Source organism: Eumetopias jubatus, unplaced genomic scaffold (assembly GCF_037043125.1).
Source record: "Eumetopias jubatus isolate StellerSeaLion01/CBP00866 unplaced genomic scaffold, mEumJub1_p1.0 scaffold_6, whole genome shotgun sequence".
Taxonomy (NCBI): domain Eukaryota; kingdom Metazoa; phylum Chordata; class Mammalia; order Carnivora; family Otariidae; genus Eumetopias; species Eumetopias jubatus.
In genome coordinates this window covers 44,000,683-44,244,475 of record NW_028274812.1, presented here as the reverse complement: position 1 = coordinate 44,244,475, position 243,793 = coordinate 44,000,683, and the positions used below count along the sequence as shown (strand labels likewise).

Here is a 243,793-nt window from a genome sequence, read left to right as displayed (position 1 = left end):
GTAAAGTGCCCTTGGCTTTGGGTTGTGGTTCTGCTAGGTGAGCCAGATGAAGAGTGGCTCTCCCAGGGGCTCAAACTCTTGCTCTAAATCATCTGAATTCCTGAGTTAAGGTGATTAGTGCCCCTAGCCCTCCAGAAGCTAATTTAAATCTTGTCTGAAGAAATATAACATCATCAAGAGCCTCAAATTATGTCTGTATTTTTTATATAAAATATTCAGCTCTTAATAAAAATAATCAGGCATATGAAGAAATAAGACTATAAAAATAAAGAGAAATACTAGATGGTAGAAATAAACCAACTGAAGATACAAATAATGGGCTTTAAAATAGTTATACTTAATATGCTCTTGAGAGTGTTAGCAGAAAACTGAAAATTCTAAGGAAGGACCAAATGGAAATCCTAGAACTGAGAAATATAATACCAGATATTGAGAACTTAATGGATGGATTTCACAGGTAAAATAGTTAAAAGCAGAAATATTGAACTGAAAGATATACCAGAACTTTCAGAAAGAAGAGAAACAAAAGATTAGTAAAGAACATAAGAAACACAGGGGATAAAAGATATACATAATTGAGTTCGTAAATGGAGAGAAGAGAGAAAATGAGGCAGAAATAATATGTAAAGGAATAATAAGCTGAGAATTTTCCAAAATGAAATATATCAACTCACAGATTCAAAGAACCTATCAAACCGAAACAGGGACAGGACGCCTGGGTGGCTTAGTTGGTTAAGCATCTGCCTCCAGCTCACGTCATGATCTCACGGGAGTCCTGGGATGGAGCCCTGCATCAGGCTCTCTGCTTAGTAGTGAGTCTGCTTCTCCCTCTGTGATCTCTTTCACTCTTGCTCTCTCTCTCAAAAAATAAAATTAAAAAACCAAAACAAAACAACACAAGAACAAACCTAAACAGGGACAATATAAGCAAAACCACTCCTAGGAACATTATACTACAAAACTACTACTACTGGGGGGAGGGGGGAAGGATTATACCCCATGACCAAGTAGGATTTGTTCTTGAAAGGCAAGGATGGTTCAATATACAAAAAATAATATAATGCACCATCCTGAAAAATTTACCATCTAGGTAAATAAATATGACCTCTTTAAATATTTCATATTCTTGGGGCACCTGGGTGGCTCAGTCAGTTGAGTCTGACTCTTGATTTTGGCTCAGGCCACGATCTCAAGCCCCACATTGGGCTCTGTGCTCAGCACAGAGTCTTGCTTGAGACTCTCTCTCGCTCTGCATCCTCCCCACCCCCACCACCCCCTGCTCATGCTCTCTCTAAAATAAATAAAATCTTAAAAAAACATTTCATATTCTCCATTTTCTCAATCTTCTCCTTTTGAAGTTCCAATTAAATTTTTTATTAAACCATGTCATTATATCCTTCATATTTTCAACCTACTTTTCTGGATGATTTCTTCTTGACTATATTCCAGTTTACAAATTCTCTTTTTGTCTGTATCTAATATGCTATTTAATTGTTCCATTTAATCTTTAATTATCATATTTTTCCCTTCCAAAAATTCTTGATTTTTCTCAAAGTTCCTTGCTCCTTTTTTAGTGTAAACTTTTTAATTATACACACACATAGAAAAGCACAGGAATTATAAGGGTACACTTAATGAATTTTCACAAAGTGAGCACATCTGTGTAAATATCACCCAGATCAAAAAATAGAGCAGCCCCAGAAGCCCAGTGCCTCTTCTAGTCACTATCTCATAGATGAGTTTTGCACGATCTAACACTTTATATAAATTTAATCATATAGTATCTTCTATTAATAACAGAAGTACATCATTACATATAGTTGAGCCTAACATGGGGCTCAATCCTATAACCCTGAGATCATGACCTGAGCTGAAATCAAAAGTCAGACACTTAACTGAGCAACCCAGGCACCCTGTTAACTCTCTACTTTATATGCACTAAAGCCTTGCCACCTGTCCTCCATTTGACTCTTAAAACTGAAGATGATTATTTAGCACAACCACATGATCTAATTTAGCATCACCAATAATGGTACATCATGAACTTCCAACTGTGATGAAAAATACACATCACCCAAGTAGCATTTTTGCCAAAAATATCTGACCTCAATCTAATCATAAGAATCAGAAAAAGCCAGACTGTGGCACATTTATAAGATATTGACAAATATTAATGCTCTAAAAATTCAGAAATTCTCCAAAAAGACAATACTTGTTTTGCTTTTTTTCAGAAGTTAAACCAAGGGTCTTACATGTGTTTTCTTGGATTAAACAAATACCTGAATCATTAATGATATAGCTTAAAAGGAGACTTTGGAGGTTCCAATTTTTAAAGCTCAAGTATCTGACATCTGTTTTATAGTAGTTTGAGACTAAACAGAACAAGGTTAACAGAAATGAAGTACCCAAAACAAATGTGAAAGAATGGAAAAATAGAACCTTAAGGATTTGACAATTGATTTGTTTAGGAGACGGTGTGGAAGGTATAATAGTAGAAGCCCTCATAAAGATGTCTAAATCATATTCCCTGGCACCTATGAAATTACATGTCCAATTACATGTCAAAGAGGAATTAAAGGTGCAAGCAGAATTAAGATCGCTAATCAACTATGACCCTAAAATAGGGAGATTATCCTGGATTATCTGGGAAGGCCAAATCAAATCTCAGGGTTTCTTAAATGGGGAAGAGGGCAGCAGGGGAGAACCAAATAGATGGCAGTGTGAAAGGGGCTTCGCCTGACATTGCTGGCTTCGAAGAGAGAAGAATGGGGCCATAAACAAAGGAATGTAATAAGCCTTAGAAGCCCCCCCTACAAAAAAAGCAAAGAAAATAGATTCTCCCACAGAGTCTACAGAAAGGAACACAGCGCTGTCAACACCTGGATTTCAGCCCAGTGAGAACCCTTTTGGAGTTCTGATCTCCAGAACTGTAAGTTAATAAATTGTGTTTCAATAAACTAGTAAGTTTGTGGAAATTTGTTACAGAAGGAATAGGAAACTAATATGGATGGGTATATAGGGAAGAAATCACCACAAATGATTCTTGGAATAAAGGTGTAACTTATGGAAATGTAGCAGCTCAACAAGGAAGCAGCTTTTGGAAGGAGTTGTTTAATTTTGAGTACTAATATGCAACAGAAATCTAGCCAGTGGTTTAGAGTCAGGTTATGGAGTTAAAGAGGCCTGGTTCTTATTGTGGCTCTGTTACAAGCTGTTCTAACTTGTTCAATATATTAAACCTTTCTATGGCTCAATCTTTTGGCCTTTAGTGGGGATAATAAAAGCACCTACTTCATAGGATATTATAAAGAGAAATAAATGAGATGATTTATGCAAGGTCCTTACACTTGGCTAGCATGTGTTCAAATGTTAATAAGAATGATGATGATGATGTAGATGATGATACTGAAGGCAATGGCTGTGCATTATTTTTTAATCAGGCGATTAAACAAGTTTAACCACTTGTTTTATGACTAAATGATCAGTGTAGGAATACAAGATATAAATTAAATTACCTTGCTTTCTTGTTTAGAAGGGATGCCAGCTGTATAAACTATTTCTGTTTAAATTATTCTCCAGACTTGTGCATAATATATGCACTCAAAGTTAGATGCAACAGCATTCATTTTCTAAGTTAAGATTTTGTTCCTTTTTAAAGGATGTTTGCTCTGCTAGATCCACACCCCACCATTTTGTGCCATTACTACCATGTATCTCACACCTCTTTTACACAGAGTCCTCTGCGTTTCCACACAGAATGGTTCTGTTTGATTAGGGGAAGTTGGCATAGAGAAGCTCAAACCATTGGCAAAATCACTGGGATGTACAATATCAAAAGCTCTTTGTTGACTCCCCCCCATCAAAATACTTTAACCAGATCAAAAATAATATCTTTCTTTCTGAAGGAGAGACCTCTTTACTAATCACCTTAAAAATGTTCTAGGATTTTGTCCACTCTGTTTTTATTTGTAAGACATTCGCTTGCAACCAATGGTTTGTGATGCATGATTTCCAAAGTGGTCCTCCTGTTAACTGAATTAGATGCCTCAGAAAAGACCGACAGAGCAATGCCAAGTTAGTTGGACTGCAAAAAGATACTGCTAATCCAAATATTAACCAACTTCCCAGAGACATTGAGGCTACCGCCCATATGTGTGAGAACAAGGACCAAGGGTGCCATCCACAGGGCATCTCTGGGCCCAGGCTAGCAAACCATAAAAGCTTAGATGTCAAGGCCCCTGCGGAGTAACTTTTTTAACAAGGTTGTATTTGTGTATGTTTCAGTAAGGTTTCAACCTCTAATTAAAAGGGGGAAAATAATTAAGATTTAACTTGCCAGTCCAACCTTCCAGCAATATGAAAAACTGAAACCAATGCTGTCTGTTGGAAAAGTAGAAAGAAAGTTCTTGATTTAAATAGGGATTTTTAAAAATTGAAAAGGGGGACACAGCACTATTAGCTAAAATAAATACAGGCATGCCTTTGTATTTATGGCACCTGTCATCAGAAAATCTCAGTGCCCTTCATGGGAAGACCCTGAGAAAAAGCTTTTCAGTAACTAAAAAGAAATTGTAAGACAGACTAAAAGCAGAAGTTTCTATGTTCTAGTCAAAGATTCTCTTGTGTGTTCATAGAAAGCTTTTACCTAAAAGTCAAGTCATTGAGAATTCAGTGGAGTCTGAAATTTCGAATACATTCTTATATTAACATTAGGCACTCCCAAAGACATATATATCTTTTTATAAAAAATTTATTTCTCTGTAAATACAAATTCCAACATCACAAACAATGGTCCAGTGGAAAAATACTTAGCCATTAACATTGAAAACTTTTTTTAATTTAATAAATAGAACTTTGGCATTCAAAATTCTAGCTGTAAACCCTATTAAAAAACAAAAACAAAAAAATAACCCCTTTACAAAAAAAGAGGCAAGAATGATAGATAAGAAGGCATAAGCCAACCAGTGGCTTCACATTCTTTTTACAATAACTGTATTTCAATTAAGTCATGACCACTCTGTATTTACACATGAGGTATTCTGGGTGGTTCAAAAACTGAACCAAGTTTACAAAAACCACCAGTCATAGTGACTGATTATACACTCTGCTGTGCTTTTAATGTGACCACCTCGCTAGCACCTTACTACCTCTTGTCATCACACCAATGTGATGCCAAATTTTATGTTTCTGTATTTAAATATTTATACATATATATACACACATATGCACACAAATAACTACATTCTGAAGGAGTTTCCTGCTCACTATACTGGGAAAAGGCTGGGCTCCAAAGACATATCCTCTCATGTTTCCTAAGGTATCTAACCTAGTAATGAAAACCTGTTCCTTGCTTAAGAAAAAAATCCTTAATCAAGTCTACTTACAGAAGAACAAGGTGCGATAATCATCAACATTCTTATAACTCACATAAAACAGAAATGAATGCTTACTGTAGGCAAAAAGGCACAAAAGGTTCTCTCTGTATGCAGCTGCAATAGTGTTGTTAATGACTTACTGATTTGAAACTACATTACTATACTCAGTACTTCTTTTAAGTAAGAAAAAAATGCAAAAGCTTTCCCCCTTCATGATTAAATGTATAATATTATCATACAGTAATATACCACCATGGCATCTTGGGGTAAAGTTGGAAATTATACTCTTTACACCAAATAGGAAATCATTTTTGTTTTGTGAACACTAAAAATTGTCAAAAACGGAAACAAAATGAATTAACTTTGGCTTTGAGAGCTATAGCTACTGGCAGTTTCAAATGATATAGTCTGAGTGAGCATGGTTATGAGAATTGCTTATTACTGTAATTACATATCTATAATGATAGAAATCTACATAAGAGAATGCCAATAATCCAAACTAAAGGTGTGCCTGAGCTGAACTATGCTATGTAAAAATATAGTCCCAAATTCTCGGCTACTAAGTTATTCAATGAACTATTATTACTGATATTGAAAGAACATTTTCCCAATAAAGTAGTTCCTTTAAAAATATCCTCGAAGAGATTTCTAGTAATGTCTTGACCTATGACAAGATTAATTTATAAGCTCATTACTGAGTCAGAAATGTACAATATCCATTTTAGCAACACTTTGCAGCCCTTGAGATTGTCTTTAACAAGCTACTGAAAGAAGTCTAATTCAGTGAGTAAACTGTCATGACCAAAATAAATTTCATTAAAAATAATGTTAATATTAAATACTGAATCCCATTTCAAATATAAAAAGGTACCACACTTATTTAAAAAGAAATCCAGGCATGACTTAACCTAGTCACTACTTAAGCTTTTAAAATTAGAGGCCACTGAAAATTTACTAACAGTTTAAAGTCATCCTTCAGACATCAAATGAAAAAAACAACTAACTATTGTGCCTTTGATTCAGTTCTTTTTATCTGCAGAGGTAACTGGGTCTTTTATTGAGATACTGTTACTTTATCCCTGCTTTAGTGTGACTGAGGCCGAATAAGCTCAACTTCAAAATCCAGAAGACCAATAATAAATGTTAATACTGCATGAGACACTTCCTAAGAAGACAAGCATTGAACTCACAAAAGCATAATTAAAAAGTTTTCACATCTAAGAAAATTATCAAATAGGTTTAACTTCAAAATTTAGGTTAATTTTCATCTCAGACATATATCAGTATAATAACTTCTGAGAACATCCTAGTTCAAACTAGGATAAGACACTATAGTGTTTCTATTTGCCCATCTTACTTGACCTAACAGTAAAATCTTTGTTTTCAATCGAGATATCGATATTATTATATTCTAACAGAAGAGGTTATCTTGGGAAAGGGGAATTTTCTGAAAAATAAAATAAAAATTAAATACTGACAAATTAGAATACTACTATTTCATTTCCCCAAAAATATTCCAAGACTGTCTACTTATTACCTAGGTCCCTTCACAAACTCCAGACTCCAAGAGATTACTTTTGTACTTTTGTAACTCAGGGTTATATTTAAACATACTTACACTATCACATCCTATTTTCCTTTTTTATTTATGGGGAGGTAGACATTTTGGAACTGAAATACACCAGTCGTAGTTTATCAATTTTCTAAATTAACACATTTTTTACCTCAAGACATTTGAATTAAGTCAAATTCTGTAAGTTTTAGAAAACTTATTTAAAAAATTAAATATTTTATCCTAAGCCAGAAAAAAAATGTTATCTACAGTAAGTTAAAGCAAATGTTTAAGTTTGTTTAAAATAATAATAACCATAAAACTCCAAAACATATACTAAAAACCTAAAAGACATTAAGGACCTAGTGACCCAAATCAGTGATTATTTATGCACATTAGTGCTATCATCTTAGGGTGCCTTTATTTCCAAAATTGTGGAGGTATGACTAGGTACTCTGGTAAGGGGCTGGAGTTTCTATCCAGAGAGAACATAAAAATGTTGTGTGCTGCACTGTGGCTTATCTTGTTCAGATGCTATTATCTACTTAATATAAAGGCCCATTTTCACAGATATTTTTACAAGGCAGAATTCTTTTGCATCAGATTTTTGGTATAAATTTACTACTCCCTGATTGTCTTCAAACCACCAACATTAAAAAACAAATGAACAAATTAGAATGCCACATTCTTACGAGTGACTTTTCCTTATTAGGATAGGTACTTGGAATGCAGAATCACATAATGCACTGATTTCTTAGTGCCCAGATCCTAAGAAGTAAGAGTAGGGAGGACTCAGGCACTGAACAAAAGGAAAGTTTGATGTCCTTACAATGTATTATAACCAATTATTGTAACATAACCACAAAATAACTTACTGAGCGCTGCATATTAGCCAAATTCTGAACTGAATGTCTTCCTGGGTAGTTTCCTTGAAGTTTTTATCCCATGTATGTTTTCACTGCTGAAAATATTTAAGAAAAATCTTTTCTAGGAGCAGCCTTTATACCAGTATATAAGCCTGGCAAAAAAAACAGACATGTGATCTCTTCTTGCCCAAAATAGTATTATCCTGTTGAATTCACACCCCTTATTCCTTCTACCTCTTACTTAGTCTTGACCTACATGAGACCTGGCTGCATCAAGAAAACAAACCAATTTGTAAAGAACAATGATTGCCATAACTAAGTATATTCAAAAGAATGTAATAAATGCCCTGAAGGCACTAAAATATGTAGTCCTTCCAAAACTCCAACTAAAACAGGAAAATACTCATTTGGAAGTTTAAATAATTTTATGTCTACTTAAAAATCAGTTGCATCTCATGATGATATCCTGTACTCCAGAAGAAGAAATAACCTTGTCTTTTATGAAAGACCCTGTTTTTAATGTACTTTACCCATACCTAATACATGTAATTGAAATATCACCTGGTTTTGATTTTGTTTAATGTCTGTGATAATTCAGATATAAAGAATACAGGCTGACTTTTTCTTAAGTAGTTTTAACTTTAAGACATACAAAACTGTTAAAATGTAAACATTTGAGAATTGGATAAATAAACTATTGCTATTGTTCCAGAGTGACTTTTTTAATCCTTCTTTTACAATGGCCTTAGAAGGTTAGCATTAATTCTTTATGGCTTTGTTTACATTGATACAAGTGAAAAATTGTAAATAGTAAGTGACATGTTAAAATTAGTCCAAGTTATGTTAAGTTGCCTTGTGATATATAAATTGCAATGCTAATGAAAAAGATTATCACATAACATTTCATACCTCGAAGGCAACCCACAATCACTCTGGAAAAATAGCTGACCTATCTACAGTGCTAAAATCAACCCAACCCCACAACCTCATCATCTCAGCACAGTGGTTGTCTGAAAGACAGGTGGTTCACAAGACAGCTGTACTACTGTTAAAACACTCGCCTGCTGTTGGAGCTCTTGTGCAGCCAGCCCTTGAAAACCCCAAAGTACAACACAAGCTTCTACATGAAAGAAAAGAAATACAAGAATAAACAGTGTGTGCCTTTCTTAGAAGCTTTGCTTTGACCCTAGAAATCCTTATAATTTTATGAATACACACACACACACACACACACACACACAACTGCAGATAAAAAGAAATCCTACCCCTTTATCTGAAGGGCACTCTTCACAGCTTGGTCCTACAATCAGTAGTTTGAGAAGACAGATTTTTTTTTTTTTCCCTTATACACTTCATCACATTTTTCTAATACTAATTTGGTTTTTTGGCCTGATTAGATAAGCCCCTTTGAAACCTCATCAAATCCCTTTCTCCCCCAATAAAACAAATCCACAAAAAAAAAAAAAATCCTATGTGTAAGTGATACGTCACTTGCGACTTTCCATTATGGCTCCTAAAAAGAAATGTGAAGAACTGTAACACAGCAGCATTTAACAAAGGGTCATTATTGCTGTGGGACCAATAGTTGATCACTGGGTAATGCAGTTGTCTCCCATGTCCTGGGCATAGCGATCTGATATTGTAGTCCTTAATTCATCGATGTCCCTCCGTAACTGGCATACATCTGACAATTTTTTAGTGAGTGTTTCTGGGCTACAGTCATTCTCAGTCTCTTCAGCTGAACAGTTCATTGCTGTGGAAATAAAATACGGAGAACGTCTCACACTTTTTTGAACAAAAGCATTTTAGGATTTTTAACTTCAGTATCATTAGAAATATAATGCTGTATGCTGAATACCAGTCAGGTTCAGGTTTACATGATGTATCATTGAGTATTAAATAAATCTTATTTACTTGCTCCTTTTAAATTTTTGCTAATTGCATTAAATCCATACAGTAATACACACGTTTAACATCTGTAAAGGATGACAACATTCCAAAAGTAGGAAGAAGCATGCTCTAATAGCTCTCTTCAAGCTCAACTACAGCACTCATCCTGACTTGACAAAAATCTGAAAATCACTTCTGTATTAAGGAGTGATAGCTTAAATTTTTATAGACTGCAAAATGGGTTTATTGACATGAAAGCATAAATTTCCAAAACATATGGGGTGTGTGTGTGTGTGTGTGTGTGTGTGTGTGTGTGTGTGTGTGTGCGTGGACCGCTACAACCCTACGCAATTGAACTGGGCTGATGGCTAGCTGCCCAATGGCTGAATGACTGAGGGTGAGGCTCCGAGGCAGCTGGCTTGTAATTATTTACGTCAGTTCCTCTCTCTGTCAGCACATCTCAACATAAAAGCAGATGGAGCCAGTGATTGTAAAATAAATCTTTCCTTATACCTTCATTGGCTTTGGTAGCTTACTGGAAGTGTAAGAGTCAGATTAACTTATTTGTTATTTTAACAAACACTAACTGAACACCTGCTATGATCCAGGCACTACTCTAGATCCTAAGGCCATCAAAATAATGGATGTAGTAGTTTATTCTTAATGATTTACATATACTTCATAAACAAGCACAATCAAGTATTGTAGGTGTCCTACCACCATACACAGGCTACAAGAGCACAAGGAAGAGAACAACCAGCCTATCTGGAGAGGGCACAGGTTCCCTGGATGGGCCAAGGATGCAGAATGAATAAAGGTACAAAAGCAGAAAACCAAAGAATCTGAGAAACTTCAAGAAAATGAGTAACAAGCTCTAAAATGGCAGAGCACAAATTATGAAAGGCAAGGGTCAAGAAATAAGGCTAAAGAGGCAGGTGGGAACTACCTATCCCCTATTTTAGGGGACTGTAAGTATTAGGAAATCAGAATCACCATTAGGTTAGATCACTCTGGCAGCAATGTGAAAACATTTGTATTAGTGGGGGAAAGTGGGCAAGACAGTTGACAAAGAGACCAGTCCAGGTGAAGACTTTGAAAGCTTGATTTAAGGCAACAGGGCAATGGAGATGTAATGGGAGGAATGAATGCCAGGAAGGGACTGGTAGAAATGACAGAGCTCAACCATCATAAGTTGTATGGGGGTTAGGGACTAGGCAAACGACACACCCAGATGAAGGAAAGAGTAGGGTGGAGAAAAATCTGGCTTAGTGTGATAGGTGGATAGAGGTGCTACTCACTCAGAGGAGGAGCAGGTTTAGGGAGGGAAGAAAGGTAGGTTCTCTTTTGGGTATAGTTGAGTCTATGATGCCTATTGAGTAACTGGTTCTAATATAAGGTAAGTATAATCAAGAGCCCTGAAGGGACATTCTAGGCAGAGTAAGAGATAAATGTCTGTATGCACTAACAGAAAACAAAAGGACTTGGGTAAGATGACTGAGAGAAAATATATAAAAAGAGAGGCAAATGCATCTAAATTTTTGAGGAATAAATAAGACTTTCACTATTTGCAGATGACACGATTTGCAGAAAACCCTGAAGACTACCAAAGAACTGATAAATGAATTCAGTAAAGTCACAGGACACAAATTATACAAGTATAAAGAAACCTGCTGCATTTCTATACACTAACAGTCAAGTAGCAGAAAGAGAAATTAAAAAAACAATCCCATTTACAGTTGCACCAAAAAGAATACAATACCTAGGAATATACTTAACCAAGGAGGTGAAAGACCTGTATGCCCTTAACTATAAAACATGGATGAAAGAAACTGAAGACAACACCAACAAATGGAAAGATATACCAAGCTCATGGATTGGAAGAACTAATATTGTTAAAATATCCATACTACCCAAAGTAATCTACAGATTTAATGTAATTCCTGTCAAAATACCAACACTTTTCACAAATGTTGTGAAATAATCCTAAAATTTGTATGGAACCACAAAAGACCTCAAATAGCCAAAGCAATCTTCAAAAACAACAAAGCTGGAGGTATTGTAATTCCAGATTATAGGACATACTACAAAGCTGTAGTAATCAAAACAGTGTGGTACTGGTATAAAAACAGACACATAGATCAACAGAACAGAATAGAGAGCCCAGAAATAAATTTATGCTTATATGGTTAAATTAATCTTTGAGAATGGAAGTAAAAATATACAATGGGGAGAAGACAAATGGTCTTTGGTTCACTCAACAAATGGTGTTGGGAAAATTGGACAGCTGCATGCAGAAGAATAAAACTGGACTGTTTTTTTAGACCATACACAAAAATAAACTCAAAATGGGTTAAAGACCTAAATATGAGGCCTGAAACCATAAAACTCCTGGAAGAAAACATAGGCGGTAATTTCTTTGACATCAGCCATAGAAACATTTTTCTAGACAGGTCTTCTTAGGCAAAGGAAACAAAAGCAAAACCAAACTAATGGGATTATACCAAAATGAAAAGCTTTTGCACAGCAAAATGAAATCCATCAGCAAAACAAAAAGAAAATCTACAGGATGAGAGAAGATATTTGCAAATGATACACTGGATAAAGGATGAATATTCAAAATATATAAAGAACTTATACAACACAATACCAAAAAACCCACAAATAATCCAATTTAAAAAAAGAAACAACAAAAAAAATCAGCAACAAAAGATTTCTGGGAGACACTAATAATTTAAACGGCAGAGAATTCCAGAGAAGACTAAGACTCAGCAGTCATAGAGGCAGAAGTAGAACCTAGAGAACGAAGCCATGGTAGCAGAGCATTTGAAAAAACAAGGGTGGGGTGAACAGTGTCAATGAGCACTGGATGGAGTAAGGAGACAGGTATTCAAAATAATCCACTGGTTTTTGGCAAATTAGCTAGCTGGTCAAATTTTCACAGTACCAGGATATAAGGTAAGGATTATGGGGTTAAACTTGAAAGACTGGAAGGGGTATACACTGGGAGGTGAATGTGACAAAGTTCTTGAATCTCTCTTTTTATTCACATTTGGATAGCTCTCTTAATCTAATTACTGGAAAAGTTTGACAAATACTATATGTAGAAGAATACAAAATACAGAAGGTTACAAAATAACTGAAGGGGTGACCACCTGTAAAATGTTGAAGAGAATGAGTCTTTTGTGTGTGAGCTTTTACTGCTAACTAAACCACCCTGTGTTGACCTGGCAAACCTCTCCTTCTCTAAGATTCAAGCCAAACACCAGAGCCTTCACAGCCCTTCCCATTTAGTTTTCCCCTTGGGCCCCCATTGTCCTCCGCCCACATCTCAATTATAGTACTTACCACAATGCTCTAGTAATTTAGTTTGTGTGTGGGCCAATGGCTGTGTTCAACTGCATTATCTGTACCTTAGTATCTGGACTATATAAAGCATTTAATAATTACTAAGTCAATATACTTAACACTTTAAAGTATTTCTTACATGCCCACACATATGTATACACACATCTATGAAGTGGAAGGGAAAATGCTGCTGACATCTCTGAGCACAGTTACATGTTTCATTTAATAAGGGCTATACTTTGATGGAAAGTATTCTTGGGTTTGCCAAAATAACTATCATGATGCCAGATGGTAGAATCTTTTTGATGAAACTGTAAATAAAACTGGTGTCCACTCTAGTCACATATTAACCATATTATTAGGCAATTACTCAGTACAACATAGTAGGTGCATAAACCTTTTGGTCTTACTCCAATCATATCTCCTTACTTATACCCATTTCTTCTGTATTAAAAAGAGGCCAACATATCAATATTATAGTAATTTAGAACCACATGCAGAGATGCATGTTTCTACAAAAGCAGCCCAGAAGGGAAACTAGGATATTCTTGTGGCAGCTCTCACAACTATGTGTGGAAGAACATGGAACTGAGGAACAATGGGTGGGTGTCATATTGAAAGAGACAAGGCCAGAGTGTATGTGCATGACAAGGGCAACAGATCTACAGGCCATGAAAATTAGCTCTTGTGACAGCACGGGTAGTTATATATATGTTAAAGATTTTATTTATTCATTTGAGAGAGAGCACACAAGCAGGAGGAGAGGCAGAGGGAGAGGGAGAAGCAGACTCCCCGCTGAGCTGGGAGCCTGACGTGGGGCTCGATCCCAGGAAGGGATCATGACCTGAGCTGAAGACAGATACTTAACCAACTGAGCCACTCAGGCGCCCCAGCACTGGTACTTATATTAAGCAACTGCCACAGACATACACTGTATAGGGAAAGCAAAGGAGTTATCTTCTCTCAAATATTTTACCAGCAGACAGATGTTGGATCATTAACTTATACAATTAACACACAAAAGCCAACAGAATCACTACTTTTAGAAGAGTAATCAGGAATATCACACCTAACTACCACTCCAGTCACATATTAACAGATTCAGCATAGCTCATCCACACAGGTAGATCTGTAGGCATTCTGCCAGGTGGCAGTCCCTATTAACTATGACCCTGCTCACTTCTCTAAGTATGAGGTAAATTCTAGCAATGAAGTAATAACAGGTATTCACAGACCTACAGATTTACTCAGAGATTTATAAATCTAAGTAGGAAAGGAGATAAAAACAAATAAGGAAAAGGCAGTAAGAGGTTCCTGATTCATGAAGACAGGTTTCTAATTGCTAAGCAATATAGTAAGGACAAAGGCATCAGCGACTTACATCTGATTCCCAGTAATAATGAAAGATTAGGCTCCTTGCCCTGAGCACGCTGATTGAGAATACTACACAATGCCTTCAAGTCAAACAAACAATAGGACATTTCCTTGAACAGCTGATCAATCACACTCAAATCGGATAGTGGCCATTTGGTAAGTACTGTCTGCTGCCTGGATTGGTCTGCTTCCTGGCCCTGATCCAATAAAGAGCACGTCTCTTCTGTTTGCCTTTGGTTCTGCAAAGGATAAAGAAAACATAAATCGGGTTGTTAGAACAGAGAAAGGTTACTCAAAGCCATGCAGTTGTCTGAACATTATCCCCCATTTATAAACAAAACAGTGGAGTCATATTACATACACATTAACCAAATTTAACTGCATACACACAGTAGGAAAAAAAAAGGAATTTAAAATAGTGGAAATGAAATGATTCAATGATTCCTCTGTGTCATCTCATGCCCTAGGGTAAATCTGAAAGGGGCAACAAATCCAGACTCACTTTCTAGGAGTATCTCATGCCACATAATGTCACATAATAAGCATCTTGGTTGTATATGTATTCTTCTATAGTGAAATTTATCCCAAGAACAAAAAGAACTATGAAGAAATTTTAAATCTCATCCTATAGTTTTACTCTTAGTAGCAATAATGATTTAGTTACTTTGAAACTATCTGTTGCATATTGAGAAAAAAGTGTATACATTATGTTAATGTTGATAGGAACCAAAATTTTCAGCATAAGAGAAAAAGAAATGAAGTATAAAATCAAAGAAAGGAAAAAAACCCTAACAATTTTGAATTGTGAAATTTGAATTGGAAGTATCAATATGAACTCATAATTTATTACACTCAGAAAAATCTACCTTCACTTCATCCCCCAAACTGTCACCATCTACTTCTCATTCTGAAAACTGCTAGAGGCAATTTAATTAGCTTTCCAGTTGGAACTGTATTTCAAAATAACCAAACAGCTGCATTGATGAGGAAAAGATTTTTTTAATAGATGAATGCCAGCTAATAAATGTAAAAATAATTAGAAACAAATATGATTCTTTTAATCATGTAATGATTTAGACAATGATCATCAGTGAAAACTAAAACCATCAAGGGAAAGGGTACTGATAAACTGCATATTCACAGTTACCTAAGTATCATTCCACAGATTACCTGCTATTTGCAGAGGCCATAATGAGATAGTGGAAAAATTAGTCTGTTACCATTCTAACCCAGTGAGATCAGTATTTCTGTCACTTACAGTGGGATAACCAAACATAAATAATTTGATGACATGAACAACACCTACAAAGTCTTCATGCCAAAAAATGTTTGATTTGACTTAATGATATCTTTAGCTCTTACTTCTAGGTTATAAGAGATAGAGGGGTAGATAACAAGATAAATGACACCATACGAAAGCAATCAGGCACATCTAGAAGGCCTGATTATCTATAAGTCTTTAAGACAACAGGCCCAGATTTGTCAACAAGCCACTAACATGGAAAAAGTGAGAAACTTTATACGACAAAATGAAACCCAACTTAATGGTCTTTGATTGAATGTTGGTTTCAACGGTCATAAAAAGCATCTGGGAAAGAAGTGGGGAAATTTTGGTACAGACTAGGTATCATCAAATATTGAGGAATATTATTCTTACTGGGTTTGACAACGGTGGTACAGTTATATGAGAAATGTCCCTAATTTTTGGAGATGCATTTGGGTATTTAGAGGCAAAATGTCATGATGAGAGTTAAAAAACTATCATAAGTAATTTTTTTTTTTTTTGTAAAACATATCCTTAAATGCAAGTCAAGTGTGTCATCTTGTAATTAAATGAAGAAAGTGTGACCTGTTCCAATGATGGAAGTGTCAACATTGCAACTTCCTTAAGGATTTCCAAAGGTAATTTTATTTATATTCAATTTATGCTTTACTGAATTACTCTGGGACCTAATCTCTATATAATATTTGACTGTGTTGCAGTTAAGTCTGTGAAATTATATTCTGAGACATAAGGAAAATAAAAGTTTGCCTTTTAATTATAATTTTGTAAGAAACCTAATGGATTTAATTGGCATACCAAAATTAAGTCTTCAGCTAAAAAATGTTCTATGAATATGTACAAAATAAGTATCTGCTTTAACTTAAATAAGTACTGTATCGTTCTTTGAAAACAATTTGAATTTCTTCTACTCACATCAAGCAGTGTTTTTGTTAATCTCTGTAGGTTTCTTTCTTTCTTTTCCAGCTCTTCCATCATCTTTTGAGTAGTTGATTTTTCTTTAGAAAGTTTCCCTTGCATAGACTAGAACAGGGAGAATTGGGAAGCAAAGCATGTTGTTAATGCTAAAAGCTAAATGCAGAGAGGTTACCAGGAATATGGGCTCTGAATACTTTGGATCTGTCCTCCCTAGCCCTTGGAAGATGAAGCCTTCACTTTCAAATCAACCCATATTGCTCTAGAGTGGATGTCAGCAGAGGGAAAAACAAATATCCACCTTTACCAAGAAAGTTTTTAATCTGGGAAAAACATGTTAAGCTGCTCTTTAATGCTATGTTACAAACAGTTTTTATTTTATTAATTTTTTTGTTTATGCCTTCAGAGTGTATTAGCAAATCTATACTTCCCTTTTTTTCTTATGGTTAATAAGACAAAACACAGTAAGATTGTAAGACCATCCCCACATTTTCTATCATTTGAAACACACTTCTCTCAGTGTATGGTATTCCAAGCAGTAGTTATGATGCTGAATTTGGGCCAAAGGTTTATTATGAAACTTTAATAAATGAATCTCTCAACTCTATTATAAAATTACAAATTATCCAGAACAAGATACTATTGTAAGAAAATCCTGAGTGCACCAAAGCAGTATACAGGATATCTTGAGTACTTGGGTTATTTCAGCTCTTAAGTCTGGTTTTCAGCTACACACCAAAGAAAAACTTGTCATAAACTCTGTAGTTATCAGTGATTTCTAGGTGTTTCAATCAACATTTTTTCCTTTTGTGAAATCACAAGATCAATAAACATATAACAAGAGATTTCTTTTATTTCCCCCTCAGGACTGTATTTATTTATTTTAAATTTTATTTTATTATGTTATGTTATGTCACCATACAGTACATCATTAGTTTTTGATGTAGTGTTTATTTAGTCTTAATTCTGAAACTACTTCAGAATGCTGACTACCGAAATAGCACACACTCCACTAGGAAGGTTTCCCGCCCCCGTCACATTATCTCTCCCTGGAATAAGAGAAGATAGCTGTCACCATGGGCTGAGATAAGACTGTAAATACAAAGCAGTTTTCTCAGAAACAGATATTCAACCAAGTAGCTCTTGCATTTGTTTGCTAAACTCTATAAAAAACTTTACATTTAATAACTTGCAAGTTGGATACAAATGAATTAAGCTCTATAACAAGTATATATTTCCTTCCAGGGTAAACTTCATACTCCACAAAATTTAATCGCACAGCACGAAGTCACGTGGGCTTTCTGAGTATGTATATTTCTGGATTCTGAAATTCCTTTGTAACTGCATGTGATAAATCAAAAAACCCTATTTGACTAAAGGATATATAGGGATTTATTCATCTAGTTGAAGATCTATGCATACTGGCACAACATGATTGACTGGAATCTAGAATTCATCCTAAATTTTCTTAACATTTGTGACTGTTTATTTTATCAGAACTGTGGAAAAAAGGCACCACAGATTAACTACACTAAATCTAACATTTTAACAATGAAAACTGACCCTGAGAGGTATTTTCACAATGCTATAATAGAATTCTTTAGAAAATTCTAGTGTTTTATATTTTTACCAATTCAGAGTCATAATGAATGTGACTAATAATTAGCTAGCAAATGTTTGTATATAGGACTAAATTTAAATCAGTGAAGAAACAGGAAATTTTCTCCATCAGAATAAATCAGAAATGTCTGGCAGTAGTGCTGTTTGTCACAGGAAAAATTTTGGATTTAGATTTGGGAAATACATCAAGCTTAAGATGTTATGTTGGTTGGGTACAAGAGTACTTACGAATTAGTTCTTTACTAGGGGAAGCAGTTCACAGATAAGCTTATCCTAAAAGTTCCATATGCTGTACAATTTCTAGAATAGTACGAGGGTATGAGTGCCATAGTTGTCTGACACAACATTCCACCTAAAAGATTATTTCTTTATTCTAAATTGTATGAAAAAGCCTATGTTTAAAGTTTAAGAAAAAAAGAAAGGAAAATTTCTATGAAGCTTAGAATGGGATTACTAAAATTAAAAATTTTAATTTTCAGATGTCTATATTATCTCTTTAAATTTCCAGTTAATAATCATGTTTTTAAAAAATCCTAAGTTACTAACCCACAGATATTTATCACAATCATTCTTGAAGTTGAAAAATGGTTTTAAAAACATTTGTTGCTTTGATCTAAATATCTAGAAATTGCTGTCTTTTGTCCCATATACAAAATAGCTCAAATGAAGGAAAGATAGATGTGCCTTAGTCAACAATTTTATACTTCCCAAACCCAATTTAAGAGAAAATATTTTGATTGAAAACTTATATTATTTTACTATATAAACACACAGAACCCCCCATACATGCACATGCATGTGTGCATGCATACACACACGAGTTTCATAAAAAATTCATGCAATTATTCATTCAGCAAAAATTATAGCCAAGCACAGTCTGTGCACTGGACAATGCATCAGTGAAAAAAAGTCAAAACTGCTGGTCCTTTCGTAACTTTTACTAGGAGGTAAAGATCAAGGAAAATACAATAGATATGTAAGTTACATAGTATTATATATTAGAATGTGACTAGCTCTTTGGAGAACAAATAGAGCATGGCAAGGGAGAGGAGGATGGATCTCAAATGGGGTAAAGTACAGGCTCATGGAAAAAGGTGACATTTGAGCAATGTCTTGAAGGAGGTGAAAGATTACATCTTGTAAGATATCTACAGAGTGTTTCAGTCAGTGCAAAAGTTCTGAGGCAGATGGTGTCTTCTGTGTTTGAGAAAAGGCAAGAGAGCTGGGGTGGCAGAAAATAGAAAAAGATGAAGTCAGAGAAGGCGGGCGGTATAGAGAACAGATTGTGTAAGGCCTCATGAGCCAGTGTAAAAACTTTGATTTTTACTTTGGAAGAAATGAGGAACCACTGAAAGGTTCTGAGAAGACATAATGATCTGGTTTTTGTTTGATAGGTCCCTCAGGCTAATGAGAATAGACTGTAGGCAAGCAAGGATGGAAGCAGGCAGAAATCATCAATATAAAGAAAAAAGATGGGGTGGACCAGGGTAGAAACACAACAGAGGTTGGGAGAACGAGTCAGATGCTAGATATATTTTGAAGGTAGTAAGATTTGTTCACAAATGTGAGGCAGAAGAGAATCAAGGATAAGTCTAACGTTTCTGGACTGAGCAAATGGAAGGAGAGATGGCCACTAATAAAGAAGGAAGACATGGAGGGTAGAGTAGGTTTTACTATTTTCTGTTTGGGGAGAGTGAGAAATTCAATTTGGACATATTATGTCTGTCTGATATGTCAAGTGGTGCTGTGGAGTAGGCAGCTGGATATACAAGTCGTAAGGTCAGGAAAGAATTATGAGCTGGAAGAAGTTAGGGAGGAGCGAGCACACACATTATACGTAAAGCCGTGAGACTGGGTAAGATCCCTAAGACAAGTACTGGTAGAGAATTCTAGCAAAGAAACAAACCCCCTTTGTGGAAATATGATACAATTTTTCAAAAACATTTTACATGTCTTCAAAATAAACTTTAACTTAAATATCACAAATGAAATTAAACTTATCACTAAATTATAAGATAGAAGAATTTCTAAATAAGGTATTTTCTCCAATTTTTATATACTAGACTACTAACCTGCCTTTATTATAAAATGATTTGTGCTACAGGTGTTAAATTTATTGTGTCTAGTTAAATAAATCAAACAAGAGAACAACAAAAAACTTTTTAAAAAAAGTTCTTCTGAAATTTTTTTGGCTAAAATTTTATTGTACATATTTCAATGATCTAGAAAGTAGGTAAATCAATCACTTTTAAGTTTATTTAAATTTAAAGATGAACAGATGAAAAGTTCCATACTGTTATGATTCTATTAGTACAAATACACTATTCTTGAAATAATGTAACTATAACAAAGGTTAAGATAAAAGTGCTACTAGCATTAGAAATAGCAATAAAGAACACGCACACTTAAGAGGTAAGGTAATAATGGCATCTAGAAAGCATTAACAAGGGGAACACATTCTTTTTTTTTCAGGGAGGGGGGATGGATTCTTTGAATGAAATTTAGGGATACTGTCTCTCAACACCTTTTAAAAAAAGTAGTTAAGAAAGTTCATCTCCTACATGAGGCCACTCCATCAAGACTGGGAGAGGGGGCTGTTTAATGCATAGAAACAAACACAGAAGAGTAAAAAAAAAAAAAAAAATTTAAAAAACAGAGGAGTACGTTCTAAATGAAAGAAAAAGATAAAATCTCAAAAAAAGACCTTAATGAAACAGAGATAAGTGAGTTCAAAATAGCAGTAATAATGATGCTCACCAAGGTCAGCAAAACAATGCATGAACAAAGTCAGAGTTTCAACAAATAGAAACTATAAGAAAGTACCAAGCAGAAGTCACAGAGCTGAAGAGTATAATAACTGAACTGAAAAACATAATAGACGGGTCTATAGCAGACTGGATGAAGCAAAAGAATGGATCCCTGGGGCGCCTGGGTGGCTCAGTCATTAAGCGTCTGCCTTCCAGTCAGGTCATGATCCTGGGGTCCTGGGATCAAGCCCTGCATCGGGCTCCCTGCTCAGCGGGAAGCCTGCTTCTCCCTCCTCCACTCCCCCTGCTTGTGTTCCCTCTCTTGCTGTCTCTCTCTCTCTGTATCAAATAAATAAATAATAATAATAATAAATCTTAAAAAAAAAAAAAGAATGGATCCCTGAACTCAAAGACAAGGCTGATTCAATCAGAGCAGCAAAAAGTGGAAGAATGAAGATGGCTTAAGGGACTGAAAGGACAATACCAAGCAAATCAATATTCGCATTATAAGGGCCCCAAAAGGAGGAGAGTGAGAAAGGAGCAGAAAACTCATCTGAAGAAACAATGGCTGAAAATTTCCCTAACCTCGGGAAGGAAGCAGACATCAAGATCCAGGAAACCAAGAAAGTTCCAAATACAATGAACCCAATGGAATATTACTCAGCAATATAAAAGAAGGAAATCTTGCAACTTGCAACAATGTGGATGGTCCCTGGGGGCATTATGCTAAGTGAGACAGAGAAAGGCAAATGCCATGTGATCTCACCTGTGAAATCAAAACAGACAGACAAACAAAAACCCTCAGAGATAACAGAATGGATTAGTGGTTGCCAGAGGTGGGTGGGTGGGGGGAAAGGATGGATGAAGGGGGTCAAAAGGTATAAACTTTCAGTTATAAAATAAGCCCTGGGGATGTACTATCAGGCATGGTATCTACAGTTAATACTGTATTGTATATTTGAAAATTGCTGAAAAAGTAGATCTTAAAAGTTACACACACACACACACACACACACACACACACACACACACACACAAACTGTAACTATATGGTGATGGGTATAAACTAGACTTATTGTGATCATTTTACAATATATAAAATATCAAATCATTAAGATTGTACACTGGAAACTAATATAATGTTACAGTCAATTGTATATCAATAAAAAATAAGTTCACAGGTAAAAAAAAGTGTATACAGTTAATAGTAACAGCATAAGATTTTTTTTTTTTTTTTAAGATTTTATTTGGCAGAGAGAGACAGCGACAGAGGGAACACAAGCAGGGGGAGTGGGAGAGGGAGAAGCAGGCTTCCCGTGGAGCAGGGAGCCCGATGCAGGGCTCGATCTCAGGATCCTGGGACCATGACCTGAGCTGAAGGCAGACACTTAACGACTGAGCCACCCAGGTGCCCCCAGGATAAGATTTTGTAGTCAGACAAAACTAGGTTCTGGGTCCACAGCTTACATGCTGTGCAACCATGGGTATATTATTTTACCTTTCAGGGTTCCAAATTCATCCGAAAGAATTTCCAATCTTGTAAGGTATTGTGAAAATTATGCAGTGTGTATGCAGACATTTGTGGTGTCTGCCTATTCAAAAATCCCATAAGTCATAAGCATCATATTTGTAAGGATTTTGCATCTCTTGGGGCACAGCTCACTGGATTGGGCTGAGTGAACATTTGACCAAACTTGAGGAACTGGTACCCAGAGTCTATGAGTCTCTCTCTGTGTGACTGGAAATGAACTATAGAACTTAGGGGCTGCAGGGCAGCTATATTTTCTCATGTAAGCTAAAGAATAAAGGAAGCGAGTCTGCAGAGAAAAGAATGAAACATACTGCAATAGAGCCACCCTATGACCCAGCAATTGCACTCCCCAAAGGCACAGATGTAGTGAAAAGAAGGGCCATATGCACCCCAATGTTCACAGCAGCAATGTCTGCAATAGCCAAACTGTGGAAGAAGCCGAGATGCCCTTCAACGGATGAATGGATAAAGAAGATGTGGTCCATATATACAATGGAATATTACTCAGCCATCAGAAAGGATGAATACCCAACTTTTACATTGACATGGATGGGACTGGAGGAGATGATGCTAAGTGAAATAAGTCAAGCAGAGAAAGTCAATTACCATATGGTTTCACTTATTTGTGGAACATAAGGGATAGCATTAGGAGAAGGAAGGGAAAAATGAAGGGGGGGATGTCAGAGGGAGAGATGAACCATGAGAGACTATGGACTCTGAGAAACAAACAGGGTTTTAGAGGGAGGGGGGAGGGGGGATTGGTTAGCCCCCTGATGGGTATTACTGCATGGAGCACTGGGTGTTATACGAAAACAATGGATCGTGGATCACATCAAAAACTAATGATGCATTGTATAGTAACTAACATAATAAAATAAAATTAAACTAAAAAAATAAAATAAAATAAAGGACCTGAATTCATCTGCAACAGACTGTGAAGTTCAAGCCTTAGGGCACTAGCAAAAGCTGAAGAGGTCTATCAAAATACCATCAACATTTTTCACAGAGCTGGAACAAATAATACTAAAATTTGTATGGAACAAGAAAAGACCCCAAATAGCCAGAGGAATGTTGAAAAAGAAAACCAAAGCTGGTAGCATCACAATTCTGGACTTGAAGCTCTATTACAAAGCTGTAATCACAAAGACAGTATGGTATTGGGACAAAAACAGACATACAGATCAATGGAACAGAATAGAGTACCCAGAAAGACCCTCAACTCTAAGGTCAACTAATCTTCAACAAAGCAGGAAAGAATATTTAATGGAAAAAAAAGATAGTCTCTTCAACAAATGTTGGGAAAATTGGACAGCCGCCTGCAGAAGAATGAGCCTGGACCACTTTCTTACATCATATACAAAAATAAACTGAAAATGGATGAATGACCTAAATGTGAGACAGGAATCCATCAAAATTCTAGAGAACACAGGTAGCAACCTTTTTGACTTCAGCTGAAACAACTTGCTAGACATGTCTCCAAAGGCAAAGAAAAAAAGAAAAAATGAACTATTGGGACTTCATCAAGATAAAAAGCTTTCACACAGCAAAGGAAACAGTCAACAAAACTAAAAGGAAACCCACGGAATGGAAGAAGATATTTGCGAATGTCTTGTCAGATAAAGGGCTACTATCCAAAACCTATAAAGAACTTATCAAATTCAACACCCAAAAACCAAAAAATTCAGTCAAGAAATGGGCAGAAGACATGAACAGACATTTCTCCAAAGAATACACACAAATGGTCAACAGACACATGAAAAAAATGCTCAACATCACTTGGCATCAGGGAAATACAAATCAAAACCACAATGAGATACCATCTCACACTGGTCAGAATGGCTAAAATTAACAACTCAGGAAACAATGGATCATGGTGAGGATGTGGAGAAAGGGGAACCCTCTTAACACTGTTGGTAGGAATGCAAACCAGTGCAGCCACTCTGAAAACAGTACAGAGATTCCTCAAAAAGTTAAAAATAGAGCTACCTTATGACCCAGCAATTGCACTCCTAGGCATTTACCCAAAGGATACAAACATAGTGATTTGAAGGGGCACCTGCACCCCAATGTTTACAGCAGCAGTGTCCACAATAGCCAAACTATGGAAAGAGCCCAGATTTCCATCGACAGATGGATAAAGAAGATACACACATACATACAATAATGGAATACTACTAAGCCATCAAAAAGAATGAAATCTTGCCATTTTGCAATGACGTGAATGGAACTAGAGAGTATTATGCTAAGCAAGATAAGTCAGAGAAAGACAAATACCAATGCTTTTATTCATCGGTGGAATTTCAGAAAAAAAAACTGATGAACACAGGGGAAGGCAAGGAAAAATAAAGATGAAAACAGAGAGGGAAGCAAACCATAGGAGACTCTTAACTCTAGAAACAAACAGGGTTGCTGGAGGGGAGGTGGGTGGGAGGATGGGGTAAGGGCATTAAGGTGATGGGCATTAAGGAGGGCACTTAAAGTAATGAGCACTGGGTGTTGTACGCAACTGATGAATCACTAAATTGTACCTCTGAAACTAATAATACAGTATATGTTAATTAAATTTAAATAAAAAATTAATTTATACTTTATAAAAAAACAAAAACAAAAACAGTAGAGGTTGTGGCAAAAAGCAGTTGGGAAGAAAGTGTTAAGATTCACTGAAGGTACAGGCTAACCTACTGGCTGGCTAGATTCCTAGAGAGAAAAAGTGAAAGGGACACCTGGGAAAAGCACTCTCGGGAACAGAAAAAAATCTCAAACATTAACCTAAGGAGTTTTTCCTTCAGAGGAACCAGAACACATCAGTCTGTGAAGCAATTTATACCACAGGGCATCACTGAAAGCAACAGAATAATCAGTTGGCAATTGATGGAGCTTAACTGATGGTGTGGTCAGAGAAAGAGTCACAGAAGATCACATATTATACGAGATGTCTAGAATAGGCATATCTGTAGAGACAGGAAGTAGATTAGTGACTGCTTATGGATGGAGAGAGAATAGGGTTCAAGGGAATTCTAAAGCTAAAGGGTAAGGGGTTTATGAGGTGATAAAAAGGTTCCAGAATTGACTGTGGTCTTAGTTCCATATATCTGAGTATACTAAAAATTACTGAATTGTATACTTTAAATGTGTGAATTGCAGGGTATGTGAGTTGTATCTCAACAGAGCTGTTATTTAAAAATCAGCACAATGTAAAACAGTTTAAATGTTGTCAGGAACACACCCAGGTTTCTCAGAACTACTTCCTCCCCCTTTTTTTTCTCTTAAATCTCAGTCTTCCCAGTCAATTCCCACTTTTGGTGAATGAGCCCCCTGAGGACCCTGATGGCACTTCCCAATGGCTCCAGAATGAGGATACTGCCAGACTAAGGAAGAACTGCCTGGAGAACTTGTTAATAATGTATATTTCAAGTGTCATGCCAGAGATACTGAGTCATCAGGTTCACAACTGGGCCCAGAAACTTGTATTTTAAAAAGCATCCCAAATACTTTAAATGTTCATACAGGTTTGGTGACAATTCATGGCAGATAACATACTCCAGAACATTCTTTCTTAATTCAACTGGGCTGACTCCCTTTCCTGCCTCTGAATTCCCCACCTCAGACACAAAGAACTAACTTTTCAGAAGTTAAATCCACCTTTTATATATATTTTCTAACATTTTAATTAAGCAACAACTATACTGTGAATATAACAGGCCTACATGTACATTAAAGACTTCTCCTTATAAATACAAACACTGGAGAGAAAGCTCATTTTTAAAAAAGTTACTTTTCCTTTGATAGAAGACCTTTTTTTGGCTGCTAGGTTCTTTCAAAAATTAATTTCTGATAAGAATATTTTTAGGTTTTCATGCATTATAAAACAATTTCACAAAGGTAAAACTTTTAAAAATTAAAAAAAACTAAGAACGAACATGTCAGGACACATCACAAAACTAAGATAACAAAAACAGGAAATAAACATCACACAATAATAATGTGAAAACATTAAATCAACTTATTTAGGTTAAAGCAAAGTTAAATTTTACTTACAAGACATTTTAATGGCTTATGATTCATTTTCTCACAATTTCTACTGAGAAAACCTGCTGGATGAAGGCTTTAAGAGAGACTTGCTAAAAATTGGAATAAAATCTTTGGAGGCTATGAAAACATATCTTCAAGTGTTATAAATAGAACAGACTGTTACAGTTTTGAGATTGGAGGTTTCTAATCACGCTTTGAAAGTGAACAGTCTTAATGACCTTTAAAGCATCATTGTGTATTTTATGACATTATGATCATTCATTGATAGCTGTCAACTTAGGCCATTTAAATGCAAAAGTTCTTTCAAGAAGGAAACAATTTTAGTATGTTAGGGAAAACAGAATGCACCTCAAACTTTTTTACTCTGTATCTCCTCTGCCAAAAGCTTATAATGGCTACATACAAAGATAACAGCTCACTGGAAACAGGATTATGTAACTAAAATATGCTTTTAAGGAACAAATAGGAAGGAAGGCAATGTCCAATGAAGAACTCATTCACATTCTGACAGAAGCCACATTTATGGAAATGATGGGGAACGTTCTATCGCAAAATGTCTTTTTATATTGTATACTGACAGAAGAAAAACCTGTAGGAGAAATCAGTTTAGCTATACTGGTTTCGTAAATGTAAACACAGGCATTATTTCTAAAGGATCAATGAACAAACAAGGTATTCATGCCAGTTAGCAATGTCCTCTTCTCAGGTGAACAAAACAGTAGATAAATCTGTGTTTTTATAGCACTGAACTCAATTTCAAAATCAGTGTATACTTTTACATGAAGTACTACTTTTCTATATTCAACAACAAAGACAACATAACTAGAAGACTCCCCAACTTCCAGAGTTGTAAACCAATAAATCTGCCCTTGACCTAAATCAGGTATATATTTATTTGACTTCTGGTACAAGGGTGGTAAGCCACAGTTGTATTTTAAATATAGCACTTTCCTTCTGAATAATGCCTTATTTTTATCTCCTATAAACTGGACATAAAATGAACACGACAAGGGATTTTATTTTTTTTTCTTAAGTCACAAAACGTAAACTGTAAGAATAACTTGCTTATACCCAAGGCAATGCAATACTCCAAAAGTCAACCAAATGAACTTTGAACAAATTTGGTCTTCTCAATAGTTTGCAGGGACATAAGCAGTGAAAATTCTAATAATACGGGGCATCTGGGTGGCTCAGTCATTAAGCGTCTGCCTTCGGCTCAGGTCATGATCCCAGGGTCCTGGGATCGAGTCCCACATCAGGCTCCCTGCTCAGCGGGAAGCTGGCTTCTCCTTCTCCCACGCCCCCTGCTTGTGTTCCCTCTCTCACTGTCTCTGTCAAATAAATAAAATCTTAAAAAAAATATTCTAATAATACTACAATTGTTTTGTCTATTAAACCTTCTAAAATGGAACAACTTCCTGGCAGTGTGGAGGAACAAAGAATATGCAAACTGTAATAGCAGTGAAATTTTACAGTAAGTTTAATACTGTACTGACAGCTAAAATGCGTACCTCATGTTAAAAAATGTTGGAAAGCTCTCTGCTATCACTCATTATAAGGTATCTTGTGTTGTTTTGGCTATGCAAAGGAATTTGAAGAAATTAAAAACAGAGCTATAGCATATAGGAAGGACATCATAATCTACAGAGGAGTAAGACTGGCCATTCCTTTTTTAAGCAGATGGGGGGAAAAACTAGGCAGCTTTAAATAATTAGTAATTGAAGGGAACTGCTCTATTATATGTATGGACTTGATAATAAGCCCATTAACTGTGGTACAAAACAACAAGAACACTTTTTCAAACCAAAGTGTTCCCTTTAGGATTCTCTCTGTGGTTTCCAATGATAGATAAAAAAATTGGTAACCATGTTTTTAGAATAGGCAATATTTTCAGATGTTTACAGAGTACACATCTTTTATATTCATCACAACCAACCACGTAAAAAAACCTGGCTTTTTTAACTGTGAAGGGCCAAGAAATAAAAAGTTTTAACAAGGAACATTAAGCAAAAAATTTTCTTACCATTTTAGGCATTTTTGTCTCCATCTATAATTTTCTATTCAAATAATATCTTGATAAATATAGCTAATATGGCCAGTTATTAACATTTGCTACCTGCTCTGTTAGCAAACCATATACTAGATGTATAGCCTACATAGACGGCCAGAATGACTTAGATACCCATTGCTTCAAGACATGACAACAGAATTAATGAGTTTAATTTGAAATTTTTTAATTTGAAATGTTTATGCAAACATTTAAAATCAAAGAATAGAATGGCATATAAATTACATATTCTACATATTTATATATGGTCATGACATATTCAAGTGTGACTAAAAGACATGGTTGGTGTGCAAGAGTAAATTTTATTAAGATGCCACCATAAATACGAAAAAGGCACATTTCAATTGATACAAATATATCCTGATAATCTATAATGTGAGAGATAGTATGTGATAAATTAATAAAATCTTGCAAGTCTTATCCACCAAAATTTCAGTGCCAAAGGACAATGCTGACTGTCCTTAATTTGGATTGAGATAACTTTTATTTGAATGACTTCTCGAAAAATGTTACCAAGTGAAATATAAATTCCTTTTTTTATGGTCTATAATGAGTCAGATAATAATTGCTGAGGGAACTTAACCATTTTGTGATTCAAATGGCTTGTAGAACAACTGAAGTTATGTCTATAGGAATACAGATTAAAGAGTATAACCTCCATGAACCAATACAGCAGGCCCACACACTTGTTGAACTGGCCTAGTATTTGATTAAAATGATAAATCACTGAATATGGCCAAAAGACAATCAAAGCAGACTGTCTATAATTCTGACACTTAAACCACTTATCTTATTTTTTACTTCCTAAAAATGGAAGGTATTTTAGGAGGTATAAAAATAAGAAAATTATTCAGCAAAATATGTCCAGTGGCTTTCCATTATACACAGAATAAAATACAAAGACATCTACCCCTATGTGATCTAGCCCCAGGCTACTTTCCACCTCACCTTTCACCACTCTACCTCACCATCATGTACTTCAGACTAGCAGCCTTCTTGCTGGTCTTGGAGTACACCAGGCACCCCAGGGCAATGGTGACTCTCTTTGCCTGGAATGCCCTTCCCTTGGTTATCTTCATCCAGATCTCTGTTCAGATATTACTTCCCCAGTAAAAACTTCATGACCACTGTATTTAATGAAGCACTGTCTGTCATTGCTCTCTACCCTACTTTTTTAATACTACATATCATTCCTTGACATTGTATCTTCATTTTGTCCATCTCACCCCACTAGAATGGCTAAAGACTTGCTGTGTTCACTGATGAATCTCCAGTGCCAAAAACAGTGCCTGGCACACATGTAGGTGCTCAGTAAGTATCTGGCAAATTAATAAAAAAAATGAAAACACATTTAATCCACAAATTCTAGTTGCACATTATGAATTAGGCACTCTAAGCTCTAGATACCCATATGATCTACCATAATCTCTCCTCTTAAGAAACTAAGCAGGAGGTAAAAACACAAATATGAAAACAACATGTTATACTTGGATAACATACAAAGAATTAATACATAGAATTATTAGGAACAAGAGAAGTGTTGGCCAATCACAATGGACTAAAAACAGTCCATTGTCTTTAATAAGTAGATCACTGATGACCTTAACCAAATGTGCCCTCAGCAGGAGACTACACCCAGTTAAAAACAGATGAGGTAAGGAAAAGGGAACAATTTCAAGATTTTTTGAATAACTGATTTAACAAGTAGCATTTTCATTCTAAAAATATAAAAGATTAATATTAAAGAATTTGTAACTTCAAGTGCTATTAATCTTTTCATATAAATATATATATGCATTAGTATTTTTTAGGTTATACAGCCATTAAGAGTAAATTAGCATACAGTTAAATTAAAATACACACAAAACATTCCTTACCTGAATTTCTAAAATCATTCTTTCAATCTCATCTTGTTGGCTATCTATTATCTAAAACACAGGAAATATATCAGTGTGAATCAAAATTTTTTCCATTGCTTTTTAAAAGTACCAATATTTCAAGAAAACAAAAGCACAGGAAATAATGAATTTCTCTTTTAAAAATCAGGGTTTGATTTTTTTTTTTTTTCAAAAGTATTCATACCAAGTATCCTTTAAATAGACATATGATTTAGATCACACATACATAAAACTGCAAAAGTCTTCCTCTGGTTCTTGATAAAACTCTGCAATTTATAAAAATAACTTTGAAACAGACATTCAATAATTTAGGAAGGAAAAGATATCCTTTTGTTTTGCTAAGAATATAATTTCCTTAGTTTGGCTTTTACGAAAATTTAAATTATTTAAATTTACTTAAATTGTCACTTTCTTTCCAAATAAAAAGTTCAAACTAAGCTATTACCAAAAATATAAAATAAAATAGCTATAACTTATATATCTATATGCAATCATCCAACATAATACAGATTTCACATTTATTACCAAAGACATGAACTGACCTTACTAGCATTCTCATTTTGTTCTCTCAGGTTATCATTTTCATTCTGAAGCTGTTTTGCATCCAACATGGGAAGGCGAATTCCATCTTCAAGGCATCTTTCTACTTTTTGCTGCAAGCTGTATGTTTTAGAAAGACAATTAAAGACAATCCACTCTGTGTGCTGATTTTGGTAGATGACTTCAACATAAATGAAGTCCCTTCTTAGGGTCAACAGTATTTTTTAATCAGACAATAATTGAGACCTACTGCCTACATGAATACACTCAAGTACCTACACGTCACGCAAGTAAGAAACATAACGGAAGCTGACCACCTTTTCAGAAATGGCAGATCTGAGATGAGAATCAAGAGTTGCTTAGTATGTGACCTCCTTAGGCCCTAACAAAGCTCCTCATGACCCTAGTGTGAGCTCTGCAACCTAAATCCTGTTCTCTCCTCCTCCCCCAGAAGCAAGGGTTCCTTGGTTACGATGAACGCGTTAGGGAACCCAAGAATAAGGACATGTGTCTTTTACCTTCATTCTGAGCTTAGCAAAAGTTTGTCCATGTGGACAGTTGTGGCCAAAACCAGTAGAATTACATTTCTCCTTCATTGGTAAGAGCAGCGATCTATTTACTACTTTACCTAATAGTTTCTCATGCTATTCATGGCACAGAGTTGCAATGCAGAAGAGGAAACAACAAAAGGAAGCCCTTCTGGTACGTTATATATAAAATATAAAAGATCAAAAGGTGTTAGTCTTGAGAAAGAAAGAACAGTCACGTTTTGGTTAAAAGGAACTACGCCATTAACAATAATGACCAAAATCAAAACAGACAGACACCTAGGAATAGTTCTACTCTAGATTATAATATTCAAGAGCTGCAGACTTCCTATAGTTGGGGTTTTCTTTCTTTTTTTTTTTTTTTAAAGCTTTTATTTATTTATTTGACAGAGAGAGACACAGTGAGAGCGGGAACACAAGCAGGGGGAGTGGGAGAGGGAGAAGCAGGCTTCCCGCTGAGCAAGGAGCCCGATGCGGGGCTCAATCCCAGGACCCTGACATCATGACCTGAGCCGAAGGCAGACGCTTAACGACTGAGCCACCCAGGCACCCTGGGGTTTTGTTATTTTCATTATCTTTCTTCTTTCAAATACTATGGCTTTCTTGTGCTTTCTCTTTCAAAAAAAAAAAAAAGTTAAAGAAATGCCATATCTAGATTCTGGATAAAGAATTGAGTCTTTAAAAAAAAAAGAATTGACAGTCTTAACATGGTACAATAAGGGCTTCCAATATGTTAATAAATAATGGCACCAGAGAAGTTTTTTATGTATTATGAATGCAGTGTACTGCTTTGTAATGTTTTTACTTATCATAAAAGTATTTGCTTTTTCAGTCTAAAAGTGAAAAATACATCATTTCTATTTCAGAATAAGTTTTTTCCCCTCAATTCAGGGGCAAAACACTACTTGTATGTATTTATAACATTCCAAGAGAAATAAATTATATTAAAACTACTGAGGTCTTTAAAAAAATGAACCAGCTATGAGAAGGGAACAGTGTACTCTGTAATGAAAAAATACCAAACAAGTCTTCTTTCACATACACATTCTCATTTATGTTATGAAGCATGCTCACTTAGAAAAGTAATCTCTTGAATAGCGAAGGTACCGACTATTGCATTATTAGGGACCCCATCCACATATTTTGCTTCCATTTTTATTTCTAATGGAAAACTTTAATCTGATTTTTAAATACCAAAAGTTCTTATATATATTCATAAAGCAATTAACTTAGAAATATTATATAGGCACAGATAAATGTAATATAATTCACAGTCACATGTACATCTGAAGTTCTTCTGGAACCAAGGAATACTTTATCATATAGCTGAGGAAGCTGAAATAACACCCCAACCTCCACAGTTAAGTGACACCAGAACCATGTAGGTACTGAAGAATTACAGAAGACCTTCTTTGGTCCTTCACATCTATATGAATTCAAGAGAAATTTTCTGGGATGCTATCATATCAGAGAGTACTGAGGTAAAGAAATGAAACATGGATTCTGAAATGCACGGTACTAAGTCTTTCTAATCAACAGTACTAGGCTCCATGTTCTCTAAAAACCTAACGAAAGAGAAAATCTAAATAAAAAAAAGAGAAGGTATAATATATTAAATATGTAAAAGCACACAATGGAGCAAAACAAACAAATTATTTTCAGGTGTTTCCAATTCTGTTCATAAAATGGCACAGCTTGAGATGTGATCAAAATGCCCCATAAAACAGAACAGATACATTACCTCTTCTCATTTCATCTAAGATGAAAGAAAAAGAATATATGGTTGAGTAAGTGGAGGTAAGGAAGCTGTTTTGAGACTAGACAATAGAATATAAGACATGGAGTTATGGAAAGGAAATTTAAAGAACAAGAAAGCAGAAAATAAAGGTGAAAATAAAAGTAAAGTTAAAAGTATATGAATTTTTTGCAGCTAAGATTAGAAACGCTGAAAGACTAAATTGTCCCAGAATCAGAGGTTTTCTATACTGTAATCTAAGGAAACAGTAGATGAGGCATATATAAAACTTTCAAAGTAGTAAAGCAATATTAACGTGGAATTATCAGATGGATTTTGATTAGAATTACACACAATTGGTAAAAGCATGAAGAGTGTATTTCTTAAATTTAGTTTTGTTGCTTTATTGTCTTATTCTTCTGGATAGTTTATCTATTAATAGTTGATCATCTATTAAGGTTTAATTCTTATAAAACAGAGAGTACATGTAGATGCATATATAACACAGTTCTCTAGGTTTTTCAGGAATCCAGTATTAATTTTCCAGCTTAAACACATTAGCTAAATGTACTAACACGTGATATTCCCTGTCATTCTAACTGTATTAATTTAAAAGAGAAGAGTACCATGAGGCAAGATACATGAGTAAACTTGGAAGGTACTTGGCAAAATGGCCATACCTGCTGCTCTGCAGTAAGTTAAAATGGGGGCCGATTACTTCACTTTAATCTATCACATTAAGGAGTGCGGTTTGAGTATCTGACTGCCCTTTTTATTATCTAGAATTTGTACCTATTTTTTGGCAAAGCCATCAGGCTGTGTTAATACTTTCAGTTTTCAATTGGTGGGGTTTTTTTTGATGGGGGTAAATTTTAACCATTCTCATCTAAAACCTTTGGCAAGATGTCAGGATATTGCATTAAAATGTGAAATCACAGCTGAGACAACCTGTTTCAATGACGTAATACTTACGGTTTTTAAGAGTACATCTTTAAGATAACAACATAGTAATAACTACAAATTAATGCATTTTAAGTGAAATGCTTTATGAGAAATATGAATAACAAAAGCAAGCATAAAAAATTACTAAAGGTTTTCTTACCTCTGAACTGTAGTTACCAACTCCTTTTCTTTCTTTTTCTGGCATATTAGCTGTGCCTCTTTTTCTTGATACTGTTTTTTGATCTCTTCAAGTTTTTTTTCCATATCTAGGACAGTCTCTTGCAAATTCTTATTTTTTTCTTCTAGAACCTGAAGCTAAGAAAATTCATAACACACAGAATATTAAATGTGTTTCTACTAGAAACTGTTACAGTGTCCTCAATTAGCAGTCTTGTGGTTAAAATCACACTATACTTTATCTAGAGTATTTAAAAATACTTTATTTCCTCTTTTGTGTGTAATGGGAGCTAGGAGAATGAGATTATGGAGAAAAATGGGGTCAGAAATTTCTAGAAGACAGGGGTGGCTGGGTGGTGCAGTCAGTTAAGCAACCGACTCTTGGTTTCAGTTTAGGTCATGATCTCAGGATCCTGGGATTGAGCGCAGCCTCAGGCTCTGCACTCGTGTGGCGTCTGCTTAAGATTCTCTTCTCCCTCTGCCTCTCCCCTCCATGCTCACTCTCACTCTCTCTAAAATAAATAAAATCTTAAAAAAAAAAAACAAAAAAAGAAATTTCTAGAAGACAGAGAGAGAAAGGTAAATGATCTCAATTTGGGGGTATTTTTTAAATTTTATTTTTAATTATGGTAAAATATGCATAACAAAATTTACCATCTCAACCATGTTTAAATGTACAGTTCCATAGTGTTTAAGTACTTTCACACTGTTGTTCAACGAATCACCAGAACTCTTTTCATCTTGCAAAATAAACTCTATGCTCATTAACCCCTTTCCAGCTCTGCCCTCAGCCTCCGGCAAACACACTTTGACCTTCTGTCTCTATGAATTTGACTACTCTAGGTACTTCATATCTTTTTGTGTTTGGCTTATTTCACTTAGCACAATGTATTTAGGTTTATCCATGTTTCAGAATTTCATTCTTTTTTATATCTGAATTATATGTATATGTGACATTTATCCATTCACCCATCAGTGGAAACTTAGGTTGCCTCTACCTTTTGGCTACTGTGAATAATGTTATTATGAGCATAGGTCATGTACAAACATCTGTTTGAGACTTTGCTTTCAATTCTTTTACCCAGAAGGCAAATTGATGGTAATTTTTTGAGGAAACATGGTTTTCCATAGTGGCTATACCACTTTACATTCCCACCAATAGTACACAAGGATTCTAATTTCTCCACATTGTCACCAGTGCTTTCTGGTTTTGTTTTGTTTTTTTTTTAAGTCAATCTAATGGGTGTAAAGTGATATGAACACGTTTTTAAATCTATATTCCTCTCTGTTCCTGCTCATAAAAACTCCTGTGGTACTTCTTTAGTCCCTTTCTGACATTATCCTCTCTTAGTCTTGTAATTTATAAATTAATATAGACAGAGGATCCATTCTAGGTCTAGAGTCTGTACAACAATGACACTCCACAGATTAAACCAATGATTCTCAACTGAGAGTGATTTCTTCCCCCAGGAGGTACTTGGAAATGTTTATAGACATTTTTGGTTTGGGGGAGGGAGGAGGGCAGGAGCAGTGCTATTGGCATCTAGTAGGCAGAGGCCAGAAATGCTGTTAAGGATCCTTTAATGCACAGGACAGAATCCCAGAACAAAAAATTATCCACCCTTGAATGTCAATAGTGCTGAGGTTGAGAATTTCATAATGAGAAAAACTGAGAAAAGACTGAAGAATAGGTTTAACAGATTTATAAATAAGATTTCAAGAAGACAAGCTTCACCAGAGTTGGTAGAAAGACTCTGGTGAGGTATTGTTAAGAAAGCAAAATGGTAAGAAGAGGTCAGAGGAGTGAATGGAGACCACAGACTAAGGTACAAGAATTTATGGAAAGGTTAAGAAGAATGAAAACAAATCAAATATCTGGAAAGATGGTTAAAAAAAAAAGTCTTGTGGAGCTTTGGTGGATCACAGAGAATACTGGGTAAAGTCAGAACTGTTGTGCACCCATGTGTGTATGGAATGGGGCTGTTAGACTGGTTTAGAAATTACCTTTTAGAGTAGATGTTAAGTAAAAAGTTAACACAGGTTTCTTAGGAAGGTAATCATATATTAGTAAGAAAGACAAACTCACCCGTAAACAAAGTTCTGATTAAAGTTAATCCTCAAAACAGCAATTAAACACATAGATCTAACATAATTAGCCAAATACGTAACTAAAATTTTAAATTATAAAAATTACGAAATTTCCAAAGGGTCAACTTAAGAACGTAGTAGGCTTTCATGTTATTTAAAGATGAGCATTTTAGTTCATGTTACCTGTAGACTCTGACTCTGTACATCATCTAGAGTTGGAAGATCAGCCAGATACTTTTCCAAGGTCTCGATTCTTCTCTGCTTTTCTTTGTTTTGTTCGGATTCCTTCTGGCATTTCTTTTTCAGGCTACTGATATATCTATCTCTGGTTTTAAGCTAAAGAAAAAGATGATGAATCTTCAGGAGCTTTGCGGCATTAAAAAAATAATAATAACAAAACCAACAGTTCTAGGATATAGTTAAGGCTACCACCAACTCAGGTAAGATTCACATTAATTCATAAATTCTAAGATTCACATTTTTACAAATTTTCATATCACTGAAGTCAAGAGTTTTGAAATTTGTGTTTGTCTGCTTTTACAATTGATGGCATCCTTCACACTGCAGTGGACCAGCTATCAGTAATGATAGGTTCTATCACCAGCACATGTCCACACTTGGTCAAAGCTATTCCTATCTCTGTCATTTCAACAGTGTGTACATGTTGCAACTATGTGCTGAGTTTAAATGATGTTTAAATTACCTTAAAAACATTACATTATAATTTGGTGTTGAAAACAGTTACTGAGTATCCAGAAAGACAAAGAAACAGAGTCACAGGGTATAATTATAAAATCAGTGAAGCAAATACTCATTTCCGGAGAGAGGACTCCAATTCCTTATTTTTTACAAAGCTACATCCAAATGTTTTATGTGACTTAAGAAAGGAAGATACCTACAAGTAATTAAAGCTGTTTTGTTACTAACTTGCTAAGAAATTGCTTATCATGCACTCAAGAAACACAATCAAAGCCAGGAGAACTTACCAAAATTACCAGATACTTGGGAAGAAATAAGGGCACTAGTAAGATCAATGCATACCTCCAGCGAAGACTACTGTTAAGGTATTATGTCATAATTGAACATGCAACATATTTTCTTTCCCAAAATTACATATAAAAAAGGTGTGCTGTACCACTGATGTCATTTTAGGATTGATGGAATTTGTTAATTGAACACCTACTATAGAACACATACAGTACGATTCTAGTAAATCCCAATTTGTGTAGGCTAAAACCTCAGATCTATGCACAAATTTTTTTCACCTTTCTACTTGAAAAATATCATTTTTAAATTTCATATCATATATTCAGTTCTTTAATGTTTCAGCTCAATTATAAATAATGTGTGTACTACAAATAGTGACCTAAAAAGTAAACTCCAGATTCTTATTCACCTTAACTTAATAGTCTTCCAAAATTTAGAAACTTACAGGGTTCTAAAAAATTTTTACAGCCTTTTCGCACATACACCAGGGTAAACAAGGGCCAGTAATTGGTAGTATAATGGTTTACTCTCCCAAATTTTATTAAAGCTAACACTTTGCACAATATAGTGTCTTTCATACCTTATTGAATTTCTTTCAAGTCCAATGTATAACAAATTGTTATTAAAACAACTTCAATTAGAAAAACAAACCACATCTCATTTTTTAACGGAAAAACAAAAATTGATTTATTTTACTTTTAAATTCCACACCACAACATTTTACTGAAAATGAAGTGATTTTTAATCTATAAATAAAAGACTCTCTAAATGATACTCAGGATGTTTTACAAGTTTGGTTTTAAGATAGATTTGAATTCACAACAGGTCTTACACACACGGTTTCAATCAATTGGGCACTCCGGAACACAGTGTAGAGGCATAACAAGTGTGTGACGACTTCTTAATAGTCCCAGGGGATAAAGACCTTTTTCAAATATGGAAAGAAATTAGTCTTTCTACAGTATTAACCCCTAAAAGCTATTCTCCTTTATAGACAACTATTGTCAGTTTCATACACTTTTACTTTATAAAGAACTCCCAGAGGAAGAAATTTCTGGAGGTTTTCCCAGATATATACAGCTACATTTTCCGTTGTGCTTACAACATCTGCAAAGTATGGCACATCCAGATCCAAATTCTTATGATCAAGGGGCTTCATAACTGCCTCCTCCATATACTCTTTGAGGTCAGTCAAATTCATAACCATTCCTGTAACAGGATCAATCTCTCCATGCACTGTCATCACAACTTTATAATTGTGCCCATGGCCATTTAGATTGTTGCATTTCCCAAACAGTTTCAAGTTTTCTTCATTACTCAGAGATTTGCTGTGGAGGCTGTGGGTCGCGCTGAAGGAGACCAGGCGGGACACCCGCGCCCGGCGGCGACAGCCCTCTCCGGCTCCCGCCGCGCTCATCGCCGAGCCTCCTCATTCGGCTGGCGCCGGGGCTGGAAGACAGCGCGGCCGGTGTCTGCGCAGTCAAACCACATCTCATTTTATCTATTCATTCCATCAATAACATTAGGATCCATTTATTATCTTGGGTAAGAAGCAACGCTGGTAAAACTGACAAATCCTATTATTTATTGGAGATTTCTCGGGATTAAAGGCCAGTGTGCTGGTGTGACAATTTGTGATCTAACAGAACTCACAGACTGTTGACCCTGATAATGACCTGCAAAACCACATAATACAATTCCCTTTCCCCCCTTCTTCTCTCTTTTTTCACTGAAGTATAATTAATATACAGTGCTATTTTAGTTTCAGGTGTACAATATAATAATTCAACCATTCCATACGTTCCTCAGTGCTCCCCAGGATAAGCGTGCCCCTGATCCCCTTTCTCTATTTTACCACCCCCCCCAACCCCCACAGCCTCTCTGGTAACCACCAGTTTATTCTCTGGATGAGTCTGTTTTTTTGGTTTCTCTCTTTTTTATTTGTTCATTTGTTTTGTTTCTTAAATTCCATGTATGAGTGAAATCATATGGTATTTGTCTTTCTCTGACTTATTTCATTTAGCATTATACTCCCCAGGTCCATCCGTGTTATTGTAAACAGCAAGATCTCATTCTTTTTTACAGCTGAGGAATATCTGGTGGTGTTTACATACACCACATCTTCTTTATCCATTCATTTATTGATAAACACTTGGGCTGCTTCCATATCTTGGCTATTGTTAAATAATGCTGCAATAAACATGGGAGTGCATATATCTTTTTGAATTAGTGTTTTCATTTTCTTTGGGTAAATACCCAGTAGGGGAATTATTGGATCGTATGGTAATTCTATTTTTATTTTTTAAGGAGCCTTCATACTGTTTTCCACAGTGGCTGCACCAATTTGCATTCCTACAGACAGTGCACAAGAGCTTTTTCTCTCCTCACCAACACTTGTTGTTTCTTACATTTTTGATTTTATCTGTTCCGACAGGTGTAAGGTGATATTGTGGTTTTGATTTGAATTTCCCTGGTGATTAGCGATATTTAGCATCTTTTCACATGTCTGTTGCAAATGATATACCTAATAAGGAGTTAATATTCAAAATATACAAAAACTTATACAACTCAACACCAAAAAACAAGTATGATTACAAACTAAGCAAAGGATATGAACAGACATTTTTCCGAAAAAGACATGTAATTCCTTTTTTGCATATGAGGCCCAGAGATCTTAAGTAACTTAGCCACAAGTCACTGAGACAGAGGTGAGATATAGATATAGATCATTTGACTGAAAGGCCAGTGTTCTTTCAATTCTTCCACACTACACACAACCAGATTTCCATAAATTCTCTAGCAACCAGCTGTGCCTGGATTCCCCATTGACAGAGCCTGCTCCTGCCTTAGCAGATGACCCTGTAAGTTACAGAAATAACTAACCAGCCTATTTTTACTAAAGGTTCCCTAATTTATTTTTAATTTTTTAAGTGTCTTAAGTGTGACACAATGACATCCTCCAAAAGCAGCCAATGGAATAGGTTAGTCATGAGGTCTTATACTATGCAATGATGTCCTGGTTTTCTTGTTTTTCTTTGGCTGGTCAACTGTCTTTTTTGCTATCAGGCCAAGCTTGCTGCCTTTGACACAAATCTCTGCCAACTCTCTCCAACCGGATACTATTTATGCTATTTGTTGACTATAAGTTGATCAAACATAATTACTGGGTCTTGGGGTTTTTTTTTTAGCCCTCTTCATTGATGAGAAGCTCTTTTTGTGTGTGTGTTTTGTGTGTGTGTGTGTGTAACTTTCAAGTTTAACATGTTGATTACTAAAATCAACTCCAGTAATTACCTCCAGGTAAATGAATCATTAATAAATATTCCCTATTTATAAAAGGTTAAATTTTTCCTTTAGAGGAGATATTATTTAGTACTGAGATTATTCCTAGAAGGTAATAGGAGGGCTCTGTTTTCAGAAAAGGTTTACAAATGAATATATTTTTCTTCATTTTAAATAGTTATTAGAACAAAATAGATTACTGAGGAAATGTTTTCCTCCAAGTTTTTTTTTAATAAATTATTATTAGAAGCAAAGCATCAGCTGTAGAATTAAACTGTCTTGAATTTTACTCCTAGCTTTGCAACAGTTTCTACCTACATGCAACCAGACAAATTACTCAACTTTTCTCCAAGCTTCAATTAGCTCATTTTTTAAAATGGGGGTATAGTATTTACACCTTAGGGTTTTTGTGAAGATTAGTTAATATTAAATAAGAAAATGTATCTAATGCACCTTCACATGCTGTCTGGCACATACAAGAAAGAACTTATCAAACAGTATAAATTCTATTGTTATTATCACATTAAATGTTTTTCTGTCATAGTATCAGTCTTGATCAGGATAACAGAGAGGAAATGCAGAAGGAAACAACGCAATCCAATCTCATGTGGGCCTAACATGCTGGTCAGTTGATGCATTACCCATGAGTCTATTTACTAGCATCTATACTCCCTTCAAGAATTCAAATTATCTCCCGGCCTCTGACACAAACTCTGCTATCTACACCAACCCTCCTTCTTAATTTTTCTGTTCTACACATTTCCATTCTCAACTGCCTAACTCCACAGAGAGACTATTCCTCTTTTCCAAAAGTAATTCCTCCATCTTGGCATCTGTAATCAACCTTTCCCTATTTATCTCAGGAATTTGCTCTATCATACACTCCTCTGACATCTTTGATTATCTCTAATTATTCTTTCCAGGGTCTTTTACTGGGCTTATCTCACTCTCTTTTCTTCCCTCTTGGCAAAAATCACTTGAAAGCATTCATACATTCATTCATTCATTCAATATGCCAGGCACCATGGCTGGTGCTACATATGCTACAGTGACAAACAGATATGTCCCTGCCACCCTGGAGCTTACAGAGAAATATTAAAACACAATGATTATTCAAAATTGTGTTAAGCACTGGAAAAACAAGAATAAAATGCTCTAAACTTATGAAAGGAGGGGTTGGAGGAGAAAGATATTTAAGATGAGACCTGACAAATAGGTGACTGAGTAGTGGGAGAAGACAGTCAAGTATTTATCAGGCCAAGAGGAAACTCTGTGTCAAGACTCTGAGACCAGAAACAAATCATGACCTGTGTAAGCAACTACAAGCACTGCACCATGACACACTGTACTCAAGGGAGGCTGACAGAGCCTAAGGTTACGTATTTATGCAGGGTCTTTCTGGCCATGGGAAGAATTTGATTCTTATTTTATTTTATTTTTTTAAGATTTTATTTGACAGAGAGAGACACAGTGAGAGAGGGAACACAAGCAGGGGGAGTGGGAGAGGGAGAAGCAGGCTTCCCGCTGAGCAGGGAGCCTGATGCGGGGCTCGATTCCAGGACCCCGGGATCATGACCTGAGCCGAAGGCAGACGCTTAACGACTAAGCCACCCAGGTGCCCCTGATTCTTATTTTAAAGACAACACCGAGATGGCATTGCTGGGTAATGTAAGTGAAATGACTGGATCTTCCTTTTAAAAAGGTCAGTCCTCCACACTATGAAGAATGGCCGGGAGAACGTGGAGCAACTGGCTCTCATACACTGATAGGGGAAGTGTTAAATGATACAAACACTAGGAGAACTCAGGTTTTTTTTCTTTTCTTTTCTTTTCTTTGCATCTCACAGGTACATTTATTCATACCACAAAGGAAAGAGCACTTTCACAAGTGTACAGTGATGTGCCACACTCCCATCTAATAGAGCTTACTGAAATATACAGCCAGGGTGACATTCCATCTGATGTGTATTCCAGGTAAAGCTGGTTAATAATAAGCAGGCACAGGACTTCCAAGTTTCATTTCTTTATCAGCACTCCTGATTTTATAAATGATTAAGCCCATCAACGTCATTCCTACCCAAAATCTCTTGGTGAACTTGGGTATAGTTGGGCTTCATGGGAATCTAAGCATTTTTAATAAGGCTCTGAAGCATCTCAGCACAAGACGACTGGCTCGGGGTGCCCCAACCCACACGGCCAACCCAGAAAGGTCACTAAATGTGCAGAATTCAGATAGTTTCTTATAAGTTAAACATTTACCCTATGAAATGTATGACTCAGAAATTCCACTCTTAGGAATTTATCCAGGAGAAATAAAAAATGTCTGGTATAAGAATGTTCACTGCAGCCTTATTCATAATTTCCCCAAAATGAAAACAATTCAAATATCCATTAACAAGAGAGTAGATACATTGTGACCTATCTATATAATGGAATGCAACTCAGCAGTAGATAGGAACACATTTAACAATGAGAATAAATCTCAAAGATATTAAGTGAAAGAAGACCAACACAAAAGAATATATACAGTATGACTCCATTTATATGAAGTCCAAGAAGCTTCAAAACTAATCTATGGTGATAGTGTTTCAGAAAGAGGAAGGAGACTGGACTAGAAAAAAGACACAAGGGAACTTTTTGGGTGACTGAAGTGTTTGTTTTTTTAAGTAAACTCTATGCCCACCATGGGGCTCAAACTCATGACCCTGAGATCAAGAGTCACATGTTCTACTGAATGAGCCAGCCAGGTACCCCTGGTGATTGAGATGCTTTGTGTCTTAATTTAGATAGCAGTTATACTGCTATATATTATCAGTAACACTAAACTGAACACCTGAGATTTATAATTTGACTATATATAAATTATGCTTCATTTTTCAAAATATAATAAAAAATACATGGAATTGCAATAACCAAAAAAAAAAAAAAAAGTGATTGGAGATAGAGGGAAAGCAGACAGGCAGGGCAAGACTGGATTCAGAGACACCAATGAAGAGACTCTTACAAAAGCTTTGCTAAGATATGATAACTTAGACCAGTCTGGTAATGTTGGACAGATTCTATTACATATTTAGGAGACAGGCTTAATCAGTGTTAATAAGATTCCCAGCATGAATAACTGAATATTCAGTAATGAACAATGAAGAAATTTTGTTTTAAGACGAAGAGGGCACTTGGAAGGCAAATTAAGAATTATGTTTTGGACGAACAGTTTGAAATGTTTTTAAGATATCCAAGTAGGAACTGTCAAATATGTAGTGAGTACATAAATTGATTTATTAAGCACTGGACACCAAAAATAATAAAAGAATTTAGATAAAACATAAAAATATATTTTAAAAATTATATCCACTGAATCGTCACAATTTTCTTTCTTTTTTTTTTTTTTTAAAGTAGGCTCCACACCCAATGTGCAGCTCGAACTCATGAACTCATGAGATCAAGAGTTGCATGTTCTACCAACTGAGCCAGCCAGGCACCCCTGAATCATCATTAGTTTTCACACAATCTTTTAAGTAACAAATCTCAGGTGAGAAATATTTTAATCCCTACTACACCTATATAACCAATGAATATTTCCTTAGCCCCCTCCACATTATGGTATTGTATGAAGCCCCCAAAATACAGAAAAGAAACAACAAACAGGTATGTAAGTTACTTTTAAGTCAGCCAAGATAAAATACACCATATAGCTGAGAAAGAGAAACCATGTAAAATTTTTTGTCAGTTTTTGGAAGATCAAAATTTTAATTCACACATATATATATAGATAGATAGATACATGTAACTAACAAAAATGTCAATTGTGTTCTCTATTAATAATTCCAAACATGCCTGCAGAAATCATGGTGACTTTTTCAAGATCACTTGAATCGAAGGTTTAGTTAATAGAATAATAAACTGGGTATATCAAGAGAGAAATCTAAAACCAGTTCTGCAACTAAGTCAGCAGCTTAAGGACTATGCTTCTTTAGTAAATTAGGGCTAGCAGGTAACCTACTTGATCTTTAATGCTGTATAATGGAATAAGATGAAGTATGAAAATACTTTAATAAAGGCAAAAAGGTAAAATAAATATATAGATATATAACATACATATAGATATTTGGCTTTTCATTACTTGTTCTGAATCAGGGGCTTCAGCTTAAATAACATGAAGTCATGTGCTTATAAAAAACAAAACAAAACACCACCCTCTTTATTTCATTTACCAATCATTCATACCCAACATGACAAAGAAACAAGACCCAAAAAAAGAAAAGAAGTTATTTGTGTCACATCTTATCTTAGTTTAGGCAACTAACTCAAAAAAGGTTTCACTACTCGTTAGCAAGAAATAATACACTGTAGTATTTTTAATCCCTCAAGAAAATCCCTAGATTTTTGTGGACAGCACAGGGTTTCTCAAAAGTTACTACAGAACTAATCATTTTAATATAAGTGTACAACCTGGTATATAACACAGACCTGAAATACAGTAGATGACAGATAATTACATGTTGAAGGAATGTTATTGACCTAATTCAACTTTATTAAAAATACCTACCTTTTCCTCCAGTTTCTTCTTCTCTTCACTAAATTGGCTTATTCTTTGTTTGAGAAACTGATTGAGCTGCAAAACCTCTTTCTCAGTAGATGCAAGCTTTTGCTCAAGTTCCTCTTGCTGGGAATGGGACATTGATTGATCGGAAAATGGAGCCTGGAGTGAACTGTTCTCATATTGTGGCTATCAGGAAAGAAGAAAAAAAAAAACAGGTTAAAAGTTAACTTGTCTTGACAAAATGGAAAGAAATTGGAAATAAGGTACAGTACAGAGAGTACATCTAGGCTTTAGCAATAGACAGACCTTGGCATGAATCCCAGCTCTATTTCCTAGTTATGTGCCATGATTAAATCAAGTTAATTTGCTTACCAATGCCAAGCCTCAATCTTCTTATCTATAAAACAGAAATAACAAGGCCAAACTTGCAGTGTTTTTTTGATTTTGTTTTTTGAAGAACAGAGATAAAATATATAAAGTTCCTATCACATAAACAGAAGCTTAATAAAAGGCAACCTTTTTGGTTAAAAAGTATAATTAGAGATGTAATAGTACATTAAGTAGAAGTGAAAGTTCTAGGGAAATAAAAACTAAAGAAAAAATTCTTCACAGGTGATCATTTCCAGCAACTATTAAACTTGGTAAGTATTAATGGAGTGTTTCCCCTAACTAGAAAGTAAGATCCATGAAAGAAGGAATTTTCGTCCATCTTAGTTGCTTTTAGATCCTTATTTCCTAGAATAATCACTGGCATAAAAGAAGAGCTCAAAAAAATAATTGCTGATTGAACAAATGTATTCTTGTTTCCATGAGTGAGGCTTTGTAAGGACTTCATATAAGATCTTTTCCCTACTGTTTCCCTTGCAGCATTACAACCAGGAGAAGGCAGACAGAAAATATAAATATTTCCTCAAATAAACCAGAATGTGATAAGTGCCAAAAAAGATATCAATAAAGTAATGTGAAAGTAAAGAAACATTATTTTTCCACTTATTCAACAAATATTTACTAAGCACATGTTAGAAATTGTGTACTGGGATCCAACAGTTAATAAAGCTAAGTCCCACCAGTTTAATGAAGTATCACACAAAAAAAGACAATGAAAACTGTCTAAGTGCTAAGATAGTTGTACTGTAGTAGCTAAGAGAAGTTTTACACAAGTGAATTTGAACTAGACCTTGAAGAACTCATACTTCACCAAAAGGTGGAATTATAATTCAAAAATTACATAAAGAGCATTTTATCATGTGCTGGGTATTTCAAAGATGACAGACTCTAGCACTGTCTTTTAAAAACTCAAGTTCTATCAGAAGCAAAAGAGAAATCCTCAGATAATTATATATAGGACACCATATAATATGGTAGTCAAAGAAAAGTCATCTTTTTTAAAGATTTTATTAGAAAGAGAGAATGAGCGGGGGGGGAGGGGCAGAGGGAGAGAAAGAAGCAGACTCCTCACCCAGCAGGGAACCCTGGGAATTGATCCCAGGACCCCGGGATCATGACCTGAGCTGAAGGCAGATGCTTACTTAACCAACTGAGCCACCCAGGCGCCCAAGAAAAGTCATCTTAAGTACAAAGTATGGCAAAGTTGGAAGATAAATAAAGACAACATTGGGAGAATGAGGAAAAAGGCTTTACTGGCGAGGTTGCTTTTGAGATGGACTTTAAAAATAAAGAGGATTCTGGCAGGAATGGAGAAAGGCAGAAAAGTATTCCATAAAAGAACATTTTAAAAAGGTAAAATGGAATATATTCAGAGAGTACCCCTATCTATTTAAAGTATGGTTTACAAGAAGGGGGATGGATAGAGAGAAAAAATGTAAACACCCAAGTGGGACCATACTACAGAATCACAAGGTTCAGAGTTAAATCTTAATTCATAGGAAATGGGAAACCTGTGATGGTTGTATAACAACAAAGTAGCATAATTTAAGAAGACTGTAAACTCTGTTTTGTAAATCTCTGTATTCCCTGGCATTTAGCCTCATGTGTAGATTCTCAGTAACTTTTCACTGAAGGAAAAAGAAGAGTAAAGAGGACAAGAGAGCTACCATAACTGCATGCAGTGGACAACAGAAATTAGAAGATACTGACAATGGATTTGAATTCACTTAAAGAAACTATTCTAGGGCCTCCTGGCTGGCTCCATCAGTTAAGCGTCCAGCTTTTGGTTTCAGCTCAGGTCATGATCTCATGGTTTTAAGATCAAGCCCTGTGCCAGGCTCCACGTTCAGCACAGAGTCTGCTTGAAGATTCTCTCCCTCTGCCCTTCCCCCACAGAGGCACACATGTATGCACTCTTTCTCTAAAATAAATAAATCTTAAAAAAAATTATTCTAACCTATTTAGCTGAACAAGAGTACAGATAACAGAATGAAGAAAGTCTAGATGTAGAATTGAGAGGATTTAGCAAAAACTATTTTTTAAAGAAGTGAATAGACAAGAAATGTTAGGTAACCAAGGTTTGAGATTTTGAGTCAAATAACAAGGAAGATCATATTCTGAGCTGAAGTAAGGAGGTCATATAGGAGAACAGGTCTAAGCAGATGTACTTAATTACAATTAGAGCCTATTGATATTAAGATGCCGGTTGAACACACAAATAGAAATGAAACATCAGACAGAGAGGTGGGTTTAGAACTCAGAAAGATGGGTAGGCTAGGCTAAGAAAATAAAAAAAATAATACAGACTTATAGTTTCTAATTTGGCATGTAATGAGCTCAGAAATTTCCACTCCATCTGTTTTACTAACTAAAAAAGATGAACAAACTGAAAAAATCAACTCCTCTTAGATCTGTCAGAAGTAAGGTCACAGGGTAAACTGCTAATCCTAGAATTGGAGAAACAGGTGAATAGAGAAAGTCACACTTACCAGAGTAGAATCTTCCTTGCAACCAATGCTGAAGTAGGAAAAAAGAACTGAAATTGATGAACTCCTGGAGGCTCAGAGGGGACAAGCCTGAAAGTCAAAAACCTTAGGGAGACCTAATCATAAGGGACACCCAATTTGTCTGAGTTTTACATCCATGAGCTCTATCAGGTCCTCACAATGAACATCAGGGGAAAATCTCTTCATGTTTCCAGCAGGAAGAGGAGAAAAGGAACCATTTTGAAATACACCAGAACACTATGTTCTTCTTAACAAGACCTGCATTCAGGAGAAACTAACTAGAGACTAAACTACACCGAAGGTTACCTAGAAGGGAGCTAACCTACCTAGAAGAAAAAATTCAATTCCAGTTGCCTTGAACCATCCTGCCCCACCGAAGGGTGGGAAAGAAAAGAATAGAAAATCTAGTGAAGGCCACAGTCTAGGAGCACAGGCTCACTAAAAGACTAAGAACTAATCACAGGTGGGCGCCTGGGTGGCTCAGTCGTTAAGCGTCTGCCTTTGGCTCAGGTCATGATCCCAGAGTCCTGGGATCAAGTCCCGCATTGTGCTCCCTGCTCCTTGGGAGCCTGCTTCTCCCTCTGCCTCTCTCTCTCTCTCTGTCTCTCATGAATAAATAAAATCTTAAAAAAAAAAAAAACTAATCACAGGACTACAGAGGACTTCTTCCTTTACACCTTACCATTATATTACTAAAGGCTTATTTACCACATTTCACTTTACCTAGTACATCAGGTCTAACTTTCAACAAAAAACTACAAGGATACTAAAAGGCAAATTCACAGTCTGGAGAGATTGAATAAGCATGAGAACCAGAGTCAGATATGATAGGAATGCTGGAATTATCAGACCAGAGATTTTTTAAAACTATGATTAATATAGGGCATTAATGCTAAGATAAACAATAAGCAAGGACAGATGGATAATGTAAGCACAGAGGTGGATATTCTTAGAAAGAATAAAAAAATTTTGGACATCAAAAATACTGTAACAGAAATAAAGAATGTCTTTGACAGGCACCTGTGTGGCTCAGTTGGTTGAGCATCCAATTCTTGGTTTTGGCTCAGGTCATGATCTCATGGGTCATGAGACTGAGCCCCAATTTGGGCTCTGCACTCAGCAGAGTCTGCTTAAGGATTCGCTCCCTCTGCCACTTCCCCAACACACATGTTCTCACTCTCTCAAATCAATCAATCAAAAAGAAAAAAAAGAATGTCTTTGACTGAACACAGATGAGGAAACAATCTCTGAGCCTGAGGATATGACAAGAAACCTCCCAAACTGAACAAAGACAAAAAAGACTGTAAAAAATAAAACAGAATATCCAAGAACTGTGAGATAACTACAAAGGGTATAACACAAGAAGAAGAAAGAAACGAAAGCAGTATTTGAAACAATAATGACTGAGAATTTCTCCAAACTGTCAGATACCACACCTCAGAACCAGATACAATTTCACTGGTATGTGGGAACTTAGGAAACAAAACAGATGAACATGTGGGAAGAAAAAAAAAAACAACAGAGGAGGAGAGAGGAGGAGGCAAACCATAAGAGACCCTTAACAACAGAGAACAAACTGATGGTTGATGGAGGGAGGTGGGCTAGATGGGTGATGGGTATTAAAGAGGGCACTTGTTATGATGAGCACTGGGTGTTATATGTAAGTGATGAATCACTGAATTCTACTCCTGAAACCAATATTACACTATTATGTCTAACTAACTGGAATTTAAATTAAGAATTTGAAGAAAAAGAAAATGGAGTAGCTATATTAATTTCAGAAAAAGCAGACTTTAGAGCAAGGAAAGTTATGGCAATAACTTTCCTCATAAAGGGTCAATACTCCAAGAAGACTTAACAATCCTTAATGTGTATGTGCCTAACAAAAGAGAAGCAAAATGTGTGAGGTAAAAACTGAGAGAACTGCAAGGAGAAACAGATGACTCCACTATAATAGCTGGAGACTTTAACAACCCTCTATCAGAAATGAACAGATCCATCAAGCAGAAAATTAGTAAGCACAAAGTTGAACTCAACAGCATCCTCAATTGACTGGATGTAATTGACATGTATAGACTACTTCAGATTACACATTCTTCTCAAGCTCACATAGAACATTCACCAAAACAGACCACAATTTGGGTGGTAAAACATGCCTTAACAAATTTAAAAAAAGAGCTATTGTACAATGTATGCTCTCTCAAACCATAATGGAACTAAACTGGAAATCCACAGAAAGGTAGCTATAAAATCCTGAAATGCTTAGAGATTAAGCAACACATTTCTAAATAATATATGGTTCAAAGAAGAAATCTCAAAAGAAATTTAAAAATATTTTGTACTAAATGGAAATGAAAATACAGATTATCTAAATGTGTGGGATGCAGTGAAAGCAGTGCTTAGAGGGAAATTTATACCATCAAGTGTATATATTAGAAAAGAAGAAAGATTTAAAATCAATTATCTAAGCTTCCATCTTAAGAAACTAGACACAGAAAAACAAATCCAAAGTAGGTAGAAAAAAAGAGTAAGAGAGCAGAAATCTATGAAATTGAAAACAGAAAATCAACAGAGAAAATCAAAACACCAAAAGTTCATTCTGGAAAAGATCTATAAAAATCAATAACCTCCTAGTCAGGCTAACTAAGAAAAAAGAGAGATGACACAAATTTATTAATATCAGAAGTTAAAAGGGAATATCACTACAGATCCTGTGGACATTAAAAATATAATAAAGGAATATTATGAACAACTTTATGCCCACACATTTGATGACCTAGATGAAATGGACTAATTTCTTGAAAAACACAATCTGCTAAAACCCATGCAAGAAGAAATAGATAATCTGAATAGGCCTATATTTATTAAAGAAATTGAATTAATAATTAACAGCCTTCCAAAATGGAACGCACCAGGCTTAGATGGGTTTACTCGTGAATTCTACCAAACATTTAAGGAGGAAATTATACTGACTTTCTACAATCTCTTCCAGACACAGAAGCAGAGGGAATACTTCCTAACTCATTCAACGAGGCTACACTTACCCTAATACCAAATGAGACAAAGACATTACAAGAAAAGAAAATTACAGGGGTACCTGGCTGGCTCCTTTGGAAGAGAATGTGACTCTTGACCTTGGGGTTGTAAGTTCAAACCCCACATTGGGTGTAGAGATTACTAAATTTTTTTTAATTAAGAAAAAAAAAGGAAACCACAGACTAAATATTTTACATAAGTAGATCCTGAAAAAAAGAGCAATTTGAGTCTAAGAATGTATAAAAAGAATTATTCACCATTACCAATTAAAATTTATCCCAGCAAGTCAGGCTGGTGTTCGACATTCAAAAATCAATTAATATAATCCATCACATCAACAGGCTACCAAGGAAAAACCATATGATCACATCAGTAAATGCATAAAAGGAATTTGACAAAATTCAACAGTTTATTCATGATAAAAACTCTGAGCAAACTTGAAATAGAGGCAAACTTACTAAACTTGATAAAGAACATCTACAAAAAACCTACAGCTAACAGAAGAATTAATGGTAAAAAACTCGAAAGGTTCCTGCTAATATCAGGAACAAGGCAAGGATGTTCCTCCCACCACTGATTTTCCACACTGTATTGGAAGTCCTAGAGAATGCAGTAAGACAAGAGAAGGAAATAAAATGTATGCCAGTTGGGAAAAAAGAGTTTTTGTTCACAGATGACATGATCCCCTATATAGAAAATCACTGAAAACAGATCAAACAAAACAAAAACAAAAACAACTCCTGAAACTAATAAGCAATTATAGCAAGGCTATAAGAGACAAGGTTAATATATGAAAGTTCTTTCCCTGTATACCAGCAATAAACAAGTGAAATTTGAAATTAAAAACACACTGCCATTTACATGAGCACTCCAAAAAATGAAATAAGAATATAATAAAATACGTACAAGATGTATATAAGTAATAAAACTCTGATCAAAGACAGCAAAGAAGAACCAAATAAATGAGAGATATTCCATGTTCATAGATATACTCAATGCTGTCAAGATGTTAGGTTCTTCCTAGCTTAATCTATAGATTCAGTGCAATCTCAAGCAAAATCCCAGCAAGTTATTTGGTGGATAGCAACAAACTGATTCTAAAGTTTCTATGGAAAAACAAAAAACCCAGGATAGCCAATATAATACTGAAGGAGAAGAACAAAGATGGAGGACTGACATTACCTGACTTCAAAACTTAAAATAAACCTACAGTAACCTAGAGTGTGTGACACTGAGGAAACACCACACAAACAGGTCAATGGAACAGAATAGAAAGTCCAGGAATAGATCAACATAAATACAAGTCAACTGATCTTTTTGATAAAGGAACAAAGGCAGTACAATGGAACAAAGGAAGTCTTTTCAACAAATGATGCTGGAACAATGGGACATTCTACATGCAAGAAAATGAATCTAGACACAGGTTTTACACTCTTCACAAAAGTTAACTAAAAATGGACTATAGACCTAAATGCAAAATACAAAACTATAAAACCCCTAGAACATAGGAAAAAACCTAGAAGACTATGAATATGGCAATGACTTTAGATACACTAGCAAAGGTATGATCCATAAAAGAAACAAATAAGCTGGATTTCATTAGAAATTTCTGCTCTGCAGAGACATTATCAAGAAAATGAGAAAATAGGTCACATATTGGCAGAAAATATTTGCAGAAGACACATCTGATAAAGGATTCGTATCCAAACTATACAAAGAACTCCTAAAACCCAAAAATAAAAAATAAACAACACAATTAAAAATGGGAGAAAGACCTGAAAAGACACCTCACTGAAGAAAATATACAGATAGATGGCAAATAAGTATATGAAAAGATGTCCAACATCAAATGTCTTTAGGGAATTGCAAATTAAAACACCTAGCTACCTACCTCCACACACCTATCAGAATGGCCAAAATCCAAAACACTGACAACACCAAATGCTGGTGAGGATATGGAACAACAGAAACTTCCATTCATTGCTGGTGGGAATGTAAGTAATATAGGCACTTTGAAAGATAGTTTGGCAGTGAGTTAAAAACTAAAAATTCTCTTACCATATGATCTAGCAATTGTGTTCCTTGGTATTTACCCAAATGAACAGAAAGCATGCTACACAAAAAGCTTCACATGGAAGTTTAGCAGCTTTATTCATATTTGCCAAAACTTGAAAATAACTAAAATTTCCTTCAGTAGGTGAAAAGGTAAACTGTGGTACGTCTAGATAATGGAATATTATTCAGCACTAAAAAGACGTAAGCTATCAATATGTGAAAAGACATAGAGGAGGGGCGCCTGGGTGGCTCAGTTGGTTAAGCATCTGCCTATGGCTCAGGTCATGATCCCAGGGACCTGGGATTGAGCCCTGCATCGAGCTCCCTGCTCAGCAAGGGAGTCTGCTTCTCCTTCTCCCTCTCCCCTCCCCCTCTGTTCATGCTCTGTCTCTCACTCTCTCTCTCAAATGAAATCTTACAAAAAAAAAAAAAGACATAGAAGAAATTTAAATGTATATTATGAAGTGAAAGAAACTATCATGTAAAGCTACATACTGTATGATTCCAACTATATCACACTCTGGAAGAGGTAAAACTATGGAGACAATAAAAAGACTGGTTGCCAGGGGCTACGGGAGAGGAGGGAATGAACAGGCAGACCACAGATTTTTAGAGTAGTGAAACTATTCTGTATGATACTACAATGATGGATATAGGTCATTATACATTTGTCCAAACTCGTAGAATTGTAACACCAAGTGTGAACCTCAATCTGAACTATGGCCTTTGGGTGATAATGATGTGTCAATATAGGTTCAATAGTAACAAAAATACCCTGTGATACAGGATGTCAACAGTGAAGAAGGCTGTAGGTGTGTGGCAGCGTAGGATGTATGAGAACTCTCTGTACATTCTGCCCAAATCTGCTGTGAACCTAAAACTGCTCTAAAATATAAAATTCATTAATTTTACAAGTAAGTTAATACAGGTGTTTCTAGGACTAAGAAATATACACATTTCTGGAAAACCATTCAAAAATCAAGCACTGAAAATAGTAGGGCTTAAAGGAAAAGTAAAAACAAGAATAGTCCACTCAAAGCCTATGCAACTTAAACCAGATTACTAATCAAAACAGTAACTGAGAAGAGCTCAACATGTTGGGCAGGCAGTCACAGTTAATATTAAACAACCACATGCACAGAAACTGTCAAAATGCTGGTGTCACTTTAATTAGAGCAGGTCTGGTGGGTGTTGAGATGATATAGGTAGAACTCTGCAATACAGGGACTACCATTCAGGTGGGTAGGAGGCAACACAACCTGCCGTGAACCCAAACCACTAAAAGAGGGAGTCCATTTCTCAAGGCAATACAGTACTCTTAGAATTTTCTGAAAATGAAGCTTGAAGAGGCTTCTGCTGCCAGTGCAGTAGGTGAGCCTAGGCCTTTTCTGCAGCCTGCCAAAGATTCTAATTTAACTCCCACTATTCTAACTCCCGTTGCCTGGAAAGACAAAACAAAAACCACATCCAAACCAGTGAGACTTGAAAACTATACTGACAACATTCTATCTACCACTTGTGTTTGGGCAAATCTGTACAACAGAAAAGTGTTTCATAGCAAGACATGCTGTAGAACTTGTAGATGAAATTAAGCAGACAGAAAGAGAAAGGTCTAAAGCCAGAACTGCTTTAAGCCTTTAAATTGCTTTTCCAGGCTCTGAGTGTCCCACAACCACTCAATCTGTGAAGCCTGTCTTCCCTTCATTTCTATGACAATACTGCCCCCACCTACCCCTGCTATCCCCTTTGCCGGTTATGCTCTTTTACTGCCTTCTAAAATACAGCCAGTACCCGTCTTTACTTCTGGGTCCCATTTTCTTCACTCCCTGGAACCCATGATCATGCCCAAGCTTCAACAACCACCCAGGTGGACTGACAAGTCCTAAATCTCTAATCTCCTCCTTAGACCTACCTCTGAATATCAGCCTCATTCTTCACCTCTGTCCCAAATTTACAATATATAAGCTTAACTCATTATTTTTCTCCTCTAAACTTATTCCTCATGTAGTCATCTCTATCCTAGTCTTTGACAATATAAACCAATCAATTTTGTCCATCTGAAACTAGGCCATTCTTTAACTCATTGAAGTCATTAAATCAAGCCCATGCTTGGGTCACACAGATGTTTAATAAATATTCTTCCTCTTGTCATGACCAACACTGTTTTAAAATTCAGGTGTTTATTTAAGTTTTAGACTATTGAGATAGCCTCCTGACTGGTTTCTGCCTCAATACCGAACTTAAATCCATTATGCCACTGGGGTAACCAAACTAGGATACTTTGGAGAGTAAAAGAGGGTGCTATTAATCCTTATGCTAGTACCTTCTGCTAGGCATTAACTGGAACTGTACCTAAACTTGGGACAAATGGGTGCTTTACTTTACGAGCCTTTGCTATAATTGACCCCTGCTTACGTCTTTAACCACATCTCTTACCACTACTCTCCTCTCATATTGCACTTCATCCATACACAATAATTTGTTGTTTTCCAAATGCATTATTTCCTATTAAAAGTGTCTGCCTTCGGCTCAGGTCATGATCCCAGGGTCCTGGGATCTAGCCCCGCATCGGGCTCCTTGCTCTGCAGGGAGCCCACTTCTCCCTCTCCTCCCCACTTGGACTCTCTGTCTCTCCTTCTCTCTCAAATAAATAAAATCTTAAAAAAAAAGTTGTGCATAAAAAATTAATTATTCATATATCCAAGGTAAAAATTCCTTTGCTATTATTCTCCAAAGAAATTGAAGAAACAACTCTAAAATTTGTGTGGAATCACAAAAGACCCCAAATAGCCAAAGCAACTCTGAGAAGAGCCAAAGCAATCCTGAGAAACAAAGGGATAAAAAATTAAAGCCAGAGGTATCATGCTTCTGGATTTCAAACTATATTAAAAAGCCACAGTAATAAAAACACGTATGGTATGGCACAAAAAAGACACATCAACCAATGGAATGGAGCAGAGAGGCCAGAATTAAATCCTGGCATATACAGTCAACTTATATTTGACAAGGGAGCCAAGAATACCCAATGAGGAAAAGATAGTCTCTTTAACAAATGTGCTGGGTAAACTGTGGAAACACATGCAGAACAATGAAATTCAGCCCCTATCTCACACCACTCACAAAAATTAACTTGAAATGGATTGAAGACTTAGAAGCTCTGATACCATAACACTCCAAGAATGAAACACAAGGGAAAAAAAACTCATCAATATTGGTCTCAGCATTGACTTGTTTTTTGGACATGACACCAAAAGCACAAACAACAAGAGCAAAAATCAACAAAGGAAGTACATCAAACTGAAATGCTTCTGCACAGATCTAGTAATTAACAAAATGAAAAAACAACCTATAGAATAAGAAAATATTTCAGGAAATCATATATCAGAAAAGAATTAACATCCAAAATATATAAGAACTCAAAAAATAAACAGTCCAATTAAAAATTGGGCAAAGGAACTAAATAGGTATTTTTCCAAAGACGACATCAAAATGGCTAACAGACACATGGGAAGATGTTCCACATCATTAATCATCAGGAAAATGCAAATCAAAACCACAATGAGCTATACCCTGTCACACCTGTTAATATGACTATCATCAAGAAGACAAGAAATAACAGATGCTGGCAAGGATGTGGTGAAAAAGGAACCCTTACACAGCACTGGTGGGAATGTAAATTGGTCCAGCCACTATGGACCAATAAAATATATCTACCATACAATCCAGCAATCCCATTTCTGGGTATATTCCCAAAGGAAATGCAAACAGGATATTTTTTAAAAATTTATTTATTTATTTGAGAGAGAGAGAGAGAGAGAGAGAGAGAGAGCACAAGAGGGCGGACGGTCAGAGGGAGAAACAGACTACCCGCTGAGCTGGGAGCCCGATGCAGGACTTGATCCTGGGACTCCATGATCATGACCTGAGTCAAAGGCAGTCGCTTAACCAAATGAGCCACAGGCACTCCGCAAACAGGATTTTGACAAGATACAGACCCTGCCATGTCTATCACAGCATTATTCATAATAGCTAGACAACCCATATGCCCATGAGTGGATAAAATGATATGGTATGTATACACAATGGAATATTATCCAGCCATGAAAAGGAAGATATCCTACCATTTGTGACGACATGATTGGACCTTAAGCACATTACATTAAGCAACATAAGTCAGAGAGAGAAAGAGAAATACTGTAGGATATCACTTATATTTAGAATCTAAAAAAGTTAAACCTGTAAAAAGCAGAGCAAAATGGTGGTTACCAAAGGATGGGAGGTGGGGAGTTGGAGACCAGAGCAATAGTATATAAGGGTACAAACTTGTAAGGAGTAGTAAATAAGCCACAGAAATTTCATGCACACTATAATGAATATAAACAATAATATACACTATAACTATTTAATGCAATAAATATTATTACATTAGCAAACATATAAATGTGTTAAAGTAGCATGCTGTGTACACCTTAAATTTACATTACATGTCAAATTTATTCAATAAAAAAAGAAAAGCACTATTCACACACCCAAAATTTTTCATTTAAGAAGTACTTTATTATCATATTTGTTGTTCTTTTAAACCCTTGCTGTTTTTCAGCTCTCTATATCTATTGAAAAAAAGTTCATGTCCTATATTTATAATATCCATTTAGTACTTACGGTTTTCCTTGTATTCTCTTTTATTAATTGCCCTTATCTTTTGAAGTCTAATTTATCAACAATATTTTAACTTCCCCCATAATTTGAAAATCCTTCAGCAGCCCCCTTTTCCACATCCCTCCAGCTATTTCTATTTGTCCTTGTAGACTGACTTGGAGAGCCCTCTACTGGCCTGATGCTGTGTCAAAAAAACATTTTCTTCAGCTTTCAAATACATATTAAGATACACATGCTTTTGGTAATATAATAATTGCATAATTCAAGCTAACCTATTATTCAGAAAAATAAAGTTACAAGGAGAAACTCCATGGTTCTATAAAACTGTTATCAAAGCAAATTATACTACTTACATAGTACAGAAATAGCACTTCTAAATAACTGTACACTATTAATCTCAGTACCATACAGCCTTACTATTATGTGATAGAGCTAACAGATGAGATCACATTGTAATGAGATATTCTGATGTGTTAGTAACAGAAGTATGGTAAGCAAGCTGGAATCTCTGCTAAATGCTTCTGCCTCAAGTTAAGTCTGAAGATGAGTTGGTCTTCAATATTTCCTGACTTTACCAATTCCTTTAATACATAAAAACAAGTTTGAAAATATAACGGGGGAAAAAAATCCACTTAAATTCCAGAAATAAAGACAAAAAAACTTTCACAAATCAAACTATACCCCGCCATAAAGTTATTAGTCCTCACTTTTGATCCCAATAAAAATGCCAATAGTTTTTAATGTTTTTGAAATAAACAAGCCAAATATAAAGTCTATATAGAAAAACATACAAGCAAGTTGTAAGAAAAATTCTTAGAGAGAATAATACTGGGGAAAGTCACCCTTTGAGCCATATAAATTTTGTTATAGGGCCTTATATACCAGTATGCCCATTAGACTGTGTTCCCATTAGATTGTACCCTCAGTGGCAAAACCAACCTCATTCCCATTTCTATTCCTTGCACCCAGACATTGCCTTACCCACAGTGAACACAAATTTTGAAGGAATGGGTAAATATGTTTATCTATATGGTCTCTCCCTCTGTAGTCTGAGGTCGATGAAGGTAGGAACTATTCTTCAACATTGTGACTTCATAACTTAACACAGTGTATGTTTAGTAATTATTCTCTTAAATGGGTTCATTAGTGAAGATAGGACTTATTTATAAAATACTCATTAGAAGTAGAGAGACTTCATAGTGGAAAATAATGGATATAGGAAAAAAATAGAAAGAAATTATGACAAATTCAGAAAATGTATTTTCAAATCAAATTATAGACAAAAAGCTAATTTCTTGGGCGCCTGGGTGGCTCAGTTGGTTAAGCGACTGCCTTCGGCTCAGGTCATGATCCTGGAGTCCCGGGATCGAGTCCCACATCGGGCTCCCTGCTCAGCAGGAAGTCTGCTTCTCCCTCTGACCCTTTCCCCTCTCATGCTCTCTCTCTATCTCATTCTCTCTCTCAAATAAATAAATAAAATCTTTAAAAAAAAAGCTAATTTCTTTTATATATAAAGGGCTCATAAAATTAATAAGCAAAAAACCAATACCTAAAAGAAAAAAAACAAGTAAAGTATCGATATGAAATGACATTTCACAAAAAAGAAATACAAATGGGACTTAAAAATATAAAAAGAAATTCACCATCACTCAGGAGAAAAACATATTAAAACCATATGAAGAAAACAAGAATGATCTCAAATCAACAACCTAACTTTACAACCTAGGGCTGGAAGAAGAGAATAAACTAAACCCAAAACTATCAGAAGGAATAAAATAATAAAGATTCAAACAGTGATAAATGAAAGAGAATATAAAAACAAGAGAGAAAATTAATGAAACCAAAATTTGGTTCTCTGAAAAAATCAACAAAATTGGTAAACCTTTACCTAGATGAAATAAGGGGAAAGACCCTAATTACTAAAATCAGAAATGAAAATAATGACATTAACTATCGATTCTACAGACATAAAAAAGCTTATGAGTACTGTGAACAATTAACTGTATGCCAACAAATTGGATAAACCAGATGCAATGGACAAATTCCTAAAAACATAAAGCCTTCTTTCAAGACTAAATCATGAAGAAATAGAAAATCTGAGCAGACCTATCTATTAAAAGAGATTGAATCAGTAATCAAAGATCTCCCCCCGCCACAACCCACACACACAAAGCCCTAGACCCCTGGACCTGATGGCTTCACTGGTGAATTCTACCAAACATGTAAAAAAAGAACACCAATCCCTTTCAAACTTCTCTAAACACTGAAAGAGAAGAAACTACACTTCCTAAGTCATTCTGTGAAGCCAGCATTATTTTGATACCAAAGCCAGACAAAGACACTACAAGAAAACTACAGACCAATATCTTTGATGCAAAAATCCTCAACACAATATTAACAAACTGAATTCAGCACTATATTAAAAGGATTCTAATCTATGACCAAGTAGGATTTATTCCTGGAATGCAAGTATGGTTCAGCATATCAAAACTGATCAATGTAATATACCACATTAACAGAATAAAGGGAAAAAAAACCACAATCATCTCAAGTGATGTTGAAAAAGTGTATGACAAAATTCAACATCCTTTGGTGATTAAAACACAAAAAAACTAGGAACAGAAGGAAACTACCTCAACATAATAAAAGCTATATAGAAAAAACCCACAGCAAACATTACACTCAATGGTGAAAGACTGAAAGCTTTTCCTCTAAGATCAGGAACTAGGCAAGGATTCCCATTTTCACTTCTATTTAACAAAATACTGGAAGCTATAGCCAGAGCAATTAGGCAAGGAAAAGAAATACAAGACATCTAAATGGAAAGGAAGACATGAAATGTTCTCTGTTCAGGTGATATAATCTTGTATGTAGAAAATCCTAAAAATTGCACAAAAAGCCTGTTAGAGCTACTGAATAAATTCAATAAAATACTAGGATACAAAGTCAACACACAAAAGTTTATTGCATTTCTTTGCACTAACAATGAACAATCTGAAAAGGAAATTATGAAAACAATCCTATTTACAACAGTACCAAAAAGAATAAAATACTTAGGAATTAACCAAGGAGGTAAAAGACTTGTATAACAAAAAACTACAAAATACTGCTGAAAGAAAATGAAGACATAAATAAATGGAAACACATCCCATGTTCTTAATATTGTTAAGATGTTAATACTATTCAAAGTGATCTACAGGTTCAATGCAATCCCTACCAAAATCACATTTTTTTTTTTAAGAAAGAGAAAAACCCACCCTAAAATTCATATAGAATCTCAAGGGACCACAAACAGCTTAAACAACCTTAGAAGGAAGAACAAAGCTGGGGGACTCATACGTCTGGATTTCAAAACAGTGTGGTACTTACTGGATAACAAAAGACATATATAAACCAATGGAATGGAATCCAGAGCCCAGAAATAAATCCTGGCATACATGGTCAAATGATTTTTAACAAGGTGCCAAGACCATTCAATGTGCAAGTCTTTCCAACAAATAGTGCTGGGAAAACAGGATTATGCACATGCCAAAGAATGAAGCTGAAGCCTTACCTAATAACATATAGAAAAACTAACTAAAAAATGATCAAAGACCTAAACATAAGACCCAAAACTATAAAACTCCTCGAAGAAAACATGTGGCAAAAGCTTCATGGCATTGAATTTGGCAATGAGTTCTTGGATATGACACCAAAGGCATAGCCAATAAAAGAAAAGTTAAACAAACTGGACTTGAAAAATTAAAAATTTTGTGCATGAAAAGAGAAAATAGCCAATCAATAGAATGGGAAAAAATACTCACAAATCATATATTTGATAAGGGGTTCATATCTAGAATATATAGAGAATTTTTAAAACTCAACAACAAAAAACAACCAATTCAAAAACGGACCGAAGACTTGAAAAGATATTTTTCCTAAGATATACAAATAGCCAATAAGCCATAAAAAGATGCTCACATCATTAATCATTAAGGAAATGCAAACCAAAACTACAATGAAATACTACCTCATATCCATTGGGATGGCTACTATCAAAAATAAAAAAATAACAAGTGTTGGTGACAATGTGGAGAAACTAGAACCCTTGTACACCAAAATGGCACAGCCACTGTGGAAAACAGTATGGTGCTTCCTCAAAAAATTAAAAGTAGAATTACTATATGATCCAGCAATTCCACTTCTGGATATATACTCAAAAAAATTGAAAGCAGGGTCTGTAACGGATATTTATAAACCTATATTCAAATAAATATAAAAAATGTTCACAGCAGCATTATTCACTATAGCTAATATGTGGAAGCAAACAGGGCCCCTGGGTGGCTTAGTCAGTTAAGCATCTGCCTTCAGCTCAGGTCACGATCTCCAGGTCCTGGGATTGGCCCCTGCATTGGGCTCCCCACTCACAGGGGAGTCTGCTTTTCCCTCTCCCTCTGCCCTTCCCCCCCTGCTCGTGCACTCTCTCCCTCTCTAATAAATAAATAAAATCTTTAAAAAAATGTGGAAGCAAAGTGTCTGTCAACAGATGAATGGATAAAACAAAATGTGGTATACACACATAATGGAATATTATTCAGCCTTAAAAAGGAAGGAAATTCTGACACACGCTATGGCATGGATGAACCTTGAGGAAACTATGCTAAGTGAAACAGGCCAGTCACAAAAAGACAAATACTGTATGCTTTATTTAACATGAGATTTTAGAGTAATCAAAATCATAGAGAATGAAAGTAGAACAGTAGCTGCCAGGGGTTGGGAAGGCGAATGGGGTGTTACTGTTTAATGGGTACAAAGTTTTAGTTTTATAAGACATAAAGAGGTATGGAAATGGATGGTGGTGATGGTTGCACAATATTATAAATGTATTTGACACCACTGAAATGTATACTTAAAAATGGTTAAGTTGAAAAAAAATGGTTAAGATGGTAGATTTTATATGTGTTTTACACAATTTTAAATTTTTTAAAAAATCATGGAGAACTCCCCACCCTACCCTATGTAAGAGAAGGGCAAAAATCTCAGTTTGATAACACAATAGCAATTTGATAATGTCAATAAAAATGACCAGTCATACAACACCTGTAAATTTCACTTGAGAATTTAACTTACAAAAATACTTGCATATGAGCAAAACAATGTTTATAAAAGGTTATTCTTCACAGTATTATTCATAGTAGCCCTAAACTAGAAACAACCCAAATTCTGACTAGTAGGGACAAGATGAATAAATTATGCTATCGCCACAAAACAGGAAATCAATCAGCTATAAAAGCAAAAGGAAGGGATGCTATCTTTGTAAAGATATAGAAATAATCACTGTATTTGTTTAACTGAAGTACAGTTGACACACATTACATTAGTTTCAGGGGTACAAGACTGTGATTCAACAAGTCTGTATGTTATGCTGTGCTCATCACAAGTGTAGCTGCCATCTGTCATACATTATTACAGTACCATTGACTGCATTCCCTATCCTGCACCTTTCATCTCCCATGACTTATTCACTCCATAACAGGAAGCCTGTACTTCCCACTCCCCTTCACCTATTCTGCCCATTCCCCCAGGCAACCATCAGCTTGTTCTCTGTATTTATGAGTCTGTTTCTGCTTTTTTAATCACTGTATTTTAAGTAATTTTATGTAATGTAAAGGGAAAAAAGGTGCTGGATAATGTATATATTTTGATACTTTTTGTGAAGAGACAGGGATAAAATACATTTATATCTGCTAGTGATATACATCAATTCTGGAAGGATACACTAGAAACTGATAACAGTAATTCCTTATGTGTGTGGGGAGGGGATATGAACTGGACATTTGGAAAACAGTTCTTGGACATCTTTTACTATGTATATAAATATGAACCATGTGAATGGATTAAAAAGCATCCTAATCTTGCAAGCTAATTATATAATTAACACATGCTTTATTAATAAAACAACAACTACAAAATTCTTATATCTTACCTGCAAACCAGCCACATAAGAATCTTCGCAGTTTACATAATGTCCTAACATGGCATGTTGTGCCCGTAATTCATTATCCCTTATCCTCTCATGTAGGTGGGTAATCTGTTGCTTCTGCCTGCAAAACATAAATTGAGGTGACAATTTAAAGAATATGCTTTTCTAAGGGACTGTTAAAAGCAGAATTTTAAGTATCCTAAAAATTTGATGTAAGAGTTAAAAGTATTATCAACCTTAACATTCATAACAGGGAATTTTTAAAAACCACAGTACAATGAGTTATGTGGACCACAGAAAAAGTTTATAATGTAGAATACTTCTGACATTTTATAAAATATAATCTTTAGTAGACTACTCTTCTTAGATAGTAACAAAGTCATGTTTTGCTTGCTTTCTTCTTGTTACCTAATATAATAAATGTTATGTCCTCAGTTTGGAATGCCTTTACCTTAAAATCCATTTTCATTCATACAAATTCTGTTTAATACTTAAACACTGTCATTTCTGAGAATCTCACTATCAGGGATGAAAGGTATTTTCATAAATATCATCTAGCCCAAATGCTATTATTCTATGCCTGCATCTTCTCAACAACATCCTAGAGGTTACACAGTCTACACATAACCATCACCAATGATGGAGAACTCACTTGGTAACAGATTTAGATCTTTGGATAGCTCAGACATTTCACTTTAACATAACTTCATGTTGGAAACAGACACCATGAAGTTCTAATCTTTCCTCAGCAGCTCATTGCTTACTTTAATCAAGTTATTGAACTTCTGTGTTTATGTATCCTTTATACAGCTGACACCTGAATAATGTGGGGAATGTACAGGTACTGACCCCTGACCTGCCACACAGTTGAAAATCTGCATATAATATTTGACTCCCCAAATTTAACTACTAATAACCTACTGCTGACTGGAAGCCTTACTAATTATGTAAACAGTTGACTAACATTTTTGTACGCTTTATGTATTATATACTGTATTCTTACAATAAAGCTAGAGAAAATGTTAAGAAAATCATAAGGAACAGAAAATAAATTTATAGTTCTGCATTTTTTGGAAAAAATCCACATATAAGTTGGACCCATGTAGTTCAAACCTGTGTTGTTCAGGGTCAACTGTATTTGAAAACTTATGTACCAGGCATCAGGTTAAGAGCTTTATATGTAATCTTTATATGTAATATGTAATTTATATAAGAGCTTTATTGCTAATCTTCCAAACTTGTAATACAAGTCTCATAATAAGGTTATGAGGAAGAAAGAGCTTTTAAGAAAAAGTATGTGGGTAAACAAATAGCTCGGTATTTTCCAAAATTACTTACAAAGTAACTTTTGGAGCAAGTTAGGTTATATGTTTTAGACTGTATCAGAGAGCTTACTCTATTCAGAGCCATTTAATTTTTTAGATACACCATCCTTTAAGAAAATTCACATAGAAAACATCAAATAGTTAATAAATAGTTAATAGTTAATACTTAATAATAGTTAATAAATTGTCAATTGAAAGTGAACCAGAACTGGTACAGATGATAGAATCAACAAAGACTCTAAATTGGTTATTACAACTGTTTTCATATGTTCAAAAAACTAGATCGATTATGTTAAGTAAAGACATGGAAAACATAAATATTATCCTGAATGGGATTAAAAGCAGATTAGAATTCGCAGATTAGTGAATTCAAAGACATACCAATAAAAACTATCCAGAAAGAAATAGAGAAAAAAGACAAATGAAAAAAACTCAAGCCCATCAGTGAGCTGTGGGATTTCTCTGAGACTGAACATACATGTAATTAGAATCCCTAAAGTGGGGAGGGAGGGACAAATATTTTGTAGAAAACTGGCCAATATGCTTCCAAACTTGATGAGAACTATATACCCACAGATCTAAGAAGACCAGAGTACCCCAAGGACAAGTAACATGAAGAAAACTAAACCAAGGAACATCTTAATCAAATGGCTTAACATCGGTGATAAAGAGAAAATCCTAAAAGTAGTCAGAGAACAAAAGATAAACTCATTCAGAGAGAAAAAGGTAAACAAAATAGCAGATGTCTCATCTGAAATAATGCAAACAAGAAGACAGTACTTTAAAGTATTACATTAAAGTACTAAAATTTAAAAGCTATCAATCTAGCGAATTTTTTTTTACTCAAGGTAAATTTAAAGCAAAATAACTATCAACCTAGATCCTTCACCTAATGAAAATATCAAAGACAGAGGTGAAACAGGCTTTTTTGAAAACTTGAAAGCTGAAAGAATCTATCACAGCACACTTCAGCTACAAAGAATGATAAAGGAACACCTCCAGGCAAAAGGAAAATACCAAATGAAAACCTGGATCTACACAAAAGAAAGAAGAGCACCAAAAATGATAACTACATGGACAAATATGTTACTGTTATTATTTAAATCTCTTTAAAAGATAAATAGACTGTGTAAAGCAAACACACCAAAAAAAGCCACAATGTACTGTGGGGTTTATATAGTCTTTGTAGAAGTAAAATGTATGACAAAATAGCTCACAGATTGGGAGAGGAAAACTGGAAGTATATTTTCATAAGATTCACTCTTTTTTTTTTTCTGGAATGTATTCTTGACTTGCTCCACGTTTCCTAAGATTCTTATGTTGTACATGAAGCAGTATAGTAATACGATACTGCTTAAGGGTAGACTACTGCACTTTAAAGATGTATATTATAAACTCTACAGCAACCACTAGAATAACTCAAAAAAGAGTTATAGCAAATTAAGCCAACAAAGGACATAAAGGGAATTATTCAAAAAAACACTCAACTAATTCAAGAGAAAAAAAGGGGGAACAAAACAGATGGCACAATCAGAAAACAAACAGCAAGATGGGAGATTTAAACTCGAACATACCAATAATCACAAAATGTAACTGGTCTAAATAACTCCAGTTAAAAAGCAGACACTGTTAGAATGGATAAAAAGAAATATTCAACTATATGCTACCTACAAAAACAAAACAAAACAAACAAAAACCACTTTAAATATAATGACACAGTCCTGCAAACCTTACTCCTAAAACCAGTTAGATCTAGAAGACTTATAATTGTTGATTATTTTTTTTAAGTGAAGTGTAAATGACATATTAGTTTCAGGTGTGTAACAATGATTGTATATAACATACTGATGTGTGTATGTTGTGAAATGATCTCCTCAATAAGCCTAGTTAATATCATCTTATTATATTTCTTGAACATTATTGGTTTATGCGAGTTTTCCATTCCTTTTTGAGTCAATTTTGCTATTCCTTTAAAATTACTCATTTTCTTTTATGTGTTCAGATTTATTGATATAAGTTTCTAACAATGATTTAAAACCTCTCTCTATAATTATGTTGCTTTTTATTCCTAAAATTTTGAGTCTATCTCTTTTTCCGATTAGTAGAACTAGAGGTTTATCCATTTGATTAATTTCTGCCCTTAGTTTTATTATTTCCTTTGTTTTCTTTTATGTTTACTATTCTTTTAATGGCCTTCTTAGGTTAAACATTTAAATCACTGTCTTTCCTCCTTTCCTTCCTTCCTCTTCCCTACTTTTCTTAATAAAAGAAGAAAAAGACATGAGAAATTGTGATAGAGTCGAACATATTATATTTGCAGTCCTAGTAGAAAGAGAAATACAATATTGGAAGAGACAAAGACCAAGGATTTTCCAAAACTGATGAAAAACATCAAACTGGAATCAAGAAGTACTTCAATCCCCAAGAATACCGAATATGATGAAAACCACACATAGGCCCATTACAGTAAAACTGCTGAGAACAAATGGAAAAAATAACTAAATCCAAAAAATAACAGAGTGCATTCAATCTAGCAGCAATAAGACTTGTGGATGACTTCTTAAGAGAAACCAGAGACAATGGAATAATATCTTCAGAGTGCTGAAAGAAAATAACTGCCAATCAGGAAGTATATATCAGCGAAAAATATCTTTTACAAACAAAGGTGATACACACAGTAGACAAGAGATGGAAACAACCTAAATGTCCATCTACCAATAAATGGATGAAGAAAAATATCATATATACATACAATGAACTATTACTCAGTTTAAAAAAACAGAAGAAAATTCTGTCATAGGCTACAACATGGATGAACATTTAAGACATTACACTAGGTGCAATAAGCAGTCATAAAGGGACAAATACTGCATGATTCCACTTTTATGAGGATTTGATGGGGTTTAGGACATGCCACCCCCAAATATGGCACCTTGGCATATTGAGTGTTTTAAGGCACAGGAGTTTAAGAAAATGGCAAAAGCAGAAAGGTCACTGTGACCTCCTCCTCACCCTTGCCCTTCTTCCATAAACAGGTCACAAAAATCTCAAGCGGAGAGTGCCTCCCTAAACCAGAGGGTTTAGGGAAAGGTGCATCCCTATCTCTGAAGACTAAAGGACACAAAGAAGAATCCTACCAAGCAAGCCTTGCTAAATTTCCCCCAGTTTACTATACAATTACCTCATACTCCTTAAACTAGCATATTGCCCCCATGACTGTCCATTCTTCAACAAGCCTACTTGGGGTTTTTACTTCCCCATAAAGGCTCCTGAGTCACATAAAAAACTTGTATTAAATAAATCTGTATGATTTTCTATTGTTAATCTGTCTTTGTGAGTTTAATTCCCAGATCCAGCAAAGGAACCCTAAAGGGCCGAGACTGAGGAAAACATTTTCCTATCCTACAATACTAAAAAAAAAAAAAAGAGAGAGAAAAAGTGGTCAAACTTATAGAAGCAGAAAGTAGAATGATGGTTTCCATGGGCTGGAGTAAGGAGGAAATTAGTTGTTATTGAATGGGTACAGAATTTCAGTCATGCAAATTGAAAAAATTCTAGAGATCTAATGTAAAAAAAAATATGCATAAAGCTAAAACTGTACTGCATATTTAAAGATGTGTTAAGAGGATAGGTTTCATGTTATGTGATTGTTTTCATCAAAGTTAAAAAAAAAAAAAAGAAAAGAAAGATGAGGGCTGGAGAAGCTTCTGGGTACCCACCGAGTGCCAGCCATTCCTTTTGCCCAGGAATTGACTGAAACAGATGGTGAGGTCCTGACCAGATTGGGGACTGTCACTACAACACAACAAGAAAGGAATCGAGTAGAATACTTAACAAATATGGCCTTTATTAATCAGAAAATAGGTTTAAAAAATTAAGTCAAAACTGAAAAATCAAGGAGCTGCTACAAAACCTATGTTACTAAAGGAGATACTGGACCTAGCCAGAACTGCAGTGATCCTGTCCCTGATCCAGTGAACAAGTAAGAACATGCACAGATTCAGTCTCTAGATGAGAAAATACAAAAAAGCAAAAGCATGTATCTTTTGAGATAGGTTTAGAGCAGGTTCCTTTTGAGAAGGCTCCTTTCCTTTTATAATTAAGTTTGGTTTCTGAAAAGTTCCCATTGTGAGTTTTAATATCATTAATGGCTTTTAAAGCCATTATGGATATTACCACCAAATGAATTATGCTCAATAGCCATGTTAAATAATTTATCAGAAATGGTTATCAAAGAGACATCCCCCATGCATTACCACAATAAAAAGTGAGAGGGGGGCTGAAATAAAGGCACAGGTGGCCAAAGGTCTAGGGTGGGAAGAGAAAGACCAATGAGATTTTATTCTTTTAATTTTCCATGTATTTCCTTTTTCCCCAAACTGTTTCAAAAGCGGGCACATAAAAGGAAAAACTTACAACCATGTCCCCTATTCCACATTTTCGAACTACTTCCAGTACTATAAACAAGGGATAAAACACAGTTTTGAAGAACCTATCTCCTCACCCTTAGCTTCCCAAATCAACTTTCACCCATTTTGGGACAATACAAAATATGGCCCTGGGCTTTAATTTTGAAATGTAGTTCTAAATATACTTTGTCAGTATTTTTTAATTTGATGGAAAGAGGATGATTGTATTAAAGAAAAGGCAGGTGGGCCTGCCAACCAAAGCTAAGTATATTAACTTGAAAATACTCCCAAGGTATATTAAAAATGATTCTTATGCACTTATCTACAAATCTTAAGATTCTGTAAATAATGAAGAATCGATAATAAAGAATAATAAAGAAACAGCCTTTGTTCTTGGTTCCTGGGAAGGAGACTCTAAATCCTTGGGAGTGTTTGTTATTCCTAAACCCCCTGGAAGACATGCATTTATGCTAACGCAGCGACTCATGGGCCCAGCTTTAGGATGGGGACTATTCACCAAAAAACCAACCACATAACTAGGGGGTTGTGTGACTTTGAGCCAGTCTAACTCCCAGGGAAAGAAGGAGGCTGGAGAATGAGTTCAGTCATGTGGCCAATGATCTGATCAATCATGCCTACACAATGAAACTCCAATAAAAATTCTGGGAACTAGCCAGATTTGCAACCAGTTGGTTAGAAGTGTGGGTGGCCTGGGGATGCCACCTTCAAACTGGCATCTGAAGTTATGCAGTCTTGTTGGGGACTATGTGCCCTTAAATCTGTGGAGTCTGATGCTAACTTAAGGTATTTAGTGTTAAAAATGATTGCAATGCAGTAGATGGGACTGAAACAGAATATACAAGATTCCTGGAACAACACAGGTTTGAACTGCATAGATCCACTTACATGCAGATTTTTCCAATAAATATACTACAATACTATTAAATGTATTTTTCTTCCTTATGATTTTCTTAATAACATTTTCTTTTCTCTAGTTTGCTGTAAGAGTACAATATATAATACATACAACACACAATGTACGCATTGATTGACTATGTTATCAGTAAGGCTTCAGGTCAACAGTAGACTATTAGTACTTAAGTTTTGGGAAATCAGTAGTTATACATGGATTTTCAACTGTGCAGGGGGTCAGGATCCCTAACCCCCACGTTGTTCAATGATCAACTGTGGATTTAGAAATTAATTCTAAAATACTATATGCCTAGGTATAAACAACCAAAAAAAACTTAAGTAGAAATGAACTATTAAAACTGTACTTAAATGCTCAAATCAGCTGATAAAAATAATCAAATCTCACTTCAACACCTGTGACGGAAAATACCTACTCTTGCATTATGGGGTCCCTCTCAAAGTAAAAGGCATGTACTATAAATTGTGATGAACAAAATCTCACATGTTAATTGATCAAATCTCTAAGGCTGGAGTTTCAATAATTTTTAGTAACTATGGTATGCACATCTTGGCTTTGCTTTGAGAAATCTGATCATAAATCTTAGCTTAAAAAGCAATTAGAAGGACATTATGAACTCAATAAAAAAAAAGTATCCACACTATACCAAAGAACGCAATACTAATTTTAAAAGCTTACTAGTACAATTACAATATGATTTTATTTTCAAGTGCAATTAAATAAGAAACATACATACTGCAAATTGCAATAACAAAATGAGAATTCCTCTCTATGCTGCCAGTGTCATTTACTAATAGCGTTAACTTACTATGTCATCGCAGAAGATACAAGGGTTTCCTCTCTGGATCAGTCTCAAGTGCACTGACTTACCCCTAAATTTTATCTGATCAATCCAGTAGCAAAAGCTAAGCAATTACAAAAGGCAAACTATTAAAAGAACTACTAGTACCAGTAACAGCACAGGTTAACCAGCAACCTTAACCTTTTTTCCATTAAAAATGAAGCTATTTCTGGAGTCAACGGTGGTGAGTACCTATTATGAGTAATGAAATGTATAAAAACAGTCTTTTCTGTGAGGGGGCTCACAGTCTACCGAGGAAAGACAAGCACAGAAACATAACTATTATTTTACAAATCATGTATCTGTGGCTACTGTTTGCTAATGGTGCCGCCTATGCACTGGGCCCTATTAGGGCTTTTATATACATTCATTAATTTAATCCTCACTCTCTAAAACTTAGGTATAAGAAGGGCACTGCATAGATGAATGAGACTGGATAAAGAACTGCAAAATTGAGACACTTGAGTTATTCTGGATTATTTCCTTAGTATCCTTCTGCAGTATAAAAAATTAGGAAATATATATTTTTAATAGATTATGTTGGTACTTATATGCATTTCTAACTAGCACAGACTGATTGTTTGTGTCCCACCACCAAATTTATATATTAAGTCCTAATGCCCAATGTGATGATATACAGCGGCTGGGGGCCTGTGGGAGGTGATTAGGTCAGGAGAGTAGAGCCCTCATGAATAGGATTAGTGCCTTTATCAAAGAGGCCCCAAGGAATTCCCTTGCCCCTTTTTACCATGTGAGGTTACAGCAAGAAAACAGCCATCTATGAAATAGGAAAAAGGCCCTCACCAGACAATAAGACTCGTGCCTTGATCTTGGAATTCTGTCTCCAGAACTGGGAGAAATAAATTTCTGTTGTTTATAAGCCACGCAGCCTATGGTATTTTCTTATAGCAACCCAAATTAACTAAGACACCTATTAACTTATACCAAATGGAATGGTAATTATAATGGTGTTCAAAAAATAATAAAAGCCAATTAATTCTAATTGTTTGAAAGAGAGTACATCCATATTAATAAAATCTTGAATTTTAGTCTGTTTAAAAAAGTATTAATTTCAAGTATGTACAGTGAATCAAATTCTAAGTGTACAAAATATATATCCATTGGGGTCTATATCCATACATAAAATTCACTTGTACTAGAAATATCTAATATTTTTAAATAGCTTTTTCATAAAATCAATCAAAAGTATCTTCTAGAATCTTCATTCATTTATTAAGTATACAAGTGACGCCAGAGAGGCAGATCCTCAAGAGGGAGGGCCTTAGGCCCATTGCCAACAGGATTCTTGATTTTGTGTGAGAAAAGAATTCAAGGGCAAGCCATTTAGGGAAAGGGGAAAAGATTTATTAAGTACAGAAATAAGAAAGCTTCTACTTCACGAAATAGTGGTCTCTCTTCCCAGGTGAGCAAGAAGACCTCCCCACCCTTTGCCTCTAATGAAGCGTTTTTTCTTTTTCTTTTTTTAAGATTTTATTTATTTATTTGACAGAGAGAGACAGTACAAGGAGGGGGAGTGGCAGAGGGACAGGGAGAACAAGGTTCCTCACTGAGCAGGGAGTCCAATGCAGGTCTCAATCCCAGGATGCTGGAATCATGAACTGAGCCAAAGGCAGACACTTAACTAACTAAGCCACCCAGGTGCCCCGCCCCTAACAAAGGATTTTATATATATATATATATATATATATATATATATATATATATATTTTTTTTTTTTAATTAGCTAACCACACAGGAAGGAGCTTACTCTTTAACTTTGGGCTTATCATTCATATTGGGCAATTAGTTTGTCCACTGTCTTAGAGTTTTGGAATTACCCACATGGAGCAATTTTAAGAATGTCCAGCATATGTGGCTTTTACTGCTGGACAGAGTGGGGTCTTGTGGTTTCCCATGAGTCAGATCTTGTGACTCTTTTCTTGGCTTGCTGATTTTTAGGTTAAGGGTCAGCCTAAAATCAAAATGGCTTTACTCTGGTCAACTTATCTCTCAAGTTCTTCTTTCCTCCTGCCTCACAAATATCAAGCGTTAAGCATATACCATGTGCCAGGCTCTGTTCAAGATACTGGGAACATAGGAGAGAACAAAAAGTTCAGATGTCTGTGCTCTAGTTTATACTCCAGTAGTTCCTGCTTAATACTGGTAAATATTTAAGCAAAATCTTTTGAAATTTTGACTATTAAATACATTTAAATGTTTGAATTAGGATTTAATTTTAAGGCTAAAATGTCTACTACTTTATCCCATATAAACACATGAAAATAAGCAGTAACTGGCATTAAGAAAAAAATGCCTCCTCAAATGAGTTCCCCATTACCATGATAGACAAGTTTAACTATCCCTAAAGTATGCATAAATTATGTAAAACCAATATATATCAAGGATAATAATAATTAAGTAATATTAACATTTATTGCTCAAAATAATCAGGAGACTGTCTATTAAGTATAAAAAAATTATTTCAGAGCTTTGGTACTCAAAAATACAAAATTCTTTGGTCTGTCCTCCAAAATTTCTAAAATGTTTATCTGTAGGTCATTTAATTTTAAACATTCATGATTTTCATAGTTTTTGTCTTCATCTAACTGACATACATTAGTTAAAGTATTAGCATTTTAAAGTACCTTTCCAATTTGATAGTTTCCAAGTGTAAGACAAAGATACAGCTTGTAGTTTTGATAATTCGTTAGCATTGCAGCTAACTTTCTACATGTAGAAAGACAGAAAGGAGATTCCAAATGAGTTACTCTAATGTAAACAGGAAGGTGGTAGAAAACAGAAAGATGGACCAACAGACCAACCCTCGGTCCTCATAGAGGATCTTAGGGGGTGGGATGAGGGAGGGACAGACATGAGACATCAATGTATTTGTAAGATTCTATTTCTTAAACTCTAAGTAGTGGATACAAAGGTATTTGTTTTCACAATCTACGTTTCTGTATGCCTGAAATATTTAGTAATTTAAAAAAACAGACTCACCGATCAATTACAATTTCTTTCTGTCTTAGCAGTCCTTCTTTTATTTTCAGCACTGATTCCCACTTACTGAAATCCTGATAGCTGGAAGGTGAATAACTTTGACGAGACGATCCGGTCAAAACCTGCACAAATATATTTATATTATTAGTATACTGAAAGTGTCTAAAGGGAATTTCAATGATATTTAATATTTTCCTAATGATTTTCATTAAAAAAGGGAGAACTCTCCCTTTAATTTTTTTTTTTAAAGACTGTCTGAAATCACACTTGTGAATACAAAGTAACTTGAAGAATTTCAAAGACGTTCTGAAGTAAAAGTACAAGTCTAATGAACTGGTGACAATAGAATATTTAATCTGGCTTATTATAACACTATAAATAAGATCTTATTATCTTGTGGAAACTTTCTGGAAATGAGAGATTAATCACTCACTGCCTAAGAACTACAATAAGAAAATGTTCCATGGTTAGACTAGACAAACATAGGAAAGGTTTCCATAAGGAAATAAAAATAGTACCTGTAGTATGCAGATTTCAAATTGTCATCCATCACATCACATTTATTTACATTAAACTTGCATAAGCAAAAATATTTTCACAAAATAGTAAACATATTTATAGAAAATATGACTTAAACAGGTATAATCTGGGTGGGTGATTACTGGTCTCCAGTGTAAATTACATACATAACTTAGAAAAAAATCTGCTTAGAATTTAAGAGAAATTTCAAATATTTAAAACAAATCAACACTGATAAAAAACAATATGGCAGATATCCTCAAATTCCTATGACTGAAACAAAAAAAAGAAAGCCTGAATTGACTAACAGTCATAGATTGAAAAGATATGTTGAAGTCCTAAGTCCCAAGTACCTCAAGATGTAACCTTCTTTGGGAACAGGGCCTTTACAGATAGAGTCAAGTTAAGAGGAAGTCATTGGGGTGGGCCCTAATCCAGTATGACTGGTGTCCTATGTAAAGGGGAAATCTGACCACAAATACACGCAGAAGACGACTGTAAAGAGATACAGAAAGAACACCATCTGAAATGAAAGCAGAGATAGTAGTGATGCGTCTACACACCAAGCAACACAAAAGATTGTCCAGGAAACCACTAGAAATGCAGCCTGGAACAGATTCTTCTTCACAAGCCTCAGAAGAAAACAACTCGGCCAATACCTTGATTTTGGACATCTAACTTCCAGAACTGTGAGACAATAAATTTCTGTTGTGTAAGCTACCCAAGTTTGTATCCTTTGTTATGGCAGCTGCAGGAAACTAATACAACTGTTAAGTCAAGTAGGAACATAAATTCCTTGGCAAGCTAAACAACCCTACAGAAACACTCCAAAGCAACTTTAGGAAAATTCAAATGGCAGTGATATTTTTATCCTTTGTCTTCCAAAGATGTTACTAGCAAGACCTACTTCTGAATAAACCACTAATTTTGTGACATCAACTAGTCCTGGATTAACCCCTTAAATTATGATTTTCAAGTAATACTAGGATAGGATGTTTCAGGCAGAAGTCAGACAAAACAAGATGAACAGACTAGGAAGGATAGAAACCAGGAGATAGCAGGGTACATAACTTGTCATATGCGCAGATATTTGGAGTGTAAGTGACATAGGGTTATAGGGGCAGCTTAGTCAGAGATCCTGTATCTGAATTTCACTTTTTCCTTTGCCTAACATACAACCCAGACTAATAATAAGCCATATGCCCTAGTAGAGATACGTTAGTTGCTACAGTAATGAAGTGTTTTTACTGTGGTTGGTAATTAGCTGTTGCCCAAACCCCCTGAGGGTCCTCTCCACTCTTCAACAAATAAAGAGTTCTTGGCATTAAGAAAGGGCTTTCAAGATGCTTCATCCATAAATGGCATCCTTTCTGATTGCTTGGTTCCCTACACTGCATTAGTCAACCCTCCAAAATTTTCCCATCTCAATACTACCTACCAGCTTATATTTAGTTGGCAGAACTAGGATTCAAACCTGGGCACTCCAACAAAAGAGCATATGCTCTTAAGTACCACATTGCGTCCACTATGGCCTAAATAAGGTATTCACAAAATTTCATATCATCACAAGAGCTGAAAACATTTTTTTAAGATCTTATTTATTTATTTGAGAGAGAAAAAGTGAGAGACAGAGTATGAGTGAAGGGGGAGGGGCAGAGAGACAGAGGGAGAAGCAGACTCCCTGCTGAGCAGGGAGCCCGATACGGGGCTTGACCCCAGGTCCCCGGGATCATGACTGGAGCCAAAGGTAGATGCTTAACCGACTGAGCCACCCAGGCGCCCCTGAAAACATTTTTGAGTGTAACTGCTCTTAGGAGCTGAGAAAGGATTCAGCACCATAAATATTGCTGATATTATGAGAAAGTCTCTACTTACAGCAAATTCATGTTACTTAATGACTATCAATTTAGTGGGCAAGTCACTTGAAATTTATTTCGTCAAGTTATGGCTCAAACAGGAATTCATTAAAACTAGTAAAAGCTAATAAGCAAAATAAAAGACCATATCAACAATTCCAAAACTCAATGTAAGATTTGGAAATTATCAGAATGATTTGGTAAACCATTTGTGCTAGAATTTATAATACCAAATATTTCATTTATTTGGTGACTAAAAGTGAATATACACTTTATATATATACTGAGTTATATATTGACTAATATCCTGATACCAGTTGACAGATATTTTAAATACTGGTTTTTGTATATGTTATCATGCCTAACAAAATACTTCTCAGATATTTTAAGGATCTATAGTCTCCTCTTCCCAATATCTAAAAAAGTTTCCTCCATTTCTAATTATCACACATCAGGAATGACTGACACCATAGTATCTGAAGCTGTGTTTTACCTCCTATATCTTGTGCCTATTTCAATAAGACAAGTGCCCACAGCTCAAAAAAGTCAACAACAACAATAACAAAATGTGCCCAGGCAATAGATGATGATCCTGTGAAGAAACATTAACTTTTCTACTCTTCATAAGTCATCAGCTACAGAATTTCCCCATGGCTGACAACTTCCTAAGGAGAAGCCTTTTCTTGTTTTGAAACACTTGTTGGTATCAAGAAAGAGAGTGAGGGAAAAGAAAGAAAAGGAGGTTTGCAAGAGAAAAGCAAATAATGATACCACTTGGGTGTATAGCACTGGAAACATTTGCAGAATACACCGCTAAAGTACTTGCCAGATACTTCTATGAATATACATAAAACAAAATATGAAAATTTATTCATCTGATTTGTAGCTCCCTTGATCTACACCCTTTGGAAAACAAATCAAAATTGAGCTATGAAACTGAGCAAACGGGAATAAAGAAAATGAGGAAAAGCAAGCTTTCCCCTGTAATTAAGATGCAATAATATTTTTTAAAAAGTACTGAGAGTTAATAAATATTACAAGTTCCCATCACAAGGAAAATTTTTTTTGTAATTTTGTATGGTGATGGATGGTAACTAGACATAGTGGTGATCATTTCACAGCGTATACAAATACCAAATCATTATGTTATACACCTGAAACTAATATAATGTTAAATGTCAATTATACCTCAATTTAAAAAAAAATGTAACATACAAAGATTTACCAAAACAGCAGCATGATAGTCTTCCTTACTAAACTTCAACCCTCATTCATAAAAAGAGTATAAAAAGGAGAACAAAATTTGACACACAACCAAATGCTGCAAGTGAATTTAAAAGTAATTTTTAAATTGTTTATTATAACTGCCTACCACTAAAAATGACAATTATGGAGACATTTTTTCATCTAAGGCTTTTATAATAAGGCCATATTATTATGTAATAAAGCTATATTAAACAAAATTATAAAATGCAACTTGAAATAGATATTTAAAAGATTTTTTTAAAAAAATCATATTGTAAAGTCTCAAATAGCAAGGCAGCAACTGTACCTTTATGACCTTACATACAATATAAACAATGCTATACTACTAAAGATACACAGAAAAGTAACAAGTGTAAAAATTTATTTTTATTATAATTTAGAGCAGTTCAGACTTCAGTCTCTGCAAGACTGAAAGAGAATCTGACAGAAATAGCATAGGATTGTTTTGTAGTACATGTGGAAAACATCAGTTATCTACCCTGAAAACACATTTTGTAAGTTTTAAAAGATTTGAAGAGTAAGAAGGGAATTAGATTATGTTCAAACCAGTTCTTCACATTTCCATGTTATAGTATCTCAGGTTCTTTTGGTTTTTCTTTTTAAGATTTTAGTTATTTGACAGAGAGAGAGAGAGAGCACTAGCAGGGGGAGGGGCAGAGAGAGAGGGAGAGCAGATTCCCTGCTTAGCAGGAAGCCCTACAGGACATTACATGGGGCTCGCAGGGCTCAATCCTAGGATCGTAGGACCCCAGGATTATGACCTGAACTAAAGCGGGACGCTTAACTGACTGAGCCAGCCAGGTGTTCCATTTCAGAGGGTTATTCTTCAAAAACTGCCAAAGTAAAGTGTCAGCAAATGTTAAAGGTTTCCTCCCCCTTATTTATAAAACAGAAACTGTCTTCTCCTAACTACATATTTGATAAGCTGAAGATAACTTACAAAATCTTATTAGTAACAATTATCTATTAGTTTCCAAGCACTGTACTCAAAAGCAGCTGGGGTGAGGCTTTTTCCCCAGACAATGACACAATAGGAACCTTGAGAATACATAAATGCACACTTTATAGTTCTGGATAGCACTATCTTAGCTTTGGAACATTAACATATGTGCAAAAAGAAAGGCAGCCAAGTGAAATTGCCTTAAAACCTTCACAGTGAAAGTTATTGAAAAATCAAGCCCAAGATAAAAAATGTTTTCTTTGTTTTATTATGGATTAGGAGTTGATGTGATTTGCAGACTACACTCTTGCACAATACTAGCTAACATGAACAAAAGAGAAGCAGGAATGGCAATATCATTCTTGGGTGTCATAAAATTCTAGCCAAAGAAGGATTATATTTTTAAAAATCCTAAGATAAATAAAAATTAAAAAACGAGAAAGTTTTCTGTTGGTAAAAAGCAACATTCACCAAGAAGATAAAATAGACACAATAAACCTCATATGAAGAAAAACTATGAAAAATAAATGGAGAGGGGTGCCTAGCTGGCTCAGTTGCAGGAACACATGACTCTTGATCTCAGGGTCATGAGTTCGAGCTTCATGCTGGGTGTAGAGATTACTCAAATAAATAAAACTTAAAAAAAAATGAACAAATGAATCTACATCACAGTGAAGACTTTAGTATGTCTTTCTGAAATAGAAAAATTAGATAGAACAGTGGTTGGCAAATCCAGTTCACCATCTTTTTTTGTATGCAAACTAAAAATGGTATAATTTCCTATCTCTTCATCACTTTGGTGCTCTCTTACATCTGCAAATAATCAGGAGATAAAAGACTAGATGAAGTAAATGGTGTACACCAAGAATGCAAGAACAAAACTGATGAGGGGTAGCAGAATATGCCACCCCAAATATGGCTGTAGGAATTCTGGACATGCTACCCCAAAATATGTCCCCCTCTGACACATTATTTTGAGCCATGGGCACTTGAAAAACAGCAAATGTTGGGAGAGGCTTTCTCTGAACTCCATTTATCTGCCTAAAGGACCTCAATTGTCATAAATCCCCTCCCTGGAAATTTCATCTACAAGGGAGGACGGACTCTCATCACGGAAGAGGAAACCACACTCAGACAAACTTTCTCACAGACCATCATAGCTCCCATCTATTCTTCTAAGGGCCCATGCATCTTTCCTAAAAGTCATTTCCTTTCCCCTTAGAGGCCTACATCCTACACTCCAACTTTCCTCATTAATATGGTATTTAATCCTGAATTGTCAATCTGCCTCTTAATGAGTTCCTCATTTTTCCCTGCATATCTTGCATGTGTACATGAGGTATGCAGGTTAATAAACTTCTGTATTTTCTCTTGTTCTCCTGTCTTTTATTACAACAGTCTCAGCCAAGAACTTAGAGTGGTAGAGGAAAATTATTTTTCCTCCCCCCACAACCAATTCTTAAGAGTTTTTAATACTCTAGAACATAGAAGGTTTCTCTCTCAAGACAGAGGACAACCATGCTCCCTATACTAAAAGAGGAATAGATTTTTTATAGCCCATTATAAACACATTTAGCTCATTAGCAATACATTTTTGAACATATTTTTACCCCAAATAGTTAGAAAACAATTAAGAATTTCTGTTCTATAAATCATAACTGGTCATGAGAGGCATATCATTTTGTGGCAGTTATGTATCGATAGTAAAATACACATTTATACCATATTCTAGAAAACATAGGTATTGTGTTTTGATAGAATGTGAATAAGACACACTGAAGAGGTCTTTGAATATTTCTAGGAAAAAAAATGCATCAAAATTCACATATCAATAAAATAGAATATTACTGTTGTGATGCTGTTCTCCTTAGAAAATTTCAAGTAGTCAGTCATGTTTCTACAGGACTAAACCCAATATAAGTAATAAAGGAGACATTGGTAACTTAATATACAATTTATACTTATAGCTTATAAATAATAAAACTTTAACTAGACATGAACATGAAATCTAAAAGATAATTATAAAGCCATGTAACTGTGTGAGCTAATTTGAAGTATGGAACAGAAAGGATGTCATCAAAGTAACAAACATTTCAAAATCCGTGCAGGTGAAACAAAGACATTTTTTGTAAGTAAACATTTTCCAGACATATTTGGGATTAAGAAGTATTTTATATTCAAATTATCAAATTCAAGGAGAGAAGGGAATTCCTCATCTACATGTTTTCCTACAAATGCATAAGATGTACTGTTGCAATGGTTGTTTATAGAAGAAAACAGTAGTTTACTAGTCAAAGAAGAATCATTACTCTTCTGCATCTAGACCCCAACCCTCCAGATTTATAGACCCATAACACATACATAGGCATCTCTTATTGTAAACTGCCAATTCCACTCTTTAATTGAATAGAGATAGCAGGCATCCACAATCCCAAATACATGCTACTTAGATGAGACCCAGATGCTGTGAAAAGTTGCCAAAATATGTCACTTAATGGTCAAACATGCTTCTAAAATAAGCTTAGTATATTGCAGCTGAAAATAGCTCAAAATTCTTTGGCTTCAGCCTGGACAAATACTGTTAAATTTAGATAATCTAGTTCTACCACACTTAACTGCAATGCAGCCTCTGCAGTTCGTCAAGCTCGTTATCTCTCCTTCATTTGCCTTTGTTGCTTAGCTCATTCATCACTCACAACATGTCACATAACACAGCAAATCTTCCTGTTTCCTGGAATAGTCTATCTGAAGCAATACTCTACAAGTGCCTTTTAGTAAAAGAATCATGATACTTCACCTAAAAGTAAATTCACAAAGCTCAGTAATGAAGATGAAAAAAACCCCGCAAATCATATAGAATTCAAATAACTTTTTATTCAACAACAGTAGGAAAAATATGGATCATTTGATTACTAAAAGAATTCTGCTTTCAAATAAAATCAATCTTACATATTATATTATTACTAAAAGAAATGTGCATTTATTTAAAAAATCTGTATCTTAAGCCCATGTAATTATTTATAGTGTATTACTATGAATTTTCTCTAACAAAATTCAAACCAAAACAGCATATTAAAAAAATATTCTATCCATAACCTCTTCTTAATGAACAATTATAAAGTCTGCATCTTGACTTTTGAAATTTAAATTATAGAAGGAACTGCGTTTTAACGATCTCATTATTTCTTCAATTTGTCTTTATTACTAATTCTATAATGCTAGCTATCTTTGCCATCCTAATCTGCTTTACTGAAATAATAATGCAAATATATCAAGTTACTTCAAGGGTAAAAACCTTGAAAAAAATATAAAAAGAAACTGATAGGATGAATACATACCTATATTTTATATCTTAAAAATACATGTGCATGAAAATAAAGACAATCCTAAAAATATTACTTATTTCCACCTTGCTAAACAACTAAATTACTATTAATTCTTTTCCTTTGGAAGAAGGGCCTTTTTTTTTAAAAGATTTTATTTTTATTTATTCATGAGAGACAGAGAGAGAGAGAGAGAGAGAGAGAGAGAGAGAAGCAGAGGGAGAAGCAGGCTCCAAAGGAGCTGGGAGCCCGATGCAGGACTCGATCCCAGGACCCTGGGATCATGACCTGAGCCGAAGGCAGACGCTTAACCATCTGAGCCACCCAGGTGCCCAAGAAGGGCCTTTTTTCTCTCAAAAATCAATCTGCTGTGGATGCACAACACAAAGTGCAATCTTTGTTAGTATTAGCATGTTTTTTAAAATGGCAACAAAGGAATGATCCATGCATGAAACACGATCTCATTATAGTCGAAATGCAAAAGTGAAGGGGGAAATGGTATATCCAAGACTGAGGAGCAAATCATTTTCCTCAAGCAAATCAATCAGAAGATTAAAAAAAAGAAGCTTAAGTCTTCAAATTTAATCATTAATTTTTACTTATAAAACAGTATAGACTTATCCAAACCATTTGTTATAACTTACTTTTTAAAAATTTAAGATGAAATATATTAACAGAAGAATTTAATAAACTTAATTTGCTAACTGTAATTAACAAATCTGATAGCTTCTACTGGTAACCAAACTGGAAAACAAAAATAAAGGGTGTAACTGACAATTCATGAAAGGAATATCGTATGAAATGGAAATGGAGAGAAGTCTATCAAAATGAAATATTTAATATAATGTGGATTTATCTGGGATCTTGCCCAAGGTTATAGATACCAAATGTACCACACTATAGAACCAGATCCTACTTAGAGCTGTAGCACAAGCACTAACATATTTCATTTATTTTTAAAAGATTACCAAAATATGTTGTATTCAAGTTCTTTATCATATTTTACTATCAAGAGATAAAAGAAAAACACATAATAATAAATGTGCTTTAGGACCAAAGCAATGTCTACATTATATTATTTTAAAATGTATGAAACGATTTTTCTAAAAGGACAAAAGGAACTATTAATGATGGTTAGCTGGTGGGGAGAGAGGAAGTAGACTTTTACTTTATATCAGTTAGATTATTTGACTTTGCTTACCATCCATATGCTACTTTTTTTTTTCCTAAGAGTGCAGCTATGGGTCATTAAATGTTTTCTTTTGCAATATATTAAAAATACTATTTTTTAAAAAAATATTTCAATAGTCAATGACGGAAAATCTTCTCGGGGCAAAATTGTTGAGAGGAGATAGAGCATAAAACATGAGTAAGTTGATTGCTATTCAATTCAAACATCCCTTCACGTAGTTCTCTAAAATATACTAGAATCAGAAATGTTAGAAATTTTTTTTTAATCCTCAGAGTCCAGTCACCTGGCCTACAGCACACAGTCAAAAGAATATGAATAAAATACAATCCCTCAAGTATATTTCTCAGCCTTCACAAAAAATACTAAGTATTTCCAATGGTCCAAGCAGATATTGTAATTACAGTATCATGACAGTAATTATGACAGTGATTCCTTTCCTTATTTTTTTTCATAATCCCTGGTACTCAGCACAGAACCTGACAATCTTTGCTAAATATTGAGCAATCTAAAAATTTACAATTATAAAAAGCTACCATCTCCCAAATTATCATAACTTAAAATTTTATCATTTTCATAGCAATGATATATGTAATAGAAAGAAATACAGACACTTTAGAGATTATAGTTCAAAGATCAATTCACAAACTTACATTTGAATAAAAATCATACTTTCCTGCCCTTGAGGTCTAGCCTCATTTCTTTCAGATCCAGCAAATCTCTGAGTAATCCACATAACTAATTTAACTTTAGTTTGCATTTTAGAGATACACATGAAAGACAGTGTTCAGTGGCCATACTGTATTCTACATTGGAGATGTGAAGTCTTAAGAGCACTTTGTGGTTCTCTAACATTTATTACACAGATTTATAATTATATGAATGTTAAATTTTTAGATATTTTTTCAAGCTAGATTTAAAAGCATCAATATATTAATGCTGGAGTCAACAATCAATTCTTCAAATATCCATGATCCCACCTAAGCAATAAACCTATAAAAATGAACACATTAGCAAGAGAGGCTAATGAACAACTGTGCCAAAATTATCCTCTTGCTACCAATACTAGAGCTGTCCTGAAAACCACTCACCACACTTGATCAATTAACCTAGAGGCAAATGAAAACAGCAGATGATGAGATGTTCACAACCTTTTGTTTTGTTACATTAGCTATTTAATTTGGAGATGGGTTAAGGAAGAAGTACAGATTTACTGAGATGTATCACAAAAACCAATGTACAACTCTCAGTACATTAAATTGCAAATAAAATGTTACGATGCCGGGACACCTGCGTGGCTCAGTTGGTTAAGCATCTGCCTTCAGCTCAGGTCATGATCCCAGGGTCCTAGGATGGAGTCCCACATCAGGCTCCTTGCTCAGCAGTTCCACTGCCTGCAGTTCCCCCTGCTTGTCCTTACTCCCTCCCTCCCTCTGACAAATAAATAAAATCTTAAAAAAACAAAAAGTTACAATGTCTACATATTACGAAGTTGGGCTTATTAATCTCTTTTCCACTGGGATACTTTACATCTCTTGCTTTACAGGTAAGCATGAATTCCACATATCAAAATCCATTTTACATAACCTTTCCAAGAATGCATCTATGTTGAAAAATTAAGGATCAGTTGCATTTGCATTCTAACAGCTTCAAGAGAGCTAAGTGTATAACTGAAGAAGAGAAGCTATTATAATTTAGAGGTTCTCGCCTGAGGTAATCAAAGACTTGTCTTAAATGTTGATATAATCAATGTCTTTCTATGAAAGCTCAGACCTAAATTAAGGTAAGGATATCTCCCCCATCTTAGCGCAGAAGCACACAGTTTAAGAGGTCACATGATCGAAACTAAAAGTGTTACTCCTTCAGTTGCTAGAGTGGCCATTCATATCACTCTGAACGTTTTACCAGTTTCAGAGTCCAACTCTCACCACAAAATTCCTGTTCTTGGGTCATTTTCTCAAAGAAGTTCATCTAATTTAAGGGAAAGGCTATCAACTGACTACCTTTCAAAACTTGTAAATTGGAATTCACACAAATCAAATTCATTTAAGAGCTTGGTCATCCTTGAATAAACTAATAGTTATAACAAGTTTACAGAGCCAAGAGACTGAAAAAGACAAATATATCAGATTTATTTTTTTTCGATACTTTCTCATTTATTAAGGTTCACAGGGTACTTACACATCTAAACATTTATTGTAAGTTGTCAAGAACATTTAAACTCTGAATTATCTTTCCATAATTAAGTTTCTTTAGGCACATTGGTTTGTATTTTATAGAAAACACTTGTCTTTAGGTCACAAACAGGAAAGAGTGTAATTTGCAAATGTTATAAAGATGACTCCAAATCTCAGCTAACCTCTTTCCCAAATTGCAACTCTTAGTATTTAACGAAAACAGAGACCAAAAACAATTGCTTAAACGTTATCACTGTGATTCTGGTGACTAAGAAATCCCTGAAATAGCGGTAAGCCATGATTTCTGGAAAGCTCAGAGCACTAGCAAGGTTTCATTGCGAAGTATTTGACAGAAGGCCACGGGTCGTGTTTTCCTAAGAGGAGCTAGGAACTAAGGATGTCATTTAGTAATGCACTGGAATGGCATTGCTTAGTGCGAGTGTTGCACAGAAACTCCAGGTCACCTCTTCATCATCTATTATTTTGGATATGCTTCCACAATCATAGCATGGCCCTGCCCGCCGGCGGCACAGGCAGCCACTAAGCCGTACTGGCCTCCCTCCTTCCGTAATCTGTTGGCAGCCGCCATGACCAACCGGCAGCCAGTAGCTCCAAACGGATGTCCCAGGGACAGCGATCCACCCCAGTTGTTGAACTTCTCCAGAGGTGACCCAACCTTGGTTTTTCTACCCATGTAGTTTTGTGCAAACCAATCAGAATCCATGGCTTTAAAATTAGCCAAAATCTGACCTGAGAATGCTTCATGAAATTCAAAAGCATCAATATCATTCATTGTTAATCCTGCCTTTTCCAGAACTTTTGGAGTAGCATATGTTGGTCCAAGTAAAAGTTGATCTTTTGGATCCTGAGACACATAGACAAAATCCCTCAAATATGCCTTCGGCTTATAACCCATGGCCAGAGCTTTTTCTTCTGCCATAATCAGCATTGCAGATGCACCATCAGTCAGGAAAGAAGAATTTGCAGCTGTCACTGTGCCATAGGCCTTGATGAATGCAGGTCTTAGCTTGGCCATCTGCTCCAGAGAGGAAGGACGAATGCTATTATCTTTGGTAACTGTATCTTTTCCTGGTACTTTGAAGGGTACAACATCAGAAAGGAGTCCTTCATCCTGTGCCTTCTTGGCCAGGCTATGTGAACACAGCGCATACTCATCCTGGTCCAATCGAGAAAGAGCGAAGGCAGCGGCCAACCGGTCTGCAGAGTGGCCCATGGTCTCACTGGTGGAGAACTCAGCCACTGCAGGGAGCTCAGGTGACAGGAAATTCAATCTGAATTTCGAGATTAAAGACAATCGCTGACCCAGAGTCTTGGCCTTATTGAGCTCAAGCATCATTTTCCTCATTTTTCTTGAATGACGAATAGGGACGTCAGACATTAACTCTACACCACCTGCCACGACCACATCATACTGCCCAGAAGCGATCAAGCCAATACCTGTGGTCATGGCTTGGTTGGCAGAGATGTAGGCCACGGTGACAGTGTGAACAGGAGTCCTGTCAGAGAAGCCAGCTCCGAGGGCAGCCTCTCTAGCCACATTGCTAGTTTTCACTTCCTGTATAACTGTGCCAAAGATGATATAATCAACAACATCCTTTGGGACATTGGTCCGATGCAGCAAACCCGAAAGTGCTGCTCTAGCCAAATCATGTGGCATCAGGTCCTTATGTGAAGTGCCTGATTGCAAAAACAGAATGCGAACACCATCCACCACCACAATATTCCTTGTTGGGTTTCGTTAAGGTTTTCGTTGATTTGGTCTGGGCAGCTGGGGCAGCTCGTAGCTGGGAGGAACAGCTCAGAGGTCTTAGAGATTGGAGGGCCCATTTTGATGTATTGGGAAGATTTTTAAACGTGTAAGTCAAGATGGAAGTCATTCTGAAATCTTAGCTCTGTTCTCTCGAACTCCCGCGGCAGACACGGAAGGTTTGGACTCAAGTGCCGGGACTAGACGTTATCAGATTTATTTATACAAACATTCACCATAGTGTTTTAGTGGTTTGTAATGACAAAAATTATAAATCACTTAATAACAAAAAGAGACTAATTCAATAAATTATGGCACACTTATATGCCAAAAATAACAGGGTCATTAACGTTTATAATATATATTTTAATATATAATCACATCAAAAATGCCCAAACATATTAATAAGTAAAAATTATTCTTCAATTAACAGACACTGATTTATTTTAAAAGTTTTTTTTTAGCATGAATAAGTTTTATTATTGTTTATGGCTGAGTAACATTCAACTGTATCGATACACCAAATTTGTTTATCCATTTTTGGAGAGTTGATGGACATTTGGGTTGTTTTCATCTTTTGGTTATGAATAATCATACTATGAACATTTGTGTACAAGTGTTTCCATTGGATGTTTTCAATTCTCTTGGCCATCTACCTTGGAGTAGAGTGGCTGGGTCACGTGGAAACTGTTTATGCTTACCTGTTAACTGCCAAAGAGTTTTCCAAAGTGCTGCAACATCTACATTTCCACTAGGAATGTACAAGGGTTATGCTTACTCTACATTCAACACTTACTGTTTCGTCTGATTATAGACATCTTAGTGGCTGTGAAGTAATACCTCATTGTGGGTTTGATTTATATTTCCCTAATGATTAATGATGTGTAGCATCTGAGCATCTTTTCACGCGCTTATTGGCCATTTGTATATCTTATTTGGAGAAATGTCTACTAAGGATCTGTACCCATTGATTAATTAGTCTTCTTATTGTTGAGTTTTAAGATTTCATTATATTTCTTGGATACCAATCCTCATCAGATAGATGATTAGCAAATATATTGTCTCAATCTGTGGGTTGTCTTTGCAGTTTTTTGATGATGTACCTAGAATTACAAAAGCTGTTGGCTTTGATGAAATTCAGTTTACCACTTCTTCCCTGTCATAGCTTAAGCTTCAGGTATCCATTAGATACATAAAGACAAGGACTTTTTTTTTTTTTAAAGATCTTATTTATTTATTTGACAGAGAGACACAGCAAGAGAGGGAGCACAGGCAGGGGGAGTGGGAGAGGGAGAAGCAGGCTTCCCGCGGAGCAGGGAGCCCGATGTGGGGCTCGATCCCAGGACCCTGGGATCATGACCTGAGCTGAAGGCAGACGCTTAACGACTGAGCCACCCAGGCACCCCAGGACTTTTTTTTTTTAACCATACCATTTACCTAGTACAGTGTTTGGCAACCAGTAAACCTGTAGTTTGACTAAAGGAATGAATTAAGAACCAAAATGTGAAATTTACATGTTTAATTATTTTAACAGAGCTAGTAAGATAAATGGCTTTTAAAAATAACCACATTTTTGAAGCTAGTTTGGTATAATCATAGAACATTTGAGCTTCAAAGATACATTAGAAATTAATTCAATCTGCCTTCACTTTATTTATGAGAAAACTAGAGTACAGACTCATTTTCTGAAAATCATTAAGGAAAAGTAGTAAGAAAAAGATAAGAACGGCAGTTCAAGTTCCACAGCTCCTCATTAAGCCATGACCAACACATAGCTACTCCACAAATCGGTATGTTACGCACATATATCAAAGTGTGAACAAGTTTAACAAATCAAGCGTTAAGTATGGAGCACTTGGGTGGCTCAGTTAAGCGTCCGCCTTCAGCTCGGGTCATGAGCCCAGGGTCCTGGGTCAGCCCCGCATCGGGCTCCCTGTGCAGGGAGGCTACTTCTCCCTCTCCCCTTCCCCTGCTCATGCTCTCTCTCTTTTCTAATAAATAAATAAAATCTAAAAAAAAAAATCGAGTGCAAGTAAAATCTCAAATTTTCAGAAGCAAACATTAGAGATAAATCAGGTCATGTGAAACCTTGGAGGGTCTTTATTCTCACTTCTCCCTTCAACTTCTCCTTGTAATAATGGTAAAATAATATTCTAAATATCCATTAAATTTATCTTCTAAGGGATAAGCAGCATAAGGATTATAGAAAAACTATTCTCTAAAAAGCCTCTATTTATGAAGTTCATGGCAAAGAAAACAAATATACCTATAAAATATATAAAGTCCCCTTCCAACTTTGGGTTTATCTGACCTACCTGAATTATAAAGGTATTTATTACTTATGCAATTTAAAATTAGAAACTAACAAGACGGGCTCATCCCTACTCATTTTGAACAATGAAGGCTTCCCAGAGGAACAAGAAAGTAAGGAACAGGTTCCAGAAAAAAGAAATAACATATACAATGGCAGAGTTGCCAAATCCATTATGGTAGGAATAGATGACAATGACAGATCAGGAAAGACCTTTGTATGAAATGCTGTAAAGTCTGGGCTTTTAACCTTGAGGGAGATGACGGTATAAAGAACAGTTCTCAACATGTAAGTGACAGTCAATTTTGCACTTGAGAAAGCAACTTGGATAACAGGGTAAAGACAGATGGTAGAAAGACTAGTTACTGGGTTTCTATAAAAGTTTAGAGCAGCGCTGATGAAGCTATGGATAAAAGATTTATATCTGGTAATTTACATTGATTTCTTAATGAATGAGGCATCAGGTAGAATACAGAAACAAGAATGGGTCTCAAATTTCCATTCTGGATGACAAAATAAATGATGATGCCACCATAAAGACTGGGAATGCAAGGGGCACAGGTGCTGGAGTGCCAAGCACAAAGATAATGAATTTAAATTGGGTGGGGGGAGAATACAAATCATGGAACTGAATTAGAATCTTAACAATGGAATAGCATCATGGTTTATGGAGCTCTGACACAAGTATCTAGAGCCCTGAGGGTTGTTTTTGTTGTTAAATTTGTATTCTGGTGTAAGTGTATGTGAGTGTATCCATTTCTTATTTTAGCTCTGGCTTGTCAGCTCCCTTTGTAAAAACATGCAGTTCTCTTAAAAATCATATCATTCTTTATTATATGTGTTAATTTAATTCTTAACCCTGAATTTCCTTGTCCTCCTGATGTTATCTTGCACTAGTGGTTAACTTCCAAATGTTCAACGTTTCATTTGCATACTACTTGTGTACTGATAGACAAGTTCTTTGAAGCCACAGACCATCCTATAACATTTCTTTCTACCACTCAGAGTGGTTTCATCAATTTTCCAAAAATTGTGCATACCTATGTGAGCCCTTACCTTAAACTAACTGGCCTCTATTGATACCAAACTCCTCCCCATCACAAACTGGGAAGTTTAATAAGGAAAGAGAGTCTGTCGAGAGTTCAGACATTTAGGGAAAAATAAAATGTTTGAGCCTCCAAGTATCTGGCAAGTCAATTCTAAAAGTGAATCTACCTCCTCCAAATAACCGTTAAGGTTTGCAGGTTACTTCAGAATTGGTCTTTTTATCCCCACTAGATGTTCTACTGCCTTAGGCACTTCCCTATCCCTTCAGTCTAGGACTACTATTGCTATTCTCCCTTTTTGTTCTTAGATGTTTTTTCGATTAATCCTTCCATAGGTAGCTTTAAAATTTACGGCAGTAATTCTCAAACTTTTAATTGAAAAGTTCTCTCAAGAATTAGGTAAAATCTTTCTCCTGGCTGTCTAGCAGGTCTAAAAACCTAAAAAAAGCTCCCTAATCTTTGAAATGTGGTATGTATCACAAAAACTTATGCAAAGTGTGCATTTTACTGTATTATTTTTGTACTGTATTATATTTTACTTTAATTTTGTCACCACTTAAACTAAATTTTTATTAGGTTTCCAGGAACTGGTCTACCTTGAAACTTTACCTGTAACACACCATTCTACAAGTTGCAATTTAAATACTCTGTGCAAAAGATGACACACATCATGACTTCCTTTACATAAAGTTAACTAAAATAAAGAATACTTTTAAGGGACACATTAAAAATGTCATAAAACTATGTAAAAACAAATGCAAGGAAATGAACTCAGGATTTAGAATAATCATTTGCTTGGGTGGGGAAAAGAAGGGGAACATGGCAGGACCATGTGGTTAGATATAAATTATTATTAACATTCTGCATTTTGTTTTAGGTGGTAATCTTAAAGGTGCTTATAACTAAAATTAAAAAAATAACTACTATTAGAATAAAAGCTAAGTAACTATATATATAAAAGCAGGCCATACAATATTCAAAGGATATTAAGTACCAGAGGTTGTTATGAATCCAATGAGGAGAGAAAAAAAATTTAATTTTTAAAAGGCTCAATTTGGGAAGCATGAGCTAATGGTGTGAACTTCCTTGGCTCTTACCCTCCAAACGTATTTTTAACAATACTATTTTTTAAAGATTTTATTTATTTATTTATTTGAGAGGGAGTAAGAGAGCACAAAGAGGGGAGTGACAGAGGAGAGGGAGAGGGAGAAGCAGGCTCCCCATGGAGCAGGGAGCCCAATGTGGGGCTGGATCCCAGGACCCTGGGATCATGACCTGAGCCAAAGGTAGACACTTACCAAATGAGCCACCCAGGTGCCCCATTTTCAACAAATTTAAATAAGGAGAAGAAAAATTATTTTCTGTTATTCTACTCTTATCCCAAGTGTCTCAATCATTCATATCCTTCTCCTCCTCCCCCCAGTGAGCTTTGAAATTGAAAAGGATTTTTTAATTGTCCTTAACATTTTCTTCTTCAGGATCACTCATTCACCACCACCTTGCAATCTTCCCTTGTTCTCTTTTTTTTTTTTTTAGGATTTTATTTATTTATTTGAGAGAGAGAGAATTAGAGATAGAGAGCATGAGAGGGGGTTGGGTCAGAGGGAGAAGCAGACTCCCTGCTGAGCAGGGAGCCCGATGTGGGCCTCGATCCCGGGACTCCAGGATCATGACCTGAGCCGAAGGCAGTCGCTTAACCAACTGAGCCACCTAGGCGCCCACCCTTGTTCTCTTTTTATTCACTTGTCCAATCATTCATTCAATCAGTATTTAAGAGTTACAATGAGCCAGGTTCTATACTACTAGGTAAAAGTATCAGAGAAAGTAAATAGTGGTATAAATATGAGTTACTGGATCAGCTCTCAAGGAGCTTGCAATCTAGTGTAGGCAGATACCATTAATAAATACAATAAAAAGAAACAAATAATAGAGGAACATGCAAAATTGGCACAAGGCAGGGAGGGCTGCACAGATGTAAATTGAAACAGCACTTTGCTGGGAATACAAGTTCGTAAGGAGGAGGGAGGCTTAAAATAGAACAATAGCCTGTTCAGAGGGCCACGGGCAGCTGTACAGGGCCAGAGACAGGATACGAAGGAATGTGATAAGAGACAAAGCTAGAAAGACAGGGCCTAAAAAAACAAACTAAGAGGTCTGGATTTTAGCTTGTTTGAAAACTCAGTCCCCCTCTTTCAGAAAGGACTGCCCATACAACTACAGAAACACAGGAATTCTTACCTTTTTTTGTGCCACTGACTTCTTATGGCAGACTGGTGAAGCCTACTGATCCATTCTCAGAATGTTTTTACATGCATAAAATATACTGGATTCCAAATAATTTTTATAGACACTCTACTCTTAAGGGAGTGAAGTATAAGTGTGGGACATACTATAGTCACTTTCTTCTGGAACATGGTAAGGAAGGGGGGAAATTAAGTTTACAGTGGAAAATGATGATGACCCCTACACTTCAACCTGGTGATCAAGGTTACCAGTAGTGATAAGTCATGTTGACAGCATGTACTTTTGATATGTAATGAAAATGGTACTTTACCTCTCTGGCAGTCTGACCATGAGAGAAACATCTGACAAATCTCAACTGGGGAACATTCCACAAAATATCTGACCAGTACTCTTTAAAATGGTCAGGGTCACCCAAAAAAATGAAAGTCTCAGAAATTGTCAAAACCAAGGGAACCAAAGGAGACATGTCTAGTAAATATAATCTAGTATACCCTGAATAGGATCCTAGAAAAGATAAAGGACACTAGAGAAAACTGAGGAAATCTCAATAAAGTATGGGCTTTACTTAAAATAATGTAGCCAACACTGGTGCAACTGTTGTGACAAATGTACCATGCTACCGTAGGATGTTACCAACAGGGAAAACTGGATATGGGGTATACAGGAACTCTCCATATTTGCAATAATTCTGTACATTTAGAATAGTGCTAAAATAAAACTTTCTTAAAAAATAAATAAGATGCATGTGATTAAAAAGGAAATTATTTATACTGAAAAATTATTTTTTAAAAAAGCAAATTGGCAATGTAGTATCTGTGCTTTATTAATGCATTAAATAACAGTATTTCCAGGCAGGCCTAATTGTGGTAATTTCCATGATGGATGTAAACAGTATTTTAAGCTAGCTGCAAACAAATATATGAAATTACCTGAGATTGCTATAGTGACAATCAAACGTATTGCTAACACTTCTGCAGTTTAGAGTCTACACTCGAAACTGAAGATATGCTAAATCTCTTTTAGAGTTTAGTAAAAATAAAGATGTAATTTGTTTTTTCCTATCCAAGTTCAAGACTACTCAACTCTACCCATGGACTGCAGGTTAAGAATCATCTTCTAGGGGTGCCTGGGTGGTTCAGTCAGTTAAACGTCTGCCTTCAGCTCGGGTCATGATCCCAGGGTCCTGGGATTGAATCCCATGTCGGGCTCCCTGCTCAGCTGAAAGTCTGCTTCTCCCTCTCCCCCGCCCGTTTGTGCTCTCTCTCTCTCAAATAAAATAAATAAAATCTTAAAAAAAAAAAAAAAAAGAAAAGAAAAAATTGAACAGTATGGGTTTGAATTGCAGGAGCCCACTTATATGAGGATTTTTAAAAATAAATATATGCACAGTATTATAAAAGTATTTTCCTTATGATTTTCTTAACATTTTCTCTTCTCTAGTTTTACTTTATTGTAAGAATACAGTATATAATACATATACAAAATATGTGTTCTGTTTATATTACTGATAAGGCTTCTGGTTAACAGTAAGCTATCAGTAGTTTTTGAAGACTCAAAAGTTATCTGTGGATTTTCAACCACATGTGAGGGGGTATTGGCACCCTTACCCGCCATGTTCAAGGGTCGACTGTACCAACACTAAATGGACACTCCATTGCAGGATCTCTAATAGTCAGGACACATACTTCATCTCATTAAACTCTCACAACAAACCCATTCCACAGATAAGGCAGCAGGTCCAGATTTGAATCCTCAGTCTATTGCTCAGCAGCTGTGTCATCTTTGACAAACCACTATAAACCACTTTAGGCTTGTATTTCCAAACTAGGTTTACATTTCAGTCATCACTGGCAATCAATGATAATAATAAGAGATCTTTATTATGAAAGAAAAAATGTTAGTAGCATTTTTGAGCAAAATGTCAAACATTATTCGTGCAATTTCTTTAGTTTGGGGTTTTATTTTTAAGTTGTAAATTTTCTCTTAGAAATGTTCACAAAGGGTCTTTTGAAATATTTTTTTGTTAGTTTTAGCTGATTCTTTAAATAACAAGAGATTTGCTCTAGAGAAGGATTTTATCTTTCTTTGGAAGAAGCCAAAACCATCTCCATTTAAGGACACATAAGCAGCTGCTGCACCACATTTTAGTTACCCATAAGAAAGGGAAGCAGGAGGAGCTCACTCTACTATTTAAAAAAAAAACAAAAACTAACAAATAGTTCCTCCAGAATTACAGAAGAGATTTAAAAATTAGAATTTGCAGGTGTGGTGATTTAGGTAAATGTAATATATAGTATAAACAAAAAATCAGAGAAAACAGGAAAATGATGCCTACCTCTTTCCAAAGAATTCTTTTCTCAGTTCTAATCTTACAGATAAAACTGTTCTAGGAAGTTCAAATACCATCCCACTTACTAAAATTTCATCTGTATAGTAATTTTCATGAAAACAATTGCTGCATTATATGAGGCAATCCTTTTAGAAATATTACACACCTTAAATGTCTAACGAAAGGCACACCTATTTTCAAGAAAGCATCATAAATAACTAGAATGCCACTGACTAGGCATCTGTGGTTATTTCATTTTTACTATAAAGTTACTCTTGATACTGCCTCTGCTTATTAAAATTTCAGTAAGATTTTACGGTAGTTTATTGCAGCTGTTGAAAATCTTAAATACTGAAATCTGTAAATTGCAACTTTTCTTGGAGTAATATATAATACTTTAAACATGATAATTATTGTTCATAAATATATTGTTAAAGCTCTACCTGAAGAAAACACAAACTAATTAAATACATGTATTATGAACGCGCCCGATCTCATCTGATAAAGTTAATTTTTTAAACTGAAATCAGTTAGTAGCCTGGTTTTCTCACACACACCCCTCCCCCATATACATAGTGGTATGCAGAAAGAGAATAAGACAGTAAAAGGTATTAAACATGATTCTGTGAAAACGTTTAATTACTGTATTGTTAGGAGCTAACATTATGAAACCGCAGTGTTAAAGCAACAGGAGCAACACAGTGGAAGTTGTTCGACTTAAGCCAGTAATATTCTCACTCATTAAAATTCCTATATATCTATTTTAGTTCTTCAACATTATCACCATCAGTACACATTATTTCTAAGCCTGAAGATACATGAATTCTTTAAAGGGAGCTTTCTAACACCCCGAACTTTTTAATTTCATTTATCTCCCATATACTTTTAAAAATTACAAGCAAAAAATGTGGCACAAAGTGTTAATGACCTTTCCATACTTAAAGTAAGACAAATGACATTCTAAAAAGTTTGGTTGTGATAAGACTATGGCTAACCAATCATAACTTCAGAATTCTTGTGTGACATCATTAAGACCGCCCTAGAGCACTTTTTCTCCTACACCTACTTCAATTGTTGCCATAAGTCTGGTAACAGAGTCAGAAAACTTTCCAACTAAACACCGATAAGACTTCATACAACTCACAATACTCTATATTGTAATCATCACAACAGCCAAGGTAAGAAATAGATTTCACTGATTTTGGTAATTCTTGTTTTCTATAATTCAAAATTACTGAACTTTTTCAAGAGTTAATCATGTTTTGTAAATTTCAGTTCCAAGTTAAACAATAAATGTTTGATATGACAAAAACCTTAATTTATAAATAAATGCATATCCGTTCAGTGATTGTAAGACTAAGACTTTGAAATAATAAAGGTCACATCATTTTTGACCTTGGTTATTGGTGTGTCATTTTAATTTGATTTTCATTTTTATTTTGCTTTTCAAAAGCGAATTTTCTGTCAATTAAAATATCTTTCAATTATGTTACCATATTTGGTGATAATGGAGATTTTATTTCTTCAAGTAAAAACAATGGCTTCATCTCATTATCTGTTAATGTGCTGAGAAATACGGTAGGACTGGGCTTCCAGTTACATCTGTGATACTATCAGCAGTCGTGTGACTGTACAACATGCACACTGCTAGCATAACTATTCCAGTATCATCATTATGAGTCTTTACATAAAGTAAATATTTAATAGAATATTTTTTCACTCTTATAAAGTCCACTCAACTTTTAACAAACACTTCTAAAAATAATTTGAAGATTTAATAAATTCAGTTACTTATATGAAATCCAACACTGTATCATAAGTAACAAGCTTGGAAATTTTAAAACATCCATCAAAAACACATGTAAAATTCTTTGTAAAGTTAGAGAATACCAATTCGGCACTTTTTAAAAATAAAGAGACATTATTTTGGCAGAACATTCCTAAATATCTCATTTGAGTGAATTTGATAAAAGTGTTTATTCTGCCTATTAATGAATAGACTGTTATCAAGTTACTATCCTCCCTGGTTTCTCATTATCCTCTCCTGCATTTAGAAGGGCAGTGATGGGAGAGAAGGAAATTCTTTAAATGCCCAGAAATGAAGATGATACAATAAATTTTATGACTTCTGTTTGAATTCCACTTACTCTTGATGTTATAACAATCCTCAGGTTTAATATATGAAATGTGTCTTCATTCTTAAATCTCTGTCAGGACATAGAGGACATTTTCACGTGTATGTCAAAATAAAATTTATCTCTGGAATTCTAGGTTCCTATGACAAAAATTAACTCTATTGCTTTTTTACAGAAAGAACTTTGTAATTCCACAAGCGGCTTTCCTTAAGACATGCAAAAACATTTCTAATTTTTGCCTACCACTGAGGCACTGTAACTGCCTCTCATTATCTTTATATTCATAAAATGTTTTTTTCCTTTGATACCACATAAAAGTCACTTGGTGCAGGTGTTTTATGTATATATTTACACATTTTTTACTCAAATACCTAACAAATTACATTCCCACACTTCAAATGGGATATTCATGAATTCTTTTATGATACCAGAATTTTGCAACATCACACATTGCTCCAAAAAGTTAGATAATTTCTAGAAAGAGCACAAATTCTGCTATTAAAGTTACCCTTAAATAATGTAATGTATACAGGCTAATAAAAATTACACAGTTACAGTGACAGTTGTTCAAATTTTAAATATAAATACCCTAGTGCCAGACATTATGTTCCAACTAGTTTATCTCTATCATAAGGTGAAATTTAAGTATTGTCTTTGTTTACAAAGACAGGAAGTTTAAAATTAAGTGTAAAAAAAAGTGTCAGATGAAATAAAATGGAAGAAATATGAAAAATGTTTGTGAAAAATTGATTGTTTTAAAAACACGTGAAAGAGCTAAAGTACTTGCTTTACTAAGGGATGTCAGTCACTGTCATTTCCTAAAACGCAAATATCAGAATTATTTTAACAGCACTGTAGTGGACATTAAGGAAAATAATATTCCAGAATAAAACTATTTGTTTACATATTTTATGTATTGTTTCTTAATCTAATTAGTCGGAGACAGAATAGTTGTATAAACAAAATATTTGTATAAACAAAATTTGTATAAAAGAATAAAAATGTTAATGTATTAAATATATTATGTAATATGTATTAGATTATGTAATATATTACACTTTTAAGTAAAAATTAAATGTAAAGAATAGATTAACTCTCTAAGTTAGACTGTATGTTTATTACCAATCCTAGAAATAAAGAGAGTCAATTAAAACTTCCTTCTTTATTTCTGAACAATCTTCTAAATGTACTGGTATACACCAAAATTTCATTTGATCCTTTTAACCCCCTATATGTTTGATACTGCATCTCTATTTTATAATTTAGGAAACAGATGCAAAAAGGTGAATTGCAAGGTCACGGAGCTAGGAAATGGTGGTGCCTTGGCCAGAGCCAAGATTTCAGAACTCTAAACCACATGCACATCACATCCACTGACCAACATGGCTTAAAAATACATCATGACATTGGCAAAGCAAAATAAACTGAAAGTCCTCAAATAGTTAGTGGTACCCTAAATGCAAAGTTAGAGGACACAAACTTCAATTCAAAACCACTCCATTTCACTTAAAGCTAATTTACGTATGGGGCATTATGTCCTTAATAACCTATATAATATTCTCCTGATCACTTTTAAAGACAGGGATATAAGAAAATTATAGATATCCTTGTTATTAAGCAATAAACCACGGGAGACAAAACTCAAAATAGCTGCACAGGCTTTAAAAAACAATGTAACATACCACAATCAGTGTTTCCTTTTAATTTGTTTCATTCCTAAAATATTCATGACTTTGATCTGTTTAGCCTTGATGCCTAAAATCTAGGTTAACTTCTCAAAACTTTTCACAAAAACCACACTTTTGTACTTTATTCCAGCTCCAATATTAAATCCTTACCTCAATTTCATTTCTGATCTCCTCACATTCTACCATTTAAAATATTCCACCGTATTTATTTTAAAGTGCTTGAACAGAGGAATCTTGCTTTGTTATTTATGCTATGAAAATGACTTTCCATCTAAACTGTGAATTAACAGTGTCAATCAGAGTAGCTAAGGAACAAAATTAAAGGTTAAAAATCAAGGAAATAATCTTTCTAAATTACAATTACCTAAATCAGATAATACATAGTCTTTTGAACATTTCTAGAAATTGTACTTCAATGTTCTTACCCCACATAATTCTGAAGCATATATTACCAAATAAACATGGTAAAGTGAAGCCTGGGCCTACAGCACCACCCTAGTATACTCACAGTCAACTGAGGACCTCTAGTGATTTTTAAAATGTACTCCACCTTCAGGTCTTTCAAAAAAAAAAAAAAAGACCATTTCACTTACATCAGTGGGGGGTTTATATAACTAGCATTCATTTTTCCTTAAAACTTTCCCCCTGCACTCCCTTCCCATATCTCTTCCCCCAGAAGAAGAATCTTAAGTCTCAACTACTACAGGATTAAAAAGAATACTTTAATTGTGAATAAATTAATTTTAACATAAAAACAGATGAGGACAAGCCTACAGACAAAACAGCAACAGCAATGTGACAATTTCAAAGAGAAAATCTCTCTATGCTATTGTTTAATGAATTTTCCTCAAAGCAGAGCTTTACAGCAAGGAAAACATTTCATTATAGAGTCAATTTAGGGGCTGAGAATATACTGATTTTTATGTTTACACAATTCTTTTCATAACCAGGCAGAAGCAGTGAAGCTTCTTTCAAATAGTCAGTGTGGACCAACAAAGTTCTGGAATGTTGCTGCCACAAAGTAACTTGAAACAGAACATCCAAGTTTAACATTAGGCAATCTCAAAAAGAAAATTATTCTACCAAATTGATGCCAACATTGGTAATAAATCTATGATGCCAATATTGGATGCCAATGTTGATAATAAATCTATGATGAACTGGATGCCAACACTGATAATAAATCTGGATGCCAACACTGATAATAAATCTATGATGAACTGTCCTGTCTTAATTCAACAAGTCACAAAACATGCATATACAATCACTTCCAGATATCTGTGAAAATGACAGTGATTAGTAAGAAAAAATAAAACCCCAAAATAATCTTAATATAGATAGGTCCTGTACGCTCAAATCTATAGAGAATTCTAATCTTCTGAACTAATTAAATGGAAAAAATTCTAAAAAGTACCTGTTGGACTGCAGTGTTAGATGAGTATTACTTGAGTTTACTAGGAAAATATACCCCCATTTACTAAAAGAATAAGTAAGCAGTCAAAAATAAAAAAGCAAAATTCTGGATTTCAAAAAGAAGCTCAGGAATTTATGGTTTCAGCACAGAAAGTACCCCCCCAAAACTGAAGTTCAGAAAATTATGCAAAGCACTGAAAGTACTTAAATTATAGGTGAGGATTGCTGCTGCCATTGTTAAGGTTTAATTTCCTAGCAAGACATAAAGCAGACCACCAAATGTTTTCCAAAGTCTACTGAGACTGAGGCTTGTTCTGCACAAGAATGCATCTAATATTACATTAATAGGACTCACTACAAAGTGAGGGCCCTTGTGGACGCTGATACAGTACCTTCCACCCAATTGTTGCCTACCATGGTACTGTCTTAGTTGAAGGATTAAGAGTTCCCTGTGGTTTGTCTCTTTCATTCCTCCATTTCAAAAAACAGAATAGGATCTTGAACTTGACAGCTATACTTCCCAATTTCATTTTTTTTGAGCAAATGAGGAAAAGTGGACAACGAAAGACTTTATAAATCCTATAAAGAATAGTATTCTTCTGGGACACCTGAGTGGCTCAGTTGGTTGAGCATCTGCTTTTGGCTCTGGTCATGATCTCAGGGTCCTGGGATCAAGTCCCACATCGGGCTCCCTGCTCAGCGGGGAGCCTGCTTCTCCCTCTGCCTGCCGCTACCCAGCTTGTGCTCTTTCTCTGACAAATAAATAAATAAATAATTAAAAAAAAAAAAGAATAGTATTCTTCCCATTCCTCCAAAAATAATCATAGATCCCACAGTATACAAAATACTGTGTGGGTACTTTTCTGCCTCTTACATGTAACTCATGTAACTCAAGAGACAGGAATATGGCATTTCTACAACCAGATCCCTATCAAAGAACCTTTTGTATTTTCAGTATTCTGATTCTACAGGTTGGGTGATGAATTAACTTTTAAAGTGTCTTTACTCCTCCTGTCCCACACAACTAATCTATACTTTTCCTTTAAAAGGGAAGGTAGGACTAATTTCTATCTCCATCACTGCTGGTGCAAGATACAAGTTCAAAACCTCCCAATACAATCTATTTATGATTATCCTAAAAGAATGCTCTATTATCATCAGATAAAATGAATATAAAGTGAAACTGCTTTTTTGAGGCTTTCCATCAAATATTATCCTATTAAGAGCTTGCCTCTAAGGAATGGAGGAGAGAAAAAGACTGTAGGAGTTGTAAACTCAGAGTATGTTGTTGAGTGAAGAGAAAAGAAGGATGAACACCTGACCACCACGCCATAAACTATGATGTAGTGAAGGTTATAGACAACTCCAAAGAGAGAATTGTGCCATTCCCACACACAGCTCTTCAATTCTCAACATATGACAGGAAGACCCATCTTATATGGATGAATTCTGGCTTAATTATTATCCCCCAGATTTTGGAAGTTCAGTAGAATCAGGACTCAACACATTCCAGAGTTTGAACTGTAAAATAAACTGGGCCCAATAAATTGAGCATACAACTAACATTTCAGCATGTAAAGCAGATTTGTTTTTGGTTTTAGCATAAGATTATAAAGTGGCTATAAATCAGTTTAGAATAACAACATATTTCTAAGTTTGACAAGAAACAACACTATTTTTGGTTATTGCCTTTATACTCAATTTGTTGCCAGGAACAAACTATCCTTTTTCAGTAATGGGTTGGCTGTTGATGCAACATGAGATAATCTTTAAAATATATTCATCATACTTTCGTCAGTAGAGAGTTCATCTCCCTAGGGTGTACCTCTTCATATTTCACAAACACCAAATACCCATCTGTATAAAGCCTCCTTCAGGTTAACGTTGTTAATATTAACAACAATTTATCTAAGCTGTAATCCTCTAAGCCTCATTTCCCTCATCTGTAATAGAGACTTGAGAATAATACTGGAGATTATGTGTTCAACTATCAAATTCTGTCATTCTAACTGGTTAATCTGTCAGTCCCAGCACTACCTTTGATCATTAACAATTTTCTAAAACTATTAAAAGTAAATCATAAGAGCCCCTTGTTCAGCTTCACTGATTTATTCAAATAGTAACAACTATGTACTGAATACTAGAATACAAAATAAATATGTAGAGTTCCTTATACTCATGAACTAGAAATCTACCTGAGGACAAGGACATGCGAATCAAAATTATAGCACAGCCTGATAGCTCTCCTGATATAGGTAACACTAAAGCCCCACTGAAAACCAGCAGAGGTGATAACCAATTTTACCTTAATGCGTAATGGAAAGTTTCATTAGGAAGTGATATTCAAACTGGGCCTTAAGGATCAACTGAAGTTTGCCTGGCAAAGAATCAAAGGTAGAGCGGGGGGGGGTGGGGTGTGGAGGGCAGACATTCCAGGCAGAGCCAGAACAACATGTGCAAAAGACAGAATCAAAAAAGGCAATGAAGTATTTATGGAAAGGTGACATGTTTCATGTGACTGAAGTCCCACTCATCAAAGTGTCAGGGTAGGGAATGACTCTTGCATATATGCTTCATGATGAACAACTAGCCAGCTTCCTCCTCTTCCATGTTTTTTCTCAAAGTAATTTTTAAAATCAGAACTAGTAGACCATTTAAGTCATGAAACTTCATGAAAATTTAAGTTCTAATAGGAATGACCAATGCTTGCTCTTATTCCTTTCTTAACTCTTCTGTTATACATTCTCACATAAACAACTAGTCAAATACATAAAAGAATGAATAATAGGGATCTTCCCCACATTTAACCAATAATATAAATTCATCGTATCTATAATAAGCAAACATAAGCAGAAAAAAACTTAAAGGAGGCATTTTCTTAAAGAACAAAATTAAAAAAGGCTTTATTTCTACAGAATTTTATCTGAGGAATTCAAACAAAAGAAATTAAATAAATACTCTCAAGCTGCCATCTACCACGTAGAAGGGGTCTTATAAATTAACAGCCGCTTGTGTTGGACAATGAAGAATATATGCTATAGACATACGCATGCTAGGGAAACACAGGTTGTTACCAACTCTTTAAGAGAATGAAGTCTGATGTTCTCTCTCCTCACTACAGATCAAAATAGGAAGGAGGCCAGAGTCTCCAGCCGAATGAAAGCCCAGTCTAGTATATAATTCAAACCTAAGAGAGCCAAGCTGAGGTAGCATTTACCACATGGTGTCTCTGTAAACCTAAATGCCTAGTTCTCACTGATCATGCCTGAGAGACATCTTCACTCTCCCATTCTTTCAGTTCTCCCCTCTGCCTCTTCAACTAGCCTCTCTCAGAAATGGAGCTAACCACTTGAGCTGGGCTTTCATGGAATGTGTAAAGATTAGGGAGAAAATGAAATCTGGATGCTGGGATAGGTGGTAATATCTTGACCAACAATGATATATCAACAAATGTTAACACCCTTTATCTCGGGCGCCTGGGTGGCTCAGATGGTTAAGCGTCTGCCTTCGGCTCAGGTCATGATCCCAGGGTCCTGGGATCGAGTCCCGCATCGGGCTCCCTGCTCCTTGGGAGCCTGCTTCTCCCTCTGCTTCTCTCTCTCTCTCTCTCTCATGAATAAATAAATAAAATCTTTAAAAAAAAAAAAAACACCCTTTATCTCCGGGCAATTAATTATGGGCTTTTTTAAAAATTCCATTTCTAATTTTTATTTCAAAATTTATATAGAAATATCCTAATTGACAACAAAATATCCCTAAATCTTAGTAACTATTATCTCTAGATGCTTAATTTACAGTTAATTTCTAATCTCTAATTTTTCTATAATAATGCATTGTTTTATTTTTGTTTCACTCATTAGGCAGAATAACTTACGAAACCTCTGAAAGAAAGCAAATGAAAACCACTGCTCTTGAGTACAGGTCATTTCTAAATAGGAACTGTCTGTGATACACAGTGAGATAATAATTTTTTAAAGACTGATTTTAGAGAGAGGAAGAGAGAATGTGTGCGTGCATGTGCACAGAGGGAGGGGCAGAGGGAGAGAGAAACTTAAGCAGACTCTGTGCTGAGCGTGGAGCCTGATGGGGGGGCTGGATCTTAGGACCCTGAGGATCACGACCTGAGCCGAAACCAAGAGTAGGATGCTTAACAGACTACACCCCTGAGGTGCCCCAAGATAATGGTAATTTTATTACTATGCTTTCTGGGCCTGATAGTCTTCAGTACTTAATATCCTGTCTTGTTAAAATGTTACTCAAAATAGCATATTCTACAAAGCTATAAAATCATAAAAAGGAATGACAAACATTTGAATCTATAGTTCTGGTAAAATACTTCTCATTTAACTTTTATTTTGTACTAAAATCAACATCTGGAAAATAATTTCTTACATGTATTTGTTTTTATGAGATTTTCTCTGAAGTTATTAATACACTAATGTTCACAAGAATTATGCTCACACAGAAATAGTCGTTATGAAACTATGAGAGAACTTTTGTTCAAAGGAATAGTCCAAAATGAGCTGCACCCTAAACCAAACTATATTCTAGTCATTTTGAGAGCAGGAGGCAAAGACTGAAGTTCTTACACTCCAAACACAAGACAAAGAAAGACATCACAGTGATCCTCATGAAAAGACTACAGAGAAATGTATTTGATGTCATAAATACAAATAATATTGAGGAAGATGAATTAATACAAAATTGTGTTTTTTACCTGTTCAGAGAATAGGTTACACACATGATCCTAATCCATTTGCTATTTTTACATTCCAGGCTATCCAAAAGAAGAGAGTGACTGAGCTCACATTTGACTGTCAGCTTTTTACCTTTCTCTTCACCACTTAAAACTTGAGACTTCCTGCTTTTCTGGGGTCATGGAGAAAGTCCAATACCTCACTCGCTCTGCTATAAGAAGAGCTTCAACCATTGAAATGCCTCAACAGGCACGTCAAAATCTCCAGAACCTATTTATAAATTTCTGTCTCATTTTAATATGTCTCTTGTTGATCTGCATCATTGTGATGCTTCTCTGAAGTTCTGCTGCAATCTCCAGTGATGCAACTTGTCACCATCAGCTTAAAATCTGTCATCCCATGACGAAGGGAAAAAAATACTACGTAACAGACCACTTCCTAAGTAGAAGAATTTCTTTGTGAAAAGGTCAAGATTCAGGACAAAACTAATTGTTAGCAAATATATTCATCTGCGGGATCTTGTAAACATGAAAAGAGCTTTATTTTCAAAAATTAACTTCAAAATGACTGTTAAGTGTGCATAATGTAATTTGAATTCAGACACTTACAGAGCTTGTAAGTTTCTGTCCCAAATCTTTTCTGAGGATGAAGTAGGGTTTAGTTTTGAAACTGCACTGCTAACCAGTTCACTTCACATATAAAGCATTAGCTTCACTATCTGGGGTAAATATAATTTACATTGTACTGTAAAAACCTCTGTGATGTTTATTAAATATTTTTCAGGTCTTCACCAAGTACCAAAATAATCATTCAAATGAACAGTCATCATTTGAAATAGCCTACTGTTTCCTCACATCTGTTATCTTTATTATAATTTCAGAACTCTTTGTAGTAACTCACATAACCTACATTTTAAAATAGAAATTGTATTCTTTCTCTGTACTACACTAACATTTTTTTAAAGTTTAAGAGAATCAAGTAAGAAAAAGTAAGGCCATACTCTTACATAAATAAAACTTCTCGTAACTAATTTTTTCAAAGAATTACAGAATGCTAGTATATGAAGGCAAACCATAAATCTGTTCTCTGTAGAAATACTGATTAATTTAACAGCTGACAGTATGATTAGCCATAATTACTAATACAGTAATAGAACAGAGTCTAACCTAACTTAAAGCGCTGTGGTTGATCATCTAGGTACGTAACCTACCACACTATGTCTTTGAAATCATGAAAACTTAAGACTTTAGAATGATTTTATAGATTGTCTTCTATTCTTAACCTCATCCTCAATATAGGCAAGGAGAAGAATTTCAAAAATAATAAAAGGAAAATATGTCCTTTCAAGCATAAAAAAATAAAATTTGGGGCTCCCCAAAATTAATTCTTTGATCACATTTTGACAAGAACTTTTTGTCCTATGGTTTATAACAGGACATAGTTATTTTCCTTAATCTGTCAACCAAATGGTCAATACCTACTTGGTAGGCCATTCTACCATGCTAAATTATAAATCCAGCAAAGTTAATCTACAATTATTTTCTTGCTGAATATATTTTCAACTTCCCCTCTGATCACTTAAAAATATCTTCCAACTCATAATAGAAGTGAAACTTGGTACTGGAAAATACATTCACCAAAATTTGTTAATTTAACTTGATTCAGTTTAGAATTAGGCCTAAAGTGGTTTATACCTATACTGCATAATCCAATAATTTTAACTTCAATTCAAGACCTATTACTAATATAGCAGTTACTAAAAGAGTAGAGGACACATAATTTACTGTATGATTTGCTAAAATGTGGTTACTAAAAGATTTTGAAAAGTCAGTGCTGATCTTGGTTTACAGAACAAGTGCAGCTAACAGATTAGTAAAGGAGACAGTGCTTTAAATTTTTTCTGGGTACCTGACAGGTACTGGAGATGGGGGGGGGACAGTTTTGATTCACTGATATTTGAGGAACAGAGGAAAAAGGATCTCATCAACTGACAGGGAGATTTCAGCAAAGCCTCATCTATGGGTTGGAGATCCCGAATATTAACTAAAAAGCTTATAAATAATAAGCAATACATTCACATCACTGGTCTCAGTAATTACTTGTGAAAAAAGTACCAAGTTCTATAATTTGATGCACTGATGTTAGTAAGTGGGAAACCTGAAATGCTAAATTCTGTTCCTTTCATTGTATTGTTCATTATTACAATATCAACATCAAACTATAAAATGTGAAGTTATGGGGTATTTCCCTAAGTAAAACAGAAATAAGTTTTTTTGTTTTTTCATGCTGACTTTAATAGAAATTAAAACCTTTTTCTTGAGGATTACAGAATATTGTAACTCAGATTATAATATAGAACAAAAACCTATTCTTTAAATGGAATTTATTTATTGTTTATCATGATATGTAAAGAGTAAGATAAAATAAAACAATGTATTTAAAATTTTTAAATACCAAATGTTCTTTCTACTGTAGAATAAATTTTAATCTTAATTTACAGAGTACTAAAAATGAACTAATTTTTAAATGTTCAATGTTGCCATTTATATTTAAGTTGGTTCAAAATGTTTATTTAATGCAAATCACCTATATTAAAAAGAACCTTCTTGAACTCAGTGAAATTGCTCTTTAATACAACTCATGATTGATATGGCCATAAAACATCCTTAGAAGCAGTTTTGCATTTGTAGATTGTTTTCAATGACTTTTCTCAAAAGAAGATCAATTATTTCCTCATACAGACACAAGAGGGCAGACCTACATAAAATAATGAATTTTCTACTATTTAGATTTTATTTCTCCTTTGATTATTTTCTGATCTTCTGGCAAAGTGAGAAAATGCTAAGTTTTAAAAAAAAATTTGCTCTTCTGCTAAGTAACAGCACAACTTTAAGATGTATAAAGTTATATGCTGATATTATGTAGAAAATAAGGTTAAAAAAAGTCACACATTACTAATTTATTAAAGCATGTATACAAAAACCAATTATATGCTTTTTAGCTACTGAGTGAATGTGTCATGTCACATCCTATCTACTTAGAGTGCCATAGGGTTCATATTTTTCAGTTCAGTTATATCTTCTTAAACAGTAAAAAAAATATACAAAAATAAAAATAAGAAAACTGTTTCTTTTCAGGTATGCAATACATAAAACACTCTCATGTTAAAAATAAAACTTTATCATTCTTTTATCATGTTAAACAAAAACCAAGTCATTTAAGTCATTTTATCAAAATTTTATTTACATTTTTGATTTATATAAATTTTTCAGCAAAATATGCTGAAATCATTAGGTGTCAATATTTTGGCTGATCAAGCCCCGTCATGATTTAAATGGGGTTTTTATGATTTAAATGATTTAAATTTTATCTTCCTCTTTTTAAAATGATTGCAACACAGAACTTAGCAACATCCTAAGGAATGTAAGAGAAAAGAAGATAAACTTCATCAATAAACAGACCATTTCTTCACTACTGCCCGAGAGATGCATTGTGAGCTTACAGGAATCCAAGGATACTGCTGTGTGTAGAGGTATACATCTTCCATTCCCTTCCCCTGTTCCCCCATCCCCCAGGAAAGAAAGAAAAGAGGGACATGGTAAGGGATACATTCTTTCCAAAGAGAAGACAAGGCTCTGTTGTTTGTCTTCCTCTTCTGTCATAGTCCTTGTAGGGTCAGAGAGTTTTTGGGGAGGGTGGGAGGAGAGGGGTGACATAGAACAGAGGAAAGACCCAAAGACAGTTTGCACATGGAGGTCTATATTCTAACCATCTGAAGGCATAGATGGCCTCTCTTCATTCACAAAGGAAAATATTTCAGAGTACTACACTACCTGCATTCTAGCTGAGTTAGTAGGAAATCATGGGAATCAAGGAACAGCATGAGCATGACACTGTGAGGCTGACTCAATGATTATTCCTAAGAAGAGCAAAACTTCCACATTACAATATTAACCTTTGGAGGGAGAAAAGCAGGGAAAGAACTGTGCAGATCAAATGAGATAAAACACTTCCGAGAGCTACAAAGTTCTATATAAATCTATGGTGGTGTTAGATTGTGACTCTGCCAATTTCCTTTCCTTGGTTGTAAAAAGAGAGGTTTCTTTTATGGTGAGAGTTTAGGAGTTGTGCTTGAAAATCATACACATATCTCACAATTTATCAGATGGGCTGATCCTTATTATGGCTCTTCCCTTTATGGAAATTAGACTAAAAGGAAGTCAATTCTTTAAAGTCTTTTAAGAAACAACCAAGATGGGGACACCTGGGTGGCTCAATCGGTTAAACGTCTGCCTTCGGCTCGGGTTGTGATCCCAGGGTCCTGGGATCAAGCCCTGCATCGGGCTCCCTGCTCAGCAAAGGGCCTGCTTCTCCCTCTCCCTGCCGCTCTGCCTACTTGTGCTCTTTCTCTGTCAAATAAATAAATAAAATCTTTAAAAAAAAGAAAGAAACAAACAACCAAGATCAGAACTTTTTTTTTTTTAAAGATTTTATTGTTTTGAGAGAGAGAGAATGAGAGACAGAGAGCACAAGAGGGAAGAGGGTCAGAGGGAGAAGCAGGCTCCCCTCTGAGCAGGGAGCCCGATATGGGACTCAATCCCGGGACTCCAGGATCGTGACCGGAGCCAAAGGCAGTCGCTTAACCAACTGAGCCACCCAGGCACCCAAGATCAGAACTTTTATAATAAAGACAGCATTGGAGGCTCCAAGGAGAAAGTATTTAAGAACTGTTTTCTGTAATAGTACAAGAAGGGAATGAGAAGAGAATGGACCATTAAAACTTAGACATGAGGAGTCTTAAGTTTTCTTTACCTGGTTTCATCTTTCCTCCACAACACTTAGGAGCACTACAAAGAGACCATCCCCAATACGGTTCATCAAAAAGTAGGACATCCCAGGGTGTATGCAAATGTCCTCTAGTAGCCTTCTTCCTCTACCATGTACTAGGGAGAAGATTTAAAAATAAGTTTGGCTCTACAGTGCACCTCCAAGCTTCCTATTCTCTTTGCACTGTTCCAAGGTTGGGACAAACTTCAAAGCAGAGCATTTTCTAAGCAGAATGAAAGTAGTAAATTAGTACTTATTCCTTTAAATTCACTCAATTTTCTCAGTTACCTTTCTATCACACCTTCAGGTTGGAATAGTATTACTCAGCACCCCATGGACAACTACAATTCTGTGCAAAAATACCAACTGGAGAAATAATCTGATCCCTGGTCTCATATAATCACAAAGCATTTGAGAACTAAAATAGAATAGTATTTTAAAAATTAGGTTTCTGGGGTGCCTGGGTGGCTCAGTTGGTTAGGCGTCTGCCTTCATTCAGCTCAGGTCATGATCCCAGGGTCCTGGGATTGAGTCCTGCATCAGGCTCCCTGCTCAGCAGGGAGTCTGTTTCTCCTTTTCACTCTCCCTCTACGCTCTCTCTCTCTCTCAGATAAATAAAGTCTTTAAAAAAATAATTATAAAAATTAGGTTTCCTATCTTTCAATCACTTGAACTGAAAAATCAGAAATCTGGCTAAATTGCTCTTTTTTGATTTGTAATTCAAACATCATAATAATGTTTCTTATTGGTTATGTGGTTTTTATACATAATCAAGATTGTTTAGTACTGTGTCCAAACAAGAATAAGGAAGGCACATGGGATGTGTTAAGGATTCCCCTGTAAATGTAGCACATTCAGGTGTGTGTATGTTTTGGGACTCAGATTTGTGAGGTTTCTAGGTAAGTGATCTCCTTATCCTTTAACAGGATATATTCCTTTAATCTTTAATATTTTTTATTAGTAGCAGTAATAAATAGTAATTTTAAGTGTTTTTTTAAAGGGAAATTTTACAATTTCTAATAGAATTAATGAGTTTCAGAAAATTCTGGTAATAAAAAATGGAAGATAGGATTTACAAAAAAATTCTATAGATAATTGCTTTTCCACTTAAAATGAGCTGTGGAAATTATCCCGGAATAGAAAACATTTCCAAATCAAGAAATGTACACATTTACACGTTACTTTAGGGGATACACACCACTTTTATTTACATGTGATATTTTATAAAGTGCTTTCCTCAAACTGATTAAATTTTTTTTAAGATTTAATTTATTTGACAGAGAGAGGGCGAGCACACAAAAAGGGGGAGTGGCAGGCAGAGGGAGAGGGAGAAGCAGCCTCCCCACTGAGCAGGGAGCCCAACGTGGGGGTTGATCCCAGGACCCTGAGATCATGACCTGAGCTGAAGGCAGACGCTTAACCGACTGAGCCACCCAGGCACCCCCTGACTCAACTTAATCTTTTTAAAATAAGTACATCTCTGCTTATAAACCTAAATACATTTCAAACACCACCTGACTTTAGTTCCACCTACTCATTTCATAGATGAAGAAATGAGAAGACATGCAGATGGCCAGCAGACACATGAAAAGGTGCTCAACATCACTATCAGAGAAATGCAAATCAAAACCACAATGAGCTATCACCTCACACCTGTTAGAATGGTCATTAGCAAAAAGACAAGAGATAACAAGTATTGGCAAAGATGTGGAGAAAAGACAACCCTTGTGTATTGTAGATGGGAATGTAAATTGGTGCAGCCACTATGCAAAACAGTATGAGGCGTTCCTCAAAAAATTAAAAATAGTACTACCATAGGATCCAGCAGTTCCCCTTCTGGATATTTATCTGAAAGAAATGAAAACACTAACCCAAAAAGATATATGCACTCCTATGTCCACTGGAGCACTATTTACAATAGTCAGGACATGAAAGCAACCTAAGTGCCCACTGATGAATGAATGAACAAATAAAATGCGGTATATATACAATGGAATATTATTCAGTTGTTACAAAATGAAATCTTGCCATTTGTGACAATATGAATATACCCTGAGGGCATTATAAGTGAAAAAAGTCAAAGACAAATACTGTATCATTTCATTTATATGTAGAATCTTAAAAGAAAGAAAAACATCACAGGGAACTGATGGGTGGTTGCCAGGGGCTGGGGGTGGGCAAAATGGGTGAAGTCAAAAGATACTAACTTCCAAGTTATGAGGATGTACCATACAGCATGATGACCATAGTTGATAATACTGTACCATATATTTGAAAGTTGCTAAGAGACAAAATTTTACAAGTTATAACAAGGAAAAAAAAATTGAAACTGTATGGTGATGGACATTATTAACCAGACCAGACTTAGACTTATTGTGGTGATCATTTCACAAAACATATATATATCAAGTCATTATGTTGTAGAACTGGAACTAATATAATGTTATCTGTTAATTATATATCGATAAAAAAAGAATAGAAAAAGAAACTGAGGCCCAGATAGAAAATCATCCAGGTTCTGAATCTGATAGAAACAGAAACAAAATCCAAGCCCCCATACTCCCAAATTAATGTTCTATTATACCATGCCAGTTCCTTTGTTTCACATTTCTTTAAATTGAATATGTGTTGCTTTATTTTTATGCTCACTTAACAAATGAGAAGGAAAGTAAAGACTAAGTTAGGTACAAGATTTTAAGTTTTTCATGTTAATCAGCCTCAAATATTTTTTAACTTCTGTTTATCAAAACAGTACTTTGCGAGTTTATACCCTTTATGCTTAGTAACTTGCAGGAAAAAGGAAAAGTGAAACAAACTGCGCCTACGGACATGGACACACTGTCCTATATTCGTGTGCTACTGTACTCCTAACATCCACTGGAGGGAAGCAAACACTAGACTTTGAGCCTTACCTGCACTGGTGTTTCATTTTCTTGTCGAAACTCTTCAATTTGCTGCTGTTGCCAAGGAGCTAAACTGTAAGAGTCCTCTGTAGTTCTACTTTCCAAAGGGTTTGTCCGCAACTGCTCCGTAAGCCACATCTGCGTCCTCACAGAAGGCTGAATGGGAACTCCACCTACTGCCTGTTGACCCAGCAATAAATATTTCGGAGGTTCAAAGGCCTCTGCACTTGTCACGATGGGCTTGCTTTCAGGTAAGGCACTGTATGTCATGTCTAAGGTTGGTCTCCTAAGAGTGGAGGAAGAAGCTCTAAAGTCCTCTCTGCTACAGCTCTCGAATTTGTATTTGCAGTCCAGAGTTGATGATCGTTTTTTATTTATTTCCTTGTCCTCTAGCTTAAGCATCTCCATACTATCATGTAAGCAGCTAGGCCCAATTGTTCTTAGTTGCGATGTTAAAACCTTGGCTCTCCCTGTCTTTTCCAAACCACTCCTTGACTCATCAGCATGTACGATGCCACCCTGGCCACAGTTATCCGGGGCAGTGAGTTTGGATAAAGACGACCATTTCCGGAGAGGCCGGAAGTCCTTCATGTCTAGTGAAGAGTCCTGCTCTCCCCTACTATGGTTTCCCAATGTTTGCATGAGGCTCGTACTCCATTTTGAGCCTTCTGATGTCAATGATTCCCTATGTTTGGAAACTGAAGCACTGGAGTTAGACGGCATGACATGGGCAGTAGGAAGAGTAACCAATGATCGACTAGGCTTAAAAGATAATGTGCCACTTGAAGTTGAATGATCTGGAAAGAGAAAAGAATGTCAAATTAGTTATAATTAACAGGAAAAAAAGTCTCCTAATTGCAAAATGCCAAAACAAATATCCGAATATCGTTTCCAAGCACAAGGTTTTCAGAGACACTTCATCAAAATGATGTTATTATGATGTTTATCTGAAACAAACCAAACATATTTTCAAATATTATTTTCTAAAAATGAATAATGGAATATATGCCCATTTACTATCTACTTACAGATAAGTGACTAGAAAACAGGTTTACAGTCACCCTATTTAACCTAATTATTGTTACTTTTTTAAAAAGAAAAATCCATCTCCCCATTGAGAGGTCTTATTCATCATCCAGCACTGAAGCCTCAGAAATAACTCTACTAGAAAATGGGTATTTTTCACAGTCTTTCCTAAACTGTGGAAATCTATGCCATACTCAAACATTTTAGCACCTTCCCAAACTCTATTTCAAATCAGAAATATGGGTAAAGGAGATCCTACAATAATGGAACATAATTAGAAAGCACTCTAGCAATATACTTATGGATACAGAGTAGTTCCTCCATTCCCAGTCTCCCTTAAATGGCATCATCAATGGTACGTTTCCCAAACTAGAACTCCTGTAGTCTACTTAGACTGCTACCTTTCTCTGCAGTCACTAAATCCCCAAGTTGTAAAAGCCCTCACTTCCAAAATGATGACACAGCTATTGCCTTAGGTCAAGCCTTTACATATTATTCTTCTACACACAGTAACAGTTTTAGTAGGCTCCATGGAACCCAAAGCACAAATAAAGACCTCTCTAGTCCATGAACTTACCATCAAGTGACAAATTATCATCAAATGTGTCAAATCAAAATTAAAGATTATAAATTTTCATCAGAGGACACTTCAAAAGGGGATAGCAATTGAAAGTGTGAGGGGAGAAGAGGTGAGTGGTGAAAGGCAACTTTCACAGCTTATTCTATATTTTTCCATACTGTTTGGCTTATACTAGAATATATTTAATACTACTTGTGAGCTTTGATGTTGTCTTAAAGAAATAAAATATTGCAAAAAGAAATGATGAAAAGGCCATAAGAAAATTCAGATGAGAAAGAGCCACATAGACTAATTCAAACAATGAAATTCCAGTAAAGAATTGATTCACTTGGAGATTAAAAAAAAAAAAACTACTGATGGAAGAATACAAGCAAAAGTATTATAGTGAACATTTATTTATCATGCTCAAGCTTCTCATCAGCTTCTGCAGAATCTTTTTATACTCAGAATAATTCCCACATTATAAGTCTAATCTCCCCAAATTAATTTTAGACCTCAGATTCCCAAAATACTCTGCAATTATGGTGTAGACATTCAGAAACACCTGCACAAGATTTCAGTTTGGAAGTGAGTCACATAAGAAAATGGCTCTGTATGGAGCTACCCTTTCTGGCTGGTACAAGCAACAGCAGGGGCATTAGCGTTCCACATTGGCAGCACCAGGGGCAGCCAATCAAGTTCTGGCCCAGAGTAGCAGCAATTGGGCAGCAATGGTATGTGGTGGGGCTGGAAAAGTAACAGTTCTCAAAGGTGATCTGAGGTATACTACCTGTAAGTTTAACCTTAAGCCTGGTTCTCCAACCTTCCCCCAAAATTCTATGAGATACTAAACACTCTTAAATAAATTCTTCATTAAGCTGATTAAGAACACTAACTGATCCAAATATGAAAGCCAGAAGAATGCAATTCCCAAGAAAAAACCAAATTATCCCGTTTATCTGCTGTATGTAGTAAGTATCAAGAAAAGTTGCTCAAAGGAGGAAATTAACATTTAGAAAAGTTAAGTATATTGCTCAAGATCATATAGCAAGTAAGGTCAGCAACTGCAAGCCTGTACTTCACACCACTGGCTGTGCCCTAGGGTGGCGAGGGTGGGACTTAAATCCTGCTCCACACACCCAAACTCCATCAGTCCCGAAACACAGTCTAAAAAGAGAAAAATCGTTCGTTGGTTATGCAAACTCTGCTTCAGAAAAATGTGCTTGATTCTCTCACCCCCTTTCCAACCAGTCTTCCACATCTGAGGTCATACCATATAGAAATTCAAGAAATGACAGTGCTTTGCGTTATGTCATATTGCATGCAAACAGAGTGCCATGGAAATCTGAACCTGAACCATTGGATTCAAAGACTAGTATACTAGATATTGTATCAAGGCAAGCAGACTAAATTTTTTAAACAAAAAAAATTTCCTCAAGGTAATTTTTTTTTTAAAGATTTTATTTATTTGACAGTGAGAGAGACAGCGAAAAGGGAACACAAGCAGGGGGAGTGAGAGAGTGAGAGGGAGAAGCAGGCCTCCCGCTGAGCAGGGAGCCCGATGTGGGGCTCTATCCCAGGACCCTGGGATCATGACCTGAGCCGAAGGCAGACACTTAACGACTGAGCCACCCAGGCGCCCCTCAAGGTAATTCTTGAAAGGTAAAGATGAAACAGAATTATTTAAGTCTTCAAATGCCCCAGTAAGGAAAGAGCCTGGCCTTCATTCATCAAGCATTGTGATACCACTGAAAGTTTCCAAAGGAGTGAACAACATGATCAAAACCATACTTAAAATGATTATTCCAATAACAGTGTTGAGGACAGATTAAAGCAAAATGATTGGCAACAGGAAGATTAACAGATTATTATGATAATCAATAGAAAAAAATCAGGATAAGCTACTGAAGGTCAATTCTAAATAGAAATAGGACACATGTCCCTAAAAATGTATGAAATATCTGTATTATATAGTACTACATCTATTTACCAATATGTAAGTGTGTGTGTGTATCTATACACATTTATGTTACTATTAATAAAGGAGTATTTGTATTAAAATCATTAAGTGTCTTTAACTTTAAAAAATACAAATTTGAAATTTTGTTTTTTAAATTTATAAAACTTTGTAAATAAAGATAAATTATAAAGGTTAAATGTAACAGTTTTAAAATTAGTCTTTTTGGATTCAAATCCTGGCTCAACACTTAGTGGCATGTGTTCAAACATCTTTTTAACCTCCTTGCATCACAGTCCCTTTGTCCATAAAGCAGACAGAACGACAGTGAAGATTAAATGAAAAAACACACATAAAGGACTCAGAAGAATTTCTGGTACAAAGAAAACCATTAGTTATTATTAAACCATTAAAAAAGCTCAGTAAATGTTATTCCATCATATAACAGACAAAAAAACTAAATAGCCATAGGATACAAGGAACTCTAATAAATTTAAAAACAAAACAAAACCTAACAACCCAATTTTAAAACAGGCAAAGGAAATCAGAAAGCAAATCACAAGAAACGCAAATAAAAAATATATGTTTTTTTTTTTTTTTTTTTTAAAGATGTTCAGGGCATGTGGGTGGCTCAGTCTATTAAGTGTCTGCCTTCAGTTTAGGTCATGATCCTGGGGTCGAGAGCCCTGAGTCAGGCTCCCAGCCTGCTCTCCATCTCCCTTTGCCCTTCCTTCCTGCTCATGCTCATGCTCTCTCTTGAAAATAAATAAATAAAATCTTTAAAAAAAAATGTTCAAACTCATTAATAAAGTGTGTTCCCTATCCTATTCATAAGATTATTAAAGGCTACCATATCTTACAATGATGAGAAAATAAATTGTTATAGCCTTTGAGAGAAGAGAAGCAATCTGTATATATCAATATTTAAAATATGCAAGCATATAAGCAAATATATGTAAACACATATATATTCATGAGCAGAGAAACAGTCTGGAAGAATACACCCAAAACTTAATAAACAAAGGTATACCCTTCATCATGGAAAGAGGAGAAAAGGAGAAAGATGTTTTCATATTTAACTTTATACAATATCTTAATTTCTTTTCAAGGAGCATAATCATACCATTTGGTCCAACTATTGCAAAGATGTTTTGTTTTGTGACCTCAAAGAGTTTAAAATATCTCAAATAACACTGTTACTTAAGTATGAATAATGTATCAGGTGACTGTCTCACTTTCCAAGTCACAACTGAAACCTCTGAGACCACAGGTCACCAATCTTGGCTGCTACTTGTATCTGATAATGTGCTATTTTTTCTGACTACCTTTGTTAACTCAATATTTCCCAACTGCATGGAAAATCAATAATTGGTGATAAAAACCAATTCCACATCATATAGTATTTCCTCCTACAAATCTGAAAGTAACTGATATATGCTATTCAAAGAACATTATACTGAGAACAGAATTTACTCCTAAAAGTCACTCATCTGAATTTCTCAAACTTTAACATACAAAAACAATTACCTGGGATCTGGAGCCCTTCTTCAAGAGATCCTGATTCAGTTAAAGTAGAGAGGTGACCAGGAAATATCACTGTCGAGTGAGTGATTCTCTGTTCTATTCACTACAACATCACTCCGTCTGTGTCTGATTCTAGTTCTGAAGCTTTCAAGCTTAAATATCCCAAGTTCAACCATCACCAGTATCTGAGTTCTAGTGTACAAACTGATATACTGTGACTTTCAGATTTCAGTACTGACAAAACTAAGGATTAAAGCCTAGTCTATTCACACACATAAGCACATACATATATACATACGCACATACAACATGAAATAAGGAAGAAAAAATTAAATATTTGATAGCATGGATATTTAGAAAAAGGACCATTATATCTCAGAGATAAGTCCAGAAAATATTAACACCTAAAGAATGTTATTTTCACCCTAATGAAACAGGCAATTAGGGACAGATGTAATACAATTCCTAATGTGCTTCATTATACTATCTAATTGTAGCCACAAATCCCAAATGCAAGTTATTACAATAGGCATCTGGCCCACATCTAAGTTACCACAGTGAAATCTGAAACCAGCAAAGGGTAGTCCTTTTAAAAACCAAAGGACAGGGTCTACAGCATTCACAGATAGCATAGTACAGCTAATGGTTTCAGACAGCCTTCTCCCTTGCAATCCGAAATCTAAGAGGAGGACTTTGCTGTAACCTGATAATACAAGTGAATATTTAAGATAATGTATTCTGAATTCTGAACAAAATCTCAACCTTTTGTTTCACTGTCATGTTACTGTTATCTGGCAATAGATGAATACATTGATTCTATCTTCTCTTGTATTATAGTCTCTCTCTGTGTTCTACCCTTCCTAAATAAAAGTAAATAAATTCAAAAAAGACCACACCATTCAGACCTATATTACAACAATAAATCACAAGTGTTTAGATTAAAAAAATTAATCAGGAAACTATATAACCTCATATCAAAATATTTTGATTTAAAATGTAACTACTTAGGGGCACCTGGATGGCTCAGTTGGTTAAGCACCCAATTCTTGAATTCAGCTCAGATCATGATCTAAGGGTCATGAGATCAGGCCCCACATGAGATCAGGCCCCACATGCCTACCATGGAGCCTGCTTAAGATTCTCTCTCTACATCTCCCTCTGTGCCCCCCCAACTTGCACACATGTTCTCAATCTCTCTCAAATCAAATCAAATGTAACCACTTAACATATTTGTCAATATGAAATATTATAACAAATATTACATTTTTAAATAAAAATTTTAACTCTAACCCAAAGACAATAGTTTTATACAACAGCATGATACTTTTTTCTTTCCTGCTAATCCTATAATATCAGAAAAAAAGTTTTATGCCACATGTAACTCCATCCTTTTTTTTGAACAAATGAATATTTCTAAGCATTTCCTGTATTTTTATAAATATTTTAAAATATTCTAAGCTACATCCTGGTAGTAAAAGAGCTATATAAAAAAATTCAACAATAATTCAACTAAAGAATCTCCTAGGAATGTATTGTGTACAAGGCACTGTACTAGGTAAAAAAGACAATGCAAATACCTTATTCACAAAAATATGAATATATCCCCTCCCTTTAGGGTTTACAATTCATTGTAAATGAATTCATGTGGATTACATACACAGCTACAGAGCAAAACTAAAGTTTATCATAAGGAAACTATAAAACACCAGACAATGAGAAATAAGCCAGAGAGAAAAGGCAGACTATTCATAAAAGAACTCTCAGGATAATAGCCAACTTCTCAACAGCAATAATGGAATCCAGAACACCGTGAAATAATATCTCCAAAGGGTTAACAGTAAATAACAGGCACCCAAGAACTGTTTAGAAAGGTAAGCTATCTTTCAAGAATAAGGGCAAATATATTTTCAGCCAAGCAAAAACAGAGCTTACCACCAACAAACTCACTAGAAGAGCTACTAAGATTCCTTTAGTTTCTTTCAGGAAGAAGACAAATGAGTCCTGAGTTGTAAAAAAAAAAAAAAAAAAAAAAAGTAAAAATAAAAACAAAGAATTGGGTTTTTTTTTTAAGCAAATGCAACTAAATCTAAAAAACAAAGGACGACAACTGCATAAAACAGTAAAAACAATATCTAATTTGTGGGCTAAAAAAGGATAGAAAAGATTTGCAACTATAACATACAACACAAAACAAGGGTGCATCAGCCTCCCCTTTTTTGGTTAAGATTTTTTTTTTTTCTAATCCCAGGACCCTAGGATCATGACCTGAGCCGAAGGCAGACGCCTAACTGACTGAGCCACCCAGGCACCCCCAGAATTCCCATTTTTTAAGGTCCTTATATCTGTGAGAGGAGGAGAAAGATTCTAATTACCATTCTAGACAGTCAAGCTAAGGGTTACATAACATCTACATTAACAACTAAAAGAAGAGGTAGACCTAGAACAACTGTACAGCCACAGGCCAAAGAATAAAGTTGGACTCCTACCTTGTACCATCCATAAGCACTAACTCAAAATGAATCATAGCCCTAAAGACTATAAACGGCTGAACTATAAAACTCTTAGAAGAAACTATAGGTGTAAATATTCATGACATTAAGTCAGGCAGTGGTTTCCTAAATATAATACCAAAGCCCAAGCAACAAAAGAAAGTAAAGATAAATTAGACTTTTATCAAAATTTTTAAAACTTGCTGCCAATTAAACTTTCAAGAAACTAAAAAGACTACGCCCAAGATGGGAGAGAATTTTTGCAAATCATTTATCTGATAGGGATTTGTATCTAGATTATATTAAAAAACTCTTACAACTCAATAAAAGCACAAATGGCCCAATTTAAAAATGGGTTCAGATTTGAACAGATATTTCTTCAAAGAAGATATACAAATGGACTTATTAAAGCATATGAAAAGATGCTCGACATCATGTAGTCATCAGGAAAATGCAAACCAAAACCACAATGAGATACCACTTCATACCCACTAGAATAGCTATCATCAAAATGACAGATAATAAATGTTGGCAAGGATGGGGAAAAATTAGAACCCTCATACAATGCTGGTGGGAATGAAAAAAGGCACCATTGCTTAGGGAACAGTTCGGCAGCTCCTCAAAAGATTAAACAATAGAGATATCATATAACCCAGCAATTCTACTCCTGGGTACATACCTAAAAGAATGAAAATATGATCATAGAGACATTATTCTTAACGCCCCAAAGCCAAAACAACCTGAATGTCCATCAAATGATGAAAAGATAAATTGTGGTATTATCCATAGAATGGAACAGTATATGACAATAAAGAGAAATGAAGTACTGGTATATGCTACAACACGAATGAATCTTGAAAACATTATGCTAAGTGAAAATCGGTCACAAAGGACTACATATTAGATGATCCAGTTTATATGAATTGTCCAGAACAAAGAAATCTATAGAGACAGGAAAGATTAGTGGTTGCTTAGGAAGATGAAGAGTGACAGCTAGTGGATTTCTTTTAGGGAGGCTAAAAATGTTCTAAAATTGGATTGTGGTAATAACTGCACAATAAAAAGAATATATTAAAAACCATTAAATTGTACACTTTGGGTAAATTGTATGGTATGTAAATTATATCTCAATAAAGCTGTTTTTTAAAAACATGGTAGTGTATAACTTCTTTATTAGAAAATTTTTATTAGGAAAATGGCATGAAGAAAAAAGTCAATCAAAAGAAGGCAAGAAAGGATGGAAAAAACCTGAGATGAAAGCAGAAAAGAAAGTATACAATAGGGTTTTTAAAATGCACCAAAATATAATAATCATCACAGTAAGTGCAAATCTACTCAGAAAGAATTGTCCAAGTCATTATTAATCCAGTTAAGATGTTTACAAAAGATACACCTAAAATACTAAGTCCTCTTCTCTGAAAACTATAGAACACTTATGAAAGAAACTGAAGAGTACACAAAGAAATAGGAAAAATTTTCCATGCTCATGGGTTGGAAGAACAAATATTGTTAACATGTCTATACTACCCAAAGCAACCTACACATTTCATGCAATCCCTACCAAAATAACACCAGCATTTTTCACAGAGCTAGAACAAACAATCCTAAAATTTGTAAGGAACCACAACAGATCCCAAAAAGCCAAAGCAATCCTGATAAAATATTGTAAGACCTCTTTTGGCATTATGGTATCTGCATAAAGTCTGAGAATAATCACAAAAAAGAATCATATAAAAATAACTATCAATAACATTAGGAAAACTGTATGTCAAGTATCAATATCATAATAAATCATGCTTTCCTAAACTGCTTGCTTTTATTTAAGGATAGTGAGAAACTTGTTTCCCTACAGCCAAATGTATGGCCTACTCTTTTAGCAACTGTACATGACAGCGATCGTATGCAATTCTGTGCATAAGCATTTCTGTGTTTATAAAACAAAATGAAAAGCTGGCTTCAAAAACAAGAAGGTAGAAGGCATTTCTGATCTCCAACCGGATTATTAGCAACTTAATTAAAGGACAATCTGAAGTACAGATTAAAGATGCCAACAATTCAAAATAAAACTCATTTTAAAAGCCAGTCAATACAAACAGCTTCTTTTTTTATTTACACAAAAACTTATTTCTTTTTTCTTAAGTGCCTTTTAAAATTTCATTCAACTTTACCATTTTCTGGATACTGCCCACTAGTTTTAAGTCTCACCAGTCAGTTTACTTATAAAGAGCTGTACGTTATTTCTCTCCTGTAAAAATTTTCACAAATTAGAACTTAATCTCTTAAATTACAGGATGTGATTTTTGAAAATGCAAATTTTCTTAGAAACAAAACTTACTATGACAGAACAGACAACAAATTATCCATCTCCATCTATCTATCCTCCATCCATCTGCTAGTTTGGGGAGATTTGAAGTTATTAATATCCCTAAACCCATGGCTGTATGAATAGCCTTTCCAGGTCAGAAATACATAGGTTCATCACAGAGAACTAAAATGAACTAAATTCAGCTTAGCTTGGTCAGGTTTAAGCATTCATATCCTACCAGCTCAAGAAACAAAAGAAAAATTGAGTGAATAAATGAATGGATAGATGGATGAACGGATGAATGAATAACAGTGGAAGTAAAAATGAAGTCCATAAAGATGCAAAATATACCTCCTGCAAGCCTACTAGAGCTATGATGCCATTATATGCCATGTTTAAGAATTTAAAATGCAAATATTTCATTTTAAGAAATAATGTAGAGCAACAAGAAAACAAAGTAGAGATGAGGCGCAAAGGAAAAAGTTATTTGGTTTGCAAAAGAATGTAAGTCATAATTATTTTGAATACTGCTGTGAAATTATTTACTTTCACAAGTAAAAGAAAAATGTTCTGTGCATAACCTCTGACCTACTCCCATATGCAAATGAAGAACTAAAGTCCATAAAGGTTAAATTACTTGACCAAGTACAAATCTCAAAATAGAATCCGGGTCTGTTTCTCAGTCTAGTGTTACCTATACCATCCTAAATTACACCTTGCAGGACTTCTTTCCATCTAGTTTCTCCCTTCTGAGTACAGATATCTTACACAGTGGGGTTAAGGCAGAGCTTTGGAGTTAGACTTGAAGAATCTCAGCTCCACCACTTGAAAAGCTGTATAACCCCAGATACATTATTAACCCCCTCTAACTCTTTTTCCATCAGTTAAAAAAAAAAAAAATACAGTTAATCATATTTTATCTCCGAAGGATTCTATAATGAAGAATCTTTTTAAATCATGTATAAAGTACAAAACTCCATACTGAAAAAAATTATGGTAGGTATTTCTATTAATGTTAAAGCCAACTGACTACTGTAGCAGTCAAACTGTAGTTTGGTGTCCTCTGCTCCATCTCCAGAATCTCACACCTTCCTGTCTTGGACCATGCTATTCTCTCAGCCTAATCTCCTCTCACCTTATGCCCTGCCAGTTCCTACTTACATTCTGGACCTTGGCTTAAACATTACTTCTGCCAGAGGTCTTTCACCGAATCCCATGGATTCAGGTATGCCCCCCTACCCTGTGTACTTCATCTATCACACTGCTATTTTATGTTAATTATTTCCTATCTGTCTTCCTCACTAGAGAAGTTCTAGTGGAGTCTGTTTACATACACAAGGAACAGGGGAAAATGTCTGTTAATCCCAACCCCTAGCACAGTATCTCACACAGAGCAGACACTCAGTAATTACTGCCTATATGATATATATAAATGACTGAACAAGTCCTTACCTTACAAGGCCTTCATTTCTTTATAAAATAAAGACAATGCGCCAACTGGTAACTTTTCTGATTTTTCTTCCTTTCTGATATGTGTACATAGTCACAGGATGACCTCAAATTTTATATTAAATAGCCCTATTATTTCTTAGTAAAAACAACTAACTAATGAAAATATGATTAAATTTAAGTCCATTTTTATCAGTCCCTTCTGAAATAAATGAGGTTAATGAGATGAGAAAATTATCTCTAATACAAATTAGCAGTTGGGAATTATCAAAGTAAAAAATTATTTAACTCTATCTGTACCTCTTTTTTTAGTAAAGTATATAAATATGCTTGAAAATTAACCCCAAAACAGACTGTTAGAAGCTACATTTAAGAACTCAGATTTAAACAGATAAAAGAACTGCCTGCAAGCCGACCTCCCAGGTTTCATGTCATAATCGTAAGGGAGACGAAGACTGTCCTGTGGAAGGTTACAAAGACAGCCTAGGCAAAAATGAAGTTCTTTTATTGCACAGGGTCCTATACTTCCAGTTTCCTCTGGCTTCTCCCTTAATCATTCAGCTCTGGCACAACATCTAGGTTGTACCCTACACAAGCGCGGCATACTTCAAAAACAACTCCCTGTCAAACTAATTTCTGTGGTAACAACAGCTCTTTACAGCCTCCAGGTTTCAGCAAAGAAAATCTAGGAAGAAACTGGTGATCTGCTGGTGTGGCCTATGTCACAGTTTGGTGGTCTTGCGGACGCATCTATCCTCATGTCACAGATCCATTTCCTACCAACCTGAATTTGACACCTCATGAAAAAATTACCACAGCTAAAAGGTCGTACCACTAATTTTAAATTAGTACCTCAACTTCTTGTTAAATATATTTTTAAAAAAACCCTCACACTCTTATCTAGCATTATTTGAAATCTCAAAATACTAGAGCTAAAAGCAAATCACTCAACCGTAACTTAAGAGCATCGTTCTGTCCCATGCACGCTGAGATTCTGATGTAATCTTCTCTATTTAGATATTTTTGATTCTGCGGTTCTTGAAAGACAGTAAGTTATTCAATAAATACTTATCAAGTGAATGAACCTCTAAACGCTATGTGTTGGAGAGAAAAAAAAGAAAAGGTACTTCTAGTTACATAATGGTCATTTATAAAACTGGATAGTTGTAATTCATACTGCATTAATATTCTATATTCAGTTACTCTATACTCACATGCAGATTTTAAGTTTTTAAAGAATTAAAATAAAAAAGAATGCAAGTTATTTTTCAGATGATTCATAGGATACTCTGAGAATTTAGCAGTGGCCAAAGAGCATCACCTGGAACATCAGTTAAAACCAAACAATAATAAAAGGCAGAGAATACGGTGGGGAGAGGGTATCTGACTAGATAGTAACCATTCACAGTTTAAGGTTTGATAACTTACGTCACTGATGTGCTGTACTCAAAGTAATGTACCACGGAATTTAATAATGATTCCATGTACTTTGATCTATACCCAATAAATCAAGTTTATACTTAGCATATAGAGGTATACCTATTCAAAAGTGATCGCCTTCAGACAAAGAGAAATAATTACTAAGGTAAATAAGAACTCAAAATTTACTATCAGGTTAAATACACAGCTTATGTGTAATATAAGCATAATGTTATTATTTGCAAAGAACAGCCAAACTTTAGACACTTGTAGCAAATAGGCTCTTTCCTCCTAAACACTCAATTTCCAACCAAATTTGATATATGAAAGAGTGGTGCAATCATACTCTTCTACCCACTCCCATTCATGTGGGTACCTCCTGGCCTCACAGCAAACTATGCTCTGAGACTCCAGGGGGAATGTTCCTTCTTCCCTCCTAATTAAGTATGAGGGCCTACACCTCAGACCCAAAAAGGGGAATTCCATCAGGAATTATTGACATTATTCCTTTTCTCCGATTCCCAACTGAGCAACAGAACTCCGGAATTTCAGGAATTCTCCAACCTAAAATCTTCCCTAACCTAACCCTTTATACCATACACATCTTAACTTTCTCTTTGTCAATGGAACCAGAGCAATCCCACAGGTGGTGAAGCTCTTATCACTTACTGTCAAAATGATAAAAGGGGTGTGCTCTTCGTACTCCCAGACGGACAACAGAATACAATTTATCATAGACATAATGCTATCAATATAAATTTCTATTACATTAAATATTAAGTGGTCTTTCAGGAGTTATTTTGAGAACCCAATACTCTTTCTACTGGGAAATATATAAACATATACACACACTCAAAATCTTTAAAAGTGAACCCTTTACAAATTATCCACTCTCAAAACCAGTATGTCCAATATATCCAAAAGAGATATAATGCAAGCTACCCTTGTAATTTTAAGTTTTGTAGTAACCACATCTTACAAGTAATAATGAAAAGGTAAAATTAACTTTATTAATGCCTTTATTTAAATACCAAATCCAAAATATTATCATGTCATCATGTAATCAGTATTAAAAAGTATTAAGATATTTTACATTTTTTTACACAAGGTATTCAAAATCCAGTGTGCATTTTACATCTCGATTTGGACTAGGCACAGTCAGTCGAAGCACTCAATGAGCCACATGTTGCCAATGGCTACCATACCGGACCACATAGTCCATCCTATACTATTATTTTCCATAAGCTACTTCAAATATCTCCAAAAAAAAATTGACAGTAATTTACAAAAGTTGTAACTATGTGTACTGACATCAAGTACAGTAAATAAACTGTAGAATTAATTCAAGAGGTTTTGTTAATTAAAAAGAAGTTCTTGTTAATAGCTCCGTGTAGTACATAAATCATGTAGGTATTTAATTTGTATATGGAGATTTTTACAATAATCAGTCTTTCAAGAACTCAAATGCATTTACACATTTCACCTAAAAATTGTCACAACAAAATAATGCAGCACTTCAAGCCACAGCATTAAAAAATCAAGAAGGAATGTACACCCTCCTCTAAGACAAGTAGTAACAGTAACAGAATTGAAAGCAGCTAATAAAATATTCTGTAGATACACTCTAAAACAAACTCAAATTATACTTGGAAACACTGGTCCAAATTCATGTATATTATTTATTTTATTTATTTATTTTTAAAGATTTTATTTACTTATTTGACAGAGAGAGACACAGTGAGAGCAGGAACACAAGCAGGGGGAGTGGGAGAGGGAGAAACAGGCTTCCTATGAGCAGGGAGCCCGATGTGGGGCTCAATCCCAGGACCCTGGGATCATGACCTGAGCCGAAGGCAGATGCTTAACAACTGAGCCGCCCAGGCGCTCCTCATGTATATTATTTAGAAATTAATATAAGTATATGCTATGGTAATTCTCAGCTGGGGGTTGTAGTACAATGGAGATGAACACTTTTGGGTTATTCTACAATGCATGGGATTTCAGGGGAGCCTGGGTAGCTCAGTTGGTTAAGCGACTGCCTTCAGCTCAGGTCATGATCCCAGAGTCCTGGGATTGAGCCCCACATTGGGCTCCTTGCTCAGAGGGGAGCCTGCTCCTCCCTCTCCCTCTGCCTTCTATTCCACCTGCTTGTGCTCTCTCTTTCTCTGTGTCAAATAAACAAAATCTTTTAAAAAAAAATGTATGGGATTTCATACAGATTTAATTTTATAAATGAGAAAAAATAAATTCTTTACAGATCTATGGTTAGTGAATGACAAAAAAGATTTCTATAATACAAGGCCAAAGTAAAGCACAACCACATGACACTCGTATGAAATAAATTAACACACAGCATGTTCTAAGCTGACATTTTATTATAAATCTCAACCTATTAGCTATATTCTAAAGCAAGACTATTTTCAATATTCCAGTAATCCTCCACAATGGTTATTTTTTTGATCCCTTTATATAAAACAGATATGCCATGAAGTAAATCCAACAATGACAAACAAGACTGTAAGAAGACTCAGGACTCTTACCAAAGAACAAAGAATGAAGGGAAAGAGCAAAAGAACAGCTCCCACGAAGTAGCTACCATGAGAACTTCAGAAAGACAAATTTAGAGGGAAAACATATACTAACTGGAATCCAGTATTACATAAGCAAAAACACCACGCTTTCTAACTAAATAGAATGTGCCTGCTAAGGGCACCTGGGTGGCTCAGGTGGTTGAGCCTCTGCCTTTGGCTCAGGTCATGATCTCAGGATCGAGCCCTGCATCAGGCTCCCTGCTCAGCGGGGAGTCTGCTTCTCCCTCTCCCTCTGCCTCTCCCCCTGCTTGTGCTCTGTCTCTTTCTCACAAATGAATACAAAGAAAAATAATCTTAAAAAAAAAAGAATATGCCTGCTAAATATGCCTGTTTTAATATACCACCTAAAACTATTTCCTATATTCAGGTAACATTTTTAAATAGCTGACTTTTTTTTAACAGTACACTTCACCTCTCCAGGCAGTCAATGATAAACGCAATCAAGATCATTCATCACCAGTACCACTCAAACCATAATTCTGATTCATTTTCCAAAGAAGTCCCAAATTTCTGATACTGTCAGTCTTCCTGAGTGCTACTACTCCATCTTACTTTCATCCACCATTCTTTACACTCCTTCCTTATCCTTTCCTAGAACTCTTACCCTATTTGCTCTATGCCTCATCCATATATAGCAGCCTCCAAATTAACACTACCTATCGTGATCATGCCTTAAACTCAATGGATTCTTTGGACAGCAGGGTATTCTGTATAGATCTGTGTTATATATACCAGTAAAATCACTCATTGCTTCAAGTGTTACTAAAAAATTAACAGGGAAAGGAGTTGGGAGTTCAACTTGGAGGAAATGGAAAAAATAATGAAGGTCCAAAAAATATAACATCTTCACATCAGCCCAATTCGAGAAGACAGTGGAAATCATGCTCTTTATCCCTAAAAGATTAAAGGAACTTGAATTTAACACCTGATGAATAATTCAGTGAGAAAAAGCAGTGATCTTTGCTACTGTTAACAAATAAATTAGTTTCAAATCAACTCAAAGATTAGGGAGAAAACGTTGTTTCCTAAACAGCAATAGAAAAGATAAATAATTATATAATAATACACAGCAGGATCAGAGAGTTTCTGGAGATTATGAAAAAGATACTACTATCAGTAATATTCTCAATGAGATATTTTCAGTTCTTCAGCCAGTGATTATGAAAAGGTAGCATCTCAGCCTTGACATCATGGAGCCTAGTCTGAGGGGAGGGAGCAAAATTATTTTTAAGCTCTCCTTGGCCAAACCGAGAAAGGAAAACTCCCAGCTGGATCCAGGTTAATACCATAATATTCTATGGAGGTTGAAGTAACTTTTTTTTTTTTTTTAAAGATTTTATTTATTTATTTGACAGAGAGAGACACAGCGAGAGCAGGAACACAAGCAGGGGGAGTGGGAGAGGGAGAAGCAGGCTTCCCGCTGAGCAGGGAGCCCGACGCGGGGCTCGATCCCAGGACCCTGGGATCATGACCTGAGCTGAAGGCAGACGCTTAACGACTGAGCCACCCAGGAGCCCCTTGAAGTAACTATCTTAAAAAAAGGACTATTGAGTTTCAAAGCCAAAGCTTCAGAAAGCTAAACAATTTTATCTCTGGATCTCAAGTAAATTTTTGAGAAGTCATAACATACAACCAAAGTTAAGAAAGAGTATGATTTGCTTAAAGCAAACAGCTTTACACTAACACTAAGAAAATCCCAGGGCATCCACTCTACAACTTTTAAATCCTCAGATCTGTTATCCTTCCTACATCATTCTCTCCTCAAAAAAGTTAATTTTTAAAGTTTATTGATGAGAATAGCTAATGACATTTTTCTAAACCCTCAAAGCAGTACTCCTGTTTTATTTTCAACTAAACTTAGTTCTAATTACTCTCTAGCACTTACTTATTTCATGCCTTTCTATCTTATCACATATTCTATAATAGAGTGTTGTGGAATGAATTGTCCTCCCCGCAAAGATACATTAAAATCTTAACAGCCAGAATATAATAATGTGGCCTCATCTGGAAATAGGGTCTGTGCAGATGTAATCAAGTCAAGATGAGGTCATGCTGAATTAGGGGGTGGGGGGGATCCTGAAATCCAATGACCAGTGTCCTTAGAAGGGAGAGATCTGAAGACACAGAGGAGAGCCAAAGAAAGCCATGTAAAGGAGGTAGAGATGAGAGTTATGATGCTACAAACCAAGGAATGACAAACTGCTGGTAACCACCAGAAGCTAGAAAAGGCAAGGAAGGACAATTCATTCCTAGAGTCTTTGAAGGGAGCATGGCCCTGTCAACACCTTGACTTTGGACTTATAGTCTCCAAAACCACGAGAAAATAAATTTCTGTTGTTTTAAGCCACCCAGTTTGTGGTAATTTGTTATGGGAGAACTAAAGAACTAACACAGGGAAGTATAGGTTAATGGTTCTGAATCTGTTTTACCTGTATACTGGGGGTTGAAAAAATAAGTAAATGGATTGGGGCGCCCCTGGGTGGCTCAGTCGTTTGGTTAAGTGTCTGACTTTTGATTCCAGCTCAGGTCATGATCTCAGAGTCATGAGATCAAGCCTCACATTGGGCTCCAGCTCAGTAGGGCATCTATTTGAGATTCTCTCCCTCACCGTCTCCCCCCTCTCACACTCACTCTCATGCACTCTCTCTCTCAAAAAATAAATAAATCTTTAAAAAAAAATAAATAGGTGGTAGATGGTGGGAGGTATTTCACTGCTGGGAGAGGGAAGTTATATACAGATGAGCAAGGGAAAACGCTAAAATGAGCTTTGCCGTACTGGATTAGAGTCAGAAACGTCAGCATGAAACTCATGTTTAGCTTAATATAAATAATGACAGACATAGAAATAATTATAGATATGTACGTATACACAAATTAGTATACACACCTACATAGCCTAGCTCTATCTTCTGGGCCAGCCTAGAAGCCATGACACCCCAGCATTAGAAAGCATTCCCAGCACCCAGATCTTGGTTTCTAAAAACCTCTCTCCAATAAAAGGAACCAGGACTCCTTGGAGAATAGCTGATTCCAGGGTGAGGGTAAGGAAAATATAAGATGAGCATGGGATATTTTATAGTACCCAAAAGTAGGGAAGTGCTCAAAAAACAAAAGGATGGATGTGGGGCAGAAAGCATCACGGGAGTCAAAATGAAAGAGTTCCCAAAGGCCAACGTTGTAATAATTTGAACAACAAAATAAATATTATTGGGTCATAATCTAAAAAATAAAATAAATATACATAGTCCATACTGATATAAATGACTAAATAAATAAATAGAACATGCCTGCTAAGGGCACCTAGGTGGCTCGGGTGGTTGAGCCTCTGCCTTTGGCACAGGTCATAATCTCGGGATCATGGAGAAGGAGGAGAAAAAAATGAGTCTTTCTTATAGAAGAATCCCAAATAGGGGCGCCTGGGTGGCTCAGTCGGTTAAGCATCCAACTCTTGATTTCGGCTCAGGTCATGATGTCAAGGTTGTGAGATGGAGCCCCATGTCAGTCTATATACTGAGCACACAGCCTGCTTAAGATTCTCCCTCTCCCTCTCCCTCTGCCTCTCTCCAACCCACTCTCGCTCCCTCAAAAAAAAAAAAAAAATTCCAAATAATATACATACGTATTTTCCCCTCCAGGATATAGAACTCAGTACCACCACCCCCTTTTTGAGTTTGAGTTGGACGTGCTTCCAAAGAATAGAGTATGAAAGGGAAAAATAACAGTTATAGTGGAGAAACCCAGCAAATACATTTTAACCAAGTGATCAAGGTTAACATTACCACTGATATCAAATAAATATCATGTACCCTCTATATGGCACTTTCATCTCTGTGCTATTCTGCCCAAAAAGCATAACCTCAATCTAATCATTGAGAAAACACCAGACAAATCCAGTTTGAGGGACATTCTATAAAATGCCTAACCAGTCCTCCTCACCACTATTAAGGTTATTAAGAAAGGAAAGCATGAGAAGTTGTAACAGACCAAATGACATTAAGGAGACATTACAACTAAAAGTAATAATGGTATCCTGAACAGGAACTAGAACAGTGGAGGACATCAACAGAAAAACTGGGAAATTCTAATAAGGTCTGAAGTTTAATTAAAAAAATAAGTACGTATATACACATGAGCCCATACTGATATAAACAACTGAATAAATAAATAAATGGAAGAGAAGGGACAAATATATCTTAAAGAATAATTCTAAATATTAAGTTCAGGTATTTCCTCTTTCAGGAGGTGGACTGAGACTGCATCCGGATAACAGAATACAGTAGGAAGCCGAAGAGTTAATATACAGTGGAGAAACCTAGCAATGCTGGTACTACCAGTTCCTGAGCCCTTTTGAGGATAGTTAGTAATATATATTGACAGTTTGCTCCTGAATTTGTTGCTTGTTTAGGATTCAGCTCTCTGGGATCTCTTAGAAAAATTTATTGCTTATTGTTCTGAATTACAGCTGCCAGAATTTCACTGTTGTTTTCTCCTGTTCTTCTTGTCATCATAGGGTTGGTTTTTTTCCCCTGAGGTTTAGAGGGATTTCAGAAAGGTGTTGGAAAGTGTTGACTTTATTGTCTTAAGGTAGATATTTGCTTGGATTTCATTCTAGGTTGGCACATACAGAGCTACCTAATTAAGTGGATACACAGTGAAATATTTAACCATGTCCCTATTAGTATACTTAAAGTTGTCCCTAATTTTTTACTAAACAGTGTTACAATGACTATTCTTGTACATATTATCTTTGTTCACCTGTTCATGGGCTCACTTTCTCCATCAGAGAGTTGTTGTGAGGATTAAATGAGTTAACATGTCAGTACCTAGGACATAATAATAGCTATGTAATTGTTAGTTATCATTGCCCAGTTGCCCTCTATCAAGGCTGAATATACATACCAGTTATTAGAGTACTACTTTTCCCATCTATGCTCAGACCCTGGATATTACAGTCTATTTTTTGGGAAAAGGGACAATTTTCCCATGTTGGCAAAAAGCAGTATCTCATCATCTAAATTTTCATTTCACTATGACTTTGACCACGTTTTTGATGTTTATTAGCCATCTGTACTTTTCCCATGAAAATTGTTTACTTATATCTCTTACCTATGAAATTTTTTAAATTATGAAATATTGTAAATTTTACAGGTAAATACCTATATGCGGGTCATCATCTTCATTTGTAAAAGCTCTTTAAATAATATGAATATTACTTCCTAGTTAGTTTTATTACAAATATTTAATCACCAGTATGTCCTCTTTGAATTTACTACCTTTTATCAATGTTTAAAATTTGAATTTTCATTAAATCAAATGTTTTGTGCTTTAAGAATATTTCTAACCTAAGAACATAAAATTAATCTCATATCTTCCAATATTTTCATGATTTTCAACAGAAATCATTAACTCTTTAATCCATTTCAAATTTAGTTTTCTTACAGTTTGAGTCAAGATCTCATACCTCTTTACACCTTTTTCAGGCCTAATCTTTCTTTACTGCCTTTTTTTTTTTTTAATTTATTTGAGGGAAAGCGTGTGCACACATGTGAATGGGGGAGGGGCAGAGGGAGAGAGAGAATCTCAAGCACACTCCCCCTAAGCATGGAGTCCAACTTGAGGCTTAATCTCTAGACCCTGAAATCATGACCTGAGCTGAAATCAAGAGTTCGATGCTTAACCAACTGAGACACCCAAGCATCTTACTGCTGTGAAATGCTATCTTTACATCATACATTAAGCTTCCAAGTAAGCATGTGTTTCTAAAAAGTACTTAAGTTATGTTTGCTAGAGAAATGCTATATATATATATAATAGAAATTCTGCGCTTCTGTTTTATTCTGATTTGTGATTTAGCTCATCTGTTGTAAATTGGCTAGACTTTTTTTCATTCTTTTTGTTCCTTCTAATACATCAAAAAACAGCTTCCCTCCTCCTCTCTCCATGGAAGCCTATTTTACTCTTCTCTCTCCATGGAAGCCTATTTTACTCTTAAGTGCCCAGGAGGTCAAATCCAGTCCCAGTCTTATCTCAATGTTTGGATGTCCTTGTAAAAAAGACAATTCTAGGAGGTGATGTGGATTAGGTAATGTGACTCGTTTACAATAAATTATTTTTTAAATAAATCCAATTTTAAGAAGTAAAAAAAATAAAAGGAAAGCACATTACAAACATATATGGGATGATACAGTTTTATTTTAAAACCTATGTGTATGTGAATAAATGTACAGCAAAAGATCGGGAAAAATATGCACTAAATATGCACACTAAAACATTTATGACCTCTGAAAACAAAGCAAAAATAAAAGAGGAAATAAAGGGAGATTTAACTTTTTCCTCTATTCAATTCTATATAGGTTCAAATTTTTCAAAGACCACAAATTTAACAATATTCAGAAAATAAATTTGCTTTTAAAATTACATTCACCTTTATGCTTTTTTAAATGTGCACTTATTGGGTGCCTGGGTGGCTCAGTTGGTTAAGCGACTGCCTTCGGCTCAGGTCATGATCCTGGAGTCCTGGGATCGAGTCCCACATCGGGCTCCCTGCTCACCAGGGAGTCTGCTTCTCCCTCTGACCTTCCCCCCTCTCATGTGCTCTCTCTCTCTCATTCTCGCTCTCTCAAATAAATAAAATCTAAATAAATAAATAAATGTGCACTTATTACTTTTTTAAAATTGGGGAGGAGGACAAATACACAGAAGAGTTGACATTAGGAAAAGTTTTATAACCATTTCTTTCAGTTCTTTTTCTCTTTTTTTTTTCATTTGTATCTATTTCACAGAATTTCTGGTTAAAGATCATTGCCTGAGTGCACAAAGTTATATTCTCTCCCTTTCAAGATCCAATGAAATGACAGAAGAGTAATACAGTAGAAAGTCATGGCAATGAACAATACAGGACCATCATAAAAAAGATTGCAAAAAAATTCCAGAAGCTGGAAAATAAAGTGTTATTGAAGCAGGACAGTAGAATACGTGGCATAAAATACAAGTCTGGAATGTAGCACAGGGAGTTCACCTGTCTGGGAGAACATCAAAGAGGCCCTAACCTCAGAAATACCAGGTACAAAAGCAGGCTAAAAACAGGAACCTTAACTGAAAGTCTATATATGCATTGTCTCGTTGAACAAAATTGAGCATCCAGGAAATACCAGTCCCTATTCCATGAGAGAAAAAATAAACCCAAAATAAAGCAAGGGTGTGGGTACAAAACTGTGAGGGTGGCAGTAGAAGCATCACTGTTTTAGATAAGCAAGCTGGTGAACTTCCTAAGAAAGAGACATTTGAAGAAAAAGACATAAAAAAAGAGTAAGGAAGGAGAACAAGAATCATTTTTAAAGCAATGACAGTAATGCAAAGAACTGCACTAAGCAACTTAAAAGTCATGTTATTACATCTTCATAATACATAAAAAAGAGTTATCTCCAAATTACAGATGAAAAAACGGAGGCTGAAAGAAAGATTGTACACACAATTAAGTGATAACACGTTTAAACACAGCATAAACTCTTAACCATCGTATTAGTAAGAGCAGTCATTTCATTTTTGGGGAATTTACTCATTTATATAATGGTCTAATTATGTTTTCTCTAAAGACCCAACCAATTCTAACACCATGACTATTACCAAAAGAAAATAATCCTACTTATCATTTATAGCTTAAGAAGATATTCCATTAGTATGATGAAAGCTTGGAAAAAAGTATCTATAACAGTACATTTACTTTAGTACTTCAAGAATATCACCAGCCTCCCACTGAAGGACTCTGAAATAAACTTCAATAGTAGTACGTGCAGAACACTACACAAAAATGCTACTGCAGATCAATCAAGTAAAAAACTCCACTATACACCTATCAATATACCTTGTCAACTTTATTCCTCATAAAGACATGAGTAATACTTAAACAAACTTAAAATAAAATCAATAGTTCTAAGAGTATTCATTTACAAACTAAATAAGGCTGTGAAAACAGGATATAAAATCTTTAGGGAAGGTTAAAAAGAAAGTTAAAGAAACAGAAGCACTATATACCTAAATTATTTTCATCTTTCAATTTAACAAAAGAATACTTCTTTTACAATTATTATTTTTTACAATTCACATTCCTATCTGCCCCTTCACCACCTTGTATATATTTCCTTCTCTTCCTTGGTGTGTTTTAAATAGTCAACTGACATTAGATGCAAGACCATAATGAAATCAACATTCAATGCAACTGCTAGCAAAGTTATGACAAAGAGTAATAGTTAAGATTTCTTTATTAACGTCTATAAGAAACACTGGTGAGAAGATGGAAAAGACAGTCTTCCCTATACTTCCCACTAAATACAACTGAAAGCCCTAGACTTTATATGTAAAACAAACATATGACTGAAAGTTGGAGAAAAGAAGGCAGACCAGCTAAGAACCTCAAGATCCAAGGAACAAGACTGTGGTGAATTCCTTGGGTTTTCTTTTTGCCTCTCAGCTTTAGAGCTGAAAAAAAAAAAACAGCCACCCAAAAGAACCAAAGGGCATGGCCCAAAAAAGTCCCAGCAAAAGCCTGCTCTCCCTAGCCAATGGACCAGGAAAGAGGAAGTTAAAAAGAAATTCTTCAAATAGTAACCACTCTTTTCCAGCCAAATATTATAGAAAAAAAGCAGCTCTACTTCTACCCACACCAACAAAAGCCAAGTGGGGAGCCTAGACTTCCAACCTTGCCAAGCTATAACAAAGTACTCCAAAGAGCCCCACCAGGATAGTTTCAAAGAAGGCCAAGTAGGGAAACACGACTTTCATCCCTGTCTGGCACTATGGGTACTCCCTATGCACAGATACACTCTTAGGTTATATCAGAGAGGCCTAACAAGAGAGTCTGGACATTCAAATCCCCTAGCAGTAATGAGGCCACCCACACAATGGTGTCAGCGGTGATGATATGAAAAACCTGGACTTCTACCCCCAGCAGTAACAAGGAACTCCCTTCCAAACTCGTCAGGTATCAACAGAGGCCAAGTGGGGAACCTAGACTTCTAACTACATCTAGCAATAAGGAGGTAGTACCTCTCCCCACTTCACATGCCAGAGCAGTATCTTACAAAGCCAGCTAATAGAAAAGGTTTAAACATATATTAATAATATGTTTACTATATGTTTATAATAATTGTATATTACATTTACTTATATGTAAATAGCTTATATTTACAAAACATGTAATAAAAATATAACAATATTTGTTATGTAGTAAATAATTTAAATCTAGAATCTCATAACTGTACAAAATACTCCAAATTTCAGTTCAAAATCATTTGTCATACAAAGTATTAGTAAGTTCCCAAAAGGAATTGGAAAAAAAAATCAATAGATGCCAACACCAAGATAACAAAATCGTTAGAATTCTCTGGCAAGGATTTTAAAGGAATCATCAAATTGCTTTGATGATCAATACAGGCATGCCTGAAACAGACAAAACAAAGCATCAGCAAAGAAATAAAAGACATAAAGAAAAAGCAAAATAAACACTTAGAACTGAAAAATACAATAAGAGAAATAAATAGCTCAGTGGAAGGGCTCAATATTAGAATCGAGCAGACCCCTGCCCCCCCCCAAAAAAACAGTGACCTGGAAGACAAAACAATAAAAATTACCCAGTCTAAACAACAAATAATAGATGGGGGGGGGGGAGGAAGAGAGCATCAGAAACCTGTAGGACAATAACAAAAGATTTATGACTTGTGCCATCACAGTCCTGGAAGGAAAGAGTGAAAGGCTCAAGTACTCAAAGAAAATAACGGTTGGAAACTTCCCAGATTTGGCAGGATGTTCACAGTTTCAAGGGGCTGTATGAATCCCAAATAGGAAAAATCCAAAGAAATCCACCCAAAGACCTGTGATACTTAATTTCTAAAAACTGAAGACAAAGAAAAAAATCTTCAGAATAGCCAGAGAAAAATGACAAGAGATTCTCATCAGAAACCATGGAGGCCAAAAGAAGTGGCACAATACTTTCAAGTACTAGGGGAAAAAAATCTGTGAAACTAGAAATGAATACCCAACAAAATTATTCTTCAGGAAACAAGGGGAAATGAAGATATTCTCAGTTGAAAAGAAATGGATAATTTGTCACAAGCAGATGTATCCTTAAAAAAAATGGTTGAACCAAAAGAAAATAATAAAAGGAACCTTGAAACATGAAGGAAGAAAGAACACAGAAAGCAAAAATAGGCTCTGTCTCCTAAGTTTCCTAAATTAAGTCTGATGGTTGGAGTAAAAATTATAACACTATGTGAGACAATATTTGAAACAATTTTATAAAAGTAGGCTATGGTAAAGGATTCTACTCCACTCAAACTCTTAAAATAAATTATTCATATTATATATGTACGTATATACCAAGAGTAACCAGTAGAAGAGCTATACAAAGAGATACACTTAAAAATACTATAGATAAATCCAAGTAGAATTCTAAAAATGTTCCACTAATCCATAGGAAGGCAAGAAAATGAAAACAGAAAGAAAGAAGACAGAGAACTTAAGTATCAATAAATCAATAATTACATTAAAGGTAAATGGTCTAAATATACCAAGCAAAAGACAGAGACTAGCAGAGTGAATTAAAAATTACAATCCTACTGTATGCTCTTAGAAGCAACTTACTTCAAATATGATACAGACAGATTTGAAAGTGAAAAAGAACAGGAAACATTTACCATTTAAACATTAACCAAAGGAAAGCCAAAGTACTGTATAAATAGCAGATAAAGTGGACTCCAGCACATGAAAATAACCAGAGAGAGAAAGATATTATATAATGATAAAAGGGCCAATCCACCAAGAATACATATCAATCCTAAATGTGTATTCACCAAGCACTATAACTACAATATATGTTAACAAAAATTTAAAGAACCAAAAAAAGAAATACACAAATCCACAATTATAGTTGAGACTAAAAAACTGCCCTTAACAACTGACTGAGCAACTAGACAGAAAATTATCAAAGATATACAAAAAAACAAAAACACCATCAACCAGCAGGATCTAATCAACCCAAGAGCAGCAAAACACACATTCTTTTCAAGTGCCCACAAAACATATACCATGTAAACCATATGCTGAGACCTAAAAGAAACCTCAAAAAATTTAGAGTTGAAATCATAGTGTTTCTGACCACAATAGAATCAAACTTGAAATTAGTAATAGAAAGATAGCAGAAAAACACCAAACACTATGAAACGAAACAACATACTACTGAATAACCCAAAGGTCAAAGAGGAAGTCTCAAGGTAAATTAAGAAAACAAACTAAATGAAAACACAAAATATCAAAATTTGTGGGACACAGTCAAAACCATGCTCAGAAAAATTTATAGCACCAAATGCATCCATCTTAAAAGAGGGAAAGTTTCAAACCACTAATTGTCCACCTTCAGAACTTAGAACAAGAGCAAAATAAACCCAAAGCAAAAAGAAAGAAATAATAAAGATGAGAAATCAATGAAATTGAAAACAGAAAAAAATTAATGAAATGAAGAATTGATCCTTTGAAAAGGTCAATAAAATTGACAAACTGCTACTAAGACTAAAAAATAAAAAAGGAAAGATGACACAAATTACCAATACCAGAAATGGAACAGGGGGTATCACTACAGAGGCTACAGACATCAGGAGATAATAAAGAAATGCTATGAACAATTCTACACACATAAATTTGACAACTTAGACAAAATGGGCCACTTCTGGAGGGGAGGAAACTACCACAATTCATCCAATTTAAGAGGCATAATTTGAACAACCCTATAATTATTAAGGAAACTGAACTGATGACTTTAAAACTATGAAAAAAGAAATCTCTTGGCCCAGATGGTTTCACTAAAGAATTCTACCAAACACCTAAAGAATCAATGTCACTCTAATACAGTCTCTTCCAGAAAACAGGAGAGAATACTTCCCGATTCATTTTATAAAGCTAGTATTATCCTGACATCGAAACAGGACAAGACAGTCCTCCCAAAAAGAAAACTACACAACAATATTCCTTATGGATACACAGAAAAATTCCTTAACAAAGTATTAATAGAATTTAGCAATGTATAAAAATAATTCTACATTATGACCAAGTGGAGTTCCAGGGATGGAAAGCTGACTCAATATTTGAAAAATCAAGCTATGGAATCTGCCACCATATCAACAAGCTAATAAATAATATCATTTATCAAGTGATACAGAAAAAGCATTTGCAAAATCCAATACCCATTCATTATTTAAAAAAAAACAAAAAAAACACCTCTCAGCAAAGTAGGACTAGAGGGAAACTTCCTCAAATTGATAAATGACATCTATTAAAAACAGCTAACAGTTGTCATACAGCTACTTAACAGTAGAAGACTAAGCACTTTATCTGTAAGATAAGGATGTCCACTCCTACTTCTCATCTTCAATACTGTTCTGGGTGGTGGGCACCTGGGTGGCTCAGTTGGTTAAGCAACTGCCTTCGGCTCAGGTCATGATCCTGGAGTCCCGGGATCGAGTACCACATCGGGCTCCCTGCTCGGCGAGGGGCCTGCTTCTCCCTCTAACCCTCCCCACTCTCGTGTACTCTTTCTCTCTCTCTCATTCTCACTCTCTCAAAAATAAATAATAAATAAATCTTTAAAAAAAAATACTGTTCTGGGTGGTCTGGTCACTGCGATGATAAGTGAAGAAAAGGAAATAATAGGCATACAGATTAGAAAGGAAAAACATCCCTATTTACTGATGACATGATTGTCTACAGCGAAAATCCCAAGACAGGTACCAAAAAAACTCCTAGAACTAAAGAGTTCAACAATGTCACAAGATAAACATACAAAAATAGATTGTATTTCTATATAATACCAACATATTGACACCAAAACTGGAAATAGAATGTCATTTACAATCACTCCCCCAAAAAAGAAATAATTAAATACTCAGGTATAATTCTAACAAAACAGGTACAATACTGGGTGAATAAAATCAAAATTTAAGTAAATGGAGAACTATACCATGTTAATGGACTAGAAAACTCAAGAGAGTAAACATGTCAATTCTCCCCAAGCTGATATATGGATAACACAATTCCTATATAAAATTCCCAGCAAGATTTTTTTGTAGATATAGACAAATTATTAAAATTTATATAGAAAAGCAAAGGAATGAGAATAGCTAAAACAGTTTTGAAAAAGAATAAAATAGGAATAATTATTCTACCCAATTTCAATACTTATTATGCAAAGAAAATGAACTCCAATCTTAGTCTCACACTGTGTAAAAAGGATTAAGTCAGCATGTTGGGGTTTTCAACATCCTGCACATTACAAGAAAGGTTTGGCCCTTATCTTTGGCTCCTAAGAGGTAACCTCTAAACCCTTGGAATACCCTGCCTAATAAGACTATCTTTATTTACCTGGGGGCCTTGGGTCACTTCATATAGTCTATGCTAATAATGTGACTTATGGTGGGAGCCTTGAAATGTGTTATCAGCTTGACTTCTCAAGGGCTAGGGGCTAAGGTCATCCACACAAGGAGTCAACCAAGCCAACATAACCAACCCACAATAAAAATCCTAGACACCAAGGCTTGGGTGACTTTGCCTGGTTAGCAAAATACTCTGTATGTACTGTCACAAATCACTGCTGGGAGAATTAAACGCCACCCACACAACTCCACTGGGAGAGGACAAATGGTTGGGCCTAGTGTCTCCTAGACCCTGCCCTTTGCTTCTTTTTCTATTGCTGATTTAACTCTGTATCCTTTAGTTGTAACAAACCATAACCATTAGTATGACAGCTTTTCTGAGTTCTGGAATTCCTTCCAGCAAATCACTGAGCCTGAAGAGTGGTCTTGGGGACACCCAAACACACTTGCTTTATAATAAATTAACTCAAAAATAGATCACAGAATTAAATGGAAAACAAAAAATGATAAAACTTCAAGAAAAAAAACAACAAGAGAAAAATCTTCAAGATCTGGGACTAGGCACAGTTCTTAGACTTGACCCCAAAAGCATAATCCATAAGGAAAAACTATACATTAAAATTATAACTAAATTTCATCAACTGTTAGAGGATGAAATGACAAGCTACAGAATAGAAGAATATATTTGCAAATCACATAGCGAAAAAAGGATTAGTATCTAAAATACAGAAAGAACTCTCAGAGCTCAACAGTAAAAAAAAAAAAAAAAAAGGAAATAATCTGACTAAAACAGAGGCAAAAGATATGAAGAAACATTTCACTGACGAGAACAGACAGATGGACAATAAACATGTGAAGAAATGGTCAATATTATTAATCTTTAAGGAAATGAAAATTAAAAGGATGAGGTATCACTCCATTCCCATCAGAAAGGCTAGAATTAAAAAATCAGCAATGCTAACAAGAATGAAGAAAAAACTGGATCACTCACAATGATCCATTTCCATTGCTGACTGAAATGGAATAATCACTCTGAAAAACAGTGTGCCAATTTCTTTAAAAACTAAACATACAACTGCCATACAACCAGCAACGTGTTTCTGGACATGAATGGTTATAGCAGCTTTATTCCCAATAGTCAAAACTGTAACAACCCAGATGCCTTTTAGTGGGAAAATGCTTAAGCAAAATGTGGTCTACCTAATACCACCATTGCTGAATACTACTTAGCAATAAGAGAAATGAACTATCGATATATGCAACAACCTGGATGACTGTCAAAGAAAAAAAGCCAATATTAAAGGGTTACATACTATATGATTCTATTTATACAGCATTCTTGAAATGACAAAATTATAAAAATGGAGAATAGATTTAGTGGTTTCCAAAGGTTAAGGGGGGTAGGAGGAGACTGAGCAACAAGAAGTGTATACTGTGATGATAGAAACGTTCTGTATTTTGAGTGTATCAGTATCCTGGTTGTGATAGTGCACTGCAATTTTGTGAGATATTACCATGGGTGGGGGTGGGAGGTATTGAATAAAGAGTGCACAGAATCACTGTACTATTTCTTAAAATTCCCTATGAATCTATAATTATATAAAAATAGTTTAAAAAGTAAATGAGGGAAAACTAATATGATCAGAGGGACAATTTCATTTGATATAACACTGAAAATTATTAAATATTCAAACATTATAATTTATTTTGGAACAATAGAATATATCCCTTGAATGGGATCGCAACCATTCTCTGAGGGCTCATGTCTAAACACTAAGAATTTCAGCTCACCTTCCACGCTGTCAGAACAGGAAGTTCCAATGCCGGTGTCACCACTGTCAGAAGTTATACTATGTCTCCTGATATGATTACTTCGATGGTTAGATGTAACAGTTGTGGCCTGCCACAATGAATCATTACCAGGTAACCATGCTGATGAAGAATAATCTGGGCCTACAAAGGAAAATATGCAAAAATTAGCACATTTCTAATGTCTAGGAGTAGACAAAAGAGATCTTTTTTCCGCCTTAGAAAAAATACAGATAAAAGTTATTTTCTGCACTAAATAATTAAAATAGATCAATGATACCTAAAATTCATCAAATAAACTTACACACCTAAAAATTCAATGCTGATTTCACAGCTTCCTCTGCTAAAGGACTCTGATTTCTGCTTATAGGTTTTGAACTCTGAAACATGTACTGCTGTCTTATTTAAAATGTCAAATCTATCTATCTGTCTGGAAATGTCAGCACTCTGCTCTAGAATATTTGATATGGAGACATCTGTGATACCACACAGAGGCATGAGTTGAGAATTGGGGCCCAAGGAAAGCCTAATTGAATCACACTGCATGACAATTTAAGTGGAATATGCTAATGGAAAATAAATTTTTTCTACTGTATCCTAATCATTTAAGATTATTTTGTATTGAATTTCTTTTATTTCTTTAGTCATGTTTTGATAAAAGATTTTCTTGTCTCTGCTCAATTTTCCCTTTTGAGTTATAGTAAATCTTCATTTTTTAGCTAACACCACTTTTTAATGTTCTCTTGGTCTTTATTTTCACATCCATTCTTACTTAATTTTTATTTGTCTTTTTCTGATTTACCCATCATTTTACATTTCTGCTTACTTCATTCTTAAATTATTGTCCGTTACAATGCCACACAAAGTATATCCAAGGACCAGTGCCAGTCTGTGAACCACTTATAACTAATTCATAAAAGTTAGAGTAATCTGAGGGGTGCCTGGGTGGTTCAGTCATCTGGGCATCTGACTTCGGCTCAGGTCATGATCTCAGGGTCCTGGGATATGTCGGGCTCCTCGCTCAGCTGGGAGTTGGCTTTTCTCTCTCCCTCCCCACCCCCCCAAGCAGTGTGTGCACGCACACTCTCTCTCAAATAAATAAATAAAATCTTTAAAAAAAAATATAACAGTAATCTTAGGAAGCAATTTTAATCTATTGAATTTTATATAAAAGCTACAGAAGCACATATCTTTATTAATGATGAACAGAGTGATTCTCAAATTGGAGCCTGAAGACTTATTCGTGGAAGTTAACAAGTTCTACACAAGAATTTCGGGCTTTCATTCAATGACATCCTTAAAAAATTAATAAGCATATTACAGATGATCTGAAAAGCTACCTTAAAACAGATTTATTATCAATATTTCAAAGCCCGCATTTGTGCTTTATGTTCACAAATGCAGTTGCTTCTAAGTAAAGAGCAAATAACATATGGGGCACTTATCATGATATGAAACAAGACATCTTCACAGAATTACAACCTGATACACTATCGAATGTGCCATACAAGGAGTGCCTTCTAGCAGTCTTTAGAAAAATAAAGTTTTTAGATTTAAATGTAAGGATCTCAAAATAATGAACATGTCCATAAAATGGATTAAATCATTTTACCACAATTTTAGGAACAGCCTTTTTCTGTATTTAATGTTAAAAATCAAAATTCAGGGAGCCTGGGTGGCTCAGTTGGTTAAGCAACTGCCTTCAGCTCAGGTCATGATCCTGGCGTCCCGGGATCGAGTCCCACATTGGGCTCCCTGCTCGGCGGGGGAGGTCTGCTTCTCCCTCTGACCCTCTTCCCTCTCGTGCTCTCTGTCTCTCATTCTCTCTCTCTCAAATAAATAAAATCTTTTAAAAAAATCAAAATTCATAAACAGATTATTAAAACCAGACCTGAAGCTATTTTCTACCAATATTAATCCCAATATTAAAGATTTAGTTTTAATAAAACATTATGCCATGTTAATACTAGTTTAAATTTCTATTTACATATAATTTATGAATTAAATTTGTTTTGGTTTTATAGATGTATAAGGTAAATAAGTAGCCTTAAAAACCACATACATTTACGGGCGCCTAGGTGGCTCAGTCAGTTAAGCATCTGATTCTTGATTTTGGCTCAGGTCATGATCTCAGGGTTGTGAGATTGAGCCCCACATTGGGCTCTGTGCTGGGCATGGAACCTGCTTAAGACTATTTCTCTCCCTCTGCCTACCCCCCACCAACGAGTTCTCTGTCTCTCTTAAAAAAAAAAAAAAAACATATACATTTAAATTAACTCAAAATTTAAAATATTGACCAAAGAGACACATAGCCAGTTTTGATGTCCAGAACAACAACTTAAAACTTCATGGATTCTAGGCTTCTCTCAGAATGGGACTTAACCGTAATTCATTTGATTAATCACTTACATGTTAAAGCACCAAGTGAAAAGTATTCTGTAACCAGGCCTGCTCTAACTCTGATCTGTCCATAATCTATACCAAAATGTTTTCTTCAATCAGCTCCTCAGGTAATAACCCCTGTAAATGAACTCAACATCCTGTCTAAACCATTATCAAAAATGGTAACCAGCCCCCTACTTACTCTCCCAAGTGCAAACCTAGTACTTGGAGAAATATTTTTTAAGAATATCCAGCACATAGCATAAATAGGCTAGGAATACATGTAAATGACAAAGATACGAAACAATGTGCAATCTTACTTAGAGTGAGAGAAATTAAAAGTTTTTAGATTTTTTAACATTATAGTTGATTCTTGAACAACAACGGGTTTGAACTAAGTGCCTCCCCTTATACACAGATTTTTTTTAAGTAAACATAGCAGAAAATTTTTTGGAGATTTGTGGCAATATGAAAAAACTTGCAAATCAACCAACTAGCCTAGAGATGCCAAAAAAATTAAGAAAAAGGTCTGTCATGAATGCACAAAATATATGTAAATACTAGTCCTATTTTATCACTACCATAAAATATATACAAATCTATTATAAAAAGTTACAATTATTTCGCTTAGCATAATACCCTCTAGTTCCATCCATGTCGTTGCAAATGGCAAGATTTCGGGTTTTTTTTTTTTTTTTATGGCTGCATGTATCATATGATCTCACTGATACGAGGAATTCTTAATCTCAGGAAACAAACTGAGGGTTGCTGGAGTGGAAGGGGGTGGGAAGGATGGGTTGGCTGGGTGACAGACGTTGGGGAGGGTATGTGCTACGGTGAGTGCTGTGAATTGTGCAAGGCTGTTGAATCACAGACCTGTACCTCTGTAACAAATAATACATTATATGTTAAAAAAAATAAAAGAAGATAGTAGGAAGGGAAAAATGAAGGGAGGGAAATCGGAGGGGGAGATGAACCATGACAGACTGTGGACTCTGAGAAACAAACTGAGGTTCTAGAGGGGAAGGGGGTGGGGGGATGGGTTAGCCTGGTGATGGGTATATTAAAGAAGGCACGTACTGAATGGAGCATTGGGTGTTATATGCAAACAATGAATCATGGAACACTACATCAATAAATAAATAAATAAATAAATAAATGGGGGGAAAGTTAAAAAAAACAGAAAAAAGTTACAATTAATCAAAACTTATACAAACATTTCACACTGTACATGGTGCCATTTGAAGTCAAGAGAAATGTAAATAAACACAAAGATGTAGTAATAAATCACAACTGCATAAAACTAACTATAGTACATACATACTGTACTACTGTTATAGTTTTGTAGCCACCTCTTGTTGAGTGATCTCTTGTGGTTCTTGCATATTTTTCATTGTGTTGTGTGCAATAACATAAACCTTCAACAACACCATGGGACCCATACACACTGTCACTAGTGATGCTGGAAATGCTCCCAAGAAGCAGAAAAAAAGTCAGGACATTAGAAAGAAAAAGCTGAATGCTTGATATGTACTATAGTTTGAGGTCTGTACCTGCAGTTGCCTTCCATTTCTAAATAAATGCATCCAGCATGAAGACCACTGTTAAAAAAGAAAAGGAAATTTGTGAAGCCGTTGCTGCAGCTACACCAGAAAAAGCAAAAAAAACTTCAACTTTTCGTGAAATATCTTTTTAACTTGTACCAAAAATACAGCTTTTATGTGGGTGCAAGATTGTGTAAGAATGGCATACCTATTAGTATGATTTGAGAAAAACCAAAGTCATTACAGTACATGACAATTTAAAGCAAAAAGAAGGTGAAGGATATAAAGCTGAAGAATTTAATGCCAGCACAGGATGGTTCGATAATTTTAGAAAGAAGTTTGGCTTAAAAAATGTCAAGATAACTGGAGAAACAGCTTCTGCCCACCAAGAGGCAGCAGATGAATTCCCAGACACCATTACGAAAATCATTGATGAGAAAGGGTATCTGCCTGTACAGGTTTAAATTTAAGGCAGACAGAAGTGCCTTACTCTGAAAGAAATGGCCACAAAAGATATTTATTAGTAAGGAAGAGGAGCGAGCACCAAAATTTAATGCAGGAAGGAATGGGCTAACTGTTGTTTTGTGCAAATGCAGTCGGGTGTATGATGAGGACTGTCCTTATCTGTAAAGCTGCTAACCCCCAGCTCTGAATGAAAAAGGTGACTAACCACCAGCAGCCAGTCTTTTGGTTGCAAAACAAGAAGGCTTGAACAAGAACCCTTTATCTAGACTGGTTCACTGATGCTTTGTCCCTGAAGTCAGGAAGTACCTTGCCAGAAAGGGACTGCTTTTTAAAGTGCTTTTGATATCTGACAAAGCCCCTGATCACCTAGAACCTTATGAGTTCTCTGTGTCTCTATGTCTCTAACTCAATGTCTCTAACTCAGCCTCTGGGTCAAGAGGTCATAAGGACCTTTAAGATTCATTTTGCATGGTTCACTGTGGAAAGGATTATATATGCTATGGAACAGAACCGCAATAGAGAGAGCATCATGAAAGTCTGGAAAGATTACACCACTGATGATACCATCATTGTTACAGAAAAAGCTGTGAAAGCCACCAACCGAAAAATAATAAATTCCTGCTGGAGGAAACTGTCAAGATGTTGTGTATGACTTCATAGGATTTATAACAGAGCCAATCAAAGGAATAATGAAAAAGACTGTGGAAATGGCAAAATAGGTGGGAAATTGAGGCTTTCAAGATAAGGATCTTGGAGAAATTCAAGAGCTAGCAGATAAAACACCAGAGAAATTAACAGATAGTGGCTTGCTGGAGAGGAGAGCTTCTGAACCAATGCCAGACAATGAAAAAGAAGACACAGAAGAAGCAGTGCCAGAAAAACAAATTGACATTAAACAATCTGGCAGAAGGGTTCTGATTACTCAAGACTGCTTTGACTTCTTTTACAACACGGACCATTCCATGATGAGAGCACGAAAACTAAAGCAAATGGCAGAAGAATGACTGGTACTGCATAGAAACATTTTTTGAGAAATGAAAAAGCAAAGAAGTCAGACAGAAATTACGATGTATTTATGTAAAGTTACACCAAGTGTGCCTGCTTCCCCATCCACTTCCTCCACCTCCTCCACCTCCACCACTCCTAAGAAAGCAAGACCAAGCCCCTCCTTTTTCTCCTCCTCCTCCTCAGCCTATCAACATGAAGACTTTTATGTGGGTGCAAGATTGTGTAAGAATGGCATACCTATTAGTATGAAGACAACTAGGATACAGACCTCTAGGATTATCCACTTCCATTTAATGAATAGTAAATAATCATCATGCCATGCAGTTAATAAACTTACCTGCTGTATATGTGTCTTTGCATGAAAACCTAATAACTGTATGGCAAGAACTGTGTGAGATGTTTTTGTGCCATTGTCATAACTGCCTAAGCATTCACATGTAGAACATCCTGTGCAAAACCTGGATGGGAATGGATAGCCTATCTTCACATAGGCATAAAATAAGTAACATTAAATGTAAAATTAATAATGTGTTAGTTTTCTCAGTTTTGTAACTTTGCTTTCAAAGAATTACATTCCCTCATAGTATGCCCCTCTCTCTAGTAACCAAAAACTGTGTATCAGCCTATCATCACACATAAGTGGTTTTTAAAAAAATTTAAGTTTCCAACAATGTATTATGAATATGAGTGTAATACTATATGCCATAAAAATGTTATAATGATTCATTCATTAATGTATAGGCTAGGCTACTGATGAGCAATCATATTATTGCTTCTTCATTATCAATGCATGCATCCTTATACCTGTAAATATATATGAATTTCTTTTTCACGCTATCTTTTCATTTTTAGTGTCTAGCATTAGATACATGTACAAGATCTACAGTGTTTTGTATCATTTATGACAATATTGATACAGATACAATGTGTCTCGTACAAAGATGACGTAAACTTATGGTATCGACAAATACAGTACACTATTGTATTTGGTCTTGTGATTTTCTTAATGTTTTTCTATAGCTCACTTTATTGTAAAAATACAGTATAAATACATATAACATGTAAGAAATGTGTTAATCAACTGTTTATGTTATCTGTAAGGCTTCCCAGTCAATAGAAGGCTATTAGTAGTTAAGTTTTTGAAGAGTCAAAAGATTTATGTGGATTTGACTGCACAGGGGATTGGCACCCCAAATTCCTGCACTGTTTAAGGGTCAACTGTACTTCTTTTTTAAAAAGGATCCAATTTATATTATATGCCTAAAACACTAAAGATAATTAACAAATGTCATGAATAAAATAACATTCTAATCTTTAATTTAGATTGAATTAATTCATTCTGAAAATGACATGTCTTGTTTCTATTCAAGTCAATCCAGAATCACAAAGCAGTTAAGAACTACAAGTGAAATATGCTTACCAGGAGATATAAGGAAAATATTCTCACATGATAGTTATATGACTATGTTACTGAAATGGGAACTACTCAATTTCTAGAGATGTGCTATGGACTTTAAAAAAATTAAAATAAGTCTCAGTGATCTGTAACAATAAAGTCTTACCTAGGTCCTATCATATTAAAGCAATTGAATGACTGACTGTAAAATCAGTTTTCTCTAGAACAAAGACAGAAGCACTTCTGTAAGAATAGCAAAGATACCAGAACACCAGTACCCACTGGAACTTCTCTTTGGAAAACAGTATATTTTTTTAACACCAATTTCAATTCTTTTAAATAGAATACTGAATGCCTAGGGATAACTTATTTAAAAATTAATAATTCTCACACTGGAAAATACAAGAAGATTAGCATCAAGTGAAGAGGTAACCTATTATACTTTCTTTCTGAAGCTTTTTTTTTTTGTAGTTGGAAGCAAAAATGCACACAATATCATCTTCCACAATGTTATATATCTATAACTGCACTTAGAAGAATAACAATCTTACTGAATTTTTCAAATGACAACTCTAAGCCAGAAGAAAATAAAAACAAAGATTTACTTTTACATAAAAAGCTGAATATAATACAAATCATGAATACAAACTGCAGTGTTTCTCAAAATGCAAGTTATCAGTGGATTGGGAACCAACTTTCACACACACACACACACACACACACACACACACACAAAACCAAGAGAACAAAACAGAAAATACCAAAGCACATTTACCCTTGTATGCCAGAAGATGCACATATCTCACATTTCAACACCTCTGAAATGGTGCAAAGTTCAGAGAGTGGCCCTCAACTGCCCCAATTCTACTATCAGTAGAAATCAATGTAAGACTAAGTTAAAAACAAATCCAGGGAACACAACAACAACAAAAAAACTCTTTTCCTTAACCCTTACAGGTAATCAGTTTGTAAAACTGTTTAAATACTACCTGAATTAGATCTCTCTTCTCCATGCCCATCACAGATCATGTCTTTTGGCTGGAGTGCTACAAGAATCTGCCACTGAAGTAACTCCATCCAAGCCATCCTCAACCCCTCCTACCAGAGTTACCTTTTGACAATCAAATATATTTACATCATTCTCTTGTTCATATAGATCTATAGGCTCCTTCCTGCATATTAAATAAAACTCAAACTACTTAAGTTTGGCAAAGTTCTTAACCAATTGACAGCCCACCTTCTAATCCCTCCAACCCCTACCTCGCCCATTTCAGCTCCCCTACAAACACTCTCTAGCCACACATACCTCATCACTGCCTCCAAACAGACTAGGTCCTTTAATGGACTCCAAGCTATTTTCCTTCTCTACCTTCTTTAAAAGTCTCGGTTCAGAATTAACTTGCTCTAAAAGTGTCTTGTGTTCTCCCAATATATCACTCAAAATTCCAATAACAGCATTTTCTAAATTATATTAACCCATTTGTGTATGACTTTCTTCTCCCTCACCAAATTAAGAACAGTGAAAGACAACCTTTTATTCTTTTTAAGTCTCTAGCACAGAGCTGCAGAGTCAGGCAGGGTCTCAATAAATGTAGTCATTATTGCCAGTCATTATTGCCACTACACACCCAATAAATGTTCATGGTATAAAATTAAAATTCTGGAAGCCTTATAATTAGATCTAAAAAATATTTTTCCTTTTAGAAGAAGGATTAAACAGGGTTGGAGGAGTTGTTGTTGTTTATTTTGAAATCCAGGAGATTTTTAACTATCCCTTGAGCCAGTTTGCATTTAAGTACCTATTTAAAGATCAGTAAATATTTTCCAAAGCAGTTAAAAAATAATAATTATAAATGGTTTGGGGGGATGGTGGCCAAAATTCCTAACAAATCCTATAGGAACAAAACAGAAAAAGTTACAAAAAATTAAAAAGAACATTAAAACACAAGAAAAGCATTCACATTATTAGTAAACACACACACACACACACACACAAAATCTCAACCTACACTGGAGATTATCTAGCTAAAATGAAAGAAACTTAATACTGCAATATTTGTTCCTCACTGCCATCATCCAGTCCATTTCAGTACTGATTATCTCTAGGCTAAGTGAATCTAATTGTCTTAGTGTTTTATTCTTTTATTATAGAATTTTTTTTTTAGTGAGAGAGGGAACACAAGCACGGGGAGTGGGAGAGAGAGAAGCAGGGCTCCCGCTGAGCAGGGAGCCCTATGTGGGGCTCGATCCCAGGACCCTGGGATCATGACCTGAGCCAAAGGCAGACGCTTAATGACTAAGCCACCCAGGTGCCCCTATTCTTTTATTATAGAATTAACAGTATACCTTAGCAGTAAAGAATGGACTGTGAAACCAGGCTGCCTGGACTCAAGCTCTATCCAACCTCTTATTAGCAGTGAGCCTGGGAGTAAGACACTTATCTAATCTGTAGCTCAATTTCTTCACATGTAAAAAGAGAACAAATTAGAGTACCTATCTTATAGGGTTGTTGTGATAATTAAATGACTATGAAGAGATTTATTTTTATTTTTTTCTATTTTTTTAATTCAAAATCAATTAATTAACATATCATGTATTGTTGGGTTCAGAGAGGTAGAGGTAGAGGTCAGTGATTCATCAGTCTTACTTAATACCCAGTGCCCACTGCATCACATGCCCTGCTTAACATCTATCACTCAGTTACCCATCCTCCCATCGCCCTCCCCTCCAGCAACCCTCAGTTTGTTCCCTAGGATTAAGAGTCTCTTATGGTTTGTCTTCCTCTCTGATTTTTATCTTGTTTTATTTTTTTCCTCTCATCCTGTGACCTCTCTTTTGTGTCTTCGATTCCACATGAGTGAGATCATTTAATGATCTTTCTATGACTGAATTATTTCACTTAGCATAATACCCTCTAATTCCATCCACATCGTTGCAAATGCTGAGATTTCAATTTTTTGATGGCTGAGTAGTATTCCACTGTGTGTGTGTGTGTGTGTGTGTGTGTGTGTGTGTGTGTGTGTGTGTATACATACCACTTCTTCTTTACCCATTAGTCAATGGACATCTAGGCTCTTTCCTTCTGGCTCTTGTGGGCATTACTACTATGAACACTGGGGCGCAGGTGTCCCTTCAAATCATTACATTTGTATCTTTGGGGTAAATACCCAGTAGTGCAGTTGCTGGATCATAGGATAGCTCTATTTTCAACTTTTTAAGGAACCTCCATACTGTTTTCCAGAGTGACTGCACCAGCTTGCATTCCCACCAACAGTGTAAGAGGGTTCCCCCTTCTCTGCATCCTCGCCAACATCTGTCATTCCTGACTTGTTAATTTTAGCCATTCTGACTGGTGTGAGGTGGTATCTCATTGAGGTTTTGATTTGGATTTCCCTGATGCCGAGCGATGTTGAGCACTTTTTCATGTGTCTGTTGGCCATTTCGATGTCCTCTTTGGAAAAAAATGTCTGTTAATGTTGTCTGCCCATTTCTTGATTGGATAATTTGTTCTTTGGGTGTTGAGTTTGATAAGTTCTTTATAGATTCTGGATACTAGCCCTTTATCTCATATGTCATTTACAAATAACTTCTTCTGCATGTGGCTGTCTAATTTTCCCAACACCATTTGTTGAAGAGACTGTCTTTTTTCCACTGGACAGTCTTTCCTGCTTTGTCAAAGATTAGTTGACCATAGAGTTGAGGGTCCATTTCTGGATTCTCTATTCTGTACCACTGATCTATGCGTCTGTTTTTGTGCCAATACCATACTGTCTTGACCATTACAGCTTTGTAATAGTTTGAAGTCCAGCATTGTGATGCCACCAACATTGGTTTTCTTTCTCGCCATTCCTTTGGCTATTTGGGGTCTTTTCTGATTCCACACAAATTTTAGGATTGTTTGTTCCAGCTCTGTGAAAAAAGTTGATGGTATTTTGATAGGGACTGCATTGAATATGTAGACTGCTCTAGGTAGCATAGACATTTTAACAATATTTGTGCATTCATACCATGGGCATGGAATGTTTTTCCATCTCTTTGTGTCTTCCTCCATTTCTTTCATGAGCGTTGTAAAGTTCTCTTGAGTACAGATCCTTTGCCTCTATGGTTAGGCTTATTCCTAGATATCTTATGGTTTTGTGTGCAATTGTAAATGGGATGACTCTTTAATTTCTCCTTCTACTGTCTCATTGTTAATGTACAGAAATGCAACTGATTTCTGTGCACTGACTTTATATTCTGCCACTTTGCTGAACTCCTGTATAAGCTTTGGAATTTTGGGGTGGAATCTTTTGGGTTTTCCACATAGAGTATCATGTCATCTACAAAGAGTGAGAGTTTGACTTTTTTGCCGATTCAGATGCTTTTTTTTTTTTTAATTGTCTGACTGCTGAGGCTAGAAATTCTAGTACTGTGTTGAACAGCAGTGGTGATAGTGGACATCCCTGCTGTGCTCCTGACCTTAGGGGAAAAGCTCTCAGTTTTTCCCCATTGAGAGTGATATTTGCTGTGGGCTTTTCGTATATGGCTTTTACCAAATTGAGGTATGTTCCCTCCATCCCTACACTGTGAAAAGTTTTAATGAAGAAAGAATGCTGTACCTTATGAAATGGTCTTTCTGTATCTATTGAGAGGATCATATGGTTCTTATCCTTTCTTTTATTTATGTAGTGTATCACACTGATTGATTTGCAGATGTTGAATCACCCTTGCAGTCCAGGAATAAATCCCACTTGGTCCTGGTGAATAATCCTTTAAATGGAGCCTACTGGCTAGAGTCTTGGTGAGAATTTTGGCATCCATGTTTATCAGGGATATTGGTCTGTAATTCTCGTTTTTGGTGGGGTCTTTGTCTGGTTTTGGGATCAAGGTAATGCTGGCCTCATAGAGTCTGGAAGCTTTCCTTCCATTTCTATTTTTTGGAAACAGCTTCAGAAGAATAGGTATTAATACTTCCTTAAGTGTTTGGTAGAATTCGCCTGGGAAGCCATCTGGCCCTGGGCTCTTGTTTGTTGGGAGATTTTCAATTAATGCTTCAATTTCCTTGCTGGTTATGGGTCTGTTCAGGTTTTCTATTTCTTCCTGTTTCAGTTTTGGTAGTTTATACATCTCTAGGAATGCATCCATTTCTTCCAGATTGCCTAATTTGCTGGCATAGTTGCTCATAATATGTTCTTATAATTGTATTTCTTCAGTGTTGGTTGGGATCTCTCCTCTTTTCATTCATGATTTTATTTATTTGGGTCCTTTCTCTTTTCCTTTTGATAAGTCTGGCCTGAGGTTTATCAATCTTATTAATTCTTTCAAAGAACCACCTCCTAGTTTCGTTGATCTGTTCTACTGTTCTTTTGGTTTCTATTTCATTGATTTCCACTCTAATCTTTTATTATTTCTCTTCTCCTGCTGGGTTAGGCCTTTTTTTTTTTTTTTTTTTTTTTTTTGCTGTTCTTACTCCAGCTCCTTTAGGTGTAAGGTTAGGTTTTGTATTTAAGGCCTTTTTTGCTTCTTGAGAAAGGCTTGTAGTGCTATATACTTTCCTCTTAGGACCGCCTTTGCTGCATCCCAAAGGTTTTGAAAAGTTGTGCTTTCATTTTCATTTGTTTCCATGAATTTCTTAAATTCTTCTTTTATTTCCTGGTTGACCCATTCATTCTTTAAATAAGACGGTCTTTAGCCTCCATGTATTTGATTGAGTTCTTTAGAACTCAATTTTTTGGTACCAGTTGAAAACTGATTGTGACCCAGTATGTGATCTATTCTGGAGAATGTTCCATGTGCACTTGACAAAAAAGTGTGTTCTGCTGCTTTAGGATGGAGTGAATGTATCTGTAAAGTCCACCTGGTCCAGTGTGTCATTCAAAGCTCTTGTTTCCTTGTTGATCCTCTGCTTAGATGATCTGTCCATTGAAGTGAGTGGAATATTAAAGTCCCCTACTATTATTGTATTATTATCAATGTGTTTCTTTAGTTTTATTATTAATTGGTTTATATAACTGGCTGCTCCCATGTTAGGGCATAAAGATTTACAATTGTTAGATCTTCTTGTTGGATAGACCCTTTAATTATGATATAGTGTCCTTCCTCATCTGTTATTACAGCCTTAAAATCTAATTTGTATGATATAAGGATTGCCACCCCAGCTTTCTTTTCACGTCCAGGAGCATGATATATGGTTTTTCACCCCCTCACTTTAAATCTGGAGGTGTCTTTGGGTCTAAAATGAGTCTCTTGCAGACAGCATATCAATGGGTCTTGCTTTTTTATCCAATCTGATACCCTGTGTCTTTTGATTGGGGCATTTAGCCCATTTACATTCAGAGTAACTATTGAAAGATATGAATTTAGTGCCATTGTATTACCTGTAAAGGCACCGTTTCTGTAGATTGTCTCTGTTCCTTTCTGGTCTATATACTTTTGGGCTCTCTCTTTGCTTAAAGAATCCTTTTTACTCTTTCTTGTAGGGCTGGTTTGGTGATGACAAATTCTTTTAGTTTCTGTTTGTCCTGGAAGCTTTTTATCACTCCTTTTATTTTGAATGACATCCTAGCTGGATAAAGTATTCTTGGCTGCATATTTTTCTCATTTAGTACCCTGAATATATCATGCCAGTCCTTTCTGGCCTGCCAAGTCTCTGTGGATAGGTCTGCTGCAAGCCTAATGTTTCCACCTTTGTAGGTTTATGGACCTCTTGTCCCAAGTTGCTTTCAGGATTTCCTCTTTGTCTCTGAGATTTACAAGTTTCACTATTATATGTCAGGGTACTGACCTGTTTTTATTGATTCTGAGGAGGGTTCTCTGTGCCTCCTGGTCTTTTATGCCTATTTCCTTTCCCAGATTAGGGTAAGTTCTCCACTATAATTTGCTCCAATATACCTTCTGCCCCTCTCTCTCTTTCCTCTTTTTCTGGGATCCCAATTATTCTAACATTGTTTCACTTTACGGTATCACTTATTTCTCAAATTCTCCCATCGTGATCCAGTAGTTTATCTCTCTTTTCCTCAGCTCCTCGATTCTCCATCATTTTGTCTTTTATTATCACAATTCTCTCTTCTGCCTCATTTATCTTAGTAGTTAGAGCCTCCATTTTTTATTGCATCTCATTAATAGCCTTTTTTTATTTCAACTTATTTCAATTTTAGCTCTTTTATTTCTCCAGAATGGGATTCTCTACTCAAATCCAGGTAGTATCTTTATAATCATTATTCTGAACTCTAGTTCCAACATCTTACTTATATCCATACTGATTAGGTCCCTGGCGATCAGTACTGCCTCTTTTTCTCTTTTTTTAGGTGAGTCTTTCCATCTTGTCATTCTGTCCAGAGAAGAACAGATGAACGACAGAACAAAATACTAAAATGGCAACAACGACCCCAGAAAAATATACATTAAAGAAATCAGATGGGACCGGAAACCGAAAAAAAAAATTAAAATTAAAAAAAAGAGAGAATATAATCAGACAGGTGGGCAGAACAGACCAATACACTGGATCCTGTGTGTATTTTGGTCTGTTAGAAAACTAGATCCCAAAATTGTAAAGAAAAACTTTGCATATATAAGAAAAACTTATATATGTAAAAAATAAGATTAAATACAATTAAAGGACAGAATGTAACTGTAAAAATGAAAATTAAAAGACCAGAAAAAAAGAGGAAAAAAAAAAGAGAAGGAATATAAACAGACAAGTGAAAAGAACAGAGCAATACACTATATCCTGACCGTATTTTGGTCAGTTTGTTACAAGAAACTAATATCTCAAAATAAGAAAACTTACATAAATATATATATACATATATAATACACAAAAGTAAATACATTGAAAGAATGTAACTGTAAAGATGAAAATTTTTAAAAAGACTTTTAATAGAAAAAAAAAAGAAGAAGAAAGAGAGAGAGAATATGATCAGACAGGTGAAGAAAACAGAGCCATAGACTAGATTCTTGGTGTACTGTGGTCTTTTAGAAGAAACTGCATCCCAAAATTGTAATGAAATATTAAATATTAATGAGTCATTATTTAATCATTAAATACAATGAAAGGTTAGAATATAACTGTAAAAATGAAAATTAAAGATTTTTTTAAAAGCTGATAAAATAAGAAATTGTTGAAAGGAAAGAGAAAAAAAATTTAAATTAAAAAACTAAAGAATTGTGGGGAAAAAAAACATGAATTCTATATGCTGTATGCCCCTAGCACTGAGTTCTGCAATTCTCAATGATTGGCAAAATTGGTATTGCCTGGATGTTCTTGCTGATCTTCTGGAGGAGGGGCCTACTGCAATGATTGTCAGGTGTCTTTGCCCCGGGCAGAATGACACTGCCCTTGCCAGGGGGCAAGGCTAAGTAATCTGCTCCGGATTGATCTATGTGGCTTTTGTTCCCTGAAGGCTTTCAGTACTACTTTAGAGGATGAGATTGAAATGGTGGCCTCTCAATCTCCAGCCTCAGAGCCAAGAGCCAAGAGCTTGGACCGGATTCCTCAGTGCACCCTCAGGGAAAAGCAATCAATCACTCCTGTCCTCACTGGTCTCGGTCCCCACTCTGTGCTCACCCAGCCTGTGACCAAGCATTTCTTTTTTTTTTTTTCAAGATTTTATTTATTTATTTGATAGAGACAGAGATAGCGAGAGCAGGAACACAAGCAGGGGGAGTGGGAGAGGGAGAAGCAGGCTTCCCGTGGAGCAGGGAGCCCAATGTGGGGCTCGATCCCAGGACCCTGGGATCATGACCTGAGCCGAAGGCAGATGCTTAATGACTGAGCCACCCAGGCGCCCTGACCAAGCATTTCTATCTCAGACAGGCAACCCTGCTTTGAGTCTCCAAACCCGGCTGACTCCTGTGGCTCTCACCCATGCCACTCCTCCCGGGGGTCTCGTCAGTTCTGCCAGTTCTGTCACTTGTTGGGCCCCTGCTCAGACAGCAGTCACCAGACCAGGCCGCAGTTCAGTTTATGGCAACCGTGAACTGAGAGCCCACTCCTGGGCTCACTGATAGCAGCCAACTTCCCCACTCTTATGTCTGGGAACTCTGCCACATTCAGACACCCCCCATCTTCCTGTAACCCCGGTGATCCTGAGACCACACTTTCTCACCTAGGATTCCACCCTGCTTCATCACCTGAGCATCCTTCAGGCAGGGATGTCCCTCACCAGAACAGACTTCTTTCTAAAAGTTCTGATTTTGCACTCTGCTGCTATATCACTTTCCGGTAGCCAGCTTACAGAGGCTCCCTCCCCCTGGGGTCTATCTTCCCATATATCAGCTCATATGCACTTCTCCACACCTCCTACCTTGCAGAAAGTGGTCGCTTTTCTATTTGTAGAGTTGCAGCTATTCTTTTCTTAGATCTCTGGCTGAGTTCACAGGAGTTCAGAATGATTTGATAGCTATCTAGCTGAATTCCTGGGACCAGATGAAACTAAGGTCTCCTACTCCTCCACCATCTTGGTGAAAAATCACGAAGACATATATTTTTAAAAGTGCCAGGCATAATCAAAAACTAATGATGTAATATATGATTATTAACATAACAATAAAAAAATTTAAAAAAAAGTGCCAGGCATAAAGGGGCACCTGGGTAGCACAGTCGGTTAAGTGTCCCCAACTCTTGGTTTCGGCTCAGGTCCTATGCATAGTGCTCTGTGCTCAGCGCAGAGTCTCCTTGAATCTCTCTCCCTCTCCCTCTGCCCCTCCCACTCATGCTCAGTCTCTCTCAAATAAATAAATCTTTAATAAAAAAAATTTTTTTAAAGTGCCAGGCATGAAAACAAACACATAAATCAATGGAACAGAATAAAGGGTGCAGAAATAACCCATGCATATATGGTTATTAATTTACTACAAAGGAGCCAAGAATACTCAATGGGAAAAGGATAGTCTCTTCAATAAATGGTGTTGGGAAAACTGGGCAGCCACATGCAAAAGACCCCTATCTTAATACCATACACAAAAATCAACTCAAAATGAGTTAAAAACTTGCATATAAGGCCTGAGACCATAAAACTTCTAGAAGAAAACAGAGGATAATCTCCTAGACATCAGTCTTGGCAATATTTTTTTTGGATTTGCCACCAAAAGCAAAGGCAACAAAAGCAAAAATAAACAAGCAGGACTGTATCAAAAAGCTTCTGCACAGCAAAGGAAACCATCAACAAAATGAAAAGGCAACCTCTGGAATGTGAAAAAGTATTTCCAAATCATATATCTGATAAGTTGGGTTTTTTTTTTTAAGTAGGCTCCACACCCACCGTAGAGCCCAACATGAGACTTGAATTCAAGACCCTGAGATGGAATCCTGAGCTGAGATCAAAATCGGATGCCTAACCGACTGAACCACCCACATGCTCCTGTGATAAGGATTTAATATCCAAAATATATAAGAAACTCATACAACTGAACAGCCAAAAAAAAAAAAAATCAAGTTTTAAAATGGGCAGAGGATCTGAATAGGTATTTTTCCAAAAAAGACATACAATGGCCAACAGGTACATGAAAAGGTACTCAACATCACTAACCAACAGAAAAATGAAAATCAGGGCGCCTGGGTGGCTCAGTTTGTTAAGCAACTGCCTTCGGCTCAGGTCATGATCCTGGAGTCCCGGGATCGAGTCCCACATCGGGCTCCCTGCTCAGCAGGGAGTCTGCTTCTCCCTCTGACTCTCTTCCCTCTTGTGCTGTCTCTCATTCTCTCTCTCTCAAATAAATAAAATCTTTAAAAAAAAAAAGAAAAATGAAAATCAAAACCACAATGAGATACCACCTCACACCAGTTAGAATGGCCATTATCAAAGAGCCAAGAAATAACAAATATTGGCAAGAATGTAGAGAAAAGGGAACTGTTGGTGGGAATGTAAATTAAAACTGAATTTTAAGTAATCAAAAACTAGTAGTCTTTGCTTTCTAAACATAAAAAAATAGGTAAGTTCATTCAACTACTTTAAATAACTTTAGACACATTAACACAAAAGGTTTAAGACTATTCTTCAGACGTGATTCTGAATTTCCTTATTTACAATTCTATCATAACAAGGAAGAACTTTCATTGGTTCAGGTTGAGATTAAGATTACCTCAATTAAGAACAATGATCAGGTAAATAAGTGGTTTGCCTTTCACAGAAAAAGTATAAATTCAAACCAATAAATATTTGCCAAGTACTCATTATATAAAACAAGGAATTCAAGAGCATTAAGGCAGCAAACAACAAAGACAAGTCTATCTCCTCCTATGAAAAAATTATAGAGCTGTTGATTTCAATGTGTAAAAAGGTGAGGAGTCCTATCTTCTGGTTACTTGAAATGCTTCATTCAAAAAAAGTACCTTGGCAGCCATTTGGAATGAGGGCCACATTTCATTTAACCTCTTATAAGCCTCTGTTCTGTTTATAAACTAGTAAAAATGAGGCTTTTTATAAAACCACTACAGATGTGGAGAAAGTATACCAAGTGGCATTCCAGAGGATTCTCTTTGTCTTTGAATATAACTATTTCAAAGTACTACTAGAAAAAATATTCTATAGCAAATTATGCCAAAACTTAGAAGGATCAATAGCACCTGGGCGAAAATAAAAATCCCAATCAAAATAAATTTTCCTAAATCAGTAGCTAGGCTTAATAAATGCTACTTTCATTTATGTAGCCATTAATCTCCAAAGGAAGCTGAATAAGCTAATTATTTCTCAGTCAGCCTTTTGTTTACTCATACTTAGGAACCTAAGTGCCACACATCTTTAAATGCCAAAACTAAAACAAAACTTTAGTTCTAGGGGCACCTGGGTGGCTCAGTTAAGCGTCCAACTCTTGATCTCAGCTCAGGTCTTGATCTCAGGGTCGTGAGTTCAAGCCCTGCACTGGGCTCCACACTGGGCGTGGAGCCTACTTTAAAAAAACAAAACAAACAAACAAAAAAACTTTAGTTCTAGAACATTTCAAAATAAAGTTTTGAGAAAATTAACAAATATCTCCCCAAAATTAAAGAACTTAATTCCTAGTCAAACTTTTCAGTACATTATTCCTCAAATGAGATGGAATGCTCAGTACTACTGAGAAAGCTTCAAAAAAGCTTCTGTAATGTCATGGCAAGGCAATATATATTTCTTACGGTCAATAAACACACATCTGCCCCTATAAGAGCAATGTAACTACCTTGTAGAAAACTGTGAATTTTATATGAAATGTAGTCCAAATCTTTCATCCCATTCTGTTCCAGAAGGATAACTAAAAACTATAGTTCATCTCTAACTCTGAATTTTAGTACTGAAAAGTAGCATCAATAAAGCAACCATACTTATTTACTAGACATCTACCATATAGAAAAGGCATAAAACAAAGCTCCTGATCTTAAACTCATTCTTTAAAGTAATTTATAATCTTATCAATGACTTGAATTAATTTAGCACTATGTAATGAAGTCTTAAGACCACTTATCACACAAGAAAATAAAAATAAGAGGCAGAATCACTATTTTGAAGCAGATTCTCAGGCCAAAGCATAAAATAAAACTAATTACCAAAGTCTAGGTTCCCTGACTGAGAAAATCTATCCTGATGGGAAGAACACTTACACCATTTCAGATGCCCTGGCCAAAGTCAAGGCTCAGCCACTGTTCAATGTAAGGCATGACAGGAGATACTTCCCCCAGTTTTAAAACTGAGCATCCCAGGCAAACCTAGGGTCACCCTAGCTTAAGAAGTAGTAAGGAGAAAGCAATTCAAACTTTTATTTAGGACTTATGTATTAATCTCTATGCAATAAAGAGTTGAGTGGATTAGAGAAATCTCTAATCCCCTCCAGTTTTAAGTCTCTCTCACTAAAACTGGCCATTGTCTTCTGACTCATTTTACACGGCCTCTAAAACTCTAAGACTTTAGTGATAACTCCTTCCTTCAGCCTTCTCTCTTCTAGAACATAACACTCTGATTTTACTCCAAACTCACTGGCTATTCCCTCCGTTCTTCCTCTACCTGACAGAAAACATGAAATGTCCCAGAGCTTGATCCTCTGCTGTCTTCTATATGCTCTCTCCATGTGACCACCTTTAAACACCATTTATACTCAGATATCTCTCAAAATTCATACCTCCTCCTCTCATCTCCCCACTGAGCTCCAGACTCAATATTCTACCTGAACTTCTAAAAAGCATTTCAAACTTCACAAGACCAAAACAGAACTCAATTCTACTTGCCTTCCTCACTCTTCCCTGCCTCACGAAATGGTACTACCATAGACTATAATTACTGAAGCCAAAACTAAGACATCATCTTTGATTCCTCTTTCCCTCCTTTTCCATCTCCAAACCATCAGTAAATCCTGTCAGGTTTCTCAAGTATATTCCAAACCCATTCTCTTCTCTCCAAATCTGATCTTACCACTATGATCAAAGCCATCATCTGTCACCTAATTACTACAGTAACCTAATAACTGGCTTCCCTACTGATCTTCTTTCCCACACCCCTCCACAATTTCTTCCCCCCACAAAACAGCCAGGAGTGATCTGTAAACACCAAGGATAGAGAATGTCTACTTTGTTTCCCCAATACATAGAACAGTGTCAGCCTCATAGTAGACACTTGGGTGAATGAATGAATAGTCATCTCTCCTCCCCTTTCACAGCTAACTTCCCCCCATATAGAAGAGAATCCAAACTTCTTACAATGCCTTATATTATCAGGCCTCCTTCACTCCTCACATCCCCGCTCTCTATGGTCCAAATTCACTGGCTCTTGATATTCCTCAAACTCCTCATTTTTACCATAGAGCTGTTTCTGTACCCTCCACCTAAACACTCCTCCCTCATGCCTGGTTCCTTCTCATCATTCTGGCCTCAGCTCAGTATAAGTTCCTCAGAAAGGCCTTCCTGACCAGCCTATCCAAAGTAGCTCTACCCATCTTCGGTCACCTCACCCAGTTCCTTTTTTTTCATAGTACTTACCAGATGAATTCTCTTGTCGTTAGTTTACTTACAGACAGCTTCCTCCTCACTAGAATGTAAGCTCCCTTAGAGCTAGGACCTTATCTTTCTTGTTCAGTGATGTATCCCTAGAGACTAGTACAATGCTTACTACATAATATTTATTGAAAGAATGACTCACAAACATTTACCAAGTACTTATTATGTGCCAACTGCTATGCTAGGCAATAACAATGGATTTTTTTTAATTTAACAAAAATAAAAAGTGGAAGTAAAATATTAGTATGAGGAGCAATTTGATGTTCATTTTATGTTAACCATTCCCACACTTAAAATGAAAGATCTTATATGATAAATTCTTTTTTTTTATAGATTTTATGTATTTATTTGTGAGAGAGGATGAGAAAGAGAGAGAGAGCAGGAGAGGGGGGAAGGTCAGAGGGAGAAGCAGACTCCCCGCTGAGCAGGGAGTCTGATGCGGGACTGGATCCTGGGACTCCAGGATCATGACCTGAGCCGAAGGCAGTCGCCTAACCAACTGAGCCACCCAGGTGCCCTTATATGATAAATTCTACTTTTCAAAATATTATTTTGATGGTGTAAAATATGAATACCCTTAAAGTAGTAATAATATTTAGTATCTCATTGCAGCTTTGGAAGTTATCTAGATGATGACATTGTTCATTTTTTAATGCACATTTTATACATTAGTTCCCACTACTTAAGCCATCACCCAGTAAAATACTACCTAGGACTCTACATGTCTTCAGAATACGCATATAAACATTTCACCCAATCAGAAAACATCAGGACTCTGTAAAATCTTTCTGTCCTCAACACACAGAAATATTTACAACATGATAATAGTGATTGTCAACTTACCATTTATGGCCTGGCCTCAGATTAATTAACCAGCTTCATTCAAGCCAAGAAGTGATCAAATTCCAATTACTAATCAACTTCATTTCACAAAAGTCATCACTAAAGTTGAGATTCCCGCCTCAACTCCCAATGCCTATTATAATAGAACATGTCCAACTGAGTTTAGGTGAAAGAATTATGTTTCATTGTTACCACGGTACTTTTAGATCCATCTAATTCAGAACCACAGCAGAAAACCTTAGTATCTGATGTAATCAGACCAGTTACCATCACTATCATTATGACATCACTAATCACCTATGGCAAAGCAACAACTAGAAAGAGGTAGATTTCAAGCTCAGGGCACTAAACAAATGACATTTCTTCCAGATCTTGTTTTCCATAACATTATGTTTTAGCACACTTTAAAACTATCATATCCTACCCCAAAATGTTGTAAGGGTTGAATATATTAATATTTATAAAATGAATCAAGTTCAGTATAACTAGATATACATACTCAAAATATTACTATATCATACTAGATTTTTAAAACCTAAGGGAAATAGAGGCACCTGGGTGGCCCAGTCAGTTAAGGATCCCAACTCTTGATTTCAGCTCAGGTCATGATCTCAGGGATGTGAGATCAAGCCACAATGTCAGGCTCTGCACTGGGCGTGAACCCTACTTAAGATTCCCTCTCCTCTTCTCCCTCTCTAAAAAAACAAAACAAACAAGAAGAACTTAAGGGAAATATACCCATCCTTCAACCAATTTTGAAATTATTATACATTTTGAATAGTAAGGTATTCTCAAATGCACTCAACCAAAAACATAAAAGACATACCACTTGTTCTATTTAAAATTAGCTTTCTAACCATACTTGCTAATAGAGAAAGAGGAGAGGGCGGAGGGGGGACTTTTGTTTTTTCTTTGTATGGAAATATAGGAACATATTCATCTTATTTACATTTATAAACAGTTACTCTATAAAGCTGAAAAACTGTAGGTACCAAAACAAAATTAAATCTTAAAGCAAAGGTCAAAAGTTCAGGATTTTCCAACTCACTCACACTTGTTACTACTATTTGTTTTTACTGTCATTACTTAAAAAATAAAAAAGTTCCCTTCAGTATTTTCAGCTGATTCTATATTACCTTTCATTTTCTCTTTAGTCTAGTTACATATTTGTATAAGCAAATCAGTTTTAGGATACCTAGAATTAACCCACATATTGAAATAAACTCATTTTAATACCAGAAATTATCTACTTATCCCTGGTCTTCCCATTGGCCCACCGGACCAAAATGACTGCTGACAAATTCAATCAGAAGACAGACCTTTGTTTTCAAAAAAGCTCTAAAATCATTCAATTTCGTCAAAAGATACACTGGACATCATTTCAAAAATATAAATTCTCTTCAAATTCTCAGAAAGGAAAAGAAATCCCTGCATAAATCAACGCAGAGGTCGTTAACTTGACCTTCACCATCTGCTCATTTGTAAAAGAAACTACACTTAAGTTTTTCATCTATGGTATAACTTTATAAAACTAACTAAAAAATAATTTTAAATACTTATTTGGTCATGGGGCACCTGGGTGGCTCAGCTGGTTAAGCGTTATGCCTTCTGCTCAGATCATGGTCCCAGGGTCCTGGGATCAGGCCCAATTGGGCTCCCTGCTCAGTGGAGATTCCGCTTTTCCCCCTCCTCCTTGCTCGTGCTCTCTCCATCTCTCTCACTCTCAAATAAATAAAATCTTAAAAAAAAAACTTATTTGCTCAAGAAAATGAAGAAGCATTAACAAAAATCACATCATTATTACTGTAAAAGTAATCCACTCTCAGCATAGAGGCAAAAAAAATTTTTTTATTGGAAAGGCATGTCCTGACTTACCAATGGTTTATCACTGTCAAAAAAGCTGAGATAAAATATATGCTTTGTAAAGATATCCTGTCCAAATTCCTTCAACTTGGGTACTGTTATAATGTATCTCCTTCCACTATGTTCTTTGCTACAGCTAAGGTCTAGAGGCTGCAATACAACCTCAAAGTCCGTCCTTTAGTTACTTAACTTCTAAGCACTATGATGTTTTCTTCCTCATGGAAAACAATGAAAAAATGGATACAATGCTTGGGTGATATTATACCTCCAAACTTATTATTACAAATCTATTTAAAGAGGTAAGGTTACAAAGATGTTACAGATGGCTTTTGACATGTACAGATAAATTGAAACCACTCCATCCAACCCCTAGGGATAATGAAGTGTCTTCTCACTTACTGAAGTTACTTTGATTGCAGGATTTCCAAATACTCAGTAAGCATCAGAAACCTCTTAACTATGGTCTCCCCTTCTTAGGACAAGTAGTATACATCTTAGAGAAAATAATTCTTACTCACATTTTTACTAACTTCATGCCTACATTAAATTCCATTATTTCTAAAAGTGTTGCAGGACCAAGTTTAAGAGAATGATTTTAAATTTAACTCTGGACTTTTAAAATTTATATATGTCTCCATCTAAAAGTACAGTATGATGACTACAGTTAACAATACTGTATGACTGAAATTTGCTAAGAGGGTAGATCTTAAGTGTTCTTACCACTCACAAAAGTATTGTAACTCTATGAGGTAATGGATATATTAACTAGCTTGATTGTGGAGATCATTTCATGATGCATATATACATCAAAATATCAAGTTGTACACCTTAAATATACATACAATTTCTACTTGTCAATTACATCCCCCAATAACTGGTAAAATTATGTCTAAAAAAACACATCACAAATTTCTAGACTACCACAAAATTGCATTATTTGAAATTTTAATAGCAACTGTGCCTAATATATTTCAAACAGCAGAAAATGCTATCAGAAAAAAAAAATTCACACTTCCAAATACTGCTTCTACTTTTTTGGTTTTGCAAAAGCTTTGAATGTACACGAAAATGTCAGTTACAAGTGAAACTCAAACATTTTGTGGAACAAGGTTACTTAAGAGTTCTATAAACACCTAAAATTGTAGGAAAAATTTTGCGTCTGTCCTGAGGGCAATTTTTTCTGGATAAAAGGCCTATATAACTTCCAGCTTCTCAAAAGGGTTCAAGATCCAATTAAAGTGACTGGAGGAACGGTCAGTGTCAAGTAACTTGTCACAGGCAACCCAAGCCTGATTTTTTTTTTATTCCGAATTGGAGGTGGGGGGGGGTATCCTAATTTGGTGGCTCCTACATAACTTCTAAGCAGATGCAGGCATGAAATGGCTGTCCGTCCGATACAAACCGCTCCCTTCGCACACTGAACGCGACAATCTCCAAATTTTCCTTGAAGGTGCCAGGGAGAAGCGAACGCATTAACACCCCCACTGCTCAAAGATCGATTGGCTCATGCAGGACGTGTCCTCCCCTTACGCCAGAGAGGGCTGCGGGGAGGTGACCAGGTTTCACTGAGGGGCTGAAGTCCCCTCCGGGATCACTCACGGAGGAGACCGCATCACCAGCAACCTCCTCCCGCCCCAAAACGCCCCATGTAGCAGCTGCGGGCGTGGGCGCAGCGGACCCCGGCGCTCCCAGGCGCGCCACGAGCCGCCGCCGCAGCACGGTCGTAGCGACCTTTCGCTCACGTCCCCCGTGAGCCCCGTTATCCACGTTGGCCACACACCCCACGACGGAAAGGGAGGAGGTCGGACAACAAAGCGCAACCGCAGGAGGCCCAGGCGAGCTTTAAGTTGGGGCGCGGGGGCTGCAGCCCGAGGAGGAGCTGGCTGGACGCCGAGCCGCGCGATGCGGGGCGGACGGGGCCGGGGACGCGGCCCGCCAGATGTCAGCCCGCGGGGCCGGGAGGGAAAACAGGGCGGGCGTGCGCGCGGCGGCGTCGGGGAGGCGGCCCGGGGGAAGCCAGGCCTAAGAAGGGAGGGGAGCGGCGCCGGGGTCCCGAGGCGCCTTGGTCGGCCGCGACCCCCACGTCAGCCGGGGGACTGTCCCGTTACTTACCCGCCGGGAGACTGCGGGCTCCGCCGGGGCTGTCCGGGCCGCCGGCCTCCGGGGCCAGGAAGCGCCCCCACATAGCGGGCCGGAGGGCCGGGGGCACACGACTCCCCTCGTCCGTCCTCCCCCGCCTTCGCCTCCTGCTTCTTCCGCGGCGGAAACTTGTGCGGAGCCTGGGGCCGCGGCGGCAAGAGCGGGAGGGCGGGCAGGCGTTCTGGTTAACGGCTGCTCAGCGACGGGCGGGGAGCGCAGGGGCCAGATTCGACGCGGCGCCGCCTGCGGCGGCTGCCATGGCCCAACCCGCCGGGCTGAGGCCCGGGCCGGGGAAGCAGCGGCTCCGCGGTGACGGCGCCTAGGTCCCCGGCTGAGCCCAGGCTGGGCTCAGAGCCTCCAGGCGAAGTTGCAGCTGCGGCTTCTCTCCGCCCCCTCCGCCGGCAGAGCAGAAGCCTGAGTCGGGGCCGGGTGCGGGCGGGGCCTGACGGGGGCGTGGCCTCGGGCGCTTACATAATGCGTGCGCGGCGCGGGGCGGGAACTGCGGCCCGGACCCGCAGGGTACCCTTACGCCGCTTTGCTCAGCCAGCGACCGTGGGTTGCCTCGACGCACCAGCTGCATCCCTCCCTCCGCATCCTTGCGCTCAGTCGGATGAGAAGAGGGGAAGATGAAAAGAACTTGGCCCCGGGGCTGTATCTTTCGGTACCGCCCTCCCTAGGGTAATCCCTCAGGCCCTCCGGGGCACCTCTCTGAAAGAGACGTGGAAGACCTGTGCCCGCAGCATGACTGCTTGAGATAAAAGGCTAGCCCGGGAGGGATTGAGGGACTCCCAGTCTTCTTTGGGATTGGGATTAAAGTCATCTTGCATTTCAGAAACGTCGTTGATAGATCACTTTGGGGGATAGAAAAGAAGTCGTGTTCCTGAATTCTCAAATTCAATGGCGCGGGAGCGGGTAGCAAAATATCTACTATACAAGAATGTGCGCAGGAAAAAGCAGAAAAGAAAAAGACCAGAGGGTTCAGGGAGGGGCCGCAAATTTTAATCTAGTAGCCCAGTGATTCAGATAAGCAACCAGAGAGGAAGGAGTTAAAATGGCACCAAAGTGTGTAATGGGAGTACTTCCTTACACCCTGCACCTTCACGTTTCTCCTGCATTTGGTCAGTTCCCACTCTTCACCTGAACCCAGAATACAAGAGTAAGTATCCTGAGGAAGGACAAAAGGGAGCAGCATCCTCTCCTTAAATCTTACTTTTCACTGGAAATATTAGGATCCTTTCAACATTTAGATAGAAAAGAGTTTATTTAATAAAAGTGGAGCACTGTAGAAGGAGGGTTCTACACCTGGCACATGAATCAGAGATAAACTAAAAAGCAAGTCCCTACCCTCAACAAGACTTCTGAGTCCAGTGATACTTTTTCCTGTTTTAGAAGTTTGCTAACAAAGGCCTTGTATTTCTAATTAAACACTTTGGAGATGGGAAATACTGCTTAAAGCTTTTAAAGGTTAAATTACATTTAGTTGTGTAGTCTATTACTTACCACATCTGTGTTGTAATTTATCTGATTGCAGTTTTATATTTAGTCTCCCACCCATAGAGTTCCATTTATTTCTCCAAATTATGAGCAGTGTTGGCCCCAGGGTCAGCTTTTTCTGAGGATAGAAAGTGAAAGAAACATGAAAGAATGTGATTGGTTCCTTTTCCTGATTTAAATGTGCATTAGTTCATTTGAATAGTTTAGGTATTCAAGTTTAGGAAACTTGAATAGTTGAGGTTCAGAAAGAAACCTAAAAAATAATAATAATAAATTCCAGAAAGAATTATCAGAAGCTATACAGCTATATCCAAGTATCCTTGTTTTCATGATTTATCGTTACCATAGTCTCATATTAGGTACAGTATTTATTATAAACACCAAACTTTTTTTTATACAGTTCTAAGAAATGTATGAATTATTACAGATATATCTTGGTCCTTTGTGAGTTTATATTTATTTGTTATTCCAAAACTCTGCCAACTTCCACTCAATTCTAAGCAGTGTTTTTTTTAATCATTTGCTCAGATTTTCTACATGTTTTTTACCAATGCAAAGGGCATGATACTACACACATTCAAAAGAATGTGTGAAGCTGAGACTATGTAAAATATTTTAATACCTATTACAGGGTAAAAGGAAATATTAAAAACATGTTTCTATTTTGGCAGTTGGCACCAAAGAAAAAAATTTTTGTGTTACTATTAATTAAACTTGAAAGGATACAGATCTAATGCAATTAAAATAACATAAATATTAAGTGAGAGTATTATGTATATGAAGTAAACTGTAACCATTTTTTTAGTCATATAGATTCTGAATATATACTGAACTCAGATTCCCCCCACACCCAGTATCCGTAGTTCTCAGAATGATTAAAATTTATCATAGCAAAGGCTTAAGAACCCAAGAACTACCTAACCATTACCAAGCCTGATGTTGTAAATTGGCATATTTTTGTTTTGTTATGATAGTATGAAAAAACCATGAGGAGAATCTTACAAGCAAAGACATTTATTACTGAACTTAAGTATTTCAGTAATTGTTCTTCTAAACAGAGATAACAAAAGTAAGTAATGAAAATAGTGACTGTGTATGTTTCTGTATGTGTGTATGTGTTTTAATACAGTTGCTTAGGTGAAATTTAGATAATGTTTTGGGACAGGACTCTTTAAAAAAAGTATAAACTAGATCATAAAAGAGTAAAATAGTACCAAAAACACCACATTTAATATCAAACCATATTAAACTCTTCATTTGAAATATTGCATTCCAAAAAAAAACATTTAAAAGTGAAAAATAAATGTTTCATTTATAAATCTTAAGTTCTTTGGATACGAATCTCTGATCTGATTAAGTTAAATTATCTTACATGTGTTTTTCTTACATAAATTTATCATGCTGGGCAAACAACCACCAGAGAATTGAAGAGTGATATAACAAAGGATAAAAATGATATTTTAAAATTAGAAGAAAATAGCTTGTGCATAATATAAGGAAACCTCAAGAGACGTTAATGTTTACAAAAATATAAAATATCAAAACCAATGAAAAGTAGAAAAATTAAACCATCCAGTAACAATTGAAATAGCTCCTAAAGAACAATTGCCACTTGAGAGGGACAGATTTGTGGATGAAGTCTAAAAAATTCCAAGGAACAGATAATTCTGGTGTATCAAGGTTGTTACAAGGGACGTGATATATAACCTCTTCTAGATCATAAAAATGATAACTTACTGAATTTATTGTGGGTTGTTGTAATTTCAAATAATCATTTATGATAATGAAAAAAGGAAACTAAGAAACTCTTGGCAATGGATTTGAAAAATCTTAATTGGATTCCTAGCAGATACATTCACTCTACAAAGGTGAATAGAAGACGTAGAGTTTATTCAACCTGTCTGTGCCTCAATTTCCTCATCTGTGGTGCGACCAGGCCAACAGGGTGAGGATATCTCATCTCAAGTCCATGATTCCTGAGAGATACAGAAAATTAATTCCATCTGTACCTTTGGCTCCAAAGTTGGGTTGGAACGCCAATGAGAATATAGGTAAGACATAAACCACTAAATCATGGAGCAGTCCTTTGAGTAGGAGGCAAGGCTGGGAGGGATGGAATTTAAGTGAAAGACAAAGTTAAGTCTTCAAAGGTACCATCAGTGTTTACTGGAACTACTTAGGATTGACATATTTGTGAATGGAACTTATTTGTGGTCACTACCTGGCCATACTGAGCCTATAGAAAAGATGCAAGGTCATTTACAATGAAGGAAGACAACCACCTTGACAATGTATAAAAAGACAAGTTCTCCCCTACCTGTCTTCTTACTCAGACACCAGAAGGATAAGCGTATAGAGAGAAGGGTGGAGTTCAAGAAAGCAGCTCATACCTTCCCTACACACACACCCACACACACCCACACACCCACACCCACCCACACACACACACACACACTCATACACACACCCACACACACATACACACACACAAACACTCATACACACACCCACACCCCCACACCCCCACACACATACACACACACACACACACACACACACAGCCTCCTACCTAACCTGCACTAGTGGAGAAGAGGGCTATTTTAATAACTTAAAATTTTAATATTTAATATTTTAATAACCTTAAAATATTACAGGACTGGATTGAGATGAACTCAGTGGAAAGGCAGGTTTTCAATAAAGTACAGTGGATTGCGGGAGTGGGACTTTAGAATATATATTTTAAGTGAATTGAGACTTCTCACTAAACCCATTAAATATTTTATGTAATCCTCAAAACAATATGTCATCAAAACAAAAATTAAAAATAAAAATAGTTTTTTTAAAAAATGAACAAAGAAGAAAAAAGACAAAAAACAGACACTTAACCTTAGAGAACAAACTGGTAGTTACAGGGGGGATGGGTGAACTAGATGGAGGGTATTAAGAGTACACTTACTATGATGAGCACTGAGTAATGCATAGAATTGCTGAATCACTATATTGTACACCTGAAACTAATATAACACTGTATGTTAATTATACTGGAATTAAAATTAAAAAATAAATAAAACAATCTGCCATCAACAGTCAATTTAGCTCCATTTTAAAGATTGGGAGAAAAAGGCCCAGAGAGGTAAGGTCATACAGGCAGTAAAGAGCTAGCATCCAAACCTAATCCATATGATCCCAAAGCCCATGCTTTTCCCATCATGCTCTTTAATACATTGCAAAACAAATTATAAGATTTTTCTTCAGATGCCGTATGAGAAGGAAGTACCTAATTATAGGATTTCTGTATAATGTTTAGGGTTCAGCTGAATTGGAAACCATGTGACATTAATCTGTGGTGTTGTATGATTTTTCTTTAGCTGCAGCCAGCGGTTTGAGTATAGGAATAAAGAAGGCAGATAAAATAACAGGATTTTGTGATGTGGGCACTTAGGGAAAGGGGGCAAAGAATTTAAGGATATTGGCTGGAGAATGGAGAATGGGAATCTGGGTCTAGCCTATCTGGAGAAAACAGTGAAATCAAGAGAGGGCTGAAATGTTGACAGAAGGCTGAGGCAATAAGGGAGTGGAAGTTTCTCGTGAAATCAAAGAGCAGATATAATGACGATAGGGGGGTGAACGCTGGAAAGATGGGGCATTACGGTGAGTGGGGAGAATGTTGGAGTTTAAGATTGCAGAGGTGGAGCAGGGGAGTAATTAATCTATGAGGCTGCACTGGAGTTGCAGGTCTGACCTCCCTTCCAGAAAAACGTTGATGTTCAGGCACAAGGAATGCAGTTGACTGACGGCCCCCAGCTGTTAGCACCTGAAGGATCTGCCTCAGCTTTTGAGGGTAGGCCATTTTTCCTGGATAGCTCCAGCCAGTGACTGAGCATGGCAGAGACATTGGGGCCTGCCATTCTTTCCCATGCAGAACCGTTGTAATCATCAGCCTTTGTCTTCTAGCTCTCTGTTGGGTTGACTGAGACTTGGTCAGATCTGCACTGAGGTCTGAGTCTTCCCTTTTCAATCCTATTTCCCACCCCTTTCATTTTTTATAGGTGCTATGCTCCAATAAACCTCTTGCACCCCTACCTCCATTTTAGCGTCTGCTTCCCAGAGAACCCAAATGAAACAACCCGTAAGGATAAAGATATAAAGGAGTTGGGTTGGTTTTATTTATTTATTTTTAAATACTTTATTTATTTATTTGACAGAGACAGAGAGAGAGGGAATACAAGCAGGGGGAGTGGGAGAGGGAGAAGCAGCCTTCTCGCCGAGCCTGATGTGGGGCTCGATCCCAGGACCCTGGGATCACGACCTGAGCTGAAGGCAGATGCTTAACGACTGAGCCACCCAGGCGTCCCAGGTTTTAAATAGTAAAGTAGGGGTTCTATAAAGCATGATGAAAATGTTTCTGAGGACAGGAAACCAAGGATGGGTTATCAGGAAGGCAGCACATAGCAACATGGACTGAAACCACACAATATATACATATGTAAGCACCACAGGGTTTAGTGGACTCAGATTACCACTTGGACACACAAACTTGTGAGAGAAAGTTCTGAGTAGTTCTGACTGGGCTGGTCCTGGCAGCTGCTGTTCCAATTAGAAAAATTTGCCATAATAAAAAAAATGAAATCTTGCCATTTGCAATAATGTGGATGGAACTAGAGGGTATTATGCTAAGCGAAGTAAGTCAGTCAGAGAAAGACATGTATCATATGATCTCACTGATACGAGGAATTCTTTTCTTTTTTTTTTTAAGATTTTATTTATTTATTTGACAGAGAGAGCGAGAGCAGGAACACAAGCAGGGGGAGTGGGAGAGGGAGAAGCAGGCCCCCCGCAGAGCAGGGAGCCAAATGTGGGGCTTGATCCCAGGACCCTGGGATCATGACCTGAGCCAAAGGCAGATGCTTAACGACTGAACCACCCAGGCGCCCCAATATGAGGAATTCTTAATCTCAGGAAACAAACTGAGGGTTGCTGGAGTGGTGGGAGGTGGGAGGGATGGGGTGGCTGGGTGATAGACATTGGGGAGGGTATGTGCTATGGTGAGCACTGTGAATTTTTTAAGACTCATGAATCACAGACTTGTACCTCTGAAACAAATAATACATTATAAATTAACAACAACAACAAAAAAAGAAGATAGTAGGAAGGGAAAAATGAAGGGGGGTGAAATCGGAGGGGGAGATGAACCATGAGAGACTATGGACTCTGAGAAACAAACTGAGGTTCTAGAGGGGAGGGGGGTGGGGGGATGAGTCAGCCCGGTGATGGGTATTAAGGGGGGCACGTATTGAATGGAGCACTGGGTGTTATACGCAAACAATGAATCATGGAACACTACATCAAAAACTAATGATGTAATGTTATGGTGACTAACATAACATAATAAAATAAAATTAAAAAAATAAATTTGCCACTATCCAAGGTGCTTCCAGGAGCAAACTACAAATGTGTGAAATTTACTGTGTTCACTTAGATTGGCAGGATTTTAATAAAGAGTAGTTAATTGGTTACAATTTCTCTACTCAAACAAATAATTTTCAAACGTTAGCATGGTTTTCTTAGTAGCTTTCTTACTTCCGGGTAATAGAAGAGAATTCAATTTGATAATGGTGTTAACTTTGGTAAGTTTTCATCCAAAGAATTTTCCCCATACTGCTTACACACTGGAAGAAAATAGTGATCTCGGGAACTGTAAATACAATTAATGGCACTGAAACAATTCCTAGAATGATCTAATGATTTAAGGATTGGGCCTTTTTGCTAAAATTTCAATGGAGGTCTAGAATTTTAACAAGTATTACATTCAGAAAACAAAACACAAGTCTAGCTGCAATTTTCAGGTTTATGGGGAAACTGATTTCTTATATTTTTTTCTGATTATAAAAATAATACATATTTTAAAAAACAAGATAGTATAAAAATACTTATTACTTATTCCTTCAGTAAATATTTGTTGAGTACCTAAGTAGGGCAGGAAAACTAGGGACAGGTGTGAAAGATTGCCTTATGTCACTATAGCTTTTAAATTTTCTATTGTGTATACATATATACATATAATAAGGCAAAAGTTGGGGTTTTTCTAACCCAAATTATCTCTAAGGAAAGTTGGACTCACTCTGTACTCCAGTGCTTACAGCCTTTCATATTACATGTTACTCTCTTAATTGTTTTGATCAACAACATATTGATTGAAGAAGTCACTTAGCCTGACTTAAATTCAATCTGCAAAATTTAGAATCTGTATTTTTAAAAAAAGATAAATTAACTTTTAAAAGATCACTTTTCAGACCCTGGGTGGCTCAGTCAGGTAAGGGTCTGCCTTCGGCTCAGGTCATGATCCCAGGGTTCTGGGATCGAGTTTCGCATCGGGCTCCTTGCTTGGCAGGGAGCTTGCTTCTCCCTCTGCTTCTGCCTGCCGCTCCCCCTGCTCGTGCTCTCGCTATCTGACAAATAAATAAATAAAATCTTTAAAAAAAAATTAAAAATCACTCTTTTTTTTTTTTTTTTTGAGGGGAGGGGAGTGGCAGAGGGTGAGGGAGTGAGAGAATCCTAAACAGGCTCCAAACTGAGTGCAGAGCCTGACCTGGGCTCAAGCTCACACCCCTGAGATCATGACCTGAGCTGAAGTCAAGATCCAACACAACCAACTGAGCCACCCAGGCCCCCAAAAGATCACTTTAAAATGTAGTGAAATAATTATTACATTGTAGTGGTTGTAAATATATGTTAAATATGGCAGTGGAAAAAAGCAACATATCTAAATTAGTATATTTAACAGATATAAGTAAACTAATATTGTGTGGACTTAACTGTTTCACTTATATCTCAAAATTTTAACAGATCAAGTTGTCCCATTTTCAACACATTTTTGAAAATGCATCTGAAATGCATCTCCATTTTCGAAAATGGAGGTCACGTTACATTTGAACACATCTGGACTAAATTAAAATTGGTCCTTTTTTTCTCTACTTTGAGCCACAACGTATTTCTTAAAGATCTCTAGTATTTTGCAATGATATGTTCAGGGAATCCATATTTAACATTTTTAACTACCTAAAACCGAAGTTAGAAAGAATAACATCTTACAGACTTTTTTACAACCCAATAAGACTTAAAAGTTTTTTAAAACCTAGTAGAATAACTAATTTATACTTTCATTATTGTAATTGAGACTTCTGTTTTCTAATGAACCTTGAATCACCAATTACTGAACTGCAAAATGGAAGCACAGAAAATCCACCTGAATGTCAAATACATTCATTATCATAAGTGTTCACAGAGAACATGAGATGAATTAACAATAACAAAGCATCTACAATTAAATTCACACTTCAACATGTACGATGAATGATGGCAAAATAAATTACAAATATACATGTGTGTATATAAGTATACATGAAATTATGATATTTTCCTAACTGGATTATTACACAAATTTTTACGTTACTTACTAGGTTCTTTTTTATTATTATTACTACAGATAATTTCCTAATGAAGTTCTGGAGCAAACTTAGCCTTAGAAAAGTTAGAAATTATTTATACCAGAAAAATCACTGAAGGATAAGTGTCTTCAACTGAGACCAAAAGATATAGTGGTTAGCATTTATGTTCATAATCTTAAAAAAAAAATATGATCCCAGCAGGAGGGACCTATAGGGACACTAAGGAGGTGGTGAGTTGGGGGCATTTGATCAGCATTGGGGGAGAGTAGAGTGGAAGGCATTAGCCAGAGAGTTCTGCACAGCAGTGCCTGAATGCTGCTCTATTCTTTGCTCACCCTCATACGTCAGTCTGGTTCTGGCCCAGGCCCAAGAGCTAAGTTTCAGATCATGGCAGGCTTAGAAGAACAGCACAGACTGGAACATATAATCCCACCCTGGCTTGCCCTAAAATGGCCCCTGAATTCATCCTTATCCTCCTGCCTCAAGCTGTTTCTAGAAACTCAGTGCACAGAAGAGCAATGCCACTTTTGCTCCAGTTTTGAGTTTAGGTTTTACCACATGATTTTTTTTTTAAGGAATTTTCATCTTCCCACATACCATCTTTTAGAACAGATGGCTTAAAATTTCTTAGAGGAAATGAGTCATAGTAAGCCCATGAGAGTGTGTGTCTCTGTGTTTCCAGGGCCGAGATAGTCATCACCCTTCAGGTACTTACCTGCCCCGCGAGAAGCCGCTACCAGGCACTGGAGTTTTCCTGTTGCCTTTTCCTCCAGGGTCCTATGATGAATTTCCTTAAAATACTTCACTATGTGTGGGCTTTCTCTTGTTAATATAGCCTCTGCTGGAAGGTAAAGTTTGTAGGCTGAGAAGTGGCTTTCTGCTGAGGTGACAGCCTGCCTCCCAGAGAAAGTGCCAGAAGAAGGAGACCTCAAGAGCCACTGTGAAGCTCATATGCCCTGATCCCTTTTCAGATACTGGCAAAGGGCCAGAGCCAGAGTATTGCTAGAGTGAGTAGCTGGTGATGTGGCAGATTGCCAGGTGACGGCCAGACTGTCAGTTATAAAGAGATGGCTTTTATAGACTCCCAGTAACCCATATTGAACCCTGTGGTTTCTGGGAGAAAAAAAGAACCAGATTATTCTCCTATTGGAAACAAACAAACAAAACAAACAAACACTGGATTTAGGTTTGCAGGATCTATGTTGGTCTTTTCAAAATACTTCACTATTTATTTCAGTAAATAGCCTTTGCATGATCGTATGTCTGTAACTCACTTTTCCCGAGTCTGGGGATGCTCTCTGCCCCTCCAGTTGCCTGGGTCCCTTGTTCCACCATGCCCACGGGCTTTGTAATGTCTGTAGCTGCCTCATTAACTCTGCCCCCATCTTTGGTTCTCTGATTCTGGTTTTTTAAAACTGTGATAAGGAGGATGTCATTTAATGTGAGAAGTGTTAGAATATTCAAAGAAAAAAATGAGTATTGATAAACCGAGAAAAAACATGATTAACATAAAATGTCATCTTAAAATTTTCTTATAGTTTAAGATTTGTATAAACAAAACTGATATTTATTAATGTGTCCTCTTAATGCATGCAAGAGTACATGATACTCTATATCCAGAGTACTTTTCTCTTGTGCCTTAAAAAAAAAATAAAAGATAAGGCTTTATGAAATACCATTTATAAACACATTTTAATAAGGCTTATTATTCTTTTCTTTTAAAATTAAATTTTTATAAATCCCAAAATTTTAATCCTATCCAGCTAACTATTCATAAATACTCAGGAACATTATGGGGTTATTTTAGGCAAAATGTTTAGTGTTAATGCATTCATGGTTAGAAATTCAGATGCAGAAAATGCTTAAGACCTTTACTTTGCCTTATTAAAAATCTCAGAAAACGTGATACCAAACATGGAAATCTTAAATCTCTAACAATGTAAATATAATATAATTTGTTGCATTTTATTGTTGAACTTAAGAGTATATCTAGTTTAATAAAAGCTATAAATATTTCATAGAGAATATTCAGAAAAAAATAGAAAACAATTACAAATGAGAAATTGGGATCTATCTTTAATGATCATGAAGAGTGATACTAACACTACTTCCTGGGCCAACAGTGTTGTATGGCGAAACAGCTTGTTAGCCTTCCAAGGTTAAAACAGGGCAACCAGTAAGTGTGAAATGTGAGGTGCCAGCACCAGAGAGCCCAGCAGGCCTCATGGACTCAGTTTCCTCATTTATTAAATGGGATTGTTGCAGTACTCTCCCATAAAGCTGTTGTGATGAGAAAGCACGGTCATATGTGATAAAGTGTTTCACTAATTTTAGATAACCTAATGTTTTTAAGAAACACAAAGGGCAGTTAATTCAATAGAGAAACTCGGTGATAATGAAAGGTATTGAGTGCTGAGCACTACACCAAGAGCTTTACCTCCACTGTTCCATTGAATATTTGCAACAACATGATAAAGAAGAATAGGAATGGGGATGCCTGGGTGGCTCGGTCGGTTAAGCGTCTGCCTTCCACTGAGGTCATGATCCCAGGTCTTGGGATCAAGCCTCGCATCGGGCTCCCTGCTCAGTGGGGAGTCTGCTGCTCTCTCTCCCTCTGCCCCTCTGCTCATGCTATCTCACTCTTGCTCACTCTCTCAATCTCTCTCTCTCAAATAAATAGATAAAATCTTTAAAAAAAAAAGAATAGTAGGAATGATTATTGTCCCCATTTTCAGGATGAGGAAACTGAGGCACAGGGAGGTCCAGGGAGACATGGCTCACAAGTGGCAGAGCAGGACTTCAAAGCCAGTTTTGCCTGACTCTAGTGCCTCAGTACTTTCATATTCACTATGTTATAGGGAAAAGTTTAATTCATTAGTAATCGAAGATTTCACAACTGAAAGATATGAAAATGGAAATACAAAGGGATGATAAGCATCAATTCCATTTGTCTCTGTAGAGGGAGGGAAAGAAGGAGGGGAGTAGAATTGGGTAGGGGGTACACGAAGAATTCAGCTATAGATGTAGTATTTTATTTTTTTAAAAACTAGTGAAAATATGGAAATGTGTTAAAATTTGATAAACCAGGGCCATGGGTTAATATTTTCTTCATGCATTAAATAATTCATGGTAAAAAAATAGGGAACTAATATCACCCTATTTTGTTTATATGAAGATGAAATAATTAAGAAAATATTTCTGGTGAAAGTCTGGAGAAACTGATATTCTCATACACTCCTGGTGATATAAATTCAGTCCAACTCTTTTGGAAACAAATTTGACAATATGTTTCTAAAACTATAAAAATAATCACACTCTTTGGTTCAGTAATTTTCCTTTTGGTACACGATCCTAAGAAAAAAATTATCAAAATATGCATGCACATACACATAGAAATACACTCACTGGAAAAACTATATGTATAAGGAGGTCTACTGCAGTATTATTTATGATAGGGTAACATAACAAACGATATAAGATTTTAAAAATAGTTAATATTACACAGCCTTTAAAGTAATGTTTATGAAGGCTATATAACAATATGCGTAATGGTTGTGATGTAACATTAGTTGAAAAAAGTCAGAATATGAAATCCTATATCCCCTAGAATTAAATCAATGAAAAGATAAGCATAAAGTTTAAGAACAAACACCCTAAAATGATGAGTACAGAACTAGCATTAAGATGGTGAGATCAGGAATTTTTTCTCTCCTCTCTTCCAAATTTTTTATAATGATCTGACATATTGTTTTAGCAATGTGAAATTAGGATGTCATACAAACCCAGCTTTGGAAATGATGAGAGATGTCTGAAAGTGAACTAGAATCCCAGGGAAAGGATGAGGAGCTCCAAGGAAGACTGTAGACAATCCACACTCTTTTGGGAGTTCAGAGGAAGGGCGCTCCATCCTGCTGGGGTCTTTAGGAGAGAGCTTCTGAAGGAGAAGCTCTCACTGGCTTCAATAATTGGTAGAACTGGGACGAAGGGAGGGCCCCAGGGAAGAGAGCAAGGAAGCCTTTTCAAAAGCAGAAAGATGGGAGGCTACGGCAGGGGGCAGGTGACAGCACTCCACGTGGTGGAGTATTTTATTTTCAGTTTATATCTTCTGTTTTTTTTTTTTTCCCCCCAGAAATTGCGGTGACTTTAAAGTTGTCATGGTTGAATTAATTCCACAAAACAACTGGTTGTAGAATCATAGTAACGTAATTATGAGCTGTGCTTCTGGCTCCAAATCTTTCATCTAAAAATAATCACAATGACCGCGTCTTGGGGAAAACAAAGCCGTCACCTATTCTTGGGCTCCTGCTATCTTGGTAGTCACTTACTGGAAAATGATTGTGGGCATGGTTTTAGAACTCTGCTTGTCCCTCTTCCCTTCACTGAGTTGATTAATGAAATAATTTTAAAACTTGCCATCTACAGGCATTCTCTTAAGCGGGAACATGGCTTAGGAAAAGTCACACAAGCCTACCTGTGTTCCCCAAGGAACACGGCCCTGGCACCCCTGAAAGGCGGTGTTGTTCCTTCAGGGAGTGTATTTTCTTGTGCAGAAAGGAGACGGGAGGCCAGGGGTGGAGCTGTGGCGAGGAGGAGCAGGAATGGTAGGGAAGTCTCCCGCATAGATGAGTGAACCTGTATGCTCCGCTGCCCCCCACATACACCAGCTGCTCCTTGCCCGGCTTCCTTGGGTAGGTAAATACTCACTGAATAATATATGAATCAACAGGCTGAATGATGACAGTTATCATTCACAGAAGGATTCCTTTGTGCTGGGAGTTTACGTCCATCAACTCACATTGTCCTAAGAATCCTGCTGAGTATATAGTTCAAATGCCAGGGTTCTTAGGTTCTACTAACTCTAGCTTTTTTTTTTTTTTTTTTGTAATCCTTTTAAAAATAAAAGTGCTCCATTGCCATCTCATTCGCTGGTGAGAAATCTGCTGTTCCTTCCACCTCTCCAGGTTTCTCTTCCTCACCTCACAGGCCAGATTATCCAACTCTCCTCCACATCCCCCTTGTGTTTGCTTTCCCTTCTGCTGTATTGCTTTATCCAGTACCATAAACACATCACCCCAATTTTGTCACTCCCCAAAGTATTCCCACGTATGACTGCTTGGATAACAAACATCTTTGTATGTTCTGGTAAAAAGATAAGGAATGGTCCACTGTGATGCCAAAGTAATAAATGATTCAGTTTTGGATATTAAGACTTACTGCCCCAAATAAAGCCCCAAACGAGGCTATTTTGCTGGATTTCTCTCCTTCCTGAGGTTGGTGCTTTCATCTCAACCTCTAGGATGCTCAAAATATTTGCTTATCTGGGCACCTAGGTGGCTCAGTCATTAGGAGTCTGCCTTCGGCTCAGGTCATGATCTCAGGGTCCTGGGATCGAGCCCCGCATCGGGCTCCCTGCTCAGCGGGAAGCGTGCTTCTCCCTCTCCCACTCCCCCTGCTTGTGTTCCCTCTCTCACTGTGTCTCTCCCTGTCAAATAAATAAATAAAATCTTTAAAAAGAAAAAACTTGCTTATCATGCAAAACAATTTAGTTCTCTGGGGCTTCCTTGCTCATCTCGAAAGCGGGCCTATCAGGGTGTTTTGCTACACTTAAGAGTCCTAGGAATCAGGATTGCAGTCGGCTGTAGTTTTAAATAGCAACCCCCAGTGCTATGTTATTATCCACATTTTATACAAGATGAAACAAGGTTAGTGAAATTAAATGATTACCTAAGAAAAAGGGCCAGAATATGAATTAAAAGTCTGGCTATCTAACTCAAAACTTATGCTCCTTCCACTAAACCAGGATGAACATGTGACAGAGTCAATACTTACTGAGTGTTTACAACATACCTGGCTCTGTTCTAAGAAATTTAGGGGCATTAACCCATGAAATCCTCACATTAGCTACTATCTATTTTATAGGCACAGAGATAGTAAGCAATTTTCCCAGTCACATAACTAATAAATGGCAAGGTCAAGATTAGAACCCTGAAGTTCAGTCTGTATGGTTCCCACCATTATCTAGTTCCCCTCAGTCCTTCTTGTGGCTGGAAATGGGGGCAGATATCAGGTGACAGTTCAGTCTGCACCATGAAAATGACCTCTGTGTGGTTTGAAAACTCAAGTTTTCTGAAGCCATGAGAGTGTGGGGCATTGTAGGGTCTGAAGGTATAAATTAGATTTGATCAGTGATGAAGTGAGTTATAAACTTTATAACTGTTGCTTTTGAAAATAATAATGCAATTCAGTCTTTTCTCGTTTAATGAGTTGCTACAAATACACTTAACTCATTTAGACAGTCATTCAAGATTTACCGTGTCCTCTGTATGTCAGGTTCTGTTAGGCACAGAACAAAAAAAAGATGAATCCTTTACATGGAGGTCCTGGAGTAGCTCAGAAGCTTGTGGGAAACTTATAGTCTAGAGCATGCGGTAACATTAGTCATTCATTACAATGTTATACATTTGATGATAGTTGAAGCTTGAGAGAGTCATATTTAAGATCAATACATGCAAGAAATGTCTAAGAATTTGTCTTTGGAGGAAAGAGAAATGTCTCTATCTGCCATGGAAGCAAACCCTCCAACATAAAGTAGACAAGCAGAGCCTGGGTGACCACACAGATGACCACACAGCCAGGATTCTGTAAAGAGCGTCCAAATACATGATGACCTGAAAAGTTCTCAACCTGGAGTTCACGATCCATATTGTGAATGTTAGGAGGACAGTCACATCAAAAGGAAAATGAAGATGTACCCAAAGGCTAAAAAGCCAACTTAAGGGGTAAGATTACGAAGAATGTTTTTTTCCAAGATTGATCTATGGGGGATGGTGCTGAGATTCTAGAATTCCCTGCCCAGTTCTTTAGAGAAAAAAATTATTAGCATGAAGAAGGCATTACATTGGATCACCATTGCCTGACAGTACTATTCCTGAATATAGAACTTGCTTTGATTTATTTTATGTTCCAAATTCTGATCTAAAGTTTGATTTCCTAAGTGGACAGGACCATCAAGGCAAGATGTCCCATGAAGATAACCACTAGCAATTCTTTATACAGGAACATCTCTCACCTTAAATTAATAAATAGACATCTTCACTTAGAGATGCATCTTAAATATTTCTAAGCAGTGGTTAGAACCAAAGCAGTGGTTTTCGAGCTATACCCCTAGGGCCTCACTTGAGAACAAGTTTTAAATTGTATGCAAAAATTGTGCATTGTTTTGTTATTTGGTTTATCTATTGTAGAATCTCAATAAGATTTAAGAAAATTTTTAAAAAGGTACCTGGGTGGCTCAGTTGATTAAGCATCTCACTCAATTTCGGCTCAGGTCATTATCTCAAGGTAGTGAGATTGAGCCCCAGGGTGGGCTCCACCCTCAGCACCAAGCCTGCTTAAGATTCTCTCTCTCCCTTAGTAACACATGGGGTAAATAAAATCTGCTGATCTCAAAGGTAAAAAAAAAAAAAAAGATTCTCTCTCTCCCTCTGCCCCTCTGCCACCCCCATCCTCCCATCCACCTCAACCCCTCCCCCCACTGGAACATGCACACACTCTTTCTTTTTATTTATTTATTTATTTGACAGAGAGAGAGACAGCAAGAGAGGGAACACAAGTAAGGGGAGTGGGAGAGGGAGAAGCAGGCCTCCCGCTGAACAGGGAGCCCGATGTGGGGCTCGATCCCAGGACCCTGGGATCTTGACCTGAGCCCAAGGCAGATGCTTAACAACTGAGCCACCCAGGCACCCCATCACACACTCTCTTTCTGAAAAAAAAAAAAAAAAAAAAAAAAGGTCCACTACAAAAAGTAAACACTCTGAAATTTTGGTCCATTTCTCTATTCACAAGGAACTGAATGAAGCCCAGATACATTAAATGATTCACTGAAATGGCAGAGGCAAATCTTAAAACTAGGCCACTGCTCCCAACCCAGTCCACTGCACAGACTTTCCACTTCCTGTCCCACAAAGTACTGTGAATCTGGAGAACGTGGAAGTCACCCAGGCCAGTGTAACTCTAGGAGAACTATATATTTCTAGTACTGCATCAACTAAGGGGTAGGCTTCAACTGGGAAGGTTTTACTAAAATACTGACTGGCCAGTCCCCATTTATTGCTTATATAATTAGGTGCTACATAATCAAATTTGATCTTCACAGTAACCTCCTGAGTTGGGCAGAGCAAGCATCTCCCCAGCCCCACCCATAATTTTTCAAAATGTAAAACACTCTCAAAGGTATTGATTTGTTTAATCAAACATATAGTAGATTTAAAAAAATACTCAAAATTCTAGTCTTCTGACTTTAGAAAGACACAGCTTAGTTCATTATATTTTGTCCTGTTTGATCCAGCTAGCAAGTATTTGCAGGGCCTGTGTAGACAGGAGACCAATGATGTCATTAAATATATTAAAAAACCCTAATAACCACATCAAAAAACTACTAGAACTGATAAATGAATTCAATAAAGTCACACGATACAAAATCAATGTGCAGAAATCTGTTGCATTCCTTTCTTTTTTTTTTAAGATTTTATTTCTTTATTTGACAGAGAGAGAGATAGCTAGAGCAGGAACACAAGCAGGGGGAGTGGGAGAGGGAGAAACTGGCTTCCTGCCAAGCAGGGAGCCTAATGTGGGACTTGATCCCAGGACCTTGGGATCATGACCTGAGCTGAAGACAGACACTTAACAACTGAGCCACCCAGGTGCCCTGTTGCATTCCTATACACTAATAATGAAGCAGCAAGAAAGTGAAATTAAGAAAACATTACCAAAGAAAACATTACCATTTCTTTTTTTTTTAAAGATTTTATTTATTTATTTGAGAGAGAGAGAGAGTGAGAGAGAGCATGAGAGGAGAGAGGGTCAGAGGGAGAAGCAGACTCCCTGCTGAACAGGGAGCCAGATGTGGGGCTCGATCCAGGGACTCCGGGATGATGACCTGAGCCAAAGGCTGTCACTTAACCAACTGAGCCACCCAGGTGCCCAACATTACCATTTCTGATTGCACCAAGAACAATAAAGTATCTAGGAATAAACTTAACCAAAGAGGTGAAAGACTTGTACTCTTAAAACTATCCTGGGTGGCTCAGTTGGTTAAGCGACTGCCTTCGGCTGAGCTCATGATCCTGGAGTCCCGGGATTGAGTCCCACATCGGGCTCCCTGCTCGGCAGGGAGTCTGCTTCTCCCCCGACCCAACTCTCTCTCTCTCTCTCTCTCTCTCTCATTCTCTCAAATAAAAAAAAAAAAAAAGACTGATGAAAGAAATTCAAGACAATGCAAAGAAATGGAAAAACATCCTACGCTCATGGGTTGGAAGAACAAATATTGTGAAAATGTCTATACTACCCAAAGCAATCTACACATTCAGTGCAATCCCTATCAAAATACCGACAGCATTTTTCACAGAACTAGAACAAACAATCCTAAAATTGTATGGAACCACATAAGACCTTGAATAGCCAAAGCAATCTTGAAAAAGAAAAGCAAAACTGGAGGTATCACAATTTCAGACTTCAAGTTATATTACAAAGTGGTAGTCATTAAAAGAGTATGGTACTGGAATAAAAATAGACACATAAATCAATAGAATAGAGTAGAAAACCCAGAAATAAAACCACAATTATATGGTTAATTAATCCTCAACAAAGGAGGAATGAATACACAATGGGAAAAAGACAGTTTCTTCAACAAATGGTGTTGGGAAAACTGGACAGTTACATGCAAAAGAATGAAACTGGACCACTTTCTTTCACCATACACAAAAATAAACTCAAAATGGATTAAAGACCTAAGTATGAGACCTGGAACCATAGCAATCCTTGAAGAGAGCACAGGCACTAATTTCTCTGACATCAGTCATAGCAACGTTTTTCTAGATATGTCTCTTGAGGCAAGGGAGACAAAAACAAAAATAAACTATTGGTACTTCATCAAAATAAAAAGTTTCCGCACAGCAAAGGAAACAACCAACAAAACTGAAAGGCAACTTATGGAATGGGAGAAGATATTTACAAATGACAAATCCAATAAGACGTTAGTATCTAAAATATATAAAGAACTTATAGGGGCGCCTGGGTGGCTCAGTTGGTTAAGCGACTGCCTTCGGCTCAGGTCATGATCCTGGAGTCCTGGGATCGCATCCTGCATCGGGCTCCCTGCTCAGCAGGGAGTCTGCTTCTCCCTCTGACCTTCCCCCATCTTGTGGTCTCTCTCACTCTCTCTTCTCAAATAAATAAATAAAATATTTTAAAAAATTTAAAAAAAGAACTTATAAAACTCAACACTAACAAAACAAATAACCTAATTAAAAAAATGTGCAGAAGACACGAATAGACATTTCTCCAAAGAAGACATATAGATGGCCAACAGACACATGAAAAGATGCTCAACATCACTCATAATCAGGGAAATGCAAATCAAAATTAGATGAGATATCACTTCACACCTGTGAGAATGGATAAAACAAAAAACACAAGAAACAACAAGAGTTGGCAAGGATGTGGAGAAAAAGGAACCCTCATACAGTCTTGGTGGGAATGCAAACTGATGTAGCCACTGTGGAAAACAGTATGGATGTTTCTCAAAAAACTAAAAATAGAACTACCCTACCACCCAGTAATCATACCACTACTACTACAAAAAATACAAAAACACTAATTCAGAGGGAAACATGCACCCCTATGTTCACTGCAGCATTATTTACAATAGCCAAATTATGGAAGCAGCCCAAGTGTCCATCAATAGATGAATAGATAAAGAAGAGTTGGTATATATATATATACAATGAAATATTATTCAGCCAGAAAAAAGAATGAAATCTTGCCATTTGCAACAATATGGATAGAGCTAGAAAGTGTAATGTTAAGCTAAGGAAGTCAGTCAGAGAAAGACCAATACCATATGTTCTCACTCATATGTGGAATTTAAGAAACAAAACAAATGAGCAAAGGAAGAAAAAGAAAGAAAGGGAGAGACAAACCAAGAAACAGACTCTTAACTAGAGAGAACAAATTGATGGTTACCAGAGAGGAGGTAGGTGGAGGGATCAGTGAAATAAGTGATGGGGATTAAGGGTAATGTTAAAAAAAATTTTTTTAAGAAACATTTGAAAGAAGAAATTAAGAAATACGAAATCAATCTAGACATTGTTTTAGGAGATTATAAATTGTTAATAAGTGATAGTGATTTAAATGATAAAACTATAACATTTTATAATATTTTCTAAAATAATTTATCATACATAATTCCATTACAATATATGAACATGATAAGTAAAATCATGGTCCATTTTGGAATCTAAATATTGCTTGAAGAAGTTTATCGATGGCTTCAGTAGTGACTAATTCATAGAGCAAAGTCTCTCTAATTTGACATTAGTAAAAACTAAGAACTATGATAACTTAAAACAAAACAAAAACAATTTGCATTGCCTCTGTAGACAGGAGAACGATGATGTCATTAAATAGGACAGCTTTCAAAATTGACAGACATAAAAGATGGAGGGAGATCTATCAAGTTTAGATCCCAACCTATAAGCCGTGGAAATCTGTGAGCTTTAAAATTATTACTATGGAGACCCATAGTGCCATGAAGTATGCTTATTTGTATCCTGAATAAGGTGGCTTGCATTGATATGTATGCCTATTCTTCAAATGAATTAAATGCTCTTTTGTTCAATAAAGTATAACTTTAATTACAAGTGTTACTGAATTCATAACAATGTGTTTTGTCCTTATATATTTTCTCCATCAAATTCCACTAAATTTACAATTACTATTATGTGGGCCTCTGTGAAATTTTTTATGTTAAAAATGGAATTATACTCGAAAATTTGGGGACCATTTGTTTGATGCTAAAATAAAAGGAACAGAACAATATTAAGATAGGAAATAATTCTTTTAAAACATATTTTGTATGTTTTCCTGTGTTTCTATTTTCAAATTGTATAAATTGTTACTCTGTGTTTCATGTTGAATGGCTGCTTCTTATCTGGCTTTGTTTATTATGTATGGTCAGATCACTGATTCTCAGAAAAACTACCCTCAAGCTTAGCCTTACATTCCTCCAAGATAATATCATCTACAGGGTCAAGTTTCTTGCCAGGAGAGCCTACACACAGAAGTAAACAAACTGGAAGTAAAACCCCCAAATGTTAAAGAAACTGTCAAACTTGGACAGGACATTAATAACAAATACTATCTTAACTATTAAATGTCCCTAAAAAAAAAGTAATATCCGGTCAAACTGACCTACAGAATTGGAACAGTGAACAGAACACAAACAGGGCTGTAAGCAATACCATCTAGGAACAGCGAGGTAATGGATAGGCTCCGTGTCTGCTGAGGACTTCAGGAGACACAGCTGTTGCCTTCTCTCAAAACAAAACCTACTCCAGTCCACTTCAGTTTGCTTACCATTTTAACTCTGATCTGCTTTTGAGGAGTAAGCCAAATGCATAGCCCCTGGTGATTTACCTTAGGGACGACATAAGGGAAACCTTAAAAACAAAAGTCAACCTGAAAAGGCCTTGTTTTATATCTTTCCTCCATCTCTGGCAATCATCCATCCTCAGTCCACCTACCCACCCTCTTGCCCTTCCTTACATTTGATTCTTTGTCAGATGAAACACGGAGACAATGGAAAGCAACTGGGAAACAAACTAAACATTTCCCTCTGGAAACATTACCTATTTTTAAATAACAACTCAGAGTCTAAATATTTTCAATAGAAAAACTCAATGAAAAACCAGTTTCTCTAAGTCAGACCCTAGAATTTAAGGTCTCCCTTCAATGTACTGCCAAAACTCTCCATTTACAATCAGTCTAGGCTTTTACCTCTGGAAATTAAAGTTTAGTCCTTAATCATATATTCATCTCACGAACTAAACTCCTATAACTCCACGTAGAGCTAGGGTTTGGAGGCGGAATATAGAAAGGAAAGTTAGCATTACAACAGAAGTAGCAGAACTTTGAACTGACTTATACCAAGTCCCATAAGCTCTCTGGGCCCCAGATAACTCATCGATAAAATGAAAAGATCATACTAGACAAACTTCAAGTTTCTTTACAAGTCCAAAGTTATATGATTCTTAGAGGTCCTAAGTGGGAAAACAAAAGATGACGGGGTATAGCAAATAGAATTATGGTTTTGATAATTGGATTATTCCCAGTTCTTCCTTCTCTCCCTGATATAGAGTTACACGACATTTGTCAACTGGCTTTGCAGTACTTCCCAGCAGAGTACACAGGCTGTATTTTCCCACCTACTTTGTGTTGGGCTTGCCTATGTGACTTGCTTTGGCCAATTGAAGATAGCAAAGGTGACGCAAACAGAGGCTTTAAACAAGTTTGCCTTTGGCTTTACTTTTCTCTTCTGTAATCTGACTACCCACTGGTTCAGGAACCAGGAGATGTGGAGCTGACCAAACCCTGAGTAAGAAAAACAAACATTTGTTCTTTTAAGCTTCTAAAATTTGTGGCTGGTTATAATGCCGTATATTGAAGCAGAAATCTGACTGAAACCACAGTTTACTTTTTTTTTTACAGTTTTACTTTACAGTTAACTTTACAGTTACTTTTTTTTACAGTTTACTGAAACCACTTTTACTTTTTTGGTGCATTTTATCTAATATGTTTACCTATCTGAAAATTTCTTCAAGGCTATTGAGCTGCATTAGAGGCATCTAGGCATTTCAAGTTGACATGGGAATGTTCTCCACATTAGGACAACAGCAGTGTTAATTGTCAGTGCTAAGAACACTGCACAACTTAAAGTTAGTTCACTGAACTTTCTGTATAAAGAACTATGTGTTCTTAACTTACATTGAGAGATGACTCCTGTGAAATTGTAGGGTGGTGGCTGTAAGGATGGTGATCATTATTACTTACAATGTAAGGCTGACTTTGTGACAACCTTTTGGAGACATTTCTGTCTGATTTCAGTAACTGGAGAAATAGTGTTCATCCTGAGCAATTGGTTTGTTTCAATCTATAGACATTGACTCTATAACTGGTCATGAGTGTTCTTGAAACTGGTTGGAAAAGTCAGAGCCAAATATGATGCCTTCCACAGGCAAGTGCATGTAGGTGACCTTGAAGCATACATTCTGTTTACCAATATCTTTCCCGGTTTCATCTTTTTTCCTACATGCATTTTTTTCTCTTTTTTTCTTTTCCTTATAACCTACTATTATTATATTGTATGTTTTTGTCTGCCACCTTAAATTTTTTTTGGAACAGTACCGAGACTGTATAAAACACTACTGTTAACAAGAAACATGTTGGGGTGCCTGAGTGGCTCAGTCAGTTAAGCATCTGCCTTTGGCTCAGGTCATGATCTCAGGGTCCTGGGATTGAGTCCTACATCGGGCTCCCTCCTCCGTGGGAAGCCTGCTTCTCCCTCTCCCTCTGTCCCTCCCTCCAGCTGTGCTCTCTCTCTCTCAAATAAATAAAATCTTTTAAAAATGTTCATTTCAATTCATACAATGAAGATAAAAGTACAATTTCATCATCAATCCATCAACTCTTTTGTTGTTAAAATTTACTGAGAATATGGTATTTCTGTATTCTAAATTACCTCTAAAGAGTATCATGTATAAAGCACTACTATCAACTTGTATCATTTTAAATCTATCACAGTAAATATGAGGATGAACAACTATCTTCAAGCTATTCGAAATATGAAGTTTTTTATTTACTAAGAATTTATATATTATTCTTTTACTTACTTTAATTATTTTAACCTTTTAATTAAGCTAATTCTTCAACATCTGTTGAACACCTATTATGTGCATACATGGTCCTAAGTGCTATGGGCAATATAAAAATGAGTAAGATACCTCAATATCCTTTAGAAGCTCCTGTATGTGTGTTAGGCACTTCTACATTACAAAGACTTAGTTACTTTAGGTGTAATTGGGGTTCAGTATAAGAATGAAGAAAGGTGAGGCAATGTGGAAAAACTAGGGACCTCCAGCAGAAGCACAACTTAAGTCTCTGATTCTAGTCTAATTCTCTAAAATATCAAGAAAGAAATCAGTCACCGAGGTCAGGAGGGGTGGGGGATGGGGCAGGAGAAGTATGGGAAACACCAGCACAAACACAAAATAATCATTTAGGGTGAGGAGAATAGGAAACTGAACTAATCTAAGCCAGAAGATGGAAGTCATGAATGATCAGTAATGAACAGAGCCAAATCAGAAGCCAAAAGAAGGGTTCTGATTAAAGACATTGAGTTTACACGTTTTAACTACTATTGAATATCTAAAAAGATATAAAAATGGGTTATGTGAATTGGCACTTGCTGTAAACTTCAGAGGATTTCTATTACAATATTCTGTGTCTAGAGGCAAATGCAAGATGGAATCGTTTTTTTTAAAGATTTTATTTATTTATTTGAGAGATAGAGAGCATGAGAGGGAAGAGGGTCAGAGGGAGAAGCAGACTCCCCGCTGAGCAGGGAGCCCGATGTGGGACTCGATCCCGGGACTCCAGGACCATGACCCGAGCCAAAGGCAGTCGCCCAACCAACTGAGCCACCCAGGCACCCTAGAGACAAATGCAAGATATAGGGTAGTCAGGGAGGGACAAATAACAATCCTACCAACATCTACAAGAAGTCTATCAAATGGTCCATATAGAGCAATATCCCATGAATCCCAGCTTACCCTTCATATACTAAATCACAAAAGACAAGTAGGAATTCTGGCATACATGGTAAACTCTGGCCCTACCACCTCTGGCTGTAATTCCCTCCCTACTCCAACAGACAGCTGGAATCCAATTCATTGAAGTAAAACTGTGGTAAATCCTAACTTTTCCCTTCTTTCATTGTCTGCACCTAATATTTGAACAGGACCCGCAAAGAGTTCTGAAAACTGTGAGCTCCATCCACGGACATGAGCACAATCATAAAAATGAACAAGCAGAAGACCCATCTTCTAAATTAAAAGTCAGTTTTAATCTATAAAATTAGGTTTAATCAGAGGAATAAATTTAAATTATCCTACCCATGAAATAGTTAATACAAACAAAACAAAAAAACTTTAGAAAAATCTCTAAATGTCAGAAACTAAAAGATGCAGGGTTATCAAAATTCAAAAGAACATTATGCCATATGTACACCATATGCAAAATTTAACACAAAAATGGATTGTAGACATAATTGTAAGAGCTAAAAGTAGAAAACTCTTTAAAAAAAAAAGATGCATATATTTGTGACCTTGAATTAGGCCATGGTTTCTTAGATATGACACCAAAAGCACAAACAGAAAAAAACAAAAACAGATAAATTGGACTTTATCAAAATTAAAAATTTGTATGCTCCAAAAGTGAAAAGGCAATCAACATAACAAGAGAAATATTTGCAAATCATATAAATGATAAAGGACCTTATCCAAAACTCTTATGACTCAACAATAAAAAGACAAATAATCCAATTTTAAAATGATCTGAATAGATATTTCTCCAAATAAGATGGACAAATGGTCAATAAGCATATGAAAAGATGCTCAACATCATTAGTCACTAGAGAAATGCAAATCAAAACCACAATGAGATACCGCTTCATACCCAGTAGGATAGCTATAATAAAAAATTTTAAAAGACGATGAAAAGTATTGGTGAGGATGTGGAGGAATTAGAATGCTCCTACATTGCTGGTTGTTAAGTGGTGCAGCCATTTTGGAAAATGGTTTGTTAGTTCTTCAGAAAGTTAAACACAGTTATCATATGACCCATCAATTCCACCCCTAGGTATATACCCAAGGGAAATGAAACATACCCCCAAAAATGAAAACATATGTTTACACAATACTCTATAAATGAATGTTCATACCAGCATTATTCATAGCAGCAGAAAAATGGAAATAACACAAAGGTCCATAAACTGATGATTAGATAAACAATACAACACACACACACACACACACACACACACACATAGACACACACACAGGTATTATTCAGTAATAGTAGGGAATGGAGTATTGATACATGCTACAGCATTGATGGACCTGCTAAGTGAAAGAAGCCACACACAAGGATCACATATTTAACTCTATTTATGTGAAATGCCCCGTAAAGTCAAATCCATAGAAATAGTAGATTAGGGGCGCCTGGGTGGCTCAGATGGCTAAGTGTCTGCCTTTGGCTCAGATCATGATCCCAGAGTCCTGGGATTGAGTCCCGCATTGGGCTCCCTGATCCTTGGGAGCCTGCTTCTCCCTCTGCCTCTCTCTCTGTCTCTCATGAATAAATTAAAAAAAAATAGTAGATTAGTGGTTGCCAAGGGCTGGGCAGGTGGGGGAACTAGGAAGTGACTGTTAATAAGTAAATGGGGTTTCTTGGGGGGATCATGAAGATATTTTGAAATTAAATAGTGATGATTGCACAATTCTATGAATATACTAAAAGCCACTGGATTGTACACTTTAAAAGAGTGGATTTTATGGTACGTGAATTTTATCTCAGTAAAGCTGTCACTTTAAAAAATAACATTACATATTTAAAATGGGAACAATTTGGGATTAGGAATGACTGCTTTAGAAATAAGAATAGGTTTGCTAAAAGTTAAAAAAAAAAAAGAATGCAGCAGAAGTAACAAAGAGCAAAACTGGAAAATGCCAAAACTCAAATCAATGAATTTGAAGATAAACTCCAAAAACCTTTCAGAATTTGGAGGACAATGATAAAGGAATGAGTAAGATGGGAGAAAAATGCTGTATTGAGAACAAATCTAGGATATCCAATAAAGAATTATTTCAAAAACAGAGAATAAAATAATTATCAAACCAATTTTTAAAAATTTTCCTGAGCAAAAGACTTAGCCAAGATCCAGAGAATCAGATAAAAAGTTATTTATTTATTTAATTTTATTGCTATTTTTATTATTATTATTTACAATTGTTAGTTTAAAACTTGTTGCTTGGAAGATTGTGGAGTCTCTACTCCATGTTGCATTGTATAGAACCATATTAATGATGTTCTAGATCATTAATGATCTAATGATCTGGGAGATCTGGGTCCCAGGTCTGTCACTAACCAACAACGTGGCTTTGAGCAAATCATTTTGCTTCTTTGGGCCTCAGGTTGTCATCTGATAAAAACAAAGGAAAACTTGAACTAGGTGATTTTAACATGGTTACCTTAAATAAACGATATGGGCCAGGGGACTGGTAGGAGGTAAGCAAGAAGGTTAGACAGGGAAAGATAATAAAGTCCTTATCTAACAGAACTAAAATATTGGGGGTGGGGTGAGGAGGGGGCGGGGATGTGCAAGAAATTTTTGCCACTGTCCATAGTGCTGAACCGTCATTGTTTTGTCTGAATGCCACTTGGAGGAGTCAGGAATCGCCTTGGTAAGCAATATGGAAATCTGAGCATTTTAGAGCAGAACAGTGATACTCTGAGCTCACATACATCTGCTTATTTAATTGCAACATATATGCTAATGGTTTCCAAATCTATATGTATAGCACTGTCCTCTCTCCTCATTGCTCAATACATGTTTTCAACTACCTGCCAAGCATCACCTGCATTTTACTACACTGAGTTGACTTCAAACTCAGCTGGTCCAAAAGTGAGCTGATCATGTTCACTAATGATCCTGTTTCTTCAACTGTATTTTCCATCTTGATTAATGGACCCAAAATTTATTCTTTCTCCTAAGCCAAAGTCCCCGGGAGATCTTGTAGATCATTTACCTTGTCTGCCACCTGTAATCAATCACCAAATCCTGCCAATCTTGCCAATAAATACCTCTTGCATTCAGCTCATTCTCTCCACTCCACTGTCATTGTTTTTATTCAGATTTTAAACATTTATTTCTTGGATTTTTTAAATCCTTCTAATTAATCTACCTTCTGTTTTGCACCCTTCTAACTTACACATATGATCATCGTATTTCCTTGCTAAAAGCCCTCTCTGGCTCCAACTGATAACAGCACAAAATCCAAGTTACTTAAAATGGCATTCAAGAACACTTCATAATCTGTTCCAGAAAGAAAACTGTGAAACAGAGACTACTATTCAGGACACTTACTAAAGAATTCCTTGTGGGTCACTACTCATGGAAGGGGGAGAAGAAAGAGGCAGGCTTAGGCAGAGGGAGAAGTTGAACTGTGCTGTAGTTTCAAAAAGTCCTCTCAACCCACCCCACAGGGAGCTCTGTAGCTCGAGTGGCCCTTCAAAATGTTCCAAATTTGGGTGAGGGGGCTAGAGCTTTATATAACACATTGACCAAGCACTGGATGCAAGACATTCCTGGAAGAAAGTATAACCTTGAGCAATACTACAGTTTGAGGGTTGTCTTCTAGCAGTACTTCCAGAAGCTGGAAGAAAAAGTCCTTTACTCATGAAGGGGAACCAGTAGCACATCAGAGAATCCACCATACTCTTGTTTAACTCTGCATATCTTTCTGTGCTTCCTTGACCTCCAGTATTTACTTTATCCTAGCACTTACTACTCTGTTGCCTTTTACTTCTCTATATTTCTCATTAGACTGCATTGCTGTGCAACAAATGCTTTGGCTATTTTCACTCTTGCATCTTCAATGCTTGACACATAGTGAGTCATTAAACAATTTATTAAATGAATCATTAAATGAATGAAGAATGCATAGATCCTTTCTCCCCATTCCTTACTCCCTGTGCTCCAGCTAAACCAAACTAATTGCCATTCCTTGAATCTCCCAAGCTTTCCCTTGAACCCATGCCTTGGGTTTGCTCTTCCTTTGGCTTACAATGCCTTTATCTAACTTGATCATCTGCTGAATATCTACTTATTTTAAGAATTAGCTCAACTGTCACCTTTGGAAAACTTTTTCAGGCACTGTCACAATCTTCATTCTCTGTGGTTCTACAGAACTCAGTTCCTACCAACTACGGCAATCCTGTCACTTTTAATTTACACATCTGATCCCCTTCAGGGGATGTGAAACTGTGAGTTTCATATTCATTTTTGTTTCCTTAGCACCTAAAGGAGCATGGCACACAGCAAAGAAATAATGAGTGAATAAACAATAAATATGGGGGTAAAGTTAAGCTCTAGGAATATTAACCAGGAAATGTGTGCAGAATGGACTAAACAGGAAAGAAGATACCAGGGAGAAAATTATAAGGTTATATATAAGAGGCATGTGGTTGTGGACATTGAAGTAGCTGTAATTTCTTATTTCTGAAATTAGTTTTCCCATAAGCAAAATGAAAAGCAGAATAATGTCATTAGCACAACTGTTGCTTTGCCTAACATGTCTCAATGACATTAATTCTCAGTTCATTATCCACTAAATACTAACCTAAAGATGTCAAATTCAAATGCCTTCAGGTGCCAGGCAAGTTATCTAAACGTGTGGTGAGCCTCTGGAAAACAAAATGTTCATGCAAGGGGCATCCATTTTCAATTTTTAAATCATGTCACTAAACAGAATAGGCATTTGGGCCTGATGTGGTCTGGAAGCCGCTGGTTCACCTCTTCTTCTAAACATTTTGAAATCAAACATACTCTGAACTACCATGGAGCTGAATGGGGAGAGATGTGGACAACATTTTCAACCTTGTAGAAAAAGAGGATATATCTATATTTTTAGTAAGAAGTAAAATTCTTTCCCAGGTGGTTTCCTAGTCTGCCAGAATATTAGAGCAGAAATTTCATGGGCAGCCAAAAATAATGATAATAATTTAAAAAAATTATTTTTCTATACAAATTATCTTGATCTCTATCTTTGGGGTTGTTTTTGCTTTTTCTAAACAACGTTTATTTACTGATTACAAAATAACACAATCTCTTCGGAAAATATAGAAGAATAAGTTAGAAAATAACTCCTCGAAATGACACTACCAGTGAGCAACCTCTACTGGCATTTTAGATTATGCCCTAGATACGAGGTGGAATCATGGAACTGATATACATCACATAGGTAGCAGGTAAGCAGGAAAATAATTTAGTTCTATATATCTGAGAATCTATCAGATGTTTAGAATCTATCAGAGACTCTATCAGAGCTCTTAAAAACATTCTTAGGTGTCTCTCAAGTGCCTGGCTGAAACCAGATGTCTGCAGGACATGGCCTGATGAGGAGGAGTTACTATTGTTGAAATGGAACTTGGTTCTGAATGTACAACAGGACTATTGTGCATATGACATTTACTTTGAGAACTGAATTCTGGAATGACAATAAACAAGGGCTTTTGAGTCCAGTCCATAAAGAACCTTCACTCGGTTGCCAAGAAATTCAACACAGAAAATTTACTTACCAGTAATTCAACATAGAAAAGTACAGTTTTTGACTTTGAATGCAGTCCTGATCATTTAGAGATGTGGATTTCTACAAATTGATTGTTTTTTTTAATAAGGAACCTGCTATGTTTTTATTTAGAGCACATACTGTCCAGGTACTCTTGAGTTCATCTATAGAATCATAAGAGGGAGAAAGCTTGGGAAGCAAGGAATTGAACAAGACAATACTAATGATCAGGGATCTGGAGTGGAAAAACCCAGTATGTTCATTATTAGTAGTAAACAGATCTGATACTGATAGTTTCAAGAAAACTTAAAAGATTTCAAAATTTTTTGTTCAAGTTGTTCTATTTCCTCCCACTGAATTTTTAAATTTTTGCAATTTTCCTTTTATTTTATTTTTTTAAGGATTTAATTATTTATTTGACAGAGAGACAGCGAGAGAGGGAACACAAGCAGGGGGAGTAGGAGCAGGGGCAGCAGGCTTCCTGCTGAGCAGGAAGCCCAATGTGGGGCTCAATCCCAGGATCCTGGGCTCATGACCTGAGCTGAAGGCAGATGCTTAACCAACTGAGCCACCCAGACGCCCCTTGCAATTTTCCTTTTAATAGTACTTGTAACCCTGTGAAACTCTCCTGCAAACCTGTGATGCACTTAAATATCATCAGTTTTAACAATGCTTTCACCCACGTTCGTATACATTTCAAAATTATTAATCTCAGAAAAGCACGAACAATCAAGGAAATTGAAGATGTGGTAGCTTTTGGAAACCAAGCAGCTATTTATTCAAACTAAGTATCACAAATTGATGTTATTAAATAAGGCCTTACATCTCATAATATAACAGCAGTTTGTAAATACATGCTTACTAATTCACTGATTTCTTTAATTCATCAATCATGTTTTTAGTACCTAAAATACTAGAGTTGTACTGGATGCTGGGATTCAGAAACACAGGCGCTCTGTGTGTCAAACATGGGCTTCAACTCCAGAAGTCCACAATTTAATTTCATAAAGAAGTGTTAAAGAAGTACCTTTACCATGTATTAAGGAAACGGGGTTGATTTGGCACCCAAAGGGCACAAGGAACCTAAGTGTCCCCTCCACACCTAAGTTGTTCACATTTCCTTGGTTTATGCTTTAGGCAGTGGTGAGTAAAGCTTCAAATAATATCATGTCCTAAAGTCCTCCTGCTCTTGAAACACATGCACATGCACACACACACTCTCAGCCTGCTCTAAATTTTTACTCTTGAGTATCATGTACTCAGTACTAAAATGTTGTTTTTGGAATTCACAGCTCCAATATGGAAATGTTTCTAGAGCTTGGGTCTAGAAGTATCTGTCTTTCTTGAATTTCTGGAGTGGTAATAATAACCACAGTGAGGACAAGGAACCAGAGCAATGTCCAATAGGGAGCTATGGCCCAAATTTGAAAAGGTACAAGATTTTATCAGGCATGAAGGTTAAGGCAGTTGGAATCCTGTAGTTGCTACTAACAAGTTGTAGAGTTCCTGGAGGCCTCCAAGGAGTGATCTCCATCCAAGTTTACAAAAGTATGTATTTTTCTGCTGATTCTAGACAAGATGATTTTGAGGGTTCATAGACTATGGTTAGAAAAATCTGATAGTTACATTTAAATATAGTGCATTGTTTTTACCACCTAAGATTGCAGCAATTTGATCACATGGCTTTGTTTTGGGAAGACTTCCAAACCAATGTTTGGGGGAGAATCTAATCTTTTTCATGTTGAGCTGGTGGGAGTCCTTCCTACCTTATAAATGTTTATATGGAAAGATATATACATTTCTATATGAAAACTTAACTTTTTAATTTTTTATTGGCTGCACTGCAAGGAGTCACTTGGCCCAGGTGGGCATGAAGAGTAACATTTCCCAAGGTACATGGCACCCACTCATCCATCTCCCCTCCCACCTCCAGCAGCAGTGTTGGAAAATTTCACATCCTGGTGCATTTGCAGCATGGTTTGACAAAGATGACAACGTTCTCATCAACAGATAGTAACAGACCAATTTCTATTCGTAAATGCCAATGCTTTTTCTTACTGAAATAAATGATTAGCGTGTGGGTGTAACTGTCTACTACAGCTACCTAATTTTGTAAAGCATATAGTTAATTAAAGGGCAGGATTCAAAAGCAGGGCCAGCCCTGTAAAAGTTCTAACTTAATTATCTGTTTCGTACAGACTTCAACCTGTGGGGTAAAAAGGCATTTGTTGGATTGTGGCCTGCTCATCTTTGGGGATGATCTTTCAAAAGGACTGGGCTTTTTCTTTCTTTCTTTCTTTCTTTCTTTCTTTCTTTCTTTCTTTCTTTCTTTCTCTCTCTCTCTCTCTTTCTTTCTCTTTCTTTCTTTTTTTTCTTTCTTTCTTTCTTTCTTTCTTTCTTTCTTTCTTTCTTTCTTTCTTTCTTTCTTTCTTTCTCTTTCTTTCTTTCTCTCTTTCTTTCTTTCTCTTTCTTTTTTTTTAAATCAGGGGGTTGAGAGGGGTCAGAGCCATCTATTTTGCCAGAGTCTTTTTTTTTGCCTTGCCAGACTGACTGTCCTTTAAAAACAACTATGTGGAAAATCAAATGTTTAATTTTTTTATAATAATATTTTCTCTTTGCTTGTTTTTCCCAGTCATTTCATATCTATACTGAACATCCATCCAAAGGACTAACACAGGAAATGGAGACCCAGCTAAAACAAACTCACACCCTTTTCTAGAGCAGCCTATTCTTGTAAAATTAGCAGTTAAAAATGAAAAAATAAAACAAAACTTTTTCTGCTGAGATACTCTCGCCCTAGGTTGCATTAGAAAATCCCTCCCTACATTTAAATGGAGTTTTTGCTGTTTTTATGATCTTAGCTTTCATTATCATGGCTCAACAAGTATATGGAAGGCTTAACAATATTTGAAGATGCAAAGAAGTCTCATAAATTATGAGCAATTTACAGGAAATGAAAGCTCAGCATTATTTCTTCCTCCACTTCTCCCAATAGGGCTGAACAGTTTCTTTACACCCCTGAATGCACTCTGCCTCGGCATGTCTGTATATATCCATCTCCCTGAGGGCACTAACCTTATTTCATAATCTCACATAACAGGGCATTATGATCTGCAGTCCTGATTGTTTCCTGCATGCTGAATTTTGAAGGAATTTAGAATCTCATTCTTTTAGATATTCGTAACCAAGCAGTGAACTCTGACAATTAAGATTATTAATATGCTAATTATTCCCAGAATTGTATATTTCATGTAATAGGAAGAGCTAAAAATGAGGAATCTGTCATCTGTTCTACTGACAGGGAAATTTAGTTTCAACTTAGCTACATCTATGATTGTCCTTTTGCTTTTAAGAATATAACAGAAAAATTTTGCAATAAAGTAAGAGGTTGGCCCATGGAACAATTACAACACAGCACCTAAAAAGACAGAATGATACTGAAAATCAGTGAAATAATGTCAGTCTCCAATTAATAAACCAAAATTAAATTCCAAATCATTGCTTGGGCTCAGACATCGGGTTTTTTTTCTGTAGAAATAATATAATAAGTAGTGTTCCTTTTAGTGTGTCTGACCACAAAAGTATCTACATTGACATCAATAAAATATTTTTTGTAAATATTCTTGTTCTTAATGAAAAAGTAATTTTAAAACACAGTCATAAATAAGCAAAAATTTAAAAATATGATTTATTTAAGTCATATTTTTAAATTTTTAACAAGTTTCCTATAAAATAAGTAGAGCAGGGGCGCCTGGGTGGCTCAGTCTCTGAGCGTCTGCCTTCGGGTCAGGTCATGATCCCAGGGTCCTGGGATCGAGCCCTGCATCGGGCTCCCTGCTCGGCGGGAAGCCTGCTTCTCCCTCTCCCACTCCCTCTGCTTGTGTTCCCTCTCTCACTGTATCTCTCACTGTCGAATAAATAAATAAAATCTAAAAAATAAAATAAAATAAAATAAGTAGAGCAGTTCTCATCATACAACAGTGAGAGAGAAGGAAATTTTGAGGATATCCTTGAAAGGACTTTTTGGTACTTCCAAGTTTAGAGGTTGATTTGGCAAATACTGCTTAATCTTTCCTTTCTCTTGATACTTACACGTCTGTCCCAGTACTGCTCTCCAATGTAAGGACCGTGATTTTTGTAGTCATTTTGAGGGGTCACAAATGGCACAAATGGAGACAAAGGATAAGGGGTGACAGTGGAGAAAACAGACAAAGGGAGGAAGAAAGGACAAGAAAGTAGTAAAGGAAGTTTCTTGAAAACAGTTGGCAAAAACTGAGAGAAAGAAGTGAGTGGGCTGAAGACGATCAATAGATTTCTTACAGAGGAAAAGACCAATCTGAGAGTCCTGAAAATCAGAGAACTGGGGAAGGCTTGGCATGGGGACGATCTCCTGAGAGGGAGAAAAGTTGGGAGAGGAAGACAATTAACTCAATTGATTCCCAAAGCGGACCACTGGTGGCTATGGAAAGCAGGGGCAGCTTGGTGCTCTTTAGAGGAAGGGTAGGGGGGAGCCTCTGTCAGGCCAGAGTCTGTAGAGACGAGGGGTTCATATGGTCTGAAGATATATATTCTCAATTTAGAAATAACTATTTATTTTTAGAAATAACTTCATTGATGGGGGTGCCTGGCTGGCTCAGTTGGTTAAGCAAGTCCAACTCTTGATTTTGACTCAGGTCATGATCTCAGGGTGTTGAGATTGAGCCCCACCTGGGCTTGTGTACTCAGCAGGGAGACTGCTTGAGATTCCCTCCCTCTCCCTCTGCCCCTCCCCCCACTTGTGCACACACACACACTCTCTCTCAAATACATAAATCTTTAAAAAAAAAACTTCATTAGGGTATAATTTATATGCCTTAAAATTCACCTGTTTTAAGTATGCAATTCAGTGATTTTCAGTAGACTTACCATGTTGTACAACCATTGCTACCAAATGGTTTTAGAACTTTCTCACACTCCACTAAGGTCCCTCCTGCTCCTTTACAATTTCTCTCTGTTCCCACTCCCAGCCTCAGGCAATCAGTAATCTGCTTTCTCTATATTTAGATCTGCCTTTTCTGGACATTTCATATAAATAGAATCATGTAACATGTGGGTTTTCTAGGTCTGAATTATTTCACTTAGCCTGATATTTTCGACGTTTGTGTTGTTGTAGCATGTATCAGTATTTCTTTTTATTGTTAAATGGTTTTCCATTCTATGGATATACGCTTGAAGATAAACACCTTTTGTTTTTCCACTCATCAGTTAATGGGCATTTGAGTTGTTTCTACTTTCTGGCTATTATGAGTAATGCTGCTAACAACAGTTGTGTGCAAGCCTGTATGTGGAAACCTGTATGTGTGTTAAGCAAAATATGACCAAGAGTTTCACTTGTTCATGGAAAACACAAATATTCAGTCAGATCTTTGTGTTCCATGAATCCAAGTAACACAACTGCCTATGAACACTCTCTATACAACAACCAGAGCGGATTTTTAAAAACAGAAAATCAGATCTCGTCCCTCCTTTCTGGTGGCTTCCATCCCACTATGAATGAAGCCCTACCTCCTTGCCAAAGCCAGGATGGTGCTGCCTCAGCTGATCTCTGCTGACAAGTTTCACTTCATCTCTTATTACTTCTCTCACTCTTGACTTCACCAGTGTTGATATTGTTGCTCCTAAAACATAAGAGTTTTGCTGCTTTCCAAGTTCTTACATAAACTATTCCCCTTGCCTAAAATATTCTTCCCTGATCTTCATTTGGTTTGCCCCTTCTCATTCAGGTTTCTCCTCAAATGTCACTCATATAGAAAAGCCTTCTATGATAACCCTAGCTGAAATAGCAACCATGTTTCTCTCACTATTAGTTTGTTTTTCATTTTCCACCAGCATCTATAACCCAATAAACTAAAATTACCTTACTCATTGTTTGTTGACTATCTCCCAACCAGAATGCAAGTAATGAAGGCTAGTCAGAAGAAAGGCAGGCAGGGGAAATCCCACCCCCACCCCAAGAGGTAGTTTTAAACTACCTTTAAAAGGATTTTACGCCACCCTGGAAGGAGTCCTCCACCCTTTCCCGTGTGAACAGCTCTGATAGGTAGATGAGTGAGTGGACAAAAACCTGATTGGTGACAAGCACAGGGAGGGTTAATCAGATTAAAACAGCCTGCCAACAAGCCCATAAAAACCCCTAGACTTACAAACTCTGGTGGCAACCCTCTCAGGTCCCCTCCCTCTTCAGGAGCTCTGCACCACTGCTCAGTAAACCTTGCTTTGCTGCCCACCACTCTTGGTTTGGTCTACGTCTTCATTCACTGAAGTGGTGGGACCAAGAATGGTGGGCAGTAAAGGAAAAGAAATCCTGCAACACAAGCTCAGTGAGGCAGGTCATTTGTTTATCTTGTTCTGTGATGTATCTCCAGCACATAGCATGTGGGAAATGTTCATTAAATTTGTTGAATTAATGCATTAATAAGAAGCAAAATTTGAGGGGCGCCTGGGTGGCTCAGTCATTAAGCCTTTGCCTTCAGCTCAGGTCGTGATCCCAGGGTCCTGGGATAGAGCCCCACATTGGGTTCCCTATTCTGCGGGAAGCCTGCTTCTCCCTCTCGCACTCCCCTCTGCTTGTGTTCCTGCTCTTGCTATCTCTTTATCAAATAAATAAATAAAATCTTTAAAAAAAAAAGCAAAATTTGACCCTCTTTTATACTTTCTCTCTATAATTTCTGAGAAGAAGGTTAGATCATGCTATGAACTTAGTTTGTGAATTTCTAAACCAGTGGACTGAAGGTCAAATACTGGCAAGCCACGTATGTGCCATATTTGGTCTTCACATATGTTTGTTTTATGTAGCAGATACTTTGGAGCCCCATTCCCATTCCCTTGGCCCATCTCTGTTTTCAGCTGCTGAGTGTTCAGGTTCACCTTCTGTTGACAAGGTCCCAACTCAAGCAGGTATAGAATATTCCGCTTTCTGTCTTGGGCCTCTCCCATGTCCTGGAGCAACTGGGCAGATGTATAAACACAGCCCTGAAGCTAGCAATGTTAGTACTCCCCAGGGCAAATATCAGCCATTAACCAATGTGGGAGCCATACTTCATTCTCACTTGCCTCAGATAGAAAATTCTGAAAAAAATTCACACTTCCCAGAAGTTCTAGCCAAACTGAGCCCCTGTGCCTTCAGAGGAGACTTAAATAACACACCCTTATATTGACTTCCTCTTCTCTTGTTTCAGTCTCCCTGTTTGCTGGAATTACATCCTTAACATGTGATCTACTTTCAGGAGAAGCCAAATTAGGTCTATGACTTACATAGATTTTTTTTAACCTTTTAATTAATTATCCAAATTTAAAGCTCAAAAATATTTCATGTTTAAATTCTGAGTATGCCTTATATGGCATTTGATCTAATATGGGATTTAGGTGTCTAATATTTTGGAGACCATTTTCCACATCTTTGGTGATATAGCATTTCAGATTGCATATGACTGAACCAGTCTTATAATTAATAATTCTTAATTACTCTGTGTCTGAGCTGTAGATCATAGCAAATTTGTCATGTCTAACTACAACTCTAATAATCTCCTGCTCTTGTATACTTGTAGCTCTAGAATGAATATTGGGAATACCATATTGTATCCAGATCTGTCACTTTTTGAATGCCTTGAAGCTTTTCCTCTTGGGAATTACCTCTCTGCTCCTGGTAAAACTGCCAACCACAGAGCACTCCTTCCGTAGGAAAAGGTACATTATCCAGGCTAACCAATCAGAGTCTGCCATCCATCAGTTACAGGATTGGTCCAGAGAGCCATGCTGGGCCAGTCAGAGTCATCTCTTGAAATTTTGCTGGACCCACGCCCAAAGAGGTTGCATCATTTTCTTTTCACTGGGATTGCTGTAGTTTGATGTAAATCTAAAGCTGCTAATGGACATTTTTGCTAAAATGTGGGGAATTTTCCTTGAAGATGGACTTAATAGAAAGGAAAACAAAAAAGAATGGAAGGAAAGAGTGGGGTAAAGTTTAAACAAGCATAAGACTGAGATAGAGAAAAAGAGACAGAAAGAGAGCAAAAAGCTCTGTCAAATGACAAAGGACATGACGGTCATTTGAACTTTCATGTTCAGCCATGTCTGAAGCAAGCGAGATCTGTCTTTTCAATTATCTGAGCCAAAGAATTATGTATTTTTTTAAGCCAGTTTAAGATAAGTTTTTGTCACCTACACTTGGAAGAGTCCTGACTAATGCTTGCTATGTGTGCTCAGGACAGGACTGATGGGGTTAGGCTATGCCACTGTAAATGCCTTTTCTTGCTCCATGAAGCCTATGGTTATTACCAGGATCAAGTATCTGGGAAGAAGGAGGCCCTCAGGTAGAATTCCAGAGCTGAGAGGATGGGCCTAAGGTAGATGGAAGCTCCCATCCCTTTCAGGGTCTTAATAGTGACAAGGCCAGCTATCTGGGGATATGTACTTGCAGAAACAGAACACAAAAGAGATAGGAAAGAGCCCTGTAATGGGTTAAAAGCTGAAGATGACTAAGTTATGCAATGTAGGTTAGATTACTTACTTTTATGGTCCTACTCTTAGCAGCAATTGCCATTTTGTTATATTCTAACCTATGTAAAGCTTAATTTGGACATTAAGTCTGTCTCAGCTGAGCTAAATGGTGTACAAGGAAAAGTCATGTGCCCATACATGGGACAAAGCATTGAAAGCAGGGCATCAGGTCTTTGCCCCCAAAGCCAGCAGACAATATAGTCATTAAAATAATCCCCAAGGACAATATTCAGAGCTAAGAGTTGGAACTATAAAGGACAACCTCCCCTACCATGAAGACTCACCCTCATTGACTAATTTGAAACATCTGGATCTTATTTCATTAAGGAAGGCATAAATGTATTACACCGATTACACAAAAGTGTAAGATTATACATCAGAAGTGAATAGAAATATTAATCTCCCAAATGGAAAAAGCAACAACACCCAACTTCTTTTAATCTAACAGATCTATGAAGACGTCCCACTATTCTTCCATTCTTGGGGCACAGATGGCAGTGAGCTGGGCCAGTACAGAGGAAAGGAAACAAAGCATAGATGGATTGACAGAAGAGAGCCTCAGGGATTTTTGCTGGCAGGCAGGGAAAGAAATCCTGAAAAAGGAAGTTCTACTAAGCTTGAAATTTGTCTCTTTTGGATGCTGAGGCATCCTTAGTGCCAAGAAGCATGCCCAGCATACAGTAAGCCAAAATGTGAGACTGGAACTATTTAAATTCTTCTTGCCTCTGATTAGCATTGGCCTGAAGAAATAGGCATACAAAGATTGTGAAGGTGGGAATCGTGTGGCCTCAACTGTTGAGATGATGTGAAACAGAGAACTCTAAACAGGCTAACTGGGAAAAAAAATAGCTGAAATTGCTACATTCAGTTCATGAACAAGGATAATCTGATGATAAATTTTAAAAGTCTCTGTAAGAGTTAAAGTTCTGCCTATTTGCTCCTCTGGAGCAGTAACAAGTACAGGTTAGCACTACAACCTGTATGTAAGGGATTGCTTTTCTTTGCCATTTCCAAATTTCATATTTAATTTTTACTTAGTCCATTATTAATACATTTTTTTTAATTTCCATGCTTTCAAAGAGAAATGTTTTCTTCCTTAATTATTTGTACCAGCTGGAGATTGATCCAGACAATACTACTGGTAGGTGGATGAACATTTGTCATTCCTGACTTTTAATAACATCAAAAAGTAAAACTTACAAGGAAACACTCAACTCTGAAAAAAATGTTAGTGCTGCAAAAATACTTTTCTTTTGGACCAACATCTCATAGATCATTTGATCCAGAAGATCTATATTGGCCAGGTTGCAAACATTTTTACTGCAAACAATAGAGATGAACTCTGCCTGGTTTTGGCAGAAAAAGGATTTACTGAAAGGATATTGGTTAGCCCAAAAACTGTCCAGGAGAGCAATCCAGCTCAGAAGCCATGCAGACAGGGATACAATGAAAATCTAACACAAAACTAGTTCTGTGAAGACATGGCTGTTGCTGCTACCTAGCATCAGGTATCACAGCCTGCACAGTTGACACTGTTGGCACCACACATTGTATACTCCCATAGATGCGCCTGGCAATGCCATCCTTGGAAACCAGATGTGGTTGCTACAACCAACACAAGCACAAGTACAGCCCTCTCTTTCCTTATCTGTAAGGCTAACTCCCAACTCAAAGTGAGGCAGATGAAGGAATTACCTTTTATTTTAATAGATAAAGAAAATCACACAGAACTAACCCCACAGCAGACTTCCTTCAATGTTTCCTTGGCCAAAATTGGGTCACATGACCCCTTTTAAGCCAGCCACTCATAAGGAGAATAGATAACTGTGATTGGCTAGATTAACTGATTCACCTGCTGGGGTGGAGATATGACCAGCCTTGGAGTACAAAGTCACATGGAGGAGCATGGGTACCTGAATAAAACTGAAGTTTTGTTCACAAGAAAGAATGACTATTGGGTTGTCAGCCAATGTGATGGACATGTACATGGAACCCAGATGTCTTCACACATGGGCCCATTTTATGAGACTTACCCACATGCTTCTTCCCAAGCCTCCTTGTCACCAGTCCTCTGGTCTTCTTATTCTTTTTGTGTCCATGTCAGTCTGACTAAACCATCTCTTACTGCCTATTAATTCCTGCCTCTTTCCAGGAAAGGAGAAAGATGTTATATCACTCAAAGTTCTACCTACTGGGAGAATTTTCCACCTTCACTTCAGTGGGACTGAGTAGGACTCAGCAATCCATTTGAAATGTCGCCAGCTCATTATGCAAAGCCATCTATAAACTATGCTTTCTTTTTCTTTTTCTTCAGTTAACTCATAATAGAAAACTGTTCATGATGTTTTAAGTGTTGGTTGGTGGAGAGGGGGTAGTGTGGCATGAGTAAGCATAGCCTGAATACATCAGCATGTAAAACCTGAGCTTTCAGGACCTGCTCAGATGCACTCACTTATCTACTGTTTCCACTTGAATACATTTGATTTTATAGCCGAGTAGATCAGATAATACTCAGTTCATGACAGGTAGCTTATATTTCATAATTACCTGGTTTCTATGAGAACCCAATAGCAAGCCAAGGACTATTCCTCCAAAGAAGAATGGTTATTCACTGAAGGAGGTATAACTTTGTCCCTAAAACCAGGATGTTTCTGCTGTGAATCTTGTATTAAGTCTTTCCACACCACAGACTTGAATTGATTTTTGAGCACCACTAATGTCACTGGGTCCTACAAGGCCATATGGAAAAGCTGCATCCTGGACCACATGCAGAGTTTTCTTTTGGACCCTACTCAAAGCAGTCAGCCTTTCGGGCATCTCAGGAAAGAGCTGAAGGGCACACAAAATGTGATAGATGTTGCTTCTGAAATCTAAAGAGTACTATCAATCACAGTTTTTTTTTTTTCTAGATGTAAGAAACAAATTGTCCTTGACATTGGAGAGGATAAACTCACATGCCACACAAAATAGATCCCAAGAAACTTCAGTGTATTAACATATGATTTATTTCCCACTTTCTGGCATGCCTAGTTTTAGTCTAAAACACAGCCACTTTCTGCTCTCTGGAGCTCATCAGACCGTTATCACCAATTTAGCCCTGGGAATGGTTAGAGAGCCTAGTTATTTTTTTTTTTTTAAGATTTTACTTACTTATTTATTTAAGAGAGCGAGAGCAAGGGGGAGGAGCAGAGAGAGAGGGACAAGCAGACTCCATGCTGAGCATGGAGCCTGACACAGGGTGGATCCCAAAACTCCGAGATCATGATCTGAGCGGAAATCAAGAGTTCGACACTTAACTGACTGAACCAACCAGGGCCCTGACAACCTAGTTTTTAAAGACTCATTTATGGCACAGAGAATAGAAAATTAAGATAATCTTGAGTTGAAAATATATTTCTGCCCTTCTAGATAAAATCAAACTTCTTCTGGCATTCTCTGTCCATTGGATGAGAGAAGAAGGCTTGTCCAGATAAAAGCTGCAGTCAGTGTGCCACAGTGTATGTTGATTTGCTGCAGCTAAGCAACTACACATGGAAGATCATATATATTTGTAGTTACTACTTCACTTAGCCTATAGTAATCCCTGTGATTCTCAAAACTCTTCCCTCTTCTTTTTTGTAAGCACTCTCTATTTCCAACACGGGGCTTGAACTCCCAACCTCGAGATCAAGAGTTGCATGCTCTACCAACTGAGCCAGTCGGGCACCCCAAAATTCTTCCATCTTTTGCACTAGCCAAGAGTAGGGCTATAATAGGAAACACAGTGGCCTCCTCTCAGCAATTTTCTCAGGGATGCAGTTTAAAAAAAATGCAGTAATTTTTTTTATTGAGGTATAACAGAATACTTCCTGACTTACTCTTTTGGTTGGGAAGTTGAGCTCCTGAGCTTTCACTAAGCCATTCCTACCATAATAACTTTGGTAGCTTCTACTCAACAGATCAGGAGTCAGTGTTGGAATGCTGCCATTCGCTGGGGTCATCTATCCCTGTAATATACCCAGAAACTGAAGAAATAATCATGGCAAGAGTTCAGGGCTCCACTGGAAAGCCCATCAGTTGGTGTTCAGTGCACCACCCTGGGTACTTTAAGTAGAAGAGCTTTAACACAGGGGATTAGGTGCTTACAAAATCACTGGAAAGACTGGAGAGACAGATGTCAGAAGGCTACCACCAGAACTGCTGAGTTCAAGAACACAACACCAGAACTGCTACCACTAACCCTGGAGTATTTTCCATTATATAAATGAATTAGAGCGCTAAGCTGCCATCTATTTTGATCACTGTAACTCTCTTACATGTGGAAAACTTGCAGAGATTTTTGAGAGTTGTATCATTTGGAACATAATGCCCGCTCTACTGTTATTATTATGGTCAGCATGCCCACCTTAACTTTGGCAGTTAAGTGCCACTGCTTGCCCTCTTCCATCTTAGCATCCCTATTTGAAATCAGGAGTACTTTTCAAACACAGAGTATTTTCTTCTTACCCCAGCATATGAAGAAGAGCCACTGAAATGTTTTTTAAGAAGCTGGGTCTTGTGTCTACCTATACAATTCTCAAGCCCCTGGTATAGGAAATATTTTCTGGCCATTTCTTCCTCTTCCTAGAAAAAGGAGACAGGGAATAGGTGAGCCGTTCACATGTGACAATCTACCCCAATATTTATATCTCCATTAACTTTTGGATTTCTTCCCCTATAACAAGAAAGTTCTAGCATTGCAGGTTCATTTAGAATGGACCATAGCTGAGCATAGCTCAAGAGATAATTTAGCAAATAATTTAGACAACTCTCAACTGTGTGAGCTAGCGCATTAAATCCAGAATCTCCAGTAACTGCATCCCTATTGATAAATTCTATCTGATCTGTAACTGCGTTCTTCCTTCCTTGGTCTAGTACTCTCAGAATCCATTTCCACACTTACTCTCCATATTCTGCCAACCTAAATTAGCAGCCTTTCCATTCCTTTGGTGGGTGTGCTTTCTGTTCCTGGATTTGCTTTGTAATGGATCTCATGAGGCATATAGAGATCTGACTCTGCTTATAGGTCTGGTGGTTTTGAGGGGCAAGTGGAATCCAGAAGAACTGACTTTCCTTGCAAAAGCATTCCATAGACTCTCTCATGTGAGATCACTGAGGACTCTTCAGGCTAAACAGGAACAGCATCATCAGAGTGGAAGAATTCTTTTGGCTACAAGAAAAAAAAAAAATCCTCTGTGAAACTGACCTAAAGGTTCAGAATGTTTATTACAAAACACAAGAATATCAGAGGGAAGGTGAGCTTCAGGAGGCTTTTGTATTAGCTTTGTCCTTAGGCGAGCACCCTTCATGGTTATTAAGGTGGCCACCAGACCACAATGTTCCCTTGTTTATGTTCAGTAGAAGAGAGACCCCCCCCATCCAGAGTGATTTGCATTCTCTGCATCAATAATGGTCACCATGGAAATGGCATGTACAGGATAGCATTCAATACTGGGTTCCTGAACCAGTCATTAGGAAGGAGAAAGGAATTAACATGATGGCTCAATCTAATTAGTTGACCTTTGTAGACAAGGATAGGTTGAACAACTGAATAAAATTGAGGTTTCCATTAGAGAAAAGTCCATATGGTGTAACATCTACGGGTATGGACAACTATGGAGAAGGAGAAATATTTTCTTTCACTCAGTAGTCAGAGAAGAATACAAGTAATACAGTATTTAAAGCTAATGCTCAATCTTGGAAATAAAGGCATTTTTTTTCTTTGTATTTACTCTCCATAGATAGCTTTGCTTTGGCATAATGGGACTTTCACTTTCTGGTGGAAATTCTATGCCTCTGATGTCATTTTCTAGTTATACCCAATTATATACAGCCCTACTAAATCATTGCCTCTTATTTACCTAAAAAAAATGTTAATGCAATTTCAGTTACAAAGTTGTTTAAAGGAAATAAGAGGTGGTAGAGTACGTGCATTGCTCTAAGTATTCCTCTTGATATATTTACACTTTCTAAAACAAGCTGACATTTTCTGAGTGTGTTGGATTAAAAATGGTCTCAAAATTGTTTCTAGTTCCTTTCAACAAGAGATGGATCTGGGCCGGACTTGTGCATTAGCCTGCTAAGGCTGCTATTATAAAACACCATAGCCTGAATGGCTTAAACAACAGATTTATTTTATCACAGTTCTGGAGGCTGGAAGTCCAAGATCAAAGTTTTGGCAGGATTGGTACCAGGTGAGACCACTCTCCATGGCTTGTAGAAGGCCACCTTCTCACTGTGGCCTTTTCTCTGCCTGCCTATCCCTGCTGTTGCTTCCTCTTCTTATAAGGGCACTAGTCCTATTGGCTGAGGGCCCCACCCTTTCATCTTAGTTACCCTTAATTACCTTCTGAAAGGCCCTGTCTCCAAATACAGTCACTTTGAGGGTTAGGGCTTCAAAAAAAGTTGTAGAGGAACACAACTCAGTCCATTACACCTTGCAACTTGCCTTAACCAACAGAACGCTGCAGAAGTGAAGACGCGACGCCTATGACTTCAGCTTCAGCTCTCGCCTTCTTTGGAATCTCAACAATACATGCAGAAGCCTGAGCTGGCCCGCTAGAGAAGCTATGTGGGGAGCTGAGGCACCCTGGTTATTAACCCCAGCCCACTGGTTACGATGGCAAGAAAGCCCAATCGGTGCCACGTGGAGCAGAGACGAGTTGTCCCAACTGCACCCTGAACAAATCGCTGCCCAAGGATCGTATACTAATAAATCGTGTACTAATAAATGGTGTTATATTAAGCCACCAAGTTTTGAGGTAGTTCTTATGCAGTAATAGATAACTGATACACCAGGTCTTTTATGATTTTCATTGCTTCTTGGTGTTCTATCCTTTTACTGTCAGTTTAGAGAGATTTGGGAAAGAAGCAGACCAAAAAGTGTATTGTCCTTTAGCCACGCTTAATTAGCAATCAAGAAATTACATGTTAGAGACAAGAAAAGTGTTTTTTAAAGAGGAATAACTCTTTGGTAGGTAAGCAGGCTATAGGAAGGATGGGGAAATGAATCAATAAGCAAAATAAAATTCTTAAACAATTAAGTAAAATTAAAAAAATATATTTCGTTTGATCTTTATTTCATCTTTCTTAAAATGTATATCATATTCTAATGAGCCATGTATCATTAGACAAATATGTGTTTTGTTTACAAATAAAAATATGTATATTGGGAGGAAATGCTCCTCATATGTAGGCTTACATGTGTAGATGATCGAAAACTGTGGAGGATGGGTTCGGAAGCACGGATGCCCTTTTAAGAAAAAAATGTAGAAGACAAGTTTACAGGCCCTGTACTACAAACATCCATACCTACAAGATGTCCCGGAACTGTGTGACAAAGGCCTTGGGACCACATCGAAGCCTATCTACCCCTAGTAAATATTTATTGGCCTGCTCTGTGCGCCAACACTGTAATAAGCTTTGGGAGGAAGCAAAGATGGAATTAGGAGTTTTCTTGCCCGCTCAGGTTTCTCCAATTCTCCTGGGATTGCCCTTTTGGGTCAGGACTGGTAGAGTGGTCTAAAAACCTGAAAGTTATGATAGGGTTTTTCTAAGGGTCCACGCCTAGTCTAGCATGTTGCCACACACCCCTGGTGCTCCCTGACCTCCCAGCTCATCTTCTGAGTCACCTCGTTGTACGCCACAGTATGGACTTTGTTCCGGGCAGCTTGCCCCACGGCCACCCTGCTTGGGCTCAGCCTCAGGAAAGAGGTGCACTTGGCACCATGAGTTCACTCCCCGGGTGTATTTTGTCCCACCGGCGAGTTGTCTACCTGCTTCTACTGCCCGTGCTTTCTTAATCCTTCCGGCTATTCCTGTCTTTCTTTCAGCTACTTTTTTTCCCAAGTGATTTTTATTCACTGTCTTCTGGTTTTTATTCATTTGTTTATTTTTAAGTAATCTCTACACCCACCATGGGGCTCAAATCCACAACCCTGAGACCAAGAGTCCCATGCTCCTCTGACTGAGCCAGGTGCCCCTTCCAGCATAGCTTTTATTTCTCTTTCTTTCTTTATTTATGAAGATTTTATTTATTTGAGAGAGAGAGTGAGTGGGGGGAGAGGGAGAGTGGATCTGAAGCCAACCCTGCACTGAGTGCAGAGCCCGACAGGGCCTCAATCCCATGACCATGAGATCATGACCTGAGCCAAATGGAAGAGTCAGAGGCTTAACCAACTGCACCATGCAGGGGCCTCTGTCTTCTGGTTTTCAGGTAGCCACTACATCCATTCTCATGCTTTTCCTTTACTTTTCATTCTTCTCTTAGCCTGCACCACCACATCTACTTTCCTCCCTTGGCTTCTCCCCATTCATTTATTCCATGCTATCCTAGCTGCTCTCCTTTGTTCAATTCAGAACATCAGCCAGAGGCTTCCCATTGCTAAGTAACAACATCACCCACCCACACCCTTTTCCACTCTTGGCTCATTTCTTCTGCTGTTTTTATAAGCCCATGGCTCAAATGGTCTCCAGAAGAAAATGAAAGGTTCTCTGTCTTCTCTTCATACCAAGGAGATGCGCACCATCCTGCATCCTGCCCCTCTTACTATATTTTGACTTCTTGTTTTATCTGTTCATTCTCCCCAGGCTGTGAGAGAACACTAAAAATCACAAAACATCCCTTTCAGCTTGGACAATTAATAGATGGGCAGAAGGGACGTAATTTCTGCTAAAGGAACAAAGAAGGAGAAAATGCTTCAAGTTTAGTTACAGGGCACAGCATAGCCTCATTGAAGGCCTTTGCCTCAACGTCTGAATCAAATTCAGGTTTTAAGAGATTTCCATTAGGGATCTAGCAAGGGACTAGCAAGTCCTTCATACAGACTTTTGTTGAGTTTTGTGAAAGCTACTAATGGCTTGTTGAGTGTGGTTTGCCCAAAATAAAGGATAAAAACAATACAAGAACTCATTACACAGTTTCCCGAATTTCACTCCTTTTCCAGACATCAATCCGACATGATACTGGTACCAAAGGCATAACTCGAGTTGTGTCGGCCTTTCTCACAACATGCTCTGAAGAGATTCTAAATCTTCTGCCACATTTTAATAGTTGAATGGCAATGGTGACTCCATACGTCCAAACGCTAGGATAGAACATCAGAGATACCAGGACCTTGAAAAAAAAAAATCTCCTTTTCACCCTGGCAATGCCTTAAATAATTTCCCTCCTTGGTGTGAATTCTTTCTCTCTCCTCGGGCATTTATGTCATGCCTGGAGGCCTTCCCTGACAACCATGTCCCACATCGTTGCTCTCAGCTCTTTGCCCACCGTCAACACTGAACTCCTGGGAGGGCACTGAGGCTACTTTGTGGGTAGTTGGTGGTATCACAGCCTTTCTCTTGCTGTGTCCCTGCTCCTCAGGTACTGCTCTCCATGAGGGAAGGACTCTGATCCTTCCTGCAACGTATATTTGATAAATTGCCTTACATTTAATAATAGGACACAGATACTCTGACAAGGCAGTTGTTTGTAGTTTCATTTTCTAAGAGGAGAAGGAACAGTGGTTTTCTTTGCATTAAAGTTCAAGTTAATCAGCAAAGTACCAGAAATGAAGTTGATGTGTCCCTGTCATTAACTAGATCTGCAGACTGAGCATTCCATTAGAGAAAATTTTCAAGAGCCTTATTTTTCAGGACCCGTTGATATTCCAAAAGCGGAATCCCGGGGAGGCTAAAATCCACTCCAAGGTATTCTAAGAATGCCTGGCCAGAACTGGAATTGGCAAGTTACGACACTTTTCCTTCTAGGAGTGAGCCCGTTTGAGATGATGTTATATCTTCTGAGAGGTTCAGAAAAATTTAATATGATTTCGGTTTTTATCTTTGAGCAATATCAACTAATGCAACATGTATTTGAACTTCCTGGAATTTTTGTTTTATGTATTGCTTGCTTTAAACAACTAAAAATTGTATCAATTTTCACTGCTCTTCGGTATTTACTGCTCCACTAAGTCTTTTCTCCAACCTGAAATCTCAGTCAACACCACCTAGATCTTAATAATTTCTTTTTTCCACATCTCTATGTATTTCATTCCTTTATCCCCTTCCATCCCACCTCATCAATGTGGTTTCAAGTCTCTCAGTCCCTGCTGTCATTGAAAACTGTGGCACTATTCCCCCATAAACAGACGTACTCTCCACCTGGAACACCTACATGGTGAGAGAGCCAGCAGCCTGGGGGCCTCTCATTGTTTCTGACCTCTCAAAGCTAATGACCCCTCTGTTCATTCAGCCCTCTATTACCTCCGCCACACCCTCAGCCCACCACCTGGAACTACTTCACCTCCGAAACCTTGAGGCGAGAATTTCCCTCTGCAACCGCAATCTCCTCCCCTTCCAGCTCTCAGTTAGCTGGTCTTCACACACACCATCAGAACTATTTCAGGACCTCACACCGCCCTCCCCCTATCCGTCCCTATTATCTCCTCCTTGCTTCACTCCTTCCCTACCCAGCAGAGATGGCATGTTCCATCACTTTAACCACTCTCTCTAGTATCTCATCTCCCCCGCTCCCCATTAGCCTACAAATTCTCCACTTCAAATGACTTCATCCTCATGTGCCCTGGGTGCACCTGGAGAAATAACATGGCTCGACCATGGGTCCTAGGCCAACTCCACGTCATCAAGCAAGCACTGGTTCCCCAAGGCGGCCCAGCAACCCTCGCCACATCGCTCCTCATCTACTTGTTATAAAGCATCATTCATTCACTCATTCGCTCAGTTGCCGAAATATTTATTGAGTGCCCACTCTAGTGGTCCCTAGAGCAAAACAGACAAGGTCTCACCCTCAGAGAGCTGAAGATCTAGCCTGGAAGGCTGAAATTAAAACAAGTCCAGAGAAATGAATTATTTGGAGGCTAATGTCTGAGAAGAGTGGTGAATGTATGAAATATTTATTCTGGTGAGTGGGAGGGAAGATGGCTAGGGAAACACAGGAGTGCCGCAGGACAGCTGTGAGGGACCACAGCCTGGTGACACAGAGTTGGAATAGCGCCCATGGTCGAGTCATGTGATTTCTCCAGGAGACCTCACTAGTGTGGGGCGTGGGTGCACATAGGGAAACATGCAGATGAACTCACTTGAGGTTGGGCATTTGCCAGGCGGATGGGATACATAGAGAGAAACCCTATGAACAAGACAATATTTCAGATTAAAAAGTACTAATGGACTTGTAGTCTTTTGCTAATTATTTCTTTTCTAAACAGATACTAAAACTACAACTACTACCATACAACTCTCCAGAATATTACTCAACAATTAAAGGGCACCCTCATATTCCAAAAAGCTATCTCCTTGGATATTGTTCTGAGAGATATATAAAATAGATTTTTGCTAATTATGAGTTACTTTTTCTTTTCATTACCCAAATACAAAAAAATGAAAAAATTGTCATTAAAAAAAACTTCGAGCAATATAGAAGTACTCAGGATAAAAGTGAACTCTCCCAGCATCCCATTTCCCCTTTCCCACTCCCTGTCTCTGCACTAAAGCCCTGTTAAGAATTTGATGTGTGGGGGCGCCTGGGTGGCTCAGTCGGTTAAGCGTCTGCCTTCGGCTCAGGTCATGATCCCAGGGTTCTGGGATGGAGCCCCACGTTGGGCTCCCTGCTCAGCGAGGAGTTTGCTACTCCCTCTCTCTCTCTGCTTCTCCCTCAGCTTGTGCTCTCTCTCTCTGTGTCAAATAAATAAATAAAATCTTTAAAAAAAAAGAATTAGATGTGTGTCCATACAGTGCTCATTTGTATGCGTTTACATACAAAAAGATGTTTGCAGACATATGCGTAACACACCTACATGTGGAAATTGCATGTGTACGTGTGGAAATTGCATAGTTAAGTCATCTTTTTGAGAGGGCAAAAGGTAAACATTAGAAAAATGTGTCTTCCTTCATTTTTTAAAAGATTTATCTATTTATTTGAGAGAGAGAGAAAGAGAGAGAGCGTGCGCGTCCCCAAGTTGGGGGCGGGGCAGAGGGAGAGAATCATAAGACTCCCTACCGAGAGTGGAGATCATGACCTGAGCCAAAACCAAGAGTCTGACACTGAACCCCCTGAGCCACACAGGTGCCCCTGTGTTTTCCTTTAAATAGGAGTAAAACTTTATTGCCTATTGAAGCAAATCACTTGGACCTAAACTTAAGCTACTTTTGATAAACTGATAAGAAAGCTAAATGATGGAGACTATTAATGATCCAGGGAACAAAACACAAAATTTACTTGCTAACTCATTAGATTGAGAGGATGCTCTCAAGTAAAATTAAATTTTGTGATACACTTTTATCACAAATTATATCTAAGTTAGGAAACATGACAGAGAGGATCTTTAAAGACAGATAAGGACTCTATTAAATGTTGTCACTACAAACACAGAATTTACCCATCTGAAGTGTAAACTGTCATAAGCTATCAATATCAGAGTTTGGGAAACAGGTTTTAAATAATATAGAAAGTCCCAACATACGGCAATATAAGATTAATAATTAATTATGCCTCTTGTTAGTCACTTCAGAACTAATTGAACCCTCAGGGAACAGATTCAGTGGGTTTTCTTTCTGTTTTTCTTTCTTTGCCACCTTGAACTAGTCATATATTTCCCACATTAGAAAAACTCAGTGCATCTTTTGGAATGTGACCTAGCTTTTACCATTGCTATCTGCTTGTTGCAGCGTGATCAGATAACAGCTTCTCATCTAAGATTAAGGACAAACAGTTTCTGCCACAATGTGCATTTATAAATGCATAATTTAGGATAGTACTATGCAATTCCTCTTCTACAACTTGCTTTTTTCATTTAACAATATGCTGAAATCTTTTATGCAGTACATGTATATTTACCTCAGTCTTTTTAACTCTTCATCCGCTTCCATAATAAAATACCATAATTCATCAATCTACTTTCTTTTCATTAAACTTTAGTTTTTGTTACTACAAACAATGATCTAATGTTTATAGATGTGATGCTTATGCATATATCATGTAGATGGGATGTGATAGGATGCTTATGCATACATTTTTGTTTATATATCTAAATATTTCTGTATGACACATACTTGCACTTGGAATTTATACTTGTTTATATATATATATTGATGTAAATGCAAACTTTTATGTAGCAAAATGGACAAAGTATATAAAAAGTTAATTCACAGAGCAGCAAATCTAAATTACCAACAAACACATATAAAGATACTCAAACTGAGGGCGCCTGGGTGGCTCAGTCGGTTAAGCGACTGCCTTCGGCTCAGGTCATGATCCTGGAGTCCCGGGATCGAGTCCCGCATCGGGCTCCCTGCTCAGCAGGGAGTCTGCTTCTCCCTCTGACCCAACCCTGTCTCATGCTCTCTCTCTCTCTCATTCTCTCTCTCAAATAAATAAATAAAATCTTAAAAAAAATACTCAAACTGATTAATAGCCAGAAAAATAAAAATTTTACTATTTAACTGGCAAACATGTAAAAGACCAATAAAACCTATTACTGGTGGAAATACGGGAGAAAGCTGCTTCAGCTTCTTTTGAAAGGAAAGCAATCTAGCAACATCTATTAAAATTAAAAATTTATCGGGACTTTAACCAACAAATTCACTTTTGGAATCTAATGCCATAAAAATAAAAGTCCAAAAGGTCAAAATATATAAATGAAGATGTTTGGGACAACATTCATTTCTTTCTACAAGACACAGGCCCTTTCCTGAAGGTACTCACATCCTCTGGTGTGTGTGTGGTGGGGGGGGGGTGGGGGGCATGGAGACAGATAAGTGTACAAGCAATTGGAGCTCCTGGAAGAAGTGCTAAGAAAGCTGTCCAGACCTGGGATTGGAGGGTTGCAAAAAATTCACTGAAAAGTCAACTTTGCATGACTTTTTAAGATGCAGCATGGTTCTGAGGCCCTGCGTGGTCCAGGACCACTGAACCAAAGAGAGACCACTGGACACTGGGAAAACACAACCCATAAACTTGCCATAAAACAAGACTGTGTTAATAAAAGTCACAGGTAATCTATTTTTTCAATGGCAGTGGAGACAGAATACGAGGTGCATATTGAAAAAAGGATTCGGGCTTTGGGGAAGAGAATTCAGAGTCTATTATTAAATGGTAGCCAAAATTGCTGTTTTCTTCATATGCCTGGTACAGAGTACACTCCTGAAAGGTATTTGTGGGAAGAGCATGTAAAAAGGTTTAGCTCAGATAAGACTTTCTCTTGAATAGGTTTTTCCTCCCTCCCTCCCTTCCATCCTTCCATTCTTTTCCCCCACCTCCGTTTTTTTCAAAAAAAGGAAAGGCTCTAGTCCAAGTGGGCTTCTAATCCTGTTAACCGCACTTTGACCCCCTTATTTCACCACATAACGACGAGGCAAAATCATCAGCTCTTACATCATGCAATTTAAATGCCAAAATAGTGCTGAGCAATTTTGCAAGCACAAAAGTTTGTACTAAAAAAAAAAGAATGTCTAACATTAAAAACAAACAAACAAAACAGACAGTTCATTAGAAACTGGTAATCTCTGACAACTGAGATTGCGTAGATAATGGATTTCAGGAAGGGACTACTAGCCTGTGGAGCAACAAAAGCAGCTCATCTAGAAACAAGGTACATTTTCTCCCCAACTATTGTCATTAAAGGAAAAGACATTAGAGGGGGTTCTCTTATGGAAAGGCTGGGACTCCACGGAATAATGAAAATGTTCCCAGTATCTAAGTGCTGCCTGGCATTGCTCCCGTATCAACAGCAAAACAACTGCATAGCAACCTACATTTGCCCGTTTCCTCACCCATTACCGTTTGTCCAGAGAAAACAACCTTACTACTCCCTGTCTGCTTTGTGAATTTTGTCTGGCAGGAGTTGAGTCTATATGCCAAGTGGAGGAGCGACGCAGGCGGGCATTTCCCAGCACATGCTGTTCACCACGTGGGTTTCTGGAGCTGCCTCTTGGCTCAGAGGACCTAGAGCTCCTCTCCCCTCCCCCACTTCCTCTCACAAAGACCACGGGCTCTAACGATTGTCAAGTACGTGCTCCTGAGCTCCCAGCTGGCCAAAGACCCTTTCGACCCAGGGACCTGTTTCATGAATATCAGACAAGCGGTTCCAACGTGGGTTTTGCATTTCTCGGGAGTACATAGAGGTCACACTAAGAGCACAATACCAGTCACTTCTAAAACAAAGAGAGCGCACTCTAAATGCTGCTTTGTGAGGACTCTCCTCACCGCAGCGCTCCTTGCCGGGGACTGTAGCAATGGCGCCAACGACAGATCCAGACTGAGTACTTTTCCTCTTTCCAGAGGGTGCTTCCTTGAACTTTCCCATCTGCTTCTGAGTAAGATGTAGAAAATATTATTTATAAAATATGACCAGTAAGTGACTCACAGTGAATAAAAATAAATCAGGGTGCAGCTTGTCCTCTTTAAGAGAAAAAAAGAGTAAAATGCTCCACAAGTGGAGAAAGAACTCACTTTTTCAAATCTCCTCAAGGAACGTCTTCAAATGATAGGCAGGAAATGGGCTTGTGAGGGTTAAGTTAAACTCAAGAAAACTCAAGACCCCGCCCCTCATGCATATTCATAAAAGGCAACCTGAACTCCCCTCTAAAACCACAGTGTGACCGTGTTTCCCGCATACACGTTGCCTCCCACATTGCCAGGAAACACTAGAACGATGAAGCGCCCAGTGCCTTGCTTTATAACACGGTTCATAAGAATGATGATTGTTCTTTGCAGACTTAAGCCACACATTGACTGGATTTTCTCCATTGGCCTTGTGACAGCTCAAGAAGTACCCATCTGTTAGGATGCATTTTGGAGCCATCACTGTGCAAGTGTGAATTTCAAGGCTGTGGCTAATAAGAAGCAAAAGGAATATGGCTATTTATTTTCAGTGGAGCCTTGGGCATTTATTATTAATACTTTAATGGAGAAATTGGTCAGTATAACCTACATAGGAAGACAATTATAGTCTATACACTGCTTCTCTTCCACATAGACTTTCCACAACAAAATGCCCAGAGGTAGCTTGACCTGCCAACAAACATAAACCAAGCACCTTGTTGTTCCAAAGGGATTTAGGGAGGCCTGTATTGAATTTTTCATTCATTCACTCAACAAATAATTACTGAGTGTTACTATATGTCGAGTACTGTTCTAGCACTTGGAAAACTGCAATGATAACAGATAAAAGTTCCTCCATCATAAAGCCTTTTGTCATGCTCTTCTAGGGAGAAAGAATACCTTAATGCATCATAGAAGGTCCTGGACCTTTTTGTTCAATTTAAATGCCCTTGATGACTCCAAATGAAGAAGTTCTTATGTGTTCCCAAGTGTGCTGTATAAAAGAGAGAGAGGAAGAGAGAGCCTGAGAGAGAGAGAGAGAAACAGAAGAAAGGACAGAGGGAGAGAGGAAAAGACAGCAGCATTCAAATACAGAGAATGACCTGAGAGGGAGATTATTTTTAAAGTGTTTAAAAAAAGATTTGCCTTTATGATCTAGTAAAAACAAGAAGACACCAGTGCTGGGAAACACAAAACAGACACAAAAGAACATTAACACAGATGGAAAAAACCTACTGTGTTCTACATTAGGAAGAAAAAAAATATTATCAAGATGTCAACACTCTCTGATCTAATCTACAATTCTGACAGAAGACCCAAAAGCTTCAGAATGATATTTTGAACTAGATAAACTAGATAACTAGATAAGCTGGTTCTAAAGCAAGAAGAAAATCTGGGGCTGGGAGTGGAATGGAACGAGGGAGGGACCAGCCCTGTCCAATACTGAAATAAAGAGCTTCCATAACGAAGAGTGTGGAGTAACTGTAAATACACAGACAAAACAACAAAACTAAATTAACGCCCAGAAATAGTTCCAAATGTATATGGGAATGTAATATCTGATCCATATGACACATTCCCCATGGGTCGGTGCACCTCATCACCATTGTCAACCATGCTGCATGGTCCTCTGTGTCTTTCTCACCAAGAGGCTCAGTGCTAACCAGAGGCCCAGGGCACAGAAGAGCTAGGAAATAGGAAGGAAAGGGTGTCAGGTTTAGATAGCAAGACGCCAAAGCATCAATCCTACTTTCCTTGTAGCGTGGGGTGATCTGGAAGCTATAACTCAACTGCACTGAGCTTTGGGTTCATTGTCCATAGCATGAAAATAATAAAATCTATCTCAAAGAATTATTGTGAGGGTAAAATAAGCTGATATATATGAACATACTTAACAAATTGATGTATATGAACATACTCAACAAAGTACAAACAAATACTTCTTTTCTAAAAAAAGAAACATATCCTAGTCCAGTAGTTTAATAGGCATTTTAACTCCAGGATGATTGTTTTAACAACTTTTACAGAGGGAAATGCTTTTTAAAAATCTCAATTTCAAAAAATTAAAATTAAAACCTCAAATTCTCTTTTGTCATCCAACATTTAAGGAAAAAAGAAAGAATTGTTTTAAAACTCAGCTTCTAGGATCAATGATTTCTTTATAGAAAGAACTCTTTACAAAAGAGATCAAGATATTCAGTGGACAGATAAAATCCAGCAAGAGGAGTTTGGTTACATAGCTCAGGGAAGGATTTGGGGGGCTTTTGGTGTTTTTTGTTCGTTTGTTTCTTTTTTTCAGGGAAGGACTTTCCAACGTCAGCATTTTTAAGGAGAATGTGGACTTTTTTAAAGATGATCTTAGACTGAGATGAGACTGATGGGAACCTGTCATGTTGGGGCGTGGGTACTGCCCCAGGCCTGAGTGTGGCATCCAAAATGGAAATTGACTCTTGCACAATAGATACTGGAAAGGGTAGAAACACAAACACAACTGCATGTAAGTTTTTAATTTCTACCTTTAGTTGTATTGTACAATTCAGTGCCTAAAGGCTAAAAAGATGGTAAAGAGAGTTGTGTGAATGAAAACATGGAAACGACATGCACTCTGGGAAAACATCATGACAAAGGACGATCTTGAACAGTGTTGGAACACAAGTGCCATCAGTTGGGGGAAAGTGCCAGGCCAAAGAATTTGCAGATACCTCAGAGGTGGAGGGCCTCTGAGAGAAGCAACAGCAATGGGCATACTGTCCCACAATATGATGGCCACAGTAAAGGCATACAAGACTATGAGGTGAGTAACAAGTTGAGAGAATGTTTGCTGAATAACCCTGACTTAATTTTGTCAGGCAAGTGATCAAAAGTATGCTTGCTGCACACATAAAGAAGGAACTAATGGTGCTAATGGTGGGGAAGAAAAAGTTCTTCCCATGGTCTAGATAAGAAGTTTGGATTCAGTCTGGTTCACACCCAGAGAATGGAGACAGTCTATGGCTTTATGGCTTTGAGAAGGCCTGTAGAACAAGGAGTCGGGAAATGGGTGATTTTCTGGATGAAATGGTGGAAGGGAAAGGTTGGACAAGATTGGGAACATAGGAGGCTGGCAGGAAAATGGAGCCATTCACAGAAAAAGGGAATTTCAGGTCTGATAAAGGTTTATAAGGAGAACAGGGACAGAAAATAAGCCTGATTTTGTCTACATTTAGCTGTAGCCAACATATGAAAGCCAAAGTCTATTAGAACCAGAATAAAAACTTTAAATATAATAAATTCAAAATTCTTATCAAGAATATTATGCTTTTTTCATCATGAGGCTAACTTTTTCCCATTTATAATATGCATAAAAATATACATGAAGTTCATGCTTATCACTGACCTACATCTTATTTAAGGAAAATATATCTGTTATAGACACTAATAAAAGAATCTTTCCTCCCACCCCTTCTTTGATAGAGAAAATAGCAGAGAAGCACATTTTTGACAATCTTGCTGAGGGAGGAAACATTTCATGCAATATCATCACCTCCACCATCTGTCTTGCTCTGAAGTTCACCAGCTGCTAAATTAATGCATTTCCTATAGGTCATCATTTTGGCCCTTTCTTGGACACGGGTCATTGAATAGGTGAGATATTTCTCTCTTTTTTTAAGATTTATTCATTTATTTGAGAGAGAGAGAGTGCATGGAGTGGGGGGAGAAGCAGAGGGAGAGAATCTTTCAAACAGACCCCCACTGAGCATAGAGTCCCACGCAGGGCTCGACCTGGGACTTGATCCCACAACCCGTGAGATCACAACCTGAGCTGAAACCCAGAGTCAGACACTCAACTGACTGAGCCACCCAGGTGCCCCTGGGTGAGATGTTTCTAGGTCACTGTGTAGACTCTGTGATGAACATCAGTGTGGGGAAATACAGTTGGTTGTGATGGAAATACAAGGTGTACACACTTGTATTTGTCACAAAGTCCCATAAAAAACCTGACATCATTATTTTATCATTCACACCTTGTTTTTGTTTTTGTTTTTTAATAACTGGATTGATTATTCCCCCAACTTGCCAAGTTTGGTTTTGAATAATCCTCAAGTGGTTTCTTCCCCTCTTAAGAGAAACCCTCAATGGATTTTCAAAGAATTTTGAGAATTTTCAAAAGAATCTATTACATTTTCAAACATTTTAAACAGAACTTTTATTTTCCTAATGAGATCCCTTACATGTTAAATAGCTGATAGTCATGAAGACCTTTCTCATCCTAAAGCTTCAGGGACTGATGGAAAAAATGTCATTTTTTGTGAACTTCTGAGGTGTTTGTGGAAATGAAGTCAGGGCCAAAAGAGAGCCCAGCATCTTTTGAGCACCAGCAGAAAAGCAGAGCTTCCCAATGAGATTATATACAAGAGCCAACATTATATGTGGTCTGATGTGCTCTTAAAAACATTAGCCACACCTGTGGCACATAAAAGCATGGGCTTTAGAATCAAACAGACCTGGGTCTGAATCCTGACGTAGGACCAGCAGGCTACTGAGCTTCTCCAAGACTCAGTTTACATATCTCTAAAATGGATATAATAATACTCATCTTAAGATGTTATGAGAGGAAAATGAGGTAATGTGTGTAAAGAGCTAGCATAGTGCCTTCACATACAGTGAGTGCTCAAAAATGGTAGGTAATAACAATAATTATTACAGTAGTAACAACAACAATAATAATTACCTTACTGTGTAGAGTATAATCACCCAGTGGTAAGAAGGCACTGTGGAAATGGTAATAAGTTCATACCTGGCTAGTTAGACCTGAAATGGAATTTCTACCTCTCCTAACAGAATAGCATCAGCAAAGCAGTAAGGCATCGAAATGCCACCTGGGTAATAAGGCTCTTCAATGGATACCTTGAGCAGAGTACCTATGATTTTTGTTAAAAGACCTTGACAGCTAAATTAGGCTACCTTCCTTCTGTCAGGCTCCTGGAACATTCTTCTATAGAATAGACATCGTCTTATTTTAAGAACCTCCAGGGAAACAGATTCTGTAACTTCCCTTAACCTATTTCAGTGTGTAGCAACTGTCCCTCTTAGTAAGTCTTCAGGGCTAATCTAAATCCTTTGCATAGTTTTAGGCCCGTCATCTTACACTTAATTCAGATTTTATTGATACTTGCCTTGGTATTAAGCAAATACAGCTAGAAATATATACACACGTGTTAACAGGAGTTTTCAGTACCGGCATTCACTCCTGATAATCAGCCTTGATAAGCTCACATGCAGGAAAGGGTAGCATTGCTAAGGTAATCAGAAACACGTTAGCACTGTTTGCTTAGAGGCACAGCCCTAGTTCATCCTTGACAATTGTCACACACTGACTTGTGTGCCATGAATCAGAAATGAGCAACATTTTAAAAGCCAGCAAACTGAAAGGAACTGTTCTCCAAGTGGTTTCTGCAGAGTTTACTTCCACTTGGGCCAAGCAGCCCCACAGCGCGGTGGCTCCCTCCCTTTGGAAGGCATCACCACCTGTCCACCTTCTGGGAGCTCTCAAACTTTTGCACAGTGCCTAGGATTCATCAAACAGCAAGAAAAACAACAAACCCCTGGAAGCCATCATCAAGGTGCAAGGGACTTTTCTTTCTTCATCATTTCGTGTCACAGAGGCACCAGTCCGAGGGCCACTGCTGTGCTCAGTGCATCAGAAAAGCAGTGCCAAAAAGGAACTCAAGTGGATGAGAGCATGTGCCCAGACACTTCCGGGCAGAGCCAGGCTACCTGTCAAAGACCCCGAATTTACATGTAGACCAGGTCAAAGTTCCCGAAGAGTGTTTTTTGAAACATGGTCCCTAGACACTGTCCCCTCCTCACCTTCCCCCCAAAAGAGCAGTAAAAAATATTCAGAAAAGGTGAAGTATAGAGTTGGATTAACCACGACCTAAGAAGGCATAAGCTTTATCTGTATGGGTAACATCCAAAGCTCTACATCTCATTTATATTCATGATTTTGTGCTCTGTGGACCATAATTCTCTGGACTGCTCTGAAACCTGCTTCCTCTTCTACATAACAAGATTAATAATATTTTGCCCACACTTAGTGTTACTTTTCTTGAAAGGTACACCAAAGAGAGCTCTAGGACTCACAAATCTGGATCCCACCCCTGACTTCATGCCATATTCCTTTTTGGGAGATTCATAGTGCCTGTCTGTTTATTAAACTAAGTCCTGAAGGATAGACTTCTGATTCATTTTGTGTAATCTAATGTTTCCTCCTAAGGATGCGACATGATGCCACTCTGTCTTACCCAGTGTCCAGCCTGCCACTTGGGAGGAGACAACAGGTGACTGAGATCATGAGTCCTCATGTCACCCACCCTCTGGAGGTCCACATGCCCCTCCTCCCCATCTCCACTTCTCTAGACGTTCTCTTCTCAAGGACATTGAAAGGCAGGTGAGCAGGACTCCAGAGTTCCCATCCCGTTCCCAGACATCCACTGGAGTGGCTGTCTCTTCCAGAAATGTCATGTCAGATTCATTGCTCCTCTCCATTAGAATCTTCCAGGTTGTGCTGAGTTCCCCGTCAGGTGGGTGCTTGAGGACATAATGAGGAAAAAAAGCAACTGGAAAAAAACACTAGGAAGAACAATAGTGACTGGTACACTGACATCGTAGTTACAACAGGGAGACATAAAATGGATGTGAATATAATGCTTAACCAGGTGTTGGTAAATTTTTATATAAGAGCAAAGTGGCAATAGTATTTTTCTTTCTTTTTAAGCATTTCCTTTTTAGGAGAAGAAAGGAGACCCTAGCTTCACTTTAATCTTGGGAAGAGAGGGCTGCCTTCATCTGTTCACCATGCCTATCCTGGAACCCTGATGGGGGGAAGAAAGGCATGTTCTTGGTCTCCCCACTCTCCACCAAATGTAACCTACCCACTCCACTCCCAAGGACCCACTTGTCCAAGCCTCAGAGTAGGGACATGGTAGGGGATGGAGACATGGAGATCTCAGGCATCAATGGCTGATACAATTGCCATGTGTGGTAGGCATGGGTCCTTGAAAAGTTTGTTCTTGGAGGGCAGAAGTCCTTGTGGCAGAAAGGGCCCTGCAAGGGGGTCAAAGGGTGGCTAGAGTCGCAGCCTGCCACTTACTGATGCATTATAATTTCTTGCACCCCCCTGAGAGCCAGTTTTCTCCTCTATGTCACAGGATTATTGGGACCGGGTCTGCATTTACTAGTGCTTAATAGCAGTTGCACCTGAGCTGTTGATGAGTCGATCGTCCGGGTCGACGCTGGGTCTCCAGCAAGCATTAAACAGGAACTGCCTGTGGGGGCTGCGTGCCGACCGCCCGTGGCTCAGACCAGGTCTTCTGTCATGTTCACTTCCTCCTGCTCCGACTTCACCGCACAAGGACAGCGGGAGGTGACAAAGGCTAAAGGCCAACAAGGCCCACCCGCCCGCCGTGGTGCGTCCGTGGCGCGTGCGCTCCGGCCACGCGTGTCTCCGAAGTCGCGGGGACCGAGGGCCGGCTCAGCCGCCACGGGCGGAGGCAATACTGAGCACAGGGTGGGTTGGGCTCGGGTTTGCGACGTTTCTCTTTTTTGTTCTTTCACCCAGGAAGGCATTTGAGTGTGGGCTTATCTTCCTGGCCGATTTCTTTTGAGTCTACTTTTTGTTGTGCTTATCTAACTGGACTAACGTTCTTTATTTCATTTCAATTTATCTTTTTCCTTTGAACTCCCATCTCTGCCTCTTCTGTTCTGATCTCTTTTCTCCACTTTGCTGTCCTTTTTGCTTCCTAGGTCCCCTAAAGTCCTTTGGAACATTTCTGCACGGGTAAGCAGATTCGCCTTTCCCAGCAGGGATGAGGGGCGACTCCTCCGCGGGGGAGCCTCTCCCCACGCATATCTGCGGCTGCCCCGCGAGCCCCTAGAGTTCAGACCGTTTCGCTGGGAACATACATCTTACACCGTAAGCCGATGCACACCTGCAGATAGAACCGAAACCATCTTTATCCTAGAACCCGCGAGGCACCCTCATAGCTTCATCTTTCTCTTCCTTCCTTCCCTCCTTCTGTCCGTCCCTTCTTCCTCTCACCCTCCCTCCCTCTTTGTCTGTCTTTCCTTCTCTCTCCCTCTCTCTCGCCCATTCCCTCTAAACTGATCTCAGGAGTCATTACTGTCATCAACGGAGGACTGAAACTTGCACGTCGAAAACTACTGTTTGGAAGCTCAGTCCACTGGCCCTGGGAAAGAGGCCTTTTATTTTCCTTCAGTGCATACTGTGTCTGTGTATCATGGGAAACCCCTCCTCAAACAGATGAAATTTAAATTCTCCTGGGGTGAACTGAGAGACAAAGACAGAAGGAACAACAGGTCTTTAAAGAATATTGTGGAGGGCGCCTGGGTGGCTCAGTCGGTTAAAAGTCTGCCTTAGGCTCAGGTCATGATCTCGGCGTCCTGGGATTGAGTCCCACTTCGGCAGGGAGCCTGCTTCCCACCCCCCCCCCCCCGTCTCTCATGAATAAATAAATAAAATCTTTAAAAAATAATAAAGTAAAGGATATTGTGGAGACATCTTGGGGTTCAGGAAATGGGGATAATTGCCCTGATGCTTTGAGGTTCCCTGGTTCCTCTCCTCATGATGTCCCCGTGTTTTCTGCCTATCTCTCACCTCCCCCCAAAAAAGCTCTGACAAAGGGTCTTGCAGTAAGCAGAATAATCCTCCCCCCCCCGCCAAGATGTCCATGTCTAGTCCCTGCAACCTGCAAATATGTTTGTTATGTTATGTGGCAAGGGGAAATTAAGCTTGCAGATGGAGTTAAGGTTGCTAATCAACAGATTTTGTAATGGGGAGAATTTCCTGGACTATTTGGTTAGGACCAGTGCAATCACAAAGGTCCTTATATGTAAAAAGGGGGGGGAGGGGGCCGCAGTCAGTTAAGCACCTGTGTTTGACTCGGGTCATGATTCCAGGCTCCTGGGATCCCGACCGCATCAGGCTCCCTGCTCAGCGGGGAGCCTGCTTCTCCCTCTCAGTTTCCCTGAGCAGGGACTCAGAAGAGGAGACCACCAGGGGAACCAGTGCTGAGGCAGGAGCGCCTGCGCTAAGTAGTGACACTTACCTCAAGGAGCTCGACCAGGTTCCCACAATAAATATGGGAGAAACGTCCTGGCAGGCTTCTGGCCAGGGGAGAGGAAAAAGAACCATTTTGAAATACGCCAGAGCACTTGTTCTTAACAAGGGCTGACCTCAGAGGAAACTATTTAACCAGAGCCTAACCAGCTGGGGTCCTCTCAGAGCCTAACTGACCTGGGAAAGGAAATGCCCAATTCCAGCCCACTCTAGCCATCCCTTCCCACCTAAGACGGGGGAAGGCAAAAACTGAGACACACTTGTGAGCTCATAGCACAGAGGCACAGGCTCACTAGAAGACTGGGAACTGATCACAGGAGTGCATAAGGCTGCCCGTCCCCCACACCTCCCCACCACATTCCTTCCTGAAGGCCGATTTATAGCACCCAGCACGTCCGAGCAGCTACAAAACGACAAGGCATACCAAAAGACCGAAAACACAGTTGGAAGAGACAGGTCAAGCATCAAAGCCAGACATGGCAGGGATATTGTAATTATTAGACTGGGAATCTGAAACAGTTTTGATTAATATGCTAATAAGATAGATAGCATGCAAGAAAGACTCCATTAGCCATTGTTAGCTTAGAAGATGGAGCCACAATGAATGTGGAAAGTCTCTAGAAACTGTAAATGACAAGAAAACAGAATTTCCCCTCCTTGCTCCAGAAAGAAAAACAATCCTGCCAGCACCTTGACTGTAGCCCAGTGAGACCCATTGCAGACTGCTGACCTCCAGGACTATAAGATAATACACCTGTGTTGTTTTAAGCCACTAAATTTGAGGTGATTTGTTTCAGCTGCAATTGAAAACTAATACAGATGTATTCTTAGTCGATTATAACACACTATGAATTAGAGCATTTCTGAGCCCAGAGTTTATTTTAAATACTTGCTTTCTTCTTCCAAGGCTGGCCCTGGCACTTGGCATTGTTCTCAGTCTGGGAAAGGAAGAAAGAGCAGAGGTCTCCTGCCAACCCGTGAGCCACTGATACCTGGTAGCGGCTGAGCGGGCTGAGCTCTGGAGGGAGAGTAACTGTGATGCCGAGGAATGTGGGCTTCTTTGGAGGGCGGGTTCTTCCTCCTCCATCTCAGCAGAGACCATGAAACTCAGTTACCCTGCAAACTGTCATTTTGTCTGGGGTTTGTTTTTTTTTCTTTTAAAGAATCAAGGCAGTCACTACATCTTAATGTCTGAGCTGTCTAAGCGAGGAAACCACCCAGCTACAATTCTGGAGCAGAGATTTCTTAGAGCAGAGATTTTCCTAAGTGGTGATGAGTGCTGCTGTGAGCTCCTGTTGGACTAGATCTTACCACCACCACCCCCTCCCCACTGCCCAACCCTCCTTTTAAAATAAGGTTTAGAAGTAAATGCCTTCATTAGTTTTTTGCATTATAATCTCCCTTTAGAAAGACTATGAATATATACCGGCATATGTGGTTGTCTCCTTTTTTAAACTGAGATATAATTAACATATTATATTAGTTTCAGGTATACAACATAATGATCCAATGTTTGTGTATGCTGTGAAATGGGTCGCCCCAATAAGTCTAGTCAGCATCCATCACCACATAGTGAGACTTACACGGATCTCTAATTCTCCTTATCTCCTTCACGGTTAGGTTCTACCTCAGGACTGCCATCCCCTGGGCAAGAGGTCTTGAGAAAATAACCTCAGCTCCCCCGCCTTAGCATCCTCCTTGATAAAATGGCAGTGCTGCCCAGGTAAGAGACTCTGAAGAGCGCAACCCTCAGCACTTGACCAAAGCTCTTGAAGGATGGCCTGTGGATTTTTTTGCTTGTTTATAGCTGCTTTCTCTTTGCTGTGAAGCCCAGGGTTTTGTGCACACTCCCAATGGACTTGAAATGGCTTATATATGTATGTGTGTGTGTTTACAATCTATAATAATATATGACATGTACTATATATATATATTAAATATACAAAATTCTGTTTCTGACTGTGAGTCTGCTCATGAGGGCCAAGAGTGTCTCTCTGTTCAGGATCTTTCTCTCTATGAGGCCAGTCGTGATGATACAGCATTTGTCGAGTACACCAGAGAAATACTGGGAATGGATGTTTTGCCAAGACTTTTCCTTTCAGCGGGGACACAGAGCTTAGGGTGCTTCTACCTCAAAGTATATTTTGTTTTTAAATTCTGACATGCTTTGTGATCTTCAGGACGCTAGATTCTTTACCAATAGGCTCCTTATATTTGAGAAGCTGCCAAGAATACTAACAACTGCCAAAGCTCAATGTCTCTAGAACAGATGATTCGATTTTATCATGAGTCATTCCTGACTAATTGGCTAGCCCGCACTCCTTGTGGCCATAACCATGTCCTGCTCAGCTTGTGGTCAGTCCTGACTTTATGCAAGAGGGGTGTAAACTTTAGCCCCACATTCTAGAAGTTGGGCTCAGTCACCCTTTCTGGACCATTTCTGTGGCAAGATCTGATAACGAGGATTCTGGGTGCTGAGAAGTTTGCCCTTCCGACCTGCCAACTTCTCTTCCCTTGAGGCTGGAAGCTCTGCCACGCTCTTGTCAACCTCCCTTCGAGGAACAATCTAAACCATGAACTGCTCATAACCTCCCCCAATATCTTCTGCCTGTCTAAGTTCCTGTTGGACCCCAGAGCGTCACCATGTGCCAGAATTCCATGTGGGAATACCCTGCAGCTTTGTTATAATGGACCACTCCAATACTCATTCTGGACTGATGGAGGAGCCCTGCCCTGCTGCTTACTCTGCTGACCACATTTTTTCTTGGCACCCGTTCCCTGGTGCTTGTGCCCCCGGCCCCTCCCAGGCTGCCTTTCCCACTGTAGCTAACCGTGGTTAACTGGGTTATGCCTGGCCATATCCCAAGATATGCCAGCAATTGATAGATCACACTTTCGGAGCCAGAAAATCTGATTCGACTGAAATGTTAATTAGGATAGGAACTCTCGGAATGTAGCAGAGGGCAGAGCCACCGAGGTTTGGACGGTGGGGAACGTGGAAGCGCCACATTAGAGAATTACTCTCTAATATAGAATATAAAACGGGATGCCTCAAACTGAGGAAAAAATTAGTGGGCAACTGATCTTACCAGGTCTGGAAGTTTCAAAATCTCTTTTTGTTGTTCTTTGTTTGTATTTTAAAATTATTTGTACTTGCAGTAAAATACACTTAATGTAAGATTTGCCATCTTAACCATTTTTAGGTGTACAGTTCAATGGCATTGGGTACATTAACATTGTGCAACTGTGGCCATCCTCCAGCTCCACTTCATCTTGCAAAACCAAAACTCTGTACCCATTAAATACGAAACTCCTCTTGCCTCCCTCCCTCCAAGCCCTGGTACCTTCCCTTCTCCTTTCTGTCTCTATGAATTTTGCTACTCTAGGTACTTCACGTAGGTGGAATCATACAGTATTTGTCTTTTTGTGACCGGCTTATTTCGTCTAGTATAAAGTCTTCAAGTTTCATCCATGTTTTAGCATATTTCAGAATTTGCTTCTTTTATGAAACTAAAAAGTAGTTCATTGCATACATATACCAGATTTGTTTATCCATTCATCCATAGGTGGACACCTGGGTTGCTTCCACCACTCGGCTATCGTGAATAATGCTGCTATGAACATGGTATATGAATAACCTTTGAATCCCTGTTCCATATTTGGGCTATACCCCAAAATGGAATTATGAGATCACATGGCAATTTTATTTTTAATTTTTTGAGAAACCATCACAGCGTTTTCCATCCTGGTGGCACCATCTTACATTCCCACGATCAATGCACACAAGTTCTAGTTTCTCCACATCCTCTTCAAAGCCATCTATTTTCTACTTGATTTTTTTTTTTTTTTAGAGTAGCCATCCTGAGGGTGTGAGGTGATATTGTTTTGTTTTTATTTTTTTCACAAATCATCTAAACTTTCATCATCTGAAAAGATTTACTTAGTCCATATAACTTATTTGACTCTTAGTTTGTACATTTAGTGGTGAGCATGTTTCCCACCAGATATGTACAGTTCTCCTAGCATATGGTAGAATCACACATTCCCACCCCCTTGAAGTTAGGTGTGAACACACCCTTGCTTTTGTGATGATCTTGTCAGTCCCCTCCTCACAGATTGTTCAAGATAAATGATATCACCCCTTTGTCCTCACTAATTTGTAGTCTGATGGGTAATTCGAACATCCAAGTACTTCATCTATCCAAGTCTAGAGTTTAGTGATGGCCTCATCAATAGTGAGTAGGTAAAAAATGAACTAAAGATCTCAATGAGTATTTGATTTTGTTTTCCTGAATTATTTATATGAAAGTAGCTATAAGTTTGTTTTTACTTTGCCCTCCTTCAGAATACTAGTAAATTTATTTTCAGAGGTGATGGCATATTTTATGGATATGCAAAACATTAAAAAGTTTTAAGGCTTCTGAGAGTTTTTAAGGGATAGAAATATGGGAGTGATCATAACTCACAATAATCATTTCTCAAATTATTCCGCTACCAAAACATTTCAAGAAATAAAGACATGTTATAAAGCAAATTACCAGTGAAACATCTCTAAATCACTGTATTTCACATATAATCTAATAAGAATATGGAGTGGTTAAAAATGAGATTCTATTTAATTAATTTTAATTATTGATTTAAACACCCATATTAATTCCATGTTATCGAAACAATTTTTTAAACCATGCTACCATGGTTTTTATAAATGGCCCTTAATTACATAGAAGCTGAACAAATTATATATACGTGAATTGATTTTTTTCATCATTACCTTCTTGATATTTTTCTGCTTTCATGAGAAACAAACTCTATTTCCTATGCTGAGAATGTTCTTCCTTATATAATTGTCTCGGTGCTGCTCATCCTTCAAGACCCTGCTCAAATCTTCCCCTACTAGAAAATAGTCTGCAGGAGGGCAGGTATTTTTGTCAGTATTGTTTAGTGCTATAGAAGCATTGCTTAGAAGAGTACCTAGTGCTAGGAAGTACTCTACACATGTACACTGAATAAAAGATAAATGAGTAAATGAACTAATTAGTATCCTAGATTTTATCGCTCGTTCCCTCCTCTAAACTTCTACAGCGCGTGGACTCAGTCCATACAACCTATTTGACTCTTTATATGTACATGTGGTGAGCATTTGTGTTGCCCACCAAATATGTATATTTTCCTAGCATATGGTAGAATCACAGTTTCCCACCCCCTTAAAGTTAGGTGTGAACATGCACTTGCTTTAGACGATGAGCAGAAGTGACAAGTGTAACATCTAGGAGGAAGCTCTAAGAACCATTGGGTAAGGGGCACCTGAATGGCTGAGTTGTTAAGTATCTGCCTTCAGCTCAGGTCATGATCCCAGGGTCCTGGGATCAAGCCCACATCGGGCTCCCTGCTCAGTGGGGAGCCTGCTTCTCCGTCTCCCTTGCCTGCTGCTCCCCCTGCTTTAATAAAATCTTAAAAAAAAAAAAAAGAACCATTGGGTAGACTCATTGTCTTCCTTTTCTTCTGCTTCAATGATTATAAAAATATCAGTAAGTTGCCCTCATTCGCCTGGGTTCCTGAGTGACTGCAGTGAGCAAAGCCCCCATGCCATTCTGTGATGGCCATGCGGAAGGACTGAGAAATCACCTCTGTTGTTATAATCCTCCAAAATGTGGGGGTTATTTTTTTCTGCAGCATAGCCTAGCTGTTCCTGACTTGTCACATTTTGCTCCTACATTTCTCTGTTAATCTGTGTCTTCTGTCTCCAATTGGATCCTAAGCCCTTTGAAAGAAGTAACTATGCCTTATAGCCCTTTGATTTCCCTTTTCCCCGTGCTGCAGACAGGTAGACACTTTATGAATGTTTACTGATGGTGGGTGGTGACGACAACGACGATGTTGACAACAACCATAGTATTAGCGGAGATGATCAATGACATGAAGTCAGTATCAGATGTACTTAGATTTTGAAGCAACCACTTTGGCCTCAGTATTCTTGATTTAAAAAAAAAAAATGCCCAGTTAGAAACAGACTCAAGATTGTCATGGTTTTGAACTTATAAACTATGTGCATTTTGATCATATTTCCTATGTGCCCTAGAAGCCTGTTCAAACAGAAACTTATGTCTAAACCATGCTGAGATTCTATGCATATTAATTTTCATATTAAATTTGATTGCCAGCTATAAATCATAACTGGAGATTGTGATTAAGAAGTACTCTTCCAATAACATGATTTTGACCTGTCACTTGCCTGACTTAAAACATATTTCCCTCTTCGTTTTTCTTTATAATATCTAGTATAGTGTTGGATATTTTGTAATTTCTGTAGTGGCTTCAAGGCTACCTCTGTTTCAGTTTCAACGACTGTCCATTCTGGAACTATCCTCTTAGCAAATGCAAAAACAAAGCCATCCCTGGAGTTTAGCTTTGGGTGACCCTAGATGTTTTAACCTGTCATGGATAATTATCCTCCTGGAAACAAATAAGGACTTCCAACATTAAGTCATTTGTACAATCTTGAACAGAGGATTATGGTAACATCTGCCACATTTTCCTATAAAAACAACTGAGCCCAAATCTAATTTATTATTGGATTGTGAAAAGTATGATTATTCTGTTGGGACTACTTCCTTAAGATTACTTAATCCCAACAATTTACAAGGCACCTAAAGATTGCACCACATAAGAATGAAGGAGAAATGAGGTAAATCCTTCTGCTTGCTCTCCCTTAACATGGATTATCATCCTCTCCCCTCTCATATTGGGTTCTCTTCACAGTCATCAATACCATTGATACAGGCTCTTCGTCTCCCACTGCTCTATTTGCACTTTTTCTCACAGTCCCGACTTGGAACTTCCCGTCCCTCTTGACCTTCATCAGTATTTCAACCTCCCATCCTTTTCCAGTTACAATGCATATCTTCAACATTGATTCCATATTCCTGTTCTCATTTTCTCTTTCCCTAAGTGCTTTTGAGAAAGAAGATAATTGAGGCATGTTCACTAAGAGATCACTATCTTCTGCTGACACTGAACATCTCCCCAGATGGATGAATGGGTAAAGTAATGCTCGGAACAAAGACAGGAAGATGTAGTGGAAGATCAAATAGAGGAGAGATAGAGGGTGGAGTTCATTTTGTAGAGTCTGATTGGTAGAGGCTGTTGAACTGCATTTAGAGTTCAATAAATATGTTATGGAGTATGGTGGAGACAGGGTTTTCATTTATCTTTGAAACCTGGAGGAACACTAAAGCTGCCACCAATTATCTGTCTTTGTAACACATTTCCTTTCATTGAAAATAATTAGTAGAATGGACCATTTATTTATTACAAATAAGTACTGTATTAGTCATGGTTCTCCAGAGAAAGAGAACCAGTAAGATATATATGGATATATATGAGGAAATTTATTACAGGAATTGGCTCCCAGGGTTTTGGAAGCCAAGAATTCCCACAATCAGTTTACTGTCCACAAGCTGAAGAACCAGGAAAATCACTGGTATAATTTAGTCTAAGTCCAAAGGCCTGAGAATCAGGGGGCCAATGGTGTCCGTCCTAGTCTGAGTCCGAAACCCAGGGGTACAGATGTCCAAGGGCAGTAGGAGGATGTCTCAGCTCAAGCACAGAAAGAGAGCAAATTTGCCCTTCCTAGACTTTTTTGTTCTGTTCAAGCCCTCAGTGGATTGGATGATGCCCATTCACATAGGTGAAGGCGATCTTCTTTACTAAGTCTACTCTTCCAAATGCCAATCCCTTCTGAAGACGCTCTCACAGACACATCCAAAAATAATATTTTACCAGCTATCTGGGCATCCCTTAGCCCAGACAGGTTGACACATAAAATTAACCATCATATGGAGCAAAAATCTATACATTATTTGTCAAATCATCATTAAACTGAAGAAATTGCAACTTGAAATGGATATTCCCACTGTCAGGCATCCTGTATGAGAATGAGTTGGTCTATGATAGAGGAGGGAAGGAACTTCTCTTCCTGAGACTATACTGCAATGGTAGGAAGCTGTCTGGGTATGCTCTTTGGAGGAAGCATCCCCTCCATGCTGAAACCTAATGGAAGTTTCCTTTAATATGTCTTGCTGAGACTGATCTGGGCTCATGACCCTTAGGAACACCCTTCTAGCAGCAGTGCTGTTACTCTATGCTGGATGTTTGTTCATCACCACCACAGCCTAGTCTTTGCTGGGCTGTGAGGACTAAAGAGAGCAAGCAACCAGAGTCCCTGCTCAAAGCAATAAGCATGGGGAAGCAGAGCAGCCTGAGGAAGCCAGACCCAACTTAAACTGGAGGATTTGTGGAGTGCTAGAGAGCTGGGATTTGGCAGATTACACACCTTCTTCCTCCAGGATGTCCAGGAAACACTAGAGAAAATTCAGTAGAGAAATGGGTTTCCTGTGGTCCATGAAATGGGGCTTCATTGCAAACTAGAAGGAGGAAGGTTCTTTTTTCTTAGCTGATGAGATCTGGAGATATATCCATTACATCTAATTGGGAACATGGAAAGACGGATTTGGGTCTCCTGTTTTTGACATCCCAGAGTATTTCCAATTATCCCAAGTAGCACCGCAGCTGTCCCAAACATTTCTCAGGAAAAACTTTCAGGAAAAAATTATTCTAAAATATCATGTCATCTTGCACTATTAAGAGATGGCAGACTGACCAACTAAAGTTTACACCTTTCCCCATCTGAAAAATGAGTCTTCCCTGGACACAGTTTTCGTCATCTGACTCTTCTGCCCCAAACAGCCAAAGGCTCCCTGCTTCCTCTAATATCAACCTGATATTACACTGTGATTTTTCCTTTGCAAAAACCCTTCCCAACCCCTGAACTTATTCCCATTTTCTCCCACCAGAAGCTTTCTATCCCATAGATGCACTCCTTGCCTATGACCCACCTTGTTCACCCTGGCTCTTACCTTTGTTCATTTTGCTCACACCACCTGAAACTGTGTGCTGGGCAACTTATCCCTTGATTTAGCCACTGTCTTGAATTATGAGTTAAGCGTTTTAGGGGCTCCCTGAGTGGTTCAGTTGGTTGAGCGTCTGACTCTTGGTTTCGGCTCAGGTCATGATCTCATGGGTTGTGGGATCGAGCCCTGCATAGGGCTCCTGGCTTAGAGGGGAGTCTGCGTGAAAGATTCTCTCCCTCTGCCCCCCGCCCCCGTGCTCACTCTCTCCCTAAAAATGAATAAATAAATCCTTTTTAAAAAAGAGCTTTATATCCATGTGTTTTGATTCTTCAACTAGGCGACAAGCTCTTCCAGGGAAGAGGCAGTGTCTCTTACTTCTTTGATATTCCTTACTGTACCTAGCACCAGTCCAGGCACCTTCCAGGGCTCAATTAACACATTGTTACTAAATCTTGAAGAAGAAGCTGGGAATCGCTGATCTATAACTAGTTCTTATAACTAGTTCTAAGTGCCCTTCTTCCTGAATCCCATGAAGAGTTAGTGTTTCCCAACACTACTATAACAACTAGCTATAAACTTGGTGACTTCAAAGAACAGCAATTTATTCTTTCACAGTTCTAGAGGCCAGAAATCCAAAATCAGTTTCAGTGAGCCAAAATCAAGGTGCCAGCAGTGCTACTCCCTCTGGAGATTCTGGGGGGAATCTGTTCTTTGCTGCTTCCAGCTTCTCCTGGGGACCAGCATCCCTAGGTTTATTGGCCACGTCACTCCAATCTCTGCCTCCCTGGTCACATTGTCTTCTCTTCTGCCTGTCAAATCTCCCTCTGTCTCTCCTTTATAAGGACACTTGTAATTGCATTTAGGGTCTTCATTAGGGTCAATCCAGGATAATTTGTTCCTCTCAAAATCCTTAATTTAATCATATCCGCTAAGATCCTTCTTCCATATAAGGAAGGTTCCAGGGATTAGAGCATGATATCTTTAGGGGTCATTATTCATCCGATTCCAAGTTCTAATTTCAACAATAATATACTTAAATTAAATAATTAAGCAAATATAAGAACAATGAAAAAAGACAATGTTGGACAAATATAAACAAATGAACAAATGAAGTTCTCAATTCAGTAATGGCCAGTTTACACACACACACAAACACACACACAAATTTGTGTGTCAGCAAAAGTATTTCCTATTCCTTCTTCAGTTTCCCTATGGACTATCTTATTTAGAGAAAAAACAAGACAGAATTAAAATACAGAGGGTATTTAATAGACACTACCAACATGACAGAAAGAAAGGTTGGGTCCTATGTACAGACAGATTTCTTTATAACTAAAGTATTCTGAAACTCCATCTAATAAAAATAGCATTTAGGGTTAATATGTGTTAAAGAACGATTTAGGCAAGTAGCCTGAGATAAGACTTGAATTTGCAAATGTTTCTACCAAATTATAATCTTACTCCACTATTTCCTTCTAAACCTCAGGAGGAATTAAGAAGTAATGTGAGATATAATTCTCACTTTTTGTGACACCAAAACAATATATTGTTTCCAAAGCTCTTGGTATACCTAACCCAACTTGATTCTCACCAAAGCTGGTGAAACAGACAGAGTGAGTATTATTTCTCCCACACTTCAGATAAACGAATAGATTCAGAGAGTGAATGACTTGCTCAAGAAAACCCGGCCAGTAGTTGTCAGACATTAACCATGACTCAGCTGTCTTACTTTTGAGTCAATATTACCTTCAGGTATACTAGTATTAAATCCAAAAAAGAAATGATAGTAATAAGTGTAATCCTTAATTGAGAGATGTGTGAACTGACATCGAGAGAGAGTTCTCAGCTGATAAGCTGTTTGTCTAGTTGGAACCCTGGCAGCTCTTCACTCTGCTAATCTGCCTCTTCCACATTTGTCTGGGTCTACCTCTAAACTGGTCCTAAACTAAATCCAAATCTGGGGACATTTCTGACATACAAAAGTCTTGGCAGCAAGACTGGCAATCTGGTTTTTATCTTCGTAAGCTTAGTTTAATGAGCATGACTTGGAAACCAACTTTCAGTCATTCAAATGATACTATTTACTGAGCCAAAAATATAAGTATGGCATTGTGTCAGATGTTGTGAAGAACCTCAAAAAAGCACCCAACACCTACTCACTCGTCCTTCCGTCCATTTATTCATTTAATATTAATTGATCATCTTCTATGGCCAGGCGCTGGAATCAAAGATGAACAAAATATGGTTTTCACTAGTGAAACTCAGTCCAATGAGGAGGAGAGACATATTAACTAATCAGTAAAATAAAGTGCGATAAATCCAACATTGGTGTTATGTGGAGGGGTCAGGAAGGCATTCCCCGGAAGACCTTCTGAACTGTATCTTTCAGAACGAATGGAGGGAAGGGTAAGAGAGGGACTGGGGACACGAACAAAGGCCCAGAGCTCAGATATAGCACAGTGTGCATTGGCCATATTTCTGCATCGTCAGGAGCAACATCTCAAAT

General features: G+C 37.0%; 2 protein-coding genes and 2 pseudogenes across 2 annotated transcripts; 1 reads left to right on the top strand and 3 right to left on the bottom strand.

Moving 5' to 3' along the window:
* Nucleotides 1-4,797: 4,797 nt before the first annotated feature.
* CEP85L (centrosomal protein 85L) lies at nucleotides 4,798-169,396 on the bottom strand. The gene is made up of 13 exons (XM_028117027.1): nucleotides 169,175-169,396; nucleotides 143,605-143,766; nucleotides 113,086-113,873; nucleotides 74,446-74,567; nucleotides 63,943-64,060; nucleotides 45,340-45,519; nucleotides 36,709-36,861; nucleotides 34,421-34,575; nucleotides 31,038-31,155; nucleotides 30,475-30,525; nucleotides 16,600-16,707; nucleotides 14,410-14,641; nucleotides 4,798-9,546 (listed from the first exon to the last, which is right to left on the bottom strand). Exons 1-13 carry the CDS (start codon nucleotides 169,245-169,247, stop codon nucleotides 9,383-9,385), a joined length of 2,424 nt encoding a protein of 807 aa, XP_027972828.1. The 5' UTR covers nucleotides 169,248-169,396; the 3' UTR covers nucleotides 4,798-9,382.
* LOC114219481 (6-pyruvoyl tetrahydrobiopterin synthase pseudogene) lies at nucleotides 38,297-38,929 on the bottom strand (annotated as a pseudogene).
* Nucleotides 86,009-87,710, bottom strand: LOC114219480 (trifunctional enzyme subunit beta, mitochondrial pseudogene; annotated as a pseudogene).
* On the top strand, nucleotides 105,527-105,685 carry PLN (phospholamban). The gene has a single exon (XM_088024258.1). It carries the CDS (start codon nucleotides 105,527-105,529, stop codon nucleotides 105,683-105,685), a length of 159 nt encoding a protein of 52 aa, XP_087880384.1.
* Nucleotides 169,397-243,793: the final 74,397 nt, after the last annotated feature.

Excerpts from the sequence above, each read along its gene's own strand:
- PLN (XM_088024258.1), top strand. The coding sequence starts at position 105,527 with ATGGAGAAAGTCCAATACCTCACTCGCTCTGCTATAAGAAGAGCTTCA.
- CEP85L (XM_028117027.1), bottom strand. The coding sequence starts at position 169,247 with ATGTGGGGGCGCTTCCTGGCCCCGGAGGCCGGCGGCCCGGACAGCCCC. Across the intron at positions 34,576-36,708 it reads TACAGAGTCAGAGTCTACAG|CTTCAGGTTCTAGAAGAAAA; the intron begins GTAACATGAACT and ends GAATTTTCTTAG. Across the intron at positions 30,526-31,037 it reads AAAATGAGAATGCTAGTAAG|ATAATAGATAGCCAACAAGA; the intron begins GTCAGTTCATGT and ends CCTGTGTTTTAG.